This window comes from Phocoena sinus, chromosome 2 (assembly GCF_008692025.1).
Source record: "Phocoena sinus isolate mPhoSin1 chromosome 2, mPhoSin1.pri, whole genome shotgun sequence".
Lineage (NCBI taxonomy): Eukaryota > Metazoa > Chordata > Mammalia > Artiodactyla > Phocoenidae > Phocoena > Phocoena sinus.
In genome coordinates this window covers 7,330,846-7,619,203 of record NC_045764.1, presented here as the reverse complement: position 1 = coordinate 7,619,203, position 288,358 = coordinate 7,330,846, and the positions used below count along the sequence as shown (strand labels likewise).

Here is a 288,358-nt window from a genome sequence, read left to right as displayed (position 1 = left end):
GCTGGGTGACGGTCTGACACAGTGTAACTGGAGCCACAGAATGAGACTGGAAAGAAAATGGAGAGAAGAAGTCTTTGATTAAATACTGCCCAAAATGAATAAAAGATATCAAGCCATAAAGTCAAGCCCTACAAATTCCAAACAGGATTCGCAAGAAGAAATCCTCACCTGGGCACATATTAGTAAAACTAATACTTAAAGAAAAAGAAAGACAAATTTAAATCTTAAAATCTGCCCCAAAACAGACAACTTATCTTTAAAGGAGCAATTGTTTTTAGACTGACTGATAGAAGAAAATGGAAGACAGGAAACAAGGGAATGAAATAACTGCCAACTATATCCAGTGACAGTATCCATCAAGAATTAAGCTGAGGGCTTCCCTGGTGGCGCAGTGGTTGGGAGTCCGCCTGCCAATGCAGGGGACACGGGTTCGTGCCCCAGTCCGGGAAGATCCCATGTGCCGCGGAGCGTCTGGGCCCGTGAGCCATGGCCACTGAGCCTGCGCGTCCGGAGCCTGTGCTCCGCAACGGGAGAGGCCACAACGGTGAGAGGCCCACGTACCACAAAAAAAAAAAAAAAAAAAAAAAAAAAAAAAGAATTAAGCTGAGATAAAGATATTTTCAAGCAAACAAAAGCAGAGAATTTATCACCAGCAGACTTACCCTGCAAGAAACACTTAAGGGAGTTCTTCAGACAGCAGAAAAATTATCCCACATAAAGTCATAGTCGTAGGAAGAATCATTGTGCACTGAAAAGGGTAAATATGTGAGTAAATATGAATGCTTTGACAATTTAAAAGGAAAAAAATATGTTTTGTATACAACAAGGATGGCATATGAATTTAGGAAAGTGTTATAAGGACCTTGTTTTATTCAAAAAGAGCTAAAAGTACCAATTATTAACTAGGCTTTGAAAAGTCAAGGATTATGTGGTAAAACTTAAGATAACCACCAAAATGACAATAAAAAGAATTGTAAAAGTTTAAAAAACACAAAGAATGTCAGCTTTCAAGCTCACAGCAGGATGTCTTCTAAGCAACTTCCCTAAGGAATTTATCTGAAACTCAAGCAAAGATCAATGTACAAACTTGTTCATTGCAGTGACATTGGTGCTAAACACTGGAATCAAATGTTCAGCTATAAGAGAATCTTTATCTGTGATGAACTGTTCTACAGCCATCTAAAATGAAGCCCTCTGTAACAAAAAAGAAACAAACTCACAGAGATAGAGAACAGACTAGTGGTTACCAGTGGGGAGAGGGAAGGGGGGAGGGAGGAGGGGCAAGAGAAGGGTAGCAGATTAAGAGGTACAAACTACTATGTATAAAATAAATAAGCCACAAGGATATATTGTACAACACAGGGAAATATAGCCAATGTCTTATAATAACTATAAATGTTTAAAACTTTAAACACAATTTAAAAATTGTGACTCACTATGCTGTACACTTGAAACTTACATAATATTGTACATCAATTAAACCTCAATAAAAACACAATAATGATAAAAATAATAATAAAATGATGCCCTCAAATAATATTTAATGGCACTGAGGAAATGCTATGGAAGTAATATCAAATGAAGAGAGCAGAAATAAATATTGTCAGTAGAGCATGACCAAATTTAGTTTTTAGAGTACACAGGCACAGAGAAGACACTATAAAAAGATAAAAAGCAACCAACAAGGACCTACTGTAGAGCACAGGGAACTATACTCAATATTTGTTAATAACCTGTAATGGAAAAGAATCTGCAAAAGAATATACGTATATCTATAACTGAATCACTGTGCTGTACACCTGAAACTAACATGACATTGTAAATCAACTACACTTCAATAAAAAAAAGCAAAAAATAAAAAAATTTAAAAATAACAAACAAACAGAAAATAACTTTCATCCCTGGGGGTGGAATTGCAAGTGATTCTTACTTTCTTATTTTTGCGGATTTTCTACTGTAAGTGTATATTGCTTTTTTTTTTTTTTGAGTTCTTAAGCAATAAACTGATTGTTTTTCTTTAAAAATAAAAGGAGTTAAGATACCTCTTCCTCTTAGGCAAAAGGGAACTAAGGGTATATGAAAATAATATAGACTTCTCTCATTCCTTTTTTTAAATTATTTTGAATAAATAGGGGTATCCAATATCAACTATAGCTTTTCAACCAAAGTAGCTCTAGTTACTGTTTAACTAGTCAATTTAGTGCGTTCATTCACTCAAAGTCTCAAACACCCTTTTCCTTATACTATTTTACCTCTTGTACTATAAGTGAACCCAGAAAAAAATAAGATAGTTACTTATTGGCATATTGGGATTCTGGGTACTTCTTTTCTGAAATCCCTGTTATTGCTATTATAACATGGTTCGTGTGATTTTTTTTTTTATCTAGGCTTGGTTTAGCCAGTTCCATGGTAACCTCTGGAAAAGTGAAGCGCAGACTTCCCTGAGCACCCATCAATCATCCTCACGGAGCAAGATCTTGGAAGTGGAAGCATGACTCGCTGGGACCAGCCATCTGTGACCTGGACTCGCGTCCTTCATGGCTCGTGAAAACCAATGGTATGACATGACGTCATCCTGGATGGAGACAGTGAGTGCGTACTGACACCCCGGAACGCTGCCCAGACCTGAGAAGGAAACAGGCATCAGTCTGCCCAGGTGCTAATGTCTTCTGCATTTTCAATCTCTGCTTCAAGTTCATTTTCCAGGAAGGATCACTGAAGATTGTAAGAGAGATACTTTGGCATGGCTCGGAGTCTTTTAACTTCCTGTACTTTTTTTTCTCAACTTCCCTACCCATATATTTTTGAGAAAGACTACTTCCTGAAGTTAGATATGTTAAAAATATTGATTAAAAAGCAATGTATTGCAGCAACATGGATGCAACTAGAGATTATCATACTAAGTGAAGTAAGTCAGAAAGAGAAAGACAAACACCAAATATCACTTATTTGTAGAATCTAAACATGACACAAATGAAACTATCTATGAAACTATCTATGAAACTGAAACAGAATCATGGACATAGAGAACAGACTTGTGGTTGCCAAGGGGGAGGAGGGTGGGGGAGGGATGGAGTGGGAGTTGGGGTTAGCAGATGTAAACTATTACATTTGTAATGGATAAACAAGGTCCTACTGTATAGCACAGGGAACTATATAAAATATCCTATGATAAACCATAATGGGAAAGAATATTTAAAAAAAGAACGTATGTATATGTAGGTATAACTGAATTGCTTTGCTGTACAGCAGTAATTAACACAACATTGTAAATCAATTGTACTTCAGTTAAAAAGCAATATAAATCAGAATATGTCAAGGAGGCATTCTGTCCTCACATTTCCCCAGAACTGCCTGCAGGGACATTGTATCTGTGGTCTCTCCCAGTGGCTTTCCTAGGACACAGACAGCACTTGTAACACAGCCAGCTGGGATAGAACAGCATTGGTGGGTTCAGCTGACTATTGGGACAGATCAAGCAACACGGCCAAGGTCAAGGTCTCACACAAATCATTAACACGGCCTGGGAGCCGGCCAGGAGAAGTGCCCCAGTGCCCCAGTTTCCAGACAGCCAATATCATCTCTCCACCTTCCAAGAAGGAGGCTCATGGGTAACCATGAAAACCTTGGCAAAAGGACTACAAATATTTCACTCAAAGAAAATGTAACTCAGGTCCCAGCTGGAGCTTCAGCTGGGACTTACGTTTGTTGAACTTGTCTGGATAACTGGTGGGACAGACTCACTATTTGCACAGGGAGCTGGGCATCTCCTGGGAGAGAATTCATTCTGGTGGGGAGAAGGAAACAGGCATGGAGAGCAGGGATGGGAGGAAGGACACACGGTTCCTAGGTGGGTCTTGGGGAGAGAGAAGGCTGCCAGTAAAATTAGATAGGCTGTTCCATCAAAATATTTGTAAAGCTCCCTGGTGTGAGCGTTACAGATTGCACACACACATGCACAACATATGCAACAGAGTAACAAAGGAAGAGCTCTTGGTTTCTCCCCCTCTTGCATAGACCATCACAGAGCTTTGGCACCCAGAAACTTTGGCCCCTGTGAACTAGGGGTGGTGTTCAGAGAAATAGGTGATGGTATCAGTGAAAAAAGTCCATGAAGTCCAGCAAAAACAGTGGGACATCAAATGTGCCCAGGAGGGTGCTGCATGCCCACGTCAGAAACAGTACCCCAAGGAGCAGACTTATTTAAGGGCAAGTGAGGCGTCCCCCAGGGAGCTCCTGAGATGCATGGCAAGAACTTCACACTGAGACGGAGGTCGGTGGGGAGCAGAGGACCAAGGGGACATCGGTAGGAGACAATAAAATGTGAGTTATAACTCATAATGTGACCCCATTAGACACACCGCCTGGCAAGGCCCAGGGAAGTGCAAGCGATGAGAATGTATCTGGGGCTGTAATTATCAGCCCATTTATTTTCCCTGGTGACAGGGACAGAAGCACAGTAATTGGGAGAGAGTTGTGCAGAGACTCAGACAAATTGTGTTCTACTCTATTCCATATTTTATCAAGAACGCTTACAACCAGATGAACTCTGGAACAGACTATGGCTCGTTACTTTTGACACGTTGCGCCAGAAAGCACGTATCGCCAAGTGATTCATCACCATTTATACCCAGATAATAAATCTTTATTTTCCAAAAGCTATTCTTTGGATTCAGGGAAGACCCTAGTGTTTATTCTTGTTCGTTGGCAGGACAAAGAAAAGCCTCTTGACACCCTTTCCTATGGATTTTATTGCTTCTCCGGGAAACATGTTACACACTTTCTTCTATCTTGTTCTCCATCCAACTAAAAAAATACTGTAATCATGTTAAGGATTTTTCATAAGTCAGTTTTCAAATACCTTTGGGGTGACTGTGTCGGCTTGACCCCCTGCTAAACCGTAGTTCATTGATTCATCTTTTATATAGAGTTACATACTGTCCCTAAACCTAAAATAAACCCTCTGAACTTGCTAGGGAAGCGGAATGACTACTTTAAATTTTTTATTTTTTAAAGAAATTATTTTAAAACCATAAATTATCATAAGCCCATAAAGGGAACTTTTGTTTATCACTTACCAGCTACCAAGCCCTTTACAGAAATGTAATAAGCTTCACTTAATCTCCCTGAAAAGCTTGCCAAATGGTCATTGTTAAAGCATCAGGACTCTTATCTCTATAGCTGGAGACTTTTGGGGACCTGGGGTAATTTAAAGATTGAAACCAATCTGGCCTCAAATGTTCCAGGGAAAATTCTGTTGATGTAATGACAGCTGGACATCATGGAAACCACACTGTGGATATTTATGTTCATAGGGACATTCCGACCAAGACTTGTCCATGTAAAGCAAACCCCACTCTCATTTCATAATGCCCTCATGGTTTAAGACTGACCCCAACACAGTCCCATAACCTATGTACAAGACCAGGGAGAACACAACCAGGGAAAATCGGAGATACATGAGCTTCTTCTAGAACCTTAACTCTTAACTCGAAAACACTGGTCGTAGAAGATTCTATTTCCTCTTTGAGGGCTCCTGCATCTTAACACATTCAGACAGACAGGTTTGGGGGACTCTTCTTTACATACAGATCAGATGAAGAACCAAAACCATAGAGATCCCTCATGTCATTCAGAGGAAACGTGAAGGCAAAATACTTAAAGACAAAAATGCTTCGCATGTTATTATAAGAGGTGTCTGTTTTCAAAACAAGAAAATGCAGGTCTCCAGACAGCAGCAGGGAACAAATATTAAGGAAAGCAGCTCTGCCCCAGACTTTTTCCCCCGACTGAAGAGATAAAGAACAAAAATATTCCAATTTAGATAGCGATTCCCCCAATTCAGATGTGATACCCCAATTCACATGGCCTCAGGAGCTGCACTAATTCTACTTTAAAGGGAAGAATGACCAGAGAGGTTAAGTAATTTGTTCTAGATCACACAGCAACTAATGGGGAAGCCAGGTCTGATCACCAAGCTCATAATCTGTGTTTATCTCCCATGGAGTTCATGGCTACACATGACCCAGTGCTTGGCTATGAAAAACTGGAGCTCAACAGATGCTGTAATTGCCCTCAATCTCCTTAGTACCTAAGACTTTAGGAGTGCAACTTCTTTTTTTTTTTAAACATCTTTATTGGAGTATAATTGCTTTACAATGTTGTGTTAGTTTCTGCTATATAACAAAGTGAATCAGCTATATGTATACATATATCCCCACATCCCCTCCCTCTTGCGTCTCCCTCCCACCCTCCTTATCCCACCCCTCTACGTGGTCACAAAGCACCGAGCTGATCTCCCTGTGCTATGCAGCTGCTTCCCACTAGCTATCTATTTTACATTTGGTGGCGTATATATGTCCATTCCACTCTCTCACTTCGTCCCAGCTTACCCTTCCCCTCCATCCACCTCACTACAAGTAACTCAGTTTCGTTTCTTCTTATGGCTGAGTAATATTCCATTGTATATACGTGCCACATCTTTATCCATTCATCTGTCATTGGACACTTAGGTTGCTTCCATGTCCTGGCCATTGTAAATAGTGCTGCAATGAACATTGTGGTACAAGATTCTTTTTGAATCATGGTTTTCTCAGGGTATATGCCCAGTAGTGGGATAGCTGGGTCGTATGGTAGTTCTGTTTTTAGTTTTTTGAGAAACCTCCATACTGTTCTCCATAGTGGCTGTATCAATTTACATTCCCACCAACAGTGCAAGAGTGTTCCCTTTTCTCCACACCCTCTTCAGCATTTATTGTTTGTAGATTTTTTGATGATGGCCATTCTGATTGGTGTGAGGCGATACCTCATTGTAGTTTTGATTTGCATTTCTCTAATGATTAGTGATGTTGAGCATCCTTTCAATAAGTTGTGCTGGGAAAACTGGACAGCAACATGTAAAAGAATGAAATTAGAACACTCCCTAACATCATACACAAAAATAAGCTCAAAATGGATTAAAGACCTAACTGTAAGGCCAGACACGATCAAACTCTTAGGGGAAAACACAGGCAGAACACTCTATGACATACATCACACAGCAAGATCCTTTTTGACCCACCTCCTAGAGAAATGGAAATAAAACCAAAAATAAACAAATGAGACCTAATGGAACTTAAAAGCTTTTGCACAGCAAAGGAAACCATAAACAAGACGAAAAGACAACCATCAGAATGGGAGAAAATATTCTGAAGCAACAGACAAAGGATTAATCTCTAAAACATACAAGCAGCTCATGCAGCTCAATATCAAAAAAACAAACAACCCAATCCAAAAATGGGCCGAAGATCTAAACAGACATTTCTCCAAAGAAGATGTACAGATTGCCAACAAACACAGGAAAGGATGCTCAACATCACTAATCATTAGAGAAATGCAAATAAAAACTACAATGTGGGGACTTCCCTGGTGGCACAGTGGTTAAGAATCTGCCTGCCAATGCAGGGAACACGGTTCGATCCCTGGTCCAGGAAGATCCCACATGCTGCGGAGCAACTAAGCCCATGCGCCACAACTACTGAGCCTGTGCTCTACAGTCTGCGAGCCACAACTACTGAGCCCGCACACCTAGAGCCCGTGCTCCACAAGAGGAACCACCACAATGAGAAGCCCGTGCACCGCAACGAAGAGTAGCCCCCGCTCGCTGCAACTAGAGAAAGCCCGTGTACAGCAACGAAGACCCAACACAGCCAAAAATAAATAAATTTATATAAAAAAAAACTACAATGAGGTATCACCTCACACTAGTCAGAATGGCCATCATCAAAAAATCTACAAATAATAAATGCTGGAGAGTGTGTGGAGAAAAGGGAACCCTCTTGCACTGTTGGTAGGACTGTAAATTGATACAGCCACTATGGAGAACAGTATGGAGGTTCCTTAAAAAACAAAAATTAGAACTACTATATGACCCAGCAATCCCACTACTGGGCATATACCCAGAGAAAACCATAATTCAAAAAGATACATGCACCCCATTGTTCATTGCAGCACTATTTACAATAGCCAGGTCATGGAAGCAACCTAAGTGTCCATCGACAGATGTGGCACGTATATACAAAGGAATATTACTCAGCCATAAAAAGAAATGAAATTGAGTTATTTGTAGTGAGGTGGATGGACCTAGAGTTTGTCATACAGAGTGAAGTAAGTCAGAAAGAGAAAGACAAATACCGTATGCTAACACGTATATATGGAATTTTAAAAAAAAAAAGAAAAGAGAAAATGGTTCTGAAGAACCTAGGGGTAGGACAGGAATAAAGACGCAAGACGTAGAGAATGGACTTGAGGACATGGGGAGGGGGAAGGGTGGGCTGGGAGGAAGTGAGAGAGTGGCATGGACATATATACACTACCAAATGTAATATAGATAGCTAGTGGGAAGCAGCCGCATAGCACAGGGAGATCAGCTCAGTGTTTTGTGACCACCTAGAGGGGTGGGATAGGGAGGGTGGGAGGGAGACACAAGAGGGAGGAGATATGGGGATATATGTATACATAGAGCTGATTCACTTTGTGATACAGCAGACACTAACATAACATTGTGAAGCAATTATACTCCAATAAAGATGTTAAAAAATAGTAATAACAATAATTCCCTTCTCCCCATTGCTATGACCACTGCCCTAGTTGAGATTCATGCTCATCTGGACTTTCCCAAGAATCTCCCGACAGATTTCCCTGCTCCAAAGCCACCCCTTCAAATCCCTCGATTCAACCCCCAGAGCAATAGGTATAAAAGCAAAACTAACAGCCTCTCTCCCTTCTGAAAGCCCTTCCTTGGCTCCCGAGTCCTGGGACAGCCCTCGCTGCTCCCCAGGCCCCTCTCGGCCCCCTTGAGTCTCAGAACCTCACACCTGCACCTCTCACCCCAGAACCCCAACTGCTATGACCTCCTGTGTATCCACCACCCCGTCGCCTCAGTGAGAGCTCTGCCTTGTGCCAGCAAGTTCTTCCCTATGTCTTTGCCAGGCTAACCCCACACACAGATCCCCGTAGATCTGGAACTTCCCCCCATTCCCTTCCTGTCCTCCAAAGCATTTTACTAATCTTGAGACTCTGTTTATGGGTCTTGGACCCTGAGCTTCCCAAAGACAGAAACCATCCATGCATCCCTGGTCCCCAGCACTGTGCCTGGCTTGAGACAGTTGTTCTCGAGACGCTGGCAGAACTGACTGAAGGAGATAGAGCAGCACCAAGAAATCAGGGCGCCCAGAGCCAGTCACAGGAGTGAGGCTCACAGGCTGTGCTGAGAATCATCAGGGCGAGGCTGGGAAAGGCCAGCAGGCAGTGGAGAACTGGACGGTAGAGCCTGGAGAAGAAAGGGTGCGATCAACACAGCAAGAGGCCATGAGAAAGATGGGGACCTCCAGGCTTAGTGCCCCAACCAGGGACCGAACCCATGCCCCCTACGTTGAGAGCTCGGACTCTTAACCACTGGACCGCCAGAGAAGCCCCAGGACTTATTCATCCTGGAACATGCTTATAAGCAAGACTTCATACCCTTCCACCCACACCTCCCCACTTCTCCTTCCCGCACAGCCCCTGTAACCGCCATTCTCCTCTCTGCTTCTAGGATGTGAACTCTTAGATTCCTAAATCAGTGCCTCCCAAGCTCTCACCTGTGACGGACCCATAGTTTCTAACTGCTGCCCATTGCAGGCTGATGCGACAAGGCAATAAAATAAATTACTGAAAAATGAAATAAACCAAATTCATATAAAAACAAACCCACATTTTAAAATATTAGATTCAATAGACTTAAATGACTCTGTACAATTGCAGTAAAGGTTTTTGAACTCAATCTCTTAGCTCATCCAGGACTAGTAACAAATACTGGCAGGATCCCACACTCTGGTACCACTGCTCTAAATTCTCTATTCCCCTGTCCTGGTCACCTTGGTGTCGATGTTGCTTTAAGGACACTGGTGCATGTGTTAGTCTGTTCCAGATGCTATAACAGAATACTATAGACTGAGTGGTTTATAAACAACAGAAAGTTATTTCTCACAGTTCTGGAGACTGGATGTGCAAGATCAAGGTGCCAGCAGATTCAGTGTTTGGTGAGGGCCCTCTTCCAGGTTCATAGCTATCTTCTCACTGTCCTCACATAAGGGCACTAATCCCATTCACGGGGGCTCCACCCTCATGACCTAATCACCTCCCAAAGGCCCCACCTCCCAACACCATCACCTTGGGGGTTAGGTTTCTACATACGAACTGGGGAGGGACACAAACATTCAGTCTGTAGCAGTGCATGCTCCTCGTTGTGACCCTTCTCTCAGAGCCAGGAAATCCTGATGGTGAGGAGAGCATTCCCGGAGGAAGAGAGATGGAGGAGGAGACACACGAGAGAGGAACCACCATGACCTTACGATTCTGTATCGCAGAACGTCTTGTAATTAGAAAGCACCACATACAAATGCATCCTCCTTCCAGCTCTGCGTGTCAGGCCCATGTTCTCACCTGCGGTACCCAGCCTCCAAGGTGGGGCCCCAATGCTACTAACCTCCCGATACTCACACATTGGTTCAACTATTCCCACGTTGAATTGGGGGTGGCCTTGGGGGAGCCCACTGAGTGAAGAAGGATTGACAGCGATGACTTCTGAGGATGGGCTGTAAAAGGCCTTGTGGCTTCTTCTGCCTAAGTTTCTGAGATCTCTGACTCAGCAGGTATGTAAGAAGTCAGGCTACTCTGAAGCAGCCAATGCTCGAGAGGGCACATGGGGAGAGAGACAATGGAGAGAGAGGGAGAGATGTCGGAGGAGGGGGCAGGGGACCAGTTTCTCCAGCTCCCAGCCACTTTATCATCCCTGCTGAGGTCCCAGATGTGGAGCAGAGATGAGTCATCTCTGCTGACCTCTGTACAAATTGTAGGTTCGTGACTGTTATAGGCTGAACTGTGTCCCCTCAAATTCATATGTTAAAATCCAAAGCCTCACTTCCTCAGAATATGACTGTATTTAGAGAAGAGGCTTTTAAAGGGGTAATTAAGTTAAAATGAGGTCATTAGGATGGGCCCTAATCCAATCTGGCTGGTATCCTTATAAGAAGAGGAAATGAGGACAGAGACACACACAGAGGGAAGACCATGTGAAGACACAGGGAGAAGACAGCATCTATCAATACATGCCAAGGAGAGGCCTCAGAAAAAAAACAACCCTGCTCACACCTTGACCTTGAGCTTCCAGCCTCCAGAACTGGGAGACAATAAATTCCTGTTGATTAAGCCTCCAGTCTGTGGTACTTTGTTACAGCAGCCCTAGCAAACCAATAAAATGACGATAAATGGACATCATTGTTTAAAGCCACTAAATTTTGGGGTAATTTACTACATGGCAATTGATAACCAGAATACCCCCAATCTCCCAGAAATATGTATTTTTAAATTACTGGCACAATAGAGGCTCTACACCTTCCAAAGAAATGCATCTCATATAGAAAAGTGATGGCACTGTTTTGCAACATTCTTCTTACTGAAGCTTAATTATTGTGTGGCTGTGATCCCACTGAGGGGAGAATTGGGGGGATTTTCCGGGCACCTGCAGAACAAACACACAATGTAGCTCAGAAGCAAGGGAAGCTGTGACGGAGAACCCTGCCTTGAGATTCCAGCCTTCCAGGCTGCAGGAAAACGGAGACGTTAACTGCCAGCCTATAAAAACACAATGAAGATGAGGTCCTCAATGTGCTACCATCTAGTAGCATCATGACAACTGTAGAATTAGGTGAAACAAATGTGCTTTCCGGCCTCCCAGCTGGAAAGGGGAAGGCTAAAGGTTAATTGGATTCCATTTTGGAATCTGTGCACCTCATAGGAGACTGTATGTGTTCATAACCAAACAAGGGACAAGAGGCTGGGAAAATTCAGCTCATCCTGGGTCCAAGGTGGCCTCTCCCTAAATTAACCAGAATGCCACTGTCAGGTTTTGAGCTTTTCTCCCCCAACGTTTCAAGCCATTAGCAAGTCACAGGTGTTCTGCTCATTGATTTGGAAATCTCAGAGGCCTCTGAGTTGTGTCTCTTTGTGGGAAAAATAAAAGCAGTCAGGAGTCAGCAAAGGCATCTCCTGAGTTATTTCACTACTGTAGGTGGGCCCGGAGTTGCCGATAACATGTGAAACCCATTAACTTCGTCCCCATTTGTGGCCGGGTCACAGCCAGCTAAGAGGCTCTGCCAAAACCCCAAGCAGAGTTCCAGGGTGGCAAACGAACATGTCTATAATCTGATGTGGGCTTTTGAAACTGAGGCATCAGAAATATCCATAGCATCCCACCCCAACTCTTTGTTCTTTGGCTCTTCACACTCCCAGCAAATGGAGTTTGGCGTTATGGTTCCAAAACCCACTTGGAGACTCTCAGCACAGGCCCCAGATGTGCTGATCTCATCTCTTGGTGTAATCCATTTAGAAACTAGGCAAAAATCACTTTGCAGCAAGTCACGGCACCAGTGATGTATGCAGAATTGCGCTGATAACTTGTATAGCTTTTTTTACAGCTTCCAAACAGGTCCCAACACTATCAAAAGAAAGCCTGCCTTGACCAAACATTTGCTGGTTCAAATTTCCTTTGCTGCACACGTTTTTTGGCCAAGTCCAAAGCCACCGGATTTGGCAAAAATCCTCAAGGACTGAGCCACTGGATGTAGGAAAAGCAATTTTTGGTTACATTACTCATGGGATACTCCCTGATCCTGAGGTGGAAAGGCTCTAGATCAGGGAGCACCGAACACGGAACCAGAACACCAAGGAACCAAGGACGGAGACCTTGAGATCACCCAGTACCACTCATATCTGGGCAACCAGCGTCCCCGCCCTGGGCCCTGAGCTGAGCCCCTGACACGGACTGAGGCGTTCACAGAGCCAAGGGGTTCTCCTCCCTCAATAACCAGGGCTCATGGCCCCACTTCTGGACCCCAGAATGCCACCGTCAAGTTGCCCAGAGCCCCCTTCTAGGCCCATCACCAGCCTCTTCCCCATTTTTATGCTCTATAGGGTGGCCCATGCCGCCTACTGTGCATCCCTGGGACAGAAAATGTCCAGGGGCCAGTGCCCACAGGGGACAGAGTTGGAGGCCCCTTGTGGACCAGATAGAGAAGGGGTCAGCCTTTCCTGCAACCTGCAATGTTCTGTTGGGAGTTCGTAACAGATCAGTTCTGGAAAAGTTACATTTGCTTTAGCAACAAGGAGGCCAGGCTTCTTCACTACTCCTGCAGCACCATGGCCCAGAGCTGAAACTTTATTATCTTATTTCCTTGAAAGTCATCTTTCTAGTGTGTATTTTCTAACATAAGTTAAAATGTGTTTCTCATCTCAAAAGCACGCTCCTCAGTTGATTTCTTTTCTTATGAGTAATTGACCCTCGGGGGAAAGAGCATACCTACTGAGGTTCTCCTCTCTGGCACCTGCTGGCTGCATGTGAATTATGAAGGCGCTTCACGGCTGAAAGGAGCCCTGACCCAGGTAAGGCACAGCCGGAGCTACAAGACCCTGGTAACCCTTGAGTTTATTCCCACACCCACCATGCCTGAGAAAGTTAATTCCTATCCGGGGACCCACAAACTGGAGGCTACCCCAGTGGGCCGGCCCACATCACAAATCTAAACCCAAGTCAGCCTGCACTTATGGAAACACCTGTCAAGGAAACGTTAACGCACACCAGTCACAATGTTCCAGCTCAGCTTTAGCGAGCTCCCCTTACTGTAGGAAACAGGACCTACAACAGGCTAGCCAAGCACCCCCTGTTTCCATGTTGCCCCTTCTAACACACTATAAAAGTGATTTCTGCCCAAAATCCCTCGGGAGGAGGGCTCCACTGCTCCGAAGGCCCTGTACTCCCCAATCCAGGGATTGTTTTCCCTTGAATAAAGGACATCAAACTCATTACTAAACTGTTTTGGTTTTGTCATTTGACAGTTTGGGTGACAAGATGTGTCCCGAAGACAGCTGCTGAAGATCCTGGGGTGGTTCCTAGATGAAGGGGAAGTACCCACCGAGCCTTCCTGCTTCTCCAGCTCGCAGGCTGCTTGCTGCGATCTCAGCTAAGCCTCTCTCGGAGGGAGCTCTGTTTATTTTGCATTCTGAGCTCTTCGAGTTAGGAAAATTGAGGTGTGAGAGACTGCAGTCTTTTCCAGGTGAGACTTAGTGGGCTACAACATCTGGGTGTATGACCGACCTCACCTACAAAGTAAGTACCTCTAGGAGGTCCTGACAGGTCCCAGGAACTGTGCACAGACAGCCAGGACCAGTGAGTCTGGTTGAATTAGGGAGGATTATATCAACAAGGGAAAAAAATGGATACTCCTCAAGCTGAGAAAGCAAGATGCAGCCACTGGGGAACTCACAAAGCCTCAAGGTACAGCATAAACCACTGGGGGACTTGGGGAAATAAATTAAGCTGAGAAATTCGAACTTTTTTGACCAACAGCATATCGAAATCTAAGTAGGCACAAGTCAGGCTATTAAAGGCCATTAGGGCATCAGCCATAATACAGACATCTTCTCATGAAAGGAATTATAGCTCTATTGCTAATGGGAGTCTTGGAAGCCAAATCCAAAATATCAGTGGGCTCGAGTTGAGCACGTAAAAGCTCTAAAAGCCCTGGCCGTGTTCGGACAAGTTGATCATAGAACAGGGGAGACTGACACTAGATCACCTGCCAATCTCAAGGAAACTTCCCTGCAACAAGGTACACTTTAAAACACCATAAAATCACGACCTGGCAGCACATCCCTCCTGGGTATTAATTTGGCTCCAAGAGACCCAAGGCTTAGCTAGAGAAACAAGATCCTCAAGTTTCAAAGAAGTGAGCACATCACCTGCCTGCACAGCTGCTCATTGTGTGTCTAAGAACTGTGGTCCCGGAAGCATTTTCGTAGATATCCACAAAAATGGCAAAATCTTACTAATATAACCTAGAATTACAATGGCCATTATGGGGGACATTGCAATTAGACAAAAGTGTTCATTCAAGAAGTGCATATGAAAGTAAGGGTTCCCAACCTACTGGATGAGAGAAAATATTTGCAAGTCATAGATCTGATAAGGGGTTAATATCCAAAATATATAAAGAACTCATACAATGCAATAGCAAACAATCTGACTTAAAAATAGGCAGAGGATCTGAATAGACATTTTTCAAAGAAGGCATACAAATGGCCAACAGGTACATGAACAGGTGCTCAACACCATTAACCATCAGGGAAATTCAAATCAAAACCACAATGAGTAATCACTTCACACCTGTTAGAATGGCTATTATCCAAAAGACAAGAAATAACAAGCGCTGCAGGGATATGGAGAAAAAGGAACTTTTGTGCTATATTGGTGGGAATGTAAATTAGTGCAACCACTTCGGAAAACAGGATAGAAGTTACTCAAACAATAAGACTACCATATGATCCAGTAATTCCACTTCTGAGTACTTATCTGAAGAAAATGAAAACACTAGTTTGAAAAGAGTTTCACAATATATACAGATCTTGAATCATTATGCTGTACACATGAAAGTAATATAACGTTATACGTCGACTATACCTCAATAACAAAGTTGTTTAAAGGGTTTGTATATTCAGGTACTGGCTGTCTTGTAGCAGCAACAAAGGCTTTCTGGCTCTGCTGGTCTGAGTGGGTTGCAGTCAAAATACTGCTTATTTTTTGTTTGTTTCCTACTTTGTAGGTTAACCCATTTCATTATAGCTCCTTAAAATTTCCTTCCTTCCATTTTTCAAACAAAGATGAGAGATAAAATATTCCGTGAGACTTCTGCTTTTTATCCCCTTTTTTCTCTCTATGTTTGCTTGGGTGAATTTGTGTATTTCTCTTCTATTGTGGCATTGAAGAAAACAGCCAACTAAGGAACCAAGACCTCCACACCCTAACCTATGAGCCCAGCTAGAGACCCAACTGATTCCAACATCAACAAGAAGCAGAGACTTGGAGTGGTGCTGAAACCTTAGGTTTTTTTTATTGAAGTAGACTTGATTTACAACTTTGTGTTCGTTTCTGCTGTACAGTAAACTGACTCCATTATACATATATATTCCTTTTTTATATATTCTTTTCCCTTATGGTTTATCATAGAATACTGAATACAGTTCCCGGTGCTATACAGTAGGACCTTGTTTATCCATCCAATATATACTAGCTTACATCTGCTCACCCCGAACTCCCACTCCATCCCTCCCCCAGACCCCTCCCCCTGGGCAACCACCAGTCTGTTCGCTATGTTGATGAGTCTGTTTCTGTTTTGCAAATACCTTAAATTTTATTTATTTATTTGTGTGTGTGTGTGTGTGTGGTACGCAGGCCTCTCACTGTTGTGGCCTCTCCCGTTGCGGAGCACAGGCTCCAGACGCTCAGGCTCAGTGGCCATGGCTCACGGGCTCAGCCGCTCCGCGACATGTGGGATCTTCCCGGACCGGGGCACAAACCCGTGTCCCCTGCATCGGCAGGCGGACTCTCAACCACTGCACCACCAGGGAAGCCCAATACCTTAAATTTTGATCGATACTCTCAGTTGTACAAAAGGGGGTAACTGACAAGGCTATTTCGTATATTGGGACTCACTAAATGGAGGCCACCCCAGCGGTCTGGCCCACATCACAAATCTAATCCCAAGTCAGCCTGCACTTACAGAAGCACCTGTTGAGTAAACCTAACACACACCAATCACAATCATCCCAACTCAGCTGTAGCGAGCTGCCCTTACCCTAGAAAACAGGACCTGCTGGCCTTAAAAGGAACTCCTTGGCCTCCTAGCAAGCATGCCCTGTTTCCATTTGCCTCTTCTAAGCCTCTATAGAACCCCTTGGGAAGAGGGCTCCACAGCTTGGGAGGTACTGTACTTCCCCAATCCGTGGACTGTTTCCCTCAAACAAAGGCCATCAGACTGCTTACACACCTTTTAAGTTTTGTTATTGGACACACCCCTATGAGGGACAGGGGGACCCCGGTCCTTGCTTGTATTTCACAGTGTTATTTCAGTGAAAAACTAGCAACCGAACCCAGATTGCTTCCCAGATGGGGTTGAGATAGAAAGATTTGAATAAAGGCACATGGCTAATTCAAGAGCCAGATATAAATAGAATAAATTTAAACTGGGGCTAGGATTTGGGGGGAGGAAATAGCATTTTTCTTGTGGCTCTCCCAGCACCTCAGCAATGCAGGACTGATATATAAGATCTAATTCGTGATGCCACAAAGAATTCACTGGTTCAAATTTCCTTTGCTCCTCACTTTTCGTTCCAAGTAAGAAGCCACTGAGGCTGGCAAGGATACTGGGCAGAGCCAGTAGCGCCTACGGAGAGAGGGACCTCTAGTGTTGGGCTACTTTTCTACCACACAGCAATGATCCATTCACCTATGTATTTATCTACGGTTATTACAATACTGTTTCTGCGAAAACCTCTATTTGAATGTTTAAAGTATTTGTCTTTCACCTCGAGGATAACTTTAAGAGAATGGCAAAATATAAGCTGTAACATACAATATTAAGGAAAGTCCTAAGTAACCGAAAAATATTTACTAGGGGCCCATTAAATCTTCAGGCCTGGGATAGGTACTAAAAGTAATTTCAAGAATTCTAGATTAAAAACATTCCCAGCTCCCCCTTCCTCCATCTCCGCCACGGGTGGTGTCCCAGGCAGCATCTCCAGCATCATACAGCCTCCTAGAATCAGATGCTTTTACATTCTCCTCACTGTGCCGTGTGGATGAAAGGCTCTTGGTGCTGCAGCCAGAAGTTAGTGCGGTGCCTCTGAGGTGGGACAGCCAACTTCAAGACACTGGTCCACAAGAGACCTCCCAGCTGCACATAATATCCAACGGCGAAAATCTCCCAGAGATCTCCATCTCAACACCAGCACCCAGCTTCACTCAACGACTAGCAAGCTACAGTGCTGGACATCCTATGCCAAACAACTAGCAAGACAGGAACACAACCCCATCCATTAGCAGAGAGGCTGCCTAAAATCACAATAAGTCAACAGACACCCCAAAACACACCACCAGACGTAGACCTGCCCACCAGAAAGACAAGATCCAGCCTCATCCACCAGAACACAGCCACTAGTCCCCTCCACCAGGAAGCCTACACAACCCACTGAACCAACCTTAGCTACTGGGGACAGACACCAAAAACAACAGGAACTACGAACCTGCAGCCTGCAAAAAGGAGACCCTAAACACAGTAAGATAAGAAAAATGAGAAGACAGAAAAACACACAGCAGATGAAGGAGCAAGATAAAAACCCACCAGACCTAACAAATGAAGAGGAAATAGGCAGTCTACCTGAAAAAGAATTCAGAATAATGATAGTAAAGATGATCCAAAATCTTGGAAATAGAATAGACAAAATGCAAGAAACATTTAACAAGGACCTAGAAGAACTAAAGATGAAACAAGCAACGATGAACAACACAATAAATGAAATGAAAAATACTCTAGATGGGATCAATAGCAGAATAACTGAGGCAGAAGAACGGATAAGTGACCTGGAAGATAAAAGAGTGGAAATAACTAATGCAGAGCAGAATAAAGAAAAAAGAATGAAAAGAACTGAGGACAGTCTCAGAGACCTCTGGGACAACATTAAACGCACCAACATTCGAATTATAGGGGTTCCAGAAGAAGAAGAGAAAAAGAAAGGGACTGAGAAAATATTTGAAGAGATTAGAATTGAAAACTTCCCTAATATGGGAAAGGAAATACTTAATCAAGTCTAGGAAGCACAGAGAGTCCCATACAGGATAAATCCAAGGAGAAATACGCCAAGACACATATTAATCAAACTGTCAAAAATTAAATACAAAGAAAACATATTAAAAGCAGCAAGGGAAAAACAACAAATAGCCCACAAGGGAATCCCCATAAGGTTAACAGCTGATCTTTCAGCAGAAACTCTGCAAGCCAGAAGGGACTGGCAGGACATATTTAAAGTGATGAAGGAGAAAAACCTGCAACCAAGACTACCCTACCCAGCAAGGATCTCATTCAGATTTGATGGAGAAATTAAAACCTTTACAGACAAGCAAAAGCTGAGAGAGTTCAGCACCACCAAACCAGCTCTACAACAACTGCTAAAGGAACTTCTCTAGGCAAGAAACACAAGAGAAGGAAAAGACCTACAATAACGATCCCAAAACAATTAAGAAAATGGGAATAGGAACATACATATCGATAATTACCTTAAACGTAAACGGACTAAATGCTCCCACCAAAAGACACAGATTGCCTGAATGGATACAAAAACAAGACGCATATATTTGCTCTCTACAAGAGACCCACTTCAGACCTAGAGACACATACAGACTGAAAGTAAGGGGACGGAAAAAGATATTTCATGCAAATGGAAACCAAAAGAAAGCTGGAGTAGCAATTCTCATATCAGACAAAATAGACTTTAAAATAAAGACTATTACAAGAGACAAAGAAGGACACTACATAATGATCAAGGGATCGATCCAAGAAGAAGATATAACAATAGTAAATATTTATGCACCCAACATAGGAGCACCTCAGTACATAAGGCAAATAGTAACAGCCATAAAAGGGGAAATCGACAGTAACACATTCATAGTAGGGGACTTTAACACCCCACTTTCACCAATGGACAGATCATCCAAAATGAAAATACATAAGGAAACCCAAGCTTTAAATGATACATTAAATAAGATGGACTTAATTGATATTTATAGGACATTCCATCCAAAAACAACAGAATACACATTTTTCTCTAGTGCTCATGGAACATTCTCCAGGATAGATCATATCTTGGGTCACAAATCAAGCCTTGGTAAATTTAAGAAAACTGAAATTGTATCAAGTATCTTTTCTGACCACAACACTATGAAACTAGATATCAATTACAGGAAAAGATCTGTAAAAAATACAAAACACATGCAGGCTAAACAATACACTACTTAATAATGAAGCGATCACTGAAGAAATCCAAGAGGAAATCAAAAAATACCTAGAAACAAATGACAATGGAGACACGATGACCCAAAATCTATGGGATGCAGCAAAATCAGTTCTAAGAGGGAAGTTTATAGCAATACAATCCTACCTTAAGAAACAGGAAACATCTCAAATAAGCAACCTAACCTTGTACCTAAAGCAATTAGAGAAAGAAGAACAAAAAAACCCCAAAGTTAGCAGAAGGAAAGAAATAATAAAAATCAGATCAGAAAAAAATGAAAAAGAAATGAAGGAAATGATAGCAAAGATCAATAAAACTAAAAGCTGGTTCTTTGAGAAGATAAACAAAATTGATAAACCATTAGCCAGACTCAGCAAGAAAAAAAGGGAGAAGACTCAAATCAATAGAATTAGAAATGAAAAAGGAGAAGTAACAACTGACACTGCAAAAATATAAAAGATCATGAGAGATTACTACAAGCAACTCTATGCCAATAAAATGGACAACCTGGAAGAAATGGACAAATTCTCAGAAAGGCACAACCTGCCAAGACTGAATCAGGAAGAAATAGAAAAGGTGAACAGACCAATCACAAGCACTGAAATTGAAACTGTGATTAAAAATCTTCCAACAAACAAAAGCCCAGGACCAGATGGCTTCACACGTGAATTCCATCAAACATTTAGAGAAGAGCTAACACCTATCCTTCTCAAACTCTTCCAAAATATAGCAGAGGGAGGAACACTCCCAAACTCATTCTACGAGGCCACCATCACCCTGATACCAAAACCAGACAAGGATGTCACAAAGAAAGAAAACTACAGGCCAATATCACTGATGAACATAGATGCAAAAATCCTCAACAAAATACTAGCAAACAGAATCCAACAGCACATTAAACGGATCATACACCATGATCAAGTGGGGTTTATTCCAGGAATGCAAGGATTCTTCAATATACACAAATCAATCAATGTGATACATCATATTAACAAATTGAAGGAGAAAAACCATATGATCATCTCAATAGATGCAGAGAAAGCTTTTGACAAAATTCAACACCCATTTATGATAAAAACCCTGCAGAAAGTAGGTATAGAGGGAACTTTCCTCAACATAATAAAGGCCATATATGACAAACCCACAGCCAACATTGTCCTCAATGGTGAAAAGCTGAAAGCATTTCCACTAAGATCAGGAAGAAGACAAGGTTGCCCACTCTCACCACTCTTATTCAACATAGTTTTGGAAGTTTTAGCCACAGCAATCCGAGAAGAAAAGGAAATAAAAGGAATCCAAATTGGAAAAGAAGAAGTAAAGCTGTCACTATTTGCAGATGACATGATACTATACATAGAGAATCCTAAAGATGCTACCAGAAAACTACTAGAGGTCATCAATGAATTTGGTAAAGTAGCAGGATACAAAATTAATGCACAGAAATCTCTGGCATTCCTATACACTAAGGATGAAAAATCTGAAAGTGAAATCAAGAAAACACTCCCATTTACCACTGCAACAAAAAGAATAAAATATCTAGGAATAAACCTACCTAAGGAGACAAAAGACCTGTATGCAGAAAATTATAAGACACCGATGAAAGAAATTAAAGATGATACAAATAGATGGAGAGATATACCATGTTCTTGGATTGGAAGAATCAACATTGTGAAAATGACTCTACTACCCAAAGCAATCTACAGATTCAATGCAATCCCTATCAAACTACCACTGGCATTTTTCACAGAACTAGAACAAAAAATTTCACAATTTGTATGGAAACACAAAAGATCCCGAATAGCCAAAGCAATCTTGAGAAAGAAAAAGGGAGCTGGAGGAATCAGGCTCCCTGACTTCAGACTATACTACAAAGCTATAGTAATCAAGACAGTATGGTACTGGCACAAAAACAGAAAGAGAGATCAATGGAACAGGATAGAAAGCCCAGAGATAAACCCACACACATATGGTCACCTTATCTTTGATAAAGGAGGCAGGAATGTACAGTGGAGAAAGGACAGCCTCTTGAATAAGTGGTGCTGGGAAAACTGGACAGGTACATGTAAAAGTATGAGATTAGATCACTCCCTAACACCATACACAAAAATAAGCTCAAAATGGATTAAAGAATTAAATGTAAGGCTAGAAACTATCAAACTCTTAGAGGAAAACATAGGCAGAACACTCTATGACATATATCATAGCAAGATCCTTTTTGACCCACCTCCTAGAGAAATGGAAATAAAAACAAAAATAAACAAATGGGACCTAATGAAACTTCAAAGCTTTTGCACAGCAAAGGAAACCATAAACAAGACCAAAAGACAACCCTCAGAATGGGAGAAAATATTTGCAAATGAAGCAACTGACAAAGGATTAATCTCCAAAATTGATAAGCAGCTCATGCAGCTCAATAACAAAAAAACAAACAACCCAATCCAAAAATGGGCAGAAGACCTAAATAGACATTCCTCCAAAGAAGATATACAGACTGCCAACAAACATATGAAAGAATGCTCAACATCATTAATCATTAGAGAAATGCAAATCAAAACTACAATGAGATATCATCTCACACCAGTCAGAATGGCCATCATCAAAAAATCTAGAAACAATAAATGCTGGAGAGGGTGTGGAGAAAAGGGAACACTCTTGCACTGCTGGTGGGAATGTGAATTGGTACAGCCACTATGGAGAGCAGTATGGAGGTTCCTTAAACAACTACAAATAGAACTACCATATGACCCAGCAATCCCACTACTGGGCATATACCCTGAGAAAACCATAATTCAAAAAGAATCATGTACCAAAATGTTTATTGCAGCTCTATTTACAATAGCCCGGAGATGGAAACAACCTAAGTGTCCATCATCGGAAGAATGGATAAAGAAGATGTGGCACATATATACAATGGAATATTACTCAGCCATAAAAAGAAATGAAATTGAGCTATTTGTAATGAGGTGGATAGACCTAGAGTCTGTCATACAGAGTGAAGTAAGTCAGAAAGAGAGAGACAAATACCGTATGCTAACACATATATATGGAATTTAAGGGAAAAAAATGTCATGAAGAATCTAGGGGTAAAACAGGAATAAAGACACAGACTTACTAGAGAATGGACTTGAGGATATGGGGAGGGGGAAGGGTAAACTGTGACAAAGCGAGAGAGAGGCATGGACACATATACACTACCAAACGTAACGTAGATAGCTAGTGGGAAGCAGCCGCATAGCACAGGGAGATCAGCTTGGTGCTTTGTGACTGCCTGGAGGGGTGGGAGGGAGGGAGATGCCAGCGGGAAGAGATATGGGAACATATGTATATATATAACTGATTCATTTTGTTGTGAAGCTGAAACTAACACACCATTGTAAAGCAATTATACTCCAATTTAAAAAAAAAAGAATTCTATAGTATGAAAAGGTGACTAAAATACCAGTAGTAAATAAGTCCCGAGTGACAGTGAGGATATTAAGTGTATATCTTCCATTTATATACTCAACATTTATGGAATAAATCCCATGTTCCAGGCACATGACTAGGCACCAAACTACAAAGATGAAAGATACAGTCCCTGTCCTCAGGGACTTAAAGATAATCAAGGCAAGCAGACACACTATAACTGGGACTGAACAATATTTGAAAATGGAGAACTTCTAGGTAGGACTTCAAAGAAGGATAGGAGTTCGACAGGGAGGGGACATACTCCAGACCTAGGGATATGATAGGCCCAAGGATCTGGGGCTGGAAAGCAGGGGGCATGTCCAGGTCTTGCTGAAGTTAGGTTTCCTACAGGGCATGATGGGAAGGATTGTATCCTATGACAATCAGTGAGATCGACTATCATTCATCGATTCATTTAACTAATTGGCTGAGCACCTTCCACTATCAGGCCCCGGGTCCTGCACAGAGGCCACCAAGACAAGGTCTGAACCCCTCAGAAACTCACAGTCCAGTGGGGGAAGGAGGCAGGTAAACAACCACCCACTACCCCATGGCATACACGCAACCAGAGAGCTATCTATGCCCAGGGTCCAGCACAATGGAGGGGGTGACCAGCTGGATTTATGCCCAGGATTCACAGAGGAGACCGATTCGGGTTGAGTCTTAAGGATGAGTAGCGGCGCCCAAATTGACAAGAGGAGGAAAAGAGGAAGAGGTGGACACTGTGGGGAAGCCTAGCATCTGCAAGTACTACTACAAATGGTCGCATGTGATCAGAATCCAGGGAGAGTCCGATACATAATCATAATTCATAATCCCCCCCATGGAATTTTGGGGGGACCAAGGCAGGCTGCCCTCAGGGGCCTCAATGAGGAGATTATAGAGGCCTTTTCTCAGGATTCTGGAGGCGGGGGCAGGAAGTAACACGTTAAGATTTTCACTTTTTAAATAGTAACTGGAGGTTACACAAAAGACGGATTGGAGGGGCACCACAGTCCAGTTGGTATTGATGGCAATTACACACTCTTGAGGGATTCTTTTTTTTTAATAGATCTTTATTGGAGTATAATTGCTTCACAACACCGTGTTAGTTTCTGTTGTACAACAGAGTGAATCAGCCATATGCATACATGTGTCCCCATATCCCCTCCCTCTTGAGCCTCCCTCCCACCCTCCCTAACCCAGCCCTCTAGGTGGTCACACAACACTGAGCTGACCTCCCTGTGCTATGCGGCTGCTTCCCACCAGCCAACTATTTTACATTCTGTAGTGTATATATGTCGATGCTACTCTCACTTCGCCCCAGCTTTGCCCTCCCACCCCATGTCATGAAGTCCATTCTCTATGTCTACCTCTTTATTCCTGCCCTGCAACTACGTTCATCAGGACCTTTTTTTTTTTTTTTAGATTCCATATATATGTGTTAGCATACAGTATTTGTTTTTCTCTTTTGACTTACTTCACTCTGTTTGACAGACTCTAGGCCCATCCACCTCACTACAAATAACTGTTTCATTTCTTTTTATGGCTGAGTAATATTCCATTGTATATATGTGCCACGTCTTCTTTATCCATTCATCTGTCCATGGACATGTAGGTTGCTTCCACGTCCTGGAATTGATTTTGGGGAATTCGATTGGCCGGAGAAGATCTGGAGTTAGTTTTGCCTTGGCTGAAATTTCTTCCCGTTTTTCTCTAGAATTAATGATAACAGTAGTAATTGTGCAACGGCAACTGTTTACTGTGCATTTAGAATATGCGTGGCCAGGTACTAAGAAGCCATATGAGAGAGGCTCCCCATCTCACAGATGGAGAAACTGAGGCTCTCAGAAGCTAGGTAATTAGCCGAAGTTTATTCAATACCAATTCGGGGATCTTGGATTTTTCAGATTCCCAAGCCCATATTTTTAACGCTATGCCTTCTTCATGTTTGTACCATGAATCAAGCCCCCTTGTTGATGACCTACTCTCGTTAGAATTCATGCAGTTGTGTTATTTGCCTGACATATTGCCCCTGGACCCGGGGGTTAGGATTCAAGGGATATCTCTTTTGCCAACATGTTAAGTGAAATCTGAAAAGTTTCCTGGGATAATGGCAGAATGTTACCTGTCTGAATACGATGAGCATAAACCAGAACATAAGGCACCTTTAAGGCTGAACTGGAGGCAAAACTTGTATTGGGGATTCTTCCCATCCTCCCTGATATATCCCATCACTTAACATCACATCTGGGTTTGGTGCCACAGGGGGCAGTAAACCAAGAGGGAATTATGGAATGTTCCAAAGAGAGAAGGGATCTTCCTGTAACAGGGCTTTCACCAAAACATACCCTTTGAGCCAGTCTGAATCCACATCCACATTCTGCTCCCTTGGGTGTCATGAGGTCAAACACCCTGAGAGTCGTTCTGGGGGCAAGGGCAGACTCTGGCTTCCTGACAGTAACTCAAGGCCCTGAATTACTAATTTAAAAAGGAGGAATTCTGGGAGCAGCAATCAGGATGTTCATTCCAGCTGTCCATTGGTACCAGCTTCACTTTACAACTGGGTAACATCCGTGCCCTGAAATGCTGCTTCCAGAGCTTATGGCGTCCAAAGCAATTTTGGCAACATCAAAGCGCTTCCGTTGACTTCTGTATTATGATCTCCAGAATTCAGTGGAAAAGTGAGAACCGATGTCTTGCCCTATTAATAACTGTTTCGGATAGAAGACCTTAAACCGACATCAGAGAGCAAATTCTACCACCATGATATTCTATTGCTTCCCAACAAAAACAATTTCGTTTTTCCCCCTCGTCTCTGCCTCCTCTGTTCCCTCCTTCCTTCCTGGTAACTTTTATTTTTCCTGGCTCGTGTGTCTCTCCTGGAGGACGTTTAGTACCAGTAGCACCTGAACTTTGCTGACGAGATGACTAACTCTTGCCTTTGCCCAAACGTTGTTTCGGAAGGTCAGCCCTCAGTGTGAAGTAAACTCAGTCCTCCTCAGAAACTTCTGTCCCACTCTAACCCCTCTTGGTACTTAAATTCTACATCTAGCAATGACTTTCCACCTTGAACAGTTAGTCTCTACTTGAATAGGCAGCTGGAGGTGATCAAAGCATGACTTAAATCATTGTTTACTGTTGTAAAGCTCCTTTCAACCAGCTTACCGTTAATCACACTACAAAATAATAGAAAGGTGGGGAGTGATTGCTGGTATCAATAAAACGATGTCAGCTGAGGACAGAAGCAACCAGACACAGCCCCTGGGAACTGTTGAACTGCCTTATTATTTCTGAAGGATTGTCCAGCCTGGCAGATCCGAGTTATGTGCTCTCAAGCCAAAGGTTATACTCAGAGGGACACCCCAGCCGCCAAGACGACAGGCAGCAGGTTTAGACCTCTGACATGGTTACATCTCCAGGCTCCATACCTCAATATCACAGAGGCGGATTTGTTAACCAGAATGTCAATATATTACCATGCAATTAAATGCAAGATATATATATTTTTTTTATCTAGGAGCAAAAAAACCTCTGAAACTATAAAGTTAGTTGTATTGTGAATCTGACATTACAGAAAAACCGCGAGGACTGTGGTTCAGCTACGCCAGCTGGACTAGCCACCCTTCTCCACTGTCATACATCCTCACGTTCACAAATATGGACAGATGTTCCTGTGTGCCACTGTTCTATAAATACATAATACAATGTCAAGGAGTGATACGTGCTAAAAAAAAAAAAAGTAAGGAAAGAAGAGAGGGTGGGAGGGACGGAGATGCCGGAGGGAGGAGATATGGGGATATATGTATAACTGATTCACTTTGTTATAAAGCAGAAACTAACACACCATTGTAAAGCAATTCTACTCAAATAAAGATGTAAAAAAAAAAAAAATTAAAAAAAGAAGAGAGGGTAGGGCTTCCCTGGTGGCGCTGTGGTTGGGAGTCCGCCTGCTGATGCAGGGGATGCAGGTTCGTGCCCTGGTCTGGGGGGATCCCACGTGCCGCGGAGCGGCTGGGCCCGTGAGCCATGGCCGCTGAGCCTGCGCGTCCGGAGCCTGTGCTCCGCGACGGGAGAGGCCACAGCAGTGAGAGGCCCGCGTACCGCAAAAAAAAAAAAAAAAAAAAAAAAAAAGAGGAGAGGGTGAAGGTACCTTGAGGAGGGGACATCGGAGCAGAAAACTGAGTGAAGATGGATAAACTACATGAACATCTGGGGGAAGGGCCAGCACAGCAGTGGGGAGAATACAAAGGCCCTGGGGAAATGTGCTTGCTGTGCTCATAAGGATGGGCTTTGTTTCTTAGCAAACATATTGTAACTGACTCGGTACACCCACATGAGTGTCTCACCCTCAAAGTAAGCAGAGCTAAGCTTATTACAACAAGGTATCCTTTTGGAATTACAACTTGCATCTTCAGATTGTCATTTACATCCCCTGCCTCTCAAACCTCCACAGAACTAACCAAAGCACATAAAAATTAGCCAAGAAAAGAGTGCTGGGAAATAGCAAAGTGAAAAGCTGGAAACTTTGTGGCCAGTGTGATGCAGATGGGGCGGGATGGACAGCTAAATGGATCAGGGCTGACTGGCCTGTGACTCAGCACCTGCAAAGGGAGACATGGCTGCACTTCCCCCGCTGAGTCTGGCAAAAATTCTCAGAGCTCAGAGCTGCCTTAGACAAGAATGTCCCAAAGGGATGCATAACAAGGGATAAAGACAAAAACCACCGTAAGTGCATGGGGGCTGGTCTGCTCCCTCAGCCTCACACAGCGGGGACTTCCCACCAGGTCACGGGAGGATGTGCCTGACTGTCTCCTCATGTCGATGAGGGGTACCAGAAAGCAAGAGAATGTGGATCAGGGTAACCTGCGTGTGCCCCAGCTTCAAGAAGAGAGAGAGGTCACTGATAATGGCTTTGCTTTCTGGGTTAACTCCTGCCCGATTCCCACCAGTAGAAACACCCAGAAGATCTCACAAGCAGATGGGTGGTTGGGATGGGATGAACCAGGATTTGCAAACTCCCTTCTCTACTGCCCCCAAGCTCCCTTAGGAGAAGGAGGCTTGCCACAAGAGCATCCCCTGCCAGCACCCACCTCGCTGGAGGGAGCCCTAAGGGAAGTCCCCTGTCTTCCCCTTCTCCCCCCTGCCCACACTGAGCATCAGTCTGTCCCTTAACAGGGGGGTTTGTGCCTCACCTGGCAGGTGAAGATATTATGCTTGCCCATTCCATTTACATTTTCTATTTATATTATCGCAATGTTTTTTCTTTTCTCTTCCTATCAGATACTAGGTTCATTAAATTTTCTTTGTCCTTTTCTACACTCTTTGAAGCTTTACATTCTATTTCTAGTCTACTAGAGTTTTGCTTCCATTTTTAGCTAACTCAATTGAACCACATTTTCTAGCAACATCAATAATTAAATAGTGTTTTAACCTCCCTCTCCTCCAAGTCAAACAAGATGATATGTTGACAACTTCCTGTATGCCCTCTTCTTAATGACCCCTTGCCCTTAAGCTTTGTTGAAATAACGTTGAATTTTAGTTCCAAGATTGTAATTATTATCATGAGGGCTTTTTTTTTTTTTTACTTCTAATAGACTCTATTTTTTTAGAGCACCTTTAGGTTCACTTTCCATACTTTTGAGCAGAATGTAGAGTTCCCATATATCCTTTGCTCCCACCTCCATGCACACACAGCCTCTCCCACTATAAAACCCCGCACCAGAGCAGTACATTTGATACAATCAATGAACCTGACACAACATTATCATCCCAAATCATAGTTTACATTAAGGTTCACTCTTGGTGTTGGTGTTGTACATTCTGTGGGTTTTCACAAGCATATAATGACATGTATCACCATTGTAACGTCACACTGGGTAGTTTCACTGCCTTAAAAATCCTCTGGTCTCCCGCTATTCATCCGTCTCTTCCCCAATCTCTGCAGCCACTGATCCTTTCCTGTCTCCATAGTTTCGTCTTTTCCAGGATGTCACACAGTTAGAATTATACAGTATGGAGCTTTTTTCATATTGGCTTCCTTCACTTAGTAATATGCATCTAAGCTTCCTCCATGGCATTCTTTTTTTTTTAGTGCTAAATAATATTCCATTGTCTGGATGTACCACAGTTTATTCTCCATTCACCTACTGAAGGGCATCTTGGTTACCTCCAAGTTTTGGCAATTATAAATAAAGCTGCCATAAACATCCATGTGCAGGTTTTCCTGAGGATGTGTGGACATAAAATTTCAATTCATCTGGATAAATACCAAGGAGTGCAATTGCTAGATTGCATGGTAAGATCATGTTTAGTTTTGTAAGAAACTGCCCAGCTTCCAGAGCGGCCGCACCATTTTGCATTCCAACCAGCGACGGACAAGAGCTTCTTCTGCTCCACGTGATCATCAGCAAGTGGGATCCTCAGTATCTGGCATTTTTGCCACTCTAATGGTGTATAATGGTATCTAGCTGTTGTTTTAATTTGCAGTTCTCTAGGGACATACACTGTTTTTTAAATCCTTTAAAAATGTGTTTGTCTTAGTCTGTTGGGTCTGCTGGAACAAGATGCCACAGACTGGGTGGCAAGAGAGATAAACAACAGAAATTTATTTCTCACAGCTCTGGAAGCTGAAAGTCCAAGATCAGGGAGCCAGCATGAGCAGATGAAGGCCCTCTTCTGGGTCACGGTCTTCTTTTATCCTCACATGGCGGAAGAAGCTAGGGAGCTCTGTGGGGTCTCTTTTATAAGCACACTAATCCCATTCATGAGGGCTCCACCCTCATGACCTAATCACCCCCAAAGACCCCACCTCCTAATACCATCACCTTGGGGGTTAGGATTCCAACATATGAATTTGGGGGGAACACAAACATTCAGACCATAACAGTATGAAACCTCATGACTACATTAACAGCAATTATTTAAATGTAACTTTAAGTGCTAATGTTTCATCACTCACTATAGCGTTCCTTTCCCTTTTCTGAGTTCATTCACTTAATCCACAAATATTGACCTGCAGGGAGATCGAACAGCCACAAGCTCACAGCCTCTTGTCTTCCTGGAACGTACATCCCCCAGCGAGAGCTTTAAGTTATTTTGTATTTGCCTGGAGTATGCCCTTAAGTCTTTATTTTTTTAGTCATTCTTCTCCAAACACTCTTCCACTGAAAGGAAGCATGGCTTTTCCTTGACCTCCTCCAGGTCTTGGCTCCAATGTCACCTTCTCAGCGAGCACTTCCGAATCCATGCCATTTACAATGGCACCTTCCCGTGTTATTCTCCTGCACAACACTTCTTACCCTCAAAGCATCACATTTCATCGAAGGCAGCAAGAATTTTAAGACACACCATTAGGTAGTGTGTCACAAAATGAGAAGACTTGCCAGCCAAGTCAAGGCCTTAATTTTAGGCCACACTGCTCAGGTTTCTTTGTGTAATTCAGAAGTTTTAAGCGATGTCTTCAGCCTCTGGTCAAAATCCTTGGCATGTGATAGGCAATCCATTTGCAAGTACAGCTCGCTAATAAAAAACATGATATGGCTACATCTACTTCGAGGTATCTTCCTTTCTTAAGGTGTCAAAACACTGCTGGTTGTTTATAAGAAAATACGGAATTGCGGTCATTCTTCCAAGAATGAATATTTGCTTCTTGGCTCCCGTGACTTTTTGTGTACATAACTTTTTGTTTCAATGCCGAATCACCATAGAATCTTTCTAAAGACATTTTAAGTAGCAAATAAAATCCTATGCATAGAGTACCAACAATGTGCCTGACCAGACTGAAGTAGCAACAATATTACCAACAGCTGTTATCAAACACAAGTCCATATGCCCCACGCACGGGGAGGCCAAACAATACCAAACTGTCAGAGTTTGGAGCAGAGAAAGGTTTAATGCAGGGCCATGCAAGGCGACAAGTGGCTCATGCGTTAAAAACCCCCAACTCCCCGAAAGCTTTCAGCAAAGCCCTTTTATAGGAAAGGTGAGGGAAGGGTGTGGTAAATTGTTGCTAACTTCTTGGTTTCAGAGCCTTTGTTCTTGAGGTCGGGTCACGGTCAGGTCACGATGTTCCTGTAAACCTCCACCAAAACAAATGTTATTCTCCCGTTCTGACAAGAAAGGGCAAGGTCCCACGGCTCAACTTTCCCCCTCCGAGGTCCAGGTCCTGGCTAAGAGGAGAGGGTCTCAGGTCGGGCCGGGGACCCTGCCCCAGAGCGCTCGTCCAGCACCCAGTCTGGGTCTTCCCTCCAGTGCCCAGGCCGGCTGAAGAGGCAGCTCTCAGCTGGTGGCACCCTCAGGGCCAGGTCCCCAGACCCCGCGCAGCCATCATCGCTGAGGGAGCCAGGCACCCAGGGCCCGGCTGACCCTCAAGCTTTTCATTTAAACTGGAGAGAATCGTTTGTATAGGATCCATAGAAATACGTGTTGTAGCAAATACCAATCAGGTTAATCCCCAGCTCACGACAATTGTCCTTCTTTGAGAAGAGCCCCAAACACAGAGGTGAACCTGAGGTCATGACGTGTAATGTCCTTGCAACTTAACACTGACGCCTGGCCACCCGCTAGGACCAATTTCTGAAACGTGAATGGAGAGACTGAAGCTGGTTGAAGCTGTTACCTTACTGGCAGCGTCCATATACTCCAGCTGCTGAGGCCTCCGTGGACCGCGACCCGTGGAGACCGCCGCCGCCGCCGCCATCAGGTCGCAGAGGTGGGGCTGGGGGAGAGGCTCCCTGCTGCTTCAAGGCCTGGGGGTGGCCGCGGCGAGGGCTCTGGAGCTCTGCGGGACAGTCCCCAGCCTGCCCCCGGCTGCCCCAGCTCACCCGCTAGCCCGAGGCGGGAAGGCCTGGAGGGCCCCGGGGAAAAGGCTGCAGACCTGCCTCTCCCCGTGCTCTCCGCCGCAAGCACCACGGCTGCCAGGCGGGCCTTTGGCGGGACGGGACCTCCGACCGCCGCACTCTGGGGTCTCGCGAGAGCAACTGCGCCCCGGCCCCACCCCTATTACACAGCTGTGGTCAGGTTTGCCCATTCACGGGGCGAGGAGAAATGCTTAGAGGCAGCTTCCTGGCCAACAGCAACTGTAAGATGCCCGTGATTGTAGAAGGAAGGCCTCCCAACTTCAGAGCAGCTCATGTGCAGCTCTGTACTTCCCCAAATCAACAAAATACGGTAATTTAGTTGCATTGTCTGTTTACATGCACCCTCTGCGAGTCTGCAAGCTGTGTGAAAATGGGGAAATTGTCTGTCTACTGATACACCGTGGATGCCTAGACGAGAACCTGGCCAACAGGACGCATTCAAATATTTGCTGAGGAAATGCGTACATGAAGCAGGATTTGAGGCTATGTCTGCTTACCTAGAAAACCATGAATTCCTCCAGCCGACACTCCAGAGCCCTTCACTCGAGCTTGGAACGCACTTTCATGGTCGTGTTCACTCTGTGTGTTCCTGCCCCTCTGGGGGCTAGAAGCCTCTTTTCTGGTAAAAAGGGGAACAGTTGACTGGCACATGTCATCCAGAAGATGAGTGTTGATGTTCTAGACTGTGGTGGGGTTTTTATCAAATGCTTGTAGAATCAAGTGTTAAAAATCAAAAGAGCATGAGAAGGAAAGAAAGAAAAAGAAAGAAAGGAGAGAGAGAAAGAAAGAAAGGAAGGAAGGAAAGAAAGGGAAGGAAGGACCAAAGAAAGGGAAAGAAAGGAAGGAAGGAAAGAAAGAAAGAAAAGGAAGGAAGGAAGAAAGAAGGGAAGGAAGGAAGAAAGAAGGGAGGGAAGAAAGAAAGAAGGGAAGGAAGGGAGGGAGGGAGGAAGCAGAGACCATCTCCTATACACTCTAGGAAGTTTACTCACTGATGCTCTTGGCTCCTGGTCTGATGGGAGGGGGAGCACAGGTATCGATTCCTGGGCACTTTGATGTTTGAGGGGCCAGGGAGCTTCTCGGGCAACCCAAGAAGAGCGACAACCCTGAGCAGGCCCTTGTTCTGTGCTTCTAAGGAGGGCATCTGTGCTTGACCTCCAGACCTGTGTGCCTGTGTGCCAGTGCAGACAGACCAGTTTCAGAATCCCTCAGCTTCATATACAGCCTAACAAAAAGAAAAACTATTTCTCAGTAACTACACATTGGCTTAAATTCCTACTCCTATGGTTCTGTATCACAGAAACTTATGGCTGGGAAACATGATGAGTGACCTCTGTGGACAGATGCTTCTCTTCTTTCATTCTCAGGACATAGGAATTGGCTTTGACAACCATCAAGGAAGGGATCCAAGGCTTTGGAGCCCAATACTACAGGATATCTCTTTAAATTACCTTGATAGGCCGTCTAAGCTCCTCCGTTATGTTTACATTTCGTTTGATAATCTCATTTTACGGGAAAAGATATGTGATGTGCTATTCTACACGAGTTAGCACAACTTAACTTTTCATTTCAGATATGAAATGAAATGCAAACAGAGTCTTGAGTCTTTAAGATCTTAATACCAGAAACTCAGCCTCAGGTTACTGATGACTTTAGTGATTGGTGCAGTAGAAAACTGTGACTGCTTTTCCATTCAAAATTCAGAGAATAACAAGCTGGGGGGAAAGTCTCGTGATACAGGGATCCTGAAAGTGTGGTCAGGGAAGAGCACTAATCAAAGCCTGGATGCTGGACCCAACGTTCACCTCATTCACTGTGATTCAGTGAGTGCCCACCAGCAGCTCCAGGCACCACACCAGGCACTGGGGCTACAGAGTAACATGGGGCATGGCCAGTGTCTGGAGGGAAAGAGCTGATAAAGTCTGTCGTTAGAATAAATTTAAATTTTACTTACTCAGTATTTATTCCTTCCCTTACATGGTGCTCTTCTCAAAGAAACACATCCATCCTGTTCAAATAATGGTAAAACCCTTTATATCAATAGAAGAGACTGCTTGAATTAAGACACTGCTGCGTGGATTTTACCTCCCCAAACTGTACACTGAAGGCCCTCCTTCCAAATTTCTAGTAGGAGCATCCCAAAGTGCCTCTTCCTCCAAGAACAGGGGAGAGTCCAGCTTTTTCAAGGGCCTCGCGCTCCAGTGCCCCCATAGCCCTCATCGGCAGACAAATCTCTGCATCATTTAAAGCAGACATGAAAATAGAGCTTAGGGCCAAAAGAAATTACAAAGCAAAAGTGAAGGATAATTTATTATGCATGAGCTCTCCTCCCCTTAAAACCTCCCTTTGTTCCGTTTCTATAGGGATCTGGTTTTTTAAGAGAATTCCAAATGAAATTTCCTACAAACAGTTGCTTGTACTCACTCAGCTTCCCGATAAGGGGCCAGGAAAAGGAGATGAAGATGAGGCCTCAGGGTCTGGGGTTTGCACTGACAAACGTGGTAAGGCCAATACACATTAGACAGATTTATTGCAATGGTGGCCAGTGCTATTGATTTAAACAACTAACAGGTAAAGCAAATCTAATCTAAATTCCTTTGCTGCAATGTGAATGCACCCTAATTATCTCACCTTTGTCCCTCGGAACAGTCAAGTTGTATTCACTCCAATGCATATTGGCAGTTGCTAGAACCCCCGGGAAGGGCTGGTTGATAGGCAAGATATTATTGCAGGGCAGCGAGAGGCTGCTCGGAGATGAAATGAGAGATCCTTTCTTTCAAGACCTTCATATTGTGAAAGCCCCTGGTTTCCTGCTTCTTCCCAGACACGCTGGTGTCCACTTCCTTGATGACCAGGGCTTTTTTACAACACCAATCATTAGGTTTCATTAATATGTTGCCATTGAAAAAATGGATTGTGAGATATTTCATACTATATAAGAGTATATAAAACATGTCTGTGTTGTAAATATTTATAAAGCAAATACTCATGCAACCGTGATCCAGGTTAATTCGAAAAGATACATGCACCCCAATGTACATAGCAGCACTATTTACAATAGCCAAGACATGGAAGCAACCTAAATGTCCATTACAAGATGAATGGGTAAAGAAGACATGGTATATATACACACAGTGGAATATTATTGAGCTATAAAAAAGAATGAAATCATGCCATTTGCAGCAACACAGATGGACCTAGAGATGATCATACTAAGCGAAGTAAACCAAAGATAAGTATCATATGATATCACTTATACGTGGAATCTAAAACAATGATACAAATGAACTTATTTACAAAACAGAAATAGACCCACAGACAGAAAACAAACTTATGGTTACCAAAGGGTAAAGTGGGAGGGGGGAAGGATAAATGAGGAGTATGGGATTAACATATACACACTAGCGTATATAAAATGGATAACCAACAAGGACCTACCGCATAGCACAGGTGACTGTACTCAATACTTCGTAATAACCTGTAAGGGAAAAGAATCTGGAAAAGAATATATATATTCTGACACCTTGACTTTGGCCTTGTGAGAGTTAAGCAGAGAACCCAGTCAAGCCCATCTGACTTCTGGCCTAATACAGCTGTGTACTAATAAGTGTGTGATATTTTAAGCTGCTATATTTGTAGTGATTTTTGTTACACAGCATTAGAAAACTAATGCAATGTCCATACAGGTGTTTTCCAAAGTGCGGCAGCAATATTTATTCCCACCCCCAGTAGTTCTAATTGTTCCACATTCTTTCCAACACATGAAATTGTCAGTTGTTTAAAAATTTTAAATCTGGTGTGAATGTACTGGTATTACACTATGGCTTTAATTTGCATTTCTATAATTATTAATGAGGCTGACCATCCTTCACACTTTTTTTGGCCATTGAGTTTTCCTTCTTTTGTGCAATATTTGTCGACATCTTATAACCCAATTTTCTATTGGGTTCTTTGTCTTATTAACTGATAAGTTTTCTCTATATATTCTGGATGTGAGTCCTTTGTCAATTATTACTTTGCTAATATCTTTCTTACAATTTTTATCTTAAGAAATGTTTCTTTATTCGAAAGTCCTCAAAATATTCTTTTATAAATGCTTTATACCTTTGCTTTCATATTTAGGTTCTTTAATCCACCTGGAATTAATTTTTTTGTATGGTGTGATATAGAATCCATTCTTTCCCCATCTGGATAAATCATCATTTCAGTAACATTTATTAAAATGTCAGTTCTTCCCTCACAGATTTGCAATGTCACCTGTGTTGTATACACAATGATAATATCTGTGTAGATCTGGGTTTTGGACCACGTTCTGTTCCATTGTTTAATTTTTTCTTTCTACATCTATACCACACAATCTTAACTATTAGAGTATTATACTATGCCTTGATATCTGGTAGGGCTAAGCTTCCTAGACTGATCCCCTTTCCTTGGCTATGATTTTTCTCCCTTTATATGATAATTTAGAAAATTACTTTAATTAATGTTTGTAGTCAAACTAGCCTTGCATTCCTGGAATAAACAAAATTGGTTATGACATATTATCCTTTTAATATGTTGCTGGATTTAGTTTGCCAATATATTGTATAGAATTTTTGCGTCGATGATCATAAGTGTTATTGGCCAGTAATTTTCCTGTCTCCTACTTGTCCTTTTTTTTTAATCAAGATTTTGGAAACCTCATAAACTGAGTTGGAGAGTGTTCGCTTTTTTGCTGTGCTCAGGAATAGTTTGTGTAAAATTGATTTAGTTAAAAATTTAACTATCTGATAGAACTTGCCTTTGAGGCTATCTATGCCTGGACTTTTAAGATTTTTTTTGATCACTATTTAATTTCTTTAAAGCATATTATATTATTTAAGAAAATTTTGGTTTTTTTAATGTTATATTTTTCTCCCTGATCCCAAATTATTTCATATAAAGCAATTTTCAGTAGCAGCCACAAAAGGTGTTAAGCTTGCTAGTTTTTGAGTCTGGAACTATTATTCAGGAAGATCAGACAGATCCGCCCAGAAATGAGAGAACGTGACAACCAGAGAAAGGGGAAGACAATCTTACTTACAGAACAGGGACGTAGTTTCTAATGTCACAGACTATGTAAATCTCAGCTTGTCACTCCAAAGAAAAAGATATTCCAGGTTTCATGTACTTAACTCATCTTCTAAAAAGAGAAAATTGGCCGCCACGGGGAGCCGTCCTTTTAAACTTACCTCTGACAACACGCTGTGCTCCTTTCTTCTTCCCTCCATTTATTAGATTTTTAATTGCAAGGGCAATTTCCATACATATTTCTCTGCAATGTCCACAATTTCCTGATAGTTTAGGCCAGCTCCAATTTATAGGCAAGGAAACTGCTTTTCCAAAATCCATTAAATGACTCCAAGAAATGCGGCTTCAGAGCCAAGATCTGAATCTAAGAACCCTAGGATTGGAAGAGACCTCAGAACTTATTTGGGGAGCTCCCTTTTTCCACTGAGAAGTTTAGTAAGGTACAGCCAGTGAGGGGCAGAGGCCCAGACAGAACCAAGTGCCTGATCCTAGGCCAGGGTCCCATCCATTACCTGGTGAGATTTTCCCCTAATTGGAGCCACTGCACTGAAGCTACTTAAAGTTCTGTCAGGAGGGTTAAGCTTGCCTTTGTGCAAGGTCTGCGCAGGGATAGTTTCAAGTCTCTTTCTCAGTAACGCAAACACCTTCCGGTGTAGTGACCCCTGGTTCAAATGGCAGAAGCAATCCTGAATTGTAATAGAAAGTGGCCTAAACTCAAAACCAAGACATGCTCAGGGACAAATGAACGTTTCATATTCTATATTGGTTTACATTTTATAAAGAAATGTTAAAAGCATCTGCTGACTTCCGTTTCTCTGGTGTTTTACAGTGTACAGGGCACTTTCTCCCATGCTGTTCATTTACTGCAATTCAGCAAAACTGTGTTTAGTTCAGGCCACCGCAGACGTTGATGAGATCCTTGTAATGTGTCGAGGCAAACGAGTACAAGCTCCATCGTGCGTGACAGAGCCTGACCCAGGTAGGGACGCTTCTAGGGCTGGGGGGAGCCAAGCAGGGCCATGGATGTGAGGGGTAGCCTGGTGGTCAGGATTTTTGAGCTGAACCACGAGTAATTGGTGAGATTTCACCAGATGGCCAGTACACCCGATGTGGGGAGAGCAGAGTTGCAGAAGCAGGAAGCTAGGTGGCAGCGTGACACAGAGGCTAAGGGCACGGGCTTTGCCATCAAGGGAACCTGGGTCTGAGCTCCAGGGACCTCTGTTTACTAGCTGTGTGGCCTCAGGTGAGGTCCTTGGCCTCTCTCTGCCTCAGTTTCCCCACAGATAAGCAGAGGGTGATGATAGGACGTAGCTCTTGGGTTGTGGTGAAGATTAACAGATAAAGCACTTAGCGGAACACCTGACGACTGGCAAAATTCACCTGCTATGAGTTCAAAACACTGGAAGTAGCCCGATGGAGCGGCCAGGATGGAGAGACTTCCAGGAGAGAGAAACGGGACTCTATTATATTGACAAGGGAGACAGTTTCTGAGCAAGGCGGTGATGTTCAGAGTTGTGTGTCAGGAAAGAATTTTAGTATTAGGAAAGGAAAAAGGTTGGAAGCAAAGAATGGAGGAAGAGAGTCTGCGTGAGAAATGGTTCCATGGTTTGTTCATTTTGTGTGTGAATCTATTTCCTCCCTGGAACACCGGCTCCCGGAGGGCAGCCCTGCACCCTCCTTACTCAAGGGGGGTTCCGGGCTGGTACTCAGCGGACTCCACCCTGGATTGGCCGGATGAATGAATGAACGGGTGAAATTGGGCTTCTCACACTCAGTTGTGGACAGGAAAAGTCCAGTTAGCCCATTTTACGGATAAGAAACATAGCACATCCAGAGGCTCAGGGACTCGTCCACTGCCCCACAGGGAGAGGCAGCTCTGGAACCAGAAGAGAGGACTGTTTACTCTGTGTGCAGGAGGCCAGCATAACAAATGGACGTGTTTGATTTACATTAGTTCACCTAAGATCAAGAACAGAAGATGAATATTCTGAAAAAGAATTCTAAGGCCTACAGAGGAAATAATAATAAAAATAACAGTAGATTCATTAATTCCAATTTCAATTAAAAATTTAAAGTTCTCCTGCTGATGCACACTAGATGCCAGCATCTTGCACCACTTTGAGGGCAGCAACAATGGCAACCGGCCCCTCCGTGAAGGGTATCTATGGAGGCTGCGCCCTAAGCCTTTGAGGGCAGTAACAATGGCAACCGGCCCCTCCGTGAAGGGTATCTATAGGGACTGAGCCCTAAGCCTTTGAGGGCAGTAACAATGGCAACCGGCCCCTCCGTGAGGGGTATCTATAGAGGCTGCGCCCTAAGCCTTTGAGGGCAGCAACGATGGCAACCGGCCCCTCCGTGAGGGGTATCTATAGAGACTGCGCCCTAAGCTAGGGCCTGATTTTTATTATTTTATTTAAGCCTCATGACCACTTAATTCTGCAGATTAAAGCAGCCTAGCAGAAAGGATCAAATCCAGAAACCTGAGATCACCAACCTTCCTCTTGCAAAGACGTTTCTCGTGGTTGCCTTGCCTTGTCACTGAAGATGCCCCGCAGGGAAGCCTTGCTTCCTAGAAGCCTCTGAATCAGGGTCCTTCCGTGGTGAGAAGGGGTAGCAGGGACAGAGGAGTCCCTGGGCCTTAGAATGGGCCGGCGACCCCTCCCACGCGCCTCCCTTCCTGGCCCCCTGATGTCTGCTGAGCTGGGCCAGCCCTGGGCACACTGGAGACAGCCCACGCCTGCCAGTGCCCACACTGCCTCTTTCCAGGCCCCATCTTTCAATGGCAAATATTTATTGAGCACCTATTATGCACCAGCAATATGCCCCAAACACAAACCCCCAAGCCCCGTACGCCTTTGCCCCAGCACCATCCATCACAACCGCCCTCCTTCTCCCAGATCCTCGGGGTTCCTGCTCGGCTTCCGCAAGCCCCCCTGCTCAGGCCCGGCCTGTCTCCTTTCTTCCCCAGCCCAAAGGGACCGTCCTGGCTGTTCCCAGTGCTTGAGGTGCATCGAGGTGTCTGTGCCAGGCAGCAGCGGGTAACTGTTCTCTCTCCCCAGGTGACGGCACGTTGGAACTTTCATGGAGGTAAACTGTGGTCAGGATTTTAAAGATTAATGCTATAGGCTTTTGGAAGAGGAATTCGGGAGCAGGTAGGTGTTGTGGCTTTAAGTCACACCACGAGGCAGAGGGTCCCGTACCAGGATTGCCCGGGCACTGGGCGTTGGTTCTGTGAGCAGCACGGTCCTGAAGCCATTCCGGCCCACACAGGCCTCTGCTGACGGAGCCCGCACGGGCTCACAAATACAAGCTGGAGACAACAGACACAAAGAACGGGGCAGCAACCATAACAGCCGCTAATGTTTATTATGGGCTTCACATGCGTCGACTCCTGTAACTCATGCAACAACTCAGTGAGGCAGATATGTTCATTATGCCCATTTTTCAGAGGAGGAAACTGAGGCCACAGAACTTGTTTTCCCAGGACTGCAAAGCTAGAAAAGTGGTGGGGCTGAGATTTGAACAAGAACCTGGGCTCCTAACCGCACTCTGTTGCCCACTCGAGTTTCCCCAAAATGCCAAAGCGACATCCAATGTGAATGTCATCTCTGACATACACATGCACACACACGCTCACACCTTCTACTGAAGGCAGAGATCTCCAAATACCTCCTGGTTCGTACTGTCAGCCAGTGAGAATGAGTCCAACAGTTAGTTTCAAGCTGGGGAAAGGAAGCACGGAGGCCCGGGAATTGGCCAATGGCTTTGGATCACTGCGTTTTGCTCTTATAGAAACGTGTGTGTGAGCCTACAGGTGTGTCTCTATGGTGACACAGACAAGACCGTGGTACTTTCTTGTGACACCTGGATTTGACCTTCCCTCATACTCTCTTAGAAAACCATAAATTGCTCTTTTGCGGCTCCTACATCATTTTCTGTATCCACGTCTGTCAAGGTCAACATATGGGAGGTTCCTCTCATGTTGGGGACACTTGTTTACTCGAAGGGCCTCGAAGGGGCATAAGCTTCCGAATGGGGACTGTACCCTACTCACGTTCAGCCTTCATGCCGGCTAGCATACAGCAGGCGCTCAATAAATGACTCCTTGTGAGAGGAGAGGGTGGACTCAGGAAACAAGGGGTCTCCTCTCCATTCCTGGGCTGACCACGCCTCCACCTCACGGCTCCCTCCCTGGGCTCCCCCTGGGTCCCCATGCCCATCCCCCATCAAAGAACAGGAAGGTGCAACACTGGATACCCAGAGCCGAAAGCCACCACGGGTCAAATAAGACAAGAGGAAAATGAGGCAGCACTGCAGAAAAAGCCAGCACAGCTTGGATCGATACCATGTGGGCCGGATTCCCTGAGATCTTGTGTACGAAGCAGGCCATTCGGGAAAATACGGTAAAGAAAGGCATCACCTCCAACCCCGCAAGGGGATTCATGAGAGCCTCAAAGTTGCAGGTTTGCAGAAAAGAACTCACCTGGCTGGATAATGTTTGATCAGCCTTAAAATGTCTTTTCTGTTTCACTCTGTGAGAAGGGGTGGGGGTGTAGTTAATGAGTTGTGTTGAGAATGAGGGAGGAGGGGACTTATCTCTAAGATGAATAGCTTATCAGTACGAGTAAATAAACAGCCTACATTTGGAATCATCCAAGTCTTGGATTATGGGTTAAATGTCCTTGCCCGAAGAATAAAGTGTGGAAGAGAAAGAGCAATTACATGCGTTCGATCTTGTTCTACTCAGACTTGGCGCGATCTTTCTGTCTTTCTAGTAGTTTCTAATTGGCTAGATTTGTCGGTGCAAATGGACCTGTGGATTCACCCTCACTGCCTGGTCTCCTGCTTCTTTGGGGGGCCTTCATAGCACACACCACAGTTGTCACATTCTGTTTGTGTGATTCTTTGAATAATATTTGGCACCTTATTAGATTTTAAGCCCCAAAACAACAGGGACTGAACATGATTTTGTAGCCCCGTCACTGAGCACTGTGATAAAAAGCGGACAAACAGCCTGGAGAGGAACTGTGTGCTTCCCCGGAGTGCCATTCATTCCTGTGTGCCCACTCCAGGCACGTGGGAACAGCTTGCCACTTGTTTGGTATTAATCATGTCACCGCAAACTGCACAGTTCTTCAGGGTTCATGCTAGGAAGCAAAATATACTCACCCACAGCCTAACCTTAAGTACCTCAGGAAGTTCTTTGGAAATAATGTCAGACGTTACCTGGCAACCCTACGAGCTGTTGTGCATGGCGGGCCTGTGAGTTTACTTGCTGTGCTCTCCTCGCCACACTCCACTCTCCTATTACTGATATTCATAAAAACCTGGGTTTTCAAACTGTCCAGTCTTATTCCTGGAAGAGTCTGTGAAGCAAAAAGGAAGATCAAGGATCAGTAAGATGCGCATTTCATTTAAAACATCACTTGAACTGTTCCCTTCTACTGCTTCCCTTCAGAGAACATTTATGAGAGCATCTACGTAGCAGTAAAACCACGATTTAGTGCATTTCTTTTCTTTTCTAAATTTGTTATACTATAGGTCTTATCTTCTCTGCGTTCTTGTGGCGTTTCATTCAATTTAATGCTTGTTATTATTTGTTACATCCTACGCAATGTCTTGTCTCTGAACAAGATTACAAACACCCCACGGGCTGGAACCAGCTTCTAGCAAGATATCTTGTAAACATCTTCGGTTAAGTACTTTCAGTTGACTGATCTGGCATCTTTGAGAAACACTGAAATCACTAAGGAAGGAAAGAGAAATGGGGACAACCAGCTCATCAAGTTAAAGCCAATTCACAAGTTTTGACCAGAAAATTGCCTTCGCTCATTTGAGTTTACACAGTGAATTTTCTCCTCATGAAGGCCCTAGGTTGGCTACCAGCCCTAAAGAGGTTATCCATGAACCCGACTCTGGTTCTCAGTTCACTGTGTAAGATTTTGCCCCCCTGGTTTGCAGTAGATGTTTTGATCGTGTTGCCCCCTCTTCACTGGTACGTGGCTGACACAGGTGTGATGGTTTCCTGGAACCTCTTGAATGAGTAAATAACTGTGGGCAAATGACCAAGGTGGCACCCATGTGATCGCACCTCCCACTTCAACAGTGAAGTCAGGACAATTGACGCTGCACCCTACATTCTCTGACGTAAATTCTATTCTAAGCCAGCCTCCATCCCAGCACCTATTAGCCCTTTGTAAAAGGCCAGCATTTCTCCAGTTCTTGGCTAGCTCCTCTTTTGGCTAGCCAAAATCTTTTTTTTTTTTTTTTGGCTAGCTTAAATCATTTTTTAAAATTTTACTTATTTATTTTTATTGAAGTATAGTTGATGTACAATATTGTTAGTTTCAGATGCACAGCAAAGTGATTCAGTTACACGTATATATGTATATATCGCTATCTTTTTTCTATACTTTTCCATTATAGTTTATTGCAAGATATTGAATATAGTTCCCTGTGCTAAATAATAGATCCTTGTCGTTTATCTATGTTATATATGATTCTGTGCATCTGTTACTCCCATGTTTCAATTTATCCCTCTCCCCCTTCTACTTTTGTAATCAGAAGTTTGTTTTCTACATCTGTGAGACTGTTTCTGTTTTGTATATAGATTCATTTGTACTAAGTTTTAGATTCTACGTGTTAAGTGTTATCATATAATATTTGTCTTTCTCTGTCTGACTTACTTCACTTAGTATGAAAATATCTAGGTCCATCCATGTTGCTGTAAATGGCATGATTTCATTCTTTTTTTATGGCTGAGTCTAAGCTTTAATCGTAACCCTCCTTCATCCAGAAGAAACCGAAAGAGAAATAAAATATTCTTAGTAATAGGATGAAGGCTTCACCTGGAAGCAAGGGAGAAGGTAGACAGAAGTTTCACTATCATCCAAGAGAGAATACGTCCCAAGAAGACTGTGATAGGCCAACCTAAAGCTCCCCCAAGGCACTGTGTGCACAGGGTATCAGTAATTCATTACCAAGCTGCATGTCCCCACGTTTCCAGTCCCCTTGACCTCAGCCAACAAAAACAACAGTAGGAAAAACCAATATTGTAGCCACACTACCTTAAATTCCAGTAGCAGAGGAAACATTTAAAGGGCAGAGTTGTTTTCATGGTGAAGCCTACAGCTGGAGCTCTTACAAGGAGCCCCGGCTTAGGTCTCTGGTTCATCACTGGGGGGCCGACAAAGAATTGATACGTTCCTCACTGCCATTCTGGAGTCCTTGCTTCCCTTTATTCCTTCCCTGGCTCCTCTTTTCCTTTGATTCTGCTTCAATTACAGGTCTGTGTGCTTAAAAGAATTGGATTCTTGACAGTTTCTTAAAACGGATTCACTTTTACTTTGCTTTTTGGAAATGCTGAAATCATTCTGTTGTAATTTTTCACCATACATGCGCTCAACACATAAATAATTATGACATGAATATCATTTCATTTTTAAGAGATGATTTTGTATGAAGCACACATTTTTTTCCCCAAGCTTTTTCTTTGCTTCTTATGCCCTTTTAAACACCGATAGGTCAAGAACACATTTTAATTGTGTAAAATATTAAAAATATAAAAATACACAAATTAAACTAGGAATCCTCCCCTTTATTTCTGACCCCAATTCCTTTCCCTTCCCCAGAAGTGACCACTGTTTACACGATAGGTAAACGTCCCGTCTTATCCATAAGCATTTATATAGATGTATGGATACACTTTTAATTTTTTCATGTAAATGGGATTATATTACATGTGTTGTTCTGTAGCTTGCTTTTTTATATAATAGTATAGCTTCAAAGTCTTATTTCTGTAAAATAAAATAATAATACCTTATTATTTTAAAAGATATGCATTATAGTCCATAATAAGAAATACAGATGTATTATACTCCATCTAGTAAACTACTAAAATATAGTTGGGTTGAGAAATTATGAGAAATGCTGCAGTATCTTTGAACAACAATCTTCGTGCAGATAAATACTTCTGAAGGCCAAATTCCTGGAACTCTAATTGTGCACTCAAAGGATATGTACATTTTTAAAAGCTTGACTGAGGTATAACTCACATCCCATAAAAGTTACCCATTTTAAGGTATTAATAGATTTATGTTTATATGATTACTAGTATATTTAAAGAGTTGTATGACTATCACCCCAATTTTATTTTAAATCATTTCTATCACCCCCAAAAGAAACCTCATGCCCATGTGCAGTCATTCACCATACCCACCCCCAGCCCTAGGCAACCACTATTCCACTTTCTGTCCCTATAGTTCTATCTACTCTGAACATTGCATATGGATGTAACTGTACACTATGTGTCTTTTGTGTCTGCCTCTTTTCATTTAGCATAATGTTTCTGAGGTTTGTTCATACTGAAGCATGTATAAGTACTATGTTCCTTTTCATGGCTGTATAATATTCCGCTGCATGGACATACCATATTTTGCTTATCCATTCACCAGCTGATAAGACAATTGGGTTTGTTGGCTCACACTGGAAACCACAGCACAGAAGAGTAGTCATCAGCAATGGTCACACATAATAACCAAGTGGAAAAGGAGGCATGAGCATAGAAATAACAAATTTAGAAGAACACAACAGTATGTTCAAGACAATACAGAACCAAACGTCTCAAAGAATTCACTTGATGATTCGTAGTAGAAAAAATTCCCAGTATGATCCTACTAATTATATATCGATAAGGCATACCAGACTCTGGTTGGCATTACCATCTTGCTGGGAAATCTAAGGGCAATTGGGAAGATGTTCCACAACATCCCCAACTGATAATCAGACTGCATTTTCTCACCTGGGGAAAAAAAGTAGAAATTATAATTGTGAGACTGTGAGGCTAGCTCATAAAGATTTTATTTACCCTAAAACCTTAGAATAAAACACTTCATTTTTCATTATACTAGTAAATGTAAGCCTGGAAGTAGTATTCTAATACTTCTTTTAGCTGTACTGTAGCATTTTAAGTCTTACCAAACATATTAATTGACCTCTGTCTTCTTTCAAGTCTATGACTACTATTGTAGGGAACATACAGTGGTCCAATGAAATGGACTGACAGCCTCAAAACTGTCACCTTGGAAAATTGCCTTGTTATTCCAAGGATGTAGCCACTCTTCAAATTATTTTTGGAGCCCACCTTCTTCATTGGTCTTTGGAGTTCATGGTATAAACCCTAGACATAGCAAATCTTCACTGCTCTGAGTAGATTTAATTTTTCAAGAGTCCAAAGACCTTAGGAGTTGGGTGGCTAAGCTGAGTAGTAATTTAGGGGTGGAAAATAAGGACAAAGTATAGAAACTTCACTCTCCAAGCTATTTCTACCAACAGTATAATGCAGTCATGTGTACGGCTTCCCAAAGTGACTTCTTTGAGGATGAAATTAATTTAGCTGAATAAGCAAAATAATCTCACGGTCATACTTATGACATGTCACATGTGCTCACAAGCACTAAAAAACAGCCCTTCCCAAAATATATCTCCCACTGTCCTACCAAGCTACCTAAAATTCAGAATACTTTGATCTGTAGAACGGATGGCTGTTGCTAAAATACCATATATTCTAAGCAAGGTGTAGCATAATACCTTAGCATGAATTTGCTTGACAGAATAAATCACCAGCCTTGACTGACACAAGGCAAGAGGACATAACTGATTTGGGGGGAAGGCCGTCAGAGGGAAACCCTCGAACCACCTTCTAATCCTGGAATTGAACACAGCACCCGCTCCCCTCCAATTCCACACAACCGTCTTAAACACATCAGCCAAACACGGATGCATGGTCCAAGCGTGTGGTGATTTTTATTAAGAATAACTTTGGTTCTAAGAATTCCACCCTCAATTCTGTAATACTTTCCATTAAAAACAATTATACAAGAGCAAATACAAAAAATATTAAATTATGAAAACAAATCCATTAAGGCTCCCTTTATATATATTATATACACTCAAACAAGTCAGAATTTTTCAGAGTAGAAGAATAAAGTCAACTGTGATAGCTTAGAAAGCAACACTACTCGGAGACTAGAAAACACTGAAGCTATTTTAAGAAAACCGCAGAGTGGAAAAACGGAGCCATTTTTCTCAAAAATTGGCTCAAAGCACAAAACTGCTTGGATGTTCATGAGTCCTAGGGGTTTGGACTGTACAGTATTAAAGTGTGGAGGGAGAATGACGCCTTTTTAAACTCAGGCTTATAAGCTGAGCTGACCTGGCAATTTCAAAGAGCTTCTCTATCTGTACATTCCACTGTTTAGTGAGGAGACATCACTTGACACTATTTACAAGTCTTCTTTTGGCCAAACCTTGGACTACTAACCACTAATAATTTTGCAAATAATTTGTGAGTGAGACTGGGAGGGAAACGCTCTTGGAATTTATTTTTTCCCAGTGAAGAATGCATTCTAGGTAAATTCTAGGAACAGAATTGGTCTTTCTAAAGGAGCCTGTTAGGGCCCTTGAGAATTTTATCAAGTGGCAGAATTGCTTCAAGGATACAGAATCTAAAGATCTTACATATCCGGTTGGATTCAAGGCTATGAGCTACTCCTGAATCTTCATTTTACAAATGGCATCACTAGTCCACATGCACAGGGGCAGAACTGTAGTCAACGTACAATCAGAAACGTACTTTCAAGATGATCGGTTAATGCTCTTTCCTCTCTGAAAAGGAAGAAGGATGGAAAAAAATAGTTACCATTCCATCCTTCAAAAGGAAATTATGATAGAGCAACAATGTACCTTAAGCACCTCATATTTTATTCAAATAATACTTGCTGATGAGAGAAATAATCCATTTCAGGTGTAATCAACATGTTCTATGACTAGCAGTATATTATCTATGCATTTACTTTTGTCCTGTCCACATTAGGGGTGGACAGGAGCCTAATCACCAACCATGAAAACTACAGAATTCCCATAGAAAGCTACTTTCTACTTAGGCTTGTTAAGGATTCAAAAGCTCGGGATCCAGCTTTCTATGACTCTTGAAAGAAATTATAAGAAGAGCCTTCAGGGCTTCCCTGGTGGCGCAGTGGTTGAGAGTCCGCCTGCCAATGCAGGGGACGCGGGTTTGTGCCCCAGTCCGGGAAGATCCCACATGCCGCGGAGCGGCTGGGCCCATGAGCCATGGCCGCTGAGCATGCGTGTCCAGAGCCTGTGCTCCGCAACGGGAGAGGCCACAGCAGTGAGAGGCCCGCGTACCGCAAAAAAAAAAAAAAAAAAAAAAAAAGAGCCTTCAATGTAGGAATTACCAGCTGAACCGTTTCTACAAAGAACATACTGAATCCACACAAATTCTTCTAGACCACCCCAAGCAGAACGTTCCCCTGCCCATCCCGGCAATAGAAAAGGGATTTCGCGTTAAGAATCTGGCTGTAGTTGGTAACGCAGGGTTCACGCGTGGAGTACAGCATGCCAGCTGGAGAGCACCAACTGAGCAGCCTCCCCTTCCCCTCAGCTGTTCCTGAGAGATCAACAGTAGTCACAACATCATCCTTACCAATGCATCACCATCACTAAGGCAGTGGTGAACTAGCCTTTCTTCACAAGAAAAAAGGGCAAAGAGCTAGGTGATCATTAATCAGAAAATTTCAAAGGTTGGATTCAAATAATATTAAAAATGTATAAATGCTATATATCTTCCAAATGGGCCTCCCTGAGACCAATCTACATTTGATTCACATTAAAACACCCAGAGAACTCTTCCTTCACAGCTCCACATGGGAGCTTTCCCCATACTGCTCTCAGGAGAAACCAAAAGATTTGGACCCTCTACTTTTGACACTGAGGTTGGGTTATACGGACTAGTTTTTATTCCTCGAAGGAGTGGGAGATTATTTCACATAAAAGGCGTGGCTGAGCAAGAAACTTAACAACAAAATAAAACAAAACCAACTCCCTAACAGTTATCAAAGCAAGACATGGATTTATATGATGGACCTTCCTTGAAGTAGAAGGTCACCGTGAAGCATCAGGGAACCAACAGGAACGGAAATAAGATCAAGACAGACGTTTACGTAGTCTTGTTTATGTATCTCTTTGTTCCCATATTTTTAAAGTTCCTCACCCTATTTCTGAATCTTAATGCCGACAAAGGTAAGAACTGTGTTCAACATGAATATTAACATTCTCTGGTGTTAAGCCTAACGTGGGTGAAAGTGTAAATAGACAAGAAAACAGAATTTACAAACAGTGGATATAACAGATCAAACGCATTTCTGCGCGATCTAAATTACTGAATGGGTAACTAAAGGAAGAACGAAACACATTTTCTTTACATTTGAAAAGAAAAAAGGCTCTGTGCCCCACTAAACTTGGCTTGAAAGAAAAACCAAGTAGTGCAACTCTCAGGAATTTATGCCAGTGTCCTCTTCCTTTTCTTCTTGTTGTTGTTATTTTTTAAGTCTTTGAACACACAGGTCCATTATCCCAACTTAAGTGCTGGGCAACGTCCTTCATTTGGCGAATAGGAACTGCAACAGTCACAGGTGTAACCGATCCAACCCGGATGGTAGGAAAACCAAAACCAAAACTCTTTTCAAAGTAACAGTTCTCTGCTGGCTGGGATTCTCTCCAGGGGCTTTGGCCCTGAGGTTAAGTACTGGGGAGGGCCCTGCACACACTTTTTGTGTGCGCTGGGCTGGTGCGCGGTCTCTGCAGCCTGGACCTACGACTCCTGGGCTTGCGCCACTTCTTGGCCTGTTCTTCTGAGATTGCCTTTAACCTTCACAAACTCTGGGGCATTTTCTTGCTCTTCTCGCAATTTCTGCTTCTCAAGTTCAAGCTAAACAGAATTCAGAAACAGGAAAATTATTTACAAATTATTTACAAACGGAGAGGCTTTCCAAAAACGCTGTTCCTCTTTCCAAAGTCCCTAACAACTTCATTTCCCAACGGAAGGAAGTTTCTCCTGGTCTCCGCTTTAAATTTATTTATATCTTGACATATGTGGCTGGATCTAGGTGCTGGGGTAAGAATTCTGCATAGGAACAGCAGCTGATGGTTGTTGCTGAAATACCGAGGGATGACGAGAGCCTGAGATTAAGGCTAAGACTTAAAACAGGACCCGAGGGCAACACGCACTTGCTCCACAGGCTTGAGTGAAGCTGAACTTCACTCAAGTGCTTGAGCTCCCAGCACCGGGCTGTGCATTCTGTGATATTCCCTGGTTTTGGCTTTGCCTCCTAATCCCTTCTAGGTCCTCAACAGAATCCTTCCCTTTATCTTGAGTGTATTTTAGTCCATCTGCGGACACCTGTCTCAGCTTTTCCTTTCATGGTATAAAAACATTTACATCCGACGTGTCTGGGAAATTCTGCTTGTTCCAGCACCCTTTATTTCTCAGGACAAGATAAGTCAGAGAAAGACAAGTACTGTATGATCTCTCTCACATGTGGAATCTAACAACAGTGAAATCGTAATAAAATGGTGACTACCTAGGGGAATGCGAAAGATGCTATTTAAGGGTACGTACTCGCAACTAGCAGAGAAGTAAGTCCTGGAGACCTAGTACACAGTACGGGGATTATCGACAACAAAACGATTATAAACGTGAAAGTTGCTAAGAGACTAGAACTTAACTGTCCGCACCACTAGAAGAAATGATAATTATATGATGCGGCAGAGGTGTGAGTTAGCACTACGATGGCAATCATATTGCGATACAAATGTACCAAATCAATATATTGGGCCCCTTAATCGACGACAACCGAAAAAACACCTTTCACCCCAATCACCCCTACCTGCTCCAACTTCTGCTGTCGTTTGAATAGTTCTATTTCCAAGTCAGATTTCTTCTTTTGCGCCTCCTCTTCCTTCTGCTTTATTACTTGATCCCGTTTTCTCTTTTCCATCACTTTCTGTAGCTCTGGCTTATTCTGAGGGGCAAGTCCCCTGCGAAAAAGCATTAACAAATCACTTTGCTGTACACCTGAAATGCATGCAACACTGTCAATCAGCTACACTTCAAAAAAATGTTTTTTAATTAAAACTAGTAAAAATAATTTTTTTAATTAAAAATATGTAAAGCATTAACAACATTTAAAAGTTTTAATCTAGTGGATGCATCTTTCATGAATAGAAATTTTAGGCGTCAACCACAGAAGAGGGGTCTAGTGACTGTGATGCCTACCACCAGCTAACAGTCGACACTGGGAGCCTCAGAAATCCATGAGCATGAAAGAAAGGGCAAGAGCACCTTCCAACAGTAAGCAAGACCCATCGCTCGATAAAATCGCTCTGAGCGCCTACCGTATGCCAGACGCTAGGTCATGCAAGGGAGGTTAGTGCAGGAGGTTTGGGTGGGGAAGGTGGGAAACAGCATGTTCATTTGGTGGGTGGGACGGTCACCCACCATGGAGAGGAAGATGTTGACGCTTCCCAGGCTCGAGCCCCTGACCCCAAGTACTAAATGCAGCCTCGAGAGAAGCTAGCACAGAAACTTCAACAACCAAATGGCCCAGAAACCTCTTCCAACCCTTCACGTTTCAGACTTGGGAGAGGATTCTTGCACATCTAAAAGGCACGTCCAAGGTTCCATCATGGCTGGGGGCATGGCCCTGGAGAACCTGGATCCCGAATCCCAGCCCAGTGCTCTGGAACCATTTCAACTGCTGTCAACACACGAAGTCAGGCTTCAGGGGACCTCGACATTGGGGAGAGATCAATCAGGCTGCCATCTCTTCAAATTGGGCGAAACAAAACCCAAACTCGGGCCATTCCCTAGCAACCCTCATCTGAAATGTCTGAGGCACATGAGGAGAAGGACGACGTTCACTGGCATTTTCGCAGGTGGAATTTCTGTCTATGTTAACGGTCAGCTGGGACTTGCCTGGTCCATGTCCTCGGCCAATTCCTCAGGATTTCTCTAGTCCGGGCTCCCCCTCTTCACCATCCTCTCTCTCTTGAGCCAGTCTCCACTAGCCCCTGAGTCATCTCAACTCGCTTTAACTTTGACAATAAAAAAGAAACAAACAAAAAAAATACAAAAAGGGCTTCCCTGGTGGCACAGTGGTTGCGAGTCCGCCTGCCGATGCAGGGGACACGGGTTCGTGCCCCGGTCCGGGAAGATCCTACACGCCGCGGAGCGGCTGAGCCCGTGAGCCATGGCCGCTGAGCCTGCGCGTCCGGAGCCTGTGCTCCGCAACGGGAGAGGCCACAACAGTGAGAGGCCCGCATACCACAAAAAAAAAAAAAAAAAAAAGAAACAAGCCACAGAACAGGAAGAACGCTATCAGTGCCAAGCAGCCCAGGGGGTGAGTGACAACGCCATCACACGCGTCCACACATGCACACGTGGCCCCAACCAGCACGGGTGCTTTTCTGGGCTGCGGGAAACCGGTGCCACCGAGGTGGCCTGTGCGCCTCCCCACACGCCTGCTGACCTTGCTGATGACACCTGGGAGTCTGTAGATCAGGCCCGTCGACCTCCGTGGCTCTTCTCCACTCTACTTCAATCAGCTAATGCAACTAATCAACTAGGAGTCACATGAGTTGCCGTTAACTGAAAGAGTTTCCGAAACATGCTCTGGCTCTAACGATCTCAACACCCTTGCCTCAATCTCTTTCAAGTTCACCCTATCACATCTGTAAAATAATCCTTGGTGTCACACTTCCACATCTATCTAGTGGTGATTTTTAAAAATTCTGGCATCTCTCCTCTCTACCTCTTTTTAAGATCATAATAAATGATTTTGCAAAGTTGCTGTTTACAGAGTAACCGTCAGTGGATTCCATCACTGAAGATAAAGGACACAGAGTTAAAATAACATGTCTTCCCTTTCCCAATTTTCATTAGCAGAACTTTCGGTTTTAAAAAAACAGAAAGAGGGATTTTCCTGGTGGCCCAGTGGCTAAGAATCCGCCTGTCAATGCAGGGGACACGGGTTTGAGCCCTGGTCCGGGAATATCCCACATGCCGCGGAGCAACTAAGCCCGTGTGCCACAACTACTGAGCCTGTTCTCTAGAGCCTGCAAGCCACAACTACTGAAGCCCGCGAGCCACAACTATTGAGCCTGCGTGCCACAACTACTGAGCCTGCGCTCTAGAGCCCGTGAGCCACAACTACTGAGCCCACGTGCCACAGCTACTGAAGCCCGCGTGCCTAGAGCCCATGCTCCGCAACAAGAGAAGCCACTGTGATGAGAAGCCCGTGCACCGCAACGAGAGTGGCCCCCGCTCGCCACAACTAGAGAAAGCCCTCGCGCAGCAACGAAGACCCAACGCAGCCATCAATAAATAAATAAATAGATTAAAAAGAAAAAAAACAGAAAGAAATATTAAGTTCAGCCATATTTCCAGTGAAATAAAAGAGATGAGTTATTTTTGCGATTTACAACTTATTTCACAGTTATTAAGATTGTATGAGGAGGACAGAAGTATAGACAGACTATTCTGGAAATTAAGTCTTACTCAGTGTAATAAGAAAAGTTGTTTATGGTACTTCACTCCAATAGACTTAAGTGTCATTGAGCACCGGAAAATGTTTGTAAATAATCTGAGTAAAGACCCACGCAGTTTCATGACTATTAAAAAGTCTCAGGATGACAGTACAGACAGAGTTAAGGGATTTAAATTTTAGGATTAAGAATTTAGCTACCTGCATAATTTAAATTTCAAACTATAATTCACTGGTGAAATTAACTTCAACCGTTATTAAGTGCTTCTGGCTTACGCAAAAGCTGTTGAACAAACTCTGATGTATGACGCGTTAAACTGGCATTCTATCACAACACGTGAATGGGTTTAACTGATATATGGTATGCGTTTTCTGTTCAAAGATTTTACACAGTGGTGCAGTAAGATAAAATATTTAGTAACACAAAACTCAGGAAAATGGTGCTTATATGATAAATGTCCTGCACTTATAACAGTCAAGAAGTCATACAAATTTCGTTAATATTTTATCAAGCAGCTCACTTAACTTTCTATGCTGAATGGAAAAAGTCAAGCACTGCCTATGTGATTCTCTGAGTCTAAAACTAGATCAGGCTGCAGAGATAGCAAGACAGAAAAAAGCTCCAAATTTCATAAAAATTACAGTATCAGTCTCTGCATGACAACGTTGATTCTCTTTAATCAATTCAATTAACAAGAACTTTCAATCCCTTTATGATTGACAACTGCTTACGACCTGGGGGCTTGGTACCACCCAAGACCAACAGTTATTCCCGAACTGCTTCTCGTGACTATCACAGTGGACCAAGCCGATTTTTAAAATTAATATGTGCTCTTTGAAAAAAAAAAAAAAAAAGGTTAGGTGTTATATACATACATGCAAGATAAAAAGTGAAAGCAGGGCTTCCCTGGTGGCGCAGTGGTTGAGAGTCCGCCTGCCGACGCAGGGGACACGGGTTCATGCCCCGGTCCGGGAGGATCCCACATGCCGTGGAGCGGCTGGGCCCGTGAGCCATGGCCGCTGAGCCTGCGCGTCCAGAGCCTCTGCTCCGCAATGGGAGATGCCAAAACAGTGAGAGGCCCGCGTGCCCACCCCCCAAAAAAAAAAATGTGAAAGCACACCTAGACTCTCCCTGTTAGACATCGACGGGGTGCACCACATGTACTGTAATCTAGGTGAATGGTGGCCCGGAAAATTGTACACGGTAGAGGCCCTGCACCCATGGACTGCTCCCCATTCCTGCACCCACAGATCACTCACTGTTTAGAGTGTGCCCCACACTCTCTAGACCCTTATCGGAGTACAGAAGTGCCCAAATTTCGCCATGTCCATAATGCGAGACATTTAGGTTGTTTCCAGTTGTTCCCCATTGAACGCAATGAGGCGGGGAGCTTCCTTGTCCATTTATATCTCTCCTATCCAAGCACTTCTGCTGGCTACATTCATAGAAGCAGAATTGCTGGCTAAGCGTCTGCACATTTTGGATTTGGATGTGGACCGTGAAACTGCTTTCCAAATAGGCCGCAACAGTTTGTACTCCCACCACCACTGATGAAAACGTACAGACGACGTTTAAAGGTTCGTTTCACACTTCACATAAACCACTGAACACATTCAGGGGCCGACTGGACCGGTCCATGTTCACGCCACTCCGCCTCCACACCGGCCACACTTGAACCCGTAAACGGAAGAACGCCTCCAGAGCCAGGTCAGCACGGAGGCAGGGGCAGGTCTGGCGCCAACTCTAACATGACACGCTCCCGTCCCCTGCCCACCCAGCCACACACCTCCTGGCCTAATATTTTTCTGTAGCGGGGAGGGGAAGGGTTGCCTTTGACTTTCAGGCCCTTAATCTTGAATCTTGGAATCTCCTGGTTTGGCCTGCCCTGCTCCACGTTTATGACTGAGCCATTTCAACTGGCGTGGATTCAAATGTAAATATTTCGACCCCAACTTCCCATATTTTTTTTCCACGTTGCACGGCAATAGCATTTACTGAGGATCTAACTATTTGTCTAACAAGGCACACCAGCTGAAGAGTGACCAAAAACACAGGGACCTAGAAACTGTCGACTGAAATGTACAAGCCAAAGAGCCACTGGTAGAGATGTAGAGTAGCTGGGTATTCTATGTTTGCCCCAGAAGCACTCTTTTTAGGGAAGACAGATTCTCTCTAAATTATATTGGAAATATTCTCATTTTTTAAGACCTCTTGAACACTGATCTCTCAACTACCAAAAATAATGCCTCTTGCAATCTGCCTTGTTATAGGAACAAAGAATCTGAGAACCTGACACAGGGTCTTAATCGTCAGACTTGGTGGTAAACTGTGACCAGATCACATTTTAAAGACTTTTAACCTGAAACTTAACTGGGTCCGAAAGACAGCAAATAGAGGAGCAGAATGATATACTTGAAAGAGTGCAGGATACGGCGTTAGAATACCTATGAGGATATGCTCTCCTAAGCAAGGCAACTCTTTGGACTGCGACAGGTCTTCGAGTGAAACTGTGGCCACGCAGAGCAAAAGCTCCACAGAGCCTGTTTCGTGTTCATCTCAGTTCTCTCTCCCTCTCCTACCCCTACCCCTTCTCCTCATTTATATGGTTATTAAATTTGATTCATCGCTGTCTTTAATTTAAACTGCCTGTACTTCTATGTTGATTTCTACCCTTTTTTTATTCCAATAAAACTATCGCGTGAAATTGAAAAGACTCTTCAGCCAATGACTCTTGAGTTTCCTCTCACTCACATGTCGAATGAGAACAACCTCAAGACAACACACACTGGGTTGCTGGAAAGATCACTGGATAAAATATGGGAAGGCCCTTTACAAACCGCAGACAAGTAAACAGAGGTCCATTATGGTACAAACCAGTAAGCAACTATGACTATCCTTTAACCAAATATATATATATATTATTGATGTGATACTTTCTATGATTTGGCCCTAAAACAGAAATAAAAACCCCACAGTCTCTAAAAGGCATGCATGATAGAGTATGAATAAAAGAGAAGAAACTGCTTGAGAAGTTTTCACTCTAAAACCAGCTGTATTCCTAATAAGAGGATCCTACCAAACTAAGATTTTACCTTGAAAAAACCGGAAGGCATAGGATAAGATATATTCATTTGATTTTGAAACCTCCCTTTAATTTTCGTTTTTTTTTTTTTTTTTTTTTAAATGTACTTCTACAACCAGACCAGAACTTTTCAGAGAAAAAAGGGGAAAAAGCAACAGGAAATTTCAGATGATGCTACATACTAAGGGGGAAGATGGATGGGACTAAATGAGCACTTATTATATGCCAGGTGTTTTAACAGGTATTTAAACATGCTCTCATTTACTTTCATTTTTTATAAGGAAGATATTTTTATCCTCTACTTTAGAGATGAAGAAACAGATCTCAGGAAGGAAGACCCTATCCAGGATCATAAAAGGTAGGTCAAGTTCAATGGCAAACCAGGATTCATACCATTTCTCCCTGACCTCAAAGCCCAGGTCCTCTCTATACCACGGTGCTCGAGTGAACACGAGCATTCTCCAAAATCAGCTGAGCTGGGCCTGGCTAAGGAGTCAGCTGTGCAAACAAGGAAAAGAAAGAACAGGCGACAGAAAGACCAACAGGAATGAGGTCCATTTTCACAGAATGTGCCTACTCCAGGAAATTGGGCAACAGATTCAGTTGCACAAACTGAATGTAATGTTTTACACAGACAGACCCAGGCTACTAACGACATTTCTGCAGAACAGCCTACAGCCTCTAATTCAGAGAACAACTATTCCACCAACTTTGCTTTACCGTTGTCTCTATTCTGACGTGGAGCCTTTTCATAGATAGAATAGAAAAAACAAAAACCCAACAGCAGTTTGAACTAGAATGATCCTTAGACATTAACTAAGTCTCCTACTCCTATCTGACAGGCAAGGAGACTGAGATCCAAGAGGTAAAGACAATCAGAAAATTATTTGGTTTAGGAAACCATTCGGCTACCCTCTTTTAGAGGATATTCAACTTTCCATCTTCCCGCCAAAATGCAGACATGGTTTCCCAGGTAGGACGGCCTCCAAATTCTCTGGCCTGTTTAGGAACGTATACAGTCTTGTTTTGCTATGGGCGTGATGATACCAAATCCTTGGGGGTTTTGTTGTTTTTATGCGACAAAGACAGGTAGAAGCTAAGGACTTACTCAAAAGGGATCAAACTCACATTCTACTGAATAAGCGTTATTCAGACAGCATGCTAGTGTGCTGGGGACAGAAAGTAAGTCACATTCCCACATCTGGAGGGAGACACGTAGTTACAAAGAGATCCTGGGACAGAAGATATGAGTTCTGGCAGAGGTACTCTCTGACGGAGAACTGCCATAAAAATGCCCCCTCATCCCTTTTTAAAATGTTTCATTTTTATTTTTAATTAGGCCCTTCTTCCAAAACGTTACCCCAGTGCTGAGCTTGGTCTGCACATCTTTCAGTGCAGTGGGCAGCAGCTACCTTTTCACCAAGGCTTAGCAAAGAGTGAGCGGGTGAGTGATCCACAGCTCCACAGCTCAGATCAGCAAACAGTTTTGCTATGAAGATCTGAAAACGGTTCTAAATGAAGCTTAACAGATCTTCTAGTAACCTTGTGTCCTAATAAATAAAGCAACTTTTCATCCTCAGCTCTCCCAGTCCAGCAGCCCTGCCCATAATCATTTAAAACGCAGAGTTCCAGCCATAAAAAAGAATGAAATAGCGCCATTTGCTGCAAAACGGATGGACCTCGAGATTATCGTACTAACCAAAATCAGAAAAAGACAGACAAATACCATATGATATCATTCATATGTGTAATCTAAAATACAACACAAATGAACTTATCTATGAAAAAGACTCACAGACATAAAGAGGACTTGCGGTTGCCAAGGGGGGTGGGTAAGGGAAGGATGGATGGGGAGTTTGGGATTAGCAGATTCAAATTATTATATACAGAATGCATGAACAACGAGGTCCTACTGTATAGCACAGAGAACTATGTTCAGTATGCTGTGATAAACCATGATGGAAAAGACTATGAAGAAGAATATATATATGTATAACTGAATCGCTTTGCTGTACAGCAGAAATTAACACAACACTGTAAATCAACTAGACTTCAATAAAATAAACTCTCAAAATTAAAAAAAGCAGAGTATACTGAACCCAATGCCCCAAATTACGTATGACACAGATGGAACTAACAAATGGTTTACAAAGAAGACTGAAGGTAAATGTTTTGCTCCTCTCCAAAAAAAAAATTAATAATAATGAAAATGATAGTAATCATTTAAAATGCTACCTAAAAACAAACAAATGAAAACACAAGAAAGGGGGTCCTTATCTACTGTTAAGTCTGATGTGGTTCTAGAGACTTCTCCCTGCCGCTCTATGAATGCTGAAGTGGGCGGTCTCTGTTCTCACATTTCCCCAGATATATGGGGAAAATTCAGAATTTTTACAAATCTAAGCAATAATGTATTCCTCTTCGACGTAGGACACCCTCTTTTATCCTTAATCCAGCCCCTTCTGTACAAATTCTAAACTACGCATCCACCTGAGAAGGGGACCCAGGACCACAGAACTCCGAGAGACCCTGGGGCCAGCAGCTGAGCCTGCAGACGGCTTTACATCATGGATGCCCTGACTCAAGGATGCGAAAGGAATAGGAAGTGTTAAATATGGTGAAGAAACAAACAACTCTTCGAAGCCTTCGTAAACATAACTAAACTTCAATCTAGTTACCTTAAAAGTCCCCTGAGGAAAACTCCGCTTCAGAAAGCATCTTACCTTTTTTGATTCATAAGAAGTTCTCTGTGAAGGTCTTGATGGTTCCGGGATGTTTTGACAGGATTGACTAGCTTCTGAGGCCTAATTAGTTCAGGATTGTCATCGTCTATATAGTCTGGCTCAGCCATGATGCTTCTCGGGATGAGATACGTGTCCCTCAGGTCAGAATCCTCCAGCGGGCTGTCTGAAACAGAAAGATGAAATTCACTGTGGTCTCTGCTCAGACGTCTGCACAGAGGCCGAGGCCCAGGACAGCCGGGCTGGTCCAGCAGCTGACACCGCATCCTCCACGGGGCCCCTTCACCACTTCATTGAAAACTCTGAAGCTCTGTCAAAGAGATGGGGGCAGGGCTTCCCTGGTGGCGCAGTGCTTGAGAGTCCGCCTGCCGATGCAGGCGACGCGGGTTCGTGCCCCGGTCCGGGAAGGTCCCACATGCCGCGGAGCGGCTGGGCCCGTGAGCCATGGCCGCTGGGCCTGCACGTCCAGAGCCTGTGCTCCGCAACGGGAGAGGCCACGACAGTGAGAGGCCCGCGTACCGCAAAAAAAATAAATAAATAACTCGTCCAGGTTAATTTTACCAGTAGCGTAAATCTCAAACTTAAAAAAAAAAAAAAAAAAGAAAGAAAGAAAAGGAACACCCTCCGATCTTAAAACCCATGTTCTGTATAACAAATTATGGTGCTATTTTTTATTTTATTTTATTTTTTGTGGTACGCAGGCCTCTCACTGTTGCGGCCTCTCCCGTTGCTGAGCACAGGCTCCGGACGTGCAGGCTCAGAGGCCATGGCTCACGGGCCCAACCGCTCCACGGCATGTGGGATCTTCCCGGACCGGGGCACGAACCCGTGTCCCCCGCATCGGCAGGCGGACTCTCAACCACTGCGCCACCAGGGAAGCCCCTATGATGCTATTTTTATACAAAAATCTTTTGTTCTGTACGTCTGTGTCTCTATTTCCGCTTTGGAAATAAGGTCATCTATAACATTTTTTATAAAATAGACAATTGATGGGAACATACTGCAAAGCACAGGGAATTCTACTTAATGCACTGTGGTAACCCTAAATGGGAGGGAAGTCCAAAAGGGAGGGAATATCTGTATGTGTATGGTTGATTCATTTTGTTGTGCAGTGGAGGCTAATGGAACATTGTAAAGCAACCATATTCCAATAAAATTAGTTAGAAAAAAAAAAAAGGGCTTCCCTGGTGGCGCAGTGGTTGAGAGTCCGCCTGCCGTTGCAGGGGACGCAGGTTCGTGCCCCAGTCCGGGAGGATCCCACGTGCCGCGGAGCGGCTGGGCCCGTGAGCCATGGCCGCGGGGCCTGTGCATCTGGAGCCTGTGCTCCGCAGCGGGAGAGGCCACAGCAGTGAGAGGCCCACATACCGCAAAAAAAAAAAAAAAAAAAAAAAAAAAAAGAAAGAAAAATCTTTTGAAAATCAACGTGAAAATAAAGAGGACAAAAGCCCAAAGAATAAATAAATCAACTAAAACAGAAAACTTGTAGCTGCCTCGTTTGTTTATATATTTTAGGTATAAACACATGATTAAGGCTCAAAATTAATGAGCAATAATATATATATCTAACAAATTACACCAAACATTCTTTAAATGCTACCTGCACTGACCTTTTAAAAACAAGCATGCCTGCAGCCCTCCCCCAGATGGAAACTCACAAACCTCGACAGTGATAGGTTAGTGACCCCATCCCAGCAGCCTGACCATGAACTCGCCCCGAGGAGAATGTGCTCCTTGGTGGAGACTGGAGAGGCACCAAACACACTTGTAGGCAGTCTTGATTTTGTTGAAAAGCCAAGAGCAGTTTCATCCTAGTTAATCAGTAGACGAGAAGGCCCATATGCTTCCATAAAAGGACTGATTTCTCTGCCCTAAACCAGGGATAATCTCCGGGACATCAAATGCAAACAGATTCCTGCCCTCCTGAGGTCAAGGTGTCAGCAGGGGTGGGAGGAAGAGTATTCCAGACACCGGAATGAGACAGGAGTCAGAAGCATGCCTGATGGGTCTGAGGGAGGACAGACACCAGCGAAGGTGGGGATGGAGAGGGACCAGTGGGGACCCAGGGGTGGGGTGAAGGCGATACGATGCGGGAACTTGAAGGCCAGTGTCAGGGCTCTGGCCTTTGCCCCAGGTGACAGCCGGGAGCCATGCAGGGCTCTGGGCAGGGCAGTGACAAGCTCTAACTCATGCACCCAGACAATGACTCTAGCTGCTGAGCGTAGGACAGACCAAGGCGGCCAAGGAAAGACGCCGCCGGGAGGTGAGTGTCAGGGGACCCGGATGGTCTGGACCAGACAGATGCCGTTTCATCCCGGGCCTCAGGACTCCCCTAAAGGACTGCACACGAGGTATGAGACACAGAAGGGCCGAGGATGTCTCGAAGGGGCCTGGCCTGAGCAACAGGACAGAGCGGTCGTGGTGGAGGCCGTGAGGACAGCAGATGGGAGTGAGGTCAGCAGCTCCCTTTAGGACGTGTTGGGTGGGAGACGTCGCTGGACGCCTGAGTGGTGACGCAGTAACTGGGCAGCGGCTGGAGGGGATCTGCTGTTACTGAAGCCCCCAACATCTTCCTTCTTTCTCCCTGGTTTGCCCTTCTTCTAAGTGGAGACGGGAAAGGGAGTCCCGGCCTGAATCAGGCGTGTAGACCTCAAGCGTGACTGCAAACCAGGCTAAGGGAGACCTTGTGGCCCCCGTAGCGTGGACCACACTGGGGTCTGGGAAAGGTCACTTACGAGAAGGAGGGTGAACTGGCTGGGAGCCACACTGTGCGTCCCTGAGCACCCCTGGCAGTGGTGGTGGCCGGAGAACAATCTGGAGTCTGGTTCCTTTTCAGCAACTTTCCACCCTGGAGCCACGACATGGCAATAAGCACCTAACTGACCTCCTTGTTCGACTTTCTCCGCTCCGCCAACTACCTTCCCCATGGCTCCCAAGGCTGGGAAACACAGCTCTGATCGTCAGGGAACCCTCCCAGCTCACAGATCCTGTCCTCGACGAAAGGAAAGTGAACACTCACTGCTCCCCGTGTGTTCACAAGTCCCTGCCTTCCCCACCAGCATCCTGCACCTGCACCGTGCCCTCTGGCAGGGCCGCTGATCCGCTCCCTACCCAACCCTGGACCACAAAGCCAAATCTCACTCACACCTTCAGGTCCAGACAAATGTCAGATCTTCCACGAAGCCCCCCGCCCAACTCCCCAGGTGCAATTCTCTGACCTCTAGACCACTATGGGGCTCTCTTTGCCCCCTTTTCCTAGTACTCACCAGCCTCCACCTTGTGTTGCAGCAAAATGTACATAAATCATATCATCTCTTCACTGCAAAGACCGCATCTGGTTTACGTTCATATTCCTCAGACCCCTTGGACTGAGTCAATGAACAGTCAGTCCTTAAATGAAGGAACAGAGCCCACGAATAACTAGCAGGACAGGGAAGCCCTGGGCTGTGTGGAGTCCAGAGCAGCAAGTGAAGCCTGAAAGGGAGGAGGAGACAGAAATATGTCTGGGAGTAAAAGCCCTTTGTAACTGGATGTTATTATTGCTACGAAACATTCTTCCAGAAAGTAACATGAAGACACTCTTGTCATATACACGCCCCTGGCCCAGTAACTGATTCATAAAGTAATTTTTTTTAACTGTTAAGTCAATGAAGGAAAATGAAGGTCAGCTCAGTACAGGAGAAGCAAACCTGGCTTGAGATCTTGGACAAACCTTAAGATGTCTGCCCCTCGGTTCTCCCACCTTCTAAAATGAGTGTTGTTGTAAGAACAGGCTGAAGGGGCTTCCCTGGTGGCGCAGTGGCTAAGAAACGGCCTGCCAATGCAGGGGACACAGGTTCGAGCCCTGGTCCAGGAAGATCCCACATGCTGCGGAGCAACTAAGCCCGTGCGCCACAACTACTGAGCCCATGAGCCACAACTACTGAAGCCCGCACGCCTAGAGCCCGTGCTCTGCAACAAGAGAAGCCACCGCAATGAGAAGCCCTCACACTGCAACGAAGAGTAGCCACCACTCGCCGCAACTAGAGAAAGCCCGCGCGCGGCAACAAAGACCCAATGCAGCCAAAAAAATAAATAAATAAAAATAACACTTAAAAAAAAAAGAGAACAGGCTATAATGTGGAGATAAGTATTCGGTATAATCTCTGGCATGTCTATGATGCCAGATTCAATAAATGGAAACTATTATTAGTCAAACGATGTGACTAACAACATTCCATATTTTATTCAGAGGTCTGGGAAACCCTGTATATACAAAGCTCTACCTCTCAAGGCCTTTAAAGCATAAGAGTTCTCTGAAAACATACGAGTTCAACTAGGTGACCCACAGGCACTGAAACGAAGGCACAAACATTTTCCCTCTCCTTTCTCTCCAGTTTGCCCTTCTTCACAACCAGCGTGGGGAAAGGGCCACGAAGCCCCCTTCACGTTCTCGCCGGTAACATTCAGTGGTTCTAAGACCCACTCAGGCTACAAACATTAAGAACCTTCTGCAAAGTGTAAAAAGTCTATCACACACACATGGAGTTCTGAATGGCTCAGGCTACAGTGCAGGGTGTGTATCAAGGAAACAAGGCTGCTAGTGAGGATCTCTGATGCTGTTCTGAAGTGGAGGGGATTCACTGAAAGATTTTAAGCCACTGAATAACAACACAGATTTGCATTTTAGACATATACTAATGCTATGCCCTGAAAAATGCAACCTGATGAAAATTTTGCCTTTAATTCCTGAGAACCAAGAAACGGAAATCATCACTAAACTCCACTATCCCAGAGAGTAAGGAAATCCCATCCTTATAGATGCCTTCTGAGTCCTTGCTTTTGCATTTTTTTCCTCTTTCAAAGGTTAACTCTGGGCCCAAGCCTCTGCCTGTCCTGGGTATTCTGTGTTGATTGCTTTCCAGAGGCGAATAACCATCCCCACAGAAAAATTCCACAGCTCGACTAATAAAACAAACATTTCACTGCATCTGAGTTTCCCATCAGTCTATTCCTGACTCCAGTAGTTCATTTACATATTGTTACATCACAAAGATATATATTTTTTGTATTTTGGCCGCAGGGCTTATGGGATCTTAGTTCCCTGACCAGGGATTGAACCCGGGCCCTCAACAGTGACAGCGCAGAGTCTTAACCACTGGACCACCAGGAATTCCCACAAAGATAAAATTTAAAACCTAATCCTTTGAGATGAAAAATCAGAATTTACAGATTATGCTAAATTCCATGTTTCCCTTAATATTTAAAATCTAATTCTACCTAGAAGCACTAATAAATGAATCCTTTAGAAAACAATACTGGGATTTCCCTGGTGGCACGGTGGCTGAGACTCCAAGCTCCCAATGCAGGGGGCCTGGGTTTGATCCCTCATCAGGGAACTGGATCTCACATGCATGCCACAACTAAGAGTTCCCATGCCACAACTAAGGAGACTGCGTGCTGCAACTAAGACCCGGTGCAACCAAATAAACAAATAAATATTTTTTTAAACAATGAAAAAAATAAAAAGGAAGAAGACAATACCTGAAACCTGTCGGTGCATGCAGGTTACAGCTGTACTAGAACCAAGCGAAGCTAAACAATTAAACATCTGAACTGCTGCGACTTCTTCTGGAAAGTGCAAAGTAATTCCAAGGCAGTTTTTAAGAGCATTTGTTTCCCAGCCTGTCTCTAAGAGATTCTAGCAACCCTCTCACGATACCCTGAAAAACCCAAGTCATTTAAGATCGCAGGCCAGCCAAGTTCAGGCCTGGGTCAACCTGGAAGGGGAACGGCTGTCTCTGGACCCACGGGAATCTCCTGCAGTAGCCACTGTTCCCAGAAGGGAGGCTGGCTGGCTGTGAGGAGAAAGGCCTTGAGAGACCAGAGAGTGAGTTAAAATGGGAATTTCTCCCAAACAGCCCAGGGCTCCACTTACAAACTCCTAAGCCTGGGGTGAACCTAAGGATTCAGTCTCGTTGCTAGGAGACAGTGGCAGCATCTGGTACCCAAAGGCATCAGACAAGTGCCCAGATGACCTCTGTGGCCACAAACCTAATAAACTAAGGCTGACAAATGACGCCAAACCACAGTCATCCACAAGAGCTCATAAATGTGATTTCTCCAGCTCTACCCGGCCCACTGCTGCTAGAACTTCAGACCCGCAATAAACGGGCCACAAAGATACTGCTGTACATATGCCAAACACTGACGCGCTTGGGAAAATACCAAACTAGTATTCTCATCGGTTTTTTCATCCCCCAAAAATGTATTTTTACCAAAAAAATAAGGCACGTATTTTATATTTAGAAGATGGGAAAGAAGTCAGGAAAAACCTCGGGAAGACAGAACGCGTGCCAAGGTTAAAGATAAGCTGGTTAGGGTGAGGCAGGACCAACCAGTAGGTGGCGATAGCTCCGCAAATCACGAGGTGTCCATTTCCAGGATGACACCCACGCCTCACCCCGAAAAAGCATCAGAGAGATGCCACGAAAGGAATCCATTGTGGATTCACTGTGCATCTTCCCTCGATGTTGTCCACAAGCTTCTCCCCATCATTTCAGCCTCATGACGGCCCAGTGAGGCAGGAGGTTTTATTCCCTATGAAGTCTCCAAATTCCCTATAGGCTCAGACAGCTTCAAGGCCACAGGCTCCAGGTCACACCAACTGGGTCTAAATTCCAGTTCTCTCATTTACTGTAAGTGTGACTTTGGGCCAAGTTTTCTCACCAGTTTAAAAAGAAGAAGAAGAGGTAGAAGAAGTGGAAGAGGAAGAAGCAGCAGCGGCAGGGGAAAGATTATCTTATAGGGTTATGAAGAATAAATGAGAAATGCACCCCCAATGCAGGGCCTGGAATAGTAAGCGTCCAGTAAATGTCACCTGTGATGAGTGCTGTCATCGGCAACAAATAACGACTAGTAAAAATAACCCTGTTACTGCTGCCCCAGGTTACACAGCTACGAAAGGGCAGGACCAGGATTTGAACTAGAGTCTGTCTGATTCTACGGGTATGCCCTCAAGCATCCCACTCTTCTGGGCCGTGATAATGGTGGGGCAGGGGGAGGCAGGAGAGGAGACAACAGGTTTTGCTTTAACAGGATGACTTTCTCTCTCAGAAAGCTTTTAGAAGCTTTATGACATCATAGCTTTATAACCCCAACCAGAAAACACCTTGCAGAAAGTCACACTCATGTGGGGAAAGGTTGCGAGAGGGACACAGTTTCTTTAAAACATATAAATGTTTTTATAAGGATGCTCAGAGTAGCGATATTCATAACAGCCCCAAACTGGAGGCAACCCAAATGCCCATTAACCGTCAGATGGAGAAGTAGATGGTGGTGTGAGGATATAATGGAAGAATACACAGCAATGAGAATGACAACAGCAGCATGACCGAACCTCACAAATATAACGTCAGCAAAAGAAGCCAGACACACAGGAGTCCATCCTGGATCATTCCATGGATCTGATGTTCAAAACAGGCAAACCCAGCCTCTGGTGCCAGATGTCAGGATAACGGTTACCTTGGGAGCAGAGAGGCAGTGGATGGGGAGAAAGGGGGCTTCTGGGGTGCCGGTAAGGTTCTGTTTTCTGATACAGGTTCTGGTTACACAGGCACATTCACTATGAAAATTCACCAATCAGTTCACTTTTGGGGCTCATGCCCTGCTCTGTATGCATATTATCCCTCAATAGATACAGTACATATTAAATAGCTATTAAACTTACAATCTAGGGATCATTCAGTTGCTGCTATATTATTACAGTTTTGTTATTTCATCCATTTTAAACCCTGTTCAGTCCATGAGAAGTAATACCACCAGGTTTGAAGACCACCCATCCTGGATTAGAAGCCTGGTTATGCCACTTACCAGTTATGTGATTTTGTACAAATGACTTAGCCTGTATCTTGATCTCCTCACCTGTAAATCAGGGCTCGTACACCCACATGTGCAGAACTGTCCCAAGCATTAAAAAAAACTTAAGGAAAACATTCACCATACGTCGTGCCAGCCCATGTGGCAGATGTTCAATAAACTGGACAGTTAAGTAGTTCCAACAAATTAACTCATTAATCTAACTCTCCATGAATCAATGTCCTATCACGGTGAAAAATGGATGACCACGCAGTACAAGTATACTATTTTAGACCAAGTTTAATGGTGAACCCCATCTTGGCCTCTGCTCACTTTTCCAATTTGGACTTAGATGGGAGAGAGAGAGAGAGAGTCAGGGAGGGAAGTGGAGGGGAGAAAACAAAATCCCTGACGGCACAGCCGAAGCACAGAGAGGAGCCCGCAGCCCAGGGCTGGGATGCCGTGAAAACCCTGACCGTCTCCCAGTCTCTGGGCTTCAGTCTTCTTTTCTTTACAGCTGAATGGCTATGTCGCCCTGATTTCTCAGTAATCTGTTGTAAATGACTACGCTGTGTACAGAGCTATCATACAAATGTGAGGGATCTATAAAAACGTTAAGTTAGTCCAATATAAAGAGTCTAACTGTCCAAACATCAAGTCACTCTTATTAGTGGTCACGATTTACTCAACCTCCCATGGCCCGCGTGGAATCTGAACTCACGACCCAATGGCAGACAACTCTACAAAAAAAAAACAAAACAGAAAACAGGCAAGATCTTTTCAGAGGCATGTTTTGCACAATGTTCAGTCAAACCCTGTGGGAAAGGGGTGGGGAGAGAAGCAATGGGTGGAAGACAGACAGCAAAAGTGTCCCCCCAAAGCACAATACTTTACACTTCCGCACCGCACTGGTCCTGTAAGTAAAGCGTATTGCTTCTAATCACGTTTCTACACTGTTAACAGTGCATTTATCAATATAATCTAACACAAAATTACTCAAACGCCTGGAATGTCAGGACCTCGGAGAACGCTTATACCTAAGTTTGGGCACCCAAGACCCTGCCGGTGTCTGATCAGAAGAAAGTGATGCTGACAGTCAGCAGATGCAAGTATCGGTTGCTTTCCATGGAAACCAGCAAATTAACCCTGTGACTGAATTCCTTCTGCCTTCTAGCTCCCCAAAGTCTGATGCTTTGCTGAAAATATTTTAAAAAGAAAGAAAAAAAAAGAGAAAGGAGTTTGCTATGTTACCTAATGAGGTCATGCTCAAAGCCTAAGTGAAAGTTAAAAGCAAAAGCACTTCTTGAATAATCTGGTTTTGCTAGAAAGGTGGATATTCAAGCTACCTTGGAAGACTGGGAAGACAAACTATACAGAGAAAATGAAAACAAAAACCAAAACCACTCTGTGGGTGTGAGAAAAAAAAAAGTCTCTATGGCTTCCCTGGCGGTCCAGCGGTTAAGACTTCGTGCTTCCACTGCAGGGGGCGCGGGTTTGATCGCTGGTCAGGGAAGTAAGGAAAGTCTCTAGGTAGAACAAAACTAATAGAACTAATATAAAACTGATAATTCCCTGTGCTGCTTGGTGGAGGGAGGAAGGGAAAATGGTGAAAGAGGTGAATAAAATCCTTCAAGGGCTCTCAGCCAACGATGACATCCCTCCGTCCCCGCAGGCGGCTGATCCAGGTGATGTTTCACTCCGATAACTAAACAAGTCCCAGAATTTCAGATGAGACACGGATTCTCTACATTCCCTCCCTCTGCCTCCAGAGAAGATTCTAGAATTCCCTGGTAGACGACAGCACTGACTCTGCAAGCACTGAGCATGCCTGAAGGAAGGAGAAGGGCCAGCCGGCGGGGGCCTCACCGGCGGGGGGACCCCAGCACAGCTGCAGGAGGGCCATCACCTCCGCACGGGGAGCGGCAGGGCCTGCTGTGTCACTCACGTTCCCGCAGGACAACAGCACAGGGCGGCTTCTCATCCGAGCAGATGCACTCGGGCTTCTCCCCAAGGAAACACCTGGGCCTGAGTAAGAATCGACAGGGATTTCAACCTGGAAGGACCTTAGCAAACCTCCTGCTTCCCAACTGCTACCTGGGGGGCAGATGTTCTTTCAGAACCAAGGTCCTGTGCTCTGGCCCCCAGGCCTGTCCACAGGGGCTGTCTGTGACCTGTAAGGCACTAGGGACAAAAAGCCGCCACTGGATGCCTAGCAGAAAGAGTGCAGAAAACCTCCCAGTCCATGAATATGGGGTGCTCCTGGCTTCCTGGGGTACATTCTCCCCAGCCACTCCCTGGAATTCAAAGCTGCTGTCCATCTCCTTCTTGATCTGAAAGCCAGCCCCTTGGACAACCCTCTCTCCTGGGCCTCCCCGCACCGGAGGCCCAGGTGCCCTCTTCCAGCCTGATCTCTTGGTGCCAAGAGTTCTCAGGATCAGGCCCAGCCTAGACCCTCCTCTGGGTCCCCAACGCCCTCGGCCCTCCCTCTCTGTGAGCCATTTCTCGGTGGGATGCTTCCCTCTCCTGAATCTCCCCACGGCCATTCCCCCAGGCCACCTCCCTCTTGTCTGCAGTGCTGAGAACAATTTCACGCGGTACTCCCTTCCCGTGTGAACTTGACACTTACGAGTCAGTTCTTCATGTATCTCCAAGTGGTCCCCCTTGAAGGACCGATGTGCGTCCCTTCAGAAAGGAAAAGACCCCCGACTGACTTAAGTCATCCCCCCACCTGGAGCACAACGCCTCGCACTTATGCCATCCAGAGCGGAATTAGCCCCCCTGTAAGCAGCTGACGAAGAAGAACCAGCAGGAAGCTGGGGCCACCGACGCCCTGTGCCTAGGCTGAGCTCCAGGGGCCAGCGGTACATCTGGCTTTACTCCCTCCGGCGTTCCCAGCACTGAGCTGGGCGCCACCCCGTGGGCACCCGACAGAACTGCACCGAATACAGGGGGCAGATGCTGAAGCAACAGAGAATCCAAACGAAGGAGCTCATCCCGGGAAGCTTTTCCCGATTCCTCCTGCAGTTTCCCTCCTTTCTGTCCCAACAGGACGCCGTTAACACTTCTCTAAGGATGCTCATGGCTGCCTGGATGAAAACTACAAGTTTGCTTATGCCTCACATTAAAGTTGCAAAGGAAAGGCCTGACTCTTCCTCATTTCTTATCCCCAGAAACACCACTATGAGCCTTCCGCGTACTGTTGAACTCAATTTGACCTGTTGACAAGTGAGGTGCAGAGCTCAGGCTTACAGAAGGGGCCAAAAACAGGGGAGGGGGAGAGAGGGCACCTCATGCTTTGAACAGACTCTGTCTTCACTTGATCTTCAAAAAGCACAGAATGAGTGAGAGACAAAAGCTCCTGGTTCTCCTGATACAGATCAGTCCAGGGAACCAAATGCCCATTTTTCTAGCCCAGCTGATGATGCGCCCTCTTGCACAGATGACTCCCCGAAACCCTCACTCAAAGTCCATAACGTGAATTGCTGCGTACGAGCTAGGAGTCTTTTGCCCCAGAAAGATAACTCAGATTGTTGTCTGCTGGGAAATAAATCTGAGTGCGCTGGCTTGCATAAATATTCCCGTGAAGTAATTAGCACTTCATTAACATGCGGCCCATCAATCTGCACAAACCTCTAAGCAACTGAAATGCTGTCCAATTAACAGATTTTTTAAATAATTGATTACCTTAAACTCATTAGCCTTAAAATTGCCATAGGCTGATAAATTACACTTATCAAATAACATTTGATAGATGACCATTAAGTGGTTCAGAGTCTCTCTCTCTCTCCTAGGTGAAGCAGCGTGATGAGATCTGAAGTTCAGGGATCCTTGAGTCTACCCGTTGAAGAGTGTTCTGTGGTCTAACAGTGTCACCCAGTGGCAGAAGTCTCACACTTGTGTTCAGAGCAGCTGTTGCTTTTTAAAAGAAGTATTTGTCACATGTGTTTCTTTACTAAAAGGAAAAGAAGAAAACTATTCTGGGGGAATTGCTCTAAGAAAACTAGTGTGTATAAATGCTAGAAAACACGGCACTGGCATAAGACAGCTCCCCTACGTCCAAGGTTACTTTGAAGCCTTTGGGGACCGTACAGACGTGTGCAGACATGACGAGAGACACAAGGGAAGTTCCTGTGACTCAGGGACGGTGCAGGTTTGACATGAAATCAATTCAGTGTCCCAGGGCTGAGCAATAGGGTCACCCCCTGCTGTCTGCTTTCTCGTCCACCATTCGGCCACTTCAATTCTCAAAAGCTTGGCTCTCCCAGAACAAGGAGAAAAAACCCAGCCAATTCTGTTCCAAGGTTGACTATCTGATTTTAGAAGCTTATGAGGTGACGCTTAATTGCAAATAATAAATTATTTAACTTCCTTATCGGTACAAAGAGAAGGCTGGACCAGATAACCCTTGAGATCCCTTCCTGGTTCTAACATTCTGATAATACAGAAGAGTTCGGCTGGTCTGTCACTCCCCACAGCACAGGGGCTTCTGACCCAAGGCTGTGGAACTCTGGCCCCACCATTAGGGCCAGACAGACCACGGAGGTGCCCCAGTACGTTCCACGCACACCCCACCTTGGTCTCCACTCCTCTCGTTCCCGTCCCCAGTGCATCACATCTACGCTGAGCAGGCTTTCTGCTCGTGATTGCTGCACTTCCCCCGATGCAGCCACCCTCCCTCGAGTCCCTCTAGAAGAGTCTCAGCCACTTGGTCCAGGGCTAGAGCTGCCCACATAGGATGGGGTGCAGACTAGACTTTATTAAACCAAAACTCCCAATCCAAGGGGCTCCCAATACTCTAGTCAAGAATCACACATACACCATACACGATCAATAAAAACAAAGCATTGTTTATTCCTCTTTGCATAAAATCACCTACAGCAATTAGATATTACACTATAATTGAATTAATTCAAGTCTGACTCCTGAAACTACCCTGAAATCAAGCCACAATTCAGCCCTCTTTAGGATTGGTTCAAGATGGCGGAGTAGAAGGACGTGCGCTCGCTCCCTCTCGAGAAAGCACCGGAATCACAACTAACTGCTGGACAATCATCGACAGGAAGACGCTGGAACTCACCAGAAAAGATCCCCCACATCCAAAGACAAAGGAGAAGCCACGATGAGACGGCAGGAGGGGCGCAATCACAATAAAATCGAATCCCATAACCGCTGGGTGGGTGACTCACAGACTGGAGAACACTTATACCACAGAAGTCCACCCACTGGAGTGAAGGTTCTGAGCCCCACGTGAGGCTTCCCAACCTGGGGGTCCAGCAACCGGAGGAGGAATTCCTAGAGAACCAGACTTTGAAGGCTAGCGGGACTTGCTTGCAGGACTTCGACAGGACTGGGGGAAACAGAGACTCCACTCTTGGAGGGCACACACAAAGTAATGTGTGCATCAGGACCCAGGGGAAGGAGCAGTGACCCCAGGGGAGACTGAACCAGACCTACCTGCTAGTGTTGGAGGGTCTCCTGCAGAGGCAGGGGGTGGCTGTGGCTCACCGTGGGGACAAGGACACTGGCAGCATAAGTTCTGGGAAGTACTCCTTGGCGTGAGCCCTCCCAGAGTCTGTCACTGGCCCCACCAAAGAGCCCAGGTAGGCTCCAGCATTGGGCTGCCTCTGGCCAAACAACTAACAGGGAGGGAACCCAGCCCCACCCATCAACAGTGAAGTGGATTAAAGTTTTACTGAGCTCTGCCCATCAGAGCAACAGTCAGCTCTACCCACCACCAGTCCCTCCCATCAAGCCTCTTAGATAGCCTCATCCACCAGAGGGCAGACAGCAGAAGCAAGAAGAACTACAATCCTGCAGCCTGTGGAACAAAAACCACATTCACAGAAAGATAGACAAGCTGAAAAGGCAGAGGGCTATGTATCAGATGAAGGAACAAGATAAAACCCCACAAAAACAACTAAATGAAGTGGAGATAGGCAACTTTCCAGAAAAAGAATTCAGAATAATGATAGTGAAGATGATCCAGGACCTTGGAAAAAGAATGGAGGCAAAGACCGAGAAGATGCAAGAAATGTTCAATAAAGACCTAGAATAATTAAAGAACAAACACACAGAGATGAACAATGCAATAAATGAAATGAAAAATACACTAGAAGCAATCAATAATGGAATAACTGAGGCAGAAGAATGGATAATTGACCTGGAAGACAGAATGGTGGAATTCACTGGTACGGAACAGAATAAAGAAAAAGGAATGAAAAGAAATGACAGACCTCTGGGATAACATTACATGCACCAACATTCACATTATAGGGGTCCCAGAAGGAGAAGCGAGAGAGAAAGGACCCGACAAAATATCTGAAGAGATTATAGTCAAAAACTTCCCTGACATGGGAAAGGAAATAGCCACCCAAATACAGGAAGTGCAGAGAGTCCCACACAGGATAAACCCAAGGAGAAACACGCCGAGACACATAGTAATCAAATTGGCAAAATTTAAAGACAAAGAAAAATTAGTAAAAGCAAAAAGGAAAAAACAACAAATAACATACAAGGGAACTCCCATAAGGTAAACAGCTGATTTCTCAGCAGAAACTCTACAAGCCAGAAGGGAGTGGCATGATATACTTCAAGTGATGAAAGAGAAGAACCTACAACCAAGATTACTCTACCCAGCAAGGATCTCACTCACATTTGACGGAGAAATCAAAAGCTTTACAGACAAGCAAAAGCTAAGAGAACTCAGCACCACCAAACCAGCTCTACGAAAAATGCTAAAGGAACTTCTTTAAGTGGGAAACACAAGAGAAGGACCTACAAAAACAATTAAGAAAATGGTAATAGGAACATACATATCAATAATTACCTTAAATATGAATGGATTAAATGCTCCAACCAAAAGACACAGGCTCGCTGAACGGATACAAAAACAAGACCCATATATATGCTGTCTACAAGAGACCCACTTCAGACCTGGGGACACATTCAGACTGAAAGTGAGGGGATGGAAAAAGATATTCCATGCAAATGGAAATCAAAAGAAAGCTGGAGTAGCAATACTCATATCAGATAAAATAGACTTTAAAATAAAGAATGTTACAAGAGACAAGGAAGGATGCTACATAATGATCAATGAACCAATCCAAGAAGAAGATATAACAATTATAAATATCTATGCACCCCACATAGGAGCACCTCAATACATAAGGCAACTGCTAACAGCTATAAAAGAGGAAATCGGCAGTAACACAATAACAGTGGGAGACTTTAACACCAATGGACACATCATCCAGACAGGACATTAATAAGGAAACACAAGCTTTAAATGACACAATAGACCAGATAGATTTAATTGATATTTATAGGACATTCCATCCAAAAACAGCAAATTACACTTTCTTCTCAAGTGCACATGGAAAATTCTCCAGGATAGATCATATCTTGGGTCACAAATCAAGCCTCAGTAAATTTAAGAAAACTGAAATCATATCAAGCATCTTTTCCGACCACAAGGCTATGAGGTTAGAAATCAATTAGAGGGAAAAATAACGTAAAAAACACAAACACATGGGAGCTAAACAATACGTTACTAAATATCCAAAAGATCACTGAAGAAATCAAAGAGGAAATCAAAAAACGCCCGGAGACAAATGACAATGAAAACATGACGATCCAAAACCTATGGGATGCAGCAAAAGCAGTTCTAAGAGGGAAGCTTACAGCAATAAAATCCTATCTCAAGAAACAAAAAAAAATCTCAAATAAACAATCTAACCTTACACCTAAAGGACCTAGAGAAAGAAGAACAAACAAAACCCAAAGTTAGCAGAAGGAAAGAAATCATAAAGAGCAGAGCAGAAATAAATGAAACAGAAACAAAGAAAACAATAGCAAAGATCAATAAAACTAAAAGCTGGTTCTTTGGGAAGATAAACAAAATTGATAAACCATTAGCCAGCCTCATCACGAAAAAAAGGGAGAGGACTCAAATCAGTAAAATTAGAAATGAAAAAGGAGAAGTTACAATAGACACCGCAGAAATACAAAGCATCCTAAGAGACTACTACAAGCAACTCTATGCCAATAAAATGGACAACCTGGAAGAAATGGACAAATTCTTAGAAAGGTATAACCTTCCAAGACTGAACCAGGAAGAAACAGAAAATATGAACAGACCAATCACAATTAGTGAAATTGAAACTGTGATTAAAAATCTTCCAACAAACAAAAGTCCAGGACCAGATGGCTCCACAGGTGAATTCTATCAAACATTTAAAGAGCTAACACCCATCCTTCTCAAACTCTTCCAAAAAATTGCAGAGGAAAGAACACTCCCAAACTCATTCTATGAGGCCATCATCACCCTGATACCAAAACCAGACAGACTTACTACAAAAAAAGAAAATTACTGACCAATATCACTGATGAATACAGATGCAAAAATCCTCAGCAAAATACCAGCACACAGAATCCAACAACACATTAAAAGGATCATACATCGTGATCAAGTGGGATTTATCCCAGGGATGCAAGGATTCTCCAATATATGCAAATCAATCAGTGTGATACACCATATTAACAAACTGAAGAATAAAAACCATATGATCATCTCAATAGATGCAGAAAAAGCTTTTGACAAAATTCAACATCCATTTATGATAAAAACCCTCCAGAAAGTGGGGACAGAGGGAACCTACCTCAACATAATAAAGGCCATATATGACAAAACCACAGCAAACATCATTCTCAATGGTGAAAAGTGAAAGCATTTCCTCCAAGGTCAGGAACAAGACAAGGATGTGCACTCTCACCAGTCTTATTCAACATAGTTTTGGAAGTCCTAGCCACGGCAATCAGAGAAGAAAAAGAAATAAAAGGAATTCAAATTGGAAAAGAAGAAGTAAAACTGTCGCTGTTTGCAGATGACATGATACTATACATGAGAATCCTAAAGATGCCACCAGAAAACTACTAGAGCTAATCAATGAATTTGGTAAAGCTGCAGGATACAAAATAAAGCACAGAAGTCTCTTGCATTCCCATACAATAGCGACAAAAGATCAGAAAGAGAGATTAAGGCAACAATCCCATTCACCACTGCAACAAAAAGAATAAAATACCTAGGAGTAAACCCACCTAAGGAGGTAAAAGACCTGTATGCAGAAAACTATAAGACATTGATGAAAGAAATCAAAGATGACACAAATAGATGGAGAGATATACCATGTTCTTGGAGTGGAAGAATCAATACTGTGAAAATGACCATACTACCCAAAGCAATCTACAGATTTAATGCAACCCCTATCAAATTACCAACAGCATACTTTACGGAACCAGAACAAAAAATCTTAAAATTTGTACATACACAAAAGCCTGAATAGCCAAAGCAATCTTGAAGGAAAAAAAACAGAGCTGGAGGGGCTTCCCTGGTGGCTCAGTGGTTGAGAGTCCGCCTGCCAATGCAGGGGACATGGGTTCATGCCCCGGTCTGGAAAAATCTCACATGCCGCGGAGCGGCTGGGCCCATGAGCCATGGCCACTGAGCCTGCACGTCCGGAGCCTGTGCTCCGCAATGGGAGAGGCCACAAAAGTGAGAGGCCCACGTACCGCCAAAAAAAAAAAAAACGGAGCTGGAGGAATCAGACTCCCTGACTTCAGAGTACACTAAAAAGCTACAGTAATCAAGACAATATGGTACTAGCACAAAAAGAGAAATATAGATCAATGGTACAGGATAGAAAGCCCAGAGATAAACCCACACACCTATGGTCAACTAATCTATGATAAAGGAGGCAAGGATATACAATGGAGAAAAGACAGTCTCTTCAATAAGTGGTGCTGGGAAAACTGGACAGCTACATTTAAATGAAAGAAATTAGAACACTCCCTAACACCATACACAAAAATAATCTCAAAATGGATTAAAGACCTGAATGTAAGACCGGACACTATAAAACTCTTAGAGGAAAACACAGGAAGAACACTCTTTGACATAAATCACAACAAGATCTTTTTGACCCACCTCCTAGAGTAATGGAAATAAAAACAAAAATAAAAAATGGGACCTAGTGAAACTTAAAAGCTTTTGCACAGCAGAGGAAACTATAAACAAGATGAAAAGACAACCCTCAAAATGGGAGAAAACATTTGCAAACGAATCAATGGACAAAGGATTAATCTCCAAAATATATAAATAGCTCATGCAGCTCAATATTAAAAAAACAAACTCAATCAAAAAATGGGCAAAAGACCTAAATAGACATTTCTCCAAAGAACACATACAGATGGCCAAGAGGCACATGAAAAGCTGCTCAACATCACTGATTATTAGAGAAATGCAAATCAAAACAACAATGAGGTATCACCTCACACTGGTCAGAATGGCCGTCATCAGAAAATCTACAAACAACAAACGCTGGAGAGGGTGTGGAGAAAAGGGAACCTTCTTGCACTGTTGGTGGGAATGTAAACTGATACAGCCACTATGGAGGACAGTATGGAGGTTCCTTGAAAAAATAAAAATAGAATTACCATATGACCCAGCAATCCCATTATTGGGCATATACCCAGAGAAAACCACAATTCAAAAAGAGTCATGTACCACAATGTTCACTGCAGCACTGTTTACAATAGCCAGGTCATGGAATCAACCTAAATGCCCATCAACAGACGAATGGATAAAGAAGATGTGGTACATATGTACAATGGAATATTACTCAGTGATAAGAAGGAACGAAACTGGGTCATTTGTAGAGATGTGGATGCACCTAGAGACTGTCATACAGAGTGAAGTAAGTCAGAAAGAGAAAAACAAATATCGTATATTAATGCATATATGTGGAATCTAGAAAAATGGTACAGATGAACCCGTTTGCAAGGCAGAAATAGAGACACAGACGTGGAGAACAAACATATGGGCACCAAGGGGGGAACGTGCTGGTGGTGGTGTGATGAATTGGGAGATTGGGATTGACATATATACACTAATATGTATAAAACAGATAATAAGAATGTGTCATATAAAAAGTAAATTAAAGTTTTAAAAATTCAGCCCTCTTGCTTCTCCTCTAGTTTTTCTTGACATGTCTTTGTCTTCTCTACAAATCCATCTTCTTCCTGCCAACTCCCACCGAAGTCCAAATATACAGGAGCTTCAGAGAGTCAATGACAGTTCTTTCTCATTGCCTTACGTTCAGAAAATCACTGTCTACTCTCATAGACTACCCGTAAGAAGATATATTTTTGCCACTTCCTGTCTGAAGAATGTGTGGGCAGTGTGTGACAAAAGGCTTGACCACGTACATACCCGTGAATCTGGTAATTCCCCTTGCAGGAATTACTCCAAGGAGGTAATCAGACAAGGACACAAAACATATAAGAATATGTGTAAGAATATTTTAGGTATGATTTATGATAGTGAAAAAGGAAAGAAACCACTTAAATGTCTAATCTGTGATACAATGCAGCTTTAATAAAATCATATTGTTAGAATAAATAATGAAAGGGGAAATATTCACGATGTATCAAATGAGAGAAAAATGTCAGGTTCCAAAACAGTATGTCCTTTATTTTCTAGTCTGTGCGTTTGCATGAACAAAAGTTTTTCAGAGCGTCACCCAATGACCAGCAGTATCCACATCGCCAGGGAGCTTGTTCAGTGCAAATGCCCTAGCTGAAAGGCACTGGATCAGAATCGCTGGGGCAGGGCACAGAGATCTGTTTTTTTGTTTACGGTGTGCCACACACCTCTGAGGTAGATACTAAAATTTGCCCCGTTGTGCAGATGGGGAAATTGAGGCCCAGAGAGACTAGGTAACTCACCCAAGGCTGCAAAGCCAGTAAGTGGCAGCTCGCACAGCTAGCTCCAGAGTCCGCACTCCGCACCACTCTGCTCTAGGGCCTCTCTAGGATAAATCGTATATTTGGAAGTGTGCTCTGTGCTTCCTCCCCGAAATCAACAGCATGATGCATCCCACCCATCCTTGTGTCTTCTTCCTAGTGTTTCAGCGCCTCTGTTACAAAGTTATTGATGGGGGAAAGAGGCGTTGCCACTATCGCTGGTACCACCATTGACAAACCTCGTGGCGAAGACCTGCCTGAAGTCTTTAAAAAGATGGTTTGATTTTAAGTGCACATTAAATAACAGCCCACATTAGCAGAAACCTTAATGCCCTTGAGTGACAGCATGGAGCGTGACACGGGTTTAACACGGAAGGCCTTCCTATCACCAGCTAGAGTGGGGCTGTCACTGGCGATTCCATAAACACCCTTGACAAACCACCTGGCCTATCACCTTTGAAATTATGCAAATTTTGATCAATTTCTTTCACTTTTTTGGTTTCTGCCTTCAAAATTTGCATGTAACGTAATACTTTGATTTTTATATGATGCTATTTTATATTCACAAAATTCAGGTTTGCAAACAAACGCCACCAGCCTTTATTCCCAAACTGCAAATTTCTGAATAAAGGAGGCTACCTTGGCACATTTACTGTATGTGATTTTCTAAGGAGGAAACACCTCAGTCACTCATTTCAGGAGACTACAAAGGGGATGGATGGACTGGGAAGATGGTGGGTTTAGGCCTGGTCCCTCCTGAGAGGAAGGAAACCACACAGACCAGAAAAAAACTTTCTGCTGGACTAGCTTTCAAAGCCCTCAAATATTCCTGTCTTCAAGAGGGGAATAATAATTTCATAAAATGCATGACCTGGTCCAGCTGGGCACCCAAACAAATATTTTCAAAAGCGGAGACTATCTTCAAAAGGACTCAATTTAGAAAGAGCAGAGACCATCTGCTCAACTTCCCCAGCACCACACATGAGGAAACTGAAGCCCAGAGAGACTGAAGCTTGGCTAAGTTCACAAAGAAAGTGGCCACGCCTGGACTGAAACCTGTGTCTGCCTCTGGCCCTCACTTGGCTGGAAATACACCGCCTCTCTCACTTCTGACTCCTATACTGAATTTTCTAAATTGATTTTCTACATTTCCTACTCATTTTGGGGTGGGGGGTGTTTTTGGCACTAACATCACCATTAACATTTCCATCAATAACGGGATGGCATCTTTGAAGATGATAATATGTTTCAGTTGTAAGTACCACACTTCCATCTGCTTCTATATCCTGCCAAATTCCAGAAAACTACAAAGTCACTGTGATGATTAAAAAAAAAAAAATGCCTCTTAGGGGAGGAGAAAACGACTCGTTTGCCATTTTTTATTAACCTGATATTGACACTGAGTAACCAGAACATTAAAAACCAGTGACAGCTCAGACACAGTGACTTAAGACACCCTCTTCAGACTCTCCATCTTATCCTTCTCCTATTAAAACCTACCCTTCCTCAAGCATCAATTAACTACCGGATCAAATCAAATAAACTACTGGAAAAGTGAAAATCAGCCCTACTGACAACAGGAGAAGTAAGGACAGGCCTTACTGACAACCGACCCCAATATGCCATCAGGACATAAAGAAAGCTCAGCATAGGACCCAGACGCTGACCTCCACAAAAATGAATGGCCATCCTCCTTTCTCACTGAGCTGTGACTAATTCTTTACTAAGTGACGACTCTAACCCCACTTTAATGTCCGGCCTCCTATATAAAAATTGTTAAGATACCCAATCACTGAACTGTACCTGCTTCCCGACCACATCCAGCCCGGGTCTGGCCCCCTTTCTCTAACCCCACCTTCAAAGCACCCAGCATAAGCAGAGACCCAACTCTGCCTTTCCCAGAGAATCCCAGCACCCTTCCAGGCTACACTCGCCCCGCTGCAGAAGCTAAATGAACCGAACCTCTCTACAGTGACACGTGCATTCCTGGAGGTTGCTGGCTGGTGGGATTCCACACTCGTTTGTCTTACTAAGTTACTAGTAACATGAGAGTAGAAAGAACCTCAAATAAAAGGTCCACAAACCTAAATCCTGACTTATCACTTCCCTAGGTCTGTTTCCTTGCTGGTAAAAGGACAGCCAGTTATCCTATATTTTACAACTTTTCATCTCAAATACGCTGTATTTCAGCCATATTGTGGGTCAAAAAGGTTTATTTCCATTGAAAAAGGTGCTCTGACTTCCAGTCACTCAACTTAACTTTTTCACTTTTGAAATACAGCACAGTTAGAGTTTGTCTGGAAAACATTTTTCACTCTTAAAGAGATCTTCATGTGAGAAACAATCGTTACAATTATGTGTTTTTCTGAATGGTTCATTAACACGTTTCCTAATTACACGAATATAAGTTGACTCTTTATTTGATTTCTGCTTCCACCGTGAAAAATTAGTGTGAGGATTGGGGCACGTCTCCGTCTGGGTCTTTGGAGGATCAACTGGCGCTAACTAAACCTCAGAGAGCGGCTATGGGCACAGCCCAGGTCCTTTTAATTAAAGTCTGTTTTCCCACCTACCCCTCTTCTGGTTACCCCGTGGGCTTTCTGTGAACAACAAACAGCCAGTCTTGTTATGAGGACACCAAAACCAAGAAAGGATTATTAAGCCCACCGTTGTCAGCAAGGCCAGAACCATGAGTGTCCCTCCTTTGTATGAGCCTCGGGTCAGGCCCTAAAGATCTAGGGAGGAGTGAAACATGGTCCCTGCCATCCAGGGCTCACAGCTAGTGCAGAAGACAGGCCCACAATCACTAGTGTGATACATACACACGTTGAGGGTGGGAAGCCCGGGGCCGTCTCTGGGAGAAGTTCTTCGTAAGACTGTACCTCCTTCCAGCTCCAAAAGGAGGAAGGTTCTCCCCTTGTGACTCCATCAATGAGGATGCTCTGGGCCACATGTAACAACACCTGCCTCTAAGGAGCTGCAACCACAGGGGCTCGTTTTTACCTCTCGTAAGAATGTGGTATCAGGCTGTGCAAGGCTGCTTCAGAGTTCAGTGGTGTCATGGGGGCTCTGGGGTCTTCTCATTGCTCTGCTCAGCAGTCCCAGCACCTCCAGGAGGAACGGCAGACTGGGAAAGCCCCCCCACACTGGGTGTCTTTATCTTGGAGGGAAGCCACTCCCAGAAGCCCCCAGGGGGCCTTCCGACACCTCATTGGCTAGAGCTGCATCATTTAATCACCATAGCAACAAAGGATGCTGGGAAATTGGGGACGTGGCATTCCAGCAGTGAAGAGGGGACAGCAGTGGCCGTTAGGTAGACAACCGACCCTGCCACACACAGACGGTTATGGGGGGAATGTGTCCCCCAATATTCATACATTGAAGCCCCACCCCCCAATGTGACAGTAAGTGGAGGTGGGGCCTTTGTGAGGTGATTAGGAGTAGAGGAGGGCATGGGGGGGGGGCCCCATGATGGGACCAGTGTCCTTATAGGAGGACGAGACACCAGAGCTGGCATCTCTCCCTATCCCTGCCATGTAAGGACATGGTAAGAAGGCTGCTGTCTGTAAGCCAAGAAGAGAGTCCTCACCAGGAATCAAATCAGCCAGCACCCTGATCTTGGACGTCCAGCCTCCAGAACTGTGAGAAATAAGTATCTGTTGCTTAGCCCACTCAGCCTATGGTATTTTGTTCTGGCAGCCCGAGCTGACTAGGACACAAATCCAATTCAACTGTCTTCAAAGGCACTCCAGCCTCCGGACAAGGGGCTCATCAGGCCCCTCCGGGTAAGGTCAGCAGCAACTGTGCACCTCAGCTCCGAAGCTGAAAGGGAAACTAGAGCAACGACCATTTCTTAGAAGTGTCCAGTCCTCACAGCATCTGTAATAAAGCTGCAGTAAGCAACAAGACGGGGACCTTTTATTGGGAGCCCTTTCAGCCTTCAGCTTTGCCTTCTACACAAAACCTCCCTTTCTAAACTACCGGGATTTTGGCAAAAGTTCAAACGTAAACACATTTGTAGCGGGCGCTGGCCCCGGAACAAGGGAGTAAACTACGCTGACTCTTCACTTTCTCTGCTTGAACTCCACGCATTACTTCAACTCCCTCAGGAGGCCTGTCATTCTAGGACGCCAGGCCTTACCGTTTTCCCACAGGCTTTCCTTCAGCCACAGGAAAATAAAAACAAGGCACCCCCAGCCCCGTGGGGCTGTCTACGCACCCTAAACGGTTATTTCAGTCACCCCCATCTCACAGGCCCACCCAGCCCGGAAACTGGATACAATCTCCCTTGGGCCTCCACTGGAGCCCTTTCTCCACATGCAGTTAATAGGCAGCGGAAAACCTCCAAAATAAGAATTGGGGAAAAACTGACAGCAACCTACTTGGCAAACAAGGAACACAGAAAAACAAAAGCCTAAAAAGAAGGAGGCTGCATTTAAACCAGCAGACACCAGGGGCCATGATGTCTGAAAAGCATAACAGCCTTTCTTCTTGCTGGAATGGAAGGGGGCTCACTGTTAATTAGAAAATAGTCAAGATTTCAAAAATTTATCTATTCCTAGAATAAACAGAGGCCATAGATAATCACTTACGTGAGTAATGAGCAACAGATACACCAATCACGCTCCAGATCCTATAGAAGTTGAGTGATATTATTCATCTTCATTCCAACAAGATGTTTTAAGGGTGTTTATGTTCAAACATAAATTGTTTTAAGTACAACTTATGACGATTGCAAGACTCTCCTATTTACTTGGTAGCTTCCATCCTCAAGGAAATTCTCTCTTAAAACAAAGCCTTAACCATCACCCCTTCCTCCCCGCATCCAAGTATGTAGAACTCAAACCACTTACCACTGTGTCTACAGCCCCCAGGTCCTCAGCCAACAGGGATTAGGACGTGTGCCCTGAGTACCAACACATCCTCCACCAGGCTACTCACTCTGGCATCGCAATCAAATCTGCTGCTAACCTGTTATACTAGTTGTTTTACATGTTTTCCCCAAGTCTTGCCACAACTGCAGAAACAGTACTGATTAAGTAAAAGAACAGGACAGGCTGGTAACTAGTAAACGCTCTGCCCGAACCCAGTTCCACAGGAGAGGGAGAACTCTGCTTCTCTCTCTTTCTGAAGTTACCCAAGTTTGAAATGTTTTCATTTCTTTTGTTGCAACAGGACTCCTTACTCAAGAACTTGGTATCCAGAAACTTCCCATCAGCTTCTGACTACTCTCACAGCTCCTGTCCAAAAGTTCAGAACTTTAACTCTGTCTGTTTTAAACTCCACACGTAATAGAAGCTACTGGTTAATTAAATGAAAAGGGCAAGGACAAATGACATATCAACACATCCATTATGAAAATTTGTCCTCTACTTACAACCAGTTATAAAGGAAATCATCAGTCGCTTCCGGAAGAACAGTTATAAAATAATTTAACAAGAAACTACAGATGTATCACGACACCTAACTACTTCCCTTATGCCTTAAAAAAACAAAACAAACAAACAAAAAAAGAATCTGAAAAGCTTAAGATAGGATAGTTTTACCTACTTCAATGAAGTATTCAAAAGTAAAATGCAGCCAAAAGCCATGAAAAATAAGATGCTTCTTTTAAAAAGTTTTCAAGGTAATTCAATGAACAAAAATCTCTACCCTTTAGTTTGTAATCTTACAAATGTCAAACTGAGTAAGAACCCAAGTATTTAAGAGTCCAATTTAAGATTTTTAAATTCAGTCTACAGTACAAAATCTACAAACACAACAGTACATGTGACGTGATAATTAGGAAGGACCCTATCAATTTTACTTTCGTAATTTCATCCATGAAGCTTCAGAGCTGAAGTCATAAACATTTTCTTTCTTTCTTTCTTCTTTTTAACAGGTTTTGTGTGTGTGTGCGTGCGCACGCACGCGCGCGTGTGTTTTGGCCGCGTTGGGTCTTCGTTGCTGCACGCGGGCTTTCTCTAGTTGCGGCGAGCGGGGGCTACTCTTCGTTGCGATGCGCAGGCTTCTCATCGTGGTGGCTTCTCTTGTTGCGGAGCACAGGCTTCAGTAGTTGTGGTGCATGGGCTCAGTAGTTGTGGCTCGCGGGCTCTAGAGCACAGGCTCAGTAGTTGTGGAGCACGGGCTTAGCTGCTCCGTGGCATGTGGGATCTTCCCGGACCAGGGCTCGAACCCGTGTCCCCTGCATTAGCAGGCGGATGCTTAACCACTGCGCCACCAGGGAAGTCCCAACCTTATTTTCCATTTATAAAATATATATTAGCTCTGGGGAAAAAAAATCTGAGTTACCACTGAGTGTTCCTAAATTTCATTCTGTGAGCCATGTAGGAAAACCAATGTTAAGGACTCAGTGGAACTTCCCTTCTATGTAACATTTAGACTTGCTCTAAAGCTGATAGACTTTCTAAAATACCTCAGATCAATGGCTTTCAAACTTTTCTGTCTGTAATCCTCTTTATACACAGGGACCCAATAACCACACTAAAATTAGCTGAAGTAAAAGTTTCCAGAAGCAATACTAGCCTTACGCTATATACACTCTGATATTTTTCAGTTTCTTTTTTTTGTAATGCTTCTTGTTACCCACTAATGGATGCAGCTGGGAAAATCCTGTCCTAATTCTTTTACTTAAACTTGCCACCATCACCTGGCAGCACTCCGCGTACCAGGGAAAGCACCTGAAAACTTCCAACAGAAACATAAACTGGACGAGCAGCCATCATCCCTTCCAAATGGGAAGCACTTAAAACCATGACCTTTTAAAAGTTTATCTGAGCTTCTATTACTGATACTAAAAAGTCATCATCTTCTCCTCTGTCTAATCTTTAAAATATCCTTATTCTAATCGTTAAAGAATAACCTCAAATCCTCCTAGCTATATGTGAATGAGTACAAGAAATACAAATTAAAGATTACTTAGAGAATGATATTTGTTCATAGTTCAGTAACAAGCCTTTTTCCCTGTGATGATGAACATGGGGAACAGAGATCACCGAGGCAGTATTTTCTCCCCTTCTTAAAGTGTTCTTTTAAAAGCAGTTTCAAAAGTTTCTCTATCCATAAATAAAATGATACCCATAGTACATCAATATTTAAAGCTAACTGTAATGGCATTTGCTTCTGTGTTAAAAACTACAGTGTAGGGCTTCCCTGGTGGCGCAGGGGTTGAGAGTCCGCCTGCCGATGCAGGGGACACGGGTTCGTGCCCCAGTCTGGGAAGATCCCACATGCCACGGAGCAGCTAGGGCTGTGAGCCATGGCCGCTGAGCCTGTGCTCCACAACGGGAGAGGCCATGGCAGTGAGAGGCCCACGTACCGCAAACAAAACAAAACAAAACAAAAACACTGCAGTGTAACTCAGATTCTTAATACCAAAATAATTCTAGTTGCATATTTTTTAAGAAGCAGGACAAAATTCCACACACTTAACTGGAGTTAACAATAGGTAAGAGGAAGTTCTCCAGTCCCAGGTACCTGCAACCCAACCGTCAAAGGTCATTTACACCCGCATGTGGGAAACATGCGGAAAATGGTAAGGGAGACAACTAAGAATTGATGTGTTTTTCTTCCTGTTGAAAAGAGGCATGGCGACAGTAATGGTGGTTATGAAACAGTAGAAAGAGCTAAGCTTTCAAGTCTGAGAAAGTCAGAGCCCGCTCTGCCACGTGTTAGCTGGATGACCTTGGTTCAACAAGAAAAATATTAAAATATTCAGTAAACATTAGCTGTGGGCTGGGCACGGTCCTAAATGTCCACATCCATCACCTCATTGAATTTTCACAACACTGGAGGTAGAGGGCCAGAGGGGCTAAGGCACTTATCCAAAGTCGTACAATTAGTCATGGGAAGGCCAGAGTTCAAACATAAGCTGTAACTCATTTCAAAACCTTTGTTGGGCGTTTGCCTTCTGAGCTCCGAGTTCCTTATCTTTCCCTCTCAGGGTTGCAGTCTGGATTAATGACTGACTGTTAATAAGGACTCATCACCCCCTCCCCCCAGCCAGTATCTCAGCGGCCATGAGCACAGGTTACCAAATTTCAGCGGGCTTCACCCGTTCAAAGTCAGAAACTTCTTATCTTTCGTTCAGAGTCAGAAAACTTATCTTTTTTCCTTCTACCCTCTCACTGCTCCACCCTTCAAACACACCTCCCACACAGATACCTATTACTAACCTTCGGAAATATGTCCAATTTCATCAGCACTGCACATAACACCCACCTCCCATGAGTCTGTTTACTAAGGGAAGGGAGGTGGGTGTCCCAGGTTTGTAAGGCAGGGCAAAGTTATCGGACTTCATTCAAAGCCAAGACAATGACAGGCAGAGAGCCACAAAGGCTGGGACTCAGATGGGGCAGCAGGAGTGCCCTAGAACAATCACTAGGGTTAAACTGTATTTACCCTACGAGGTCTTGACCAGGGACAGAATAAAGGCAGGAGAGCAGGAGAGCGACTGAGCCAGTTGTGGCTTGGGGATCCGGCAGGAATCGGAGGGGCAGGGCCTCAAATATGCCAGGAATTCTGCTGAGGGCAATAAACAACCTCACAGTGGAGGGCAGGATTGCATTAAATCGGTTTTCGAAAGAGGAAGTACCAGGACCAAGTAGTTAATAAGTGTCGACAGAATTTTTCAAAATAGGATTACATTTCTCCCTTGCTTTCCTGTCCACATTAGTTGGCAAATGCTACCCCCTCCACTTCCTTATTCCAAAAAGTGGGTAAACAGAAGCACTGACAGGCTGTTCCGTGGAAAGAACCAAAGCACATCGACCAAATTAATTTAACCAAGTTGATGAAAGACATGTCGATAATACACCATCACCTAATCACTGAATCGGGCCTTTTTTATAAAACAGCAAATAGAGATGAGCTGTGTGCGCATGTGTCCTCAAGGTGTAACAAGTCAGCTATATATGTTACACTTAAACTGTTACTTGTCATAGCAACAGTGGACAGTAATGCCTGCTCAGACTGGTATTTAGCAGTTTAGTTCTTTGTTTTACACTATACATCTATCACTAATTATATAAACTACTTTCCAAGTATTAAGAAATAACTGGTTTGGCAAACCAAAGGGGAATACAACCCTTGAAGCTGACTTGGATAAAAGCACCCGTAAAGTCTAAAGGACATACATTGAATTTATGAATGTTCAGAAAACAGGACATTGTTGCTATATAGCTATTTAATAATCTGAAGAGATAACAGCGTCTTTTTACCCTTAGGAAAAAAAATTAATTATGAAACTACCAGATTAAATAATATCATCTAACAAAAGGAGATTCACTAATACATCCATTATTTTAATTAAGTACTGATGACATTATGAATTTAGAATCATTAAATGTCACTCCCACTGACATTCTAATTTTTTTTAAATTTTTATTGGAGTATAGCTGATTTAGAATGTTGTGTTAGCTTCTGCTATACAACATAATGGTTCAGTTATACATATACATATACCCACTCTTTTATAGATTCTTTTCCCATCTAGGTCACTACCGAGTATGGAGTCGAGTTCCCTGTGCCATACAGTATTCATATTAGTTATCTATTTTATATATAGTAGTGTGTATACCCACCGACATTCTAATTTAAAGCCTGATCATAAAACAAAGATACAAAGTATCCTAGACTAACATTTTTATTTGTCTTTAATCTAGTTTTATTTTGCCTCATTCTCATTTTTTAAAATAAGTTCTGCTTCTATCTCACAAGCAAGAAACAAATTTTGTTTTCTCTTAAAATGGTTCACTGCAGATTTAAAAAGATTCAACTCACTGGCTTGGAATAATCGGACATTATTTGTTTCCTCATTACATCTGTTACTAACCATTTTCTTTACAATTAATCTAAACAACGTGTTTTGTCAAAAGGCACAGGTCCCAGCACCAAAAATGCCAGGTCCCAGTCCCAGCTCAGCCACCGACAGGCTCTGTGCTTTCAGCAAATGATCCTGCCCCGTGGGGTCAGTTTCCTCACCTGTGGGCCCCAGACCAGGAGACCAGAGGTTCTCACTAATCAGGGCAGTCTGATCTAAACTTGCAGACCTTTTTGCACACAAACACACACGCACACAGGCACGCACGCACACACACACACACACACACACACACACACACACACACACCCCGCACCAGGCAACAAAGTCAGGCTCCAACAGAGACAGGCCTTTCGAAGCCACACACACTACCCCATCCCTCCCAAAAAGGGAAACATGAGAAATCTGCCTTTTGCCCATCTGCAACTATAATACAAAATAATAGGGTGACTCCTCGGAAGATCCACGACCAGAAGAAATCCCGATTAAAGCTTGTTTCTGAAATGCAGCCCCTCACTGCCTGTGTGTTGGGACTTTCCATACTTGGAGGCAAACCAGTAAGACAGCATAGCACTCCTCTCTCAGCGCTCCACATAAAAACGAGCACTGTTGGATTAATAACGACTGCTTTAAAGAGGCCTTCCAAAGGGTCCTTCTCTGTCATCCGAAACAACTGATTTCATCATCCGTAACTGGCTATCAGAAATTTACATTAAAGCGGCCCATGTTACTCTCCCCAAAAGCACAGAAGATCTACAAGTGCTGATCGCGGAGTTTCTGGATTGTTCCCGGCTTGGCCTGGATGCTGTGACTGAAAACGGAAGTACATCGGTCAGCGCTCAGCTTGCCAGCCATCGGCCAGGTCACAGCGCTCTCACTGGCCACAGCCCAGACGAACGACAGCTCTGCTCTTGACACACGAAGCTGTGCCAACCTCCGGCTAGAACAGCCACCTCCTGTGCGCTCTTCTTGCCGGGAACCTGTAGGACGTGATCAGGGCCACCAGCCCGGCCTCACAGTACAGCTGCAACGTAATTCCAGGTTGAAAACCCAGAAGGTCTCGCTGTCATTACTGCTTCTCAAATATATCCAGATACCAACATTTCCACGGCTAAAAACGCTCTCCTCATGTTTTCTTCATTATCAAACAGAAAAATGTTAAAGCAGGAAGCTTGCACTAAGAATTGATCTTCCGCCCGTGGGATTGTCTTAAAATGTAATTTAGGTCAGGTCACTCCCCAGAAGCTTCTCTAAGCCCCTGACCATGGTTGTCCCTCCCTACCTGACCTGACCCGGGCCTACTTCTCACACCTCGTCCCCTGCATCTCTCCGTCTCTCCCCGCAGCCTTGCTCCCCGCCCCTCCAGTCATGCCAGCCTCCCTTCATTTTTTTTTTTTTTTTTTTTTGCGGTACGCGGGCCTCTCACCATTGCGGCCTCTCCCACTGTGGAGCACAGGCTCCGGATGCGCAGGCTCAGCGGCCATGGCTTACAGGCCTAGCTGCTCCGCGGCATGTGGGATCTTCCCGGGCCGGGACACGAACCCGCGTCCCCTGCATCGGCAGGCGGACTCCCAACCACTGCGCCACCAGGGAAGCCCTCGCTTCATTTTTTACCTAGTCTGTGCTCATGCCAGTACCTGCCCCAACCCATCCCTTCCCATCCCAAATCTCTCCATACTACCGGCTCACCCTTGAATCTCCACTCAAACATCACCTGCCCAGATCACCCCACCTAACGTGGGTCCTTCCACCATCAGTCTGTCCTAAGCTCGCATCCCAACCCTCTCACAGCCTGGGGAACTGTTCATTTTACTGCTGGGAACATGTTTTTTGGTCATCTTCCCTCTAGATATGAAGCTACCTGAGCGTCGGGGCCACTGCTCTCTGTGCACCACTGTATCTCCAGGGCTTACAATTACTAAATGTTTGATGATCACTTGTGAAAGCAATTCAGTGTCTCAGTAAATTTTGCAGGGTTAGAAAGGATGCAGCCGATGAACATTTTTCTTTGTCCTAAATTGGTCACGGACCAATAAGAAAAGTATTCACTTGTCTTGGGCAAAGTTAATCTCTACTCTTTCTATTTCTCCCCACTGAATATCCACCCTGTGGGTCTGTGCACTCCTGCAACCTCCTGATTTAAATGGGAGTTTTAAAACACTGCAATCTGTAATAGAAGCTCTGTTATCAATGACAGTTTGGTTCCCAGGTAATCCTTAGAAATACTAGTCCTCCTTCTTGTTAAAATTTATTCAGTGCTTACTATGTTCCAGGCACTGTTTTTGGTTTTTTGGTTTTGGTTTTTGGCCGTGCTGCCCGGCATGCGGGATCCTTGTCCCCCGACCAGGGATCAAACCCGTGCCCCCAGCAGTGGAAGTGCGGAATCCCAACCACTCGACCGCCAGGGAAGTCCCAGGCACCATCTTGAACACTGAATCTTTCACGTCATTTGCCTTCCGAGACAGTCCTATGATGGAGGGATTACTGTCCTTATTGAAAGAGGAGAAGCTGAAGCCCAGGGATGTTAACAACTGGTGCAAGGTCGTGCAGCTGTAAGAGCTTCATCAGCCCAGTGGGTCTGCCACCAGTGTCTGGGCTCTTTACTGCTGTGTGATGGTGTTTTTATCTCCTGCGAGAGAAGTCCTCTACTAGCAGGAAACAGAAATGAGGCAGAGCCACCCCTTCCTGTTTTGGAGTCAGGCAAATCATTTTTTTTTTTTTTAATCTTTAGAGAAAAAGACTAAATTCCTCTTCGGACCCACGCTCCCTCAGTCCAGGTAATTCCCTCTGAGTTTCCCCAGTGCATCACGCTTCCCTCACCTCCCCCATCAATGCATCTTTATGCTTTGCAATTCACCACAGGGTCCCCACTGCTCTCCTCCCCTGCCTGCTTAGCAGAAGCACACGCACACGCACGCGCACGCACAAACGACTTCCCAAATTCCTATGTACTTCACCCTGCGGTGTAAAAGGTAAATAACTACTTAACCTTCCCAGCGATGCCAAAATGCATAACATATAAAAGGTTACTGATTCACAAAGTATCGTCTGAATTATTACACAGCCAGAAAATGACCAAACTTGGATGGACATTTCAAGAATTGTCCAGGAAGATAACTAAACAGAGAGGTCAACGGGCAGCGCTCACCTGGTCCCGGTTTTCCCAACCGCTTTCCTTCCTGCGATTCTGAACTCAGACTAAGCTGCTGCTAACTGGCGATCGCAGAAAGGACTGGAAATCCGGGGGGTGGACGGGGAGTTGAGCAGGGAGATTCTAAATCTAGTGGCTGGAGCTGGAAACCACCTACACTTTGTTGCTAAATTTTAAGAAACACTTCAACACCTTTATAATATGTTCCACCAGGTGTAATAAAAATGTGCCCAAAGAGCTTGAATTCTTATTAGCTGCCAAGAGCCAAAGGTGGGGGGAAAAAGTCCAAAACAGCAGATGAAGATATAGGGGGAAGAAAAACAACTAGTGAGTTAGGTGGGTCCATCTCAGCAAAATAACACCTCCCCCCACCCCCACCCCCACCCCCAGGCAAAAAGGATAAGCTGCTTTTGTTTATTTACATGTGGACAAACTGGCTTAAGTTAACTTCCATTTTCCTTCAAACACTACAGCTGTGGTTTCCAATTCTCCCCTGCACATCAGAATCATCTGTAAAACTTCAAAAAAAAAAAGTGTGTCCAGCTCCAGTAGAGAAGCACTAAAGGAGCACCCATCATGATCAGCCACACCTCCAATGGGGTCTGGGCCATAACACAATCAGGGAAAGAGCAAGGCTGGTCAGGACAGCAAGAGCCACTGCTCCATCTCCAAGAGTCTCCTCTCCCTCCGTCTCCAAGACCAAGCAGCTGCACCACCCATCCATGCATCCATCCATCCATCCATCCTTTTATCCATCCATGCATCCATCCATCCACCCACCCACCTTCACTGAGCACCTCTTGTGCCAGCACTGAGTACCAGGACACATGGCAAATAACACTGGCGGCCCTGCCCTCCAGGAATTCCATTCTAGGGGAAACCACACCAGGGAAATTGAAGTTACCCTTTTCTTCAAAAAAAAGCAACCAAAAAGGCTCCCACGAGCAATTTCTATCAGCCTTATTGAACTGAAGTCCTTTCAGCCCACAGCTTCTCATTCGGTCATCAGAAAAGTGTTGTGTTGTGTTGTGTTGTGCTGCAAGGACTGGTAAATGCTTTCTATAAATGTGAAGAAAATTGTGTTAGTTTAAACTCCGACATCCTCCTTCCCAAGCTGAAACATTCCAGTTCATTCAATGTTCACACCATCTCCAGGTTTCCAAATCCACAGCCCCAGCCTGCACAGTCTCACTTCAACCAGCAGGGCAGGACTATTTCACATCCGGCTTCACTCAGCGGCTTGAGATCCAGACAATCAAACAGTATTAATTAGCTCCGGGCCCCTATGTTCCCCACATCCTCGGAATGGGTAAGCGGAGTGTTCCAAAAATCAAGTCTGTCCCATCAGCATTTCCTATTTTTTCTTTTATTTTTTTTCATTTGGAACAAACGCCCATCACAGGCTTAGGGAATATAAAAGAAGTACAAGAATCCCTTTTAAGAGTATTTAGTCTTTTTGTAAAAACTAAATCAACACAAGTAACATGAGTATCACATGACACTACATCTTGATTCAGAACAAAATTGTGGAGAGTAGGCAAAACAGATTAGTCAGGGTGTGAAACTCCACTGAAGCAACAAGCCTCAAAAGAAGGGTGTGACCAAGCAGCGGATTTTTAAGGAGTAGGAAGGGCCCACCGATGGGAGAGACAATGGAGAGACCAGCCCGACTGAAACACGGGGACCGAAGGGGTGAGTGACAGGAGATTTGGCCGAACCAGTAAGAGGGGCAGGTAACCCAGGGCTCGGAAACCAGATGTGGTTCCCCTGTGACATGGTCGTGAGACAGAAGTGTGGCAGGTCCCCGAGAAGGAGAAGGCATGACAGAAGCTGTTTTAGGTACCTGTATAAAACAGCTGCCATTGGGCTTCCCTGGTGGTGCAGTGGTTAAGAATCCGCCTGCCAATGCAGGGGACACGGGTTCGAGCCCTGGTCTGGGAGGATCCCACATGCCGCGGAGCAACTAAGCCCGCGAGCCACAACTACTGAGCCCGCGTGCCACAACTACTGAGCCCGCGAGCCACAACTACTGAGCCTGCGTTCTAGAGCCCGCGAGCCACAACTACTGAGCCCGTGCGCTCCAACTACTGAAGCCCACGTGCCTAGAGCCCATGCTCCGCAACAAGAGAAGCCACCGCAATGAGAAGCCCGCACACCACAACGAAGAGTAGCCCCCGCTCACCGCAACCAGAGAAAGCCCGGGCGCAGCAACAAAGACCCAACACAGCCCAAAATAAATAAATTAAAAAAAAAAAACAGCTGCCATCAATTCTGATAGAGCCTCCGATAAATGTCTGACACGCCAAGTTATTTTCAACAAGAACTTTAATCCAGGTTGTTCATACCATTTCCATGCCTATCATCAAAAAAAAAAATCATATTCCAGTATGCCAAAGTCCCAGTATTTACAAATGAGAAATTCAAAACAGCTTCGCATCAACCTCCCTGGGCTCTTCATGCCCCATTTTCTCCACCTACTGGGCCTATGATGATTCTCGAAGCCACTGACAAACATGAACAAAAAGAAGCAACTAGCTGGCCGTCCCACTGGAATTTCGTTCTAAACATCTGACCAGCAACTGTGCGTCAGGCACGGTGCCTGGTGGGGTCTGAGTCAAGCCACACACAACAAGCCTTTCACTTTCAAAAAGCTACTCCTGCCCTTTTGGAGAAGATATGACTCCTGGAAAGCAAATGCCTACTGTTTACAGTAGCCCACAGAGGGAATCCAGGGAGTCCAATCTTCCAATAATTCATCAAGTATTTATTCCACATCTATTAAGTGCCTGGCACTGTTCTAAACAGTGTGCAATTAGCAGGAAAGGAATCAAAGCTCCTGCCCTCATGAAGCCTATCTTCTGTATCACGGCAAGTTCTTCAGCTTATATTCTACAGGCTCCCGCAGTTTATGATCATGGTAATGCGATAATAATGACACTTCTCGTGTCTTACTTAGAATCTGTGATACCTTCCAAGCCCAGTCTATTACATAAAAGACGATGACAGACCCAAGAAATAATTAAAGTCAAAGAGTGGTTTCCATTATAAAAGGAAGAAACCACTAGGTATTATTTGGAGTATATTTCTTAGCCTCCAAAATGCTCAACTCATAAAATCTGACTAAAATTAAATTAGAATATTTCCAAATATAATGATGAATGCTTTAAGGGTGCCCCCAAGTAGAATATTCTCAATTGTTTTAAGCAGAGGATAGAATGGTCTTTTAACGTAAAACAGTATTAGGACGAACAATTAAGTAGTTACCCATCACAGTTTATACTTCAAAGTGAGCTGTGCCTTAGTTTTGGGAGAGACTGCGAACGTTAACAGTCACTAACTTATTAACTAAAGCCACAGAACTGAATGTTCAGCTGAAAATATCAAAGTAACAATGTTCATATCTTTAAAATGATAAGTAGAGGATGCGAAACTGCTAATCTCCTGCTTTGTGTGTGCTTTGTAGCCATCTTAGTAATCACTTAATCATATCATAAGCAACATGAAGAAAGACCAACAGGATGGAATCCTCCACTTTCAGGAAAACAGACCATCAGCAGATTTGGATTCCTGTCCACAGACAAAGGACAAAGGCCTTAAAGCAGCAATACGTTAGGACAATACCACATCAGCTACATAACAGTGAACAAACATGCTTCCTAAATCCAGGGGTAAAAGCAGGGAGCTCATCCCCAGATGTGAGATGCCCTTTGCATCTCTGGGTAGACACTTCAACTTCCAGCCATAAAACTGTAAAGAAAGGGACTTCCCTGGCGGTCCAGTAGTTAAGACTTCACCTTCCAATGCAGGGGGTGTGGGTTCGATCCCTGGTTGGGATCTAAGATCCCACATGCCTTGTGGCCAAAAAACCAAAACATAAAACAGAAGCAATATTGTACAAATTCAATAAAGACTTTAAAAAAAATGTCCACATCAAAAAAAATCTTTGAAACAAAAATTACAAAGAGAAATACTCAACACATCACTGACAAAAGGACTCAGAGGCAATAACTAAGAGGTTAATTGCATGTTAATTGCCAGGAATATTTCTCAGCTATGCAAGGAGCTCTACTATCACTGCAGGACTAGATCCTTCTGCATTTTTCTTACGTAAGAATCAGTGCTTGAATCCCACTACTTGGCATATACCCTGAGAAAACCAAAATTCAAAGAGAGTCATGTACCAAAATGTTCATTGCAGCTCTATTTACAATAGCCAGGACATGGAAACAACCTAAGCGCCCATCATCGGATGAATGGATAAAGAAGATGTGGCACATATACACAATGGAATATTACTCAGCCTTAAAAAGAAATGAAATTGAGCTATTTGTAATGAGATGGATAGACCTAGAATCTGTCATACAGAGTGAAGTAAGTCAGAAAGAAAAAGACAAATACCGTATGCTAACACATATATATGGAATTTAAGGGAAAAAAATGTCATGAAGAACCTAGGGGTAAGATAGGAATAAAGACGCAGACCTACTGGAGAACGGACTTAAGGATATGGGGAGGGGGAAGGGTGAGTTTTGACAGGGCGAGAGAGAGTCATGGACATATACACACTAACAAACGTAGTAAGGTAGATAGCTGGGGGGAAGCAGCCGCAAGGCACAGGGATATTAGCTCGGTGCTTTGTGACAGCCTGGAAGGGTGGGAAGGGGAGAGTGGGAGGGAGGGAGACGCAAGAGGGAAGACATATGGGAACATATGTATATGTATAGCTGATTCACTTTGTTGTGAATCAGAAACTAACACACCATTGTAAAGCAATTATACCCCAATAAAGATGTTTAAAAAAAAAAAAAAAAAAAAAGAAGACACCCAGACTGGGGGAAGATGGTAGGCAAGGTCCCTACTGTGAATACTGAGACCTACAGTGATTGGTGAGGAGAGCAGCTGAGTTAGGTCAGGGATAAATGAGTCTGCTAGTGGGATAATCCATAGCCTGGAACTTGAATATAGGGATTGCTGAGGGCATGCTGGTATCAAATCCTCAACTCTAGCAACAATTACTGATTTCTTTATAACCTTCCTGCCCCCAAAACACACCCTGGTGCTGGGTGACAGCCAGGAGGGGACAAAGCCTATGGATGGAAGACGGATACTCTAAATATAGCCAATATTGGCAACATCGTAAGGTAAAAAAATAACAAAAATAAACAACACCTCTCTCAAAGAAGACAGCCAGGGTTAAATAATAGCATACCTAATAGCTAACTGAATAAGGAAAAGTGTACTTCTTCTTCCCAGTCCATATTTCAAAATGTTCTTTTGCAATTAGTCTGTGTGAGAGATAAGTTATCTCAACCTTCCAAATAAACTATCAATTATTAACTGAAAAAAAAAAAAGAATCAGTGCTTGGGCTTCCCTGGTGGCGCAGTGGTTGGGAATCCGCCTGCCAATGCAGGGGACACAGGTTCGAGCCCTGGTCCGGGAAGATCCCACATGCCGCTGAGCAACTGGGCCCGTGCATCACAACTACTGAGCCTGCGCTCTAGAGCCCACAAGCCACAACTACTGAGCCCTCGTGGAGAGGCTACTGAGGCCTGTGTGCTTAGAGCCCGTGCTCCGCGACAGGAGAGGCCACCGCAATAAGAAGCCCATGCACGGCAACAAACAGTAGCCCCCGCTCACCGCAACTAGAGAAAGCCCGCTCGCTGCAACTAGAGAAAGCCCTCACAGCAATGAAGACCCAACACAGCCAAAACTAAATTAGTTAATTAATAAGTTAAAAAAAAAAAAAAAGAATCAGTGCTTGCCTGAGGTGTAGCAGAAATGAGTAAAAGCAAATTGTGCCCCTGCTATAAAGTTCCACAATCAACACTTTGCTTGAATAAGTCTTGAATAAAGTTTCTCTAATAAACCAATTAATTGTTATTCAAATAAAGAGGAAAAGTTCTGAGGTTGAAAACAGGCGTAGAAACGTTACACTAATCTGTTAAAGAAACAAAAACTTGAAGGGGGAAAAGGGATCTTTGTTACCACTCCAACTATAAAAACTGGGGTTTTCATGTACAAGGTGACCTGTTGACGAGGGAAAAGGTTTAACAGACATACTTATTTCGCTATAAAAAAAAAAAAAAAAAATCTCCCCGCCCCTGCCGGTTTTAGAAGCAATGTGATCATAGAAAATTTGGAAATCAGAAAAGTATACAGAAAATAAAATATAATCCACGAATGCATCACTAAACATATCCACATTTTGATATATTTTCCTTTCAGTTAATACAAATACACATCTCTTTTTTTTTTTTTTTAGCAAAATGAGGGTCATATTAAGTAGACAATTTATGGTATTTGTAAGCATTTCATCTGTGATAAAATACTTTTAAAATATGGTTGCATAATATGCCACTATACAAGTGTATTATAACTGACTCAGCTACCCTCCTGTCCTATTCAAAATGAAAGATAATTTAATGAATTTTAATGTAACAGACTGAGAAAAGATCACTGTTGCGGTTTCAGAATCCCCACTGTACCATCCATAATTCTCTGAAAAGGTTATTTCAGTACTCCCACCTTTACCAGTTATGTATCTGTGTAAGATTGGATTTTCTACGTATACTTCACCCAAAACAACCTATCAACACACTGAATGCAGAAGCAGTTATGAGAACCCAGTTATTTTCTATTAAAGCTGGTTATGAAATAGATTTGCAAAAATGTAAAACAATGCCGCCAGTGTCATTAATTTTTTTAATTTTGAAAAATAGTTATTTCCATTTAAAAACTTATTTTAAAAATGTGCACAAATGTAAAATAACGTTCATCTCACTATTTTTTTCTGTTTTGGAAACGTTACCTTCCAATAAGAATGGTCTTCTGCTAATACGTAATGGGCTTACTGTTATTTTTGCCATTTTTAAGCGAATTTTCTAAACTTTCTCTGTTTTAATTCCTAACACAGTAAATAATCAATAGATATTACAATGGACAGAGGTCTTTGAGGGTCTTCAAATACTCTTTAACAGTATAAACAGAGGGTCCTGATATCAAAAAGTTTGAGAGCCACTTGGCTGTAGAATAAAGGGTCTCTTTAACAAATAAGTGTATCTATTATTTTGTTTGCTTGTAACAGACTTCTGCTTAAAGAGACTTCTCCAAGACCTTTGATAGATGAGCAGTGTCTTTGCTGAATGGAATCCGTCCTCTTCTAGCCCATGTTTAGTCTCTAAATAATTAGGCCCCCAAATACTGAAATGTATTTTGACATTCTATTACCAAACACTATTTAAAGCAGATATTGCAGGGAAAACAGGATCCCAGAAAATCAGAGATGTAGATCTCTGACAACAACTACCTCTGCACTTGTTGGTTAAAAAAACAAAAATAAAAATATGTCAAAACATCTGGAGTAAGAGCAGAGTGACTCAGATGATGGTACCTGATACCTACTTATCTTCACAGTTACCATGTTTTTACTTCCTGCTACCAAATGACACAAGCAATTCTTTGAATTCTGCAGACCCAGTGACACAGGCTCCCTCCCAACCACCAGGCCCAGAACTCCATGGAAATAAGAAAACACCCACATAGTGCCTGTTACAACTTTACTTTCAAATCAACAACAATCCAATCAAAAGGTCCCAAACTATTGTAACATTATAGGTATTCCTAGCATCTCTAGAACAGGAATTCTCCTATACAGTTGTCCTGTTTCTCCAAAACGTATGGTTTCTACAAAGGAACAAAACAGTCATGCTTTTTTAAAACTCAGGTTGAAAATAAAAAACTCTTTCAATAAAATATTACATATTTATTGGGACTTCCCTGGCCGTCCAGTGGTTAAGGCTCCACACTTCCACCGCAGGGAGCACAGGTTCAATCCCTCAATCCCTGGTCGGGGAACTAAGACCCCACATGCCCCGAGGTGTGGCCAATAAATTAATTAATTTAAAAATAACATTTATTGAGGGTGTAGCAGGTGCCCGGCTTCCCAATACTGAGGATAAAGCAGTGAACAAAACTGCGTCCCTGCTCTCAGGAGGCTCCTATTCTAAGCGGGGAAGCAGACCCTTAACTGAGGAAGAGCAGTGAAGTACGCTGGGTTTGAACAAACAAGCCCAGGAGGCCCGGAGAACAAGAAGATCACCCGGATGAAATAGAGCCCCAGGGCAAGCCCTTCACAGCCATGTGGAGGCACAGACCTTAAACACAAGGAAGATCAATCAGAAGAGAGAGGGGGCTCAAGACAGGAACACAGCAAAACCAGAAATCCAAACTCACCCGGGGAGACAGTGGAGCCATTGGCCAAAATGGATGACTCTGAAGAGAAACGAGCTTGATCAGAGAAAACAGGGAGATCACCTTTAGACACACTGCATTTAGATGCCCATAAAGCATACGAGTGAATAAAGGAAGCTTGGACGTGAGTGCCCGAGCTTGGGAGTCAGATACAGGCTGGTTACGTAGATCTGGGAGCCCAAAATCCACAAGCAACTGAGGTCAAGGAAACTCACAGGGTGACAAAGGTGCCCTCCAAATCCTCAAATATAAAAGGAAGGATAAAGAAGAGGAGCCTGCAAAGGAGACTGAGGGGAAGATCCAGAAAGAGAAGGGAAGCCAAGAGGGCGCAAGGTCTCAAAAGCTCAGGGACATGAAAATGTTTCAGAAAGCAAGATGCTCTCAGCAGTGGCAAGTGGACAAGCAAAACTGCTGAGAGGGGGCTTCCCTGGTGCCGCAGTGGTTGAGAGTCCGCCTGCCGATGCAGGGGACACGGGTTCGTGCCCCGGTCCGGGAGGATCCCACATGCCGCGGAGCGGCTGGGCCCGTGAGCCATGGCCGCTGAGCCTGTGCGTCCGGAGCCTGTGCTCCGCAACGGGAGAGGCCACAACAGTGAGAGGCCCGCGTACCGCAAAAAAAAAAAAAAACTGCTGAGAGGCCAAGTAAGAAAGCACACAGGCAAGTGCCTTCTAGATTTAGCAACAGGGAGGCTGGCCTCACGGGTGTGGACCTTTGCAGCCCTGTGCTCAGATGAGCCCCCCACTTGGTTTACCGCTTTGCTGCTGCCATCTTGAAATTCTTAATAATTTTTGAACAAGGAGCCTCCCACTGTCATTCTGCACGGAGCCCTGCACATCATGTAGCCAATTCTGCCTCTGAGATTAGTGTCAGTAAAGTGGTGGAGATAAAAAAAAAAAAAAAGAATACAGTGGTTTAAGGAGTGAATGGAAATAAGCAAATTGAGAGACAGGACGGACAGACTAAGGTGGTCCCCATGATCCTCATCTCCCATTGTTCCCCCCAGTTTAATCCCCTCCCTCTGAGTGTGGGCAGAACCTGTGACTCAGTTCTAACCAACAGAATTAGACCAAGGTGATGGGATATCACTCCCGGAATTCCACCCTGCTGGATTTGCTCGCTCGCACTCTCCCCCACTTCTCTCTCCCCCTCTCCCTCCCTCGCCATCTGTGAGGACCTAAGGTGCCATGAATTAAGTGAAATCCCTTGTGTCATGGAAGAGCAATGACCTCTAGGAACCAAGGGTGACCTAGGTCCCACAGCTGCAAGGAAAGGCGTCCTGTCAACAACCTCAGTGAGCTCAGAAGAAGATTCTTCTCCAACTGAGCCTCTGATGAGACCACAGCCCCAGTGCCCACGTGGACTGCAGCCTGGTGAGACCCTGAAGTACAGGCTAGTATAAGCTGTGCCTGGACTCCTGACCCACAGAAACTGTGAGATGAGAACTGTGTGTCGTATATGATGCTCTGCCAGGCAGCAGTAGATCACTCCTACAGGCCGGAAAGTAGGATATCCTCTCAAAACGTTTAATCAAAGAGGAGGAGAGAGAAAGTGACAGCTGAAAGAGGAGGGCACCAGGGAAGGTGTGGGTTTCACAGTGTTTGTTCTGTTTTGTTTTTGCTTTAAGATGGGAGAGACCTGAGCATTCATAAATCCTCACGACAAAGAAACAGCAGGACAGAGATGGAAACAGGGAGGGGATGGCTGCGGAGAAACTGATCTTTAGAAAGTGAGGGAGAGGGACACCTCTTACACTGTGAACAGAAAGATGAGAAAAGGATCCAGGAGCAAGCAGGTCTGCAGAGGGGCAGTGGGAAAAGGAGCAAAGGGTCTTCACACAACTGCTTTACTAAGCCGTGGAAAGAACACCTGCTGAGAGTGGGGGACCAGCAGGCGGGACGGGGCTGACGATGAAACTGGAGAGTTAAGAACTGTTGAGAGAATTGAAAATAGTCACGCAGGAGAGTGAGAGGGTTGATGAAGATATCAGCTGATTTCCGGGCAGTGCTGAAGTTGATGACCGGACTCTATCTGTGTGACTTTCTCTGACAAGAACCTGGCAGTCCAGGGGCAGGTGCAGAGACCACGGGCTGCCCAACCCTCCAGGGTTGGGATGTGCCAGGACGGCAGATAGGAGGGGATTCAGTGGATTGATAAGCATCTTGGTGAAATGCTGGCCAGGGAATTAGAAAAGCAGAGGCAGGGCATGATGGACACGCCGGGTGAAAGCAGGGGCCATGGGCTGCAAACGAACCTAGAAAGACAAAAGTCTGAAGATACTGGGGATAGTCTGTCAGGTGAACTGGAAGGATAGAAGGTTCTGGCCATCAAGGGGGACCTCTGAATTCCAGATAAGGAGCTATTCCTGGTATTAACAACATCTGGAATAGTGACTCTTTCAGGGTGGCCCACTCATCCCAGTTTGAGCATCCAAGTCTCGTGTCCTGGGAAAGGCCCCAGTCCCAGGCAAACCGGCATGGTTTTAAAACGGAAAGCCCCCCGCATCGAAGAAAGTCCCACCCCCAAGTCCTGGGCAAACCGGGACTGCTGGTCACCCAGCTTTGGCTGCATTGGAATCACCCAGGCAGCTCTCACAACTGGAGCAGAAGATCGCCATCCAGGTGCCAAAATGCTCAACAAATGAGGAGACACAAACAGTACGCAACAGCACTGAGGATCAGAGACAGAACATGACTGAAGTCAGCCTCGACAGAGCAGTGCACAGAAGAGGAAGGATCTGAGAGCCAGGAGGAGCGGGGGCCCCATCCCGCTCCTGGGTTCCATCTGGATTCGAACCAGGAAGTGAAGGAAAGACTTCGGGGGAGAAGCTGGCTGACCACGGAGCAAGAGTCACAGCACCGTGGAAAAGTCTGGAAGGCTAAGGAAGCACAGAACAGTCCTCGGAGGAAAGTTCCAGGAGTTCCGGGGCTGGGGGATCCCACCGAGGTAGCTGCAGGGAGGAAGGCAGTGGGGTGGGTACCACCTACCATGTGGTTCACGGGATGGATGGCTGGTGACACACTAAATGGAACTACAGGGGAGCTGCTGTCCCACAATGTGTGTGCCACAGAAGCACGTGTGTATTTTAACACACTGACATTCTGATATGGTATAAACATAGAGATTTATCCTGAAGAAGAAAGATTAGGGATTGTCAAAGCTCTACAATGAGTTCCTCTGGTCCTTGTCTAAAAAGTCCTTTCCTCTCAGGACTCACTTCCCAGGTATCTGTTTCACAAATAATCAAGTTTGTTCTGATATTCAAACCCTCACCCAACCCTGAGAGGCTCCTTAAACCTCTCACATTTCACTAGTTACATGTGTTATCTGAATCCAGAAGATCTTCATGGATTTACTGATATCACTGCCAATAACTAACACAGAAACAGAGTACAGACATACATTTCTGGACAATAAAATGCTAAAGTTTTCACATCACCATAGAAGAAGGGGAGGGTCTACATGTGTTGTGTCGTGGTGAGTTGCGTCTTCTGTCGTGTGTGTATGTGCGCATGTGTGCACGCATGCATGCGTGTTACGATTAGGCTATCTGGAGACTGAAGTCTCACGGAAGATAGAAAAATTGAACCGTCAAACAGCAAGAAGGTTTTAGTATTATTTGGAAAAAAAATATGCAAAAAAAGGTCCTCGACTCAAGAATGACTCAAGTACTTCTGTTCAGTCTAACCTTGCTCTCAAGTTTTGGGGAAGACAGAGTTAAGCCAGGCCTGGGGGTACGGAGTCCCAACCAAACAAAAAAGTACAGTAAGCTCACAGGTCACCAGGAGATATGATGGCTACTCAACACTTAGTCCCTGGGAGGGACATCAAGGGCCGTTGCCTCCTCTCTCACACGGCCCACAAGCTCCCCACCTTCCCCGTCAATTCCAGGCTGGGCTTCCTGAAAGAAGTAGGGCTGGCCAGCCTCACAGGTGTGCTTTTGCTGTTTCCCAGGACCCAGGGACGTGACAGACAGAGAGCCTTGGCTCCACACCCGACCACGCAGGCTGGGAGAGCCAGAGGCCCAGCAAAAACCCGAACACAGATAGTGGAGAAGAAATCCCCACCAACTAAGCCCATTTTCCTCTAATTTCTAAACCACTTTCCTTAGTTTCAGAAAGAGAATTCTTCTGTAAAGGAAAGCTTTCAAAAGCGAAGCCATTATTCCTTAAGATGGCATGTATCACTGCTTTTGAAAATTTTATTTTTATATAAATATGAATGTGCACAAGGTAGGTAGGAGCCCTACGTTAGCAAGGGTAGCCCATATTTTTTTTTTTCCCTCAAACGAAAAGGCACTGCAAATGCACCCAGCAAAAAAAAAAAAAAAAAAAAAAAAGGGGTGTGTGTGTGTGTGTGTGTGTGTGTGTGATCTGTTTGTCTATATCAACATTACCCTGTCACCAAATATTTGTGCACACCTAGGGCAGGCAGGAGTGTGAAGTAGCAGTAGCAACTCAAGTCAAAGCTACTGTGGAAATTATGACACCACAATCAAGGAGAGCATTTAAATCCCTTTGGTCCTTAGACAGGTATGAACGGAGACAGAAAATACTGTTTCCATAATGGACACCCGAGAAAGCATCTTTCCTAAACCCCACCAAGGAATAAGCAGCAAATTAAAACCAAGGCCTCTCAGAGTGTTTTGTTGCTGTTTTCACGAGCTTGTGTTTTTTTATACCCACAACCACCAGGGAGAAAGTGGAGATGATGAGCAAAATGACTGCAAAGCAAGTGCTATCTTGCTAAAACGAAGCATTTCAAAATACACATCGGTAATTTTCACTGGAGAGTCACACTGTACCAGAAGTGGAGATCTTCAAAGAAAAAGCACAATTGAATCATCAGGAGCCCAGACACTGAATGGAGCCTGGATAAAAGAAGGGAGACAAAACCTACTCAACATCAAAAGATAGTTTTAAAAGGTGAGCCAGGGGCTTCCCTGGTGGCGCAGTGGTTGAGAGTCCGCCTGCCGATGCAGGGGACACGGGTTCGTGCCCCGGTCTGGGAAGATCCCACATGCCGCGGAGCGGCTGGGCCCGTGAGCCATGGCCGCTGAGCCTGCGCGTCCGGAGCCTGTCCCCCGCAACGGGAGAGGCCACAACAGTGAGAGGCCCGCGTAACGCATAAAAAAAAAAAAAAAAAAAAAAAAAAAAAAAAAAAAAGGTGAGCCAAGGGCAACTCATCCAGAGTTTGACAGAGATGGCTGGGCATTAGAAGAAATCGTTGAGGGAAAAAAAGGTAGTTTATGACTGCAAGGCAGACAGCCTCTTACAGAACTCTGTCCCTGGCAAAGACACGACATCCAAAACCATAACAAGATGTGACTTTTTATTTAGTCTTGTTTAGATCTGCTGTTTTGTTAAATCCACAAGTTCAAGTTCACACATTTGAAGGACTAGATTCTTCAGTGGCCCAGGGGAAGATCTCAAGGGTTATTATGACCTCAGATAAACACGTATTTACGCTTTCATCATCAACATCCAACATTTTAAAAATCATCCTTTAGTAAGATAAACTTTGCCCAGAAAATCACCCCACACTTGTCACCTACTCAAGGCATAGCAACCAAACGTCATGGAGAATGAACACTGATCTCTGGATGTGTGCAGGCTCCTTGTTCAAGGCAACAAATAAAAAGATCACAGTAAGAACGCGCCTCCCAACAGCAGGACTTTTATCTAGCAATAAAGAAAAGCACCCAGCACAAGGATTTACCACCACTGCCCCTCGCCCTGCCAAGAAGCTCTCTTACTGGAAATCAAAACAGTCAGTTAAAGTTCAAAGGGAGATGTTGTAGCAACTTCGGAAAGCAGGAAAGTTTGCATCAGCTCTGTGTGCAACCGTATGACCTCATTGGGCACAGAAAGGACAGCAAACAATGAAAAACAAACTGTTCCAAGCCTGGTACCAGTTACCGACCTTCCAGATGGAACACGCTGTCTCTGCCAGCACGTGTGCAGAAAAGATCAGCAGAGCTTGCTTGCAAGCAAGTACCCTCTATACAAGCTAAGTGAAATCTATCAACGAAAGCAAACACTTCCCCCTAAGAATCAGCTCCCTCATTAAATGGTGTGACCACACACACACACACACACACACACACACGCACGCCCCAAACACACTGGGATCTCCCCAGGTCTGCATGTGCACCATCCCCAGCCCGACATTCGCACACCTCGATCACTCTCGATTCACCTTTCCAACTACTGACAAATCCCCTCCCCAACGAGCGGAGGTGGAGTTCTAACATTGCCTGTAACCCCACAATGCACATCCCACCCAGGCTTTTGAGACAATGCAAATCTGCGCTCGTAAGGATCGTAATTCATGACGAGACGGTGCACTCATAAAATATGCTCTGATGCTTCTATTTGGGGGGAAGCGTTTAATACAGTGAGAAAAATGGCATCGGGGAAGAAGGGCCTTGAGCGCTAGTCCCAATTCTGTCCAAATACCTGAGTGACCTCTGGGCTGAAGGGTCTGCCCCTCTAAACCAAGGAGGGTTTAGATTGTTGGTACGAAATTAGTAGGAAATATCAAATCTAGATCTGGGCAAAGAGAAAGGACAACCGCGGAGGTGTGAATGAGACGTAATATTCAGTGAACTGACTTCAGCTCTGGTCCACAGTCCATGCCAGCTCCTGCCTCAAGCTCGTCACACGGGAGCTGCAGGCTCTCCCGGTGACGCAGCCCTGCCTCATTCAGTGCCCTGTGGGGTGTAGGGCGGGGGGGGGGAGCACCCCAGGAAGACAGGAGAAAGAGGTTCCACGGAAAACCCTGAAAACTGTTTACAAACAATGCTGTCTGGCTATTGGGTTCACTTGAATTCCTTCCAAGTGTATCACTGTGGACATGTGACACTTAAAACAAACAACCACGCCTCATGAGTTCACCTATTCTTCCTGCTCGTTCTTTCCTAGTCCACCCCACCCAAAACATGGGAAACACTGCAGACCTCTCTATGTGAGAAGTGGCTTGAGACCCGGGAGATACCAATGTGTTCCACTCTACTCTGCCTGTAAAAAATGTAACAAAGCAGGGCTGCCCTGGTGGCGCAGTGGTTGGGAGCCCGCCTGCCGATGCAGGGGACGCGGGTTCGTGCCCCGGTCCGGGAGGATCCCACATGCCGCGGAGCGGCTGGGCCTGTGAGCCATGGCCGCTGAGCCTGCGCATCCGGAGCTTGTGCTCCGCGACGGGAGGGGCCACAACAGTGAGAGGCCCGCGTACCACACACACACAAAAAAAGTAAAAAATCAGTAGGACTTAGTACAACACACACATACACACACACACTTCACAAAACAGTACTGATCCCTAATATAGGCAAACATTTCCTACTGTATTTTATGTTTTTAAATGCTGATTGTGACCCACAGTATAAAAAACAGAGTTAGATCCATCAACAGATGAATGTGTAAACAAAATGTATCCGATACGTACAATGGAATACTATTTAGCCTTAAAAAGGACTGAAATTCTGACACATGCTACAACATGGATGACCCATGGATGAAGACCTTACGTTAAGTGAAATAAATCAAGCCACAAGAAAACAAACACTGTGTGATTCCACTTATATGAAAAACCTAGAGTAGTCATTTTCATAGGGATAGAAAGCAGAACGGTGGGTGCAGGGGCTGGGAGAGGGGAGAATAGGGAGTTAGCGTTTAATGGGTACAGTTTCCATTTGGGAAGATGAAAAAGTTCTGCAGGTGGACGATAGTGCTGGTTGCGCAACAACATGAATGTGCTGAATGCCTAAGATGGTAAATTTTATGTTATATATATTTTATCACAGGTAAAAGCAAAAATTAAAAACAAAAAAAAACCTGAGTTAGAAAGCAGTCGACAACTGAGAAATTCCCCTAAAAGATGAAGGCTTTCTGTACTATGTAATCCTGGTGAAATCAGCACGACTGGGAAGAAATCTGTAGCATTAGTGTGAGATAATAGAAAATATATATATTGGTCCCTGCCCCCAGTTCTAGGCAGAGAACTCCTAAAAAAGAGCAACTGGGGGTGCCTCTTCTTCTCATATTTGGTCTTTGATCCTGTCCCTTACACAGAGCTCCTGAAACCCTTGTAAAATTCCTAAATGATAAAAGCACTGAGAGCATTCTTTGTTCTAATGAGGTGACTCTAGACTGGACCGGCTCCCGGATGGGGGCTGCTCACCAGGAAGACCACGCCATGATCCGAAGCTTGGAATTTTGAGCCTCACTCCCCCACTCCTCTGGTGAAGGGAGAGCGGCTGGAAATAGAGTTAATTATTGATCACGCCTATGTGAGGAAGCCTCCATAAAAATCCCCAGAGGATGGAGTTCAGAGTGCCTCCGGGTTGCTGAACATGTCCATATACTGGGAGGGTGACACACCCCAAATCCATGGGGACAGAGACTCCTGTGCTCGGGGACCTTCCCAGATCTTGTCCTCTGTATCTCTTCATCTGGCTGTTCATCTATATCCTTAACCATACCCTTTAAAAAAAACTGGTAAATGTGTTTCCCTGAGTTCTGTGAGCTATTCTAGCAAATAACTGAATCCGAGGCAGACGAGGTCATGGGGACCTCCAATTTGTAGCCGAGTCAGACAGAAGTTGTGGGTAACCCGGGGACCTCCAACTTGAGATAGGCATGTGAAGAGGGGAAGGGGCGGTCTCCTGGGACCAACTTCCAGGTAGATAGTAACAGAATTGAGTAACCCCCCAAACATCTGGTGTCAGAAGGTGTTCAGCGTGGCAGCTGCGCCAGAGTCAAGCAGAAACAGAGGAGAGAAGACTGGGCATTTTTTTCCTAAAACAATTAGAATCCTAGCAGTGTGTTCAACTTATACTACTGAACCTCAGTTTTTTCCAGCTATAAAACAGAAATAAGGATGTTTATTACAAAATGAAAGAGAGTCGTAATGCTCAAAAAAAATACGTGTTGATAAAAAGGTTGAAACACTATGAAAATTTAGTTAAAGAGAGGAGAAATTATCAGAACACTGAATAGAGAAAGGGTATTTGATTAAATCTTCCCAAAGTATTCTGGGATCAGTAATGTGTCGCCTCTATTAAAAATAAGGAAACTGAAGAAATTAAAACACCGTTTTCAAGCAGTAGGTCAAAAATGAAAATAATCAGGCAAGGCTTTTTTTGATCAAACAATTGTTTCTTTTTAAAAAACCCCTTTCATTTCAAAGGTACGCTGATTAATATCACCGTGTTTGCCCTGGCTTTTTAAGTTGAGATCTGAGGAGTTCAGCCCTCAAGAAGGTAGGAGGGGCCTTATTCCTTCACCCTAATCTCAGATCCAGTTTCCCTAACTGTCCTTTAAACTTAGATCTATAAACCTATACTTATACCGTGACAACACACGTCCACAGTGGGAACTCTGGTTAAGTAGGCCCAAAGTTTTTACCACAAATATGAATAAACGTATCTACTTATAATCCACAGTTTTCTATTCACATACAACTCCAGTATGAAAGTCATTTTTTTCTCCAAATAAACCTTGTCCAGCAATAAACATTTCTGGGGCTGCAGCAGGCTGGGGAATAGAATGAGTTAAACCAAGCTTCAGTAAAGGTTCTATGACTAATACCACCTAAGGATGGTCCTTTTCCCAGTGCTTCCCAACCGAACTCAGTTCTCAAGCTGACACCTATTTTTATGTATAAAAAGCGCATCGTGGGCCCCGAGTCTCAGGCCCAGAGCAAGTGCATGGAAGTACCAAGCTTTCTTCCAACCAGGAAAGTTCAAAAAGCAAAGTGGTACCAACTTTACTTTGAACCGAATGAGCAACTACTTTGACATACTTGTTAACTCAAAGTATGGGCTCAGCCTCCCTAACTAGATGTAAGCTCCTCGAGGGTAAATAGCCTGCATCCTTACCTATATGCCCAGGCCGCTGGGTCTTACATTAGGAGTTTACCGAACATCAGGTGAATTAACACATTCCACCAACTCAATCCATTTTTCATCTTTCTTCACTTTGCCAAACGTCTTTGAGTAATTTTCTCAATGCTAGTGAAGGAAAATCTAGAATAAACAAGATCCTTCTCTATCACAGATACAATTTCCTTTGGAGATTCTGAAATAAGACCACCATCTTATAAATATGACCAGTCTTCACTGGGAGAAAAAAAAGTCCATCTCAGACTTGACAAGAGATGGGATCTCGCCAACTGTTCACTTTTCATCCTTGCTATAAATACAGCATCCTTCATTCAGGATCTGTTCCCCACAGAAAGCAACTAGGGGCCACTGACAAGCCAAGAAGAGAACACAAACTCCACCTCAGTCACCAGAAAGAAGTATTTACTTAGGAATTCCTGTTGAGTAAAAGAAAAACAAGACTATCTTGGAAGAGACTAAAATGAGGGAGAAAGAGGCAGAAGAGAAATATGTACATCTTGCCCGACAAATCACTGCTGATATCAAACACTGTATACAGGTGGAATCAAATGTAAGAATGCAGTGATTTAATGTACCTGCGATTTAGCACTACCTTAAGCGCCTTTTCCATGCAGACTCTCCACAAAGTACAGAATATTTTCATTTCAATGCACGCTAAAAATGAGAGCCTTGTTCACAAATTTCATTTTAAGACTTTCCCAAAATCATAACACAGCAAAATACCACACTCACTTTCTATTAATTTCTGTCTCTCAGAAAAACCTCCTGTTCCAAACACCTGGAAAAGACCCACTCATCGTATGACACGTTAAACTCAAGTCAGTAAATGAACTGATCCTCTCAGGGGAAAGATATTTCCTTAATTGCTTATGAAATAGGTACCAATTTGACACACCAATTATGAAAACTAATTTATTAGAATATAAGCTTCTCGAAAGTAGGTTCAACTATTCAAGCATCGCTTGTAAACATTCACAGCAATTAGGGTAAATCTTTGAACACAGGAAGGTGCCTAAGTTACTGAACGAAAACACTCGAATCCTCCGGAAACAGCAACGCTTAAGAAATTGTATTTTAATACGTAGATGTGAGTTATCTGGTCTCCCTACAACAGTGCGTATTTATTTTAAAGGCTTCTATTGCAAAGTAACCAAAATCTCGCAACTGGAATAAACCAGATAAAACCAGTGAGAAAGTCACCTCAAAATTGTACTCTATTTACAAGTTCCTACTTCCCTATCCAGCTGGGAAGTACCCTAAAATGGCTTCCTTGGGTTCATCAACCAAAGAAATGGAAATTCTACCCAAGCAAATAAAGAAATTGCTGTCAGTTGCATTACCCAAGCAAAAACACACAAGGCAACGGAATTTCAAAGGCAAGCGGGCTATTCAATACCTCTCATTAGGAGATGAGGGGAGATAAAACTGTTGTGTCATTCTCTAGTTCTTTCCAAAGAACATTCAGGATGCCTCAAAACAAAAGTCACACATGCAACTAGATAAACAAAATGTAAACATTGAGGCCACACTACAGAAGAAACAGCCAAAGTGGGATACACCAGGGCTAATATAATTTCCAGATCTGAGTGTTAAAGGTGGTTTTGAGCTTCCTAGTGGCCAGAACCCCCCCAAAAAAGTTATATACTTCTCATCGGAAAAAAAGTGGCATTTCATCTTCCTTCCCGAGAGAAAAAAAAATATATCATAGCATTAACAACAGTCTCAAAGAAGTTCCCCACTTGGACTTTATATAAAGAACAAGGGGCAACACTGTGGCTAATATCCTATACTCAGTTACCCACAAATAAAAGTGCATTGAACACATGGCTATTTTCTATTAAAAACAAAAAAAAATGTTCAAGGCCAAAGGCATAGGATTAGGCCTGGCCTTGAACTCACCGGCCTTACATTCATTTTAATTCACTGAAAGGTAATGCTAACCTGATCCTCACATTTAGCCTCCCAAGAGCCTGACGTCATGCCCAGATGGAACCTAAAATAAAGTATTCTGCAGAATGTTCTTCCCAAGTATTTCCCTCTGCCGGCATATTGAGAACACAGAAGATTCGGTTACCCTCGGTGATTAAAACCTAACGACCTCTTGGGTGGGCTTCCCTGGTGGCGCAGTGGCTAAGAATCCGCCTGCCAATGCAGGGGACACAGGTTCGATCCCTGGTCCAGGAAGATCCCACATGCCGCGGAGCAACTGAGCCCGCGAGCCACAACTACTGAGCCCGCGAGCCACAACTACTGAAGTCCACATGCCTAGAGCCCGTGCTCCACAACAAGAGAAGCCCACGAGCAGCAATGAAGACCCAACGCAGCCAAAAATAAATTAATTAAATAAATAAATTTTTAAAAAAACCTAACGACCTCTTACCCTGTGCTGCTTTGGAGGTAGGAGAGGCCACCCCACCTACCGAAAGGGCACCTGGGGGTCCAGCAAAGGCCCGCCTGTGAGAACAAAGCAGTGTCTCGGTGCCGGAAACCCCGGTTTCGTGGACTTTCTATTCTGGTGATGGGGCGAGGGCAGGGGGAAGACGGGCGAGAAACGGGTGAACAGACAAGGTATCTGCAAGCACCTGGGGGAGGAGGACACGTGAGCAGGGTAAGAGGGTCAGGGGGCTGATTCTGTAAAGGGTGACAAGGAAAAACAGAAAAGAGGCCAGTGTGGCTGGAGCACACGGAAGAGGAAAGTGGCTGGAAACTAGGTCTGCGAGGTGACAGGGCGCGGCCAGCTCCTGACACACTCTCTCACTTGTAGCAGCGGCTGATTTAGGTCTCAGAGTTCCATGCCACCAAACGCTGTGGGAATCAACTGGCCTGAAAGATGCTGAAAGAAGTCCCCCGCCCAGCCTGATAAAACCAGCGGGAGGTCCCAGGGGACGTGTGACTTGGGCTCCTCTGCAGGGGTCCACCCCTGCAGGTTTTGAAATCAAAGCCACTACCGTAAGGAGGCACACTTAAGGGTGTTGAGGAAGATGGTTTTAAAATTGCATGCGATGCTTGCTGAGGTTGACCGTTTCAGCTCGGGCATTCTGTTGACGCAGTCTTGGTGACAGCAGGTAAGACTCCAGGTACATTAAAATAAAACCCGGTCTCCAACCAGAGAGCATATTACCAGCGTCCTGTTTGCTGCAAGTTACCCAAGGGATCCGGGTTTTCTGGGCCACTCCCAATTTCAAATATTCTTCCTTGTCAACCCCAGAAATGCATGCACAAGTTCTCAAACAATTCGCTCTGATCACGATTAAAGAATAGACGGTGACCATACCCCTAGGAGATGGATAACAGTTCCAAAAACATCACCGGAGTACTGAGGTTTATGTTATTATCAATACCCACATTTTTCAACACTGAACTGAGTGCTGACTTATATGCAGGCACTCCGCTGGTACAGTAGCTGCATTCCTGTAAAACTCTATGAAGTGTGTACTATTATTATCCCCATTCTACTGATAAAGCTAGTAAACTGCAGGCCCAGAAGGTGGAACCAAGCAGCGTGATTCAGAGCCCACCAATTCACACTGCTTCTCTATTTAAAGAAACTGCACAGAGAAAAATACACGTTAGACGGAAGTTACCCAGGCAGAGTAGGGAGGACATTTCCTTTTCCACTTAGCTAATAAGACAGTCTGGGTCTTATTTAAGATCCAGGACTCTTTGGGGAAATGTATGCAACCCAGAACCAAAAAGACTACAGGAAAAGTATCTGTTATTCATTAACCGCAAGTGACATGAAATGCAGAAGCATGGTACGGACCACAGAACTCTGGAAACACGATGCAAACTCACTTTCCTGGGCAAGCAACCGCCCACCCGCCCACTGCCCTTTTCCATTTTAATATCCTTTCATCAAGGGGAGGTCACAAGCTGGTGGCACAGCTCTCTGTTTGTTCTAGTTTTTAAAAAAGGGGTCGCGGGATTCACTTTGTTATAAAGCAGAAACTGACACACCATTGTAAAGCAATTCTACTCTAATAAAGATGTTTAAAAAAAAAAAGGCGGGGGTCACGGAAGTCGCGGCCTGACACGGCACCCCACCCAAATTGTAAAGACAGAGTGGGTGGGGTGCAGGAAGAAGACAGGGTCCCACCCAACCAACCTGCACATTTACTTGCCAACATCCTGCCAGCAAGGATGGGGAGAAGTTCACAGTGGAAGTAATTCACCAACAGAAGCAGAGGAAAGGAAAACACACAGACACACAAGATTGTCCACTCGCCAGAAGGGTCTTCTGTATGTCGACACGGCTGGGACCCTCTGCAGTGTATCACAAGGCCAATTCTTCTTGAGCTCCAGGGCCTGGGGATACAGTACAGGACAACACTTTCCCCTAAAAGGATCTGTTGTGGTGGTGGTGGTGGTGGCGTGTGTGTGTCTGTGTGTGTGTTTCAAGGCAAGTCCTTAGGAAGGAGGGTTCTGAGCTCAGGAAATGTGGGACGAAAACGATACAAAAACAGTAGTAAACGATGCTGTTAAAAGGAACTTCCAGGCGCTCCTGCACATCTCAAGATGCTGACCCACACTGAGTCTGAAACAAAGCCTGACTGCAGACGCCCGACCCTCCTCAGGTGCTGTACGGACTTTATGAAGCTGGCCCAGCACCATTCAACAGACAGCCACGCTCAGGGTCTGAAGCCAGCATCCATGCCCGACCCTGAACAGCAGCAGTGACTTAGGAAGAAGCCCTGACGCTGGGTAGGACGAGATTAGGATGACAAGGTCCTGCCCTCGGAGTTTCCAATCAGAGATGGAAAAACGCAGTCCACAAGCAAGTGACCACAGAGAAATCCAAAGGTACAGAAGTACCTTCCGCAGGGGTGAAGTGCAGCCGAGGTCTGCTCTCTCAGCCCGGGGCACGCAAGCCCTCCGAGTCCTTCCCCCCATTTCATCACAAAGCCATCAAACTATCTGACTGGCTAATCCTGTGCGACGGTGGTATCACAGAGCCCGTCAACTCTCTCTCTGGGGAATGAAGCTCTTACCGGAAGGCACAGAGAATCCAGGCCAAAGGGAACCAGAAATACCTGGGGCGTGTTAGCAACAGCCTCGTGATGGCACCCTGAGCCCTGCTTACCCCACCCTACCTACCTCCCCTGTCCCACGCCCCAATACCCAGACCCTCAAACAAGACTTCAAAACCCTTCTCATCAGGATGACCAGTAAAAGGCGGCAAAGCATCCTACTCTTCCTCCTTTCTTCACCAACGCCTGACACCAAGGTGCTGCTTAGGTGGGGCTACTGCACCCCAGGGAGACAGCAGGGTCTCCTGAGGAGCTCCCAGCAAACAGGTGCAATTAGAGATGCCTGCCGGTGCGGCTAGATGACTGTTCACAGCGTTAGCGGATCACTGCCAAAACAGACCATCATCGAAGACAAACCAAGAGAGAAGGGAACGTGGAAAAACATAATGCAGAATGTTCTTTAGAGTTCAATTAAGGAGCAAAGAGGTGGTAACCAAGCTCCCTCGGTGAGGCAGGTAATAAGCCTCGGGCTCACCATAGAACCTTATGTCAGACCAACTTCTGATCGGGATTTTTTCACGCACACGGCAAATACTTACCTGCACCTGAGGACATGTACGAAGGGTGACTACATGATCTATCAACCAGACCAGGTCACTCTGGGTGTGGGTGAGGCTCTACTAACAGTTACACTGGACAAAGAAGACGCGTGCGTACCAAGCTCCTCCGCCAACAAACCAGGAGGGACCAGGTGTCTGCTCTCCTGCCATGCACCGTTGACCCTGGGTCCCACTTGCCCAGGGGTGTAGGGCCCTCACTCAGCAATCAGTTCCTGCATTTACAGGAGCCCAAGAACCGACAAATGAACAGGTGAGAGCCTTTATTCAGCATCCTTGTGGACTCCCGGCTATTGGTGACCTACTGACCTGATTCTCTCCTCTGTGGCTCAGATGCTTGACCCACAGCTTCACTCTCACTTCTGTCACATCCTCCCTACTTCACTTCCATCCTGGGCCACTGAAAACCTTCCTCCTCTACAGAACTTGTCTTTGTTTCTAAGAACCCTGCCTGCCTATAGGTCCTAAACCTCTGTTCACCCCAGCCCACTGCTATGGGCTGAGTCAAGCACCCAAGCTGACTCACAGCCACATCCACACCCTTGAGCCCAGTGGTCCCTCATCCACTCTCCAAATAGGCTCCAGAGCTCCAGCTTTGGCCATTCATCCCCAGCTTCCTAACCCATCTCTCTATCTACCTCTGCTTATACAACGGGCTCAGCGCTTCAGGTGTAGAAGGCCCATGAGGACGGTATGGGTGAAGCAGACAGTCACTCCAAACCTGGGGCAACCTCGAATTGAGTCCTAATGGAATTGAATCATTTTGTTCTATCGGGTGGGTGAAAATAATCAGGTATGACATCACACCCCGACACGAGTGTAAGCAGAGCAGACACAGGGAGGACACTAACATTAGTCAACACCTGCGTGCAGACACCGGCCAGGTGACTTACCTGCATTACCTAATACTCACACTGTAGAGATGAGAAAATCTGGGCTCACAGAGGTCTACCAGACATAAGGTTCATGCTCTTTCTAGCGTGCCAATGTCAGAACCAGCCAATGACAACAAACACTTGAAAGAAGACTTAAAGGGAACGGTGATGTGCGAAGCTCTCCTCCAAAATCGTGGAAAGAACGCATACATTTATTCGTTAATTTAGAGAAATATAGTCTCATGTATTTGTTTACAGAGAAAGACGTCATGAATTTATTCACACACAGGAAGTAGCTTAGCCCTAAAACTCAAAACGGGCACTCATCAGCAAAGAGAGTTCTCAGACATTTCAATAAACACCTCGGCTTTTGCTTATGGTATAAATAACTATTTTTAACGTTTAACGTTTTTAAGAGTTTGTATTAGAACGGACAAGAACTAAGAACACACACATCAAGAAAAGAAAGTTTTTTAGGATGACAGAACTACCTGAGGTTTTTCTCTAAAACATTGTTTTTTTTCTGCAATAAAATCATCGCCCACATTCCAGGATGGCGGTAACGAGGACGTTTTCTCTTTCGTTTTTGCTTTTGTTCTTTTGTGGCGGCAAGTGCCGGTCCAAGGGGGTAGGTGAGGGTAGGCAAGGCAGGTCAGAGCAAAGGAAGCCTCGTGCTGAATTAGCAGTCAAGGCAAGAGAGTTCTGGTCCTAGATCTGCACTAAGGAGACTTGTAAGATGCTGGGGTCCTCAGCTTCCCTGAGCACCAGTTTCCCATACAGAGCTCCAGGTTTTGGAAGGCCTCCTACACCTTCCAAGCCTACAGCTTACTGAGAATGCTCCAGCACGGGCTGATTATTAAAGTGACACACTTCAGAGAAACGGCAGGGTGTGTATTTAAAAAGGACTATGAAATGAGTCATCTGTGAGTAAAACATAATTTATCTCCATTTAAAAAGTCATGTTAACCTACATGGCGGTGGTAGAGAGAACATCTACCGTCTTACCATTATTCTGAAGAGGCTATAAATAGGCAGTATTTGAAATGAATCAGCTCTGTGCCACCATCCACCGAGAAGCCCATGCGTGCAGCATCTTCCAGACCATACCTGCAGGCAGCTTTGTTTCGAGCACAAATGGAGGGGGGAAAAAAGCAGTGTTGGTAGCGCCCATCATTACAGATTCAGCTGCATGTCTGACACAGGAAGCTCATGAAGAACTGCAATTTAAAAGGATTTAAAATAAACAAATAAAAAATTCTACCTGGGCACCTATTCGGATAGCTGCCAAGCCAACTGTTTTTGTTTTATCACAAACTGTTTAAAGTCACCCCTGGACCAGGGTACAAACCAAATCCAAGTAGAGATTTCCCTGGATGTTACCAGGGTCTCCGCACTTCCCCGCTCCGTTATGTACTCAGGTGACACAGTTCATGCAGTTGAAATGCCCCCTCTCTGGCACCCACACCGGGCTCTGTGTGGGCAGCATGGGCGGAAACAAGGTGAGAGCCATGCAGGCTTCAAAACGAGCGTGTACCGCTCAACACCAACACCCTCTCCCAGTTCCAGAGGCTACTTCTCACCACCTCTGCTCCCCACCCACCACCCTTCACACCCTTGCTCCTAAAAGTAGACCTGTTCCTGCCAAGACCTCTGCCATAGGACCGTCCGTAACGTGATTGAAGGAGGAAGGTTAGAGAGAGGAGGGAGTGAAGAGGCAGCTAGAGATGCGGAGGCTCTCGCGGAAGGAACTTTTGCTCTCCAGACCTGCTGCAAGGAAATACCTTGGTGATGTTTTCAAGTACTTAAAGGATACGTGGTGATCTTCTTTTTTGAAAGAATGATCAAAGGAATTTTTTTAAGTTCCAAAAGCTCTTTTTTTTTTTTTTTTTGCGGTACGCAGGCCTCTCACTGTTGTGGCCTCTCCCGCTGCGGAGCACAGGCTCCGGACGCGCAGGCTCAGCGGCCATGGCTCACGGGCCCAGCCACTCCGCGGCACGTGGGATCTTCCCGGACCAGGGCACGAAACCGCGTCCCCTGCATCGGCAGGTGGACTCTCAACCACTGCGCCACCAGGGAAGCCCCAAAAGCTCTTTCAAATGCTAAGAATTCAAGCAAAGTTACTTATTGTTTCAACCTTTATTACAGCTAGCGCATCACTTTCCGTTGACTATATTTACAATACATTAGAGCTGGTGGGTTTAATATAGATCTTTAGAGTAAATGGAAAGCCATGGAAAGGCAAAGTTTATGGGCCATTAGGAATAATTCCTTTCACAAGAATAATCAAGTTAGGGCTTCCCTGGTGGCGCAGTGGTTGAGAGTCCGCCTGCCAATGCAGGGGACACGGGTTTGTGCCCCGGTCCGGGAAGATCCCACATGCCGCGGAGCGGCTGGGCCCGTGAGCCATGGCCGCTGAGCCTGCGCGTCCGGAGCCTGTGCTCCACAACGGGAGAGGCCACAACAGTGAGAGGCCAGCGTACCACAAAAAAAAAAAAAGAAGAAGAATATTGATAATAAGAGGACGAGGAGGAGAAAGAGAGGAAGGAAAGAAGAAATGGCAAACGTAGAAGACAGTACCATAGGGTGGATAAACCACATTTTCTGTGGTGAATAGAGTCATCCCTCAGTATTGGCAGGGAACTGGTTCCAGGATCCCTGTGGATACCAAAATCCATGGATGCACAAGTTCCTTACATAAAGTATTTGCATATAACGTAAGCACATCCTCCCATACGCTTTAAATCAACTCTGGATTACTTATAATACCTAATACAATGTAAATACTATGTACATAGTTGTACATACAATGTAGATGTTATGTAAATAATTGCCAGGGCATGGCAAATTCAAGTTTTGCCTTTTGGAACTTTCCAGAAAGTTTTTTTTTTTTAATCAGAAGTTGGTTGAAACCACGGATGCAGAACCCATGGGTATGGAGGGCCAACGTAGCTGAGTTCTGTGTTATCTAGGATAAATTACAGAGAGTCTCTAGGCCTCAGTGTGCTCCTCAGTAAAACACAGTCAATTAAAGTCCTACACCATGGGATAAGGATCACAAGAACGATGCATGTAAAGCATTTAGCACGTGCTTAAGAAACACCCACGTGTCAGTGATTGTTATTCTGGGATGAGTTTTAGTTCCAACTCAACCAATAACGAGCTGTGTGGTCTTGGGCAAGCTAGTTGACATGTCTGAGCGGTGGTTTATTCACCAGAAGAAATAAGGAGTCTAGATTAGATGATCCCTTGATCTCTAAGGCTTCCCCAAGCTCAAACCATCTGCGGCAATGCAGGGTAGTTTCTAATTTCAAATTCTTTTAGGTTTCTAGTTGTCACACCTTTATGATTTACTGGTCATAGCCACAATTTATTTGATACCAAGGGTCTAGTCAAGGCACAACTCCTCATCATGAGACTATGCCTGTGGGGATCCTAGAACCGCTTTATGAAGACTGTTTGCACACTGTGGTTTCCAGGAACATGTGCTGGCAAAAGGCAGGCTTGCCTGTAACAGGAGGAATCGATATATTTCCATCCCAGGGGCCTTCAAATGTTGCAACTGTCCCCAAATCAGATTGCTACTGTAACATGTCCCAGTGGCCCCTGGCAGCCGATGGAGCACACACAAATTAAATTCATTTCCTACGACCCCCCCCACCCTCCAACCCCACCCCCGCCTTTAAAAGAAACTCCCAATTACTTCCTGCTGGACACATTGCAATAATCCATCCTTTCTGATCTTAACAATGAAGTTGAAAGCTGCCAGCAGAGGTCCATTTCTCTTCCATCTAGGCAGAACGGAAACTCAGCTATTTCAGATTTATCATCCACCTCCTATATTTTTAAAACTCATCAGTGACTTACTTCTTTTATAAGGAAAGATGAGGCATACGTGTCCTTACGTGTCAGGAAATTTTAAATGATTATTGAAGAACATAATCTATCATGGTCTACACCATCACTCGGCATTCTCACCCATAAACCCATGTCATAATCTCTTAATTTAGGTGATGGCCAAGCACCCAAGTTAGCAAATACGGACAGAATTTAACATTGCTGCTAAACAAGACTTACAATGAAACCAACCTGGCACAGTAACATTCATAAAAGGTGGTGCAGATAGTAATTAGCTCTAATGAAGTATTGAGTATTGGAAGTATTTGCTATGCTTGGATAAAGCCAAGCCAATCATTGCTTCTCTGTTAATTCTTTAGCTGTCCCTAAGTAGACACCCTGGCCAGTTTAAATCTCATCTCACACTCACTAACCGGCTCATTAAGAGAGGAGAATCAACAACCTCTAATGAAATGATCAATTCAGGCAACAGTCCTCAATGAAAGCTAACAGACCCTGGGAGAAAGGTTGATGAGGAAATTCACAATGAAAGGATCAAACTCCCAGCACGTGGACCCAACGATCAACCTCAATATCACTACAGGGGACACAACCAGACACCGTCCTGAGACGATGGGACACGAAGTGTACAACACGGCCAACAAACTAATCTTGCCCCCCTAAACCTGAACGTGAATCTATGAAAAATAATAAACAGAAACCTCATTTAAAATGGAATCAGGAAGCCAGAAGGGGAAGTTTTCACGCCCTACCACTCTATGTCAACCGCAGACCCCAAGTAAAAGAGATACCCTTGCATCTCCAACAGAAAGAAGGTTATTACTTTACCACTCAGCAGGAGGAAAGAAGGGTTTCTACGCCTGGCAACAGCCCGGCCAATGAGAGGCTGTCACAAGTCAGCCAATGAAAAGCCACTATACTTTGAATTCCCAGTCTCCTCCAATGGACTCTCTGTTTATAACAGTCCCGGCCAAATCCTTCTCCTCTATAAAAGACTGCTCCTCTTCTCTGTTCTCTGGACTTACCTGTGGGTCGCCATAAGTTTTAGGTCCCAAATTGCGATTCTTTGCTGTTCTCAAATAAACCCATTTTGCTGGGAAAATAACTGGTTGTTTTACATCAACAAATGTAATAAAGCTTTCGTCCTAACTTTCAGGTTACAAAAATACAGAGGTTAGTGGAACACGTTTAAAGAGAAAACTCTCAGCCAAATCCAGAATGCGGGACCGTCTACAAGACAACTGACTTGCTTCTTCCAGAAAGCAATAACTTAGGGAGAACAGGATGGGGGAAGAAGCGCCATTCTAGAGTTAAAACGTCAAGAGGCATATCAAATGCAATGTGTGAGCTTTGTTCAGACCCTGGTGTGAGAAACCAACTATCAAAAGACATTTTTAAGCTAATGAGGGGTGAAATCAATGCAGGGAAGATAGGCAGTCCTACATATTCCTGGGCTGCCCCACCCCTTGCCTTCTGATGGTCTGGAACTGCAATTCAGCCACTCTCCAATTGAAAGGGAAGGGCCCGTGAGCAGAAACTGAGCCATGGATGGCTGGGCCACATCCAGCTCTGCACAGGAAGGGGAAACTCTCAGTAAGAAGATGCAGGAGATCCTGGTTGGTAGAAAAAGAGGCAGTACCTGGGGCAATCTAGAGAGGAAATTTACAGGTTCTTGAGCACAATTATAGCCAACAGGATTCTAGCAGCCTTGGGCTTCATGGGAAACCCATTCATGTAAACAGCGTGAAATCCATGCTCTGAACAGAGAAGTTAACATTTGAAGCAAGCAGGGTACCTATGAAATGGGAGAGAAGAAAGCAAGATGAACACCCAAGTGTATAGACAGAAAGATACGAAGTGTTTAAAAATCTTCTCAAAACGTTCAGATATCTGTGATGCACAAAGAACTCCTCTGCAATGGGGAGCACAAAATCCTCCAATACGGACTATACATGAATTGGAAAAAATACTGTTTAAATACAGGATTGTTACATAGAAGGGAAAATTGTATTAGCATCTAATATAATGACATAAAACACTTTGAAAAATACATGATGCCTAATTCCACCCATTAATAACAAGGCAACAGCCTTGGGAAACTTAATACAAAAAAAAGGCACTTCTGATAAACATAATATTTAAGACCAACTCAAAAACACAAGCTCTGCGTAATGACATAATTCTGTGTTTGGAATTTGCTGCCATGCTCACACCATACCTAAGGAAGCTCCTTCACTAAAGGATCACTTTAAGACAACATCATTTCCATGTGATGATGCCAAAACTAAAATGCAGTATAAATATCCTCCTTAAAGCTACGGTTTTAGATTTACCTGCTAAGTGCCTTATTCCAACTGGGATTGCAAGCCCTTTCTGAGGCTAAGAAGTCAAAAGTTTTATCAAGGGCTTCCCTGGTGGCGCAGTGGTTGAGAGTCCGCCTGCCGATGCAGGGGACACGGGTTTGTGCCCCGGTCCGGGAGGATCCCACATGCCGCGGAGTGGCTGGGCCCGTGAGCCATGGCCGCTGAGCCTGCGCGTCCGGAGCCTCTGCTCCACAACGGGAGAGGCCACAACAGTGAGAGAGGCCTGCGTACCGCAAAAAAAGTTTTATCAACAGGGTTAAGGGCATGTGGAGTCTTGAGTCTTGGCTGAGGCAAAGTTCTGCAGAGAGGAGGCCCAAATTTGATCCCAGCTCTTAGAACCTGGGGCAAGCTCCTTCATCTCTCTATGCTTACTTTCCTCATTTGTAAAACACTAACACTAATGGTACCTCCCTCACAGAACTTCTTGGAAGACCACGGAAGATAATGAATGAAACCACACCTGGCATCATCGGAAATGCGCAGGAAATACTAGCCATCGTTATGTTTCATCATCTGAAGGCCCATCTCCCCTGGAAATCATTCTCATCAGCACAGAGTACCTCTTTCTGGCCAAGGCAAAAAATGTTCCTTAAGAGCAGACACGGTGTGCCACAATGAATGGACCTCAGAAACACTCTGTTAAATGAACAAAACTGGACACAAACGGCCACATGTTGTATGATTCCCTGTGTAGGAAATTTCTAGAAAAGGCATAACCTTAGAGACAGAAGATCAGTGTCTGCCTGAAACTGGGGATGGAAAGAGGAATTGACTACAGTCTAAAACTGGACTGGGGTGATGGCTGCTCAACAGTACAAACTGACTAAAAATCATGGAGCTGTATGCTTGTAATGGGTGAACTGCATGGTATATAACTGATACCTCAATAAAGCCCTACTGAGAAAAAAAAAGATGTGCTTTCAAAGTGCTTGCACAAGTCCTTTCTCACCAATCTATTCTGACAGCAAACTCACATATTCTGCAGAGCACAGCCGAACAGCTGAGGACGCTAGGCTCGGGCCAGGACCAGACCTGGATCCTAATCCTGACCCGGCTTAGTCCTACAGCAAACTTGCTACTTCTCTAATCCTCAGTTTCCACATCTGTGAAATGGCAACCCTAATAGTACTCATGTCAGAGCTGTTTGAGCACATCTATAATCCTCCCCCAAGTTTCCCAGATCAACAAACGGTGCCCCCTTCACCCAGGGGTTGAGGCTAAACACAGAGGTATCACTCATGACTTCTCTCCTTTCCCATATCTGCCCCAATCCGTGACCAAGTCCTGAGGGTTCCATCCTCAGAATATTTCAGGTATCCATCCAACCGCTTCTCACCAGTTCCACCCCAGTCCTCGGGGACTCACAAAAGCCTCCCACGGGTCCGCCTGCCTCCACTCTGGCCTCTGCAGTTATGGCTGCAGGCGGGTATTTACAAACACAAGGCTGATCTCCACCATCTCCTGCTCAGGACCCTCCCCTGGTCTCCTACAGCCCGCAGGCCCCACCTGATGAGCACCTCTGGTCCCTGGGCCGTTATCCGCACTTGCCTCTGCACAGACGGACGGGGGTGAGGCTCACCCCTTCCCTCGTTCAGAGCTCAAGTTCTCCTCAGAGGGGCCTCACCCTACTAAAAACCCCACCTCTGCCCCTGCCGGACTCCAACCCCTCCACCTCATTTCCTTCACAGCAGGGACACTGCCTGGAATCACATCATCTACGTTCTCCTTTACACTCTGTCTTCCCACTAGAAGACAAGCTCCACGCAAGCAGGATTTTGACACTGTCCTACCCACGTGCCCCACAGTCTGGCACAGGGTCTGGCATAGAGAAAAACACGTTAAATCCTTGCTGAAGGAATAAAGAACTCTCACGAAGCACTCAGCACAACACCTGCCACATAGGAGGTGCCCAAGAACTGTTAGTTGGTAATAATAAAAATATTATTTATTGTAATTACAGCTCACAGCTCAGAATACGGAAGCCCTACGAGGTTACCTGCCTAAGCCAGGTTGCACTCTTAGTCTGACAGTCTAGTACACGTCCACGGTGCCACGTTCCACGAGCACAGAATAACTGATGCTCCCTGCCCGCCCCCAGCAGGAACGCGAAGGATACGGCGGCCAGTCCCCCTAACCATCCTGTGCCCTGCCTCCTCTCACCTGGCAAGAGTCACCTGATCCTCGAAGGGGTGGCCGGCACGCTACTGAACCCTATGGCAGTCCCAGGAACGACAGCTGATGGTCCCAAGCGTTCCAGGTAAAACGAAGGCAGGCTTCCACCTCACCCTAAGACCACTCTAAGAGGTAGGCAAGGGTGATTATCTGCATTTCACAGATGAGAAAGTAGAGAAAGAGAAATAAATGACTTGCTCGGAAACCACATGCAGACTAATTAATGGTGAACCTGGGCCCAGGATTGTGAACATTTTAGAACACTAGGCCTCCCTCTTTCCAACACACTACACTACTCTGGGCATCCGTGAAAAAAGGAAAGGAAGACAAAGAACCCTGACCACAGCTTTATCTGTTTTATTTTATTAATTTACTTTTTTTTTTTTTTTGCAGTACGCGGGCCTCTCACTGTTGTGGCCTCTCCCCTTGCGGAGCACAGGCTCCGGACGCGCAGGCTCAGCGGCCATGGCTCACGGGCCCAGCTGGTGCACGGCACGCGGGGTCCTCCCAGACCGGGGCACGAACCCGTGTCCCCTGCATCGGCAGGCGGACTCCCAACCACTGCGCCACCAGGGAAGCCCCTATTTATTTACTTTTTAAATTTATTTATTTATTGGCTGCATTGGGTCTTTGTTGCTACATGCGGGCTTTCTCTAGTTGCGGCGAGGAGGGGGCTACTCTTCGCTGCAGTGCGTGGACTTCTCATTGCAGTGGCTTCTCTTGTTGCAGAGCATGGGCTCTAGGCACGCGGGCTTCAGCAGTTGCAGCACATAGGCTCAGTATTTGTGGCTCTCAGGCTCTAGAGGGCAGGCTCAGTAGTTGTGGCTCGTGGGCTCAGTAGTTGTGGCGCACGGGCTTAGTTGCTCCATGGCATGTGGGATCTTCCCGGACCAGGGCTCGAACCCATGTGCCCTGCACTGGCAGGCGGATTCTTAACCACCACACCACCAGGGAAGTCCTGCTTTATCTATTTTAAATGACATTAAGTTGTAAGGGAAAAAACATTCTAAAGAAAGTCCTTCTATATATACATATTCACAATGACACTCTTAACCTCCTCCAGCACAGGGGAATTTTCGTACCTCTCCATTAGACATCCAGAAACAACTTCTGATTATTTATACAGTGGGAGTTTGTAAGAGCACTGCATGGCTTTGTAAACTCATGAACATGGATCAGGCCCAGATGCCTCAAAACCCTGGATAAAACGTGAGTTTTAATCTGAACGCTCAACGGAGTGCGCTCTGTGTTACATATATACTAATAACGACACAGAAAAGCTGACACCACAGGATCACGGCCTCTCTCCTAGACACTTGGTTATGTCGCTTTATGAAGGGTGCCAGAACCTGTGTCCAAGAATGGAATAAAACGTGCCATTTCTGATAGCAAAGCCAGGTTCTTTAAAACCCTCCTGAAGGCATGAAGGCACCCTGAAAGGTCAGATAAAGAGAGAAGGGAGAAGTCCCTCATCCTCTGCCACCCCGCACCAGCATCCCTCATCGGCATCTTGGCATCATCACTGTTATCAAAAATCTGTGGGCGACAAAGCAAAAGCCTAAATGCCTTTGGCCGGCCATGCTCAGGGACCATGTGTTTGGGGCTTCAGGCCCTCGGAGGTAGATCTTACAAAGTTCATCTCACAAACAAGAGCACTAAAGCCCCCGGGGGCTCTGTGACTTGTGGGGGTCACAAAGCCGGGGCCTGGTACTAACTCAGACACATCTGGTTTCAAAGCTCCAAACTGTATGGCACATTCGTTAACACGCCCCGTTCCTCAACCCCACCTCTTCCGCCCAGGGCTGACACTGACCAGGGCCATAGGGGCTCCACTATCATACACTTGGCATTGACAACAGAAAGGAGAACAGAGAACGAGGCGAGAAAAATCCTCCAGACGACGCGCACCTACCACCCACCAGGATGCAGACAGCTGGTCTACCTGCACTTTTTCTGTCTTCTGCCTAGGCTCTGCAATTCCCCATTTAAGATTTCTCCGTGTAACAACTGCTAAGGATTTATAATTCAGTAGCATGACCAGGAATAGCACTGAGGACAGCCCAGAATCACATTGTTTCATGGCTCTAAGGGTGGAGGGAGCTTTTCTTCACACGGCAAAACTCTTAAGACTATGCGGTGGGTAGGGAAAATTACTGTCACCAAAGTACGCGTCCCTCCCACCTCTCCCCAGGCACACGCAACACAGACCACAGCTACTGCTTTACAACCACTCTGACCAGCTGCTTGACCTTAAATGAGATCCTCGGAAGGATGGAACTGCTAAAGAGTACACTTGCGTTAAAGCAGCAGTCCTTCCTTTTTCTACATTGCTCTCCATCTTCCTTCCTACAGTTCACCTGAGTCTGGAAAACATTCTTAAATAAGTCTTCCCACGACGTCCCCACAGCCCCCTCTTATCTTTTCATTTGTAACAGAACCTGGGGTGGGCGCGCCATGTCCCCACCACAGCTGGCTTCCCAGGGCCACCGGCTTGCAGGTTTACCTTCAGCGAGAACACGCAAACAAGACTACAATTTCCCAGTCCCTCCTCAATTCTGCCCTAGAAAGCGTCCGAACCCCTCAGCCAAATTCTCGACACAACCGAACGGTCCTCCAAATCTGTTCCGCCAAGCCCCTACACCTTGCTCTTAAACTGATCAGCCCTGGGCAAATCACACTCGGTCCCCTCCATGCCTCTTGCCCTACCCTTCACGCCTCTCCCCCTACCCTTCACCTTAGAGTCAGAAACCCAATCCCGCAGCCTTAGGTGGGATTTACATCATTCTTGCTGAGATGCCTTAATTCACAAAGTGCTATCTTCCCTTCACAGCTCTTAATATCATGGTCATCAGACAATGTCTGTGTAACTCATGCAATTCTTTAAATATCTTCCTCGCCTGCCCTGCCATGTGGACAGGGACCCCCTGGGACTTGTCAACTGCGGTATGCCCGATGCAAGGGCAGTGCGGGCACACGGGAAGCCCTAAGGAAATGTTTGTTCAATGAAGGAATGAATAGAAAACAAAGATTCCCCCAGCAGCCTCAAAAATAGCCACTCGCCGATTTACCAGGACTAAGTGGCAGCTGGCCAATCATTTTCTTTCTTTTACTGATGGGGTCTAGGAATCAGCAGCATCAGATGCGGTGGAAAGCATCGACTCCTTTCCAGTGGAGCTCCCTAGGTACTGAGTGTAAGGAAAAGTTTAAAGTTCAGACGGATGGGGCCCAGCACCTCTTGCACAAGAAGGAAAAGGGGAGAGACTGGTCTGCTTCACAAAGGAAAAGCAAAACAAGGCCAAGCTTAAACAAGGAAATTACACCAAAAAAAACGCAGGGAAGTCTCATCATCAGGTCATCCCAGCACTAAGTGGCCCGGGGCTGCGCACACGGACTCCTTAGCTGCACAGAGCTTTCCCTACATGACATGAGCCCAACGTGAGATGCAAAAACGGGTCAGTGCTCACAGCTACTCTCTCCAGACTTAAAGAAGGCTGACAAGTCAATATCTCAAGATATCCGGGGACTTCTAAAAATGCCTAAAATCTAGACCTCACCCAACCAAACCTCCTGGCCCCTTTTCTCCAAACATTTGCACAGAGAATTCTGGAGGGAAGGGGCAGATGGGACATTAAGAATATGAAGCTATATTACTAACCTACTATGTCCCCTCTTTGTGGAGAAAAGTTTTCCATGCCTTAACCACTCCCCCCCAAAAATCTTTCAAAGTCTTTTCCACCTTTACATGTGGCATTAAATAGCTAGTGGGAAGCAGCCGCATAGCACAGGGAGATCAGCTCGGTGCTTTGTGACCACCTAGAGGGGTGGGATAGGGAAGGTGGGAGGGAGACGCAAGAGGGAGGAGATATGGGGATATATGTATATGTATAGCTGATTCACTTTGTTATACAACAGAAACTAACACACCATTGTAAAGCAATTATACTCAAATAAAGATGTTAAAAAAAAAAAAAGTAATAGGAAGGAAGCGAGAGAGGGAGGGAGGGAGGGAGGGTGGACAGCATCCATCCTACCACTTACAGTTCAGGACCCGGATCTCTCAGAGCACTTCTCTCAAGCACAAACCAAGTCTGCTTCTAAACATCCCATGAATGGAATCTCCAGGCAACAGGGACAGGTGTCTGGCCATCACAAAGAGCCATACGAGTCTGTAACCCTGGACCACTCCCAAACTTTTCTCTCCACCCTGCGAGGCAGCAGAACTTTTAAGAGCAAAACAGCTCAACTCTAACCTCACGTCCAGCTTGGCTGTGCTGCTCAGACTGTTCAAGGTCATAGCAGGGTTGAAAAATGAGACTGAGAGATTCTGATGGCCCCTATTTTAGTTTCTTTTGACTTACGGTTGGAGAGAGGGGCCATTATTACAGCAGATGACATACTTTACACAGTCACTCACAGGTCACTGCCGTTGACCCTCCATATCCACAGGGTATTGGCTCCAGGACCCCCGAGGATACCTAAATCCGCAGGTGCTCAAGTCCCTGATATAAAATGGTGCAGTAAAATGAATACAGTCGGCCCTCTGTGTCCGTGGGTTTGGCACCTGCGGATTCGATCCTTGGTTGTTTGAATGTGGGGATGTGAAACTTGGGGATACGGAGGGCTGACTGTACTGCACCATAACCCGTCCAAGCACACTCACAGATTAAGGAGCCCCACGTTAGAAACAGGAACAAAGATTGCACCTGACAGTACATAACCACAACTTCCTCCTTGTAAATTCTTCTGATTTCAAAAAGTACTGCATCATCCCAGTGATCAATCTAGTACTTCTAACAGTTGTCTCCAAAACCTCTTTTTAACTTTGCATATTGGAGAAATTAAATGTCGGAACATTTTACAAGTGGGAAATAAAAGCATGTAATGACAACAGCATTCAGTGGCTAAATCTGGGGTGGAACAATGTGTTTTTTGTTTTTGTTTTTTCACAGAACACAGGCACGCGGCGCAAGGTCTTTTAGAAGCAAGCAAGTCACCAGCTACAAAACCATGGCTATTCCTCGTTCTACAAAGAGTTCCTTTCCATCACATATTTCTCATGGGTCTCAGAACACAATTTTATTTTTCTGAATATGTTAAAAGCCAAAAGGTTTACTTTTATTTAAAAAAAAAGCCAATCTGAAACTACTCCTGAAATCCAGAGAATATAGTACATTAACGCTGCTGTCTGTCCGTTCTTCCCTATTAAGTGGAGCTTGCATTGTTTTTTCTCTTTCTTCCCTCCCCCTTCTTTATAGGTGGTTATCTGCAAGGCTATGAGGAAATACACTTCAAACGACTTGTTGGCAAAACACTGCTGTAGACCAGGGCTATTAGAGATTGTGTTTTAGACTCATAAGAGTGGCAGAGCTTAATAATCAGTAACTCCCTGATTTATTCATTCACACACATGCGTGTCTACACCATGGCAGCCAAGCCATAAATGAAGCAAAGATGCCTTTATACTCAGGGTACGTCTGGGTGGTTTGGTACATGAGTGACTTTTTTTCCCCTCTACTTCTTTTCAATTTTTTAATAAATATATATAATTTTATACTTAAAAGTTTTAAACTGCAAAAGACTAGCACTAAGAAATCTTCTCTAGACAGGCCCTCCAGATACTATTTCAACTCAAAGCAACTTGGACAGCTAAAATCTCCAAAGTGATGGAGAGGGCACATGGCCAGAGGAGAAACTAAGTACCTGTTAGCAAGAAATCCTCAAGTTAAAAATATAAAGTCTAACAGGCCGCATTCCGGTTTTCTGTATTTATTTTGAATATCAAACTCACTTTCATTAAATAACTTTGCTCTACTGTCATTAAGTCAAGTCTTTCCAAGGAAGGAAAGGTATGGTATCTTGCTGCAGAGAAAAAGATACCGCATTTATCCTCTGCGGGATTCCGCTTCGCATTTCAGAGGGACTGTTACCGCCCCCTACACAGCAAGTCACAACTTGGCCAGACGCATCCACGCCATCCCCGAGGGGCCTGAAGATGCGTGAGGAGAAGTTAAGAGAACCAAAATTTTAGGACTCCTTGGGGGCAGACGCCACCCAACATACTGGGTTCACTGGAGTAGCGGGAGCGGAGAACAGGCAAAAATAGAAAAGTTACCTGCAGACTGTTTGGAAACGGTGCCCCGGTCACCTTTAAACCAGCGGCGCAAAGCCCCCACGGCCCCTCCTCTGTTTGCCCAGGAGGAGGAGGCTCCGCGGCGGCCAGGGCTGCAGGGGGCGAGCCGGGCGCCCAGGGCTCGGCATCTGGCCGCGCGCGGCGCACCCGGTGGGCAGCGCATCCCCGCTCCAGGCAGGGTCTCTCCATTTTCAGGGCCGAGGAAGCAACAATAAGCCGAGCGGAGCGGCCGCTCAGGCTCGCCTCCCTCGCGGCGCCCACCCCCCCCCCATCCCCTGCACTCCCGAGCCTCGGGTACCCCCGCGCGCGACCCCTGCCACGCCCCGACCCCGCACCCCGGGCTCGTCCCCGGCACGGCGCGGGGTGGCCCGGGCTCCCCGCACGCCCACCGCCCGGCGCGCCGTCCTCCAGCGCACGCAGGGACCCCCGCCCAGCGCCGGCCACGGGGAGGGGAAGCCCGGCGGCCCGGGGTACCCTCGCGTCAGGGGTCGGAGCCAGGCGGCCGACCGGCCGGCCGCGCAGTGGCCCGGGAGGGCACCCCGCCTCCCCCGCGCTCCCAGTCTTTGTGTGCAAAGTAAGTGCGGTAGGCGAACCCACCTCGGCGCGCGCACAAAGGCGCGCGGCTCCCTCCCCGGCGCTCGCTCCGGGCGGCCGCGGCGGCGCCCAGCGGCCCGGCGGCTCGGGGCGGCCGGGAGGCGGCGCGGGCGGCGGCTCCGACTGCGGCTCCGACGGCGGCGGCGGCGGCACGGCCAGTCCAGCGCAGAGAAGCTCTTTCACACCCCGCGGCCCCGCGCGTCCGAATTAAGCGGCGAGGCTGGGCGGAGCTAGGCTGCTGAGGACACGCCCCGGACACGCCCCGTCGCGCTGGCTGCAGCTCGGCGCTCCGGACCGCGGCCCGCGGGGACTGCGCCGGGAAAAAGTCTGTCAATTTGATTCCTGGAGGTTTTCGTTCTGTGGTTTTAGTTTGGTTGGCTTCGGAATCTCTCAAAGCAGAGGGAATATTGGAAGAAAAAAACTGAGTGTCACCGGATGAGAGAGAGAGAAATGGGAAATTAAAGGTGACAGGCGCCCGTTTGCGAGGCCCACAATCAAAGATCTCTCTCTGTCTCTGTCCGTCTGTCTCTCTCCCTCTGTCTCTCTCTCTCTCTCTCTCTCTCTCTCTCTCTCTCTCTCTCACACACACACACACACACACACACACACACACACACGACCGCAAGTATTCGGGACTGTTCGGTTGGTGGGTGTCCGGCCTCCATCGCCACTCCACTCCTGTGACATTCAGAGAGACTGTCCCCATTGAAATTCTGCCAACACGTCGCCGAAGAAAACTCAGAGGGACACGGAATCAGATGTACTGTCCAGCCAGAGCCTGAAACCCAGTGACATGGGAATTTGCTCAGACTCCTCCCCCTCGCCCTCGCTCTTCAAAGGGTAATTGGAGATTTAAACGTATGCGAAGGGGTTTTCCTGGTGGTGCAGTGGTTAAGAGTCCGCCCGCCGAGGCGGGGAACACGGGTTCGTGCCCCGGCCCGCGAAGATCCCACATGTTGCGGAACACATGGGCCCGTGAGCCATGGCCGCTGAGCCTGCGCGTTCACAGTGAGAGGCCCGCGTACCGCGCAAAAAAAAAAAAAAAAAAAAAAAAAAAAACTTACGCGAAGGAGAAAAGGGTTTTTTTTTTTCCCTCTCGGATTTTCGTTTTTCTCAGCTCCCTTACAGCAAATCGCTTCTCTGCCCAACCCCGAGACTCTTAGATTACAATCTACGTGAATCACAGCAGGTAAAAAAATGGGAGATATGTTTCAGAGTAACAAACAATAAAGACAGCAGGTAATGGATTTTAGAGCAAAAGCTTTTGAATTTTCTTGGCAACAGATGAATAAGGGCTTATTTACTGGAAAGCTTTTCTGACTGAAACAGCTTGGGTCATGATCACACAGAAAAGTCTTATCAATTATGGATTTTGGTAAACCAATTACTTACTCCAAAGATGCTGGAAAGTCACAGTACTTCAAGAGCCTGGTCATCCCTAGGCCTTGAAGCCCACTGAGGGGTGGGGTCACCTGCCAGAGGATTTAGAGAGATGGGCTCCTTCCCAGCCCAAGAAATTGACCTGTGTGAACTTTATCCACGGTGTTTCCCGCAAGTCTTACTTCCCTCCCATTCTTGGGTTATGTTGGTTCTGTTCTTGACAATGGATACACCAGTCACTAAACCAGAACCTGGGATCCAGCCTAGATTTTGCCCTCACTCCCCACAGGGGAGACAATTCCAAGTCCTGCACGTTCTGTGTGACGGCTTGATAGCCCTTCCGGTCCCCATCCCACTGGCTCTGCCCCAGCTGGCCTTTGGGGTCTGTCAACACACTGTGGCGGTAGCCCCCCAGCTGTCCCCAGACCCCCAATCTCACATATGCTTTTCCTCCAAACTGCTTCCCCAGTGAGCATTCCACTTGCACATCTGTTCTCAAAGGCCTTTAAGGGATACCCAATCCCTACTGCATGACCAAGTTCAAGCTCCTTCGTACGGTACCCCGCAGAGCAGCATACCTCGTGATATCACCTTGACGACTTCCCTAGGCTCTGGCTGTATCCCCCAAACAAACACCCATGGTGCCACTCAGCCAGCATGTTGTATTTGCTAAACGGCCCTGTTTTGTGACTATGAGGACTGGATGAAAGAATCTGTCACCTGTTAGGCTTTTCTATGCCTCCCCTCTACCCAGCACACCTTCATACCCCCCCCCACCCCCAAGAGCTTCTCTCCTGTCTGAGATCCAAGTTGCTCTGAGAAGATTTGCTGACCTGCTCACACTGAATGGACCTTTCTGCCCTTCACATACCTAGCACGGCCTTATAACTAGTGCACTGTATTATAAGTATGTGCTCTTGGGGCTTCCCTGGTGGCGCAGTGGTTGAGAGTCCACCTGCCGATGCAGGGGACACGGGTTCGTGCCCCGGTCTGGGAGGATCCCATGGGCCGCGGAGCGGCTGGGCCCGTGAGCCATGGCCACTGAGCCTGCGCGTCCAGAGCCTGTGCTCCGCAACGGGAGAAGCCACAACAGTGAGAGGCCCATGTACCGCCAAAAAAAAAAAAAAAAAAAGTGCTCTCCTTGAGCAGAGTTTATACTTGATAGATACACATATCTTTACATTCTCCTGCCTAACCCAGTATCTGGCAAATAAGAAATGTTAGGGACTGAATTGTATCTTCCCCAAATTCATGTGTTGAAACCCTAACCCCCAATGTGACTGTATTTGGAGATGGGGCCTTTAGGGAGGTAATTAAGGTTAAATGAGGTCATGAGGTTGGGGACCTAGTCCAGTAGGACTGGTGACCTCATAAGAAGAGGAAGAGATACCAGAGATCTGTCTCTCTGTGCACACAAGGAGGCCACGTGAGGACACAGCTAGAAGGTAGTCATCTGCAAGCCAGGAAGAGGCCTCACCAGAAACCAACACTGCTGACACCTTGATCTTGGACTTCCAGCCTCCAAAACTGTGAGAAGATAAATGACTGTTGTTTAAGCCACTGTTACGGCAGCTCAGCAGACTAATACAAGAAGCATGCATTAGATTCTAGACTCTTAACACTAGAAAAGCATGGACCCACTAGTGAGCCTATAATGTACCCCCCCTCAAAGCAGCCTGGACAAACTATTATGATGCCAGGGCAGTGGACAGAGTGTCTAGACGTGATAAGTGACCACACAGCCTTTTCCCTGCCCTGGTGAGAAACAGCTTATTCCATAGACTGAGGTATTAATGCCCAAGGATCTCAGCCTTGGCCTTACCTTTGTATCAGGAACCATTACTTCTTTTAAACCAAAAACAAAAAAGTACGTCAAATATTTACTTTGAACTTCTTGAATCAAAGCTTTATTAAAAGACAGGATGCCAACACCCATTCATTAAGTCTACTGTTTGGGGCTTGAATTTCACATTCCTGAGAATCCTAGGGGGATTTTAATCCAGGCAGGATCAAGTATCCAATTTGGCTTGGGGCCCCTGGAGTCACTGTGGGTGGACTCTGGAAATAAGAACTTAAAGATTATGGACCAGAGTGATATTTATACTTGTATCCACAGCCTCTATCAACAGTGCCTGGACCACAGTAGAGGCATGATAGATGTTTGTCCAATAAATAAGCCTGGATTTTCAGGGCACAGCTAGACTTCCCAGGAGTATGTCAGGTGACATCCAACTCTCAGCCTGAATCTGATGTCCTGGAGATTCCATATTCTGGATGTGGACAGAATCCCAGGAAGGTCAGGTGAGCCCGTGGCACCTCCTTGGGTTTCTTTCTACTATTGGGCTGACACACTTCACCAGGTATATAGAGGCCCTTTGCTCACTTTCTCCACATACAAAACAAAGAAAATGCTCCCCTGAGTGGCTTTTGAGTCCTTTAACCAATCACTGGTGATAGATTCTCTAATCGTACTTTACTGCAAAACATACATAATAATTTTCCACCTTATAACACTCACCCGCAAGACCACCCATACACTCAACTTTAACCTCATCCTCTTGCTTTGACATAGGGGGCCTTTTAAATTCATTCCTAAGGAAAAGTGAGGAAAGCAGAGATGAACATGTGGGGACATAAAGTGGAACAAAGCAAATCAACTTGGAATGAGATATGTTGTCCTTTATCTCCCACTTGGTCATTTTCCTTATACACAATCTTGAAATAGTTGCTTTATGCCCGAACCATCATCCTGCAGAACTCCAAACGGATGAGAAAGGATTAACATTGCCCTAGAGGAGGGAAATTTATTTTTATATGTATACTGTTCTGTATCTTAAATTTTGCACTGTGTCCGTGACCATTTGAATAATCCATTCAAAAAGACCATTTGAATAATCCATTCAAAAAGAAATAAAATCTTAATTTTCAATTCATATTTTTAAAGTCATGTTCTTTAATATCTGTATCAGCCATCTATTAATGCATAACACATCACATCAAAACATAGTGGCTTAACATAAGAATGAATGATTTGCCCACAGTGCTGTGGGTTGGCAATTTGAATGAGGCTCAGCTGGGATACCTTGTTTTTGCTCTGCTTTCTGTTCTGTTTGGCTCTACCATGCGTTTGGCTGTCACTGGGAGGTTGGCTAGGGAACAGCTTGTCCTGAGCGGCCTCAAAGCCCAGATGTTGACAGGAGCTGTCTGCTTGGGTCCCTCAGGTGCAGGCTCACGGTGACTTCCTCCCGGGGCAGCTGGTCCAAGAGGGTGAAAGAGGAAGCCATCAGGCCTCTCGAGGTCTAACCTCAAGGTCATCCTGCTACATTCTGTCATTCGAAAATATCACAGACCTAGCCCAAATCCAAGGTTTGGGGGCTCCACCCCTTGATGGTAAAGCGGTGGTCATATTTCAAAGGGACCTGAGTACAAGGATGCTATGTACGATTGGAGGAGTTGTTGTAGCCATCTTTGCAAATAATCTTCCCCTGCATCAGAGTTAAGGAACTCCAGCATGGAGTGTAGCTGTGACAAGTGATAGCAGTCGTCTCAAGGGAAATCCTGATTATAAACCAGCCAAAACCCTTTGCAAGTAAACATAAAACCCACAACAGATTCAATAAATTGCTACTGGTCTCACGTCCTGAACGGAGAGATTAAAGTATGTATGTGATTTCTGCTTTTTTGCTTCTGGTTTCATATAAGAATGAGAGGCGGGGAGGAAAGGACAAAGGCTTTAGGACACTAAAGAAGCTAAGGTTGACCAGGTTCTAAATCAGTGTATTAGTTATCTGTTGCTGCATAACTAATTACCACAGAATTAGCCCACATATATTAGCTCATCACAGCTTTAGTCAGGCACGACCTGGATGGATTCTCGACCCAAGGTCCCACAAAGCAGAAATCAAGATGTTGGCAGGACTCATGGCTCACTTCATCTGGAGCTCAAGGTCCTGTTGGCAGAATTCAGTTCCCTGTGGTTGTAGGACTGAGGTTCCCATTTTCCTTTGGCTGAACTGGGGGCCACTCTCAGCTCTTAAAAGCTGCCCACATACCTTACTAATGAGGCCTTTTCCATCATCTAGTGAGCAAGCACCCATCAAATCCTTTGGTGCTTCTAATCTCTAGCCCCCATCATCTCCACCCACATCCATCTCTGCCTCTAGACTCAGATTTAGCATGCTCATGTGATTAGGTCAGGCCCACCCAGATCATCTCCCAATCTTAAGGTCAACTGATTTGAGACCTTCCTTTGAGTTGCAAAATCCCTTCCCAGCAGCACCTAGATTGGTGTATAACTGAGTAACTTGGAGAAGGTGTGTGTACACCAGGGGACAGAATTCTGCCCATACAATCCAGAATATAAATAGATGGACTGATAGGCAGATGGACAGATGTTCTTTAGTAGAAAACTTACAGATGTGAGGGCGGGCAGAAGATGGAGGCCTTGGGGGAGGTATCACATACAAGCTTGTCAGCTACTTAGGTAAACCAGAAGAAGCCAGGCCTAAGAAGGAATTCCAGTTAGGTTAATAAGCTAGCTCCCACACAGCTCAAGGGGTCGTAAGTCTTGCTTAAACTGTGATGACCTGATTACTGAAAAACTAGGAAAAGAAAACAAAGTTAAGAATACGGCACACTAGTTTTATCACTTAAACGGCATAATAATATGCATATAAGTGTTTCCTTGATTTTGCCTAACTGCTTTGCACCATCATTGCCTCACACTAATGCAATATTCTATAACCATGAAGATAATGCGTTTCAATGAAGAGACTTATAGAACTCATTTGTGGAAGTGTTTTGCGAGAAGATGTATGGCTTGCCAAGCAAAGACAGCATATATGTACCTTTTAAAATTGGTAGTACTTAGAAAAGATCAAAATGACAGACGCAAATCAAAAAGCATGTGCTATAAAGCAAGATCATGAGCTGTTATTCTAAAATAGCCTCTTCGCATGAGCATTTGTGAGCACAGGAATGGAATCACTTCATTAAATACGCTAATGGTACCACTAAGAGAAATGAACACTCTCCCCTTTAATAGTTAGTTATCTGCTACAAAGCATTTGGCAAACTCCACAACAGAGCCGTGCTTCATAGTGTGACTGAACACTATGCCGTTTCTAGACAGTTTAAAATTCAGGAGACTTGTCATTTCAAAACCTTTAATATACGTGTTGCCTCAAATGTTTGATTTCCTTTTTCACAAAACACTTGCTCTTTGTTATTCATAATTTTAAAATCGAAGGGACTCTATAATATAATGGTGATTAATATCTGCAACTAAATATCGCCTAAGAGTCAAAAGAAACAGCTGTTAGTCACATAAACAACTAGGGCATGATGCAAAGATCTGAGTTTTACGTCTTTTTCTTTACATAAATCTAAAACCAGAAAAAGAGGATTTCCTGACTGTCTTCCTGTACATTAAAACTAAAATCTCTAAAAGCAAAGGGAGGGGAAAAAACACTCAGACACTCTTCCTGTCAAAAATATTAAGATGTCTTAATAGTAAATATTAATGAGTAAACAATCTCTGCACGTAAGCGTAATAAAGATAATTCCTATATGCTTCCTGATTCGAATAACTAGCACAGAAAACAAGTGGCCAATTCACTGAGAACACTCCACATTTTGCTTCAACTTCTTTTTCTTCTTGCTCTACATTCCAGATACATTTCTATTAGCAGGAAGTATCCCTTAAAATGCTTGAATTGGCAATAACGAGTTGAATGCCATTTATGTATACTTACCTGCCTTTTAAGCAATGCAATAAAGTAAGTCCATGGAATTATAGAAAAAAGACTAGGCTAGGGCAGAAGGGATCTAAATCATGGCTCTGCTACCAACTAGCTTTGTGACTTTGGACAAGATATTTAACTCACTGCAGACTATTTCCTCTGGACTTAGTGGTTAATGATTTTTTTTTTTTTTTTTTTTTTTTTTTTTTTTGCAGTATGCGGGCCTCTCACTGTTGTGGCCTCTCCCGTTGCGGAGCACAGGCTCCGGACGCGCAGGCCCAGCGGCCACGGCTCACGGTCCTAGCCGCTCCGCGGCATGTGGGATCTTCCTGGAACGGGGCACGAACCCATGTCCCCTGCATCGGCAGGCGGACTCTCAACCACTGCGCCACCAGGGAAGCCCGTGGTTAATGATTTTATTGCAACATAAATCTAGATAAATGCATGTTCCATGTAAAAATTACAGCACTATTACGCACACACACGCACACACACACACACACATATATACATGTATATAGAGAGAGGTGTGTGTATACATATATGCTATATCTAAAAATTACAGCATTAATGGTTTTTCTGCTGCTGTCCCATCTTGGCTGCAAAGGGAGGACTGCTCAGTCCACTCTGGGCTTGCACCTAAAGTCCAAAATGCAGTTAATGTTAAATCTTGCCAGAGAAAGCTTGCTTATTAACTCTGCCTAGAGAATTGCCATACGTTTGAAGTGCTAATGATTCCTGTGCTTTAAAAGATGCTCTTCGAGCAATAACATTCTTTTATGTGTTCCACCAAATGCTACCTAATCTTAACTGTAGCTGGATAATGTTAAATTAATAAGGAGTTAAACTTGATAAGGAAAGAGAGAAAGAATGACTGACAAAAGGGCAGAGTCCTTCGGGGGTAGCTGAAGCCTCGTTTCTGGAGATGTTTGGTAATCCCCCCCAGGCGTATCTCAGTCACCGAAACAACCTGCCTTGGTTCTTATTCCAGCTTGACCTGACGACTGCCCTTCTGCAAGTCAACAGCTGAGACACATTGCAGGAAACTGTACTTTGACATGCACCTGCTTTTCCCAGATCTTTCCACTCAACAACTGCTTAAGCCATCTGCTCTCATCTACATGAGTGCATAAACAACTACTTAAAAGGATAAATGAGAGAAATACAAAGGTAGAATGAAACTTTTTCTTTAAAAGACCAATAAAATGGACAAAACTTTGTCCAAAATGATGACAGAGAGAGAGACAAAGTCAAAATGATATTAGGAATGAAAATGGAGGCATAACTATTGATACTCCAAGATACTCAAAAGAGAATACAGAAACACTAGGAACAACTTTATCTGAAAATTTAAGTGAAATGGAAAAATTCCCAGAAAAATTCAACTTGCTACAACCAACTCAGAATGAAATAGGAAACTGGGAGAGTCCCACATGCTACTGATGAATGGGATCAGCAATTAAGATTTCCTCACAGAATAGGAGGAGCCCAGTACTATGGAAATTGATTTTCAGAATGATTAATGATATTCATGGCTTAGAGATATGCTTAATCTTTGAGAGACAGTTTATCAACGTGACCAATTAAAAGCAGAACTTCCCTTTTTACTCACAACTTCCCTACTCACCACCCCCCCCCTTATCAAGAGGACCCCTGACACTATCAGTCCTACCACTTTAGGTAATCTTCATTTCCTCTCGGGCCCTACGTCCACTTGGGTCACAAAACCAATCCATTGCTTTCACTATATTCCTCTCATATCCACACGTTCCTCTCCATCTCTAGCAAATTCTGCCTGGACCACAGATACTTAATCCTCATTGAATGGACATCTATGGACTACTCTCCTCCCATATGCCCCACATAGCAAACACTATCGCCCAAGCCATAGCACCAGCAGGCCCCGTCCAATATAACAAGTTATGTAAGCCTTCCTCCCTCAGACCCAGGCCTCTGGTTTTTCCTTGATTAAAATTCAAAGTTACTTCTTTCTTTAGGAAATCGTTTTCTTAAAAATAGAACTACCGTATGATCCAGCAATCCCTCTTCTGGGTGTACACACAAAGGAAATGAAATCAGTACTTTGAAGAGATACAATATCTGCACCCCCGTGTTCACTGCAGAATTATTCACAGTTGCCAAGATTGTGTATCAAGAAAACAGCCTAAATGTCTGTCCATGAGTAAAGAAATTGTGATGTGTATATACAATGGAATATTACTCAGCCTTAAAAAGAAAAAGAGGGACTCCCCTGGCAGTCCAGTGGTTAAGACTCCACGCTCCCACTGCTGGGGGCACGGGTTACATCTCTGGTCGGGGAACTAAGATCCCACATGCCGCGTATCGCGGCCAAAAAAACCCCAAATACAAAACAAAACAAAACCTGCCATTTGCAACAATGTGGATGAACCTGGAGGACATTATGAAAATATGGGGCTTCCCTGGTGGTGCAGTGGTTGAGAGTCCGCCTGCCGATGCAGGGGACACGGGTTCGTGCCCCGGTCTGGGAAGATCCCACATGCGGTGGAGCGGCTGGGCCCGTGAGCCATGGCCGCTGAGCCTGCGCTGCACAATGGGAGAGGCCACAGCAGTGAGAGGCCCGCGTACCGCAAAAAAAACAACAAAAAAAGAAAGAAGTCAGACACAGAAAGAACAGAGCTGCACGATCGCACTTATATGTGGAATCTAAGAGTCAAATACACAGAAGCAGAGAACAGAATGGCCATTACTAGGGGCAAGAAGGCAGGGGAAATGGAGAAATGCTGGTCAGAGGGTACTAAGTTGCAGTTATGTAGGAAGAACAAGCCTAGAGGTATAATATACAGCATGGTGACTATAGTTAATAATATTGTATTGTGTACTGGAAATTTCCTAAGAGAATAGATTTCAAGTGCTCTCATCACACACACACAGACAAAATGGTAACTATGTGAGATTATGTTAATTAGCTTGACTGTGGTAATCATTTCACTCTGTATGTGTGTATCAAGTCAGCATGTTACATACTGTAAATATATACAGATTTTATTTTTCAAATGGCTTTCTTTTCCCTCAAACAGTTGTCATAAGGAGCCAACGTTAATGAATTCAGCTGAGTTGAAAATTAAGAAAATATATAGAGGCAGGGGAAGTTTACTTTTATAGAAGAATGCATTTTCTCATGAATTATAGTTACTGATCCGAGTTCTTACTTTAAAAGAACTGTACACGTCTTCAGAAATAGTATTTAGCTCCTTGTGGTTTTAGAGAGACCTGGGTCTTAAATATTACTGGTTATGAACAGCTCTCAAAACATGTCTAGACAACTTTTTCCTAATTAGCTCTGCTCTTTGTATGATTAGGATGAAAATAAGTAAGCCAAGTCCTGAACAACTCTGAATATTTCTTCTTTCTTGACATTTTTCTGACCTATTGTACTACTTTGGATAATAAATTTAATTCAATTCCTGACTTTTCTTATCTTCTCAAAATAGAACTGAATTACCAAATAAAACTTGTTTTTTGTAATCTACAAAGTGACAGGTGGATTTAGCATTAATATGTTCTTTTATTGTCATTTATTTTTGAGCAAGCTGTAACTCCCAACAATGGGAAAAAAATCAAATTTTTTCACATTATGGAAGTTATAAAATAATATAATAAAAAATGCCTGGAGAAGAGTTCCATGCCCTGTGTAAGACAAAGAAGGCTTGCTTTGCCTACCAGAGGACCGAACATTACAGTGATCAGGTCCCCAGACCAAATGATGGGAGTTTGTGTCCTATATCCCCTGCTTAGCAGCTGAGTAACCTTGGCCAAATTATTCATCTTCTCTAAGGCTCCGTTTTTCCCATCAGTAAAATGGGGATTTATTCACTTAACAATATTTCTCAAGTACGTTCTTTGTTCCAGGCTCTGTTCTATTCTAGTTCCTGAGAATACAACAGTGAACACAACAGAGAAAAATTCCTGCCTTTATCCGATGCATACTCTAGACCAAGGAGTAAAACAGGAAAGAGAAGAGAAGAGAAGAGAAGAACAATAGAAAGGCATATAGTATGTTTGATAGCATTCGTTACGGCTATGCTATAGAAAAAAAGTTAAGCTGGATAGGTAACTAATAAGGACCTACAGTATAGCACAGGGAACTCGACTCATTACTCTGTAATGACCTATATGGGAAAAGAATCTAAAAAGGAGTGGGTATATGTATATGTATAACAGATTCGCTTTGCTATACACCTGAAATTGACAGAACATTGTAAATCCACTATACCCCAATAAAAATAAAAAATAAATAAAATAAAATAAATTAAGCTGGGAAGGAGATAGAAAGTGGTGGTGGGAATGTGCAATTTTAAATAGGGTGGCAAGAGAAGGTTTCTCCGAGAAAGTGACATTTGAGCAAACACCTGAAGGCTATGAAGGTGTTCCTTGTGCAGGCAAAGTTTTGTAGGTAGCTGGAAGAACAGTGCAGAGGCCGTGAGGCTGACACACATGGTAAATTCAAGGAACAGCAGGAAGGTGGCAAAGCCGAAGGGCAGGGTCCATGAGAGATGATGAATAATGAGGTCAGAGCATGGAAGGCCCTGTCAGCTGCTGAAGGGCATCTGGCTTTCACTCCAAATGCGCTGGGAAGCCACGGCAGGGTTTTGAGCAGAGGAGAGACCTGTTCGACGTACGTTTTCAAGGGATCACCCAGTTGCCGGGGTGAAGATAGACTCAGGGGACCAAAGGTGGAAGCAGAAAGAACACTTGGAAGGCTGTGAATTCATCTGGGAGAGAGAATATGGTGGTTGGAATCAGAGCGATGAGAAACGGTCACATGATGGTGTTGTGAAGGTAGAACCAGCTGGATTTGCTGATGGATTATGAGATGGTGAATGGGAGGGAGGAAAGAAAGAGTCAAGGGTGACTCCAAAGTTTGCGGCCTGAAGACTTGGAAGGATGGCATTTCCTTTTTCTGAGAAGGGGGAACCTATGAGAGGAACCGCCCTAGGTGAGAATATCAGAAGTTCAGCTTTGGGTACATTGAGTCTGAGATGCCCTCAGTGATCCAAGTGAAAAGATCAAGTAAGTAGAGCTGACCCTGGAACCACATGGGTTTGGACTGCACAGGCCCACTTATACTGGGATTTTTTCCCTAAACGCACACTACATAGTCTTGGCTGGCTGAATCTGCCCGTGAGGAGCTGCGGATATGGAGGGCCGACTGCCAATTATACTCGGATTTTCGACTCCAAGAAGGGTCTGTGCCCCTAAAACCCGCGTTGTGCAAGGGTCAACTGTACTTGGATATGGGTTTAGAATTAAGAGGAGAGGTCTAGGCCGTGGCTATACATTTAGGAGTCATCTGTGGGTGTGTGACACTGAAAGCCAGAAGACTGCATATATCACCAAGAAAATGACTTAGGTCTGCACCCTGGACCACCTAGCATTTAAAGATCAGGGAGGTAATTGGAAAGTAGTAAAAGGGACTGAGAATGCACAGCCAGTGACAGGGAATGAAAACCAAGAGATTAGCATTCTGGAGGCCAGCTGAGACCAGTGTTTCAAGGCTAGAGTGGTCAGCTATCTCAAACACTGCTGGAGCCCAGCAAGATGGGGGTTGAGAACTGACCATTGGATTACACACTCCATGTCACTGGTGGAGCAACAGGCGTGGAGACCTGGATGGGGCAGCTCAAGAAAGAGTGGGAGGCAATGTTCACTGCAGCACTATTTACAGTAGCCAAGTCATGGAAGCGACCTAAGTGTCCATCGACGGAGGAATGGATGAAGAAGATGTGGCACATATATGCAATGGAATATGACTCAGCCCTAAAAAAGAAGGAAATTTTGCCATTTGCAGCAACATGGATGGACCTAGAGATTGTCATACTAAGTGAAGTAAGCCAGACAGAGAAAAACAAATATTGGATGACATCACTTATATGTGAAATCTAAAAAATAATACAAATGAATCTATTTACCAAACAGAAACAGACTCACAGACATAGAAAACAAACTTATGGTTACCAAAGGGGAAAGCGGGCAATAAATTAGGAGCTTGGGATTAACAGATACACTAGATATACACTACTAGATATAAAATAGGTAAGCAACAAGGATTTACTGTATAACACAGGGAATATATTCAATATGTTGAAATTACCTAGAATGGAAGATAATATAAATATATATATATATATATATATCTGAATCACTTTGTTCTATACCTGAAATGAACACAATATTATAAATCAACTAAATTTCAATTTAAAAAAAAAGAGGGCTTCCCTGGTGGCGCAGTGGTTGAGAGTCCGCCTGCCGATGCAGGGGACACGGGTTCGTGCCCCGGTCCGGGAGGATCCCACGTGCCGCGGAGCGGCTGGGCCCGTGAGCCATGGCCGCTGAGCCTGCGCGTCCGGAGCCTGTGCTCCGCAACGGGAGGGGCCACAACAGTGAGAGGCCCGTGTACCGCAAAAAAATAAAAAAAAATAAAAAATAAAAAAAAATAAAAAAAAAAGAAAGAAAGAATGGGAGGGGAGGAACTGGAGGAAGCTGGTATAGGCAGCTTTTTCTAGGGAGGTAGGTGGAGGGAAATATAGAGATTCTATTTATTGTTTGTTTTGTTTTTAAATTGGAAGGAATTGATGGCATGTTGAGGCCTGGGTGTAATTCTCGTTACTTTCTTTGTAAGCTGATGAGAACGATCCCGTATGGAGAGAATTAATGATTATCCTTATTGGTCTTTTGAATATTAAACCCTGATGTTGCTAAAGGGGAGATTCTGCTCAGGCAGTTTCCCTCCCGTTGGCGTGAACACACTTGCCCCCCACCTCTGAACGCTGTTCATGCTGTTCCCTGGGGCAGGAATGCTATTCCTCCCCCTTTTAACAGATCCAAATTCTACCTGTGCATTAAGTTTCAGCTCAAGCCCTACTTTCCCCACAAGGCAGTATCTAACTTTTGTAATCTGGATTCGTTGCTTCTTTTATTTTCCTTATAACACCCAGTATTTTTCAAACACTCATTAAGTGTCCTTGTGTGCAAAGGAATGAGCTAGATTTGGGACAACAACATATTAACTAAAAAGCACGGGGACTTCCCTGGTGGTGCAGTGGTTAAGATCCGCCTGCCAACGCAGGGGACACGGGTTCGAGCCCTGGTCCGGGAAGATCCCACATGCCGCGGAGCAACTAAGCCCTGTGTGCCACAAGTACTGAGCCTGTGCTCTAGAGCCCGCAAGCCACAACTACTGAGCCCACGTGCCACAACTACTGAAGCCCGCGTGCCTAGAGCCCGTGCTCCACAACAAGAGAAGCCATCGCAATGAGAAGCCCGCGCGCCGCAATGAAGAGTAGCCCCCGCTTGCCACAACCAGAGAAAGACCACGTGCAGCAACGAAGACCCAATGCAGCCAAAAATAAATAAATAAATAAGCAAGTTATCTACCCTCTAGAAGGCAACAAACTTATTATCTGTCACATATTATGATTTTTTTGTACCTATCTTTTTTTCCCCCTAATTACCTTGAAAATCTTGAAGGCAGACAGGAATCGATATTTCATCCTGTTGGTGTTTTTAGCACAGTGAGAGAGCCATGAGAGAAACTAGATAGATATTGGTTGAATTATATTAAAAATCAGTATGATGGAATTATTTAAAGGATCATTATATTACTTCCCAATTATAGAAATAATCACCAAAAACTCAGCTTATCAGTTTATTCCTTCAAACATTTTTATAGCAATTATTTTAAATCCTTCCAAAAGATGTTAGATATTTCCCTGCTGTGTCATAGAAAGGTTCCTAGAGACGTTATTTCAAAAAATGATTCTGATCTCCTTGTGGCAGGCAGAGCTGAGTCTTTATTGGGAATTTTGATAAAGGCACATTGCCCATTTGCAGGAATGGCTGTTTTTAAGGCTCAGTTTTCTGTATAGGAAAAGAATCTGATTAGCAGTTCTATGGAGCAACTGGAAACTTGTGCTTCAAAATAGATGGAAGCAAATGCAAAGACAAGGGACATTGTTTAACTGAGATTTCCACAATTCTCAATGCTCCCCGGATGACACAGAGTCAGCCCAGGGGACTACTAATGAGGTAGAAACATGAATATGCATGAGCTTGAATCACGCCCAGAGGCTGATAAAGGGTATTGTCCTTCGCCTGGGTCCGCCTGGTATAAAAAAGTGGAGGCACCTGGGGAGTATACAGTTGGCAAGTTTGTGGCAGATTTTCTCCTAGGCTTCTGAGAACACAAGACTTGACTGAATAAGAACAGCAATCCCGTAGCAGACGCAAACTGGTATATATGGAATGGATAAACAGCAAGGTCCTCCCGTATAGCAGGGGGAACTATATTCAATCTTCTGTGATAAACCATAATGGAAAAGAATATCGAAAAGACTGTGTATATGCATACCTGAGTCACTTTGCTGTACAGCAGTAATTAACACGGCATTGTCATTCAACTATACTTCAATAAAAAATAGATTAAAAAAAGATACACTTGAATCCCTTATAATAGTCAGTTAAAGAGAGAGTAGCAAAAGCACAAAAATAAAGTAAGAATCAGAAGGGCAGGGGAGCAGGTAAGAGGAGAAGGAAGGGGAGAGGGAACGGTAAGAGGGAGACGGCCTGGAAGGACTTAGGGGGATAGGAGTGGGGTGGGAGAGGAGAAGAGGAAATAAAGAGGCTGGAAAGGACAGGAAATTAACAGGGAGAGAGACACAGGCTATTTTAAGATTTTTTTTTTTTTTTGAAGGTCATGCCTTGGTTTTCACCGTGAATTCAAGGCTCAGGAAACAAACCTTCCTGTTGAGGAAGGTGTGAGATTCTTGCTAGGCACCTTATAAGTGGTTGTTGTGTGTTAAGAGGATCTACAAAGAGAAGGGGGAGGGGGTGCATCTGAGGACTGGGGCCTTTTCCCTGGGGAAGACAGATGTCTCTTAAACTTGAAACGGCCAAGTGAGAGAGAGCCCTGGTCTGGCTCAAGGAGTCAAGCCATGCAGGAGACACAGTCTAAAACACAAAAGTGGCATGCATCGAATACGATTTAACATAAACTCGTACATTCTGTCATGGGAACTTCATACAAGTTTCCTTGAAAATTTGCTTTACACCACTTTGCTTTTATGAAAGACTTACATTAGTACCTGTTTTCGCTAACCAAAAGAAATCCTCCGAAGCAGATTTTTGCTTTTATGAAAAAAAGGCAAAACGCCAAGATAGTGTTCAGTGTCTGTTTCGCAACAGGTTGTTATAAAGGCGGTGAGCATCCAGGCCAGGAGAGGGGCCCCGCCATCTCCTTCCCTGGGAACCGCATTCAGCATCTCAGCATCAAGTCTGTATAGATTTGAACTGTGTCTGTAAGCATCTCTGCTTTAACTCAGTTTATTTTGTGCAACCATTAGCAAGATGGATAAGGTATCATTCCTTCTTCACTTTCCACCACTTCAGCTTACAAAAGGTTTCATAGGCTCTACTTTCGGATAGCGGGGGAATGGCAGACCTCGTTTCATTGGACTTCATGTGCTTTCCTGCCTTTCTCTCTTTCTTTCTTTCTTTTTTTTACAAATTGAAGGTTTGTGTCAACCCTGCATTGAGCAAGTCCATCGGTGCCATTCTTCCAACAGCATTTGCTGACTTTGTGTGTCTGTGTCACATTTTAGAATTCTCACAATCTGTTCAACTTTCTTATTACGATTATATTTGTTAATGATGGTCTGTGATCAGTGACCTTTGATGACTTGCTGAAGGCTCAGATGATGGTTAGCATTTTTTAGCAATAACGTATTTTTTAAATTAAGGAATGCACATTGTTTTTTTAGACACAATGCTATTGCACACTTAATAGACTACAGGAGAACATAAACAGAACTTTTACATGCACTGGGAAACAAAAAATTCGTGTGACTCACCTTATTGCGACATTCACTTTATTGCTGTGGTCTGAAAGAGAACCTGCAATATTTCTGAGGTGTACCTGTATCATAATTTCACAATTGATGACTTCTTTGAATTGAGGAAACATAGAAGTAACTGTCTATGTTTGAGTTCAGACAACAATTGAACGATAAGTTCAGACCCAAGACCAATGAATAGCAAGAATAATTGTCCTGGTAGGAAAGGCAGAGCACAGCCCATCTCAGGAAGGGCTGTCGGGAGACTAGAAATAACAGGTAGTGAACATTCAGGTAGAAGTCAAAGAAATAGCCCCAGGCTCACACAAGGGCCTGGCTGGAGCCTTGTTACTGCTCAACATTTAGATTTTCTAAATCTCAGGTTGTCTTGAGGATTGCTCCTATAATTATCAGAGGGCCATTCCCCAAAAGTACAAACCTTGACTCTTGGAGATTTCCTTTCCTGATTCCCAGCCAGGGGAAGCTCTACTGACCTTCACTAATTCCAGTTAATCCTAATATGTCCAACAATCTCTGTTAGAAACTTTAATTCCTCACATCTGAATAGTTCATATGCAGACTGCCTACGGTGAGAGCTCACAGAATCTTAGGACTTATTTTTGTAAGTACTTTTGATTTTCAAACTGCAGTATGTAAGGATTTTTGTGAAAGTTTTCTTGAGGTATAATTTACACATGGTAAAATTTACTCTTTTTAATGTACAGCTCTATGAATTTTGACAAATATATATGGTTGTATAACCACCACCACAATTACGATAGAGAATATTTTCATCACCTGAAAAGGTTGTTTCAGGCCCCTTTGTGATCAATACTCTCCTCCCACCTTTAGTCCCTGCAGTTACGCCTCTGATTTTTGCCTCATAGTTTTTGCCTTTTCTGGAATGTTGGGTGAATGGTATTATACAGTTTGCAGTCTTTCCTGTATGGCTTCTTTCATTTAACATGAAGTTTTGAGATTCATCCGTGTTCTTGGATGTAATAGTAGTTTGGTTCTTTTATTGCCAAGTGGTATTCCACTGTATGGATGTACCTCAATTTATCCATTTATAGTTGAAAGTTTCCATCATTTCCATTGTTGGGTGACAATGAATAAAGCTGCTGTAAACATTTTGTACAGGTCTTTGTGAAGACATATGTTTTCATTTCTCTTAAGTAAATGCCTAGGAGTAGGATCGTTGGGTTTTACGGTGTCATGAGTTGAATTGTGTCCCCCCAAAAAGATATGTTAAAGTCCTAACCCCCAGTACCCCAGAACATGATCTTATTTGGAAATAAATCATTGCAGATGTAATTAATTAAGATGAGGTCCTACTGGAGTAGGGTGGGCCCTTAATCTAATTGGTATCCTTATGAGGGGACAACTTGATTTCACACTTCTAGCCACCAGAAGTGTGAGATGATAGATATCTGTTGTTTTAAGCCACCTCGTTTGTGATACTTTATACAACAATTTTAGAAAATAATACACATGGGAAGTGTATATTTTGCCAGATAGGAGCTGCCAGACCATTTTCCACACTGCCTGTGTTTACATTCCCACCAGTGATGCATGAGAGGTCCGGTTGTTCTACCACCTGTCAGCACTTGGTGTCGTCCTGTTTTTTATTTTACCCCTTCTAATAAGTATGTAGTGATATCTCTTTGTGGTTTTAATTTTCATTTCCCTAATGGTTTATGATGTTGAGCATCTTTTCACGTGCTTACTTGCCATCCATATATCTTCTCTAGTGAAATATCTGTTTAGGTCTTTTACCCAGCTGTTATTGGTTGTGTGTTTTCTTAGTGACTGAGTCTTAAGCGTTCTTTTACCTGTTATCAGGTGTACGTTTTGTGGGTGTTTTATCCCTTCCTGTGACTTCTCTTTTTATTTTCTTAACAGTGTCTTTTGAAGAAGAAAAAACTAAATTTAATGATGTCTTACTTATCGATTTTTTCTTCTATGGTTTGTGTTTTTGTGTCATAGCTAAAAAAACCTTTGCCCAAGCCAAGGTCAAAAATATTTTCTCTTATGTTTTCTTCTAGAAGTTTTATAGATTTTTGCTTTTACATTTTGATCTATTATCTATTTCAGTTAATATTTCTATTAATTTTTGCACAGGATGCTAGGTAAGGGTGAGTTTCACTTTTTTTTTTTTTTGTATATGGATGTACAATTGCTCCAGTCCCATTTGTTAAAAAGACCATTTTTTATATATCGAATTACCTTGGTAGCTTCGTTGGAAATCAACTGACTATATAAATGTGAGTATGTTTTTGGACTTTCCATTCTGTTGCATGTATCTCTAGATCTCTCCTTTTGTCACTACCACACGGCATTATTTGTCTTGCTTTAAAATAAGTATTAAAATCAAGCAGTGTGAGTCATCCAACTTCGGGTTTCTTCAAAGTTACTTTGGTTATGCTAGGTCCTTTGTTTTTCCATATACACCTTTGAATCAACATGTCAATTTCTTTTCAAAAATCTTCCTGGAATTTTAATTGAGATGATATTAAATCTGTAGCTTGATTTGGGGAGAACTGACATCTTAATATTTCATCTTCTAATCTATAAACATGGTATATCTTTCCATTTAGTTAGGGTTTTTAGATTTCTCCCATGACTATTTTGTACTTTTCAGCATACAGACCTTGCACATATTTTGTTAAAGTTATCCCTACATATTTCATGGTTTTGATGCTATTCTAAATGATACATTTTTTAAATGTCAACTTCTAATTATTTATTGCTACTATATAGAAATACTATTGATTTGCATATATTGACCTTGTACCCTATGAACTTGATAAACTCTCATACTACTTCTAGGAGTTTTTTGGCATTTTTTTTTTTTGAGATTCCTTTGGGATTCTTAATGTAGATAATCATTCCTTTGCAATAAAAAGTTTTGTTTTTTAGAGTCTCTGTTTTTCATATTTGATAATCCTTTCCAGGGACTCAGGGGCAGTGGCATGCCTGCAGCAAATGAGAAGAATGATATTCAGTTCCATATTCATATGTTTGCAAAGCACCCATTAAACTGCTACTTATACTGAATGAATTCATTCAAAAACTTTTCTCTTAAACTGTGCCTGTGTCATTTGTGTTCCTTGATTGACTCCTACTGCAGACTCTTTGGTTCTAAGCCCTTAAGTGTTCAAACTATACAATTTACTTTGGATGAAATATTTCCTCTTGCAGGCCACTTTTTAAATTTATACAAAATGGAACATTTTGTGGCTAGACATAAGCCAAATGCCACAGGGCAAGGGAATATTAAAGCAAGACATTTGATTAAAGAGTTAAGACCAAGGAATTAAAGAATGTAAAGGATGGGGGAAGAAAAGATAATTCTTAGCCTAGGCTGCAAGTCTATTAAAGGAAACAGGATACATGGCCTTGAGAACTCCCCTAGACTCCCAGATTAGATGCATATGGTAATTTGAGGTTAGGGAAGAGAGGAAGGAGAATAAACAAGATTTGTAATGGAAGGATTCAGATTCTTTGAGGCTGTCCCAGTCGGTGTGGGGTGGCACCAGCCAAGTTCCACAGCTTCCTTGTTAGCTGCTGGAAACAGAATACAGCACGTGGAAGGCAAAAAGGAAAGGGGGCAAAAATTCTGCAAGGCGAACAGACATATAAAAATATCTTGCTGCTAAGAGACGATATGTCCAGACAACACACACTAACAATAAAATCTATTCACGTTACTCTGTGACTCCCAGGTACTTGGTCTTTAAGCTCTTTACAGAACACATCTAAATCCAGAGAAACAACTCCCTTATACCAACAAAGTTTTTCCACAATCTTTCCATAAAGTGATACACCTGGTTTTTATTTTTTTAATCTTGGTTATTCCATCAACACCTTTAATGAAGTCTGTTTTTCAACCTTCAATTCATAAGCATCCGTGCATCTACACTGGGGCCAGGCAGTGTTTCAAGACCTAAGAATCTGGAAATTAAAAATGAGTTCATTGCTCTCAGCAAGCTCACAGCCCAGTGAAGGAGACAGACAACTAAGCAAATAGTTACGATGTAATAAGATGCTGTGATGGACGAACAGCTGGGAGCCAGGATGCGGGAGGCTTCACCCAGGCTGGAGAGGAAAGCCAGAGAAAGCTTCCTGGAGGAGACTGCACCCAAGATGTCTGATAAAGGACTTGTACCCTGGACATCCTTTCAGCGGCTCTAAGTTCAGGTAGATGGGCAGTTAATCAGAGCAGGCAGTTACATAAAAACAATCTATGCCTTGAACACTTAATTCCACATAAACTCATACGGGGCGTTCATTCACTGGTTTACTTTGTTGTAGGGTCAAGGTTTTCTATTAAGCGTAAGCCTTCTAATTGGAGCTTCCTTGCCTTCTTTCCTGCACAGATCACACCCATAATGCATTAACTACACAATTTCCAGTTTGTTTTTTTTTAATGAGAGCAAGAATAGGGAGAGAATTGCAAAGCAATCTGAGTACAGAGTACTTCTTGATTTTTACTGCTTCACTCGTCTCGTATAATTCTCTCGCCCACACCTAATCTGACAGCAATTTGTCTTCAGCAGCTCGTCTTCCTTATTTTCCAAGCATCTGATTTTATCTTCATAATAACCACCCCCTTTCTTTTGGCACTCGCATTTTGTTGACTTATTTCATGTCTAATTATATTACAGTATTACAATAACAACAGGTGTCAACAAGTTTGAAGCAAACACATCTTTTTCTCAGGATAAAAAACAATTCAAGCAGTAGATGCAGAAGTGTGTGGAGAACAGCCTACCAGCTGCAAGAGTCTAGGATGCCATGGGATTCACCGTATACATCCTACCGAGAGAATTTAGAGTGACCATTAATCCAGCAGGTGGCTAAGTGGAGACCTGTTTAAAGGACATCAAAGATGGACAAGGCACAAATATTCCAGGGAGAGTGAACAGCACAGAGGTACGGGGACGGGCACAAAATCATCACAGATATATATGGAAGATTTGATGAGTTGAGACTTCAAGCTAAATACCCCACAGGTGGGCTTTGTGTTCTAAAGGCGTACAAAACTGTCCATTTTCCCTTAATTTTTCCACTGTTTAACAAAAGTGTCAAACTCATCTTTCCCAACAGTAATACTCAACATTGCTGAGGATACTACTTTTTTTTAATGTGGAAAGTAGATAGAAGCCTTTATTTGTTATGATAAAACAGCATAGGGTTGAAAAATTATTCCATTCATTGAGATTATTTCTAGTGATTATATTATGTTACTAGGCCTAGCAGGTTAGAGCATGAGATAATATTTTGTGGTTTGTTTTTTTTAGAAAAATAAATTTATAATTTTACACACTTTAGTTTTAATTATGAAATTTTATCTGGCTCATAGCTAAATAATGAGTATTTGCTAAATATCTTACACTCAGTCAGTGGACCCCTATAGCTGGGAAATCCCCAAAGCCCTATGATCACTGGAGTCCAACGTTTTTTCAAAGGAACTAAGGCTAGATTCTTACCCCACTGTCATTCATGCATTTCACCAAGGTGATATCAGAGGTCCTCTCCAGTTTCCAAATTTTATCAATATTTTTTTATTGAAGTATAGCTGATTTACAATGTTGTGTCAATTTCTGCTGTACAGCAAAGTGACTCAGTTATACATATGTATACATTCTTTTTTATATAGTTTTCCATTATGGTTTATCCCAGGAGATTGGATGTAGTGCCCTGTGCTATACAGTAGGACCTTGTTGTTTATCCATTCTTATATAATAGTTTGCATCTGCTAACCCCAAACTCCCAATCCATCCCTCCCCCAACCCCCTCCTCCTTGGCAACCACCAGTCTGTTCTCTATGCTGAGGACACCGTTGTTTTGGGTTTTTTTTTGCAGCATTGGCTATTTTTATTGCTTAAAATGTCTACTACTTTGAAGAATTAAAAACTCGCTATTTTGTTTAAATTCGTTTTTACTTCTTTGATTATTGGTAAGGAAGACGTTTATTTTTAAGTGTTAGCCATGTGTATCTCCAGTTCTGTCAGTGCTTAGTTCAAGCAAGAGCATGATGATTTGTCTCGCAAATATTTTATCCAGATATTCCTTACTATTAAGGTTTATAGTTTTTTTTTTTTTTGACAGAATTTTGAAAATTTTAGATCTCTAAATCTAGCAATCTGCTCCTTTTTTTTTTTTTTGCAGTACGCGTGCCTCTCACTGTTGTGGCCTCTCCCATTGCGGAGCACAGGCTCCGGACACGCAGGCTCAGCGGCCATGGCTCACGGGCCCAGCTGCTCCGCGGCATGTGGGATCTTCCCGGACCGGGGCACGAACCCGTGTCCCCTGCATCGGCAGGCGGACTCTCAACCACTGCGCCACCAGGGAAGCCCTGCTCCTTTGTTTTTAAGTTGAGGTGCTATTTTTCCCCCCTCCCATGACTGGCAAATTTGCTTACTTAACGTTTATTATTTTTTATGATGTAATTTATTATTAAAATTTTACACTTTCATCATTCTGGAATTGTTTCAGAACTATTTATCAAACAGATCTTCCCCTTCTCCTTATTCATTTGGAATGCCTTATTTATTACATATTTGATTCTTACATATTTGATAGTACCATGTTCTTTACATTATTAGAACTTTATAACATGTTTTAATATTTGGCAGGGTTAAACTTCCTTTACCCATTACTCTTCTTTTTCAAAATTTTCTGAACTCCTTTCATCATTTATTCTTTCATATGAAATCTAAAAAAATTTATCTAGTTTCAAAAGCTCCTCTTGAAATTTTGATGTAATTATTGCAAATTTATAAATTAATTTTAAAAGAACTAATATTTTAGTTACGTTCTATTTCCTAATCCATGAACATGGCATATTTCATCATATATCCAAGTTGTTTATATGAATAACCCAGAAAAGACATTCATGATTCTTGTACATGTGCTGAAATAGGCTATTTCTGCATATTTTATGTTAGTGAGGATTGTGAACATCCTTTGTCTGTTCTAGATTTTAATGTATGGAGCCATCTAATGTAGTCTCTATTAAGAAAATGGCGACTGATTTTAGATAGATTGCTGTTTTTGCATATAAATAAAATACTTTTTATTCTTTATCCTAGTTTTTTAAACTTACTTCTTTAAAGAAAGTTTTAACGTTTTTTAAACTTTACTTTTTTAAGAGTAAAAAGTTTTTTCACTTTTTAATGAATTTGCCAACATCAGTTACAAAGCATTCTTTTGAGTAATGGAGGAATGTAAAATGTCAGTTGCCTGTGTCATCCGCTACCGTGGTGTTTGTCCCCAAATGGTTCCTAGCAAATGGGAAACAAAGTAGAGGCACCTGAGGCTGGTGCCCAGTTCAGAAAACACATGGAGGACCATTAAATAACCACTGGAGGTGCTGAAAGAGACCCATGAACAATGCAAATAACCTAGCGGTAATGAGAACAGTAAATATAACCATGAAACCCATCAGGAGACGAGACGGGTGGGAGACATTCCAACGTTGGCTGAAAACACTGGAGAAGAAATGACGGAGCCGGTTTCCGCTGGGCCCAGGACTTGTTTAGCCCATTTCACCTCAAAGTGAAAAGAACTTGGGGGTCAGCTACCAAGGAGCTTGAACGTCCCTGCATGGAACTCCATATTTGGACACAGAAGCTGCGTTTATAACAAATGTGGTAAAACAGTTCAAGCAGCTGACACATGCAGGGCGAAAAGTGAAACTGTTAAATCAGTAATGCAGATGTCTTATATATACACTAATATGTATAAAAAGATAACTAATAAGGACCTGCTGTGTAAAAAAACGATAAAAAAGAAAAACAGATATGGAAAAAAAGTTTTCTAAATAATGTAGATGTCGTAGTAGGGAGGGGGGAGGGGCACTATTGGGGTGGGAGTGGGAGGTACAAACTATCGGGTGTAGGACAGGCTCAAGGATGTGTTGTGCAACACGAGGAAGACAGCCAACGTTTTGTAATCGTTGTAAAGTGACCTTTAAAAATTGTATTTAATTTTTTAAAACAAATAAAATAAAATATTAAAAAATAGCAATGCAGAGGTCTTGTAAACCTAAAGCACATACAGAACAAAGTTTAACTTGATCAGTAAATATTCAAGAGTGAGAAACACTTGTGCTCCTGGTGGCCCATTGTACTAACTGCATGACAATAATTCTGTTGAGCAGAATGTCACTTCTGTGTGTGTGTGTGTGTGTGTGTGTGTGTGTGTGTGTGTGTGAATCCCTCCTAGCCCTGCCAGTTTTCCAGCGTGGCACCAAATCTCTGCCCCATGCCAGGGTCATCCTTCATTCCTTCTTTGATCCCTGACAAAGCCTCATCTAACCACACACACCTTCCCCAAACAGGGAGCAGAGCTTGGCCCCTGCTCTGAAATACAGAGTGTATATTTCCAGCCAGTCCCTGACAGTCATGAATGTGACCATCCTGGCAGCCTTGCAGGGAGCTCATCAGAACAGGCAAACAGGAGGGACCAGCCCTGCTTTGCAGCTGGGACACGATGTGCCAAAATGGCATTAATGTCGCGTGGAAGAGGAACAGGCAGGTGGGACGGAGAGGATTTGTCTCCGGTTAGAACCGAGCTGCGGTTTACAATCCAGATCAAGTTTCTTAGTCATTTTTATGGTGAAATTCTAGCGATTTCAAAATCTAGTACTATTGCTTAGAAGCAGAAAACGCAGTGGCACAGAGGAATAACAAATAAATATTCAGGAGTGCCTTAGCCCAGCCCCACTCAGTTTGACACTACAAGCAAAACCGTCCAGCCCTGCGTGCAGCTGCTCGTAGATAAACGAACTGTTAATTTCAACAGGGCTGCTGAATAATCTAGGCTTAAAAGGAGATGTCCTAATGGAATCTGATCTCTTGCCTACCTCATTAAAAAACCTACAGCTGTGCATCAAAGCAAATCACATCCTCCTCCTTCATTAGGGCCAACAGGAGGCTGGGGACACTGGGTCCCCCAGGAGTACACTTGGGACTCTTTGGATTCTTTTAAGACAGTGGTTATTTTGCAGCTGGCAAAGCAGAAAAGAGAAAAGCCATCTCCTGTTACGGTGATGATCTTATTTAGTTTTTTGAGGGCTGACCACTGCTGGCCACCGCCAGTCCCTGGGTGGCCCTGGATTTACACAAGACCCTTCTTATAGCTTGAATTAACTCAGACCCCTCCACTCTCCTCTGTCTTCAATATACAATTCATTAGGGAACAATAAAAACAATGCTGTTTTATATCTGAGTGGCAATTTAGAGTTTTCAATTGTACCAGACAATTGTCCAAGAGCTAGAGATCTTGGGGTGTAGAGGCAAGAATACAGTCTCCCCCAACGCTTCTGCTATTTGGTTTCTCATCTGAGATCCTAGTTACCACAGGACCCGACTTTCATGGAAACAGACTGGATTTGAGATGGATCGTTTTATAGCTTTAGGTGTCTTATCAATCTCCGTGTACCTCAGCAAAGCTCTTTGGGCCATGCAAAAAAGTACTACTGAGGACATGATCAGTGACCTCTGAATTCGTTTCTGATCTGTCTCCATATGAGCTGTTTTTGCCTCCCTCCATCTCTTGGACGTCACACTATAAATCCTCATCTATAATCCTGATTTTCCTCTGCACCAATTGGCTATGCTCTCTGTTCTCCTGGACATCTCTCCCCTCCCAGGATGTTCCTAATTAGATATGACCATGGCCTGAAGGTGACTTCAGAAAGGACATTTACAAGGCAGGCACCAGTGGGCCTAGTTCCTCCCGGGCATCAACTGACCACCCAGGCAATTTAGGTTAATTGCCATTTCTTGAACACTGTGGTCTCAATCATGGTCATTTGATCCAAAAGGAAAATTTCCTAAATGAATGGTTATTAATTCTTAAAGTACTGCCATCTGATTCTGCCAAAACATACTTTTATCACAGTCTGAAATTTCCTACCTCCCAATATGTTTAATATTATACTTACAATATTATCATCAGAATGACTTTAGAAATTGACCATGCAGCTAAACAGACGGGAGAGATGTGCAGAAGCTAAAGGAGGTCGTACAGATATAGCTGTTTAAAGTAGCAGCTCTGCCAGATAGAAAGAACGTAAAACGAATTTAGAGTAGAAACAAGCATTAAACAGATTGGTTGAATCCTATTAGGCTGTGGAGCAAAGAAGGGGGATGGAATTGGAGTTCGGAGGGAAGATCACATATAATTTGCCATAATCTAGGACACAATTGAGAGTAATTACAAAAGAATGAGCATAAATTCAGAGGACCTACAGTATAGGACATTGACTTGGAGTACCCCCTTGGCAGAAACTATTAATAAAATAGTCTCAGACATCATTAGTCATTAAGGAAGTGCAAATCAAAACCATAATAAGATACCACTTCACACCCACGAAGATGGCTATCATTTTTTTTAATGGAAAGTAACAAGTGTTGGGTAGGATCGAGAAATTGGAACCCTCTCACATTGCTAGTGGGGATATAAAACAGTTCAGCTGCTGTGGAAAACAGTTTGGCTCAAAAAGCAAAACACAGAATCACCACACACACGACCCATCAATTCCACTCCTAGGTATATACCTGAGAGAATTGAAAACAGGTGTTCACACAAATTCATGTACAGGCGCATTCATAGCAGGATTATTCACAAGAGTCCAAAGGCGGAAACAACCCAAATGTCCATCAATGGATAAATGAATACACAAATTGTGGTGTATCCATAAAATGGAATATTATTCAGCCACAGAAATGAATAAAGTAGTGATACATACTACAACATGGATGAATCTCAAAAACAAGCTAAGTGAAAGAAGCCAGACACAAAAATTCACATGTTGTATGCTTCCATTTATATGAAACACCCAGAATAGGTAAAACCATAGAAATTAGAAGCAGATTGGTGGTTCCCTGGGGCCAGGGGTAGTGAGTAACAGGGACTAACTGCTTAGTGGGAACAGGGCTTTATTTTGGAGTGACGGAAATGTCTTACAATTTAAAAAAAGGGGTGGTTTCACACATTGTGAATGCTGAATTTTTTATTTTAAAATTGTTAATTTTATGTAACATGAATGTCACCTCAATTTTTTTTTTTTAAAAAAAGGCTCAATATGACAGTCTATTGGTGAACAAATTTATGCTGGATGTCTCTAGCTCTTGATTTGGTACTCAGGCCAGTCTCTCTAACGCACATGCTGCTCAATCCGTGAGGTCACCCAATGCACTTGGAATGGAAATCCCGCTTCCTTGGAACAGTACTGCCAAAAAATACTTGGAAAGAAAAATGAAATCAATGTGGGAAAGTATAATTGGTTCCTTGGTGGGTATGTTTAATACCAGGCCAGCTTAGAATGAAGTCTAAAGATAAACCTTCTTGGGCTTCCCTGGTGGCGCAGTGGTTGAGAGTCCGCCTGCCGATGCAGGGGACGCGGGTTCGTGCCCCGGTCCGGGAAGATCCCACATGCCGCGGAGCGGCTGGGCCCGTGAGCCATGGCCGCTGAGCCTGCGCGTCCGGAGCCTGTGCTCCGCAAGATAATTCTTCTTGCTTCGGCTTTCCTGGGCTCTTTTAGATAGAATTCACGGGTTCCATGAAGTTGAATGGGAAAGAAATTACGTCTTTATTGTCACTGGTCTCCCAGAATCCTTCTCACTGGAATCCATCTTGGCTGAGCTATTAAAGATAATTGAGTAAATGCAATTCATAGTATTTACATTTTTTGTGTTATATTGCATGTAAAATTTTGTGTACCTTGCATTTGAAATGTTTGTATTGTCTAAAAGAATAGTTGGCGTGGATACCTGATTCAAACTCATGATTTTTAAGCTGACAAGGTAAAACCTAATTTGTAAATGGTATTGAACCATTTTGGAGAACTGAACATTATATGTAAGTAGATACTATGTATAATGTAGATGTTATCATATTATATATATTAGATTTATATTACTTAAGTAAGTTTTGGGAAATTTTGGTGTTACAGAAACAACTGAAGGACTTAGAAATAAAGCTATATAAACTGAATAACTATAGATGTAGTTTTAAAGGAGTTTAGGTTTTAAATGGGACCCAAGGTGAATCGAAGAGCCTTTAAAGTGATTTTTAGAAACTTATTGGCATCTTATTTAAAGCAAAATAAGATTTATAAACTTAAGGAAAAATCATGACTTTTCAATTTACTTTTAAAAATCAAGTATTAATATTAAAAAACACATAAGTCACGGAAGTACGAACAATCTTTTCACCTAAGATACATGAAAAAAACATGTGTATATATATATATACATATATATATAATATATATGTTCTTTGAGGTTTCACAGTCAGTGAACACTCTGTAACATGGTAAAACTCGGATGGAGCTTTATCTTCTTCCGCAGGATGCTGTGGACAGATAGGGCTTTCTGGGCTGCAGAATTTCCTATTCTCCATGCTTCAGGCTCATTTCAATAGGCAAGGCTTTCAAGAAAACACCAAAATGTACTTCCCTTGCTCACTTCAGCAGTTTGTATTAAAGGAAGCATTTAGTGCCCTGAACACAATGTTCAAACTTGGTTGTTGAGTTCAACGCGGCATCCCTTCTCCTTCCGTGTTAAAAGGCACAGTGGAAATAGACTTGCAGAAAAATAGTTGACTTGCTAGATTGACCATAGTAACCATTATCAAAAGGATTGCCGACAAATGCCCGCTGCTCCCAAAGAATCACAACAAATAAGAAATAAAACAGTGTACCTCGGCGGAGCTGAATTTTACGTATGTACGTTTTTACTCAGCTCTCACTTTCAAAACCATGTTCTGAAATGAACTCTCCTCAAAGAGCAGTCAATTATTAAAAGAAAGAACTTCAGCTAGAGCCTTCAAATGCTATTGTTTGAAAGTCCTTGAATTCTAATGGGATCTAGTCTGTTTGAAATGGTTTACCCGATGGACTTTTATGACTATTTTACACTTATTGAGAACTAACAAAAGGATGAGCCCAAAGCAAACAAAAAGGTTTTAATCTGCAGTCTCAACTCTGCCTCCTTCTGTTGTCCAGATCATCACAAAGCCCTTTCTATTTAGATTAATGTAGATAATTTTTTTTTCCAGGACAGTATGAAATTATCTCACGTGTTTTCCTTTGTTTTCTTCTCACATATGCATCTCACTGTGTTTCCTCAGGTTCTGCCTTGACAGCATCCTAGCACCTCTTCAAAAGGTCTGGGTGAGCTGTGACAAAGCGAGAGAGTGGCATGGACATATATACGCTACCGAACGTAAGGTAGATAGCTAGTGGGACGCAGCCGCATAGCACAGGGAGATCAGCTCGGTGCTCTGTGACCACCTAGAGGGGTGGGATAGGGAGGGTGCAAGGGAGGGAGATGCAAGAGGGAAGAGATATGCGAACATATGTATATGTATAACTGATTCACTTTGTTATAAAGCAGAAACTAGCACACAACTGTAAAGCAATTATACTCCAATAAAGATGTTATAAAAAAAAAAAAAAAGGTCTGCATCACAGTCCTGTTCCTAATTTACTCTCCCAGAATATCTTTCCTGAACCAATGTAACATCTCCTTATAGTAAACACCTGGAAAGTGCCTTACTGCCACTTTTTATTTCTACAGGACGAGATTTTGCTCCTGGCTTTCCTGGGATAAACTTGTCTGTCTTTTATATTAGTTTACCTATTCCATGAAGGAGATGAGCCAGTGTGTAAATTCCATGTCAGCCCTTTTAAAATCAATCTATTTTTAGAGGTAGATTCCTTCTGTAGAGTTTGGCAGGGATTCCTCAAGAGTAGATCAGAATTGACTATGGTCATTTGAACAGCTCCTTAATTGATCTACAAGAGGATCTACCACCATGTCCTCCAACCCTGGCCCTGCGATTTAAGGAGATTCCCAGGGTAAAAGAGAGCACTGCTGACAGGTGATCCTATGTATCCTTCTTTTCTAACTTCCTGGTCCCGTCCCTGCCAGTGATGTCATAAATAGCCCTGGTTGCTCCTTTTCCTACCCAGTGAATTGCAAACTCCTGACCCACTGAGCACCTCTCCCTAACGCAGAACTGGCTATGTAGCTTATGGGGGCCAGCACAAAATAAAAATGCACCTTGTTAAAAAAAATGATTTAAGTATTTTGAGATGGTGACGGCAGAGCATTAAGCCAAGTGCAAGGCTCTTCTAAGTTCAGGTCGCTGTAGGACTATGTGGGTTGTAGGTCTGTGAAGAAAAGTACAGATTCTTCACCATCAGAATCCCCTCCAATAGAATTCAAAGATTTGCATATAATAATTATTACGTAAAGGAAATCCAAAAGTAACTTTTTTCTTAGGGAAAGGATGGGGATGTAGAAAGGTGGGCGATGGAAGATAGGTGGGGTATGACATAAAGAAAGAGAGACTCGGGACATTCCCCAGGGATTGAGAGGCTGACCAGCTTAGGACAGAGACCAGGAGGTACACGGCAAGAAGTGCCAGAGTGGGGAGGGGTTCCAAGATGAGCTGGCGGGTAGTATGCCAGAATAATCAACCAATTTGAAATCATAGAGCTAGTCAAAAGCACCTCATTGAATGAAGCCCCCTTTCAAGACAGCATGGGAAATTTACATAGGTCTTTGATTGTGAAACTGACGAACAGAAAATGGAACCTTTACATAACCCTTGAGAAAACTGATACATGTACTAAGCATGGACTCCTGGTTTTCCAATAATAATGCAAGAAGGTAGAATTGATGCTAAAACTATCCTGAACAAAATTAATCAACTTGATACTTCAGAAGGCATTTCAGAATCTTGCAGTGCCTTGGAATGAGGATTAGGAATTTATTGCTGAATTAAATTATTGCATTGATTCATCCATAAACTAAATTAAATTCATGAAATAAGTTATTGATGAATAAAAGTATGACCACACTAGCTACTCACTAATCCACAAACGATTAAATTAGTTTTCATTGAACAAACTAATTACAGCCACTATGGGGAACAGTATGGAGGTTCCTTAGAAAACTAAAATTAGAATTACCATATGACCCAGCAATCCCACTACTGGGCATATACCCTGAGAAAACCATAATTCAAAAAGACACATGCACCCCAATGTTCACTGCAGCACTATTTACAACAGCCAGGTCATGGAAGCAACCTAAATGCCCATCAACAGACAAACGGATAAAGAAGATGTGGTACATATATACAATGGGATATTACTCAGCCATAATAAGGAACAAAACTGGGTCATTTGTAGAGACATGGATGGACCTAGAGACTGTCATACAAAATGAAGTAAGTCAGAAAGAGAAAAACAAATATCGTATATTAACGCATTTATGTGGAATCTAGAAAAATGGTACAGATGAACCGGTTTGCAGGGCCGAAATAGAGACACAGATGTAGAGAACAAATGTACAGACACCGAGGGGGGAAAGTGGCGGGGGTGAGTGGTGGTGGTGGGATGAACTGGAAGATTGGGATTGACATGTATACACTAATATTTATTAAATGGTAACTAATAAGAACCTGCTGTATTAAAAAAATTTTTAAAGTATGACCGCACTAGCTAATCACTAATCCACAAATGATTAAATTAGTTTTCATTAAACAAACTAATTAACAGGTGATGGGGATCTAACACATATTTGTTAAGCAAATGAATACATGGAGAAAGGCAGGCAAATCTCTGATTAACCCTCAGATCTCAGAATTATAATTTTCCAATCTGAAACCTGACAGCTTTTCGTCACAAGGCAGCCAGAGAAAATATTGATCCAACAGACATTTGTTTGTCGGGATTAACCTCGTACTTCTCCTTTGTCCCACATAGCGAGAAATTTAGAACATTTGCGGTTAATCGTAGCGCCACTCTGTGGAGCATAAATACAATTTAGGGAAGAGATTAAATGAGTTGTAATGGCTAAACCTCAACTCACATGCCTGGAAGTAAAGGAATGTGAAGCCACTGCAGAGTTTCCCCTTAACACTGTGAAGGGGACTGTGATTATTCTTCTATAATTGAGTTATCATTTTAAGACATTATTATCGATTTTTAAAAAAATCATATAAACTAGCTCTTAAGATTTCAACAGATACGCTCAGTGTCCAAAATTTGGAAAATAGGCAGACAAGCCTGGGTTTATTCACACAGCAGCACCAGCTTTTGGAGAGGATGAGAGTGGATCCTGAAAAAGAGGATAAGGTTCTGCTTCCAGTAATGGTGGAATCAACTCTTCCACAGAAAACAACTGTCAACTTCAAATAAAATCCAAAAACAACCACTGAAGGCTTGGTGAGTAACCAAAAAGCAGGTCATACCTGGAGAAGAGTGTCCACATTTGGGACAGAAGTGGCACCAGCTGAGTTTCGTACTTGTGTAGCCTTTAGCCTGAAGTCAGATGGTTCCTTTGGGGTGGGGAGGGAAGAGTGGCAAAACCTTGAATAGAAACCGGCAGTCTTTCTGGGCTAAAGAACCCTAGGACAGAGGCAGGGAAACCACGTCAGCTAGAAAATGAGGGGGAGAAATCTGGAAAAGGAGAACAGGAGAGAGGAGAGCCTCAAATTTTCGACATAAACTTTGCTCACATCTCTGGGCTGACCTTTAAACTCTCCCTGCACAGCTAGACTTCATGCAGCCCTGCTGAGGCTAAAAGAACTCAACAGAAAGTTTAGCTGTTGCTCATAATTTATAAAAACAAAAAAATCAGTATTCTCCACCAGTGGTCCTCCAGTGGGTGAGTTGGAGTAATAGGGATATTACCTCCTACGATGGACAAGACAGCCTTACACAGCAAAGTACTGTTTTACTCAAAACGTGAGTTTCTGCTTTACACCCATTAGCATGGCTATTATCAGGAAAATGGAAAAGAACAAGCGTTGGGTAAGGATGTAGAGAAGATGGAAACCTTGTGCACTGCTAACTGAGAATGTATAATGGTGCAGCTGCTGTGGAAAATTAGTGGTTCCCAGGGACTTCCCTGGAGGTCCAGTGGTTAAGACTCCGCGCTTCCACTGCAGGGGACGTGGGTTCAATCCCTGGTCAGGGAACTAAGATCCCACATGCCTCACAGCACAACAAAAAAATTTAAAAAAAAAAGAAAATGAGTGGTTCCTAAAATTTAGACATAGATTTAATGTGCGACCCAGCAATTCCACTTCTGGAGATGAAAGCAGGGACCTGACAGATACCTGTACACCCATGTTCATAGCAAGATTATTCACAGTAGTCAAAAGGTGGAAACAACCCAAATGTCCCTTGACAGACGAATGGATAAACAAAATGTAGTAGATACATACAATAAGATATTACTCAGCCTTTAAAAGGAAGGAAACTCTGACACATGCTACAATGTAGATCAACTTTGAGGATATTATGCTAAGTGAAATAAGCCAGACACAAAAGGACAAATATTGTATGATTCCATTTATATGAGGTGTCTAGGGTAGTCAAATAACTATGGTTACCAAAGGGGGAAGGGGGGTAGGGATAAATAAGGAGTTTGGGATTAACATATACACATCACTATATACAAAATAGATAATCAACAAGGACCTACTGTACAGCACAGGGAACTCTACTCAGTATTCTGTAATAACCTGTAAGGGAAAAGAATCTGAAAAAGAATATATATATATATATATATATATATATATATATATAACTGAATCACTGTGCTGTACCCCTGAAACACATTGTAAATCAACTATACTTCAATAAAAAATTTTATAGAGATAAAAAGTAGAATGAGAATGGACTTGAGGACACAGGGAGGGGAAGGGTAAGCTGGGACGAAGTGAGAGAATGGCATGGACATACATACACTACCAAATGTAAAATCGATAGCTAGTGGGAAGCAGCTGCATAGCACAGGGAGATCAGCTCGGTGCTCTGTAACCACCTAGAGGGGTGGGATAGGGAGGGTGGGAGGGAGACGCAAGAGGGAGGGGATATGGGGATAGATTTATACATAGAGCTGATTCACTTTGTTGTACAGCAGAAACTAACACGACATTGTAACGCAATTATACTCCAATAAAGATGTTAAAAAATGCAATAAATATAATATTTTACTTTCACATTTTTCAATAAAAATAATTGTAGTTTCTTAAAAAAAAAAAGTAGAATGGTAGTTAATAGGCTCAGGGGAGCTGGTCCCTTACATGGGGTGAAGGTAGGGGTGTGTCCAGGGGTCGGGCTGGAGGGCTGGCTTAGGTGTTTTGCCCACCCCTCTGGTGGTGTTGTGTGCAGGGGGCATGCGCAGTAAGTACCCTGTTTTTGCTCCTGGCTCTTCAGAAGTGGCGCACAGATTCTCTTCAGATTTTACATTTGGTAGTGTATATATGTCAATGCTACTCTCTCACTTCGTCCCAGCTTACACTTCCCCTCCCTGTGTCCTCAAGTCCATTCTCATTCTATTTTTTATCTCTATAAAATTTTTTATTGAAGTATAGTTGATTTACAATGTGTTAGTTTCAGGGGTATAGCACAGTGATTCATATATATATATATATATTCTTTTTCAGATTCTTTTCCCTTACAGGTTATTACAGAATATTGACTAGAGTTCCCTGTGCTATACAGTAGGTCCTTGTTGATTATCTATTTTGTATATAGTGGTGTGTATATGTCAATACCAAACTCCTTATTTATCCCTACCCCCCTTTCCCCTTTGGTAACCATAAGTTATCTGACTACCCTAGACACCTCATATAAATGGAATCATACAATATTTGTCCTTTTTTTTTGTCTTTTTGTATCTTTTGTCCATAATTTGCCCCAACTGCACACACATGCAGTTATTTTTAGTCCCTTATAGTTTCTTTGCATTTTGTTGCTTAAGGAGATGTTTGTCCAGGTGCAAGCATTGCAGCAAAGGGTCCCAGGTCCCAGCCTGTCTCGATACCATACTGCCTCTCAGTAAGTATTGGTCAAAAGAGTGAATGATTTCTCCAGAATTATAGGAGGTACTTGATTGCCCTTTTTAATTTGCCTTCACTGCTCACATTACCACATCCTAGGTGAACCCTCTTTGGATCCACGTCTCTTAAGGGAAATTCTCATCTGCTTTAGTTCTCCTGCAAATAAAGCAGAGATCTGACCAAATTTGGACCAGTAGAGCTCTCATAGGAGCCCAGTATGACCTGACTGGGTGGCAGATACTGGATAATAAAGAGGTGATGACCTCCAAATGAAATAAAACCAATGAGTTTTCTTTTTGCTTGTTGGATTTCCTAGGATAGCACCTTGCATAAACCCTAGCTAGCATGATGGAATTTTCAAGCAGGAAGATATCTTATAGGTGATGCATCCCAATCCCTTAATTTAATGACAAGCAGACTGAGGCTCAGATCAGCAAAGTAGTCAAACTGCCCAAAGCCACACAGCTAGTGAGTGATTCCCAGGCTGGAGGCCAGAGGAGACAAAATACGCCAAAATCTATTGGTACATCCTTTTCCTCCAAGGGAAATGCCCAGATCCATAATTTTCCCATTTTCTCTCTCTCTCTCTCTCTCTTTTTTAAATAGAAAACTTGGAGCTTAAAGGAGTTATGATCCAATTGTTTCTTCTCAGATGGATGAATAACCAAGTTGGTACTTTCCATTACTAATGGCTCAAATTACTAAGCTGTATAATAACTTCCAATTTTGAAAGGTAAATAGATAAAATGCATTTGGAGAGTTGGGATCTTTTGACACGTAAGACCTCTGAATAATTTCAGCCAACACTGGTTTGGACAAATACAAGTTGCTGTATTGTGCACTGTACCTGGGTTAGACAGAGAGATGCAAAGCCAAGTTAGGCCAGTTTCAGATGACTGACCCTCAGGTACAGGACCTCAGCAGCCATTGCAGGCAGCCAGCAAATGATTCCAAGGGAAGATTTAAACAAAGTCACTTTGGGTAAAGACACAAGAAAAGAGCAGTCCAGTGTAAGATTTTTTAAAGCTGTTGTCATATTACGTATTTAGAAATGACTTAATGGTGCCAGTAATGAGGAAGACAGACCAAGCATAAGAAGCAAGGATATTCCCTCTCCGTCTGTCTTATTCTCTCCCTTTATCTACCTAATCTTGTTAGTGTGGTAAGGTGGCAGAGCTGGGAAGGGAGAGGCCAAGATACATTGGGGACCAGCAACAACAGCACACGGTAGTCACGATGAGGGCTAACACTTATTGGATGCTTACTATGGTCTAGACACTCTTCTTACTTAATTCTCTTCTTAATCCTCTACCGTGTACCTGGCCTTGTGCATTCCATATATATTACGTCGTGTTACCCTCACACCTAGCTGATGAGGTCAGTGTCGTTATCCTATTTTATAGCCAAGGAATTTTCCCGAAGTGAAGCAACCCACACTTGACATGGGATCCACATCCAGCTTGTCTGACTTGGAAGCTCATGATCTTTCCCACTTATGACACCTGCCACTGTGAAGGCCCACCAGCACCACATGCATTAGCAGACATAAATATTACAAGCATGGTGGAGGTTTTCCTCTACATTGGAAATCAGAAAACGTGAGCATTGCATCTTGGTTTTGCTTCCAATTTTCCATGTGACTGTAAGCGAGTTGCTTACTTTCTCTGTGACTCAGTTTCTTTACCTGCAAAGTGAAAATTATATCTGTCCCACTTGATCTCAAGGAATTTTAATGAGAAATTCAATAAATAATTGTGAAAGTATTATGAAGAATGTTGAACATATGTAGGCTTTGGTATGTTGTATTTACTACAAAATGCGGAAAATTTCTCCTCCTCCTCTTTCTCCTCCTTCTTCCCAGTTTTATTGAGATGTAATTGACATCTAGCACTGTACATCTTTTTTTTTTTTTTTTAATTTATTTTCTGGTTGTGCTGGGTCTTCGTTGCTGCGCACGGGCTTTCTCTAGTTGCGGTGAGCAGGGGCTGCTCTTCGTTGCGGTGCGTGGGCTTCTCATTGCGGTGGCTTCTCCTGTTGCGGAGCACGGGCTCTAGGCGCACGGGCTGCAGTAGTTGTGGCTCGCAGGCTCTAGAGCGCAGGCTCAGTAGTTGTGGCACACGGGCTTAGTTGCTCCGGCATGTGGGATCTTCCCAGACCAGGGCTCAAACCCATGTTCCCTGCATTGGCAGGCAGATTCTTAACCACTGGCCGCCAAGGAAGCCCTAGCACTGTACATCTTTAAGGGGTACAGCATAATGATTTGACTGACATACATCATGATATGATGATCACAAGAAGCTTAGTGAACATGTATCATCTCATATAGACAGAAAAGAAGAAATATTTTCCTTGTGATGAGAATGCTAAGGGTTTACTCTCATAACAGCTTTCACATATAATGTACAGCAGTGTTCATTATATTAATCACAGTGTACATAACAGTCCTAGTACTTAAGTATCTTACAACCGGAAGTTTGTACTTTTTCACCACCTTTATTCAATTCCCCCTGCCCCTACCCCTCGCCTCAGGTAACCACAAATCTGATCTCTTTGTTTTCTGAACTATAAGTTTGTGTTTTGAAGAAATGTTGCTTCTTATTTGACAGACAGGAGAGGTCTTTCTTATATACATCCTCTGTCTTGTCATCTTCATGCCCAGCTACATAAAGTGGGCAATAAATTACCCCTTATTTATTTATTTAATTTTTTAAAAGTCTTTATTAAATTTGTTACATTATTGCTTCTGTTTTATGTTTTGGTTTTTTGGCCACAAGGCATGTGGGATCTTAGATCCCCGACCAGAGATCAAACCCGCACCCCCTGCATTGGAAGGCAAAGGCTTAACCACTGGACCGCCAGGGAAGTCCCCTACCCCTTATTTATAAAAAGAGATAAACGTAGAGTGTCTGGTCTAGTAGGAGCTCAATAAATATTAATTTCCTCACTTTGTTTGAATGGACATAGGAGGCAAAGCTTGTCAGAGATCAATTATATATCAACTTGACTGAGCCACGGGTTGCCCAGATATTTGGCCAAACTCTATTCTGGGTGTTTCTGTGAGGGTTTTTAGATGAGATTCACATTTAAATCAGTAGGATGAGTAAGGCAGATTGCCCTCTTGAATGTGGGTGGGACTGTCTAATCAGCTGAAGCCATAAATAGAACAAAAAGACTGATCCTCCCCAGAGTAAGAGAGAATTTTTCCTGCCTTTGGACTCAGACTGAAACATCAGCTCTTCCCGGGTCTCGAGCCTGCTGGCCTTTGGACTGGCCTCTCCCATATCTGCAGATCTTCAGATCCTGGGTCTTGACCACCTCCAAAGTTACATGAGCCAGTTCCTTATCATAAACCCCTCTCTCTCTGTCTCTCCTCCCCATATGTATCTAAAAATTATTTTCATATATTTTATATGAAAAAATATATATGTATAACTGAATCACCCTGCTGTACCCCTGAAGCATCGTAAATCAACTATACTTCAACTTTTAAAAAATAATAAATAAATAAAAATGTTAAGATTGAAAGAATCTTAAATGTATATACACATCCTATTGATTTTGTTTTTCTGGAGAACCCTGACTAATACAGCCTGGTACTTACTCATCAAAAGTCATGGGGAATCTGTTTACAACATCCTAAAAATAATAATCAGCCAAGATCTTCTTACAAGCAATTAGGTTCACAATTGAAGATCCTGAGTGTGGTGGGGAGAGAGAACTCTGCCCTAGGAATCACTTAGTCACAGCAGAGCCCCAGCCTTGGGACTCAGGACACGTCCTTGGGGAATTCTGTACTTTCCACGACTGGGAGCTTTTTGTCCTTTCTGCCCTAGGGTGCAAAGCACTTTTTTGGCTACAAAAGGCTCCCTTATGGTCTGTCTCACCTTCTCCACTTTGTATGTCTTTAATAAGTGTCAGTTGCACAGAAGGCAGTGGCTCTTTCTTTAAAAGTCAGAAATGATCCCCAATGGCTTGCCACCTGGCTGTATTAAGAATGGCTTTTAGATGTCTGCTCCCCGTTATTCTCAGCCAGCCCAAGGAAGAACACACTGTGGCTGTCTGCCTTTGGGGGGTGCTTCCTTTCCCACATCTCCAGTGATTTATAACTCGTTTTTCCTGGTTAACCATGACCATGGCCGTGACCATGCACACAGTCTACCCTGGATAGACTCAGCTCGTAGGGGATATGGCTATTAACGAGAAAGCCTGGCTCCCAGAGGGTTTGGCTACTGAGATGCATTTTTCTTTCTCTCTCATTTACTAGTGGAAAATACTGCCTGGGAGGAAAATAAGATAAACAGTGGCCTTTCAAATTTCCCCTAAGCTAGGGTTTATGTTTTACTTTTCCCAGATCCCAGATAAATTCTCTTCCTGGTTTCTGTTTTATGCCACTTTGGAGGACATATGTCAGGCTCTTAACACTGGTTAAAAATAGACCATTTGGATGGAAACAGAATATCATAACACAGCGGGGTTTTGCTGTTTCATTTTGTTGTTTTAATAAATGTAAGTTTAATCGAAAGAGCTAGATGAATCATCTTGGAGACTAAGTCCTCTGTTTGTCTACAGAACAGATGTAACTTCTCAGCTCTCTTCACTCATAATCATTCTGCTTGATCACCCAGAAAGGTGGGTTCGCCCTGTCTCCACCACTGCTGTCTCATGGGAAGAGTCAATTAAAGGGAACGTCTATAATTGTATGGTTTTATCTCTGTTTAGGCTATGATCTTGCTTGATAGTTACCTGGGTGCATGTCTTACTTCCTCTGTCAAATTGACAACGCCCCCAAAGGTTACAGACATGTTTTTCCCACAAGACACACCACGGTCTGTAGACACATATAGGAGACCCTCAATTAGAAATATCTGTTGGTTAAACGAATAAGTGAATGAAAATATTTTAAAAGCTATAGAGATAAGAATTCTAGGGGCTGTTAGGCTCAATTATAATTAGCTGCCTGTTGCCAGCACTTTGAGCCAGATAGTCAATGTTACCAATTGATACCAGCCAATTGGTAGGTAAAGATGTATGACCATCTTCTCTAAGATCTCTGTTCTCACACAGGTTACTATTCAAAGATGAAGCAAGGCATTTCCAGTCAGCAAATTCTGAAGCCATGCTCCAGCTATGTGCTACGGTCTGTACAGATTTACACTTTCTAAAATAGGGCTCTGGGGCCCCAACAGGAAGAGGATCAATGCCCCCAGTAAGGATGACTCTTTCTAGAACTTAGTATTTTGCTAGACTGAGGCAGTGTTGTAAGAAGATACTTTATTTCCCCAGCCATCTTGTGCATTCAATCTCCTATTGACATGCTGACCTATATAAGGAATGAAGAATTTGGCTTCTGTGGAAAAACAAAGTTAAGAATGGGGTAAGAATGAACTCTTCAGGGGAAAAAGAGTCTACTAAACTTTTCCTTAAGAAATTTAGGTTATTTGAAATAATGTGCAAACACTAGGGTTTTTTGTGTTTTTTTTTCATAAAAACTCAAATTTTTCCTCGGGCATCTCAGAATTTTCCATTTCTGGTCAACATCTGAAAGACAAAAGAGGAAGTGTGATCTGAGGTAATTATGGTCTGACCAGGAGCAAAACAGGCCCCAGACCTCATGAGGAAGCTCCACCAAAAGAGGAACAGGGCCCTTTGACTTAGAAAACGAACGGCTGGGATTGAACGGCCCCCCTAATTCAGAGCAGGTGCAGTCACTCTGGCCACTTGCTGACAGGCGAGACGGAGGAGAGAAAACAAAAGGCAGGGACCGCGCTGAGGCTCAGAGGCAGTCGGAGGTTCCTGTTGCTAGGGAACCACTTCCTGTGCGCTCACACACAGCTATTCACATATCACTAGAATAATCCTTCTCAGGCTTCGAAGGAAAGGAAAGAGCTCTCAAAGCTCAGACGTGACAGTAACACCAGGCAAGGTCTGGCTTTTCCAGCAGGCGCTGAAGAACCAAGGATGCCAGGAGAGAGCAAGAAGTGAATGGACATCTTGTTTTTATTCAAAGAGACAGAGGGCTAACCCCCTTCCCGCATTTATCTACCCCGATGTGTCAGATGCAAACAGTGACCACACACAAACACACGTGCACACACAATTTTACTATCAGTTTCTTGAGAGCAGAGAGCACGTGTCACTCATTTTCAGATGCCCACATTCTCCCACACAGCGCTTCGCACTCAGTTCTCCAAGTTCCTTGAATTCTATTCCTTCATTTCACAAAGAGTTACTGAGGATTTGGTTCTACACACACTGTGCCGAGTGCTAGGATGGAGACAAAGATGCACAGATACCATCCTCCCCTCAAGAAGCTTCCTGGTCTTGTAAGAGTAACACGAGTGACAATTAGGTTTGGCTACAAAGGACAGTAACAAAAATAGCAGTGGTGTATATGAGACAGAAAGTTCTATTTTCTGGTTCTTACACATAAAAGAAAGGTCCAGAGTTGGTATTGAGCCCCAGAGACAAAGACCTCTCCTGTGTTTTATCCCTACTATCCTTAACACGTGGTTTCATCCTCAAAGTTGCCACGTGGTCCAAGATGGCCACCATGATTACCCATCACTGTTCCAAACAGGAAGAAGGAAGGGTGTGCTCTCTTGAGGGAGATTTCTGGAAGCCCCGTGGTAGTAGATGCTACACTTAAAATCTTTTTATGAACAACATTAAAGCCCCTTCCCTTATGTTATAGTTTTGGGAGTTGTGAAATCAGTCTTATTTGTATACAGTTACTTTTCTTCATTACAAAACTTGTAGCATCTCATTATGGCAAATTTGGAAACTAGATTAATTCATCCCTAATTCCAATATGTATTTAAGAACCATGAAAATTTTTATTGCATACTTATGGTATTAGAAGCTAGGACTCTAAAGGTAAACAACTACTGCGAGCATTCTGTTTCCTTTCCCTCCATTTTGCAAAGCTCTGCATTGGTTTTTGTGTTTTGTAGTTGTAATTATGGTAAATAATTTTATATCCTCTGTTTTTCGCTTCACATTAGATCAATAGCTTTTCCCCATTTTACTATATGACTAAATTTTTAATAATTTAATAATATATACTCATAGTGAAAATTGAAATGTTATTTAAAAAATAAAAACAACCCAGTCAAAAAACAACAAGATACCTCTACACACCTACTAGAGTGGCCAAAATCCAAAACACTGACGACACTAAATCCTGGCAAGGACGTGGACCAACATGCAATTTCATTCATTGCTGGTGGGAATACAAAATGGTACAGCTTGGAAGACAGTTTGGTGTTTTTTCTACAAAACAAAATACACTCTTACCATAGGATTGAGCAATTGTGCATAGGTGAATATAAGTATTGTATAAACAACTGGCAGGGGTAAGACATGTCCACACATGACTGTAAATCATGGGCCATAAGGGAGGTCTTGGTGAGATTATTTCTCGGTATGTCCTCCGTTATTACATCAAGACTATAGAATTGAACTTGGACCTTCAAGCCTAGGTGTGGTTTTAATAGATGAATAGATACTCTGTCAGTGGTGTGTAGGATGTTTAAGAGCAGGTGAAATACGGATGCACAGAAGCCTGTTAGGAGACTATTAAAATAGTTTGGACAAGAGGGAGTAATGACCCAAAAGGGAGTGTAACAGCAAGACTGAAAAAGTTGGAATAGATATGAGAAACATGACAAAGGAACTCAATAAGAAGGATACAGAGGTTAAGTAGAAAGAAGGAATCAAACCTGGCCTTGAAGCTTGAAACCAAGGTGGATAGTGACACCATAAACAGAAATCATACCATTGGATAGAAGAACCAAGTTTTAGGGAAGTTTATTATTATTTTTGATTCTACCAGATTTAAATATAATGTCCCAATAGAGTTAAGTAGATTTAAAACACAGATACTCGGGACTTCCCTGGTGGCACAGTGGTTAAGAATCCACCTGCCAGTGCAGGGGACACGGGTTCAAGCCCTAGTCTGGGAAGATCCCACATACCGCAGAGCAACTAAGCCTGTGTGCCACAACTACTGAGCCTGCGCTCTAGAGCCTGCGAGCCACAACTGCTGAGCCCGCGTGCCACAACTACTGAAGCCCGCGCGCCTAGAGCCTGTGCTCCGCAACAAGAGAAGCCACCGCAATAAGAAACCCATGCACCACAACGAAGAGGAGCCCCCACTCACCCCAACTAGAGAAAGCCCACACGCAGCAACGAAGACCTAACGCAGCCAAAAATAAATAAATAAAATTAATTAATTAACTAAAAAAATAGAACATAGATTCTCAACTTCACCAAACTTTTTAAAAAAAGGTAAAGACTCTCATTTCTTTACTTCATCTCCATCAAAGCATGACTTTATATGCCCAGGGCAAATTCCAAGAACTCGTCCTACCTCGGCTCTCCCTTACAAGAAACCGGGAAGTTTAACCTTTCTAAAGGGCACCCGAGCTAAGATCCCTGCTGATAAACTTGCTCAAATCAGAAGGACATAAAATCAACCCTCTCATATGGTACTGCTCAGAAATTCTTAACTCTGTCCAGAAGACATTTGGTATTTGCAGAGTCGCTGAAATGGCTAAGAGGGTAGGACTTTGGACTCAAGCAGACTTGTGTTGGGATAAATGAACTCTTTAAACTTGAGTTCCCTTATCTGCATAGTGGGAATAATATAGTACCAATTCCATAGCGCTGTTAAGAGGATCATATAAGAAATCCATGTAAAGCACTTAGCAAGGTCCCTAATGAATTGCAAGTACGTAATAAATGTTAGCTGGTATTATTGTTAAGTACCAGGTCGGCACGGTTACCAGATGTTTTATGTTCAATTGTTAGAAAAGAACAATTCAGATGATGTGATCATGAATATGCAAAAATCAAACACGGCAGCTGGACCACATTAACTAAGGATAAAATCAGTCGGTTGTAGGAGGTAAAGAACAGAGAAAGTTGTAGTCACCTGAAGGAAGTGATACAATTATCCATTTTCCTGAAGCCTTTTCAGATTGTCGGAAGGAACTACATACTGTGAACCCCTTCGAGCAGGGCAGCTATGAGAAGAGTCTAGGCACAGGAAAAAATGGCAAAGCACGAACTTCTGGAAACGTGGCTATTAGGGTTGAGGGTAGTAACTGGTTCCAGGTGAACAAAAAAGCAAGAAGGCAGGACTTCAGGCCCTATCTCAGTACCCAGCATAGCAGCAGGTTCCATACACCCTTGCTGAACACACAGATGAACTGTGCGACCAAATGCATGGATGCCCCAGTGTTCACAGTGATGGCCAAATACCAGAATTGGGTCTTTGCGAAACCCTGACTTTTTGAGTCCTTCATCTGTTCTGCTTCTAGAGCTTGAAAAAAAGCCAAGTGCAATTTGTCCCTTTTGTCAACTTCTCCCTGGATAGGAAAGCTGAAAATTTCCACGATTACTATACACACAGGAGTCATGCTTGATCAAAATCCATGTAAAGGTGCCGGGCGCACAGCCAGATGGGCAAATGCTCACAAAGGGATGTTACATCAGGCCCGCTGAGCATAGGCAGAAACAGAAGTCTTTGGCTGCAGCCCTCTCAGTGAGTCCCACAAAAGGATGACCCAGAGGAGAAGACTGTGGCCCCTTAGGTGACCCCGAGTCCTCCAGCGTCACGTGTCACCAAAGTGTGAGCTGGAATACACTTCTAGCGGTTCAGCCGCACCCATCCGTTACGTGGTTCCTTCTCCTGGGGGTACCCTGCATAGCTGCCAAATGTTTGTAATCCTCCATTCCTGAAATCATGAGAAGCCTCTGAAGAGTATAGTGTTAGCCTCTTACAAAGAAGAAACCATCACTGCGGGGAAATTCAGAGAACTGTGTGAAGATCACTGGCCGAGGTAATTGCTCATCATCTTGAACAGCATTCCCTCCTGTTTCTATAGCAACAGCCCCTGCATCATCTTACCTGCTCCTCAAACCACAGGCAGGATGGGGAGGGAACATCTAGAGGATGCAACCCCAGCTGATTTTTTTTTTTAATCACTTAAGGATGCAAGCCTGGTTTGACCAGTCTCTGGCCAAATTTCTCAAGAGAAATCAGGACCTAGATTTTTACATGACATTTTCCACTTTTTAAACATTGACAACTGATTGAAAAAAAGTTTTAAAGACTGTGGGCCAAACAAAACACATCTATAAGCTGAGTTGGCCCTGTTTGTAACATCAGCCATAAGCAGTTAAAATCAACTTGCAGGAGTTCGGAATTACTCACTGTTTCTGGATATCTGTGGAGCTCGTAGACTGAATATCAGCTCTTGGCTATACTTTGTTTGAGAAAGTTGTTCATTAACACTTTCCTATCATGTTTGATCGTCTCCTTCTCCCGTCATCTCTCCGTGATGAAGGATAAGGAACCAGAGGTGTTCTTTCCTGAGCTGTTTGGTTTTAACCAGGTTCAAAACAGGGTAGATGATTATTCTTGTTCACGTGGATGCAATCAGTAACTACGCTGAATGTGTTAACCATCCCCAGCGAACAGGGAAGGACAGAGGGCTGCAGTCAGAAAAAGGGAATTTTAAGAAGCTTGGCAATGCCACCATTTTGACCAGTTAATAAGGTAGTAATCAAAGCAGCTATTTTGTATTTAGGTATTTAAAAAAAAATTTTTGTTTGGAAAGGTTTTCTCTTCTGAGATTTCAACCAGGTTCATGGATGCTTTCAAATATGTTACGACGAAGGGCTTCCCTGGTGGCACAGTGGTTCAGAGTCCGCCTGCCGATGCAGGGGACGCGGGTTCGTGCCCCGGTCCGGGAGGATCCCACATGCCGCGGAGCGGCTGGGCCCATGAGCCATGGCCGCTGAGCCTGCGCGTCCGGAGCCTGTGCTCCGCAGCGGGAGAGGCCGCAGCGGTGAGAGGCCCGCGTACCGCAAAAAAAAAAAAAAAATATGTTACGACGAGCTCAGTGCAGAGACTGTCAAGGCACCCTCTCTTAGTTCAGATTCCTCGCAGAAGGTGGAGGATACACCAGGAGGGGAGTGGGGTGCAGAGATGGGAGGGGGGCAGCCGGCACTGGGCTTTATCCAGCCAGCTACTTCCGGGGGTGACTGGGGCTTGACTCTGCGGGGCAACCCTGGGAGCCGGCGTGGCCCGTGCTCCCCAGCTGTGCTCCCCAAGGGGCCAGAGAGCAGAGGTAGCAGTTCATCAAGTCCCACCAGTGATCGCTCCAGGGCTGTTCCTGAGGGGTCTTAGAGCAGGTTCTGGAAGAGAAAGCCTCAGGCAGAGGCCTGCAGGTGCCGGAAGCGGGGCAGGTGTGCGCTGAAGTGGAAGGTGGGAGACAGGGCGCACCCCCAACTTCATCCATCCCGCCTCCCCAGTCTTTGATGCGGACAATCACATTTTCCCAGTATTACATAAAGTGATGCCCCAAAGCAGCTGTAGGACAAGTCCCTCATTGTCTTCTTAACCATGTTGCTTGACCCTGTGCCCCCTTCAATATACAAATTCAGGAACAGTGGCCGATCCACCAGGAATCACTGAAGCGTGTAGCAAAGTAGGCTGCCATGAAGCCAAGTTGAACTGGAGGTAGGGAGAGCAAGGAAATAAAGCAGCTGATTTCAGGGGCCCCGGGACCAAAAATGCCACTTTACTGAAACGTTTGCAGAGAAACATGGGTAAAGGGCAACAAAAACAATGACAACAACAATCTGTGAGATGTAAAAACTTCACGTTTTCTCTCCTCAGAGCCTTTGTGACAATAATCAGCTGGAATTTCTAGATGGTGATTTTTCCGCTCCGCATATCCTGAGAACAGAAGGGAAGGTACACTCCCAGGAGAGAGCTGGGTGGGCATCCAACTACATTGCATGCAACACAAGTGCCATCTTCTTATTCACGTGCGGGGAAAGGAAGTGGGAAGTGGGAAGGGGGTAGAGAGATTCCCCCAGGATGGAAACCTTTAAAGAGCATCGCTGTACAGTTTGATTTATTTAATGCACGTGCTACTTTAATCATTGCTGCTTTTGTATATTAATGTCACCTTCCCAATTCTTTGTCCTCTAAGGGGTTCTTACGAAGACCCAATAACACATTTTAACCAAACAACGAAGTAATAAAAGAAAGTGAAATAGGGTAGAAACACATCTTGTCACACACTCACACACACACACACACATTAGGCAATTCTGCTCCAAGTATTACCACACTGAAGATTTCATTCCTGGTAACTGATTGACGTTATGACCTGGATGAACTTCTGGAAAGCTCTCTGACTGCATGTCCACTATGCTAAGGGGACATAGGATCGGATGGAGAGTAGTACAAGACAAAGCTGGCGGGGTGTCTCACCGCGCACACGCGCACAGTGTCAAAACCAACCATCAGCTGTGCAGGTGCATTTCTGCTTCTCCTCAAGGCACAGGTGCCCATCAATCAACAATGAATCAGGTATACCTTGAACACAGAGGACTAAAGCAAACCCTCATTTTCTTTAAACTTGTATTTTCCCATTTACAAACAATAAGCAGTCTGTTGAATTTCCTAAATAAAAGATCTGGAAACGATTAGCTCTCTGCCCATGGGTGGAGGAGAAAAAGCCAAGACTGCTCTCTGGGTGATGCTGAGGAGGACATATGCTGCGGTTTCAGAGACGTGGGTGGTACCATCACTTAAGAGCTTTTTGTCTAGGAGAGCGCTGAGAACTTGGAAACCCGATTTCCTCCATCTGACACCTTCTCAGTGCAAAAGGTAGTGAGCTGGGAGCCGACAGACATACTTTAATAGGCAGGCCAGGAAGTCTCCCATCACCGCAGACATGAAGCCTTCCGTGGCTGGCCACCCTCTCCTGACAGAGGCAAAAAACACCCCCGGCCCCATCCACCCACCCCCAGTCACCAGAGAAACATCTCCTCAGATTCTAGGGCAAGTCCAGCTGACTTCACAGGTGAAGAAAACCCAGGCAAAAGAAAGACTTTTTCCTACTGACCCTGATAATGCAGAATCTGTAAGTAAATTCTGGAAACGTCTTCCTCTCTACGAATACGTGTTAGAGCCCATGACCTCCTGTCCAGTGGGGTTTTAGTTCTCGGAATAGGGAATGTGTCACCCTCAGAGGACTTTGTTCCTTTGATGAGCCTCCAGCAGCAAGCAGGTTGCTGCCATCATTGCTTCAGAAGAATGTACATGATAGGTAACATCTAATCATTATTATTTGAAGTAGACACGGTTATAGTGGGATTCCTTAGACTAAAATAAAAGTATGGTAGCAAAGTCCCATAAAGGGGTTTAAGGATAAGGACTTTGGGCTTCCCTGGTGGCGCAGTGGTTGAGAGTCCACCTGCTGAGGCAGGGGACACGGGTTCATGCCCCAGTCCGGGAGGATCCCACGTGCCGCGGAGCGGCTGGGCCCGTGAGCCATGGCCGCTGAGCCTGCGTGTCCGGAGCCTGTGCTCCGCGACGGGAGAGGTCACAACAGTGAGAGGCCCACGTGCCGCAAAAAAAAAAAAAAAAAAAAAAAAAAGGATAAGGGCTTTGCTGAAAGTCATCTACAAACCCCAGTAGCATTTTCTCTAATAAAAGGCCTCCCAGGAATCCTCAGATTATCTGTTCCAAGTTTCAGAGAATGGAAAGAAAGTCAATTCAGGATAAAGGAGGTGCACCACGCTCCTGTTTTCTAACTTCCCCACCTGAACAATTTTCTATTCATTGGCTGGAGCCTCAGAAAGATCAGTGAGAAAGATAACTTTTTGGCGCGATCAGAATGGAGTTTGACTGAAATACGGTTGGCTGGGCCAGAAACCTCATTTGGACGGTTCTACTATGATGTGAAAGTAAAAGCAGACATTTTGTCTGAATTATCAGAGGCTCGGTCTCATTTTCGTCACCTCCCAGGGCTCTCAGCCGGAAAGCCTGACTTCTGAGTCTCCTCGGGGGCCCAGCCTCACACACACAGTAACATCACGTCGCTTAAGAAGCTGCAGAGTGGAACCCTGGTCTCACTTCCCCAGAAAGGTTACAAAAAATACATATATTTTCCCTCATTGCATCCATTTTTAGTTAAAGAACTGTAACCGTTTGGGGTTCGTTACTTTACGCTTGAAGAACCTACAAACCACAGGAAATGAAAATTTGACTAAGTGCAGATGACACAGACAGCCACCTCTGAAAGTGTGCTGGGGCCCACTCCACCCTAGGTGACCTTTAGCAAAAGGAGAACATTCAGATGAAATTCTTTGACAGTCATAAGATGGTTTCTCGCCTCTTATGAACAAAGTGTTGCAATCTCGGGGCCCTAACAGCACAGGGTGAATGCAAACTAAAAGCTAATAAGGATTCCACAAAGTCTTCCTGGATTTTAAACACATTTAAAATTGTTTCAGCATTCAAAAGTACTTGGCTTTGCTTCTAAAGCAATGCGTGGCAAGAGACGTGGCAAGATAGAGCCAACATTTTTAAAACACGTATTACTTTTTTTTTTTTTTTGGGGAAACGTAGCCATCAGAAAGGATCCAAATAATTTTTAAAAAGAATTCTCTCAAGAAAGCACAGTTGTCCCATAGATTGGTCTCATTGCCCACAAGGGAATGAATGAATGAGTAAATTAAGATATGATGGGCCACCTCTGAAAAGTTGTTCATCTCCCTCTTTCTAGAAAACTGGTACTACATAATATCTTTTCCTTTGGCTACAAATAAGGTTAGCCTAAGCAAGATCTGTTGTTTTTTCCTGTCAGCTATAAACCCGAGTCTCTGTACTAAGAAAAGTAATGCTCAGTTTTCATCTTATGCAATATCGATGCCTTTTATAAGCTGTTGTAGGTGTGTGTGATTCTTGCCTTGTTCCAAGGGCCTTTCAGTAGAATAAAAAGAGATTAAATGAAGGCGGCTCATATAATTTCTTCCCTACAATAAAAAGTCAGAGCAATCACAGGAGGCTCTGGGAAAGGAACACATTCCATGGAGAAGAAAAACGGAAAGAGCAATTATCCAGGGAAAGAAGGACCTGAGGGGGGCGGGGGGCTGAGCCATGCAGACCAAAAATCTGACAACTCTGATACAGTAGCTGCTTAGAAACAAGGCATACACCCAGGTGAGAACGCGTAGACTAGTTCCTACCCTGTCCTCAGCACCTTCCAATAACTGGCTTATGGGGTCACGTCGTCAGGCTTCAGACCGCGCCTTCTTGCTGACGTAGAGTTCTCCCTGGTTGGAATTACAGCCTCCTCCTTGTCACTATCCGTAAAGCATCTTTGCTTTTTTTTTCTCTATTATATGAGCAACATCACGGCCGCATCAAAGGATCTCTTAAGTATATGGAAACCTCTTCACCATAATACCTCCATCTCACCCCCATTTTTCATGGGTCCAGTACTTCATTCTTCCTGGTCTGTGCAGAGTGATAAGCCTAACCCCAGTTTAGCTTCCCATCCTTTTCTTTACTTTTGCCTTGAATATTGTATCAGAAGGATATAACAATTCTTTAAAATGGCGCTTTCGATAAAGGATCTAACCTCACCTGTAAACAGACATAATCCCTGCCCCGAAGGAACACACAGTCTGATGGAATCTTCGTTGCACGGCCCCATAACTCGGGGCCATCCAATGCTCAGGTTGAGAAAGTGTGTAACTAGGCATCGTGGTTGGAGCCAGAAACGCCCCTGTTCTTTACTTGTTTGCTGGTGTTTAAAATCCCTCTAACACCACCATATTGTTTTCATTCCACAGGTAGATTTGTGGCTTAAAATACCAACAGGCTGAACAAGAAGCGACACAATGATGTGAATTAACGTGCACCGAGGTGTATGAGACTGACTGCATGTCCTTCTGAAGGTAGAGAAACTGGGGGATGAGGTAGTGGGGAGCAACCCCACTGAAGAGGTTCAGGGCACCAGAAGGGCCGGCTGGAGGTAAAGGTAAACCTCATCCACCTAATGAAACTTCCCAGCGCTGGTCTTGCTGAAATGAAGCACCAGGTGACAGCAACCCATGCTGTATCACATTAAAAGGGACTTGTTACAAATGGGCTACTCTATCTGCTCAGCTACATCACCCATAACGTCAAGGGGGGACGCTACCCGATTCTGAGTAGGCATTAGGGTTCTGTCTATTACAGGCAGGTCATATTAAACAAAACCTCAAACGTACATAGATGCCGAATTATTAGAGCTCAAAGGACAGGTAACGATGGCGGTAAAATTTAAATACACTCCCAATTAACCCGTCATTGTCTCCTGGGTGGCCCCTGCAAATATAAATTATAGACCTCAGGATAAGGTGACAGCTGCCAAAGGATCAGGTCATCAGCAAAAAAATGGGCAGAACTCCAAATAGATATCACTTTGGATTCAACTTACAGTATTTGGTTTTCACTTTATAAACACACCAGCTAATGTGTCTCTCTTCACAAATGGATTTCGTATCTCTCCTTCCAGACCCAACTCCTATGCCACAATCTCTTGACAGGACAGTAAGTAAAGAAACCAATCAACAGAAAGATGATTTGGGATCCTAATAAGTGTTACGGAAAAAATAAAAACGGGCAATGGGATGAAGAGTGATTTCAAGGAATGACAAGGTAGCTTCTGGGACTGTACATTCCAGCTGAGAACTACCTGAAGAGGAGTCAGTCATGCAAAGATCTGCAAGGGGAGAGAATCAGAAGAGGCCTGCAACGAAAGCAATGTCTGTTACTGGCGAGGGTAGACACTTGGGAGGGCTGTAGAGGGAGATGCTAGAGCTGGATAATTGCTAATTGTCTCTCCTCCATGTAAATCAGATCAGGGTGCCAACTTCCCCCCCCGCACTGTGCATAATCTTTTTGTTACCATTTTTATTTTCTTAATTCTGTTCCCTGATTTTCATTGAATTACAAGAACATGACCCTCTATGAGCAGCCAACACATCTGGAGCCCTCTTCTAACCCCTCATCATATAAAACAACAAATTAAAGCCATTGGAAAATAGAAGCTGAGAGTATTAAGATTTAGCTTTCATTATTATGAGGTCCATTCAACTAATGTTTATTTTTATGACCATTACATCTCATTATCATTACTGATCATAGGCAGAAGCTAAGTTATAAACTCATGATTTGTTTCTTTCCATATTATCTTAATCGAAGTCCTATTATGGGGTAAATAGCTTTAGCAAAGCTGCATATTTAACTATACACTAACAAAAAAACCAGCAAATGCATCTAGATAGCATTTTCCAAGGTAATCATAAATACCCCAGTAAAAAACTACACGACTTATTTTAGTAATACTGAATTTGAGATTGCTTCATCATTATCATCGTCTACTTCATTGCAAGTATTTGTTCAGCAAGAACTGAAATCAATAAAAGAAAGAAGAAGAAAAAGAAAAGAAGCTATTTTCTGCATCATGACCAGATTATCCAGATGTCGTGCCTGGAATAGATCACAAGTGACATTTCCAGTCATGTTTCCAATCACTGGGAACATACAGATTTTCCTTTGCAATCTGCAGAGTTTTCGGATTCTGCGAGCCTTGCTGTCAACAATAGTAGCCCAGAAAAGGAGGCACTGCCCTGAATGGACTCTACCTGCTGCCATCTTCCGTTCCGACCCGAGGCATTGTGGTTCTTTTGGGGATCCCTCTTCTTCCTGAATTCCAGTCCCACAGACCAGAAAAACAGGGAGAAAAGAAAAACAATGCATTAATTTACGGCAACACTTTTTGCAAACCAACTGATTAATATGAGATGAAGCTCTGAAAAAACTAGACCACGCCCTTATGAACTGAGGCTTCAGAGAAGCAACAAATTCAACAACAGCTATTAAGAAGAATAACTATGTGGGTGCTGGGTTACAAACTCCACGGTGCCATTCACGTGGAAGCGTCTGACTGTTGCCCCTGGAATTGTACAACCCAGATGTTCTCTGTGACTAATACATTTGGGGACATCAGTTACTTAAACACAGTGGGGTGGGTTTCTCTGTGGGAGAACATTTCTGCAAGTACATATGATGCAACGAAGAGAATTATGTTTCCTTTTTCACAATTGAAAAGGCTGATTTCGTGTGCCTTAGAAAATTCTGTCCCAGCTCACAGTTATTTTCATCTCTGGGAAGGTGAGCAAACGCATTCTTCTCTGAGTTCTGGTATGACATTCTTTAATGACAATGTTGACTCCTATAGCATTGGTCAAAGTAGGTCCAGCTAGGAGGGGCAGGTGGGGAGGTGTAAATTAAGAGGAATGTCTACATGGGGCTTTTCTAATTTTGTCTGCAAGGTGATTTTATGCTGATACCTTTACTTATTTTTTTTCTCCTTTGAACAAATATTCGTTGAGTTCCTGTATGAACTAAATCTGTGGGACCTTAATCTTTAGGAAAGATTCCTTCCAACATCTCATGAATGCATTATACTGTAGCTAGTTCCCTACTCAGCTTCCTCCCTAGGCTGGCACCCTTTCTGCACATATTTTGTTCTTCCTAAGAATTTAGCGCAATGGAAGATGTTCTGGACCAAAATGAAGCATATGCGTGTAGGGTTCCATAAATGATAATGACTTTCTAACCAGAGTGGAACAATGGAACTCAAAAACTGACATTATTTATCATAGGAGCCCAATTTGTTCTAAGTGTGCAGCTCCTAGGTAATATCTCATCTGGCTGAGAAACCGCCAGACTCTCAAACTTGGTTAGTAAGATAAATAAATATCCTTTTTAATTCATAAAGATTAGTTTCATTAAATCACCATCAGTATCAACTCAGAAAGGAATTGGTTTCACCTGTGTTTTGGGGAACACTTTTTTTTCAGAGATCAAAAGTCATCTTCAAATGTTTACCACCAGGGACCGGTTTCAAAAATGTTTCCTACTTTTAAAACCCAGGAAATTGTATTGACACGGGCAATTTGGTCAAACAGGCCTTCGGTCCCATTACCTAGATTTTATACATTACAAGAAATTTTAATGACAGTTGCTTCCACAATTACATTTCTAAAAAGATGTGAATTAATAGATACCAAGGACATGTAAATGATAGAAAAGCCCCATTACACAGCAACTAAACGCAGCAAATAATTTCTTGTTTCACAAGGCCCAACAGAATAAAAACGTGAGGAGTTATTTTATAATATAGCCACAGGGAAAGTCTCTCAACACACCAAAATAATCTAAATAAAGTTGTTTCGTGGATGAAAGGATTCTCCTTTGAGCCAATAGGACAGTTTACTTTTTACATTGCTCTGAATTCCAGAACTGTGAAATAACTCAGCCCTTTAACTTTCTTCCAAGCATATTTATTACTTCATTTTAAGTTTCCCCTCCCCCAGTCTTCTCATTAATTAGTAAAAATTGCAAAGCCCTGGAAGGATCTGCAGATGGAAGGGTATTTGGAATCCGTCTGGCCAGAGAGCTCTCAGCATAGAATAAACAAGCATCTGTCTTCAATAGTATAAACTATGTTCTATTTAGAGAAAAAAGGCTGAGCTCCGTAGATTCTTGAGTTTCTTCTCTTCAGTGCAAGTCTGTGATTTGCTGAATTTGTTCTTACTGGCTTTTTCCCAGCAAAGCTAGAATAAAATGACAACAGTCCAACTGTAGTAGACATCTGTTGATGTTGCTGCCTGGCATTCACTCACAGTTTCTAATAAGTGTGTCCTGACTTCCTCTTTCAAGTCATCCTTTCCACCTCCTAATGAATTGTGGTTCCTATGAAACCACCTCGGTACACACACACACACACACACACACACACACACACACCTCCCTCCTCACCGCTCCAGGGGTGGTCATGTGACCCCGGGCTGCGCCCATCAGTCTACTGCATTTCCCTGTGATTGGTGCAGAGTGGTCATGTGACCCCATCTGGACTAATGAGAGGTTTTCTCTGCGCTTCCAGGAATAGGCTTCTATTCTTACCCACTGGTCCCAAATCCTGAGACAACTGTGGAGTGAGGGCTGGGCTGCTGCTGTCACATGCAGCTGGGACAGAAGCGCACACAAAGGAAGGAAGAGCCAAGAGATGGACTGATACTGAGTCCTGATGATATCATTAGAGTCCCTGATCCAGCCATGCCTGAAGCGAGATTAACCATGGACTTTTGGGCCTAAGTGAGCAATTATATTTCTTTTTCTTTTTAAAAATACAGCCAAGACTTCCCTGGTGGTCCAGTGGTTAAGAATCCGTGCTTCCAGGGCAGGGGGCATGAGTTTGATCCCTGTTTCGGGAACTAAGATCCCACATGCTGTGTGGTGCAAAAAAAAAAAAAAAAAAAATACAGCCAGGGTTCAAATCCCGCTCTGCCGTGTAGGAACTCTGTGAGCCTCAGTTTCCCCATCAATGCTAATAAATGTAATAGTTTATGTTTTTGTGGGGCTGCTGTGAAGATCAAATGAGGTGACGGATATAAGAATACCACATGACTCACTATTAATATGAGATGGGGCGGCTCTTGTCTGCCCAGCCAGCAGCCACCCACCCCCTTCTGGTAAAAGCTGTTATCCCCTGGCCACAGGGTTAACCCAGGCAAGAGGGTATAACCTAATTCAGGCTAGTTAGAGTGAGGAGGTTGGGACTTTTCAGCTTGGTTGGTGGATGTCCTACAGTCTTGAACCCCTCAGGATGGAGCCCCAGAGCTAGTGATAGTCACATCACATGAGATACCTCAAGAGAATGAACCCAGCACGCGATGAGATGCAAAGGCAAAAGGAAGAGAAAGGGCTCTGATACCATGTGTCCCAGAGTCCTGCAACTTGTCTTTACTCAGTTGTTGTTTATTTCCCCATTCCTCTGCCATCTGCCTGATAGCTTAGGTTCCCGTCTAACTTCTTCCAGCTCAGGGAATGCCCTTCAGATAACTGTAGATGCAGGGGAGCCCAGAAAGATGGGAGGAGTCATCTTAACCACTTCAAAATCTCGCTCCCGCCACCACTGGGTCCGTGGAGAATATTCCTCATGAGTAAAACCTGCAATTCACCCAAGATCAGGGATACTGGGACCTTGACCAGAAATTTGCATTATTCCCTGTCTACGTGGTGCCAGAAAGTCCTAGGTGCTTTTCCTAGTCTGCTTGTTGGAAACCTAAGTAGCTACAGCAAAAGAGGAGGTGTATTGGATCGCATGCTTTTGTAAAGCTGTAGTTCTCGAACTTTGATGTGTACGCAATCACCTGGAGAGTGTGGCACAAATACAGAGGGTCCAACCCCTTCCCACTTCAACATCCCTAGGCCTCCGGATTCTTCGTTAGCGCTTCCAGTGATGCTGACACACACTCAAGCTTGAGAATCGCCGTTGTAAAGGATGAAAATTTGGTCTGGTACTCAGACAGTATCACCAGGGTCCTCTCTTTCTCTCAGTCTCTCCGTTTGTCTGTTTCTGTCTGTGTGTCACTTCCCAGGCTCCTCCTTCATTGCACAGACAGGAGCTCTGGGGCCACATCCTTTCAGCTCATGTTTCAAAGGGGGACAAGAAGCGTTTCAGGCCCTGCATTCATAATGCAGTCAGCCCTCTGTATCAGTGGATTCAACCAACTGCAGATAGAATTTCAGAAACCTTTTTATATAAGGGACATGAGTATCTGTGGGGATCAGGAAGGTCCTGGAACCAATCCCCCTGTGGATACTGAGGGAAGACTATGTAGAGTTCTAAGGGAAGCTTCCTATTGCTCTTTCTTGGGTCATGGGCACATGCCTGTCAGGGAATGGGGACCCTGATCTTCCAGACCTACATCACTGCCCATCCTGTGAGCCACTGGAGGGACGGGGTGCTGCAGTTGGAAGCCTCACCAGAACCTCAGAGAATGGGGAAGGTGCAGTTCCCCAAGGGAAGGAAGGATGCTGGTTACACTGCTGTTCAAAATATAGACTCCAAGTAGACAATTCTCCAAAGCCACAGGACTGAAAATACCTACCGCTTATTTAGTGGCTAGCCTGTGCCAGCAGCTTCATGTATGTTACACGTAACATGGGATGACATTCAAAATAGTTAACAGCCTGTATGGTACAGGCCACCAACTAATCAGATTGTGGAGGCTCCCAGAGGTCCCTGGAGTACAGGCATTAACTCTTTACTTCCTGGAGCATGCAGAGTTCAGGGGTCGGGGGAGAGGAGTGATGTGGGAAATGGATGCCACTCAAGGGCTTGGGGAGCAGTTATTTACCAGTTGAAACAAAGGTGTTTTAATATTTTAACAGCCGATATCTATTTATTTATTTTTATTGACGTAGAGTTGATTTACAATGTTATACCAATCTCTGCTGGACAGCAAAGTGACTCAATTTTACACATATATACATTCTTTTTTTAAAATATTCTTTTCCATGATGGTTTATCCCAGAAGACTGGCTATATCCCCTGTGCTCTACAGTAGGACCTTGTTGTTTATCCATTCTAAATGTAATGGTGGGCATGACCAACCTCAAATTCTCAGTCCATCCCTCTCCCTCCCCCCCAGTCCTTGGCAACCACCAGTCTCTTCTCTATGTCTGTGAGTCTGTTTCTGTTTTATAGATAGGTTCACTTGTGTCATATTTTAGATTCGACATATAAATGATATCATATGGTATTTGTCTTTCTCTTTCTGACTTAGTTCATTTCGTATGAAAATCTCTAGTTGCATCCATGTTGCTGCAAATGGCATTATTTTGCTCTTTTTTATGGCTGAGTAGTATTCCATTGTGTATGTGTACCACATCTTTTTTATCCATTCATCCGTTGATGGACATTTAGGTTGTTTCCATGTTTTGGCTAGTGTGAATAGTGCTGCTATGAACATAGGGGTGCATGTATCTTTCTGAATTATAGTTTTGTCCAGGTATATGCCCAGGAGTGGGATTGCAAGATCATGTGGTCTATTTTTAGTTTCCTGAGGACCCTCCATACTGTTTTCCACAGTGGCTGCACCAACTTACATTCCCACCAGCAGTGCAGGAGGGTTCCCTTTTCTCCACACCCTCTCCAGCATTTTTAACAGCCAATATTGTTCTTACGGATGCATACCTGCTGAATATTTTCAGCCCTGAATGTCATCTTAACAACCACACTTCTAAAGTATAGGTACATCCCAGAGGTATGCTGTAATATGCTAGAGGTATGTAAAGCCTCGCTCTGGAGCATCAGTTTCACTCAAAGATTTGGGAGGAAAAACATTATTTGTACATTGAAACAAGTCTGATTACATTGCGGAAGGGTAAGTAGAACAAACCTAAATGTTTAGGATGAGCATGGAATGTCAAGGAAGTTTGGAAGCAGGGACCCTGACATAGAGGTACCCTGTAGACAAGGTTGAAAAGCACTGTCAGGGAAACCACAATGTTGATACTTGTGTCCCCATTATGCAGAAGGGTCCCTGGAGGGTTGAAGACTTTGACTAAAGGTGCATGCTTTTAGGTGTGGTAAGAGTCACACCATCTTCCTGGGTCAGAACCCCAGCTCTCTCAGCAATACCATGATGCCTTCCTTCAAGTTTGCTCCTTGCTGGTGTGTTGTTTTTTTTTTTAATTTAAGTGTAAGTGGAAAGAACAGCTAGTTATTGAATAGCTATCCTTAGTGATGAGACTAACAGAAGAGAACTTAGGGTAAAGAAGACATGGTATGGTTTTACAAAGGAATGAGTGATTATTACTCTTAGCTAGGGAAGAACATTTCAAAGACACACCATTGTGTGCTTCAAGGTTTAGAGAGCCTGAGGTCAAGAAAACCACAGAACAAAACATTTATCACGCGGTGGAAATTTCAGAACCAGCCGCATAGAAAAGTCTGACACAATCTTTATGGCTGTAATTCAACATGCTGGTCCAAACTTTCAAGTTACATAATGACTGCAAAAATATTTGAATTAAAATAAACTGTCAAACTACTGGGGAATGGAAGGGGTAAGATTAGTTGCCTACACTGATTGCTATGGACTGAATGTTTATATCTTCCTGCCCCCACCCCTCCAAATTCATATGTTGAAATCCTAATTCCCAATGTGATGGTCTAAGAGGTGGGGTCTTTGGGGGTGATTAGGGTCATGAGGGTGGAACCCTCATGAATGGGATTAGTGCCCTTATAAAAGAGACCCCAGAGAGCTCTCTAGCCCCTTCTGCATGTGAGGACACAGTGAGAAGATGGTCATCGATGAACCAGGAAGTGGGCTCTCACCAGACACTGAATCGGTTAGCACCTTGATCTTGGACTTCCCAGCCTCCAGAACTGTGATAAGTAAATGGTTATTGTTTAAGCCCTCAAGTCTATGATAGTTTGTTACAGCAGCCTGAACAGACTGAGATCCTGATCAACTGAGGATTATTATATATCCTGCACATAGATTTGTGTTACAGATCTTGAATAAGTGATGAGAGAGAAGCACGACTCTTCAGCTACTTTTATATCTAATTCTACTCCACATGCACTCTATAAACATGGGTTGAATGAATGAATGAATAATGTTATTTAAAGAAGAATATTTCCAACCAGAAATAGACTCACAGACATAGAAAACAAACTTATGGTTATCAAGGGGAAAGCGGGAGGAGGGATAAATTAGAAGTTTGGGATTAACATATGTGTACTACTATATATAAAATAGATAACCAACAAAGACCTACTGTATAGCACAGGGGCCTATACTCAATATTGTATAATCATCTATAAGGGAAAAGAATCTGAAAACGAATATATATATATATATATATATATATAAATACATGTATGTATAACAGAATCACTTTGCTGTACACCTGAAACTAACACAACATTGTAAATCAACTATACTTCAAAAAAAAGGCATAGCAAATATCACTTCATATATGTTTCCCAACTCTCTTTTCTTCCTGGGAGTCAAATTAAATGCATTTATGATCTTAAAAAAAATGAATGTTTCTGCCCAACTCTTTATTTGCATAAAACCAATGCTCCAGGAGGCCACACACGCCTGAAGCCCTGCAGGGCACACTGCCAGATGTCCCTGGAAGACAATGCAAGTGGGAGAGAGACTGTGCCGAAAGGATTTCATCCATACCTGGTGAACAAGAGAAGAGTTTTTGCTGGAAACTGGGGCACCAGTTTTTTATCTGGGTTCCATATTGGTTCACAAAATTAGTAATACCTCATCTCTGTCTAGTACGTCTCCATTTGTAAAGTGCTGTCTTATGTGATTTCACATGACTCCCTCAATAATTGTGTATGGTGGGCAAAGCCGGTATCCCCACGTCCTGGAAAAATGCACTGCTTTCCCCAACTCATCCTCACCATGCTTCTGACACTCAACTTTTTCCCCCACACTGAACAATTCTCCAGTGCCAGCTGGGTGTCCACAATTCAGTTCAATTCTTATATTAACCAGTTAGCCTGATGCCTCAGGTTAAAGGCTCAGCCCCACAGGACTGCCTCCCACTTCAGACACCAGACGCACGCAGTGCATCCCAAGGTTCCCCATGACTGCTGTGCAACTTGGCTACAAATCAGAGGTTCCCACAACCCCCTCCTTGGGTTCACTAATTTGTTAGTGTCTCCCAGAAACTAGCAAAACAGTCCACTTACTACTCCTGGTATATTACAAAGGATATATGAAAGGATACACCCGACCAGATGAAGATGTACATAGGGTAAGGTCTGGAAGGGTCCTGGGTGCAGGGGCTTCTGTTCCCATGGTTACGGTGTGTAGATGTGTTCACTACCCCAAAAGCTTTCCAAAACCCACACTTTGGCATGTTTATGGAGGCTTCCTCATACAGGCATGATTATTAACTCCATTTCCAGCCCCTCTCCTCTCTCTGAAGGACGGAGGATGGGTCTGAATGTGTCAAGCTTCTGATCATGCCTTAGTCTTTCTGGTGACCAGCCCCCATCCAGGAGCTCACAAAGAGCCACCTCATTAGAACAAAAGACACTCCTATCACCCAGGAAATTCCAAAGGATTTAGGAACTCTGTCAGATGCTCTTATCACTTAGGAATTACAAGGCTTTAGGAGCTCTGTGTGGAGCACCCAGGTCAAAGATCAACTAAGATTTTCCCCGGACCCCTGTTTACAAGGATCTTAGGAGCTCTGTGTCAGGAACCAGGGACAGAGATGGATATACATATATATTTCTTTCTTCTTATTTCACACCCTCATTTCCCACATGAAGAATATAAACCCCACTGTCACACAGCTGTAAAGAAATGCAAGGCCAGACCCTCAGCTCACTAGTCATTAAAGGAACACTTCCCACTTTGCTCCATCCATCCCTCAGAGTTCAGGCAGAGGGATCAGAAAATATAGGTGGTCTTTTGTCAGGGATCAAAAAGCAGAGGAGGAGGAGAGCTTTGGCCAGATACCCAAGTTGCACCAGCACAAACACTGTCTTGGGGCTTCCGTAAGAATTCTGGAGGTAAGTTCTGGGTCCCATAACCTGACCAATCTCACTTCCAGAAATTATTCTAAGCCACGACATTTGTGGAAGCTGGAACTACATCTGTAAGAAATCACACCCCTAGGCGGTGACACCCAACAACTCTTTTGGTTTCCTGTAGAACCTTCCACAATAAATGGAAATTTGAAGGTGCATTTTTTTTTCTTTCTTTTTTTTTTTTTTTTTTGGTAAACCTAAATTTTTCTAGTCCCAGCTGAAGCTGAAACTGCAGTAAGGAAGTTTAGACTCAAGGTCAGAAACTCAACCTCTTTTCCTGAAGTTTGACTTGCCATAGAGTACTATTTGTAAATTGCTCAGATGAACTGAAAACATTGTGTCAATTCATCCTGGGGGAAAAAATGCTAAACTGAAGTTACTTAGTGCCACCTAGAGAATGGGAGGGGGGTGGAAGGAAGCCAGCTGCCAGCTGTCCAGCCCTCTCCTGGGCCCCTCAGCATACAGGGTCCTGACTAAGCACATCTCTTAAAGCAACATCATTTTTGAATATTTATTGTGGAAGCTCTTCTAATCACAGTAGTGCCATGGAACTCATTGTTTTTCAGGAATTTCCCTCACAGAAGCTTTATGCTCAAGAAAGCCTGGCAAAGCTTGCTAGAGAGGATTAAGGAGTTCCCTGGGCCAGAATATAGCTCTCATTATTCAGGCTGCGTTACCCCTAAAAGGAGTTTTTAAAAATGTCCTTCCACGAACCCTTGTCAACATCATTTTGGAAAGGCAATGATGTCTGATGGAAAAGAGTCCAAAGAGCCACCTTCCAATCCCACATAATTATGTGAACCTGACCAAGTCCACACTTCTATGGGCTTTATTTTCTCCTTAACAAGGAGCAGCCCTTCACAACCTCACAGCCCGCCATGCTTCCAGATCAAATGAGGGAGGGAGCAGGGAAAGCATGCCGAGCTCTTTCCAATGACAGAAGGGTCAATGTTGTTGTTATTTGGAAAGAGATAATTATAAAGATCAGTATTTATCTTCTCCCTTCAACAGAACCCAGGCAGTTCTGTGCAAATAAAAACCCAACACAACCAAGAGAATTCTGTCACCAGCACACCGTGATCGCTCAGCAAATACTTACGGTTTGTGGGCTAACCTCACCAGACGATTTCAAGTGTGCCTGGAGCACACGGGAAAATTCAGCAAGAGAAGGGACAGGTGTGGCAGGGGAGGGGCAGGTTCTAATGAAAGCGCCGCCCAGAGCCCTTCTCTCTCATTTGCCGTCTCCTCCTGCCTAGAAATACTTCTCTGCCCAATTTTGGCTCCTGCAGAGAGTGGGCTACAACTACTCCTAGAGCATAAGGGTCCAGTAACTTATACATGCACGCGTGCACACACAAACACGCATAAACACACCCACAAAAACGCATACATACACACACGTACACACAAACATATATACACACACATACACAGACTTACACAGGCATATGCATAAACACACACACGCATATACAAATATACAAACACATAGACAACACTCATAAACACAGATGCACACATATAAACACACACGTATACACACACGTATACAAATATACAAACACTCATATGCACACATTTAAACACACGCATATACAAATATACAAACACATAGACAACACTCATAAACACAGAGGCACACATATAAACACACACGTATACACACACGTATACAAATATACAAACACTCATATGCACACATTTAAACACACACATATACAAATATACAAACTCATAAACACAGAGGCACACATATAAACACACACGTATACACACATATACACATATACAAACACATATATAAACACAGGTACACACATATGAACACACACACATGCACACAGACATATATACACACATAAACAGGCACATATACACAAACACACACAGACGCACACATACATAAATCAGACACACATGCAAACACATACACGCAAGCACCCACATATAAACACATACAAACACACACAGGGATACGCACATATTCACAAATACCTATGCACACACGAGCACACACACACGCATGTACATACACAAGCAAACACACATATACGCCACACCACACCGACCAAAAGCGAACTGAGCAACAGAAGAGAGTGAAGCTGGGGAAGAGATACCCCGGCAGCTCGGCCTCCCAGGCGTCCTGCCGATCTCTCTGACCTTCGTATCAGCATATCTGCTGTTTTCTTCAAGGTCTCTTGTGTCAGGGCTTCCAGAAAGAGAAGGGGGTTACTGGGAATTCGAGTGTTCGTTTAAGCGAGGCCCCAAGTTCCTTTACCAGGAATTGATAACCGGAGCTTCCTTTCTCCAGATGTGGCTGCGGGTCTGAGCGCCCCCCTCCACCCATCTCCTGCTGCTCCCAGGCTCGGGGCGCTGCCGACCTCCAGACGCTCGGCTTCACCAGCGCCCTCGCCTCTTTCTCTCGGTGGTCTTCACTTGCCTGCCCTTCTAAGGAAGAAGAGACGCGCTTACAGGGAAGGCAGCGGTTCTAGGCTTTAATCTAGGAAACCAAGGGACCCAGGTGTAGTAGCTGAATGGCAAGCTTGCTTTCTTTTCGTGGGAAACTTAGTCATCCATTCAAACCAACAGTGACGGAGCACCTACTGTGTGCCTGCCGCTAGGCTGGGTGTAGGAGAGACGAGGAGGACCAAACCCCAGTCCCCTGGAGAAGGAAACCAGTCATTAGAACGTCAGAAGTGCGAGGGGAGAGCAAAGAGGAAGGCGCTCAGGCCCCTGCAGGTCACGAGAGGCCAGTGGAAGGAAGACGACTTAGGGGAGATGACATCCAAGTGCCAGAGGGGTAGGTAGCGGAATTCTAGGCAGGGAACCACTGCAAGAAACCAAGACTCTAGTAACAGTTTTTGCTTTTAATTTCCTCTTTAAAAAATGTACCTCGGGGCTTCCCAGTTGGCGCAGTGGTTGAGAGTCCGCCTGCCGGTGCAGGGTACATGGGTTCGTGCCCCGGTCTGGGAAGATCCCACATGCCGGAGAGCAGCTGGGCCCGTGAGCCATGGCCGCTGAGCCTTGCGCGTCTGGAGCCTGTGCTCCGCAACGGGAGAGGCCACAACAGTGAGAGGCCCGTGTACCGCAAAAAAAAAAAAAAAAAAAAAGTACCTTGGATCTCAGACATAGCCCAAACCCAATGTCTCCCACGTACCGCCTTGTCTCCTCCCCCTCCCCCCTCCCCCTTCCTTCCCTCCTTGATAACTATATCATGGGTTCCCCGGGGCTCTGACTCCCCACTGGGCTCGGTCCACGAGCAGGAGATCGAAGGGAGGGAGGACAGTGCGGTCCAGGCGGTCATTCCACTGACCTCCTATCAAGGCATCCTTCTCAGGAAATGCTCTTTTATCCAGGTTCCTGTGGCGGCTTCCTCCCGCCCTCATCCCTTAAGGCCTAGGACTAGTAACAGCTCTTCCACTGTCACTAGTGTTCCTTATGCTTCCTCCCCATCCCACCCACACTTTCATAAACAGTCGCTTTATTAAGCTCTTCTTAAATTATTCTAATTCGAGGGCCATCTGTTTCCTGTTGGGACCTTGACTGATAGAGCAAATAGCAAATATATCAGGGAGACCAGGATGCAAGAATTATGTACGTGTATATAAAAACTGTGCAAGTTTATATTTATATAAATTTATGTAATGTATAAAAATATTTATATTTGTATAAATATAAATACATATAATTGTACATATAAATGTATAAATATGTCCACACCAGTGATGGTATCTCATTCATTCACTCATTTATTCCACAGACTCATTTATTTATTTATTATTTATTTATTATTCCACACACTCATTTATTTTCATCGCTTGCTACGTGAAAAGCACAATGAGTAAGGCAACCACCCTTTCTGGATTTTATGAGACAGTGTCAGTTACAACCTTTTTTGTATGGTCAGACTATATATTTTATTTGGGGGATTTATAAAATATAATCTCAACAGCTATGAGCAAAGGGAAGATGAGTACTCTGAGTTTATATTCTATTCTAGCTTATTCCTCCAAACTCCGTGTCTCTAAAAAAAAAGCGAGTGGAGAAAGCCCGAGGCAAGATCAAGTACCAGGTCTGCATCCCCCAGGTTACACTGTGGGTACAGTTCCCTCACCTGCTGACTCAACTCACGCTGAGTGGTGAGTCTGCTGCTTTGGGGTCAAAGGCTTCAACAGTGATAACCAAGGCTCGCTATGAGCCCAAGATGAGAGCTGAAAGCTTTACATATACTATTGAATTTATACTTCATGAGAACCTCTACGAATCAGGCATGGTTTCCCTCATTTTGCAGCTAGTGGTAGTAGCTCGCGCTGGATTCAAACCCAAGTCTATATCCAACACCCACTGCTCTTTATTCCACTGCATCATCTTTTCTAGGAATAGACAATTCATGGCCAAGGCCAGAGGGTTGCTTGGTAAATAAGAGACAATTACAGGTTTGGAGGCAAAGGGCCATCCTGCAATTTTGACGTACTCTCTGTTATTATATCCACAGAGTGAGAAATCGGCTGGGGCACCAACCTTACAGGAGTCCTCTTTTGATTCTGTGTGGTGGCATCAGACATCAGCTAACAGTTTGCTCACAGATTAGAAAGAAGTCGGAAGGGCAAGCGAAATAAGATATACACCCAGGGCACTCCGAAGGTTTGCTTCCCTAGAGACTTCTGGCTCCCTTTCAACAATCTAATAATTATCGATTTGAGAAGGTAGTAGAGATTGGAGTGTTAATGCAAGGGATGAAATTTGAAATTTAAGACTGTTCCAGGGAATTTCCTGGTGGTCCAGTTGTTAGGACTCTGAGCTTTCACCGCAGGGGACCCGGTTCCATCCCTGGCCGGGGAACCAAGGCCCCACAAGCCTCACAGAGTAGGCAAAAAATGAAACAAAAAACTGTTCCACTCATGATTTGGGGCTGGGATGGGCAGCTTCGCCATATGCTTCCTTTTGCTACAAGGGCAGAAGGGCAGCCAACCTAACCACACAGGAGGCTTTTTATGAGTGGCAAGCAATACAAATGCTTGTAAATTTAGAGTACCCCATAAATTTTGAAGAATCCAAATTTAAGGTCTGTTGAAGACCTCATTAAAAAAAAAAACAAAAACGACCTTGCTTTTCCCCTACACCTTAATTTAGTACCCATATATCATGGTTTATGCCTATCGTTCCAGAATGATTATTAACAATGTCCCCTTTCACACACAAAAGTGTCGATTTAGATGACAAATTATCATCTCACCTTTGCTGTATGTAATTGATCAACAAAAGAAGGTGAGGCAGTGGGACCCTGAGCTTCAAATACCTCAAGTCTGGTTTGAGAATGAGTGTTGCCTTGCTGCAAGAGCCCAGGTGATTCAATTAACCTCTCTCATCCTTTACGTGCCAGGTGAAAATAAAATATTGGCCCGTGACTTTTATGAGCAGTAACAAATAGAAGCTGTTCATAGGGTTATAGGTCTTAAGCTAGAAACCACCTGGAGAGATCATTCAACACACGTGGGGGCTATGAAGAGCTATACAGAATTCACCTTGAGGCAGCCAGTTTTCCCCGTGGCCCTCTGTTGTTTTGGAGAAATCTAGCAACTCAATCCGGCTGTGGTAAGTTACATCACAGGGAGCTGATTGATGTCTTAAGCCTTTTATCAACTGGAATTCAAACTCTCAGTCTGTGTCTGCCTGTGATTACCATAACAAACTCTCCAGTGGTCCCAGTAGATTTGATCACCCTGAAAACGGCAGGAGCACATACTGCGGAGGTTCTGAGAAGGATACAACCACATCTCTCTGAGGGACTAAGAAAATCTTGATGAAGGAAATAGGTTTGATTTGGAGGGTGGAAACTGGGCATACTGCGGGCAGGAAGAGATGGGAGGAAGGCGTTCGTAGTTCTAGACTAAAGAGACAGTATGAGGAAAGGCAGGGAAAGTATGTGTGCGATGAGAATAAGACGACACAGGTTTGGTCACAGAGAGGGCATTTGTAGGGGAGGGGGAAGTAGGCTGAACCACATAGTACGGTGTTTGAGTGTCATCGTAAGGCTTTTTACTAATTCGCAAGGCTGTGGGAAGCCTGTATTGGAGCAAAACGATTGCCCATTGGGAAGATTAGTCTGGAAACCGTGCAGACTGCATGGGCGTGTGGAGAGCCTGTGAGCAGGGAGGGCGGTGAGGAGTCCTTTGGAACAACAGCAACAAAAGCAGTAACAACGACTGTGATGCGCAGAGAGTAGCTCACTAAACGCTGTCAAGCAAAATCCAGGAGAGCATCCACAAAGGGTTGAGAAATAATCCCCAGTGGAAAGACTATTCTTTGAAGGTGAGCCATTTCTTGGGGCGATTTATGAAGCAGGAGGCAATCACTGTCACAATAAATGGCCATTAAGCCTGGCATCTTCTAACGTACCTTGGGAGATGAGGGGGAGAGCCCCTGGCTCCCCGACTTGTAGCTTTCAGAACTCAAGAAAAATGGAGTGGGTGGCTTTCTTCCATATGGAAGCCTTGAGGGCATTTCAGTGTTTGCAGGGAATTTAATGTAGGGAGAGTAATTAGCGCCGACATCAGACGAGATACCATAAAAAGATGAATGTCCTGATTCTGAAATGACAATGAAAACAGGGATGGGAGTAGAAGCTGAGAAATCCAGCCTGGGTTTATCTCTGCTTCCAGAGCAGGATCCATGATGCATAATCGGTGGCGGTGCCTAGGGCATGCAGTAAACAATGTAAACAATGACACACTCCTTCCCAGATGTTGAAACAGACTAAATAACCTCCACTTTCCACTGGCAGCTCTGACAGCCCAAATTATTCGAAATCGCACCAGCCCGGGAGGAACTCGAGGCCGAGCGTGTCACTTGGAGGCTGCAAGCAAGAGGGGAGAAATGACTCCTGGGTGAGCACAGTTTAAGCTGTTTTCGCTAATAACCTTCATCTGGTTATGGGGAAGCACCAGGACGGTGGCTGACACGTGGGGCGCACGCGCGCGCACGCACGCACGCACGCATCCCCGTCCTGCCTCGCCCCAAATGTGGCCTCTTGAGTGCTCTAAACCAGGGGTCCCCAGCCCCCGGGCGAGAGGACGGCCAGCGGTCTGCGTTCTGTAGGGAACCAAGCTGCACAGCTGGAGGTGAGCGGTGGGGAGCGAAGCTTCATCTGCCTCTCCCCGGCTCCCCATCGGTGGCATTGCAGCCTGAAGCAACCCCCCTCCCCCTCTGTGGAAATATTGTCTTCCAGGAACCGGTCTCTGGTGCCAGAAAGGTTGGGGGCCGCTGCTCTAAACCATCAAGAACTTCACGTTGGTGCCAGACAAGACCCAGCCGAGAAACCCAGTCATGTTTGCCTTGGAAAACTCCTGTCTCCTGTTGATCTCTTATGGAAGTAAGCCTTGAGTTCATCTGATTGTCAAACACTTCTCTTATTCTTTAATGTGCTAATTTAACCTCATGTTCCCTGACATCATGCTGATCTCATGAAAGGCTCTCTAACAAACTTACTTTTAAAAAGGTCAGTGCCGGGCCGAGCCCTCCCTTTTAAATGGTCACAACAGCTCCAATCATAGTTTCCTGTCTCTCACAGACAGAATCATCCCACGTGGGAATGGAAAGAAGGCATCCAGGGCATCCGCTTGGATTACACATCAGGAAAGGGAAACCAGGCAGAAGGCACGGCTGGCCCCAGGCAAGGATTTTCTTTTTTTCCCCCCAACCGAAAGGACAAGGGAAGAGGTATTTGTGTGGTGTCATAGTGGTGACCTTTGAGTAGAGAGCCCTTTGCGAGCTTATCCCTCTGGAGGCCTTCTGAGTCGAGCAATGTAGCAGCTCCTTTCTGAGGTACTTCTTAGCAAACAGAATGTAATTAAAACAATTGTCACAACATTCTCAAAGCTTTAAAACAGATTTCTAGAGACCTGGTTTCCTGCTGTTGGCAGTAGCTGCCCACCAGTAAAAAATACCGCAGAATTAAAAATTCTATGTATTCTTTTCAACAGAAGAATAGGAGATACACTGAAAAGGAAAGGCAGGAATTATGATAATTTGTTCCACAGACAAGTGCATTTAATGAAATATTCTTAAGGAACAAAGAGAAATACATGATTTATTTGTGTATATACACGATATTATACGTATATACACAATGCAGTATGTATGTGTATATCTAAACATGTGTCCTGTGCTCAGCATTTTTCCTAGGCTACACGTGATTGAATTAACTCTCAGTTGTAATGGTGTTGCTCCTTTTCATAAAGGCTTTAACTTAATAATCGAATTTGTTATCTTTTAAAAATACCCTAAAAAAGCCATGCATTTGGTGGTCTTCCAGCTGGGGAAGGCCAGCTCTCCCATAGCAAAGTCAGGTTTAGATCTTTCTGAGTTTGAACAAACCACAAAACAAAAATTCGCCTTTAAAAAATGACACTTTGACCCATTTCTAAGCCTTCCTTAAGTTATAATGAAATGTAGTTGCCGACCCTGCTTTAGCAATCAGTAAGGAAATGGTTCCAGTTTTCACACTCACAGTAGGGCTTGATGTCAAGTTTGGTCTTAAAGTCTGCTTCTTCCAGAAACGCTGCCTCGATTTTTTTTTTTTTTTAAGGTTGCCATTTATGGTCAGGGGAGCATGGTAGACTACAATTTCTGGTTTGTTTCCAGGGGTAGTAGCAACAGAAATGGTTGAGCAGAGAACCAATCATGATGGTTTTAAAAAAAGTTTTTTAAAGGGGGAGAGGGAAAGAGAGAGGAAATGCTAAAATGCTTGGGCAGAAATCTGGGTTCTTTTCCCAGCTGGTGCTAAGTAAACCCCTGGCATTTTTGTGTAGTTTTGAGAAAAGCAGAAATCATGATTCCCATTTTATAGACAGTAGGAGCCACCTTTCTCTGCTCAGAGAGCACACATCCACGTGGCCTACATGTACATCCTCACAGAATGTTAAATAATTGAATGACATCCACCTCCCTGCATCAAGTAATAGAGATTTTAAGGCTTAGGAAGGAGAAATCCAATCACTTTATTTTGTCCTAAATTTCTAACTGTCCTAAGAGGCTAATAGTAAAGTTTGGGGTAAATTGCTATGTAAAATAAATACGGTAAATGAATCATCCAAACAAAAAGGAACAGGTTGGAACTGAGAGCTAACAAGGTGCTCGAAGTCATAGGAACATCCACTAGCAAATGATTTTCTGCTCTTTACTCTAAAAATGTTGAGAGGTTAGAGCCCAGCCTCACAAAGGTGGGTCTACCCAGAGACAGGTCCCTGACAAAATCAGGAATAAAATCGAGGGGGCACCTGGTCCAGTTGGGTGGTTAAAAATTAAACTGGACACATCTGAGGTGGGATCAAAACAGAGTACAACCCACAGAATGGGAGAAAATATTTACAAATCCTATATGTCTGAGAGATTAATATCCAGAATATATGAAGAACTCCTGCAACTCAGTGACAACAACAAAAACTAACAACCCAATTCAGAAACGGGCAAAGAACTTGAATAGACGTTTCTCCAGATAGATATACAGACGGCCAATCAGCACATGGAAAGATGCTCCACATTGTTACTCATTAGGGAAATGCAAATCAAACCAAAATGAGATACCAGTTCATACCGTTGGGGTGGGTATTATCAAAAAGCAAACAGAAAAACAAGTGTTGGCATGGATGTAAAGAATTGGAACCCTTGTGCATTGCTGGCGCTCATGTGAAATGGTGCAGCTGCTGTGGAAAACATGGTGGTTCCTCAAAAAGCTAAGTGTAGAATAACTGTATGACCCGGCAATTCCGCTCCTAGGTACACACCCAGAAGAGCTGAAAGCAGGGACTTGAATAGGTATTTGAACACCCATTTTCATAGCAGCAGCATTCGCAATAGCTAGATGTCCAGTAGCGGATGAATGGATAAACAAACTGTGGTATGTCCATACAATGGAATATTGTTCAGCCTTTAAAAGGAACGAAATTCTGATGGATGCTGCAACGTGGACGAACCTTGAAAACACGATGCTGAGTGCCGTAAGCCAGATACAAAAGGGCAAACAGTGTATGATTCTATTTATGTGAAGTACCTAGAGTAGCCAAATTCATAGAGACAAAGTGGAACGGTGGTTTGCAGGGGTTGGGTTTTGGGGGGAAATGGGGAGTTGGTGTTTAATGGGTATAGAGTTTCAGCGTAGGATGAAGAAGAAGTTCTGGAGATGGATGGCGGTTAAGGGTGCAGAACAGCGTGAATGCACTTACTGAACTGTACCTATAAGAGTGGTTTAAATGGTAAATTTTGTGTTAGTTTATTTAAACATGCTAAAAGAGAGGAAAGATACACAACACTGTAAAACAGCTACACTTCCATTTAAGAAAAATTTAAAAAGAGAGAGAGTAAAGATGATTTGAAATGGTCTGGCCCTGGCTCTATCACAGCCACCTCTTAAGCGAGTTCATAAGCTCTCACAACCACCTTTCATCTGCCTCCCCCCAGTTTATCCCACAATGAGATTCTCTTCAAGGACACAGAGACAGACTGGTCCTCTGGGCCAGGTAATCGTCACACTTGGCGGCTCGGAGAGCTTGCGCTTCCAGGTGCCTTCCAGAGATTTCTACTCAGCACCAAGTCACCAGGACCAAAGGAATGATGGTCACCAGCAGGGTGTCGCCACCATGGAAGAGAGGTGAATGCATTCCTGCAGAGGATAAAGCTCTGCTCCCAGGACTGTGCTCTGCGTGGGCCACTATTGTAACTCAGGTCACCCTGGCCTCACAAAGGCTCCCCTGCCCTCCGTGAGCCGTGGCAGCTGGCATAGATGAGGGACCTGCGTTAGGGCCGTAAGTAGGAGGGCCCAAGTCTTTATTCGCCTTTTCTTTTTCATTCTTCATTCTGTTAAAGTCACTTTACTTTGGACGTCCATAGACGTGGCTCCCTACCCCAACTCGATCATAATAGTGAAATATTCATACATATTGGAATTTTTTTTAAAAGTAATTTTAAAAGAAGTCCTCGGGACTTCCCTGGCAGTCCAGTGGTTAAGACTCCGCGCTGCCACTGCAAGGGACATGGGTTCAATCCTTGGTCAGGGAGCTAAGATCCCGCATGCCACGTGGTGTGGCCAAAAAAAAGAAGTCGTGAGTCTCTTGGTGAATCGCAGCTTGTGGAAGAGACAGCAGCTTATGAGAAAAAAAGGATACAAATTCCAACCAGGCTTTGGAGGACACAGCGCACGTTAATGGCTGTAAATGGCAGAGCCCTCAGCCCCCAGCATTACTGACAAACGTTCCAGCCCGGGTGCTCTGTTCACAGTCTCCCTTCCGTCTCCCATCTTGCTGTCACTTTGTATGACTGCCCAGTCTCTCCACCTTAGGAGGACTGAACCCAGACTGGCCATTTCCCTTTCTCATGACTTGGTGTGCGTTTCAGACAGAGATCTGTGGTGCAGATACGATAGGATGTTTTCCACTTATTTCATGATCCATGGAGCCGAATTTCCCAGGGTTAACAGCCTTTGAGACCAGTGGTAAAATAAATATGCAGCCAGGCCATATTTACTCTTTTCTTTGGGCACTGGATCGCAACCCTGGCAGGATGTCTGAAGGAAAAAATTGGTAAGTTGGACTTGATTGAAATTAAAAATATCTGATCTGCAAAAGACACTGTTAAGAGAATGAAAAGACAGGCACTAGCCTGGGAGAAAATATTTGCAAAACATGCATCTGATAAAGGGCTAGTATCCAGAACTTCTAAAGCTCAACAGGAAGGAAACAAACAATATAATTTAAAAATGGGCAAAAGATCTGAGAAGAAATCTCACTAAAGAAGATACACAGATGCCCAAATAGCAGATGAAAAGATGCTTAGCACCATGCGTCTTCAGGAAATGCAAATTAAACAACAATGAGATACCACCACACACCTATCAGAATGGCCAAAATCCAAAACACTGACAACACCAAATGCTGACGAGGATGTGGAGCAACAGGAACTCTCATCCATTGTTGGTGGGAATGCAGAATGGTACGAACACTTTGCAAGACAGTTTGGCTCTTTCTTATAAAACTGAACGTACTCTTGCATGCTCTCCAGCCATTGCACCCCTTGACATTTACTCAAAGGAGTTGAAAATTTACATCTCCACAGAAAGCTACATGTGAATGTTTATGGTAGCGTTATTCATAACTACTAAAACTTGGAAGCAACCAAGATGTGCTTCAGTAGCCGGATGGATAAATTGTGGTACATCCATGCACCAAAATGTTATTCAAGTACATAAGGTGGACTGTTATTCAGGTATGAAAAGAAATGAGCTATCAAGCCATGAAAAGGGATGGAGGAACCTTAAATACATGTTGCTAAGGGAAAGAAGCCAATGTGAAAAGCTATATACTGGGGCTTCCCTGGTGGCGCAGTGGTTGAGAGTCCGCCTGCTGATGCAGGGGACACGGGTTCGTGCCCCGGTCCGGGAGGATCCCACATGCCGCGGAGCGGCTGGGCCCGTGCACCATGGCCGCTGAGCCTGCGCATCCGGAGCCTGTGCTCCGCAACGGGAGAGGCCACAACAGTGAGAGGCCCACGTACTGCAAAAAAAAAAAAAAAAGAAGCTACATACTGTATGATTCCAATTATATGACATTCTGGAAAAGGCAAGACTATGGAGGGGTTCAGGGAGACATGGAGGGAGAGAGAGAGGAAAGGGTGGAGCACAGGGCATTTTTAGGGCAGTGAAACTATTCTGTGTGATGGTGTATTGACAGATACTTGTCATTTTATATTTGTCAAAACACATAGAACGTATACCACAAAGAGTGACCCCTAATGTAAACTATGAACTTTAATTAATGTAGTGTATCAGTATTGGCTCATCAATTGTTACAAATATCCCTCACTAATGCAAGATGTTAATAACAGGAGAAACTGGGGGAAGAAGAAAGGGGGTATATGGGAACTCACTGTACTTCCCATTCAGTTTTTCTGTAAACCTACAACTGCTTTAAAAAAAAGTCTATTAAAACAAACAAACAAAATATACATGCACGCACACACACACACACACACACACACACACACACACATACACATACATACACATGAAGCATTTAAAAAATACCGATGCCTAGGCTCCACTCCAGAGATTCTGATTTGATTTGTTTCCAGTGGTGCCTGTAGGTTTCCCCAAAGTAGTCTGAGGCTTAAAGTCACAGTTTCTGGTCAAAGAGCAAAAAATCCCCCAAGTTTACCAAGCGCACAAGCAGAAACTAACACACCATTATAAAGCAATTATACTCCAATAAAGATGTTAAAAAAAAAAAAAGAAAGAAAAACGCACAGATTCTTCGATACTTTAAGAAGCTGCAGAAGCGGGGGTGACTGGCTGGAAGCCAAGACCACTCTTACGGTGACCCTAAGCCTTAACCATTTCCAAAACCATTGCTGGGAACAAGGGAACAAAATGAGCAGAGCTTCAGACAAGAAGGTTTTGGATTTTGTTTTGTTTTGTTTTTTTCCCTTAAATTTCTTTTTCTCTGAAGTAACCAAGAAGAGCTTGGTTTCAGGACATGAGTCCAGAATTCGTATTCACTTTGTTGTTTTTTTTTTTTTTTGTGGTACACGGGCCTCTCACTGCTGTGGCCTCTTCTGTTAAGGAGCACAGGCTCCGGGCGCGCAGGCTCAGCGGCCACGGCTCACGGGCCCAGCCGCTCCGCGGCACGTGGGATCCTCCCGGACCAGGGCACGAACCCGTGTCCCCTGCATCGGCAGGTGGACTCTCAACCACTGCGCCACCAGGGAAGCTCCCAGAGTTCGTATTCACTTTGGACTGTAGTTTCTGACAGTTTCCTTAGTGGCGACTGAGACTAAAAGTGTGCCCACCTTTCACTTCAGGGCTTCCCGTATACTCGGACTTTTCTTCCTAAACTCTGGGGTTCCGCTGCAGCCCAGGTCTTGGCTGCTGAATCTTGGGGGGCTGAGCTCCTCCCCTCTCTCCTCTCCCTTCCCCTGCACGTCCTCCTCTGCAGACAGCTTTAGAGTCTCACTCAAATCCGTGCCCATTTCTGGCTGATCAGATCAAGGTAACCACAGTGTTGTAAGGGAAGATAACGGCTTATAATGTTACTCCCTCTCACCAGTTGACAGTATGCACCCAAAGCCTCTGTATCGTTCGCGGCCCTTGGCCCTGCAATTCCATACATGTCAACACAGCTTTATCTCTAAGGATGTTCACTTCACAGCATGGGCAGTGTTACCCGGAGAACATAAATGTTTGACAGGCGACTGTTGTTCAAAAAAGCCCCCTGTAATCGTTCACCATTTCGGCCCCAAGGAGAGGGGAGAGGGATGCCACCGAGGGCTGGAGGAATCTGGGAGTCAGGGAGAGCTTTTGAGTTGCAAGAAATTAATGCAGATCTCTTGCCATTTCTGGGGGAGAGGGGAAGAGAGTGGGGAACTGAGATGGGGGACTAGGCAGGGGCTTGTGTCCTGTTTTCGCTACTCTGCACAGAAATTCTGGAACAGAGCACATTAAATGGATTGAATGGAAAGAGCAGAACATCAGGGTTCATGGTTGCCCAGCCTGGGAGCTCCTGCAAGCATCGGGGAGAAGGTTCTTATTCAGCTGTGCCCCACGTGGGGCTGGAGTGCTGCTAGCTCAGAGCTGGTGGTAGGAGGGGACTGTTGGGTGTCCCCAAGGCCATGTTCCTGGACCCCTGCAATCTGTTAGCTCCAGGACTCTACAGGTTTCTGTGTGCCTCAGAGACTTGGTGGGCTGATGGCCTTGGCTCAGGTCACACTGGTGACAGTGTGCTGGGATCTTAAGCCAAGATGCAGATGGCTGGGCCATGAAACCCAGTAGTTGGAGCCACAGAACGGCTCAGAAGGCTATAAGAGGCTGTGGCACCTCAGCAGGCCCAGGACAAATCCAGACCTGCCAGTCTTCATTAGAGAACAGTGAGGGCACGGACGGCAGCACATGGATCCAAAGCCTTTAACCAACGCCCCCTGCCCTCCTCCAAGAAATCCAGACTCAGTCTCAGGAAGGCGCTGGGGGAGGAGGCCTGAAAACTGGAACGTTTATCCAAAGAAACTGACCTGAATGGGACTACTATTCAACCCGGAAAAAAAAAACCCTGAGAATTTTCACTTTCTTCCTACAATAGTGTTGGAGGCCAGAGATGCAGGATTGGATCTGATGGGAAATGCACTATGTTTCTTGGCACTCTGAGTACTGCTGGGTTAAATAGTCAAACCACTGCCTTTACCATACAGCCAGGTTACCTTCAAGGCGGGTTGGAGGACCCGTCTTAGACCTAAGCCAGAGGAAGAGCATTAAATATTGATGTCAGGGTGTTAACAATGAAGAACTGTGGTCCAGCCATTGTCTTGTTGTGCTGTCACTAATTGGCAAACTCCAGACCTCACAAAGAGAGTTCCTAGAGTTTCCAGCACCCTTTCTACTGCTTCTTTCCTGAATACAAACAACAGGCAAGGCTGGGACTTCCCTGGCAGTCCAGTGGTTAAGAATCCGCCTTCCAATGCAGGGGATGTGGGTTCGATCTCTGGTCGGGGAGCTAAGATCCCACATGCCATGGGACAACTAAGCCCACGTGCCACAACTAAGACCCAATGCAGCCAAATAAAGAAATATATTAAAAAAAAAAAAAAAAGAAAAGCAAGGCTCAGCAGACGTTTGAGGACAACTTCCAACGCGAGAGAGAAACAGGAGAAAAAAAGGGACTCAGGAGAATCAGAGACAATACAAAGAGTAGGGGAGAATATCAAAAAAGTCACTAACATCTTCAGAGAGAAAAGAGAAGACCCCTTAAAACAGCAACAGATTATGTGCAAAAAAGAAACAATCAGAGCTCAAGAAAGACTTTTAGAAATTACAAATATGACAGCTGAAATTAAAAAAAGCTGGAGATACAATCAAGGAAATCTCTCAGGAAATAAAAAGCCAGGGAAAGTTCAGTAGGATAGAAAAATATGAGAAAATTAGAAGATTGGTTTAGGAGATTGTATTAGTTATCTATCGCTGTGTAACAAATTACCCCCAGAGTTTAGTGCCTTAAAACAACAATAGCATTTTATCATCTCACACAGTGTTTGCAGGTCACCCAGTACTTAGCTGAATGGTTCTGGCGTGGGGTCTGTCCCAGCTTGTGGTCAAGATGTTGGCTGGGACTGTGGTCACCTTGGGCTTGACTGGGCTGCAGAGTCCCTTCCAAGATGGCTCCCTCATGGGGCAGTTCCTTGCTGGCTGTTCCTTGTCATGTGGACTCACATAGGGCTGCTTGAGTATCCTCATGACATGGCAGCCTGCTCCCCCCAGAGCAAGTGATCTGAGAGAGAGCAAGGAGGAAGTTGCAGTGCTTTTCAGAAGTAGTATACTGACCCTTCCATCACATTCTATTTGCTGGAAGTGGTCACTAAATCAGGCTCAGGGAGAAGGAACTAGAAAGGGTTAACAGCAGTGAGATGACTCACAGTGGTGTAGGGCAGTGGCGGGTGGGGTGGAAAGAACACAGATTCTGATGTCAGGGGGTCCTGGGCTTGAATCTTGGCTCCTCCTCAAGCAAATCATATGCCTCTCCTCAGTCTCCTGTCCTGTAAAATGGGTGTGATATTGCCACTATGCGGGGTTTTTTTAAGTTGAGAATAAATTGTTAAAAGTGACTTGTATATGGTAGGTGCCAAATAAATCACAGTTGTTATTATTAGTATTGAAATTTATTGGGTAAAATAGAAAGGATGTGATCTGCAGTGAAATCCTGGCTAAGTCCCAAAGCAGAACTCAGAAAAACAGCAAAGCCCCCCCCCCGGACACCCTCAGTAATGGACAGCTAAACAATTGGAATGCATTACTCTGTTATTTCTGAATAATCATGGGTTTTCTGCTTAAACCCCAGAGACATCTTTTAGCATGTGAGTTTTATGGATTTGGAGGAAACTTTTATGCTACTGAAGGGTCGTTCTTTGCTTTTTAGTTTGGGGGAGGTCTTTGCCCAAATCTAGGAGAAGTATGTTTGACTCTGCAACCTCACAGATTTTGAAAGGGCATGATTTATTGAGTGGCAAGAAGAAAGCCTCAACCATTCTTAAGTCAGAACTCCCCCAATAAGACTAGCTTCTTATTGGGTAAACACAGACCCGATTGGTTCTCCATCTGCCCCTCAATAGACTGGGTTGGCCAAAAGGTTCATTCGGTTTTTTCCGTACGATGCCTGTAGCAGCACTTAGCTGTCTTCAACTTCATTCAAAACAACTTTGTTAGATTGTATGTGACAGCTGTCCTATCAGCGTGCATTTAAAAAAAGACTTATCAAAATTGGTGATTTTTTGTGTAGCCATTTTAATATTGAAGATGGAAGAAAAAACAACATTTTCAGCATATTATGCTTTATTATTTCAAGAAAGGTAAAAATGCCACCGAAACACAAAAAAAGATGTGTGCAGTGTATGGAGAAGGTGCTGTGACTGATCGAACACGTCAAAAATGATTTCATGCTGGAAATTTCTCGCTGGACAATGCTCCGTAGTCGGCTGGACCAGTTGAAGTTGATAGCGATCAAATCGAGACATTAACTGAGAACAATCAACATTATACCACGCTGGAGGTCGCCGGCATACTCACCATATCCAAATCAAGCATGGAAAATCACTTGCACCAGCTGGTTATGTGAATCACTTTGATGTTTGGGTTCCACATAAGCAAAAAAAACCTTCTTGACCATATTTCCCCATGTGATTCTCTACTTAAACGTAATGCAAACGTTCTGTTTTTAAAACATATTGTGATGGGCGATGAAAAGTGGATACTGTACAATAATGTGGAACGGAAGAGATCATGGGGCAAGCGAAATGAACCACCACCAAGCACACCAAAGGCCGGTCTTCATCTAAAGAAGGTGATGTTGTGTATATGGTGGGATTGGAAGGGAATCCTCTATTATGAGTTTCTTCCAGAAAGCGAAACGATTAATTCCAGCAAGCACTGCTCCCAGTTAGACCAACTGAAAGCAGCAGTTGACAAAAAGTGTCCAGAATTAGTCAACAGAAAACGCATAATCTTCGTTAGGATAACTCAAGACCGCATGTTTCTTTGATGACCCGGAAAAACTGTTACAGCTTGGCTGGGAAGTTCTAATTCATCGGCCATATTCACCAGACATTGCACCTTCAGATTTGCATTTATTTAGGTATTTACAAAATTCTCTTAATGGAAGAAAAATTCAATTCCCTGGAAGACTGTAAAAGGCACCTGGAACAGTTCTTTGCTCAAAAAGATGAAGAGTTTTGGGAAGATGGAATCATGAAGTTGCCTGGAAAATGGCAGATGGTATTGGAACAAAAGGGTGAATACGTTGTCCAATAAAGTTCTTGGTGAAAATGAAAAATGTGTCTTTTATTTTTACTTAGGAACCAAATGCACTTTTTGGCCCACCCAATAAAAAGTGCATCTCAATTTATAACCTACCTGGCTTTTGTGAAATGCACAAGGGACACAGAAAAGCAGGACAGCTTTTGGTGGCGATGTTGGTTCCTATTATCACGATAGATAAAGCACGGTATCGGTAATGCTGACTTAGGTTTGTGGATGCCTCCCCTCTTTCCACAGCCAGTATGGTTTTGATCCTCAACCACCTTCAGAGGTGGGAAGAGTCAAAACGTTGGTTCCCAGTTCTACAGACAAGGAAACAGAGACTGAAAAAGATGAAGCGGCTTCCAGACATAGTACTTGTCTGTGCAGAGCTAAGATCAGAGTTCAGAACTCCTCGGGGTCCAGGGCTGTTCCCATCACCTTACCGGCCGGTGGTAGGAGGGGATGAGGCTTCGCAGTCAGATGATGGTGTCAGGGCAGGCTCCGTGGCCCTCTGATTTGGGGCTCACTGGACAAAGCCTGCCCCAGTGACACACTCAGGCCTGGGCCTTGGGCCTCAGAGTTCAGCCAGGGACACCTTCTCCCTTGGCCCTATTTTTCTTGCCTCTAAAATAAGAATCCTGACCTACTTCATTAGCCTGTCCTCAGGGAAGAGATCAAGATTTTAAAACTAAATTAAAATGTGTTTGTAAATGTCCTAATACAGCATAATAATACTTTGCCTTCAGTGATGCTTCCCCCCGCCCCCCCCCACCCCCCCCCGCTCTTGGGAGTCACCAGAGGGGGTGAGAGGTGGGGAGGTAGGGAGAAGCCAGAGGACCTATTCCCCCTTCCTCTCTGCTTCTGGCAGCATTCCCAACAGTGGCCGCATCTCCCCTGTGGTTCCAGTTCCCCACGAGAAAGTGCCTCCCCCTCCCCGGGCTCACTTCCTGCTGGTGGCCCTGGCTCCCACCTCTGTCCTCTGTCCGTGTGGCCCCAAGGGTGGTAGCTGCTTCCAGCCATTGCTAATCTCTGGGTCGCCTTGCCCTGCCCTGTGGGCTTTCCTTTGTCACCAGTCCTCTGTGTTAGATTCTATCTGCTGAAATCATGGTGTGGGTTGTTTTCCTCACTGGGTCCCCAGTGTTTGGTCCCTCTCTACAGAGAGAGTGGGGTACGGGGAATGCCTTCACCTGGGAGAAGGAGATCTGGGCCCGGGTGGGGCACTTCCTCCAGCCAGCCACGTGATCGTGGGCAAGTCACAGCCTCTTTGGACTTTGGTTTCCTTTCCTGCGAAATGAAATAACTAGTCTAGGTGATTCGATTGCTGTCAATTTCGGAGCTATGATTTATCTAGTAGGTGGGTGATCCCCTGTCTGTGCCAGAACACCCTCCAACTGGGACTCCTGTTCCCAGTAAAAAGATGGGGGTTTTTTCAAGTAAACTTTAAAAGTTTTGGGGCCCCATCAGGTCCAATTCATCAGTCACCTGAAGGGCCACTTGGGAAGTAGGGGAAAATAATAGCCAATGAAATGGTTCCCTAAGAATGCTACCAGACACCGTTGTCTTGTCTTAAAACAATCTGAGAAGTCCTCGGGCAAGTATTTTAAGGAACAGAATAATGCAAAGGACATAGAATTCATTAGCAAATGCTGTTTGCACCCCCTCTTTTCCTCCCCTGTGGAATATCTAATAGTTTCAAAGGAAATACTTTTTTAATTTTATTTTTTAAGTGTACAATCAGTGGTCTTCAGTGTGTTCACAAAGTTGTGCAAACATCACTGCTAATTCCAGAACATTTTCATCACCCCAAAAAGAAGCCCCATGCCCATTAGTCACTCCCCATTCCTCCCTCCCTCCAACTCCCAGCAAACACTAATCTACTTTCTGTCTTTGTTGATTTGCCTCTTTTACACATTTCTTTGTGACCAGCTTCTTTTACCTGGCATAAGGTTTTCAAAGCCCATCCACGTTGTAGCATGTATCAGTACTTCATTCCTATTTATTGCCAAATAATATACCATCGTATGGATATACCACATATTGTTTATCTACTCATCAGGTGGACATTTGGGTGGTTTCCACTCTCAGGCTGTTATGAATAACGCTGCTACAAACATTCACGTACAGCTTTTGTAGGAGCAGAATTGCCAAGTCATATGGTAAATCTATATTGAACATTTTGAGGAGCTACCAGCCTGTTTTCAAAGGAGCCGCAACTGTTTAACATTCTCACCAGCAACCATGGGGGTCCCAGTTTCTCCACATCTGCATTAATATTTGTTATTGTCTGTCTCTTTAATTACAGCCATCCTGATGGTTTGAAGTGATATTGTGGTTTTGATTTGCACTTCCTACTGACTAATATATTAAGCACCTTTCATTTGCTTCTTGGACATTCATACGTCTTCTTTGGAAAAATATTCAGTCAAATCCTTGGCCCGTTTTAAAATTGGTTTATTTGTCTTTGTATTGTTAAGTTGCAAGCGTTCTTTTTTTAATGATTTTTTAATTGAAGTATAGCTGCTCTACAATGTTGTGTTAGTTTCTGCTGCACAGCAAAATGAATCAGCTCTATGTATACATATATCCCCTCCTTTTTGGATTTCCTCCCCATTGAGGTCACCACAGAGCACTGAGTAGGGTTCCCTGTGCTATACAGTAGGTCCTCATTAGTTATCTATTTTATACATAGTAGTGTATATATGTCAGTCCCAATCTGCCAATTCATCCCACCTCCCTTTTCCCCCCTTGGTGTCCATACTTCTGTTCTCTACGTCTGTCTCTATTTCTGCTTTGCAAATAGGTCCATCTGTACCATTTTTCTAGGTTCCACATATATGCATTAATATATGATATTCGTTTTTCTCTTTCTGACTTACTTCACTCTGTATAACAGTCTCTAGGTCCATCCATGTCTCTGCATATGGCACAATTTCATTCCTTCTTATGGATGAATAATATTCCATTGTATGTATGTACCACATCTTCTTTATCCATTCCTCTGTTGATGGACATTTAGGTTGCTTCCATGTCCTGACTATTGTAAATAGTGCTGCAGTGAACACTGGGGTGCATGTGTCTTTTGGAATTATGATTTTCTCTGGGTATAAGCTGCAAGAGTTCTTTATATCTTCTGGATGCAAGTTCCTTGTCAGATATATAGTTGGCAAATATTATATTTTCTTCCATTCTCTGGGTTGTTTTTTCAGTCTCTTCATGGAGGCTTTTGAACGATAAAAGGTTTTAATTTGGATAATGTCCAATTTATTTTTTTATTGCTTGTATTTTTGGTGTTCTATCTAAGAAGCCATTGCTTTATTCAAGGCCATGAAGATTTACTCTTTTGCTTTCTTCTAAGAGTTTTATAATCTTAACTCTTACATTTAGGTTGTTGATCCATTTTGGATTAGTTTTTGTATATGGTGTGAAATAGGGGTCCAACTTCATCCTTTTGCATGTGACTATCTAGTTGTCCCAGTACCATTTGTTGAAACAACTATTCTTCTCCATTGAATTTTTGTGGAATCTTTGTCAACAATCGATTGGCTACAGGACATGGAAGCAACCTAAGTGTCCATCGACAGATGAATGGATAAAGAAGATGGGGCACATATATACAATGGAATATTACTCAGCCATAAAAAGAAGTGAAATTGAGTTATTTGTAGTGAGGTGGATGAACCTAGAGTCTGTCATACAGAGTGAAGTAAGTCAGAAAGAGAAAAATAAATACCGTATGCTAACACATATGTATGGAATCTTAAAAAAAATGGTTATGAAGAACCTAGGAGCAGGACAGGAATAATGGCACAGATGTAGAGAATGGACTTGAGGACATGGCGAGGGGGAAGGGTAAGCTGGGACGAAGTGAGAGAGTGGCATGGACTAATATATACTACCGAATGTAAGATAGATAGCTAGTGGGAAGCAGCTGCATAGCACAGGGAGATCAACTCAGTGCTTTTGACCACCTAGAGGGATGGGTTAGGGAGGGTGGGAGGGAGACACAAGAGGGAGGAGATATGGGGATATATGTATACATATAGCTGATTCACTTTGTTATAAAGCAGAAACTAACACACTATTGTAAAGAAATTACACTCCAATAAAAATGTTAAAAAAAAATCAATTGGCTATAAATGTAAGGATCTGTTTCTAAACACTCACTTCAACTTTGTAGATGTATATATCTATCTTATGCAAGTACTGCCCTGTCTTGATTACTGTAGACTTATGGTAATTTTTGAAATCAGGAAGTGTGAGCCATTCAACCGTTTTTTTTAAGATTGTTTTGGCTGTTCTGGGTCCCTTTCATTTCCATGTAAATTATAAGATCAGTTTGTCTTAAACTGCAAAAAAGGTGGCTGGGATTTTGATAAACATTGAATTGAATCCGTAGACCAGTGTGGGAAGTATTGCCATCTTAACAATGTTAAATCTTCCAATCCATGAACCTGGGATGTGTTTCCATTTATTTAGGTCTTTTAAAATTTCTTTCAATGATATGTTATAATTTTCAGTGTACAAGTTTGCACCTCTTTTGTTAAATTTATTCCCAAGTATTTTATTCTTTTTGATGCTATTGTAAATGGGATTGTTTCCTTACTTTCATTTTTGAGTGTTGATTGCTAGTTTTTACAAAGACAATTATTTTTATATATTTGTCCTGTATCCTGAAACCTTGCTGAACTTGTTCATTAGTTTCAACAGTTTTTCAATGGATTCCTTAGGTTTTTCTATATACAATATCATGTCATCTGCAAATAGAGATAGTTTTACTTTTCTTTGCAATCTAGATGCCTTTTATTTCTTTTTCTGGCCTAGTTGTCTTGACTAAACCACTAGTACAGTGTTTAATAGAAGTGGCAAGAGCAGACATCCTTGTCTTATTCCTGATCTTAGGGCAAAAGCTCTCAGTCACTCACCATTAAGTATGATGTTAGCTGTGAGTTTTTCATAGTGCTCTTTATTGGTTTGATAAAGTTGCCTTCTATTCCTAATTCGTTGAGTGTTTTTAATCATTAAAGGAATATACTCTTGTGCCCCGCCTTAACCTTTCAGTTCCTATTGCTCTAAATGAATTTCTTCTTTTATTTCCATGAAAATGACAGCAAACAGCTACCACTTGATCTATTCCCACTATCTCATTCCCTCAAATTGATAAAAAAAAAAAAAAGAAAAACACACGCAAAAAAAACAAAGAAAAAGCAGTCAAGTTGCTTCTAAAGGCATTTAGGGTGTTCTATAATATATAAAGCATACATGGTAGCGAAATTTTAAAAGCAAGCAGGGAAAAATGTAATATGGTAAAACAAAATCTATATTTTATTACTGCCAGATGTCTGTTACTGCTTGAGCCTTTTCTTCCTGTTATCCCACAGCAATGGGCATTAGTGTGCCTTTCTCAATCATTTGTGGGAAGTGGATGAGGAAGAGGGTCATGCTGTCCTAGCTGTGTAACCTGGAGCAAATCACTTAATCTCTCTGTACCTTAATTTCCCCTTCTGTAAAATGACCTTGAGTACTTAACTTAGGAAGATACAGACAGCCCTTCTCTGTAAAGTACTTAAGTTAGTGCCTGACGCTTGGCAAATGCACAGTAAAAGTCAGCTCCTATCACTATTTGAATCATCGTCATTATTATTAACAGACTTAGCCGCCTATGAGCTCTGTGTCTCTACTGCATCTTCCATAGGTTATTTGACATTTGGGTATGAAGGAGAATAACCCACTTAGGGAGTTTGTTGTAGTCGAATACCCACCAGGGCAGCCACCAACACTGGTTTTCACTTTCTATCAAATAATCAACCAGATCTGAGTCTGTGGGTTTAAAGATGAATTTAGATACAAGGAGAATCATTGAAAGTCATTTTGAAAATTCAGGCCTATAGCAGTTTTTACTTTATCCTCTGCATTTTCACTAGCTTCAAAACAAAACAAACATTTCCTAGGAATAAAAGAAAAAGAAATACCCTATGGATAGTGCTTCTCAATGTTATTAAATAGAAACATTTAATGGAAGAGACACTTCATATCCCAGAGGGAACAGTTTCTCCCACACATGTACACCCCCGTCCCCCAAAGATGGACTCCTGTGCTCCCTGTTGCTTCACAGTGTTTGTGAGGCTGGGGTTCCTGAGGGGAGGGAGGTCTGTCTCTGGCGACAATCCATTCCCAAGCCCTTGTATCTCATGAGTTCGTAACACTAGATGTACGGACCTGCCTCGCCATCCCTTTGGGGAGTTTGGGCTGAAGTTTTCTTGGCTTTTGTGTCAGAGAGAGAGAGTTGTCCCCCCAAATTCGCACTCCCTTTCCCTAAGTGGAGCTGTCACTGGCAAGTGACTCCTTGGCCAGGGACAATACTTTTGTATCTGGATGCCACCATGTGACCGAGCTCACTACTGGAGCCTCCACGAAAGTGATGCCACTTCCTGGGCTGCCCAGAAAACTTTGTGGGGCTCCTCCATGCTCTTGTTTCCTTCTCGGCTGGAATATAGGTAACCCCCAGGGAGTCAAAGATGGCAAAACCTCCATCACCTGGGTTCCTGAACAGTAGTTGTAGGCAGGAAGGTACCCGGCTGACCTCTTCACCTGCCTGTACTGTTATGTGCGTGAGAAACATAATGCAACTGTGTTAAACTTCTGAAAGTTTCCTGTTTGTTTCCGGGATAGCGTCACTCTAACTAGTTCAGCTTTTCTCACTTTGACAAACCCTGCATACTTAGATAATTAAGGTTGTTTTTATGCTAAACATTTTGGTTAGTCTGTTTGGGCTGCTGTAACAAAATACAGCAGGTTGGGTGGCTTATAAACAACAGAAATTTATTTCTCACAGTCTGGAGGCTTGAAGTCTGAGATCAGGGTGCCAGCATGGTCAGGGTCAGGGGAGGGCCATCTTCCGGTTGCAGATTTCATGTTGTGTCCTCACGTGGAGGAAGGGGCAAGCTAATTCTCTGGTGTCTCTCTTATAAGGGCACTAATCCATTCATGGGGGCTCCACTCCCACGAGGTAATCACCCCTAAAGGCCCCACCTCCTAATACCATCACCTTGGGGGTTAGGTTTTCAACGTATGAATTTGGGGGGAACACAAACATTCAGACCATAGCTACATTACCGGGGGAGAAAGTCCTTTTATTTTCCTAAATAGTGAAAAAAAAAAAATCCACCTTGATTCATTTTAGAACGTGGACTTATCAGGCCATGTTAATTTGAGAGATTAACATGTATAAACACATGAATATGTATTTATAGTCATATGTGTCTGTATGGATCTCTCTTAACTACTGAGTAGTTATCTGCTTACTCTTTAAACATCAAGTGCCGTAATGTGCCAGGCACTGTCTGGACCTAGTAGAGCGTAAAGGTGAATAAGATCTGGTCCCTGGCCTCGTGGGCTCTTAGAGAGGTGCTGGCCTAGCTTTGCAGATATCCCATGTATTCAGATAGTTTATCTACTAGCATGACTTGGAACACCAGCTCCACTGTGAATTGTTTGGATCAGCTCTAGAAAGTGCCTGGAGTATGTGCTCACATTTCATTTTCAGGGGGAGAGCGAAGTTTAGACCAGGACCTTCCCAGAAGGAAAAATCAGCCCTCACACAGTCTTCCTACAAATTCTCAGGAGCCCAGTCACAGTGAGGAGGAAGAAGGTTACAGGGAGGAGACAAGACAAGAAGGTTACAAGGAGGAGACAAGACAACGGAAGCTCATCCACATCTGAAGAGCAGAGGAGTCTGGGGCCTTAAACACACACAGATCCCCGCCTCTTCCGCCCCAGGGTCATGGCTGTGAGAGAATGAAGCATGTTTGAGAATGAAAGCACAAAAATAAACATTTGTGGGATAAACCCTTCAGGCTCTCATAACTTCAAATGGTTGCAGGGATACAACATTGCTAATGGATTTGGTGTCAGTGAAACGGAAACATATGATTTAGATTTCCGTGAAGATAAACCCAGCCCTACAGGGGGAAGAGAGACGGCACCTGAGGGCCATGTGCCTTTGGGTGGGCCTTTGTGTGTGTAAACCCACAAGCCTTGCAGGAGAATTGCGACTCTCAGACCCTCAGCAGCATCCTAGCTCCCTGCGGAGAGCTAGGAACCAGCTGATTGGGCTGGGTGATGAAGCTTGTCTGGGTTTTCTAGAGGCCAGAATCTACTTGAAATTAGAGGTGCTTAGGGGGGTCTCTCAAAGAAAAAGAAGAGAGAGAGAGGAAGAAGGAGAAAAAAATGAGATTTACTCCTTAAAAGGCCAGATTTATGAACCACAGATTATCTTTTACTCTGGATTTTATCTTCAATCAATGCTCCCATCTTAGTTTGGGCTACTATAACAAATATGGCGTAGACTGGGTGGCTTAAACAACAGACATTTACTTCACACATGTACTTCTTGATCTTGGCTGGAAAGTCCAAGATCAAGGTGCCCACAGATCCAGTGTCTAGAGGACCTGCTTCCTGGTTTGCAGACGGCCATTTCTCCGCATATCCTCATGTGGCACAGAGAGAAGCAAGGTGGAGGGGGGTGGCGGATAAGGGTGGGCAGGGGGAGATGAAGAGCGAGCTCTCCCCTCACGTCTCTTCTCGTAAGGGCACTAATCCCATCATGAGGACTCCACTCTTATGACCTAAGTACCTTCCAAAGGCCCCACCTCCTAATACCATCATTGGAAGTTAAGATTTCAACACATGAACTTTCAGGGGACACAAAACATTCAGTCCCTAACCACTCCCCGTCAAATCTGAGCGGAAGTGAACGCCGGAGAATGCTCAGTGGGAGGCATCTCCCATTACAAACCAGGTAGAGTGGTTTGGTTTGTGTACCTTCCTCGGAGCTGATCGGGAAGATACAGCAGGATTGGACGTCCGCACCAGGCTTGAAGGAAGAAAGGACCGAAGCCATAGCACAGAACAACGTGGAACCAACCTGAGAAGACAGTCAACCGTGTGTTTGGATCTCTGGGGTCAACCTTTTGGTAATGCTCCACAATTAAGGACAATAGAGTCATGCTTCCCCTAGAAACCAGGTCTACCCACATGGCAGCTAGAAGTCTCTATAGCCAACCTTCTGCAAATGGCTTGACCCTACATAGGAGGTACTACCCAAAAGGACCAGGGCAGATTGAATGACCCTTCCCTGCTTCCCAAATGATCAGCTCCTCTCTTGTGCCTTCCCCCATAGAGGGGTCCTTTAAACTCTGACCATTCTCTGATTATCAAAAACAGATCTATACTGTTCTAGAAGTAGCACCGTCATGCTTTGGACTTTGGTCATAATGCCCAAGCCCAATCTCTCAGATCTTAACTGTGACAGCGTGTTCCAGCCTGGACTTCCAGCTCTCAGTGGCTGCATCTCTGTGCCATAGGGCTTCTTCCGGAGCTAAGAAAGACTGTAGCCTGGGACTCAGCAGGCCCGAAGTACCAGGCAATTAACACCTGACAGTAGCAGCACTCAACTGACAACTCTTGGGAATTGGTGTACAAATACCCCAGCTCCCTCATCCCTCAGTGTGAGGGATCACTTCCCAGAGTTTCCCCATAGTATTAAGCTCTGGTTGTTCACTGTGGTGGCCAACTTAATAGCAGGCTTCCTTTCCTTGAATCACTTCCCCCGTCTCTTCCTGGGGCTTCTGGGGAAACTAACGTGCTTAGCTAAATCTCTATGCTTTAGCAGCCCATCTCATTTGCTAATTTTGAGTAAGAAGCTTAGAAAGTAATTTCAGGATGTTTAAGGTAAATATAAAAGCTCTAATCAGATGTAAGAAGATGAAATACCCTCTAGCAAACTTTTAAATTCCAAACCGAGGAAAGAGGACTGGGCTAAGCATGCCGGTCTCAGGCAACCTCTATCCTTTCTCTCTCATTCTCTCATTCACTGTCACACCCACCCTCATATAGTTATGGAGTAAAGAAGTCCACTGAATGACCCCAAAAGTAAAAGGGACTGTCCAGCCAACACTACATTTGTGAGTTAGTGGGTGGTCTGAGATCTGGGCTTAAAGCCATGGCTTGGGTCATTATTTGAATCTTTAAGATCAGTTGCATTTACACTGCTTTCCATTGATCAAATCTTAGTTCAGTCCAACAACTTCCTTGAAGAACAGTCAACAATTATCTTTCTTTTTGGTTATTGATTTCATTCGTGGTATGATTTTTAGGGTTTGCCTGTATGTGTGTGTTTTCTGTTCATTTGCCAGTGGCAGAAGTCAAACTTGAAATTAAAACCCGTGAGAAATACAAAGGCAGACACACTAAATAGAAATGAAGGGGAAAGCAAAGGAGAACCAGCCCCAGGGTGTTGATGCCAAGTGGTGCAGAAGCCCAGCTGGGCCGGCAGTGAGCTATTCATCACTGAGGGCCTCAAGAGATACATTCCTTCGTCTCTTTGTCAACAGCTTCCCTGCCCCAATATATAGAATACTGGGTTGGAAGGTCATGTTTCCCTCCCACTGCATGCTGGTTTATTTACAAAACTCTGAATCACCGACAGACTTGCAAGGCAATCAGCTAAGGAGGACGCGATGCTTCTTCTTTCTTACCTTTTCTTTTCTTTTTCTTTCTTTTTCTTTTCTTTTTGGCCATGCCGCGTAGCATGTGAGATCTTAGTCCCCCAAGCAGGGATCGAACCTGTGCCCCCTGCATTGAAAGTGTGGAGTCTTAACCACTGGACTGCCAGGGAGTTCCCAGGAGGACGTGATGCTTCTTAAGTGTCCAGTTATCATATAACACTGCTACTTATATTTACCTCCTGCGTTGTTCTGAACATGCCCACTTTCAGGTACCCAAGAGAAAATCCAAGTATCAGTCAATTCGTTGATTAATTTACTGAGCACCTACTAGGTTCTGGGCACTGAAAAAATATGACAGAGATGCCTGCCCTTATGGAGCTCTCGGTCCAGTGGGAGAGAGGAACTAAATCAATAATTTTACCCCCCAGAAGATTTATTTCTCAGCACATACTCCTCTGTTTCCACCATATTGCTCCCCTGTAATACTGTTATATCTAAGGTGACCAAATATCTGGTTTCCCTGGGATAGCACCAGTTTACCCCTGCTGTCCCAATGTCATTAGTAATAAGGGCACCTTCCACTCTCAGAAGTGCCCCAGTTTCTACGGTAAACTGTGTGACGACCTGACTGCACCTACCCTCTACGCCACCGCAGTCACCTACTGATTTTCTGCGTTCATTTTCTTACAACCGCTGGCTCTTGCACAGCCATCACCGTTCAGCAGATGTTGACTACATTCTGAATACTCCACAAGCAAGAGCAAGGAAACGAGGCAAATCTATTCCCCACTCTCTAAACCAGTCAGGGAGGCAGTGCTGGGTCGTGGGAGAATATCGACTGGACCAGGAGTCCGAAGAGCTGTTTTTTATGAGGGCTTTGCCATTTGCTAGACGTCCTGTCACCTGCTGGAGCCCTAATAAGTGGCCTTACTCTTCAAAATGGGGACAGTAATACCTGCCTGGACTATTTTAGAGGGCTGTTTGGAAAGCGCGGAATCCTAGCCACTAGACCACCAGGGAGTCACCAGAAGGTTGTTTTGAGAAGCAAATGTAGGTGAAAGTATTTCTAAACTGTAAAGGGCTATGTAAATATAAGATATTCGAAATATGAAAGTAGAATATACTTGATATTTTAATTGACGTAGTTAATCCAAAATATGCTTCTTGCTGACAGAAACATCTAATGTCTGTGTATAAAGTACAAGTATTTTGAAGACTTGTATAATAATATTATTTTACTATTAAAAATATTATTTGATAATATTAAATAGTATATATATTAAAATATATATACTATTTAATATACTTTATACAGTATATATAATAAAACGTTAGATATTCAGAAACAGAGTAAAGTATTCAAGTCACATACAGCAGTTTAACTGTTCACAGAAACCATACCAAATCTGTCACAGAAAGAATATAAGCTATAGTACCTGCACACAACCTCACCCAGCTTTCCACAATCAATCCCAGAGTCGCTCTAACGTATCTGATTCAGTTTTGTCAACGGACATAATATTTTCCTTGAACTTTGTCAGCCCCATGCAGAGATCCCTAGGGTTTTTTGTTTAAAAAAATGCCATCAAGTTGCACACAAACCTGACTAAAGTTACATGTTAAGCAAAAATGATAGCCACCAAAATGGTATTGTTTACTTATGATGACAAAACAGTTCCTAGACGCAGGGTATACTGACAGCATGTGTGCCTGTCACCACCAGGAGATTACACTGGTGACAGGTAGCTCATGGGGCTCTCGAAGTATTGCAGTGGATGCACTCAGCAGTGGAGGGAGGTTGTCCATGACAGTGATAAAGTAAACTGGGGTTAGTTCAGCTCCGATAATCTAACATTTATCTCACAGCCCTGAGAGGCGGATTTTATAAGCCCCGTTGGATAATTAGAAAACCGTGGCTCAGAGAGGCTATGTAACTTGCCCAAGATCAAACAGCTAGATTCAACTTCAAGTCCGTCTGACTCCAGAGTTTTGTGTTCTTTCCAGAACACCACACTTTCTTCTCCAATAGACTTCTAATTTGGTACAGTAACTGCACAAACTCTTTGGAATTAATTTCAGTGAGTGTCTGCACATTAGTCAGGGCTCTCCAGAGAAACAGAATCAATAGGATATAAAAGGAGGCTTATTATGAAGGATTGGTTCACACAGTTACGGAGGCCGAGTCCCACAGTCTGCCGTCTGCAAGCTGGGGACACAGGAAAGCCGGTGGTGTAATTCGGTCTGAGTCCAAAGGCCTGAGAACCAAGGGAGGTGATGATTTAAATCCCAGTCTGAGGGCAGAGAAGTTGAGATGAGATATCCCAGCTCAAGCCATGAGGCAGAAAAGAGGGGCACAGTCCTCCTTCCTCTGTCTTTTTGTTCTAGTCAAGCCCTGAACAGATTAGATGATGCCCACCCACCCTGGGGAGGGTGATCTACTTATGAAGTCTACGACTCCAATGCTAATCTCATCCAGAAACACCCTCATAGACATATTCAGAGATAATGTTTAACCAGATATCTGAGCATCTTCTGAGCCAGTCAAGTGGACACATAAAATTAACTATCACAGTCCCTGAAAAGAGGTTCTGGTCACCTGGTATATAGAGAGGATTTTGGCAAGGACAACTGGTGTCAACCCAATGTTGCCATCACTTGAGCCATTGAATTACATAAATGGACTGACAGCCACACCCACGTAAATTGGGGACTAGATTTCTTCATGTACACACACTTAAACTTACTTAGTGGGATCTTCTTCACTGAAAAGAACACTAATCAATTTATAATAAGATTAAAAAGTTAGGATAACGAGAGTAAATGTCCTGCCACATATAGCATTAAAGATCCTTTGTATCATTGATTAGTAAGCCATGGGGGGAGAGTGAATAGTGATGAATGGAGCTCGTAGACACCAACGTTGTCAGACCCAAGGTAGAGCCCAATTATACTTTTCTTACATTGGCCTATCTGGATGGATAGGGGATTAGAAGCATCTTGTAGATGATTGTAAAAGTGATCGTCAGGAATTAGTAGCATCTGTACCCCGAAGGTCAGGACACGCCTTCGTTGTTCAAATGCAGTGACAACTTGGGTCTACAGATTCAGCACGGGTCTTGGCATTTCCCTACAGCTCTGTGCTCTTAAATAGTTCATCTGTCTGGTACTTTGGTAGTGAAATGCAGTGGGTACAGTTTTACAAATCCCTCAAAGAAAACAAATTAATAGACGTCATCCTCCCCACCTCCCCCGTGGCACATGGAAGCCCATCTGTCCCAGCCCTAACCTGCCAAGTCAGCTCAGTCCTGAGCCAGCCGGTGTTGGCTGCAGACCGGCGTCCTGCAAGATGTCACCCACCTGCTGTCTTGAGGCCTGTACTGCAAAATTGGGTTGTATTTCAGGGTTCAGTCATTCTGTAGTCCTGTGCCTGCCACTGGGAAGAACAAGTGGAATTTATCCACCACCACCCCCAGTCCGATGGCCTTTTGTGATGGGAAAGGTACACATCTATTGGAGCTATTTAAGGGTGGCCTTGATGAAAAGCAGGGTGACAGCTGGTTAGATGACACCTCAGTAAAGGAAAAAGAGCTTGAATTCCAGATCCATTTGGAGGAAATGTATCATTAAAGGATGAGCAGGAAAACTGGGGGCAAAAGACAGCCTGCTTCAGAATGATTCTAGGAAGAATTCCCCAACTGCCAGGGGATCAGACATTGTGTGCTTTCTTCAGGGAGACCAGGAAGACTCCTTTCCAAAGCGTTTAAAGCAGATGGGTAGCTGATACATGGCCAAGCTTCTCTGAACCGGAGCATGGACTGGAATGCCGTTCATAGTCAACTTCTAGGGGTCTATAATTGTCTAGCTGTACTACAATTCTGGAGTCCCTTCCTTCCTGGGAAATGTAGTAATGTTAACATTTAATATTTGTATATCACTCTATCATTTTCCAAAGTGCTATTATATATATTATTATATTTCATTGTTACAGGAAACCTATGAGGAAGGTAGGGTGTGATTATAGGTTAAATGCAATAAAATGCTACGATGGGTTTTAGTTATGGTGCCAGAGGGTGAGCCATGGGTAGAGGGAACAGAGAGCAAAGATGGAGAGTCTCAAAAAAAAAATTCCTCTCTCTGGCAAAGCATTAGTGCGTGCCTCTAGAATAGACTCAGATAGCCAGCCTCAAAACGGACATGCTGAAAGGGACCTCAGAGATCAAGTGTATTCTCTAGTTTTCCAATGAAGAAATGGGCCCATAGAAAGGAAGTGATCAGGAGAGAGACAGAACTGAACAGAAGCACAGGTCTCTTAACACCCAACCCTGTGCTGTTTACATTTGTCCCTGGTGTCTCCCTTACCGTTCTCATGCCTTTCAGTTTCGTACCGCATCCTTACCGGAAACCTGGGTTGACAACTGATTGTAAGTGATCAAGAAATAATTTTAACTTACTGCCTACGTGAAAAGCACAGTAAACAGCATTTTAACTTTTAAGTACTAGTTTGAAAGAACAAATAAGTAGAAAAAATGGCAACCAATTGTAAGACTGACTGATAGTAAAATGTTTAAAAAGCCAAGGAGCTTCTCAAGTTAGAGGGCAAATCACACACCTACATTCACTATTTTTATTCCTTGATTAATTTATTCAGCTAGTCAGTAAATAGCCCTGAGCTCAAAGCATTTGCCAACAACTGTGTTAGATGTGAGGAATCGGACAAGATGGCGATGAACAAGACAGGTCCCACCCGAGGGAAGTATATGTGCAAAAATGCAGAAATGTAAAAGAGCAAAACACTCTCGAGTGTGGTTTAGTGTTACTGTTGTCTAGAATGTTTACATAAGGGTAGCAAGAGATAGGGCTGCAGATATAAGTGGGACCAGATAGTGGAAAACCCTCTAGGGCCACACGAAGAGATCTGATGTTGAATTTTAAAGAGGGACTGAAATGGTCAGATTTATATTTCACGAGGAATAACATGGCGGTGTGGGCAGGATGCGCCGAAGGACGGACCTCCTTGAGGGCTAAGGGAATTGTCCTCCTGTTACTTTGGCCGTTCGTCTCCAGTGACTTCTGCCAGCTCCTCCTCCATCTGACCTTGACATGTTGGAGAATTCATTGCTCTGCCCTTGGCCACTTTCTCTTCTCTAGCAACACACTTCCTAGGTGATCTCATCCACCCCTGTGATTTTTAATCATCTTTAAATATCTAGATCTTTTTTTGTGGGGGGAGCCATGCCACGCGGCATGTGGGATCTTAGTTCCCCGACCAGGAATCGAACCCATGCCCCCTGCATTGGAAGCGCAGAGTCTTAGCCACTGGACTGCCAAGGATGTCCAGCATTTAAATACTTTTTATGTTTAATAATAATTCTATGCCCGTGACCTTCTGATCTTTATTTCCTGTGAAGACACACTCAATATCAATGGCTCACTACAGCCGTGCAAATTAAAACCATAATGAGATGACACTTCACACCCTTCACACGAAGGATGGCTATAATCAAGAAGACATACAATCACAAGTGTTAGCATGTGGAAAAATCAGAGTGCTCGGGCATTGCTGGTGTGGATGAAAAGTGGTGCAGCCGTTTTGAAAAGAGTTTGACAGTTTCTTACAACGTTATATGTACGTTTATATGACCCAGCAACTCGACTCCTAGGTATCAACCCAAAAGAAAGGAAAACATACATTATACGAAGACTTGTATGTGACTGTTCATAGCAGCATTACTTACAACAGCCCAAAAGGAGAAACAACTCAAATGTCTATGACCTGGTGAATGGATACACCAAATGTGGCATTACAAGGCAGTAGAATATTATTCAGCAATGAAAAAGGAGTGAAGTACTGATATATGTTAAAACACAGATGAACTTCAGAAACATTATGCTAGGTGAAAGAAACCAGACACAAAAGATCAAATAAATGTCCAGAAAAGACAAATCTGTGAATACAGAAAGATTAGTGGTTGCCAGGGGCTGAGAGTGGGAACAGAGATTAAGTGTACGTGGGCGTGAGGGATCTGATTGTGGTGCTAAAATTTATGTTCTAAAAGTGGATTGTGGTTATGCAACTCAGGTTACTTACTAAAAATCATTGAATTTACACTTAAAATGGATAAATCTTATGATATATAAATTATACCTCCAGATAGTTAACTTGAAAAAAAAAATCTTTCCCAATCTGACGTCTTACTGGAACTGCAGACTTCTACATCCGATTGATTACTTGACATCTTTGGAGGTCTAATAAGTATCTTAAACTTAATATGGCAAAAAGAAAAGTATGTTTTAAGTTGAGACATAATTGACATAGTTAACACTAATCAGTAGCTCGATGAATTATACCCCTGGAGAAGCACCACCTAGATTCAGATGTTTCCACCAGACCAGAAAATTCCCTCATGCCTCTTCCAGCCAATGCTTCTGCCCCTCCAGAAGGAATCACTCTTCTGATTTCTAACACTGTTGATTAGTTTTGCCTGTTCTTGAACTTCATATAAATTGAGTCTGGCTTCTCTCACTCAAGACAATGTGAGGTTCTTTCACGTCATTGTGTGTATCCACTGTTTGATCTTTTTCATTGCTGTGTGTGAATACATCACAATGTATTTATCCATCCCCCTGTAGATGGGCATTTAGGTTACTTACAGTTTGGGTCATTATGAAGAAAGCTGCTGGGAACACGCTCACACATGTCTTTTGGTGGCTATAAGCTCTCATTCCTATTGGGTATATTCTTAGAAGTAGAATTGGGAGATGCTTGGTATTTCCAACCTTATCTTCCTTAAATTTCCTCACATACATAAATACCACCACCACCCACCTAATTGTTCGATCTCCACACCTAAGTGTTATCTCACCTTCTACCCCCTCACCACTCACTCGTCTGTGAGTCCTTTTGATTCCAAAATCTGATCTGAGTCTGTCCACTTCTCCGCAGTCCCCCTATTAGCTTCTTCTCTAAGTCATATCACCCTATCTCAGGGCTACTGACATGACCTAAATGTCTCCTTGCCTCCACTTTCGTCCTCCTCAATTCTTTCTCTACATTGCAGCCAAGGTTTTAGAAATGGAAATCAGACCATATCATGTGCTTGCTTAAAACTTCCTTCAAATTTCCATTAAAGTCCAAACTCTTTTTCTGGCTTATAAAACCCTGGGGTTTTTTTTTGTTTGTTTGTTTCTGTTTTTATTGAAGTATAGTTGCTGTACCATATTATATAAGTTACAGGTGTACAGTATAGTGATTCACAATTTTTAAAGGTTATACTACACTTATAGTTATTGTAAAATATTGGCTATATTCCTTGTGTTGTACAATGTATCCAATGTATATCCTGTGGCTTATTTTATACATAGTAGTTTGTACCTCTTAATCCCCTACCCCTATCTTGCCCCTCCCCACTTCCCTCTCCCCACTGGTAACCACTAGTTTGTTCTCTATATCTGTGCGTCTGCTTCTTTTTTTGTTATATTCACTAGTTTGTTGTATTTTTTAGATTTCATATATAAGTGATATCATACAGTATTTGTCTTTCTCTGTATGACTCATTTCACTTAGCATAACGCCCTCCAGGTCCATCCATGTTGCTGCAAATGGCAAAATTTCGTTCTTTTTTACGGCTGAGTAGTAGTTCATTGTATATGTGCACCACATCTTCTTTAGCCATTCATCTGCTGATGGGCACTTAGGTTGCTTCCATATCTTCGCAGTTGCAAGTAATGCAAGCTATGAATGCTGGGGTGCACGTATCACAAAGCCCCGTTTCTTATCTGGCCACTACCTGCCTCTGAACTTCGTCTCTTGTGCACGGAGCTCTGGCTGCCTCTGGGCCTCCTTCTTGAGTCTACGCAGCTCTGGCTGCCTCTGGGCCTCCTTCTTGAGTCTACGCAGCTCATTCCCAGGGCACTGGTACCAGTCCTTTTCCTCACTGGGAAGGTTGTTCCCCTGATCCCCAGCTCCTTCTCTTCACTCAGATCTCACCCCAAAAGTCACCACGTCTGAGAGGCCTTCTCTCAACACCTAACTTAGGACACGTAGGATACGTAATTTAGGATGGCCATTTGGTCACTGGCTTTCACAACAATGTAGTTTGATTCTCTGCAGGGAAATTATGACTGTCACATTTTTATTTATTCCCTCTTTCTCGTTTGTCTCCCCACAAGAACATAAGCTCCACGGGCACAGGAACTCAGCTGTCTTGCCAACTGCTACACCAGTGCTTAAACTGTGTCTGGCACACAGAACATGTGGCTGGATGGCTTTAGTGACAGCCACGGTTGATTGTAACTTCCCCCAGCAATTCTCAGATACTCACATGCGGAACTGGAGAAAGTGGATGGCTGGAATAATCCAACTTATGGGTCTGCCAGCTGCTGCTGTGGACTTTGTTCAGCAGGCAAGGATGTTGAAGGCATTGGCAAAAGAACACTAGAAGTGATACACCCCGGATAGCAAAGGGAAAAAGCTATGTGGGGAGAAAATATGGTTGGGGAGGAGACTGGGGGTCTTGACACCATGGAAGAACAATCTCTAGATTGTCAACATAGAGAGTGAGGCCAGAATAACTGAAGAAGTATTTGGACTTAACAGTTGTTCTGCCAGTGGTTCAACAGGTATGATTGAATCTTCCTGTATCACCTCAGAGGTATTGCAGGTTTGGTTCCAGACCACTGTGATAAAGGGAATATCGCAATAAAGTGAGTCACACAATTTTTTTGGTTTCCCAGTGCATATAAAAGTTACGTTTTTACTCTACTGTAGTCTGTTAGGTGTGCAATAGCATTATGTCTAAAAAAAACCCAGTATACACACCTTAATTAAAAAATCCTTTATGGGGCTTCCCTGGTGGCGCAGTGGTTGAGGGTCCGCCTGCCGATGTACGGGACACGGGTTCGTTCCCCGGTCCGGGAAGATCCCACATGCCGCGGAGCGGCTGGTCCCGTGGGCCATGGCCGCCGAGCCTGTGCGTCCGGAGCCTGTGCTCCGCAACGGGAGAGGCCACAACAGTGAGAGGCCCGCGTATCAAAAAAAAAAAAAAAATCCTTTATTGCTAACAATACTAGCCATCATCTGAGCCTTTAGCCAGTTGTAATCTTTTTGGTGGTGGAAGGTCTTGCCTCGGTGTTGACAGCTGCTGGTTGAGCAGGGTGGCAATTTCTTTTTTGTTTGTTTTTTTGTGGTGGTGGTGGGGGCATGCTGTGGGATTTTAGTCCCCCGACCAGGGATCGAACCCACATCCTCAGCAGTGAGCGCATGGAGTCCTAAGCACTGGACTGGAATATTGCACCAATTACCAGAATGTGACACAGAGACATGAAGTGAGCTAGCTATTGCTGTTGGAAAAATGGCTCTGAAAGACCTGCTTAGAGTTACCAGAAACCTGTAAAAAACACAGTATCTGTGAAGCACAATAAAGGGAAGTACAATAAAATGAGGTCTGCCTGTATTTTACATAGCTCAGGGCTTGGCACTAGTCTGTAAATATCTGTTGAACGAGTGAGTAGACAAATTAATGGAAGAGTGAAGAAAACAACAAAGAGATAATAATAGCTAAATAAACAGATGATGACTCCAAAACTCGTGCTCCGCTATGTTGCTGCTGGAAGTTAAAAGAAATGGTATCTTTTTTTTTTTTTTTGCGGTACGCGGGCCTCTCACTGTTGTGGCCTTTCTCGTTGCGGAGCACAGGCTCCGGACGCGCAGGCTCAGCGGCCATGGCTCACTGGCCCAGCCGCTCCGCGGCATGTGGGATCTTCCCGGACCGGGGCGAGAACCCACGTCCCATGCATCGGCAGGCAGGCTCTCAACCACTGCGCCACCAGGGAAGCCCAAGAAATGGTATCTTGATGTAAATTCGTCAACCTACTTTCAGCAGGTCTCTGATGAAGAGTAATCCGCCTCTCCCTTACTCCACTCCACCCCCCACCCCCTGTCTAAGGGACAACCCAAACTGTTTGCGACAGCTTTCTTATAGACTCACAATTAAATCTCTATCCATTTGTATATCCTTCACCATCCTGTTGTGCTAAACTGAACAATACTTTATATAAGCACAGTAAGTCTGCTACCAAGAAACTCAAACCCCATTATCACTCAGTTCTCCTCACTGGCGCTATCAGTCAATACTCAGTTCTAAGTCCAAGATACACTAAAATCCTTTACTAAGTACAAACATCATAAATCAGTAACTATTCACCTCCGACACTTTAACTTTGGCCAGGGGTAACTATTACTGGGATTTATGGCCCCTCACAAGCATGCAGCATTATTTCAGGACAGTCAATGCTGTAATTCTGAAAGGGTCAGCTAAAAATAGATTTTAAATGCATACCATGGGAAACATTGCCCGTAAAATAGGGAGTGAACGTGGTGGCTTAAAGCTGCAGAGGGATCCACTGGCGTCTTGATGATGTGAGCCTGGGCACTCCATTCGGAAGCCAGCACCAGGTGGCTGTGTGGACAGCCTGGGGAAAGACCTCCCTGCCTGAGAAAGCGTGAGGAGTGGGAAGTTCTGTGAACCCACAGAAGGACAAGGAATAAGGGAGGGAGTCATAAGGCAGGCAAAGAAGCAAGTGAGCCAGAGTAAAGCCCAGAGCACAAGGGAGCCAGAAACCTTGTCAGGGCTGTGGGGAAGCAGCTGAGAGAGGCCGTTCATCCCTGCTTGACAGGAGGCCCTTTTGTTTTGCTCATATGGTTTCTCTTTTATTCGTCTATCACAGAATTGGGGTTGGGATGCCATGGGGAGAAAAAGGAAGTGGGAGAAGAGAGGGGAGAAGAATGAAGAAAAGCCCTTCCTTTTGTCAGGAGAAGCATTTTATTTCCACAGGGAAATGGTCTAAGATAACTTTATCTTCCCCGACCAAGAGGCCCCTCTGAAAATGCTCCCCAGGCCGATGGGCCAGCCCATCCCCGTGCGGCACTGCTCTTTCCCCAACCAGCCCGTTGGCTTCACTGGGACCAGGCACCAGCCCCATGCCTCAGTTCATCTTTTTTCCTCATCTGAAAATGCCATTTACCCCACTGACGGATGGCGATGTTGTCAGACATGCTGACCACCTTGGGACTGAACCTGTTCACAGGCAAAAGCTCTGTTTCTAGGCATTTGATTCCCATGACACTCGGCAGTAGCTGGTACCTCCGTATGGAGCATTTACCCCGTGCCGGTGTTGGGAGAAACAGTCTATGTGCAGGCCCTCGCTGGAACTTCACAATAGCTATACCTACAGATGTACAAAACCCCAGGGAGGAAGATTTCCCCATTCTACAGCTAAGGAAGCTGAAACGTGGGAAATCTAAGTATCTTATTACAAAGGTAATAAACGTCTGAATTGGGATCTGAATCCACAGTCAACTCCAGAGCCTGGGTTGTCTTCAAATAATCTTAAATTAGATGAGATAGAGCAATCAGAATAGTGAGTTCGTTGGGGATGGGAGTTAGGGAAGAGATAAAGTGTGTTTCAGAGCAAAGTTGGAATTATCTACACCACCAACTGAGCCCACTGTTTGTACAGATAAGTGAGTGTGGACTGGAAAGCAGTGTAAGTGGCCATGATCTTGGGCTGCAGGCCAGGCTCTTCTTCCTGACCACAGCCACACCCCCAACTTTTTTAGGTCTCTTTAAATCTCCTCTGTAAAATGAGATGGTCTCCCAGGGCCCTTTTAGCTCCAAAACATTCCCTCCAGATTCCCAGCCGTAGCCTGTTTCTGGGTAGCTTGAAGCGTGTCACATACCTCTGAGAAAGGAGGTTAGGTGAGTCAATACAGAATGAGGTCAACAGCACCTGCAGGGCTGCCCGCAGGGCTAGTAAAGGCGAGGTGTCCAGACAGGAAGGCTGACGACTGACCTGGGCCGAATGGGTTGGTGTGCTCAGTTTCAGTTGATTACCATACTATACTAGCTGCTGTCTGTTCTGGGTATTATTGCTACGTAACAAACAACCCCAAAACTAGTGGCTTAAAGCAACTATTTTATTTCTCTCACAAGTTTGTGGGTCAGGAGTTTAGAAAGTTCTCAGCTGGGCTGTTGAGCTCTGATCCACATGCATCAGCTGGGGTAGCTGGGGCTGGAGGACCCCCTTCCCAGGTGGCTTCCTCACCCACACATTGGGGAGCCCCTCTCCAAGTGGCTTCTCATCCCCCTGGACCCCTTCTCGTGGCTTAGAATTCTCCCAGCATGGTGGTCTCAGGGTATTCATCCTTCTAACATGGTGAGTGGCTTCCAAAGACCAAGACAAAAGCTGCCAGTCCGTGCAGAAGAAGAACACCCCTTCCATCCTGCTGTTAGTGAAAGCAGTCACAGAGTGGTCCGGTTTCAAAGGGTTTGGGGGGAACAGCCTCCACCTCTCCATGGCGGGAATATCAAACTACCACATGTCCTGCCTCAGGGTCTGGCCAGAAAGGGCCCAGGCAATTGGTGGATTTGGAGAAACTGCCGCAGAACTGCAGCCCCCCGCTGGGTCGGGCAAGCTCCGTGGGCACAATCAGCAGTGGTTTTTCCAGCCCAGCATCCATGATCCGACCAGCTGTCTTCTGGCAGCAGCACCCTGGGGGCACCTTACATCCTCAGTTCTCAGTTCCCGCGGTTCGGGTAGAGAATAGACTTTACCCCTGGAACATGTGGTTTGGGACTGACCAGTCATCCTCAGTGCCTAGAATGTGCCTGGCACGTAGGAGGTGCTCAGGATGAATGAATGAAAGAAAAAGATGTCAGTTGTTTGGCCCCAAGAATTGTTTCAAGGCTAGATATGTGATTCGAGTTCTAAAATGACTGGGAAAGAGGTATCCTCCTTATACCGGACTTGAGTGTGGGCGTTAATCCTAGAGCCATCGAGAGTTACCACAAGGTAGATCCCTGCAGGAGAATGGAGCTGCCCTGGGGGAAAGGAAAGCAGAAGAGCAGAAGAGCAAGTCAGAGTCTTCATGTCCTAACTCGACATCCAGCTGTGCCGAAAGTTAGTGCATCCCCTGGACTATTCAGCTAAATGCCTAAGACCCAAACACCGACACCACCAAGTGCTGGCAAGGATGCGGAGGCATAAGAACTCATTCATGACTGGTGGGACTGCAAAATTACAGCCACTTTGGCATACAGCTTGGTAGTTTCTTACACAGCTAAACATACTCTTACAATGTGCTCCAACAGTTGTGCTCCTAGTGAGTTAGAAACTTATGTTCACACAAACACCTGCACACGAATGTCTGTGGCAGCTTTATTCTCAATTGCCCTGGATTAGAAACAACCAAGACTTCCTTCAATCGGTGAATGAAAAAAGAAACCGAGTTATGTGCATACAATGGACTCCACTACTCGGGTATGAAAAGAAATGAGCTATCAAGGTACAATAAGACTTGTAGGAGACTTAAATGCTTATTGCCAAATGAAAGAAACCAGTATGAAAGGGCTAAAGGCTACGTATGATGGAATTCCAACTATATGGCTTTCTGGAAAAGGCAAGACTATAGAAGGCTTCAGGTAGAAGGAGGGCAGGAGGGATGAATAGGTGGAACGCAGGGCATTTTTAGGGCAGTGAAACTAGTCTATGTGATATTATACTGGTGGATATATATCATTATACGTGTTTCAAAACCCATAGAATGTACAAAACAGAGTAAGCCTTAATGAAACAATAGACTTAGTTAATAATAATATATCAGGGACTTCCCTGGTGTCCAGTGGTTAAGACTTCACCTCCCAATGCAGGGGGGTGTGGGTTCGATCCCTGGTCGGGGAGCTAAGATCCCACATGCCTTGTGGCCAAAAAACCAAAACACAAAACAAGCAATATTGTAGCAAATTCAATAAAGACTTTTAAAGTGGTCCACCTCAAAAAATAATAATAATTTTAAAATAATAATATATCAATATTGGTCCATCAGTTGTTACCAATGTACCATGCCAAGGCAAGATGTTAATAATAGGGGAAGCTGAGGGGGAGGGGAGTGGGGGGGAAGGGTGGGAAGAGGGGGTATGTAGAGACTCTGTACTGTCACTCAATTTCTTATAAACCTAAAATTGCTCTAAAAATTAAGGTCTATTTTTAAAACTAGAGAGAGTCTTGATGACATATAGCTATGCCCCAAATTAGCCTAGCCCCTCGACTATACATCCACAAGGCAATATATTCTCTTTTCAGCCTGAGCAAACTTGAGTTCATTTTCTGTCACTTGTAATCACAAAAAGTCCTGATACGTTTTGGGAGGAAATCCAGCTTGGCGGTCAAGAAACAACATGCAAACATGATGACAGGACCCGCTGAGGTCCGACAGCCATCAGCAAGGGATGTTAGGGCTTTCCAGTGGGCAGGCAGCACCAGGGTGGAGCTGCCGCGGCTCTGGTGATCGGAGCAGTGGTGGGCAGTATGCCAGCCACGATCGGGGCGCCAGGTGAGGGCTCCGGGGCAGGACTCCAGACTAGCGGAGGGGGAATGGCAAGAGCCAGGTGGGAGCTGCAGTACTGAACAGATTGTCAGGACAGTCAGGCCCGGGGAGCAAGACACAAGTCAGGCGTCAAGAGCAGTGATGCCTTTTCCGACCAGACCGCTGAACGTGTCAATTGCATGGCACCCAGGAGGCACTCCCGTTCCCCCTTACCTTGCCTGCTTCTTCTCTTCTTCCCTAGCATTTTATCAATTACATACTGTATAATTTATTTCTTTATTATGCTCTCCCTGGGGAAATCTGGGCTTAATGAGGGGCAGCAATCACTGTCTATTTTGTTTACCAGTGAACCTAAACGGTACCTGGACTGTCAGAGGTGTTCCCTAAGTATTTATTAAATGCTGGGTGAGTTCTCTGTTCATTCTTGATGGGAGGCAAAGGGAAGAGGGGCAGTAGATTGCATACATTCGAAGATCAGTATCTGGTAATAAAATGCTGGAAAGGGAGTGACGGCCAGATTTTAGCAATTCCTCCCTGGATCCTATATTACCCCTTAGCTCCTGCCCTGTCTCATCCCTCCTCTCCCATAATCAGACTTCCTGGAAAATACTCTGTACTCCTCATCTCCACGGTCTCACCTTCCTTCTCTCCTAGACTCACTGTAATACTGACGGCCACCACCCATCGAAACAGTTCTCATAAAGGTCACCAATGGCGTCTTCCCACCAAAACCACATGCACATTTTAGTGCTTGTGTCTCTTGACCTTTTCTACTTCCTCCTCCTTGAAAACCTTTCTTCCTTCGGCTTTCGCACTCCTCAGGTCTTCTTCCTGCCTCTGTCGCTTTGACCCTTCTCTGTTGCTTCACAGACTCTCTTTACTGTCTTCTCGAATCACTGATGATCCACACCCACATGGTATCCCTGGGCCTCCTCCCCACCTCTGCTCTCTCTTGATTCTCCCTGAGTGATAGCAGCATCGCTATGACTTTGACAACGACCACGATGGTGACAGTCTCCAACCTCCATCTCCACCTTAGCCCTCTTTCTTGAAGTTCAGCTCTGCGTGCTCCTCTGCCTCCCAGGTCTTTCTACTCCGATGCCTTATAGGCACCTCGATCTCAACATTTCCAAAATCAAACACATCCTCTCTCCTCCAAATTTATGACATCACTTTCCTGATAATTGCCCAGCCCATGAACCTGCAAGTCATCTGTAACTTCTCTTCCTCTTATATCGATAAATCCCACATTTAATCAGTGACCAAATCCTGTCAATTCCACCTCCGAAACATTTCCTAAATTATTTTATTCTTGGATCTCTCTGTCGCTATTTCGTCCCTAGACTCCTGTAACTTCCTAAAGTGAAAGTCTTTACATTTAGTCTTGTTGCCTGCGATTGCCATGACAAAGTGGTGTTTCTAAATTGATTTTCCTTAAAATTCCCCAGTGATTCCCCACAATCTTCAATATAAGATCCAAGCTCCTCAGTGAGGTGTGCAAAGCTTTTATGATCTGTCTGTCACTCCACCCTCAGCCCCAACCTGGCCCCTCCCTGCAACCATCCACAGCTGCAATGAAGTTCCTCTTCCTGAAACACCCTCACCTGCCTTTGCCCTGGCAATTCCCACTTAGTCCTCAAGATTTAATTTCTGTGTTACCTCCCCTGATTAGGTGCCCCAGTGCTCACTCTGTCAAAGCACCTACTACACCTTTCTTATTCTGTTTTGTCTACCTTTCCACCTAGATCGGTGGCTATTGAGAAGAAGGTCATTCTCTATTATCTCTATAATCCACCCCGTCCCACACAAAGTTATCCCAATGCCTGGCTCTTAACAAGTGTTCAGCAAATGTACGTTGAGTGAATGAATGTCTTTAAGCTGGGAGTGAGTACGTGAGGGTCAAGGTTAGATCTAATAGAGAGTAGTGGACGTTGGTCATTCTTTCTGGCCACCCGGTATCTGACCCTCCCACATCTAGGGACTTTGAGTCTCAGTGGGAGTAGGGTCTGCCTGCCACTGTTGATGCAGTAGCTCATTATCCCAGTCTTACCTGTAGCTATGGCAGAGACTCTACCCTGACTTCCTGCAATCAGATGCTCGCCCCCTCCCCCAAGACCTTGAATGGGAAGCTAGCAGCTTAAGACAGCTGGAACTGGAAAGAGGGGCCATCAGGCAAATTTGTACCCCTTGCCAGCAACAGCAGTGGTGCTAGTAGCAGCAGGCAGTATCCAGAGCCAGCAGAACCAGAGGAGCAGGCTGCAGCACCTGTGCTAGCGGTGGCCACACCACCTACGCTAGTGGTGGCCACACCACCTACGCTAGTGGTGGTCTTCACAGGACCAGTTCTACGGCACAGTTTGGAGTGTCGTTCCAGGCTGTGTAGGCCAGAACCGAATTCCAGCTCCTCTATAAGCTACACAGCTATCCTTTGATCAGTTTTGTTTCAATCGACCAGAGTTAATTTCTGTTGCTTGCAACTACAAACTCTGACTGGTACCCAGAGGTTTCAAAGGTACAGCATCTAACGGAGATGCAGCACAAAGGAAACTAGGTGAAACTGCAGGGACATCAAAGCCTCAGCCGTCCCAAGTGGCCCTGTGTGAGCTGCTTGCTCGAGTGCCAGCTGGCCTGGATTTTACCCCGTCCTTCTTCAAAACAAGGGGTAAGAATAGATCTGATTATACCATTGGGATCCAGAGTAACTTTCCTTTAAGAAAAAAAAGAAAAAAAAAATCCGAGTCCTTGTCCTGGAGTCAAATCCTTCCTGTTCTGCGGTGTGCTTAGAGTTTAGCACCAGATGAGACTTATTAGAGTTCATGAGGGAGCTGGGGTTTGGTTCCAGCCAGCCTCTCTGGGAAGGAGTCACAGGGGTGGAATGGCTGTGTTTGTAAGCCAGGGAACAATGCCATTAAGGGGAAACAAAAGCCCAGACCATGTGATCTGCCAGCCTCTTGGAAGCCAGCTTGGCCGAGGTCTTGGAACCTGAGTGACACTCCGAAGGGTGGCTGGTGAGCAGGAAGTCTTCCCCTGCTCACGTGATCCAATGTGCTGTTGGCTTAGCAGCCTTCAACGAGATCCTTGCCTTTTGGCATTGCCCGGACACCCCCTTCCCCTCTCAATCAACCTGGCTTCTGAGATACGAGTCCCTCATCAAAATCTACTCTGTAGATCAAGGCTAGACTATGAGTCCATCTGTTAAGTAAAAAACACTTCATCATATAACGGTTTCCCCTGGTGCCAGCACTCTTACTCCCTGCCCAAATAAATAATGTAATGGCCTTCTCAGAATTGAGGCATGACCACAGTTCATGTCCCAGGCATAGTGAGGTCTTCCCAGCGATGTGAAATGAGTCAGAAGGACAGTAGTTGCTCTCTGCCAGCCTCGTTCTAGCTGGATGATTTCTCACCATTGGCTTCTTCTACCCCAGGGAGCAGAGGCATCAAGACCCCACCCCCTCCCAATAATACCCTCCCTCCTGGGGTGCCTAGAATCACCAGCAGTAATGTCTTTGTGATAAGGCATCGTTCCAGAACCACTTATGACAATGCAAATGTGTCATGGGAAGGATTATTATTAACAGCCACTAACACATCCACAAACAGCAGACCTTGAGGGAATGAAACCTCAGATAGGAAAGAGGGAAGAAAAGAAAGGTCTAACCCCATCATGGAAGCCAGTCATGGATGAGGCACCTCGGTGGTCATCCTGAAGAGCCAGGGCACTTGGGAACATGGAAAGATGCAAGTGAACAGCTCATATAAGGGGAACACCTAGGAAAAGACCACCTGGAGCCAGGAGAACAATTGGAGGCAAGGCTAGTATGAAAATCCATTGGTACCATCTCCAGGACCTTTCTTATGGAAACAAATTGCACTCATTCATGAAAGTCTTCTAAATGCATCCTCCCTGGGATAACTACTGACTGTCACCTGTGGCCTGTCTCTTGAGACTTAGGACATCAGTGGAAACCAACGGAGCTGTATCATAATGGAAAGACCAACACCAATTCCCTGGAAAAGCATTTTTTAAAAAATTTTATTGAGGTATAGTTGATTTACAATGTTAATTTCTGCTGTACAGCAAAGTGATTCAGTTATACAAACATATATTCTTTTTCATATTCTTTCCCATTATGCTTTATCACAGGATATTGAATATATTTCCCTGTGCTAGACAGTAGGACCTCATTGTTTATCCATTCTATATATAATAGTTTGCATCTGCTCATCCCAAACTCCCAATCCTTCCCTCCCCTCCCACCCCTCCCCCTTGGCAACTGCAAGTCTGTTCTCTCTGTCTGTGAGTCTATTTCTGTTTCAAAGATATGTTCATTTGTGACGTATTTTAGCTTCCACATATAAGTGATATCATATGATATTTGTCTTTGTTTTTAGCTTACTTCACTTAATGTAATAATCTCTAGGTCCATCCACGTTGCTGCAAATGACATTATTTCATTCTTTTTTATTGTTGAATAATATTCTATCCTATATCTATACCACATCTTCTTTAGCCATTCATCTGTTAAGGACACTTAGGTTGCTTTCATGTCTTGGCTATTGTAAATATTACTGCTACAAACATAGGGATACATGTATCTTTTCAAATTATAGTTTTGTCTGGGTATATGCCCAGAACTGGAATTGCTGGATCATATGGCAACTCTGTTTTTAGTTTTTTGAGGAACCTCCATACTGTTTTCCATAATGGCTGCACCAATTTACATTCCCCCAGCAGTGTGAGGAGGTTCCCTTTTCTTGACACCCTCTCCAACATTTATTATTTGTAGACTTTTTAAATGATGGCCATTCTGACCAGTGTGAGGTGGTACCTCATTGTAGTTTTGATTTGCATTTCTCTAATAATTAGCGATGATGAGTATCTTTTCATGTGCCTATTGACCATCTGTATGTCTTCTTTGGAGAAATGTCTATTTAGGTCTTCTGCCCACTTTTTGATTGGGTTGTTTGTTCTTTGTTATTGAGTTGTATGAGCTGTTTGTGTATTTTGGAAAGTAAGCCCTCGTTGGTCGCATCATTTGCAAATATTTTCTCCTAGGCCGCAGGTTGTCTTTTCATTTATGGTTTCCTTTGCTGTGCAAAAGCTTGTAAGTTTGATTAGGTCCTATTTGTTTACTTTTGCTTTCATTTCTATTGCTTTGGGAGACAGACCTAAGAAAACATTGGTACTATTTATGTCAGAGAATGTTTTGCCTATGTTCTCTTCTAGGAGTTTTATGGTGTCATGTCTTATATTTAAGTCTTTAAGCCATCTTGAGTTTATTTTTGTGTATGGTGTGAGGGAGTGTTCTTACTTCATTGATTTACATGTGGCTGTCCAACTTTTCTAACACCATTTGCTGAAGAGACTATCTTTTTCCCAGTGTATGTTCTTGCCTCCTTTGTCGATGAATAGTCCAGAGGTGTGTGGGTTTATTTCTGGGCTCTCTATTTGTTCCATTGATCCATATGTCTGTTTTTGTGCCAGTACCACATTGTTATGATTACTGTAGCTTTGTAGTATAGTCTGAAGTCTGGGAGGGTTATGCCTCCTGCTTTGTTCTTTTTGGAAAAGCATTTTTAAAGCACTGTAAAGCTATCAAAGATGAGAACATTCCAGTCTATGAAAAGTACAAACACAGCACACAACTTTCACTGATATTATCCCAGGGATGTCATGGAACTTCAGGACACAGAATCAAGCCCTTGGACCCAGACAGGCAGTGCCTCTGCCTGTAGCACTTTGCTCTAGAGAATTCCACTCAAGGAGTTCTGGGCCAGACGATGTGCCCACCCAGCACCCATTCCCCCTTGCAGACCACTGGGACTCCGGACCCAGGAATTCCACCCAGGTGGAGCCTTCTTTCTCAGGTCTGGACTCCTGAGGGACCACATGGCAAGTGTGTGCACCTCTGCGGAGAAAGAGAGTTCAAAGGGTGGCTCTTTGGGGAGGGATGGGATAGCACTGGGATCTGCAGGCAGAGGGGTCCAGAGGCATGTGTTAGAGGCTCCGTCAGGGCACAGGAAGGAACCAGGGATGGCACAAAAAGGGGAGCTTGACCTCAGACATTTTTACTCTGGCTCCAATCCTGCAAATGTTAGAAGCAGGTCTGCCTAACGCATCATTTCTGTGTCAGCTCATCTGTGAGGGGGCTGGCCCCGTATGCTGGTGGACATCTGCTAGGTCATGAGGGGAGGACGATGGGCCCCAGCTGGGCAGATGGGGTGTGCACATCTGCTCCCTTCCTTCCTTCCTATGGTCCCTAGAGAGAAGTTGAATCCAAGCACAGAGACCCAACCCCCAGCCCTCCCAAGCAAGAGAATGTTCCAAAGCAAACCCACACATGTGGGCTTTTAAAGAAGCTCTCTTTGCCATGAAAACTAGAGGATGTTTTGGGAAACCATTTGGTTTTTATATAATTTCCCATACATGGTCCTTGTCCTGCAAGGGCCCGAGCGTGTTTGATAGCACAGCTGGTCCTCTGCAACAGTTTTTGAGCTTACCGGTTCAGGCTGGGGGACCGCCACCAAAGTGGGGCATCTGAATGAGTCTGGGATGCCAAGCATTGAGCAGAGCCCTGCGGGAGGCAGGTTGAGTAGAGTGACCTGATATGCTAATCCTTTGAAAAAGTGTGGAAAGTCCTGGGATGTCCATAATTCCCCCAGACCACCCCCAGATGCCCCCAGAGTTGTCCCTGGGTGTCCCTCTCGCTGGTCTGTGGCGCTGAGAGCTGCAGGGACAGGAGGGCAAGTAAGTGTCAGGTTCTTGAGAAGAGGTTGTAACATATCTAGACTGCAGTCTACCTGCCCGAGCTCCCACCTCCCTCTCCAAAGAAGGTGTAGGCTGTGAACAGGACCAGAAAGCCTTCCCCAGTGGCTGTGAAGACAAGGAGATTGCAGAAAGAAGGAAAGGAATCAGAAAAGAGGTCTAATCCACAGCCTCTCTTGCTCTGGGTTGCAAATGGTTTTTGAAATACCCGTCTCCCTATTTTCATATTTACTGGGCCAGGGCGGATTTTTCCATCTCAGGCTGATGTCATTCCCAGCCCGCAGGTTTCCCAATACCCCGTCTGCTGGTGCAGCTGACTTCTGCAGAGACTCTGACCCATTTGCTCAGGCCATTTTACTGCAGCCTGGAAAGTGAGGCCTGGAAAAAGGGACTCAACCTATGGCCCGTCAAATCGTAATGACGTCAGAGTCTCTTCCCTTTTGCTCCTCACTCATCTCTGCAAAGAGAACACTCTGGAAGGGACAGAGTGCCTGGAAGGGACCCAGCTTCACACTCAACGGTTTCCCTTTCCCATTTCACTTGCAAAATGTTCAGATAAGAGTTCTACTTCCCCTCCAGGCCCAGTCCAGGTGCAAAGGCACGTGGCTTCTAGTAACCCTTTGGTATAGGATATGAACAGCCAATACCAATGGAACTGAATGTGTGCCATGGTGTGTAAGCCTGTCCTGTGTCTGGGGACCTCTGTGTGTGTGACGGTCTCCGATCTTAAGATGGGGTGAATAAGGCTCGCGCAAACTTAGCCATTCAAACAGCACATCGTATAAAAGAAAATGTAAGAATGGGCAATTTTGGGGGGGCTTCCCTGGGGGCGCAGTGGTTGAGAGTCCGCCTGCCGATGCAGGGGACGTGGGTTCGTGCCCCAGTCCGGGAAGATCCCACATGCCGCGGAGCGGCTGGGCCCGTGAGCCATGGCCGCTGAGCCTGCGCGTCTGGAGCCTGTGCTCCGCAACGGGAGAGGCCGCAACAGTGAGAGGCCCGCGTACCGCAAAAAAAAAAAAAAAAAAAAAAAAGATTAAGAGGGAACTCCTCAGGATGTAAGAAACCACTGCCTAATGATTTCTGCAGGGAGATGGCAACGTGTGACTCAGACCTCATAATTGCTATGTCATGTAGTGGAAACTGTGGGGAAAGAGTTTCCAGCAGCCAAAGAGAGGGTGGTAGCATTGAGGGTTTCTTAAAGCAGGCAGAGTCGTCTCCCGATAATGTCATAGTAAAGGAAAAACAACAAGCTCTCAGTTAGGGTGGAAATAATTCGGTTGGAACTGGTTCCGAAGAAGGAAGGATAAAGCCATTCTCTTTCTTCTTCTCTTTATAAAGCCCTCTAGGTCCTTCTTTCTTAGAGAGGCAAGTCATGGAACTTGAAGGTGAATTTTGAAAGATTGCCAGTTCGCTGCCAAGCATATAACTATGCTTTTGAGCCTAGTATTTGAAGGATGCCATTGATTCTATTTGCATGGTAGGAGGGAAAATACATCTACATATAGTGCTGATAGGCAGGGCGATTTTTGTTTTAAGCTTCAAAGGAGATTTGAAAAGGCATGACTTACTGAGTAGGAAATAGTCACTTAAAAAACAAACTAAATCACAGAAACTTCCTTTTTCCTTCTTGCTGTGCTTCACCATTCACTTTACAAAGGAATTATCAGGAATCCTTCACATCTGGTACTGGGCATTGTTTTCCTTAAGGATCTCAAAAAATGTGAGGGTAAAAGAACAATAAAGAAGCTGTTACATGTTGCATCTCTCTGGGGAGAGCTTTTAAAATACTGATGCAACAGTCCCAGCTCTGATGCATTAAGTACAAATTCTGAGAGTGCTAGAATTATTAGTCAGTATTAGTATTAGCAATTAAAAAAACAAAGAAAACCTCCCCCAAATGATTCTAGATGCAGCCAGGGTTGAGAACAACTGGGATAAAGAATGGGATGGAACTGTTTATCAGTTAAACAGCAGCGTAAACAATGGGAATAGTGACCACCACAAAATAGGTATTGCTGTGTATTGAACGTTTGTGTCCCCACCCCCAGATTCATATTTGAAAACCTAATGCCCAAGCTGATGGTCTTAGGGGGTGGTGCCTTTGGGAGGTGATTAGGTCATGAGGGTGGAGCCCTCATGAAAGGGATTAATGCCCTTATAAAAGAGACCCCAGAGAGTTCCCTTGCCCCTTCCGCCATGTGAGGAGGACACAGCAAGAAGTCTTAACTGGGAAGACGGGCCTCACCTGACCATGCTGGCACCCTGCTCTCAGAACCCCAGTATCTGGAACTGTGAGAAATAAATTTCTGTTGTTTATAAACCTGTTCTAATAAATTTATATAACAAATAAATTTATATAATAAATAAATTTCTGTTGTTTATAGTCTGTAGTCTTTTGTTATAGTAACCCCAACAGACTAAGACAGGCATCAAGCCCAAATAAGAGCAAGGTCCTTTGTGGTCACCCTCTCCAGAATTTCTGCACCCCCTCACCCCTAACATTTTACATCCTTTCCCTTGCTTCATTTCTCTCCTGCAGTTATTACTATCTGTAACATATTATATAACTTACTAGTCTATCTTATTTATTGTGTGCCTCCCTCGGTAGGCTGGAGTCTCCACAAGGGCTGTTTTCTTCGCAACGGGTTGGCTCTCTAGTTCCTAGAATGGTGCCTGGTCACATTTCACGTTCTCGCTAAATACTTGTTGGATAAAGGAATGAATCCATGGGAATCAGGTCTGGTTTCGGTACTGTCCTTGTAAAGCAATTCTGCTGCTGTAAAACTTAGCAATTAGCTTCTGAAGGATTGCTCCTCACTGAGCTCCTCCGTGATCCAAAAAGACAATGGGAGAGCTGGTCAACCTTGGCTGGGGACTTGTCATTTGTGTCCTGCAAATGAGCCACCCATCGGAAGCTCCCTCAGACAGGAATAAACAATCCAGTAGGTCATTCAACAGCGAGCCTTTGGAACTCAAAGAGGGGTTTTGCTCATGGCCTCTGGGGACAATGAATTATAATCCAGATGGTCACGCAGGAAAGATGGTGCCACACACAAGCACGGGAAGTACAGAAAATCTAAAGTGAAGAATTGGCCGTAACAATTGGCTAGTGAATACCTGAAGCAAACATGCATTTTAAAACTAGCCTGGGATAAGAATATCATTTCAAAGACCTGAAGTCAAAGAGGTATTTAGGAGACAGGCCTGAGCTCGTGCTTCCATGCCCAGGAAAATACCTTACAGGCCATCAGGGAATGTGTCTTCTTCCAAGAGAGCAGAGCATGTCTGCAGGGGGTAGGAGGGGAGGGATGCCCTAGATGCCCAGCCTGGGGTTCCCATCTGCAGCAGGTGCCAATAAGCTGGTCCCTGAGGAGCAGAGGAATGCAAAACTTTCACCTGAAGTTCAAAGTCTGGGCTGGGCTGCTGGGACTGCTGACACGCATTCCCAGGTTAGCTGAAAGAAAAGCAGAACACAAACGGCCTGCAAGTGGATTTAAAAAGGGAATCTCTTTGCTCTGTAAACATTCATTTCAACCCTCTCTTTATTTGCTCCGTTTCCTTAACTTCTTAATGAAAGTTTCATTGAAAAAATCTAGCCATCCACTTTGAGATAAATGAATATCCCCCCCGGGGGCTAAATGGGCTTGTGACATGAGAGGGTCTGCCCCAGAGCCTGAAAGTGCCCCTCTGCTTCTTTCAGCAACTCCAAAGGCAGCCAACCTCTGGACACCTAGTTATGTGAGATAAAAAAGAAATGTCCTTCCTGTTTAAGCTAATCGGAGTCAGGTTCTTGGCCACCTACTGCCTTTCTCTGCCTTGCTCACCTGGCGAACACCTTCTAGCTTTGAGACCCTGCTCTCATGCAGTGTTGATTCACTGCCCTCCTGCTCAGTACATCATACATCTACCATGGCACCAACGTTGTTACTGCAGTTTCTGTCTCTGTCGGTCAGACGGTAAGCTCCTTAAGAGAAAGAAGTACGTCTTCTCCCTTTTGTTTTTCCAGAACTGACAAGAGTCCCTGGCACAATTGAAAGGTGTGAATCAATGAATAAATCAATGAATGAATGAATCGATGACTAAGTGAATCAACGATCTTAGAGATAGAGACCCCCTGTGACAGCAGAAATGCCAAAGCATAAGTGTGAGTCAGGAGAAAAAGAGACAAGAACGATAAAGGGCACAATGGAAATGGGGAGACAGGAGACAGCAAAATGGGAAAAGTTTGAGACTGTAATTATGAGAAACTGATATGTGATCATTTGGGTTTATGGCCGTTTCATTGGATGGGAAAGAAAAGAGTGTGTATAATTGTATAATGCTTTGAACAATAAGCCGTAGAAATGAGATAATGCCATTTTGGCATTGATGACCTCACTTTGCAGCTGGTTTTCTTTGTTTTTTGTTGTTGTGTTTTTTGCCTGACTCCTGTCCTAGCGCGGCAAGCAGCTCCAAGGCAAAATGAGTGCTTGGTTCTTTGTGGCAAAGTCAGCAGCTAACCCAGCATGTGTTAGGCCCCCATTAATGTTTGTTGAACCAAGGAATGAATGAAAACTTTAAAGCTCCCAAGTTAGACTTCACACCAACTACTGAAGGCACAGAAGAAATAACCTGCTGAATGAAATGATTTGTTCCTTGTTAAATCAAATTACTTTTTTTCTCCATTAACGCCCTCTAACTTGACAATAATATGTACATCATTGGCTTTTATCTCTGATTTAGAAAGTAACCCATTAAGTGTAAAATCATATGCTTTAATCAGATTAACTGAAAATATCTTTTAGATACTGAGTTCTTTGCAAATCAGAAAAAAAAAAGTTTTTTCTTTCAGCCAAAAACATTGTAAAGTCAGAATTGTGAAAAGAAATTTAAGCCACTATTACAGTGTCTTTAATACAGCTCAGGGTCTTAATAATGTGAACAAGATTATCTATATACTTCTCCACATGCTATTAAAGTCACAGACAGTGATGAGGTGAATGCATCTCTTTGTTTTCTTCAGCTCCCGTTTCAATGGTGTCATCGTTTTGTTATTAATATTCTCTATTTTCTCCTGTAGTTCTTAAATTTCTGTATAAATAGTCATTCTTTCCAACACGGCACTAGAATAATAAAAACTCTCATTTTGCAAATAGGTAAACAGAAGCATAAAGAGGTTAGTTCTTTGCCATGTGGGGAATTCATTGAGGGCTCCAGAAAGTAGTCTAGAAGGACAGTTGAAAGAAAACTGCTTCCTCTAGCAGAGTTCACTTCAAAATAAGTTTTTCTGGCTCATTTGTCTTAAACCTGAGTAATAAACAGTTCATCCTTCAAAGGGAAAATATCTTGACCCCTACTCTCTGGTGTGGTCTTAAATTATTTCCATCCATTTCTAAAACAAGGAATGGATCACAAAGATATGGGCAACACTAAACAAAGGTGAAATGATAAGGCTCTGTGAGGCTCATGTACAATAAACCTCCCCCCTGATTTTGATTTTTCTGATTCACCCTTCAAGTTATTCAACAAATATTTGTCTGGCATTGTTCTAGGCACTGCCCATCATAGGTAGAAAGGAAAAAGGCTACAGCCCCTGTCCTCAAGCTCCTGATAGCCTAGTGGGACAGCCAGACATATGAACAAATATGGTGCAGGTTAATAAGTGCTTTACTTGAGGTAAACACCAAGTCCTAGGCCAGCCCAGGAGAAGGCACCAACCTGGAACTAGGTATTGGGGATGGTGACAGAGAAGGGGACAGAACAATAACATTATGAGGAGGGATTGTCCAAAGTGTGTGGGAGGTTAGAGGGGGAGAGAGAAGTCACGTGACCCAGCTGCTACTGGGAGCCATTTCATCACCACCAAGGGAAACACACGTTGGTGAAGCCAAGGCCACGGGTGGCTAAGCAGAAAGATGGAAGACACTAGATGCTCCGTGGCTTCATTGAACTGTTGAATCAACCCATTCCAAAGCCACCCACCCTTGGGGCTTGTTTTTAAGCGACATAATACGTTTACATAGCGTCTAAGTTTAAGTTTTTCTGTTTCTTACAGCTAAAAGCATCCTAAGTGATACAAAGAAGAGGAGGTTTGGAGGAAGGATAGTTCATTTTTGCACACATTGAATTTGAGATGACTGTGAGACCACCTAGAAATTTCCCGGGGATAGGTAAGTCAGTCTGGATCACCCTTGTTAAAACATCTGTAATTAATTTTTAATACTTTGGCGTAAACACTTTGAGTATCTGTATCCCCTGGACATTGAGTTGCAGTTGAAGTGCTTCCATGGCATCTTCAGGAACCCAGGTTCTTTCTTCCTACTCCACCATCTCAAGGTTATTTGCTTTTATCTACAAGTGTGTCCTCACCCACTTACAGGATGGCTACAGCAGCGCCAAGCATCCCATCCTTACCCAACAATGTCCAAAGGCCAAATTCCAGAACATTTTTCCTTGTGTTCCTTCTTGAGAGCAAAGAAAGTTTTGGAGGCTACACTCAGAGGTGCTTAGTTAGTATTTGAAGCACCCTATTCAGGTATCTACTTCCAGAGATGACCACAGCCAGTGTTCCACATGAGGCTAGCTACATCTCAACTAGAGGATTTGTTATTAGCCTAAGAGATGTTGGAAATTATTTTTCCCTTGTGAAATGAATGGTATTCAAGGTCCTTGACTGACCAGAGTTTTTGCCTTTGTACAATGAAGTATGAGAAGGTGGCCAGTTCAGAAGTCCAACTCCTTTATCACATCCTGGATTTTAAACTCCAGTTGGTCTTGGACCCACATCCAACAGAGGGCTCTTCACCCCATTTGACTCGCGTGGCTGGCTGGTTTTGCCATTAGAATACTGTCACCTTCCTATGTATCATTCTGTTCATGCCAAGGGCTACTACGTAAAAGGACAAGAGCTAGGGAACTTCTTCCAGCATTCAGGGTCAGGGAAGATGCCTCTTTTTGTGTGCTCTCGCCAACAGATGTTTGTACCCGTGGCAGGATTCATGTGAGACCTTCTTTAGCGAAGCACATCACTGGGGAGCAAGTTGTGGATGGGTAGACATGGAGCCCCCAGGTGCCTCTACTTGTTGGAGGCTACCACTGTTTACTGGACAATTCTGAATGGTCAAAATAGCTCAGGTCAACTTGCAACACCACCACACCAAGGTACCTCTCCCTACAGAGACTCAAGTATTACACATCCAGGTTAGGTGGGTCCTGGCAGAGACTCAGTCCAGAGACAGGCTTCCTGGAATCCTAGGTAAAGCCCTGGGATGGAGAGCCAGCTAGGAGAGCCGTCACCTGACTATACAGCAGAGTCTATTCAGTTGCTCTTCCTTCCTTCCTGCTTCCTGTGTGTGTATCTCCTAAAACATCCAGCTCAGTCAAAGAGGGTAAGAAAGCAGATATTACTGGTTTAGGGCATGTGCATTGATGTTCCTGTTCAAGAGCTTCCTTACACAAGATCTCACCCTTTTTCAAAAAAATTTACTTATATTTTATTTATTTATTTTTGGCTGCGTTGGGTCTTCGTTGCTGTGCGCGGACTTTCTCTAGTTGCAGCGAGTGCGGGCTTCTCTTTGTTGCGGTGCGCGGGCTTCTCATTGCGGTCACTTCTCTTTTTGCAGAACACAGGCTCCAGGCGCGCCGGCTTCAGTAGTTGTGGCTCATGGGCTCTAGAGCTCAGGCTCAGTAGTTGTGGCACACGGGCTTAGTTGCTCGTGGGATCTTTCCGGACCAGGGATCGAACCCGTGTCCCCTGTGTTGGCAGGTGGATTCTTAACCACTGTGCCACCAGGGAAGTCCCAAGACCTCACCATTTATTCGGCCTCTACATACATGATTTTTCTCACAGCCATCTTTCACAAGCAGGGGGTGGCCAGCACTTCCTGATGGCCAGCAACGCCCCAGGTCTAGTGCCTCCTTCCTTCCCCCTTAAGTCAGTACATCAGAAAGCAGATGAGGGAGAGTGATTTATTCCAGCTTTACTGAAGAGTGATTGACAAACAGAAAATTGTATATATTTCAGGTATGCAACGTAATGTGTCGATATCTGTATACATTGAGAAATGATTACCCCAATTAGCTGACATATGCATCATCTCACATAGTTACCTCTTTTTGTGTGTGTGGTAAGAACACTTGAGATCTACTCTCCTAGTGAATTTCAAGGATATAGTATGTTATTATTAACTATGGTCACCATGCTGTCCATTAGGTCTCCAGAACTTATTCATCTTAAAACTGAAAGTTTGTACCTTTGATCAACATCTCCCCTTTCCCCCACTACCCACAACCCCTGGCAACAGTCACTCTATTACTATGAGTTCAGCTTTTTTAGTTGAACTCCACACATAAGTGAGATCATGCAGTATATGTCTTTCTGTGTCTGGCTTATTTCACTTAGCATAATGTTCTTTAGGTTTATCCATGTTGTCACAGATGACAGGATTTCCATGTTTTTAAGGCTGAATAATATTCCTTTGTGTGTGTGTGTGTGTCCCATTATCTTTATCCATTCATTCATTGACAGTTACTTGGGTTGTTTCCATGTCTTGGCTACTGTGAATAACCCCACTGTGATCCTGGGGGTGCAGATATCTCTTCAAGGTAGTGATTTTATTTCCTTTGGATATATACCCAGAAGTGGAATTGCTGAATCATATGGTAGTTCTATTTTTAATTTTTTGAGGAACCACCATACTGTTTTCCATAATGGCTTACCAATTTACACTCCCATCAACTGTGCATAAGGGTTCTCTTTTCTCCACATCCTTGCCAATATTTATCTTTTGGCTTCTTGATAATAGCCATCCTAACAGGTATGAAGTGATATCTCATTGTGGTTTGCATTTCCTTGATGATTAGTGATATTAAACCTCTTTTCATGTACCTATTGGACATTTGTGTGTCTTCTTTGATGAAGTGTCTATACAGGGCCTTTATCCATCTTTTAATTGGGTTATTTGGGGGGTTTTTGCTATTGAATTGTATGAGTTCCTTATATATTTTATTAGCCCCTTATCATATATATGATTTGCAAATATTTTCTGCCAATCTGTAGGCTGCCTTTTAATTTTGTTGATTGTTTCCTTTGCTGTGCATATGCTTTTTGGTTTGATATGGCCCCAATTGTTTATTTTTGCTTTTGTTGCCTGTGCTTTGATGTCAAATCCAAAAACTCATTGCCAAGGCCCATGTCAAGTGTTTTTCCCCTGTTTTCTTCTAGGAGATTTAAGGTTTCAGGTCTTACATTTAAGTCTTTAATTCATTTGGGGTTGATCTTTGTGTTTGGTGTAAGATAAGGGTCCAATTTCATTCTTTTGCATGTAGATATCCAGTTTTCCCAGCACCATTTATTGGAGAGACTGTCTTTTCCCCATTGAGTATCCTTCGTGGCTTTGGTGAAGATTACTTGGCCATATATAAGTGATTTTTTAAAAGAGATAACTTTAAATTGGCTCTAATTATAGGTATACATATATCACATTTGAACTTTCTATAAGACTGTGTTGTTTTATCTAAAAATATAACAGTTGCCAGGGCTGTCATTTTCCATTTAACTGAATGTGGGATACCCACAAACCAGCCTCCCACAACAAAATCATAAACACTTCCCATAGCAGGTCCTGTGCCCTTTGTGGAGACTCCCTCTTCCTCTAATTGCCTCCAATTTCCAAACTCTCACCTCCCCTGGTGCAGAATTACAAAAGCGAGCGTGTCAACCTCATAATGGAAAAAGTGTTAACGTGATGAGATCTATTTTCTTTGGAAAGGGGGAACTGTGAGTGCAAAACTACAGGCAGTTCAGATCAGGTTAACACATATCCTTGGCTAGAGAAAAAGCCTTTAACTTCCCATGATTGATGTAGCACATTCATTCAACTAGTCCCTATGGTTCCTGGAGCATATGAAATTTTAAAGTTTTCAGTATACTCAGCGAGTGAAATAGCAGATATTTTTTGACTAAAGGACAACTACATACTATATAATCAAGAGGATGGAAATCCCAACTCTACAGAAGCAGTTATTTTGGGAAAGTGGGTCTTGGAATCTCCTTGGTGACTCTTTGGTTAGACAATCCCAGGCCATTGCCTATGAACAAAGTAAACCCTGCTCTTTTATTAACCACCGGTGAAAAGGAGGGCAAAGGATCAACTAGGTCATGGGCATATTGCCAGGTTCTCTCTGATGTGCTAGAAATAGGTGTGGCTCAGAAATGGGCTGACCTCTTCCTTTTGTACCTCTCCCTCCAACATATCAACACCACCTCAGAAAATATATATAATTCTTATCTGAACTGTGAACACAGGAGAAACCTCACTTGAGAACAATGCTTTAAAATTTGCTAAAATTATGCACTCAACTTTTTTTTTTTTTTTGCGGTACGCGGGCCTCTCACTGTTGTGGCCTCTCCCGTTGCGGAGCACAGGCTCCGGACGCACAGGCTCAGCGGCCGTGGCTCACAGGCCCAGCCGCTCTGTGGCATGTGGGATCCTCCCGGACCGGGGCACGAACCCGCGTCCCCTGTATCGGCAGGCGGACTCTCAACCACTGCGCCACCAGGGAAGCCCCTATGCGCTCAACTTTTATTTCTTAGCTTGGAACATATATGCCCCTCAGCTCTAAATTGTCTGAAAATTTTGCATTTTTGCCATCATGTCGTCTTTTATGGATGGTCTCCAATAGTCAAAGTGGTTCGATGTAAAATTTGCATGGTTTTATGAGGACTATTTATTTTATTTCATTCTAAGAGAATCCAAGAAGCTGTCTCTCTCTTTTCCAGTTGGGATGCAACTGAATGTCTGGATTGGAAAATTCCTGTCTGAGTACACTGGGTATATCATGCACTATCATGCCACTATGTTTAACATCTTTTGAAAGTAGAAACATAGTGTAAGAAATTATCAGGGCTTAAAATGAATGGTATGGTATTCCCACCAGCTTGTTAAGATACCCACCTTGTTGGTGTTGGCGTGTGTGTGTCGAGGGGGGCAGTTTGTGATTTTGCTAAGAGTATGAAAAGGAACTAGAAAACTAACATTTGATTGCATGGGTCTGTAAGTTGCTTTCTATTAGAATTGCTTTTATGTCAAATCATCTGTCTAGCAGAAAGCTTTCTTAATAGGGTATTTTTTTTAATAGGTAGTCTAGAATTCTGTTCTCTTCTATTAGGGTCCATAGGAAAAAGAAGGGAAGATTTCATTCTAAAGAAATGCAGGAACACTAGTTTGTACTAGAAAGTAGAAATGCAGCCTAGCACAGTTGCCCCTAATGATGCTTAAATAAAGGGAATGCAGAGTTAGGGTGGGATGAGGGAGTGATAGATGTTTACATACAAGTTTACAATATGCTTCTAAGCAACACTGCCCTCTACAGATGGTACTCCCAAGGCTTGACTTCAAGGCAACTTTAAGACATTGAAAATAAAATTAATTTGTTGAATGAGATCAGTTGCCTATGGAGGTGAATATCTCCAAGAGTTTTTCTGTTAATAGGTATCCAGTAGCCTCTCCAACACCAAATTCCAATTAACATGGCCAAGAGAGCATAGCCGGAATCTGATTCTAACCAAGGAAGCTGAAACCCACTTAATTAACTATCCTAGGTCTTAACAGAGACTGTGCCAAGAGAAGAGGAAGGATGGGCGTGGAGCCTAGACAAGGAGAACAGAATTAACAGCTATTCAGTTATTGGCAACATGAGTTCTGTACAGCCCAAGAAAGTCATGCTTTGGTTGAATTGAGCTTCCCAGCCTGCTGCAAAGGTTACCCTTAGAGTGGAAATGGATCATATGCCTAACTCCACTGAGTCTTAATTTCCCCATCAGTAGGAGGTGAGTTCAGAGAGGTAATGGGACATACTCTGTAAAGGACCTATGGGCTACTGTGAAGACTTGATTTTTATTCTGAGTGAATGAGAGAGCCATTGGAGGGTTTTGAGCTGAGAATTGATTGGGATTATCAGAAGCTAACATTGTAGAAGGATTAGAAGGATCAAATGATCTAATCCACGTAAAGCATTTAGCACCACGCCTAAACTATTAATAGTGCTCAGCAAGTGGTAATCATGATTGTGATTACCATACTTAAGTGGTGCTATCAAAGTGGCTCCTCTTCACCAAGACTGAATCATGAAGAAATAGAAAATCTGAACAGAACTATTACTAGTAAGGAGGTTGAACCAGAAACCAAAAACCTCCTAACAAAGAAAAGCCTTGGGCCAGATTCACTGGTGAATTTTACCAAACATGTAAAGAATTAACACCAAAAAAACAAAAAAGAATTAACACCAACCCTTCTCAAAAGCTTCCAAAAAATTGAAGAGAGCGGAACACTTCCTAACTCATTCTATGAGGCAAGCATTACCCTGATGTCCAAGTCAGACAAAGACACTACAAGAAAAGAAAACTGGAGATAAATATCCCTGATAACTATTGATGCAACAATCCTCAACAAAATGCTAGCAAACATAATTCCATAACATATTAAAAGGATTACACCGTGACCCAGTGGGATTATACCATTTAATCCTGGAATACAAAGATGGTTCAACATACAAAAAAAATCAATCAATACAACAACATATTAACAGTATGAAGGGGGAAAATATGATCATATCAATTAATGCAGAAAAAGCATTGAGAAAATTTAATACCCTTTCATGATAAAAATACTCAACAAACTAGGAATAGAAGGAAATTACTTCATATAATAAAGGACATATATGAAAAACCCACATTGTACTCAATGGTAGGATCATACTAAATGGTGAAAGACTGAAAGCTTATCCTCTAAGATCAGGAACAAGACAAGGATGTTCGCTTTTGCCACTTCTGTTGAACACAGTATTGCTGAATAGTATTGAAAGTTCAAGTCAGATCATTTAGACAAGAAAAAGAGATAAAAGGCATCCAAATTGGAAAGGAAGAAGTAAAATTATCTCTGTTCACAGATTATAATGATCTCATATGTATAAAATATAAAAATTCCACAGATATACACACACACAACTATTCAAACTAATAAATGTATTCAGCAAAATCACAAGATGAAAAACCTATGTACAAAAAAACCAATTGCATTTCTACACACCAACAACAAAAGATCAGAAAAGGAAATTAAGAAAACAATTTCATTTCCAATAGCATCAAAAAGAATAGAATACCTAGGGATAAACATAACCTAGGAGGCAAAAGACTTGTGTACTGAAAACTACAAAACATTGCTGAAAGAAATTTAAAAAGGCACAAATAAGTGGAAAGACAAACTATATTCGGATTAGAAGACCTAATGTTTTTAAGATGTCAACACTATCCAAGCCATCTATAGATTCAATGCAATCCTTATCAAAATCCCAATAATTTTTTTGAAGAAATAGAAAAATCCATCCTAAAATTCATATGGAATCTCAAGGGACCCAAAATAGCCAAAACAGTCTTGAAAAAGAACAAAGTTGGAGGTCTCACATGTCCTGATTTCAAAACTTACTACAAACTACAGTAATCAAAACAGTGTGGTACTAGCATAAAGACAGACATATAGACCAGTGGAATAGAATAGAGGGCCCAGAAATAAACCCTCATATACATGGTCAAATGATTTTTCACAGGGATGCCATGAGCATTCAATGGGGAAAGGATAGTCTTTTCAACATACGGTGTTGGGAAAATTGGATATCCATGTGCAAAAGAATGCATTTGGATCCTTAACTTATACCAGATATGAAAATTAACTCAAAAGACCTAAATGTAAGAGCTAAGACTATAAAAGTCTAAGAAGAATACATAGAGAAAACTTCATGATATTAGATTTGGCTATGATTTCTTAAATATGACACACAAAGCACAGGCAACAAAAGAATAAATAGATAAATTAGACTTCATCAAAATTAAAATTTTTGTACATCAAAGGACACTATGAACAGAATGAAAAAGCAACCCACAGAATGGGAGAAAACATTTACAAATCATATATCTGACATGGAAGTAATAACCAGAATATATAAGGAACTGCTATAATTCAACAACATAAAATAAACAACTCAATTTAAAAATTGAGGCAAAGGCCTTGAATAGACATTTTTCCAAAGAATATAACAAATGGCCAATATGCACATGAAAAGATGCTCAATATCACTAATCATTAGGGAAATGCAAATCAAAACCACAGTGAGACACCACTTCACACCCAATAGAATGGCTATTATCAAAACAAACAAAACTTCAAAAAGCAACAAGTGGCGGCATGTATGTGGAGAAATTGGAACACTCGGGCATTGTTGGTGGGAATATAAAGTGGTACAACCACTGTAGAAAACAGTACATCAGCTCCTCAAAAAAGCAAAGATAGAATTACCATATGATTCAGCAATTCTCCTTCTGGGTATATACTCAAAAGAATTGAAGACAAGGTTTTGAAGAGTTATTTGTATACCCATGTTCAGAAAAGCAATAACCTCAATTGCCAGAAGGTGGAAATGACCCAAGAGTTCATTGGTGGATGAATATGTAAACAAAATGTGGTATAAAAATACAATGGAATATTATTCTGCCTTAAAAAGGAAGGACATTCTGACACATTTCAACATGGATGAACCTTGAGGACATTATGCTAAGTGAAATAAGCTAGACACAAAAGGACGATACTGTGTGACTCCACTTAACATGAGGTACTTAGAGTAGTTAAATTCATAGGGACAGGAAGTAGAATGGCAGTTGCCAGGGAGTGGGAAGAGGGGCCAATGGGGAGTCAGTGTTTTATGGATACAGAGTTTGAGCTGGAAAAGATGAAAAAGGTTCTGGAGAAGGATGGTAATGATGATTGCACAACAATGTGAGAGGAGTGACCACCTGAGCCTGTGACACTGCGTCCAGAGCACGATTTGCGTTTTGGGGATGTCTTGGTTACCACTTCTCTGTCTAGTAGCAAAGCCAGCCTGTTACAAAAAGCAGTGCAGTTAGCAACTGCACGACGGGCTCTGTTTCCCTTCCTTTTTGTAAAGTAGACTTTTAGTTAAAATACCCAGGAATGATTTCCAGAACCACAGTTACTTTCTCTTCCTGTGTTAGGCTGGCTACTTTGTTGGCGTAAGAACTAGATGAAGGGACTGCCCCGGTGGTCCAGTGGCAAAGCATCGCCTGCCAACACCGGGGACGCGGGTTCTGTCCCTGAAGATCCCACGTGCCGCGGCACAGTGAAGCCCTCACGCCTCAACTAGAGAGAGAGAAGCCCTCACGCTGCAGTGAAGAGCTCGCCTGCCGCAGCTAAGACCTGGCACAGCCAAAAATAAATAAAATAAAATAAAATAAAATAAATAAATATTAAAAAAAAAAAGAACTGGATGAAAACTTACCACTGCTATAGAAAGACTTTCTGAAACTTCCAAACTAACTCTGAAGCCCTTAGTTGCTTCTTGTGGGAGCTGTGCCTTTCTTACACTGCCAGATTTGTCAAGGGAGAGGGAGAGAGGAGAAAAACAGCACCATTCAGCTAGTAAGAAGGCAGTGTTAGGTCTGATGTGCAATGATAAAACAAAGTAGAGATCCTTCTCCATATATTCCAGCCCCCCTTGTCTTCCCAAGGCTAAGATGGGAGTCTCTTCCATGTGCTCCTATGGTGTCCAGTGCTGACCCATAAGCCTTCTCGTACTGCACTGGCACTGCCCAGTTACCCAACCGTATCTCCTACTGGAATGTAAGCAGCTTCACGGACTGTGTCTTAAACTATCTTTGTTTCTCCAGGACTACTGCTATCCTGGCACAGATTAAGAACACAGTACTTCTTGGCTGAAAAATAAAGAGTAAACAGCCTACTGCTGTATTTCATTGACTGTACGATCCCACCCATTATAAGACTTTTCCATTGCAAGACCACTAAGAAAGAAAAAATTTATAATCAGAAGATAGCAGCAATTGTAAGACACATTCCACTTTTATGGTTGTTATCACCTTGGTTTTAGTCCTGGATCAGGGAAGAGACGACCGCAAAAAGGTTGAAGACTTATTGGCATCACTTCAGAAATACAGGTATGTGCACGTCTGCTTACACAAACGAAAACCTTTCCTCTTTAATTAGTTCACTTGGCCTCCCTATCTTGAGCTTTCCTTCTCAGACCAGATGTTGTTTCACATTGAAATGACTCACCCTCCTGTCTGAACCCCAGGAAACTAAAGACAGATAGAGGGACTCATTTCTCAGCTATGATTATGTGCCAAGGCTGAGCTCTTAAAAAAAAAAAAAAGTATTACTTGTTGCCTCTTCCAAGACAGCTTAAACGATGAGGCTCAGTGCCTCCGAAAGAGAACTATTTTGCCTCCAGGCAAGCTTGTAACAAAGAAGCTTATTCATCATCTTCTGAGAGGAAACATGTCACGACAAAAGTACCAGGTAATGAAAAATCTGGGCAGTCCTATGGCACTTTTAATGGGAAGATTTCACAGCAATCCCACACTGTCATTGACAAAGCCTTGTCATCAGCAGGAGGCAGAGTAGAAAGCATCTCTTTCCATCATGTTATACACCATGAAACTAAGATCAAACAATGTTCAGCAAATTAATAAAAATGAAAGGTATGAATTCCGGTATGAATACTTGACTGTAAATCCTCAAACATCCTACAAAGAATAATGATAAGCAGCAGAAGCGTGTCATAATTCAGAGGATAGACTTTGGCATCAAACAGAACTGGGCTCCAATCCTGGGTCTACTACTCCCTCCCTCTGTGACCTTGGGCAAGTGTCTGACCCTCTCTGAGGCTCAGTGTCCTCATCTGTACAATGGGACTTGTAAGAATATGCGCCTCACTGTAACCATGTAACGATAGGATACTCTATGTAACGCGCTCGGGACAATGGCTGGTGGACAGCAAGTTCTCTGTGAATATCAGCTCCTCAAATCGGAACCAAGACACATGCCCATTTACTACGCCCACGGGACTGCACACCCTGGCACTTAATTTTGCAGTGTTTCCATTTCATCACTCCCAGTTTGGTCTTTTTCTCCTCCTTGCTCAGTTTGGGACCCAGAGTCCACTGCTGCGTTTGCTACCCCGTGCGGTCCTCTCTTCTTTGCCTCCCCCCACCCCACCTTCCTACTGTTCCTTCTGTGACCATCCTCAGGCTGGGATGATTACAATGACCTCTCAGCTCCAGTCTTCCCAAATCTAATCCATCCTACGTGGCCCCACCTGTTTATCTTCCCACAATGAAATCCCAAGCGTGACATTCCTCTGCTCAAAATTCTCAAAGCTTCCCCACTGCCTTCTCACCACAGCTTTCAAACCACTTTTGGCCTCAATTTACCTTCCCAGATGTCGCTCCAACTTAACCAAACAGATGTACCCGCCTATCCCTATGCTGCATTCCCCTACATTCAAGCTTTTGTTCATACAGTTTCCTTTTATTGCAAGGTCCTCCCCTTCATCTCTGCCTTTAAAAATCCTAACCCTCCTTCTAGACCAACCTCAAATTCCACCTCCCCTGCAATGTTCCTTTCCAGACCTTCCAACCTCCTTTGAAACGTCCTATGTGTATTTCTCTTTGAGACACTTATATTCAGATTCGCATTAGGGCTGGTTCCATCATAAGGCCTGCCTCACCTCTGTGGTCTGTCCTTGGCTTTGTTCATACCAAGTGGACAACAAATATGGATGTTACCCTGCTGCGTTTAATTGGTTATATTTGAATACACTTATTTACCATGAACCCCTGTGTCACATATGCCACTAACACAGAAAGATAAAATCAAATCAACTCTTGTACTTGCTGCTGTGTTTAGCAACATAGGGTGGGTCCTGGGTTGCTGGAATCTCTACCCAAAAGAAACTCTTCCAGCCCATTAAAATAGGGCATCATTTGTTCCTTTAACTAACGCAGCAGATATAATCTTAGCCATGCCATCCACTAAGCTAACTACAGTACTACTACAAATGTCTTATTCTGGATGTGGGTGTAAACTGAAAATTGAACAAGAAATATTTGGGGTTCTGTTTGTTTTGGATTTTGATTTAGAAAAAAAAAAATTACAGTTCTTGCTATAACAGAGGGCTTGGTGAAATCCTCGGTCCAGTCTCAGAATAGAAGAATGTAGACAGTAGGGCTGAGCTTCAATCATTTAATATAAGCCTGTAGAATGTCAAGTGAAACTATTTTTAAAATCCCGTTTTAATCCTATCTTCACTGTTTGGCAGTTCTCATTGCTTGCGTTCAAATCAGCAAGTCAGACGAAAAGCGATTTGTTAAACTAGATAGAAAAAATAATCTTAAAAAATCAGAATATCTTAGTAATGTTTGATGCCAAAGACTTCTCGGTTTTTTCAATCTGGTCCTAAGCTACATGGCCAGGAATACAACCCCAGAATGCTCAAGGGGTGTCTCTGGAAAACATCATTCAAGAAACCCCGCCTCTACACTGTCTCCCAAATTGAGATTACCAGGAACTTTGAAATGATTTTGTAGCTCTATCCAATCAGAAGATTCGACTTGAGGACATGGGGAGGGGGAAGGGTAAGCTGGGACAAAGTGAGAGAGTGGCATGGACGTATATACACTACCAAATGTAAAATAGATAGCTAGTGGGAAGTAGCTACACAGGGAGATCAGCTCGGTGCTCTGTGACCACCTAGAGTGGTGGGAGGGAGGGAGACGCAAGAGGGAAGAGATATGGGGACATATGTATATGTACAACTAATTCACTTTGTTATAAAGCAGAAACTGACACACCATTGTAAAGCAATTATACTCCAATAAAGATGTTCAAACAAACAAACAAAACAAAACAAAAAAACAGTTAAAATCCAGTAATTCCAGAAACAGGAAAGTAGATATATAAATAACTCAAGATGCTGCCTTTTAAGAGCAACGGCACCATTTTTTTCAAATAACTCCCTCTCCTGCCTTTAAGTCTCAGAAAACGATCACAGAAACATCCCCATTACGAATAGGTTTATAGGCCAGTTCCTTTCTTTACTGCTATGCGTACACTGATGGTCCTTTCCAAATTTTCCCAAATGTCATGTGATTCATTTTAAGTAGAGGCAACTTCTTAAATTCTATAACAAACCTTTCGTATCGTGGATCTTCATATAGATAAATTCACAAACCAGTAAAAAATTTTAAATGCTTTTCCAGACCCTATTTCTCCTCATGTTGTGTTGAGACACTGCTGGTTCTGGAGCACCAGGGGCAGGTAAAGGTCAGTGTTGGCCACTGCCAAGGCCCTGGTGCTTATTGTCATGGCCTCCCTCCGCATCCTTTGAGAACCTTATGAGAATTTAAAAGGCTTTACACACTTCCTCTCACTAGTAAGAGCTCCCCCAATGTCTCACTCACTCATAACGCTAAACAAGCTTGTTTCCTGAAGACACTCACCGAACACTGGACTCTCCCCCAACACCACTCCTTCTACAGTAACACTGGGAACACTCACCGCTGGTGTTTCAATAATTGATGGTCTGGGAATAGAAGTCTGAAAAGTAACTGCTTCACAGTCCAATGCCCCATCTAGAGAGCTGGGCAAATCCACAGGGGTCTCCGCGGGCTGGACAGCAGCGTGGTTACTTGAATTCCGGTTCGCACTGCCATTTCTCTCTGAATGGGTGCAGGAATCTCGCCTTTTCTCTGGAGTTCCTTCTTCCTTTCGTGGGTGACTTGGGTGTCGGCCCGCTTTGGCCTTGGGCTGAACAAAGACGGTGGAAGGGGTATCGGCTGCGCTGGGCTGATCGAAGGGAGCAGTCTCCCTTGTGTCCCCAAAACAAGCAAGCAGCGCTGAGCACGGGAATGGATGCATCCTTCTAGATGGAGATTTCAGGCTTTCAGCCAGCCTTGCCTTCCACCTGGACATGACCTGCAGCGAAACATTACAGAGTTCAAAGGGGGAAAGAAAATTTTCCAGGGATTCTGATCGCCTCCATAGTAGGTGACTCTTTCCTTGCCTGAAGAGAAGGACCTTTAGTGGCTGCCCCCAAATAGAAGGTTAGGAGATGGCCAGGCCACCCTCCCTGAGAGTCACTCGGCAGCCAACCCCGCTTCGGAAGCAGCATCCATTCCCGGCGATTTCACGCTCTTCCTTCCTTGATGCTGTCAGTGGCTAAAGAAAGCTGTCTGTGAGGCATGTGGTTGACTTGGGTTACAGTCCCCAGGCGGGGCAGACACTTCAGTGTAAGGTTGTGCCAAGTCAATGGACAGCTGCTTCAGATTACCTTGGAGGCATAAAGATAATGTAGCTGATAGCATCCACCATAATAGCGTCAGCCCGTGTATCAATAACATCACAACAGCCACATAACCTGCTTCGGTTACCCCCTTCAAATATTTATTCCCCCCAACAAAACAAAAGCCGCCCAGTTATGCATCACAAATGAAGACCCCCAAGAAGGTCCTCGACCCTGGAGGCTGTTTCATTATTAAAATAGGAGGCCGACTTGAATCTTCCGTCTGGAGAGATCCATGTTTGGGTCTGATGTCCCAAGAACTTTTCTCGATCTTTCCTGAATCTTCTCCCAAACAAACTTCCTGGCTTCAGGATCCATATTGTCGCCTGGTAACTACAAAGAAGTCTTTGGTAATTTGGTCTTTACTATCCATGCTAAGTCCTTTATTAATTTTCAACAACACCAAAAAAAAAAAAAAAGGAGCCAACGTGAGCAATTAACACAAATATTATGTATGTGTGAATGTGTGTTCTGTCCATCTACTGTGTATATTACTTAATTTTGGAAAATAACCCCCTTTTGAACATAGATCTGTTTTTCAATACATCAATTTGTGAATGGTGAAAGAGAATAAGAATAATAAATTATAACCACATTCCAAAACAATGCTCAAAATTGAGATCTTTCCTTAGCCGAGCATCTGCTAGGAATGCTAAAGAAATATAATACTGTAATGGTTTTCCCATTAATAGTGACTTTCAGGTCAAGATTTCAGGGTATATTGCCCTTTCTAATTTATTTGTTTGCTCTCTCTTTTAATATAATGTCAAGATGTGCTCTTAAGCTCAGACAGGTGGTAGATATTACAGCATGTATCCCCCATTTTATGGAGACAGAAACCGATTCTTTGAAATTTCAAGATTCTAACGCAAGATTCTGCTGTTGAGAAGGGCTAGGTGAAAGCCCAAGACCCCTGCTCTCCTATCTGGGCTCTGAGTCCCATTCGACCTGACAATCATCTTACCAAAATAACAGCTGTACTAGGAATATTGTCCTGAGTGTGCAGCCGTATCGATAATACATGAGGTCAGATACGGTGTGAGGAAGAGTGGCTACAGCATCAAATGAGGACTTTAGTTTTAGTCTTTACCAAACTTTAGAAATAAAATGTAAAAAGCTGTCATTTACTTAAAGGTTACCAAGTAACAGTCCCTGTGCTAAGCCAGATATATCAGACTTCCCAGTCTGGAGAGATCATTCTCCTTTTAATACCCAAGTACAAAGCAGTGCAGATCCCTTTCCGTGGAAGCAGGAGGTCCAGGCCTTTAGCAGGCTCCCCCCACCAGGTATTCCTGGGGAGCCCTGGGCCCTGTGTTCTGTGTCTCTTGTGCACTCAGGCAGGATGACTCTGTGATGCTTCCCTACATGTTCTTCCTCAGTACCCTCCCTCCCAAGCAGCTCACAACAAAGCGAGGCTGTAATGGTTAACAAGGCTTTACTGAAGACCCGAGGAGGACAGGAAGGAATTAAAGAGAAGAAAAAATAATTCTTAAACCTGGTTTCGTTCACTCATTCATTTATTCATTCAGCTATGTGCCAAGCACCTTCTAGAACTAGAGGGACAGCAGCTAACAGGGCAGCTTTTGAGTGGCTACATTCGGTAGACGACTGGGTAAGAAAGCTCCAAGCCCCTCCCTAAGGTCTGTCTCTCTCTTCTTGGCCCCAAACTTGCAGCTCCTCTGTGGAGACCACTGTACCTCCCACAAGGAGCAGTCGCAAGAGTGATAGCCAGAGGGCAGCTCCAGCCCACCTAGAAGAGTGCCTTATCTTCACTAGCATGGTCGCTAAGTCCAACCTAGAATAACAACATTAACAGGTGATGGTGATTGAGTGTTTATGATCAGACATGAGCCTCAGGAAATTAACTCATTTAATCCTCACAACCCTAGGAGAAAGGTGATATATTAATTCTCGTTTTTACCCATTAGAAAAACAAGACAGAAACTTAAGTAACTTGCCCAAGGTCATAGCACTGCTAAGGAAGAGAGCCAGGATTATGAACCCAGGCAGCTTGGCCTCAGAGTTCATGCTTTTACTTCCTATACAGTATCACTTTCCAAACACACACACACACACACACACACACACACACACACACACACACACACTCCAAAGAGGAACTTCCCAACAACCTTCAATCCAGCACTCTACCTCTGGGGATTTATTCTACAGATAAATACATGTGCATAGAGGTATGTCCAAGAATGTTCACGGCAGCAGGGTTTGTAATCACAAAGTTAATTGTTAATCAGTAGAAGACAAGTTAATATATAAGAAAATAGCCATACAGTTGGATACTATGCAGCAATAGAAAAAAAAAAAAGATGTGTTTTTTTTTTAACTATCTAGTTGGCAAAAACATGGGCAAAATATCTGAACAGACACCTCATCTAAGAAGATATACAGATAATAGGTAATATATGAAAAGATGTTCAATATAATTTCTCATTAGAGAATTGCAAATTAAGCAACAATGAGATACCAACACACACCTCTTCAAGTGGCTAAAATCTAAAAAAGCTGACGTTACTGAATACCGACAAGAATGCAGAACAACAGAAACTCTCATTCCTTACTAATAGGGATGCAGAATGGGTCATTCATAGTCACTAAAAACTGGAAGCACAGTGTGTCCTTTAATATGCGAATGGATAAACAAACTGTGATACACCCATACAATGGAATGTTATTCAGCAACAAAAAGAAAGGAGCTGTCAAACCTCAAAAAGACACGGAGGAGCCTTAAATGCATATTGCTAAGTGAAAAAGGCCAGTCTGAAAGGACTATCTACTGTATGATCCCAATTATATTATATTCTGGAAAAAAGAAACTACAGAGATAATAAAATGATCAGTGTTTGCCAGGGGTCCTATGGGGGTTGGGGTCAGAGGGTAGTGAATAGATTGAAGTCTAAGGGATTTTAGGGTGGTGAAACTCTTCTGTATAATACTGTAATTTTGAATACATGACATTATGCATTTGTCAAAATCCTTAAAACTGTATGACACAAAGAGTGAACTTTAATGTGTGCAAAATTTAAAAATTACTTGGGAAAAAAAAGGATGTAGAGCCTTCCAGTTTAATATGGTGTACTAAGGAGCACACGTATTTATGTCGTTGCCTTTCTAAGAAACCGTGAAGATAATAGTAATGGAATCCTTTCAAAGGCTTAAATTCACGACACTAAAGAGAATAGGAAGGCCACTAATATACAAGAAAACTCAACAAATTTCTGTAGAAAAAAAAGCAGATGAAATATTACTAATTAATAAAAAGGAAAAAAAATAACCCCAGAAAGCCAGCATACTGAGTGGCACCTCATGGAAGCTCTTGGCCCAGGCAGCAGGTACAGTGGTACAGTTAAAAGTTTCTATACCCTCCCCTACCTGCAGACAGACTATAAAATGAATAATGAATAAATTAAAATGAATAAATAAATGAATGGATGCATAAATAAATAAAATGAATGAATAAATTAAAAAAATAAAGATTAAGGTGGGGGTCAGGGTCTTATTGAAACATCTGAGCTATTTAATGAGCTGTGTAATCAGTTCTTATCTAAAGTGTCTAATGAACTGTCAGGATAGCTAGTGTGGATGTCAATATCCAAGAACAAAGACCCTCTTGTTCTTTATATAGACCAGACATTGTAACAGAAAGCTCCCTGCCTGTTCACTTAAAGTGAACAGGTGTGTTGACGAATCCCACCAAGATTCACAGAGCTCCTGTTAACTTCAAACTCCTCTCTCAGGTAAAAATACAGATCATAAGACATCACAAGACATTTAAGAAGAACTGCAACATCAGTGACAACAACCAAGAGAAACAAAGAAAAGATCGGAGCAGGCGAGAATGAGGGAATGTCAGGGGCGTAGGCAACCGTATCTGCCATTCAAAGTCTGGGGCAAGTATGCAGCAAACTACAGCACAGCTGGATTCTGAGTGATGGGGGAGAGTAAAGGGGGAGAATCTTTGCAACTTGATACCAAGAACGTTCTCTGAGTGCCGCAGGAGGCACGACAGGAATCCTAGAGAATTTGAAAACATTAATTCTCTCTGCCATAAAAACTGTTTACATAGCTATAATAATATAAACACTATGCACACTTTTTTCTCAGAATTAACATACAGACCAGTAAGCAAACTGGTGGCTCTCAAGCAACATTAGGCCTCCAGATGTGTTTTGTTTGGCTGATGACATTTTTAAACATTTATTGCACCGCCGTTAGATCACAGAAACCACCACTCTTTGTGTCCTGCGCTCAGTCAGTTCACAAGTTTATATAAATGGAACCCTGAAGAGTTTGTGGTCTAGGGTGGGTATTTGTTATTTTTGGTGCCTAGCATCCTTTCCCCCTTTCTTTTGGTAACAGTACCCTGATATCCTTTGGGGGAACCCCTTCTGTGCCTTGGGTGGAGCTCCAGGCCTGGTTCCAGAGGTGAGGCTTAGATAATCAGCACACCCAAAGCCCCCCGGTCCCAGCAATGGGTTCAGGGATGGGCACGAGAACACAATATTCCAATCAGGATGACCGGGAAGAAACTCTCTCCTTTCCCCTGAATTTACTGGATTTGAACTTGAGAAAGTGAAAGCTGCCAACATCTTGCCTTCTTGACGGGAGAGAATTTAAGAGGTGAAGAGAGAGAAACTGGGTCCTGATAACACTTTTAAATGAAGCTTTGCATTAAGGCCGCATTTCCCCCTAGACTTTACTGTTAACGTGAGCAAACTTCCTTTCCTGTTTCGTTTGCTTTGGGTTGAGCTTTCCGTCACTCGCTGCTGAAAGAGTTCAAATCAATATATGACCTGCATGTACCAGCAAATCACGGAAGAAGACGTCATTATGGTTACAGAATAGAATGAGAATGGAATCCACCTTGACAATGGCGAAATAAAGGGGGAGCTGAGAGACTTTGAAAAAGGGGAATGTTGTTGCAGAGGAGATAAGTAGAGAGAAGGGTAGATTTGCTCATGTTCTTATATTTCAAAGTCAGAAGATGCTTCCTATGTTCAATGCAAAGAGAAATAAAGTTAAGTGTGGTGTTTGAGGCTGCAGAGGTGACCAGAGGGGGGACTGTAAATAGAGACAGTACAAAATTGGGAAGACTTGGGGTGGAGTAAGTGCAAAATGCTCATCTATCTTATGAGAAAATTAATAGATAACATAGATAACGTCTAGAATTGTTGGCGACATAAGCATATTAGTTAATGGTATTCATCATCCATCATAGCAGAGTGTCAATAGATAATATTTTAAGTCGATAAATTAAGGAGTATAAACGTGTTGTTTATAATGCGGTGCAGTTTACCAGAAAAAATAAACACAGGAGCTACTCTAAGAGGTTGCCTTGAAGGCGTCAGGGCTAGAAGTGAGAAGATGAGACAGACGATTCCCTTCCATTATAAAGCCTTATGTATGGTTCATACTTATATCACGTGCAAGTATTAATACACTTTTTTTAAAGAAAGGAATAGAGTCAATTTACATGTTGCAATAGGGAAAATCTTCAAGATATATTTTGAATGACAAAAGCAAATTGGAAACAAGTTATACATAATATCCTCCCAGTTGTATTAAACACATGTGCATACCTGTAAATATGCCCATATAAATATGTACGTGTGTGTTTACATTTACATAGAAAATTCACAGAAGTGTGTCCAAGAAGTTAGTATCTGCCTAAACATCTGGCCTGGGAAGATGACCCTTTTCATGGTTTACCCTGTTGTTGGACTTTTTTAACCATACGCAAATGTTAATTTTTCAATTAAAAAAAGTCTAGGACAGAAACATTCCAAAGTACCACGTCACCAACATAATCGTCTCTAGGCAGAGTCTCAGATAAAAGTCAAGGATTTAGGGCTTCCCTGGTGGCGCAGCGGTTGAGAGTCCGCCTGCCGATGCAGGCGACGCAGGTTCGTGACCCGGTCCGGGAGGATCCCACATGCCACGGAGCGGCTGGGCCCGTGAGCCGTGGCCGCTGAGCCTGCGCGTCCGGAGCCTGTGCTCCGCCACAGGAGAGGCCACAACAGTGAGAGGCCCAAGTACCACAAAAAAAAAAAAAAAAAAAAATGTCAAGGATTTGGCTGAAATGACCTCTCCAAAGAGAATACTAACAGAGTTGTCTCGGTCACCTAAGAGTGAATGAGTCATTGCGTGCCATCATCGGAACGCCTTGAGGACATGGGTCATTCTCCATACGGAAGTCCTAGGTGGAACGCTAACACTGCGGCACATTTATTTAAATGCTATTTATTGAGAAGCCACTGTATGTCAGATTCTGAGTTCCGTGTTGCCGTGGACATACTAGCCAAACAAGATAGGATCCTTGCTTTCCTGGAGTTCCAAGGCCAGTGGGGCAGGAGAGGGAGTGTGCTAAGTGGTAAGGGAAACCCACTGGCTCCCAGAAATGAAATGTGACTTGTGTGGGGAAGGATGGCTGACCTCACAGCCCAGGTCCAAGGACGTTCACTTTCTCCTTGGGATCCCGCTCGTCACTGCCCTGCCACACAACCTGGGGGTGGTAGGAGCGGGGGTACTGCCCTCCCCTTTGCAAATCCAGCCCAAGAAAACCACACCTGTCGCTTCTCCTCTGCGGCTCAGCCGATACTAGTTTGCGGTTATGATGGTTGATTTTAGGTGTCAGCTTGAGCAGGCTAAGGGATGCCCACACCGCTGGTAAAACACGCTCTCTGGGTGTGTCCATGAGGGTATCTCCAGGAGGGATGAGCACTTGAATGCGTAGACCCCCTCCCCAGTGTGGGTGGGCACCCGCCAGGCCGCTGAGGGCCCCAAGAGCACAAAAAGTGGAGGAAGAATGAATTCATTCTTTCTCTGCTTGAGGTGAGACATCTACCTTTACCTGCCCTCAGGCATCGGTGCCCCTGGTTCTCTGACTGTGGGGTTCAGATAGGGCTTTACACCATCAGCTCCCCAGTTCTCAGGCCTTTGGACTAGGACCGAATCACAGCAGCTTGCGTGACTCTCTAGCTCACAGACAGCAGGCAGTGAGACCTCTCGGCCTCTATGGTCATGTGAGCCAGTTCCTATAATAAATCTCTTATATCTACTTACCTATCTATCTAAATATCTATCTATCCATTGGTTCTGTTTCTCTGAAGAGACCTGACTAATCTACATAGTGGTGTGGAAGCAGACTTTACTGATTACAAAAGGGAATTAGATCTCTCAAAACCCTGTTTTCTTTTTTTTCACTAGCTGCTAGGTAACATCGCTGTCAGTGCCCCAAAGCCCCAGGAGAGCCCTGCAGCATCCCCCAGGGCTTCCCCCCACCTCCTTCCTGTCCAGGCTCCAAGCGGCAATGACCATCTTACCCCTCTAGACTCCTTAGAGACTAAGCTCAAGAGACAAGGCCCCGAGAGAGGAAGGGGCTCCCTCTCCCTCCCGATAGCCACCTTGCTAGGTATTTCCTGCCCGAGTGTGACTGACCCTGGGAACATCCCCTGTCCCAACAGAAGACTTTCCTTGCCCCCGGGCCTTACCCACTTCCCACCAAGGCAATCACACCAGAATTCAGGGGTCCAACACCGAGTCCCTGAAAGTAGCAGGAGGGGTCAGCTTCCTCCTCAGTGTGGAGAAAGGAAGGTCACCTAACCAAGAGAGGAATGGCAGGGGAGGGACAGGAAACAGGCCCCTCAGGTGTCAGACCCAGAAACACAGCTGTGCTTCCAGACAAGGCCAGTAACAGTGCATCGTGTGATTTCACATCCTCTCCCCCTCCTCGTATTTATTTTAAAATCAAAGTGAATTAAAAATAAGTTAAAAAAAGGAAACAAAAATTAAAACAAAGCAAAAAATAAATTAAAATATGCTTCCCTTTTTTTCTGGTAAAAATTTCTCAAACATTTCTGAGACCATTGAAAACGCCCTAATTTGTTGCAAAATAAGATTTGACTATGTGCCTCAGACGGAGGCTGTCCTACCCTCGCATTTCCAGAATTCTCTTTACCCCTTTTCTTAATCCTCACACAGAAATTCCAGCTGATTACAACATGATCTTCCTCGGGGAGCAAAAGCAAAAGCTTCTCTGCTTTCCACCTGAAAGCACAGCTGAAATTAAAAGGGCTGATACGTCAGGCAGGCTGAAAAAAGCCAACCTTCTCTGATGCTCAGCAAATCTCCAAGCTTCAGGATTATATTTCCATCATTACAGCTTCCACGAATACTTCTGGGGAAATACTGATATATCAGGTTCCTAATTAGCCTCCTTCCATGGGGCCCTTGATCTTTGGGTGAAGTCAAATATTCCCCAGATGTGCCCGTTTCCCAGCTCCTTCCACCATTCTTCTTGGTCCACAGCCGGCCACTGAGGGGTGTATTCAGCCCCCAGGGTGGCCATAGGAATACGCAGTGGGTGTTGGGGGCAGTACTGGTGAGTTCATAAAGGCAGATAGAATTATATCCTTATGTCGGTGGCTAGTCCATCTCAGTACACAGTCTTATGATGTCTTACCCGTAGACAGAGTCTGGATATGCATAAAGTTTTGCTCCAGCAATTTCAGAGTAAAAAGGCATCTGCCCTAGACCACACACCTCATGTCCTTTCCCAATACTGGCACCTGGGCAGTGGTTCATCCTGTGTTCACATCTCACCTTACTTAGGACTTACAGCCCCTTGCAGTCTCCATCCTCCTGGGGCAGGTGTGGTAACCATGCTTGTTTTCCTGCTCTACCAGCAGGTGCTGATGAAGGGATGAAGAGGGTAGGTCCCCTGGCCGGTTGGCCACAAATTAAAAATCTTTTAACTGTAGTAAAAAAAATCTTTTTACTGTAGTTTAAAAAAGGGGGATTATAAAGCATCATATATGATCTCATTTGTTAAAAAAAGAGAAACTGAATTTTAAATAAAAAGCAAATATGTGTTCTGATGTGGTTCAAAGCTTTTGTGCAAGTTCTAAATGACTAAAGAGTAGTAAAATGACAGTATAGGAATCTAACTAAAATAACATTAAAATAATGTCTTAGCTCTGGATGCTATAACAAAATACCATAGACTGAGGGGCTTAAACATCATACATTTATTTCTCACAGTTCTAGGCTGGGAAGTCTAAGATCAAGGTGCCAGCCAATTCCATTCCAGGTGAGGGCTCTCTTCCTGGCTTGCAGATGGCCTCCTTCTCTCTGCATCCTCACAGGGCAGAGAGAGAGCTCTGGTGACTCTTCCTGTTCTTAGAAGGACACTAATCCCATCATGGGGGCCCTCCCTCATGACCTCATCTTGAACCTAAGTATATCCCACCTCCAAACACCATCACATTGAGGGTTAGAGCTTCAACATGTGAATTTTGGGAGGACACAAACATTACAGAAGAAGAAATAGAAGACAACAGATATAAAAGGAAACTGGAGGAGAGTGAAACTGTCTTAGCTGACTGAAACCCACATGTCTGAAAAGGATACAAAATGATAAACAAGCTAATCTTCTCCACTGAACTGCCTCTCCACACCTCCACTCTTCCCCAGTCCATCCAAAAGCTTAGAAATTGGAGGCACCTGGTAATTTCGAGGTTGGGAGGATGAGAGATCCTTTGAAAATTTGTTAAAGAGAGCTCAGATAATGATGTCCTTTCTCTAGTCCATGCAGCCGAGGAACTGCTCCCTCCTCATCCCCCACAGAAGACTAGACTGTTATTCCCTGGAGAATTGAATCAGAAAGTTTCTGGGCTTGAGTCTAGGGAAAGAGGAATGCATGGAAATGAACAATAAGAGAGAAGACAGAAGAAAATAAGAAGATCAATCCAGCAGGTTTAATGTCTGGTGAATAGATATTCCAAAAGGAGAGAACATTGAAAACGATGGATAAGAAATTATTAAGAAAGGAAGGAAGAATGAAGGGAGGGAGGGAGAGAAGAAAAAATGAACTCTCAGCCTTTCATTGTCTTTCTCCAAATCATTGATTTTCTCCAGCAATAGCTACCTGTTTCCATATTCCTTATAATTATTAATCCCCCTTTTTAAAAATGCCTAAAACATTGCACACACCCCATTACCACAGAAAGTTTTTATCAGACAGCGCCATTCTAACTATTGCTTTAGATGTGTCCCTCAAAATTTTTGACATATGCTGTTGCCATTGTTTTTCAGTTCTAGTATCTCAGAATTTCCCTATTTTTCTTCTTACCAGGTTATTGGTAATATGTTATTTAGTTTCTAGACATACGTTTGTTTGTTTTAGATATCCTGTTGTTACTGATTTCTGTTTTTTCTTTTTAATTTTTATTTTATTTATTTATTTTTGGCTGCATTGGGTCTTCCTTGCTGTGCACGGGCTTTTTCTACCTGCAGCGAGCAGGGGCTACTCTTCAATGCGGTGCACGGGCTTCTCATGACAGTGGCTTCTCTTGTTGCAGAGCACGGGCTCTAGGCGGGCGAGCTTCAGTAGTTGTGGCTCACTGGCTCTAGAGCTCAGGCTCAGTAGTTGTGGCACATGGGCTTAGTTGCTCCATGGCACGTGGGATCTTCTCGGCAGGACTCGAACCCACGTCCCCTGCATTGGCAGGTGGATTCTTAACCACTGCACCACCAGGGAAGCCCTCCAACCATTTTTCATAGTAGTCAGAGCACAAGATTTATATGATATTTGTTCTTTGGAATCTACTGAGGTTTCTCTCATGACCTAGTATGTGTTCAGTATGTATATATTATATGTGTACTTGGGAAAAGTGTGTATTCTCTGCTAGGTAACAAATTCTAATTATGTATCTAAGTTAGGCTGAATAGTGGCCCCTAAAGATATCCGTGTCCTAATCCCCAGAACCTGTGAATATTATCTTACATGAAAAAAGGGACTTTGCAGATGTGATTAAGTTAAGGACTTTGAAATGGGGAGTTTATCCTGGATTATCCAGGTGGGCCCTGGATGCAATCACAAGTGTCCTTATAAGAGGGAGATTTGAGTACAGAAAAGGAGAGGGCAGTGATGATGAAAGCAGAGATCGTAGTGATGCTGCCACAAGCCAAGGAATGCCAGCAACTCTAGAAAGAAGCTGGAGGAGACAGGGAACTGAATCTTCCCTGGAGTCTCGAGGAGGAACAGGTTAAAGACATCTTGACTTCAACCTCCTAAGACTCATTCTGGGTCTCTGGACTCCAGAACTGTAACAGAATTCAGTTGTGTTGTTTTATACCACTAGGTTTGTAGTAATTTTACAGCATCTGATATTTTGGTTCTTACTTGCATTATTCTGATCTATATCTTTCTTACTTTTAGTCTGCTTGTTTTTTTATAAATTTCTGAGATAATAATTTTAAAACCTCTAACTCTATGTATTGATTTATATATTTTTCCCCCCACACTATCAATTGCTTTTTATACTTTGAGGGTATTTTGTTAGCTGCATATATATTCATGACGATTATATCTTCTTGCTCTATTTATTCCTTTTGTAGGAACATCCCTCTTTTTTCCTTAATATGTTTTCATGCTTTTAATACTGTTTTATTGGATATTAAAATTGTCTCCCATGTTAAAAGTTTGGCTACCCTCACTAGAACAAATTTGAGGGAGTATCTACTTCTTTACTCCACTGCCTTCCAATTCAAACTCATACATACATACAAATATACACATACATACACACAAATAGATATAGAAATAAATACATATATGTGTATGTGTGTATATATGTATATGTTTACAATAATTCATATATATACATGGGTTAGTATAAATACAAATGTTTCTTGGCTTGGCCCCTGAGAGGACCTAGAAGTAGTGACACCCTAGTGGCAATGAGCACACCTGGTTCCAACATCCTGGTTTCTAAGTACCATTCTCCAATAAAAGGAAACAGGGCTCTTTACAGGAGTGATTGGGGCCAAGAAAATACCAGATGAGCCTAGAGCACCTGAAGGTGCTAGAAAGTAAGGAAGTACTAAAAAGGATGGTGGCATATTAAAAAGAACACAAAAGTCAACTTGGAAGAGCTCTCAATGGCTAAAGCTGGAATAAATTAAGCAATAAAATAAATAATGATAATGTTGGATTATAATCCAAAAATTAAGATTAAACTAATATAAATAACTGAATAAATAAATAGAAGAGAAGGAGCAACTCTTTCTTATAGAAGAACACAAATTAATAAAGATAGAAATGAGGGAAACAGAAAATTGCCTTTAGAATACCACATGGATTAAGGAGAATTGCTATGGAATAAAGAATTATAATTTCCCAAAGGACAGGATTGTCCACCATAACATTTACATTTTCCCAAGGCAATGTATTTTGGTTACTGTATCAATCAGGGTCTAAGCAGGCAACAGATGGTATACTCACAATGTGATATTAATGGGACTGAATGAGGGACCATGTATAGAGATGGGGGCGGGTTTAACAAGGGGAAGGCAAAGCATCCTGACCCATGGATCTGAAAGGTCAAGGGGAGGGTGCCACAGGCCAGAGGTAGCTAGAGCCCTGGAAGTAGGGTTACTTGACAGCAGCTGTGAGAAATGCACCCACTGCCAGCACTGTGGTGACACAGGCAGGGAACAGGGAAGATAAATACCCGACCTCTCACTCTCCTGCCCTCTGATCTCCTGCTGGTGCCTCCCATTTGCCAAACCCAAGGTCAACAGGAAGCCCAAAGGCAGACAGACCACAGAGGCCTGCCTCCTGGGATACACGACAGGGCAAGACGCATAGAGAATGGTTCTAGGAGGACAATGGAGAATGTTTACATAGATAAGGAAAAAAATCATGAATTTTAATTTCATTAAGATGTGTATGAGTTGAATTGTGTCCCCCCCAAAAGATACGTTGAAGTCCCACCCCACCCCAGTACCTCAGAATGTAACTTTATTGGGAAATAGGGTCATTGCAGATATAACTAGTTAAGATGTGATCATGATGAAGTAGGGTGGTCCCTTAATCCAACATGACTGGTGTCTTTAAAAGAAAAAGGAGAAGAGACACAGAAACAGACGCACAGGGAGAATGTCACATGACCACAGAGGCAGTGATGGGAGTGATGTATCGACAAGACGAGGAACAACAAAGATTGATGGTGAATACCAGAAGCTAGAAGAGCCAAGGAAGGGTCTCCCCAAAAGGTTTCAAAGGGAGCATGTCCCTGCCTACACCTTGATTTTGGACTTCTAGCCTCCAGAACTGTGAGACAATACATTTCTGTTGTATTTAAGCCACCCAGTTGGCAGTACTTTGTGACGGCAGACCCAGTTAAAATACAGTGTGTTTACATGAATCAGGAAAGAAATCATGATTTTTAATTTTGGTCACATAGAAAACTTTTCATCTAGTGAAACCCACAATTTTCCTGATAGTCTTTATATTTCAGTCTTGGGACAGCAGCATTTGAAAAAAATAATTTCAAAGACTTCAAGGATGTATTTTGAAAGCATATTATCATCTAGGTTTTGCATGTACATCATCAATATTGTGCAGTGAGAATTAATATTCATATTAATCTCTGTTAGAGAATCCTTTGCTTCATATAACAAATTATACTTCACATACTTCATTTACTTGTGCAGGAAATGGACCGAAAAACACATCTAAGACATCAACAGCTAAGTTTAGGATAGAACGGCATTTTATGTTCACTCACATTTAACCAGAAAAATTTAAATTTTAAAACGATTGCCCACAAAGTTAATAACTATTATTATATCACAGCTATCCTCACTCTTTATTTGATGAGGTGTTGCTTTTACCATCCCAAGCTTCTTATGATGTCTGATAGCATAGCTGGAGAGAGGATGGGGCCAACCACAGGCTGCATCTGCTATCCATGGGAAATAATCAGAGTAACAAGCTATCAACCTAGAGCAGGACCAAATACGTTTTTGAGATTTCTCAGTAGATTGCCACCTGCTGGTTGGAAGATCACATCTCTGTATGAACTTGTTCGTCTTACTACACAGATGAAAAATAAGACAAGTGTGGCTGGGGCCATAGTAATGCATTTGAAACAGCAGTGGGCTATAAGTCAGAGGTCTCACAAGGGCGTCCCAACTCTGCCTCTGCAGAGCTACTTGACCATGAACAAATCATGAAGTCTCTGTTGGCTTTCATTTCTTCAGGTAGAAAATAAAGGTCTAAGTGCTACTTCTGCTCTGGGACCATTCTGGGAGGGTTTCTCTGTCAGAGATCAATGAATTAACGTCCATTATTAAATAATTTTAATGAATAAGATTATATCTAAATCCCTGATCTGTAAATACACTAGCCTTCGATTGTTGTGATACATGAGAAAATCAGGGAATTATGATGTGTGTGGATTTTCAGATGCTTAAGAAATGGTTCAGACTGACCAACAGACCGTGCTCTGAGCGTAGGGTCACTGAGGTCGCCTTGTCGAGGACAGCTGTGAGTTTGTCCAGGAGATTCCCCTCCTTTACCTTGGAGGTTCCCAGTTCCCCCTGCCTTTAGGAACAGTCTGTCAACTGGTTAGCCTGCTTTTCTAAGATCACTCTCATATCACCTTTAAGAGTTGAGCTCAGAAAACAATAACAGAAGCACTCTTGCTGTTTTTTTTCTTTTTTTTTGGGGGGTCTCAGTATCCTTGGCTTTCTCTTCTTCCACCTGAATTAATTGTACCAGAATTAATTCTGTAACCAGAAGCATATTAGGGGGGCCTTCAGGCTTCTCAAGCAGCCTGAAGCTTGCTAACAGAGACTGTAAGTGGATGCAACGAGCATCTATTAGATTTCCTCTCACATTACTGTACTTCAAAGCCCCTTCCTCCACTGCCTTTGTAAAAGTGTCTCCCCTGCACATTGAAAGGTCATTGCATCAGTTTTCATAACCATCAGTTATAATGGTTTGGGCAGCAAGAGAAAAACAACTCAAGCCAAAATGTGTGCAGCAAAATAAGGAATTTGTTGGCTCACATAGGAGAATGTAGAACTGCCTTTGGACAAGGTTATCCACAGGGAATACACAGACGCACTCCTCTCTCCCCCGGCCATTTCCAGCCACCACTTGAAAGCTCTCAAGTCATTCCCATAAAGGAAGGAGCTCAAAACCTTACGCTTTTAGGTACTCAATAGTTTTGCGCCCTTTTCTAAACTTGTCTTGGGTATCCAGGATCTAAATACACCTTATGTCTGAAAGTTACTCATAGAGCACTTCCCTGGTTTAGCTTTTTGGATCTTGGCCAGCTTCTCACTTCTGTCAGAGTAATCTATCTTTGCTCACACATTAGCAGACCTAGCTTCAGATGTTACCAATTGTGACCAAGGTTATACTGAACTCTGTGTACTGAGAACTAATATTATTAGGAGGGGAAAGAAAAATATAACCAAAGGAAGGCTAGCAGCTCCTAGCCTTGTTCTCATCTATGCTAAGAATTGTATTCCGGGGGGCGGGGTGTGGGATAAATTGGGATTGACATATATACACTACTATGTATCAAATAGTTAACTAAGAAGAACCTGCTGTATAGCACAGGGAACTCCACTTTGCTGTATAGTAGAAACTAACACAACATTGTAAAGCAACTATACCCCAATAAAAAATTTTTTTAATTAAAAAAAAATTGTATTCAAGATACCAAAAAAAAAAACAAAACCAAAGACTCAATAAACACCAGAGCAGAGAATGGGACTAGGAGGCAATATCTATTCATTTTGTTCTCCGATCCCAAAATATCCTGAAAATAATTTTAAATATGTATTTTTGAGTTTTAAATATACATGTACCTACATATATATATATATACACATATCTCTACATTTTTACATGCAGAGATAGAGAAAATTCTGGAATACGTGGAACCAGAATGTGTCAGACATAGACTAAGTCACCAAAGTTCCCTTGAACTATTCCCATTCCTTTGTGATGTTATGTTGCTTAAGATGTTAACGGGATAACTCAAAATAATGCTATAGGTACCTCCCACCCTAATACAGTAGCAACTTAATTACTTTCATGATGTTGCTATATAATTTATAAAAGCACTTTTGTTTCTTAGAGCTGCCTACTTTCTTAAATATTAGATATTTCTAGGAAAGTTTTAAATTATTTATTACATATTTAATGTAACACAGTCTAGGAAAACTGGTACTCAAAACATCTATAATTTCACCACCCTACGATGAATATAAATTCGAGTCATTTTATTTGAATAATTTCTCCCATATCATAGATAATATACAATTTTATAATCCTATTTTTTCACTTGTTATAGCATATATTTCACACTGCTACAAAGTCTTGACATCATTGTTTTCAGTGGCTGCCTGTTACATGTTATATAGCTACTTTCTGCTTTTCACTATAATAAATATACTGGGAGGAGAACTTTCATGAATATCACCTTTTCTCTATATTTTAGATTACCCCAAGATAATAGCACAAAGTCTGTTAGTCAAGATATTAGCACAAAGAATATAAATAGTTTCATGGTTCTTGAAGTTGTCAAATCTTCTCCAGAAAGAGTGAATTTTATTTCTTTTTAACAGTAGTCAGCGGACTCCTTGGATAAGACAAAAGCACTAAGGGGAGGGTTGCAGAACAAGATTCTGTCAGCCAATAAGGCTTTTTTCTTAATGTGACTCAAATTCTAGGTTTTGAAAATATTTTCATTTTATTAAAAATAATAAAACATGTATTAGGTGTTTAAAAAATCTTTTTTATTGAAGTATAGTTGATTTACAATGTTGTGTTAATAACTGCTGTACAGCAAAGTGATTCAGTTATACACATGTATACATTCTTTTTTTAAATTCTTTTCCATTATGGTTTATCATAGGATGTTGAATATAGTTCTCTGTGCTATACAGTAGAACCTTGTTGTTTATCCATTCTATATATAACAGTTTACATCTACTAACCCCAAACTCCCACTCTATCTCTCCCCCAACCCCTTCCCCCTGGCAACCACCAGTCTGTTCTCTATGTGTGTGATTCTATTTCTGTTTCATAGATAGGTTCATTTGTGTCATATTTTAGATTCCACATATAAGTGATATCATATGGTGTTTGTCTTTCTCTTTCTGGCTTACTTCACTTAGTATGATAATCTCTAGGTGCATCCATATTGTTGCAAATAGAATGATTTTGTTCTTTTTAGGGCTGAGTAGTATTCCATTGTATATATGTACCACATCTTCTTTATCCATTCATCTGTTGATGGACATTTAGGTTGTTTCCATGTCTTGGCTATTGTGAATAGTGCTGCTATGAACACAGGGGTGCACTTGTCTTTTTTAACTATAGTTTTGTCTGGATATATGCCCAGGAATGGGATTGCTGAATCATATGGTAATTCTATTTTTAGTTTTCTGAGGAACCTCCATACTGTCTTCCACAGTGGCTGCACCAAGTTACATTCCCACCAACATTGTAGGAGGGTTCCCTTTTCTCCACACCCTCTCCAGCATGTTATTTGTTGACTTTTTAATGACGGCCATTCTGAGTGGTGCGAGCTGGTACCTCAGAATTTTGATTTGCATTTCTCTAATAATTAGCGATATTGAGCATATTTTCATGTCCCTATTGCCCATCTGTATGTGTTCTTTGGAGAAATGTCTGTTTAGGTCTATCTGCCCATTTTTCAATTGGATTGTTTGCTTTTATTGTTGTTGAGTTGTATGAGCTATTTGTATATTTTGGAAATTAAGCCCTTGTGGGTTGTATCATTTGCAGGTATTTTCTCCCAGTCCATAGGTTGTCTTTTTGTTTTGTTTATGGTTTCCTTTGCTGTTCAAAAGCTTGAGGGCTTCCGTGGTGGCGCAGTGGTTGAAAGTCCACCTGCCGATGCAGGGGACACGGGTTCGTGCCCCGGTCCGGGAAGATCCTACATGCCGCAGAGCGGCTGGGCCCGTGAGCCATGGCCGCTGAGCCTGCGCGTCCGGAGCCTGTGCTCCGCAACGGGAGAGGCCACAACAGTGAGAGGCCCGTGTACCACAAAAAAACAAAAAAAAACAAAAAAAAAAAAAAAAAAAAAAAAAAAAAAGCTTGTAAGTTTGATTAGGTCCCATTTGTTTATTTTTGTTTTTATTTCTATTGCCTTGGGAGGCTGATACTAGGTGTTGTTTTTTTTTTTTTAATTCAGAGAAATATTAAGGGAAAACAAGCAAGCAAAATTAGACCACAATTGACCTGCTCAGATTCCTCTTGTTGACATATTTTAATAAAAGTAATATAGGTGTTCAGTTAGAAAATGCAAAACTGCATTTTAAAAACACACACAGGGATGAGCATGGACTGATTTTCGTTTTGTTTTGTAACAAAAGAGGAAGCAAAGTGTCTGCTACAAAGGCAAGGAGGTGGGTAGATTTGGTGGGGAAAATCCAGGCCGTTCTCTTGGGATCACGTCTATTTTATCAACTGGAGTCAAGGTCATCAGCTGAGAGGGTGGACCAGTGAGGAGGTGCTAGAATTTCAGGAAAGGACAGAAGATGTGAAGTGGTCTTCTCCTTCTCGTTGACTAGGGGAACGAGGTAGGGCTGCCAGGTGTGTCGAGGGCTCCCTAAGGTTTAACAGTCAGGCTGTTGATGTGAAATAGTCTTCACGGTTGGGGACATCTCTGCAGCCATGTTCAGTTGCTCAGGTGCAGGGGGAGAGCCCGCCAGAGAGAGATTTCATCAGGGTCTTCCAGAAGAGCACTGGGCAAAGCATCGATTATAACATTGCTAAGCTTGGGGAGAAGGGAAGTAAAGACACGGGGCAGAGGTGATGGATTTGAATAAAGTAATGAGCTACATCCAAATGCTTGCTAAATGATGAAACCACACAATGCTTGGCTTTAGTTCCTCCTGGGTCCCCCTCACCGCCTCCCTTGGTGTGTTCTTCCCCTCCTTCCCTCCCTGTAGGCCCTACACAGAGCTCGTATCAACTAACACACAGCAATGCATTCGATGAAAAAGCTCAAGGGCTATTTATGGTTTAATCAGACACTTGCTGTTTGGCCAATAAAATCTAGACACAAAGGTCTCAGATCTCTAAGCGTGAAAATTGAAAACACTAATAGATAGTGAGGAACAAATCTGGGTCAGAATACCTAGCACAGATTAATATGTTTATTAAATGAATCAAAATATGAAGATGTCAGTGGCAGAACAGGGCCCAGACTGGTGAGTTGTGATGGACGTAAGTGCTGGGAAGATCAGTGGATCCTTAGAGGAGCTGCTTGAATGTTCTTCAAAGCCATCTTGAACTTGGACTAGTATCTATTCATTAGTTATATGGTAAAAATTCTGAGAGAATAAAGCTCGCTTTTATAGATTCTCCCCCTTTTTCTCCCCAGGCACCAATATAGTGTTAGGCAATCTTTGAGAAAATATTGACAAAATGACCAAGCGTATGGTCAGTGGACCAGCCAGACAAGCTGACACCAACGTCAAAGGAAGGGCAGAAGGGATAGGAAGCCCGTGAGTCAATGTGTGCACATCTCTCAGAACGACGACCCTCCACATCCTCTGAATCTATCCGCTTTCCCAAACACCTCAACCCAGAGAAGCTGTCACGGGGTAGCCCTCGAATAGAAAAGGCTTGCGCTGCTATTTCGCCTGGAATCTGGGCTGCAGGCAGCTTCCGCATTAGATAACTCATGATCAAAGAGTGAGAAAACCTGTTTCCGGGCCTCCTGCACCTGGTTAGGAAGAAGCTCGCCACCACCCACCTCCTGTCCCGCCCCGCCCCGCCCCAGACCCGCCCCAGGAGGCGTGCGTGGTGCGAGGTGCCCTGGCTGCACACGTAGACCTGGCCTGCCTGCTGCCTGCTTTGTGGGGGTGTTGTACTGCTGGGTCCAGCCAGCGAGAGGCTCAGGGGTATCCGGGAATGGTCCCCAGAAGGAATCTGGTCCTCACCTCGTACAGGGAGAAGAGAAGGGAGCGGGAACTCCATAATCTTAGTACCTTACGACGATGTGCCCAGAAATAAGACTGGAGGGACATATTCCCAAGTATAAATGGTTATCTTTGCCTGATGGGGTTACCAGTGATATTAACAGTGACAGCTAATACCTTATTTTTGCTTACATTGGTTTTCTAAACTTTCTACAGTGAAAATGTTTTGGATTTAAAAGGGGGTAAAGGGTGAGAAATGTTCTTTAAACATCTCCCACTTCATGCACTGGAGAACACTAGCTCAGTTGATCCTCACACAACAATTTCCTAAGATCGGGAAGCCCACAGCACCACCCTCAGTTTGCAGGTGAAGAAACTGAGGCCACGACTGGACGTGATTCTGCACTGGGTTATAGTTATCCCAAGTGGATTGATGCCGTAGGCAAGCCCTCTTGATGACACTTGGTCCACCTGGCTGGTACAGCCACCCGCTCCCCTGAAGCCCTCTCACATGCTCCAGCCCCGGGGCCTGCTGAACGCTGCTCAGCGTTCAGTCAATGGCTACTGGACCAGCGAAGGCAGAAGCCTTTATTCTGAGACTCCGGATCTGTGCCCAAGTCAGCAAGAAGCAGCAGGGTGGCCTGCGCTCTCCTGCTATGGCCTGTCTTTGAAGAGGGGGATCTTAGAGCCGAGAAGAGGTTAACTACTTTGCCCAGGATCATACAGCTCTCAAGTGGCCCAGCTGTTATGTAAACCTGACATTCTGACTGTAGAGATCTCACACGTAACCACTAGATTACAGCCCCTCAGTAAAAGAGTCAAGATTCATTCAAAACCATATGGGTGAGGGACTCTCAGCTGGCATACCACCAGGGCTGCGGGGACCTCTTGGCTCTCGCCCTGCACTGGCCAATGTGAGTCAGAAGCACTGGAGATGAGGGAATTCCCTGGCGGTCCAGTGGTTAGGACTTGGCACTTTCACTGCCGAAGGCCAGGGTTCAATCCCTGGTTGGGGAACCAAAAAAAAAAAAAAAAAGAATCACTGGAGATGAGTGGGAGTTACATCTGAAAGAATTAATCAGATATGTTGAGGAAAATGGGAGCCAGCTTCTCACTGTTGGAGAGGGAGGTACAAATCTGGGAAAGGAAAGACTAGAATAACTAACTCGTGTAGTGTTGGATTGTAATTGGAGGCATTGGCATGAACACAGGGTTTCCAGGATACATAGGTATAGATAATGTATGTATGTGTATGTATAGCTCTACCCATAGAGAGGACATGGAAATGATGACACCCTGGTAGCATCGAGCACTTTCAATGCCTAAATCTTGATTTCTAAGTACCATTCTCAGCTAAAAATAACTAGGGCTTCTTGCAGAAATGGATGACTCCAAGGCTGGGGCAGCAAAAGTATCAGACATGCTTGGATTTCTTGTGTGAGGAATAAGGAAGTTCTCCAAGAATGATGGAGACTGTCCAAAGTCACAGGGGCTTGAAAAGGATCTCCCTGGCCAAATCTGAGCCAGCTGAAGCATCACAGTAAGTTAGTAATAGCAGCAGCAGCAGTAATGGATGATAAGTCATTCAACAAAACAGGAGTCCGTGAATCCACACTGACATAGACAAGTAAGAAGAGAAAGCTCTACCTTGTAGTAGGATGCCAGCAAATATGTATAGAAGGAATGCTAGCATATATAATTAATTACCAACCATCTTAATAATGATCGGGCCAGGTGAAAAGCATCCCTTCACGCCAGAATTAATGGATAAAGTTTTAATGAGGGATTCGATATTTACACAGTCTTAAACTATCTCGCCACAAAATACTTACTAACATTGTAATGAATACCTATCAGTACTTATTAATATCCCACCACAGAATTCTTATTAACTTTACTGTGGAGAAACCCGACAGACACCATCTTAACCAAGTGAGAAAAATTAACATCACCAATAATAGGTTAAATCAACATCGCGTACCTGCTGATAATACGTACTGAGAACACAGAGTCGTTTCTGAGACATTCCTGTGATACACCTGAATGGAATCATGAGAAAACATTTTGAGGGACATTCTTCAAAGTAATTAGCTTGAACACTTCAAAAATGTCAAGATCATGGAAGATAAGAGAAGACTAAATAACTGGTCCCAGACTGAAGACGACTAAACAGACATGCCGACTTCATACAATGCATGATTCTGGACATATAAAGGACATCATGGGGACAATCAGTGAAATTTGAACGGGGACCTGGGATCCCCATTGAAGATTGTACAATATCAATGTTAATTTCCTGATTTGGATGGGTGTCCTGCGGCTATGTAGGGAATGTTCTTGTTACACATTGAAGTGTAACAAGGTGTTACAGAGCATCACACCTTTTGCAACTTAATTTCAAAGGGTTGAGAAGAAATAATATGTGTATATGTAGAGAGAGAGAGAGACGGAAAATATGGTGGAATATTAACAAATGGTGAATCTGGGGAAGGGTATATAGGACTTATGTGTACTATTCTTGAAACTGAAATTTTTCTGTGTTTAAAATTATTTCAAAGTAAAACCTACCCCGAAAAGTATATGATACTAAGTCACTGTAAAAATATTAAATCATCAATTCATCATCATTCTTACAGCTGGGGAAAAATTCCATCTGAGTAAATTGCAATGATTAGTGGAAGCATTACGTGGCCTTTTATATATATATAAAATTATGTATTTCAATTTATATATATATAATTATATATATAATTATTTAAATTAAATATATAATTATTTAAATTATAAGAATTTACTCATAGAAGGCCTAAGTTTAAAATTAAGGTGTAAGTAGGCTTTTAACCAAAGCATATTCATAAATAATCATTTATTTTCTTGAGCACTATATTACACATTTTCTCCTCTCTTCAGCAGAGAGATATATAATTTAGAGTGTGTTCCAATAGGTGTAGGTCAGATGAAAATAGTTGATATTACTGTGAAAATAGGAAAAGGATATCAACCCTTACATTTCTAACAATTTAAACAAGTGAAAAGCAACTCTTCAAAACAGAACAATAGGCTATCACATTCTGGTATATTATCTTTTTTGTCTAATAGAAAAAGGAAGGCAGATGGGAAATTTACTAAGAGTCAAACTCGCTCAAATCAAGCACAACTCACAAAGTGCTTCATTTGAGATTGCTGAGTTTCGAAAGTTTGTATAGGCTTTCTAGAGACATGCTGATGAGTAAATTTTCCAGGTGTTTCCAGAGAACTGGTAGATGTGGCTGTAATAAAAATACCCATGAACATACTCAGACTTCTATTTTTTTTGGACAAGACAGTTGACCTATATTTTCCTGCATCCTACAAAATGCAACAGCGTCATGGAGGGGTGTAGAATTAAAGGATGCTCCAGAAATATCGAGTTACCCCAAATAAAAGAGATAGCCCGCTACTGATCACAGGTGACATCCTAGACTACATTATATTCATCATTTAGCGAATTCCAACCACTTTATTTGCCATCCCTTTAAGAACTCTAAGGCATGAGGTGTGAATATTCCTTCTTCCAAACGATTAAAGTCCAAGTTTCCAAATCATCAAACTCTCTCACCCCTGAGTTTCTCAGCCTAAAAGTTACGTCCAGTCCAGAAGCCGGGTGACCTGAATTCATTACCTGGCCTCAGTAAACAAGTTGCTAAATGTCTTCTCACTTCCTCATCTCTAAAATGTCTTTACGTACAATGCTGTGACAATAAATGAAACCTTTAAAGGTGCAATTCAGATTCAACTAATATCTACTGAGGTGTCCACCCTGAGCTAGGCACTCTGTTACATCTTTTACCTATATTTTTTTCCATTTAATCCTCACAATAATGCAATTAAGTAGATAGCTGAATCCTAAGATGAAAAACAGAGGGCCAGAAAAGTTAAATGACTCTTCTCAGGTAGCACAACCAGCTATAGGTAAACCTAGAATTCAAATTCCGATTCAATACTCTTTCCATCTTACTATTTCTATCTTTGTAGAGTCAAGATGCTGTTAATTACAGTAATAAGATTTTCCAATAGAATGAAATTTGGGGGAACCACCAATAAACTATATTAGAGAAAGTAAAAGAAACTGCAAAGATCATTTGCAAAGTCTGGGTCTGAACTAAGCTTTTGAGCACTTACAGCCCAAGGTCTAGGTGCTATGACACTGAACTTTCCAGGGAGGCCCAAACATAATTTCTTTCTGGATTTCTTTTTTGAAAGAAACAAAGAACTTATTCATTTAGGATTCAGGAAGAACAGAGGTATATGAGAAGTGAATATCTGGCTGTCAGTGGAAGACTCAGAAATAGGGAGAAATGAATTCCTGGGCCAGACACACACATTCTTAGATAATATCAAGCAGGTGAGCAAGTTTACCACCTGCTAGAAATTGCACGGTCCAAGATCCCTCAGAATGTATTTATAGCTGCTCTGTCACGAAGGCG

The 288,358-nt window shown here is 43.6% G+C and overlaps 1 protein-coding gene across 3 annotated transcripts; it reads right to left on the bottom strand.

Annotated features, from left to right (window-relative positions):
* Positions 1-47,033: 47,033 nt before the first annotated feature.
* On the bottom strand, positions 47,034-263,749 carry FAM107B (family with sequence similarity 107 member B). 3 transcript variants are annotated; one of them, XM_032623734.1, is made up of 5 exons: positions 263,339-263,749; positions 185,177-185,237; positions 59,460-59,643; positions 50,999-51,149; positions 47,034-50,040 (listed from the first exon to the last, which is right to left on the bottom strand). In XM_032623734.1, exons 1-5 carry the CDS (start codon positions 263,747-263,749, stop codon positions 49,924-49,926), a joined length of 924 nt encoding a protein of 307 aa, XP_032479625.1. In that variant the 3' UTR covers positions 47,034-49,923. The 3 variants fall into 3 exon arrangements, with proteins under 3 accessions (XP_032479625.1, XP_032479627.1, XP_032479626.1); XM_032623736.1 differs by lacking the exons at positions 185,177-185,237; positions 263,339-263,749 and adding an exon at positions 131,806-131,991 and having other exon boundaries at positions 59,460-59,639; XM_032623735.1 differs by lacking the exons at positions 185,177-185,237; positions 263,339-263,749 and adding an exon at positions 131,806-131,990.
* Between the last annotated feature and the right edge of the window lie 24,609 nt (positions 263,750-288,358).

Coding starts and splice junctions, on each gene's coding strand:
- FAM107B (XM_032623734.1), bottom strand. CDS start 263,749: ATGTCCAGGTGGAAGGCAAGGCTGGCTGAAAGCCTGAAATCTCCATCT. Junction 59,644..185,176: donor GGAACGGAAGATGGCAGCAG/GTAGAGTCCATT, acceptor TTTCTGTTTCAG/ACAGCCCGCTGGAGGATTCT. Junction 51,150..59,459: donor CTTCTTATGAATCAAAAAAG/GTAAGATGCTTT, acceptor GCTTTTTCGCAG/GGGACTTGCCCCTCAGAATA.